The 243,762-nt window shown below is 37.8% G+C and overlaps 3 protein-coding genes across 14 annotated transcripts; all 3 read right to left on the reverse strand.

Annotated features, from left to right (window-relative positions):
- Window positions 1-19,654: 19,654 nt before the first annotated feature.
- On the reverse strand, window positions 19,655-101,679 carry cntn1a (contactin 1a). Of its 2 annotated transcripts, none has more exons than XM_053483461.1 (24): window positions 101,598-101,679; window positions 59,811-59,933; window positions 58,838-58,861; window positions 50,308-50,434; window positions 49,441-49,622; window positions 48,924-49,019; window positions 48,605-48,811; window positions 46,076-46,178; window positions 45,701-45,882; window positions 44,596-44,720; window positions 43,923-44,040; window positions 43,022-43,172; window positions 40,531-40,658; window positions 39,962-40,134; window positions 39,003-39,135; window positions 34,328-34,489; window positions 33,147-33,296; window positions 32,739-32,809; window positions 32,362-32,596; window positions 30,203-30,306; window positions 29,830-30,013; window positions 28,479-28,597; window positions 28,139-28,295; window positions 19,655-22,007 (listed from the first exon to the last, which is right to left on the reverse strand). In XM_053483461.1, exons 2-24 carry the CDS (start codon window positions 59,863-59,865, stop codon window positions 21,931-21,933), a joined length of 3,063 nt encoding a protein of 1,020 aa, XP_053339436.1. In that variant the 5' UTR covers window positions 59,866-59,933; window positions 101,598-101,679; the 3' UTR covers window positions 19,655-21,930. The 2 variants fall into 2 exon arrangements, with proteins under 2 accessions (XP_053339436.1, XP_053339431.1); XM_053483456.1 differs by having other exon boundaries at window positions 58,838-58,867.
- A 7,163-nt stretch (window positions 101,680-108,842) lies between these two features.
- Window positions 108,843-196,813, reverse strand: nrcama (neuronal cell adhesion molecule a). Of its 11 annotated transcripts, XM_053476897.1 has the most exons (33): window positions 196,641-196,813; window positions 168,225-168,278; window positions 156,331-156,381; window positions 140,113-140,251; window positions 138,963-138,980; window positions 138,374-138,479; window positions 136,424-136,620; window positions 135,965-136,087; window positions 135,286-135,456; window positions 134,745-134,801; window positions 133,705-133,816; window positions 133,387-133,571; window positions 132,830-132,961; window positions 132,015-132,158; window positions 128,889-129,000; window positions 126,835-126,998; window positions 125,941-126,088; window positions 125,156-125,280; window positions 124,945-124,974; window positions 123,470-123,571; window positions 122,656-122,853; window positions 122,497-122,567; window positions 121,637-121,862; window positions 120,857-120,972; window positions 118,364-118,580; window positions 117,607-117,729; window positions 117,160-117,330; window positions 115,828-115,893; window positions 115,327-115,449; window positions 113,294-113,449; window positions 112,550-112,681; window positions 112,389-112,467; window positions 108,843-109,743 (listed from the first exon to the last, which is right to left on the reverse strand). In XM_053476897.1, the coding sequence occupies exons 4-33, from the start codon at window positions 140,204-140,206 to the stop codon at window positions 109,509-109,511; spliced, it is 3,933 nt and encodes a 1,310-aa protein (XP_053332872.1). In that variant the 5' UTR covers window positions 140,207-140,251; window positions 156,331-156,381; window positions 168,225-168,278; window positions 196,641-196,813; the 3' UTR covers window positions 108,843-109,508. The 11 variants fall into 11 exon arrangements, with proteins under 11 accessions (XP_053332872.1, XP_053332880.1, XP_053332899.1 ...); XM_053476905.1 differs by lacking the exon at window positions 168,225-168,278; XM_053476924.1 differs by lacking the exon at window positions 138,963-138,980.
- A 10,676-nt stretch (window positions 196,814-207,489) lies between these two features.
- On the reverse strand, window positions 207,490-239,308 carry pnpla8 (patatin-like phospholipase domain containing 8). The gene is made up of 11 exons (XM_053477499.1): window positions 239,196-239,308; window positions 236,994-237,057; window positions 235,536-236,753; window positions 233,776-233,925; window positions 230,112-230,263; window positions 229,885-229,979; window positions 228,538-228,709; window positions 228,182-228,239; window positions 227,883-228,077; window positions 210,644-210,839; window positions 207,490-208,009 (listed from the first exon to the last, which is right to left on the reverse strand). The coding sequence occupies exons 3-11, from the start codon at window positions 236,694-236,696 to the stop codon at window positions 207,735-207,737; spliced, it is 2,454 nt and encodes an 817-aa protein (XP_053333474.1). The 5' UTR covers window positions 236,697-236,753; window positions 236,994-237,057; window positions 239,196-239,308; the 3' UTR covers window positions 207,490-207,734.
- Between the last annotated feature and the right edge of the window lie 4,454 nt (window positions 239,309-243,762).

The following is a 243,762-nucleotide window of genomic DNA, read 5'->3' on the forward strand; positions in this document are numbered from 1 at the left end:
TGTCTGAGACAGCACCCATCCATCAAAAAAAGCAACAGACTGGCCAGCTCACTCCTAATCCCTTTAGTATAAGAATCTGAACAGGTGGAGGACACTAACATAGCAGCAAATCATTTACCTCAGATCACAGTCTTCTCACCAGACAAAACCACAGCGCTTAATAATGAAGCCTAAAAAACTAATTAATTCTGCATGATGGAACAGTGGCAGATTCATGTGTCCTGGTGTTCAAATAGTTCTATATATTAAAAGAGACACACATTTAGTGATGGTTTAACTTAGATTGACAAAAACAGACACCTTATACTCAAAGCAGCATTAACATTAAGAAACACTTTTTTTAACATTGTAACTTTAAATGTTTATTGATATCAAGAGACGATTAATGTGTTGGTTCTGTGAAAGAATCGACTCATCATTCCTGGATATCGTCCTGGTGATAAAGGGGTTTAATAGGCTGGCTTGTAATCGTTTAAGCACTGCAATGGAATAATGACCATTAAGGAGCTTTCACCATCCTGTAAAAGATGGCAACCACTGTCACTGGATAAAGTGAAAGCATTGCTTCAACATTTGGCATAAATTGGGCATAAAGAATACACCTTCTATTTTGCTCCAGCTAAGACTCTGACACTTTGGCATGAGCTGTTTTATCTCTGATACACAATGCAACATGCTGGCTATTAGTGGGAAGACATCCCTTCATAGCTGCAATCTTTCTGTAGGGTTAAACAATTCATCAGGGCTCTTGTTACCAGACAGAAAAGAAGAGGGATCATTTGTGTGTGCATGAATTTAAATGAATTTTTTTGTATTAGGAAACTTTTGGTATATTGTATGTGCTCATGGCAAACTCACCACCTTTCAAGTGTTAATACCTTTTAAATATACAGTACAGTATTTACAGTCAAAGGTAAATTATTGCTTAGATGTCTCAACTTGAAGCCGTTATAATCAATATCTAGAGCAGGATAGTTAAACTCAAACTTCAACCAGGCTAGATCATTATTTTTAGGCAATAATTTATTATGCATTTTATTGATTAACCATATAAAATATTCCTGAAATAAAATAGGAAATATATTTTCATGGCAAAGAAGAAACCTTACAGAAACTATTCTGCATAAATCTGCTATTATGTTCTGACATTTATTAAACCGATTATAAAAAAAAAATACTGTTTATGTAACTTTTTCCAAATTTTTAAACTATATAACATTGCAAAACATGTTTAAGAAGTAGGCTTATCATTGCTATGCTCTCGTATTTGCCCTCCAGTACCTGTTCTCTTTCATTACAATTTTGGTGATCTCAACACTGTGTTATACTGGGATGGGGAGTGAATTATTAAATCAGACTAAGGGCCAACATCGAGTGAGTTACTGAAAGTTTTTTGGGAACTAATTTTTCTTGAAATCAGAATCATCAGACAGGCATGGATTTTAACTAGCATTTCAGCTATGTGCAATGTGAGCCTCCTGCACTTAGTTTTTTCTGCAATTGGTTTTTTAAACCAAGTGCAAAAAAACGCTACACTATGGGTCTGGTGTGAATGATAGATAGTGTCAAAAATGTTGACAGTCTGTTTCAGTGTTATTTTTTGGCATGTCCAGACAGGGCAAATTAAACAAGGCAGTGGGGCAGGTTTGGTCAGCTCTCTTGACTTTGACACGTATGAGCTAGTGAAAATAACCCCCGACACCTCTTGAAGATTCTCTTTTCAAACTATTACAATGTCCGACATTATAACCTGACAGTTTAAAAAGTCAGTGTAAAAGTCACACTATGCATGTTGAAGAATACCAATATTAAATAAGAATATGAATATGGTGTTAGAGTTTCACCCATCATATTACACTTTTTATATGGAGTGCCGTTTAATTCTTTATTCTGACTGTTCAGAATGTGCTGATTTTATTTGTCACATATACATTACTACATAGTGAAATTGTCCTTGCATAACTGGGGTCAGACATGATACTGTACAATGCCCCTGGAGCAGATAGGGTTAAGGACCTTGCTCAAAGGGGACTGGCACTGCATGCAATAGCTAGGCAGTATGGGGTGTGACAACCCACCAACAGGGGGGCTTGAACCGGGATCCAGGATCCTAAGTTCCCCAAACCAACAACCTAAAGCCTTAGCCACCTGATCTACCAATTCCCTAAAATTATTTCCCTGACCGGAAGTTAAACCTGGGTAGTGACGGTGAGAGCACCGAATAGTAGCACCTAGCTACTAGACCACCAGCGTTTATTGCTATAACCGTAATTCTGACAGTAGTGCCAGCTGCAAGGCAAACGTCTATACAGTATTTATACAGAAGTTAGTTCCGACTGAGTAATCTGACTGGACACGAGTCATTCCTTGCGTGGTGATAAACAGTAAAAGCACTTGGACGTTAAGTATATGTATCACCCCGTGTCACAGGTATTCTAATAACTGTCAATTACACTAACTGTCAGTCGCAGCAGGGGTAAGAGTAGGGCAGTACAGTCCATAGTACTGAGAAGAGAGCGGCTGCATCCAAACCCCACATTTTAAATGTGAGTTACAGAAGCACTAAGAGCTGTCCAGCAACTCCATATTTTATTCTTTTCACCTTTTGGCTGCATACGGTAGTACCAGTAAGAATTTAAAACTACTTTCACGCCTGTTAATTACCCTAACTGTGAGTCACTAACTGTCGATCACCAGCTCTGTCATGCCACAGTTAGTTAGTCCCACCAGGCACAGAAGGATGTGTGTTGTTGGGGCAAATTTACTGGTTGAATGAACAAACAAATTAGAAATTGTTAATAATAAATGGTGTTTGTGGAACTGTTGAATAGAAGCAATATTACAATTGAGGTTGTGTTCTTGTATGGGATATCATTAGGCCTGTGATGCCTTTGGCACTTGGGCTTCGACCTTGTGGCCAGCCGTGCTGGTACAGTATTTATCACACCAACACGTCCTTGAGTGTATTAAATACGGATATTGCTTTAGTCTCTTAATAGTGAGGCACAATAGCAGGTGGTTGTTTTTTCTTCACACAACACCACAAAGTGCACATCCCTCCAAGCACATCTTCACAGGTATAGTGCCTCTTGTTTTTAATATATTATACAGTAGGTTCTATATAAAAAAAAAAAATAATAAAAAAAACACTTGGATTTGTATTTTTAATGCTCCACATAAAGTAAAAATTAATTGTTTTTTATTGTAATTTCTACCATATACAAGTGGTACAGTATTACGTGAAATAAAACCGAATTACATGAGACTACATGTATGTAATACATTAGACAACTGCATACTGTATAACAAAGTGCACATGTGCAGACCTGTGTAAACAGAGCAAGACAGTACACTCTCACACATTCTCTATACTGCTCGTTCTTTCCAGGGTCATGGGAGGTCTGGACCCGATTCCCGACAAGAGGTGGGGTAAACCCTGGATGAGGTGCCAATCCATCACAGAGCACAAGCACACACTCGTACACAACACAGTCAATTTAGACATGCCGCTTAGCCTAATTTACATGTCTTTGGACTGTTGGAGGAAACTGAAGCACAAAGCGGAAATCCATCAAGCACTGGGTGAACATCCAAACTCCATACACACAGACCAGAACTCAACTCGACCCCTCGACATTGCCTACAGTGCTATCCAATACACCACTGAGACATCCAAGATAGTACATTTACTACTACAACAGTGCAAGACAGCATAGTTGCTAAAAAAAAGGACAGTGCAGTGTCAACCAGTACAAAGTTTTATTCATTGAAACATTTATGGAAGCAGTATCTGTTGTCAACATCCTCCACCAAGATAGTTTCTTCAGAACAGAAGTTATGGAGCTTTCTGGCTTCTCAGTCTGCACAAGCTTAACCTGCATTTTATTTTATTTTTTTCTTACAGGCTTCTAGAGAGAGATCGTTCACAGCTGCCATAAGGTAAGTGATAACAGAAACTAAAACTGTTTCACAGGCATTCCACAACATTAACTATACCAATAAACAGATAAAAAGAATGCTATGTCGCACAACCCTATCACTGATCATGCTCTCCCTTGTTTTATTCCTAACATATACAGTACAATGAAGATGAGGCTGTCACAGAGAACCCGTAGAAGCATGCTCTGTCAAGTAGACTGTTGCACAGGGCAGAAATAAAGGCACTACACCTGTGAGGATGTGCTTGGAGGAATCTGCACTTTGTGTTGTGTGAAGAAAAAGAAAAAAAAAACACCTGCTAATATGCCTCAGGTTCTATCAACATCCAATTAACACTTTTCCCCCGTTTGTCCGGAATGCGAAGCTGTGCATGTTTTTATTGAATGCGGAATACATCTTTGGCTTTAAAATCACATAGAGAATTTTTTTTAAGGCAACTCCAGTGGGTTAACATCGAGAAAAAGTGTGGCTGTGTAGATCAGAGTTTATAAATGTAGCTAAATGACTCCATCTGGTGTTAGAGCTACAACAGCACACTTTTTTTTATTAAGGCACCAGGATCTGCACAGATATTAGCACGAAGGGATATAATCCATTTGTTTATAATACTGTACATACCCACACAATCAAAAAAAAGCAAAAATGCTTACAGAAAAAAGATATATTTTATTTTCCCGGGGGGATAGCAAGGATTGTAAACACTGCCACATTCAGACAGAGGTGTGCAAAATTACATTTGGAGTTTCAAGCACAAGCAGAAATATTTTGTGAAAAGGAGCTTTGTGTGGGGTTTTTATTTATGCATAGTGCATATTTATGTTATAAATGCCTCCAATTATTAGTAATGCTTATGAGTTACTGCTTTCCACACTGACTTATAATTCTTTACACTGCTGAAAAATAATATTGCTTAAACACATTTTCCCTTAAATAATCTTTGACATTTGCATTCCTATGTGGCAATGAGTCAAATCATATCATTATTGGACGTTCTTTTTTTGTGTGCATTTTCCCCGTATTAGTCATTTCCAGGCATGTTTTTTTACTGCCCATTGTAGACAACAGCAACCACTGGGTTGTTCACCATATCAATAAATCTTCACTGGAGTTAGGTATTAACTGTACTATGAGCGTGATATGATTAATGATGAAACTGAGACCAGCATTACCAATAGTGTGTGAATGCAGATGTAAGGCATGTGCAGCTGCAAGAATGTCTGAGCTTGATAACAAGCAGATTGTAATCAGCATACTGGTTGTTAATTAGCTGCAGTTAATTAGCAAAACTAGAAAATTGAAAAAATTATGCACACCTAAAAAAAAAAAAAAAAGGCCAAAATAAATTTTTATAAATAACACTATTATCCTGAGAGCTTATACATTTGTAAGTACTTCACATACATTACCAGACAAGTTTTTTTTTTTTTTTTTTCACAAAATTCCGGAACAAAAACCATCCCTGGAAAGAAAGACTGCTGCTGCAGAGGAGAAGTTCGTTTAGAGTCACCAGCCTCAAAAATCACCAATTAACAGTACCTCAGTTTAGAGCCATTATGAAGACATTACAGAGCCTAAGTAAAGGACACATCTTAATCTCAACTGTTCAGGTATTTTGGATTCCATCAGTATTGCTTTACAATTTAGAAAGAAAAATCAGTACATCAAAACTCAACAAAACATGGATTTAGAAGGTGTTCAAACTTTTGACAAGTCATAGCATGCAGGTTGTACTAACCAGACATTGCATACCAGACACACAATATGATTACATATTCTCTAAATCAATTGATCCTTCAATATCTGCAAATACTCACACACTTGGAACCTGTAAAACTGACTTTGCTTCTGAACATTGACATTGTGAATGTGTGAACCAGGCATGCATGCCATGAAGGATGTTAAGATGCCCTTTTAAGATGCCTGTTAAGATGTCTGACACATTTTTGCTCTGCTAAGTGCATTTTAATGACACTCCTTAGTATGCAATCAGCAGAATGGAAGATAATCCTCTGGTTTAGTTCTGTTTGATCTGCAGAACATGGCCAAGCTGCAGGAGAAGACCACAATTTCCCCTAATACCCTGAAGCACCTGCCATATCTAAACTGCTTATCCCAATCTTTAACATGCAAATTTTGACAAGGGAACACTGTGCATGCTTGGCCAAGCTATGAAAATAAGATACAATTTGCAATATCACCAACAACACCGGTCTGAAGCAGTGAACTGATATTTGGTATGTTTTGGCATGTAAAAGGACACACATCAATAATACTGTATTAAAAATCACTGCAACAACATTCAGGACATCTGACAAGAGCATAACTTAATGCTAGTATGGAAAACTGCAAACCAACCTTTAAAGCAGAACTACCAAGTAATCCTTCCATTACAGACGTCTCCATATACTGTACAGTTGAGCAGGATGGACACACACACAAGGCTGCCAAAATCTAAATAATCTTGTGTTTGTGACATTTTAAACCAGTCATTAACCCAGGCAGTCATATTTATGTGCATCCATATGTGCAGGATCAAAAAAGCAAACTAAATTATTTGTCGTCATGTTTCACTCTGCCCAATCAAAATTTTGAAATTCGAACATTTTGTTATCATAGTAAAGCTTGCATTCCACTGCCCCTGACCCGTTCTTCTGTTTATCAAATAAACCATGAAAGCCCGGCCCTTAATACTCATCTCCCCCTCATATTCTGCAGTAGCTGGAAATATCTGTCTAGCGCATCATCAGGGCTCCAGTCTATGTACAATGTGGTGTATTTATACAAAAAAAAATTGGCCAAAACAAGTTTTTTTCTTTCATGTAATAATACAAAGTGGCCCAAGTAACAGTTTTCCTTTTTTTAAATCCTAGAAATTGTTAAAGTTATTAAGAGAGCCTTACTTTTTTATGTTCACTTTACTCAAAAGGATAGCAAATGTGTACTTTTACTTAACTACATTCCTGCATGTGTTACTTAATGACACTGGTGTGTAGCAAGAGGTGTTTGAAATCAGAAGCAGAGCTAGAAAGTTCAACAAAATAGAAAGTTTTTACTGTAAAAAGGAAAATACTCTTAGCTAATACACACCTTGGACATTTACTTAAGTACTCAGGTAAATGGCTAACTTCTACCTGAGCAAGGGAACCTCTAGATTTACTCAAGTACATGATTAGCCCACTTTTTAAACACCATTAAAGAGATGTAAGCACCAAATCAGTCTTATTGTCAAATTATATATTTTTGCCAACTGCTTAAGAAATAAAGACTGCAAAGAAAAAAGTAAACAATAGGCTTCTGCAGATTTGTAACGACACCTGCTACAGTATTTAATTGCTTTCTGGTAAAAGACAAACAAGTACTCCTACAGTATGAACACATTAAACAGGAAAGGTGTTAACTGACGAACTCTACAGCAGGGTATATCTAGGGTAGCAAATTTTAAATCTGCCCTATAGATTTTTTTAAAACGTGGGGGGGGGGGGGGGGGGTGTTAAGGCAAGTGTGACAAACAAGATTTAACCATGCTGAATGAGTTAAATTTATACACGGTGTAAATGAGAATCAGGTGTGTAATCAGAAGGGAAGAGTCAAAGGTAACCGAAGTGGCCGTGGCTGTTGGCAAGAGATTGTAAAAAGTGGGGCAGGCTGTTCATAAACACACAACCACATCCAAATGTGGGAAACGAATTTCCAAAAGTTCAAATCTCATAGCGCTCTTTGTGTGCACTTGAAGAGCTGATTTACGCATTTTTTTGCTAAATCAAATACAAGATATCCATTACAATCATGTATGTTTGTCAGAGAAAATCAGTTTGTAAACTGATGGATTAATAAAATGTTAACTATCATTTAACATAAATAGAAATCTGCACCCTGGCTTATTAGCAGTCACCTTTTTATCTAAGCTTCAGAAATCAAATTACCCTGCCTTAGATCAAAGTTAATAAATCTTATTTAATTTCTATCATGGCTCACACGTCTTCTTTTATAGGAGCTGAAAACAAGGTGGCTGTGTGCTTTCTAAAGATTGTATTGTGTGATTTTGAAGCTTTTAGAAAACACAAAGGGAGATGATTCAGAAGGGCATCTGCACTGAGAAATAAGGTTTTTGAGTCAGGCTTTTTTATGTACACTATTACAGAAGAGAAATGTACTGGAAAATACTAGTCTGTGCAGAATATTGAGAAAAATATTGTATTGTAGCCTCTTTGTGTACTTTTAATTGAGTCACTTCTTAGATGTAAAGGAGCAGAAAGAAAATTCTGATTCCCATTTACTCAGGGTCAGGTAAGAGCAGTTCAATTGCAATTGAATAAAACTTTACTTCCAACAGTGAGGAAAACAAACAAAGGTATGCAGAGGAAAAATGTGGAACAGGCATGGGTCAAACAAGGTGCAAACAACATGTGGAATGTGAGACAAATCTCAAAAAAAGGTTAAACAAGAACAGGGTTAAATCCAGAATGGAATAGATTTAGAATTAACAGGCACAATTATGTTAATTCTAAATGTAATTAAATTACAAAATTTCCTACGAGTCTACAGTACATGAGCCTCTAATAACTACCTGGACTATAATAATAACATCAATTAACATCAACTGTTATGCTGAACTGCCTGCCACCTAACACACAGTATGAATGCAGATCAATTCCCGCTTTCTGATTCACTCAAATGAGGATGGGTTCCCTGTTGAGTCTGGTTCCTCTCAAGGTTTCTTCCGTCCCACGGTCACCCTCGGCTTGCTTATCAGGAACAATCTGACCATTTTGATTCATACACATTCACATTCCATACAAACTTAAATAATTCTATTGATAGTGTAAAGCTACTTTGCAACAATGACAAATGTTAAAAGCGCTATAAAATTAAATAAAATTAAATTGAATTGAATTTAACCTTCTAGTGGCAAAAACACAAAGCATAATACTTCACAACTGGTAACATGAACCTTGAGTCGTTATATACTTTTTGTGTTGATGTGAGTCAGATGTCATCTGATGTCAGAAGAGTCTGAACATATGTAGTACTCAAAATAAAATTTTAATCGCAGAAACAAGAAAAATGTAGAAATAGATATCCAATTTAAATAAAATTGGAATTTACATTTTTTATATTAAGTTTTTATATTCATAGACAAGTTTTCTGCTGAGTTTTGCATTCAGAAAAGAAACAGGTGCAACAGTTAACCCCCTCTGTAAGTGTAGGTATTTCATGCTCAGGTGCAGAATGCTCAGGAATACTCAGTAGCTAATTTCCTTATAAAACTGCATAAATTTTATCTTTTATCAAAATATGTTTCTGCCAACACATACTGTACACTTGGACAACTGGTGGAACTAGCTAACCACGACTTGCAGAGCTGCCGGCCAACAATTAGCAATCAACAGGTGGTGTAATTAACCAGAGTAAATGCAGGTTTAAATTCTGGTACTATGTAGCCAAAAGGTAAGGAGAATAAACTATGGGTGTGGTGAACAGTCCAATTTAAAAGTTAACTTCAATTTCAGCTAACTTTCTGACAATCCCTTGTTCCATACACAAAGTAGTGCCCTCGATAAGGGGTTAAAAGGGGTTTTGGGGTTCAGCCTTGTTAAATGCTAGCTAGCTTTGTAGATTGCATTAGCCGTAAACAAAACAGACAGTTCCCAGGCGATTCTAAATGATTAAACAGCAAATACTAAGTTGACAGTGTTATCTAAGATGACTTTAAGATTAACTTAATCATTTTTTAAGATTGGCCTATAGTTCCCAATCTTTCTTTACATATGTATTCCTCAGATAAGCAGCTTAGATAGGCCTCAGTGTTGTGAAGATGAAAACAGATATCTACTGTATGAGGAATTGTTATTGTGGAAGTTCAACATGACTTTTTAATAATGTTATCCATGAAAAATATAATTTCACCATCCACTGCAGGAAATTGCCATAAACACTTTTGAAAACAAAGCAAGAAAACATGGAGTTTTTAAACAAATTTGGAACAAAGAAATGTATGGCTGTATATCAGTTAATTAAAGTCAAGTAACTTCATCTACACTGGTGTAAAAGTGCTTGCCCCCTTACTGATTTCTTATTTTTTTGCATGTTTATTACACTTTAATGTTTCAGATCATCAAACAAATTTAAATATTAACACAAGTAAACACATCAAGCAATTTTTAAATGAAGGTTTTTGTTAATAAGGGAAAACTAAATTCAAAACTACATACTGTACCTGTGTTTTAAAAAAAAAGGTTTGCCACCCACTCCGTTAAAACATAACTTAACTCTGGTTTATCACACCTGAGTTTAATTTCTCTATCCACACCCAGGCCTGATTACTGCCACACCTGTTCGCAATCAAGAAATCACTTAAATAGGACCTGCGTGACAAAGTCAAGTAGACCAAAAGGTCCTCAAATGCTAGACATTATGCTGAGATCTGAAGAAATTTAAAAACAAATGAGAAAGAAAATAATTGAGATCTGCAAAAAGTTCTAAAGCTTTGGGACTGCAGTTAACCACAGTGAGAGCCATTGTCTACAAATGGCAAAAACATTGAACAGTGAAGGACCTTCCCAGGAGTGGTCGGCCATCCAAAATTACCCCAAGAGCACAGCCACAATTCATCCAAGAGGTCACAAAAGACCCCACAACAACATCCAAAGAACTGCCTCAGTTAAGGTGAGTGTTCATGAGTCCACTAAACAAAATAGACTGGTCAAAAATAGTTTGCATAGCAAGTTCCAAGATGAAAACCACTGCTGAGCAAAAAGAACATAAATACTCATCTCAGTTTTGCCAGGAAACATCTTGATTATCCCCAAGACTTTTGGGAAAATTCTCTGTGGACTGATGAGACAAAAGTTGACCTTTGTGTCCCATTATGTGTGGCGTTAAAGTAACACCACATTAAAAAAATATATATCATGCCAACAGTAAAATATGGTGGTGGTGATGGTCTGGGGGCTGTTTTGCTGCTTTAGGACCTGGAAGACTTGCTATAATAAATTAAACCATGAATTTTGCTGTGTACATGTTCAGAGGAGAGATTGTGAATATATCGGTAGAAGCATGCTGAGGTTGGAACTGCCAGGCAGGAGGTCTAGAGGAAGACCAAAGAGGAGATTTATGGATGCAGTGAGAGAGGACATGAAGTTAGTTGGTGTGAGAACAGAGGATGCAGAGGATAGGGTTAGTTGGGGCAAATGATTCCCTGTGGCGACCCCTGAAAGGGAACAGCCGAAAGACAAAGAAGAAGAATGTCTGGCCATGAGTTTGTGACCTCAAGCTGAGGCGAGCATGGGTTCTGCTGCAGGACAATGATCCAAAGCACACCAGCAAGTCCACTTTTGAATAGCTGAAGAAAAACAAATAAAAAGACTTTGGAGTGGCCTAGTCACAGTCCTGGGGGGTATTCCAGAAAGCTTGGTTAACTTACCATTTGGTTATTCAGAACCTCTGGGTTGATTAACCCCAAACCCGTCAGGAAGGAAAGCAGCATACTTCACAGAGGTTTTAATGCACGCACATAAGGAATTCAAGCCAATTTTCAAAGCAATACGGCTGCACCGACTAAAGAAAGATTAAAAATAGCAATGGCAAAAAAAAATGGACAGAGTAAATGTGTAAGTGTATTGAATTGCAAATTTGACATCGCCTTCCCTTTTATTATAATGCAAAATAAATGCCCCTTTCGCATCCTTTTGACCATTAGATGAAAGCATTTAAAAACATTCACTTTTCCTGCTATTAATTTCTTTAGGTTAAAATACCAATGTATATTGACTTGGAATATATGGTTTCTTATTTAATAAGGTGTAATCCTTTTGGAGCCAGAAGCCAAGTGAAAATGAAACACAAAAACGTTCTGCAAAAAGGTAATATTTGATCACACGATCACTGAACTATTTATTAAATATGATTTCGTATATTCTTTCTGTCATGTAGCTAATAGAAAGGAGGCTAAAGCCCTTCCAACTGATGGGGGCCCACCTCCCCTCACCCATCTGAGGAGCTGGCTCTGTCCCTTAATAAAGGGTGACCGGTGACACTAACATGGTGAAATGTAAGTTTACCACTATGATTTGTTTTCATTATATGACTAAATAAATTACTATCTCTGTCCCTTAAAGGCTTTTGAACTTGCTTAACGTTTTTATGCAGGCTTACTTTATTGTAACTGCATATACTGTATATACTTGAATATTTCCATTGAAGGATGAAGATAAAGAGACCACATCTGTGACAGAAGTGGACAATGCTGGTAGATCCACTGAGGTAGGATGCATAATATTATAATGCATGCCCCCTTTTTACATTAGAGTAATAAATTGTCATTGTTCTTTCACAGTACATACCTGGAGATTTCTCCACTTTTTCAACCTCTAAGCAATGTAAGAATTTGTGTGCAGTTGTCCATATTTAAATTTTATTGTCTGACAAAATCTTATTCATTTAATTATTTTTGAATAATAATTCCTAGTTTCCTCCCTAGTTGTCAGCAAAGGAGCTGTATAAAGTCCATCTTCAAAAACAAGTAAGAAAGTGACATGGGGATGGACTTTATACAGCTTCAAATGGAAGAGAAAAGGCTATCTATTCTAGCAACACTAGAAATTCAATTACTGGAGCATCGCCTTAAAGTGAGAACTTGTGCATACAGTATATTAATCTGTTGCATATTAAAAGTGTTGTGTATATAAAGCAATGTCATTTAAAAAAAAAAAAAAAACACACATTTTATTTCATTTTACTTTCATTGTTTTTCTGAAAATAAAGAAATTAACTGCACAGAAGACCAGTGCAAACAATTTAATAAAAGTAATTTTGACAAATCCTGTCTCTCAATAGTCTTCCTCTCTTTTGTATGCAAAAATCTGTAAAGGTTCCTCTGGGCCATCTTTAATACAAGGAGGGTGGCTCTCTCCTCTTATAGTGGCAATGTTGTGAAGCACAACACAAGCCACTATGATGTTGCATGCCCTCTCTGGACTGAGCCCACGCAGACACTGAATCCTAGACTTGAGTATCCCTATGGTCATATGGTCACACCTTGGCCCATGTGGAAATGACCATAGCCCCACCTTGGCCCCTTTGATCCAGGTTAAACCGTATCTGTGATCCAGGATCAGGTTCAGGTTATAGTGTCATTAAATAGGGCAGACAAGGGGATCCTCTGTCCCCCAGCAAATAATCTTTGTACTGTCCTAAAATGATTCAAGTGTACAATACAAATATAGTAAAAAGAAAAAAAACATTGTATAAAGCAAAACATACCCTGCTGAAATGTCTGGCATCATGCACAGATCCTGGCCATTTGGCCTCAACGTTAGTAATGAGTTTAATGATTTTAACAAGGCAAAAAATTAAGGACACAAAATCAAGTTGTTAACTGTACATTGATACTATAAATAGATTTCCTATTAACATAATCTCCCTCATTTATTAAAGCAGCTTTAATAGGAATGTGGGTGCCATCAATGCATAATTCATAAACCGCATATTGCAAATGTCGCAAACCGCGCCTGAATTATAACAATTCTGCAAAGATGAGTGGGCCAAAATTCCTCCACAGTGCTGTAACACTCATTGCAGTTGGTGCTGCTAACGGTGGCCCAACCAGTTATTAGGTTTAGGGACAAACACTTTTAGGTAGTTAGGGATTTTTTTTCCCCCTAATAAAACCTTTTAAAAAACTGCATGATGTGTTTACTTGTGTAATCTTTGACTGATATTTAAATTTGTTTGATATGAAACAATAAAGTGTGACAAACATGCAAATAAAAAAAAAAGAAATGTTATGGGTAAATGAGAGCTCTAAAAAAAAAAAAACAGTGCTGATGACTGGAATCCTGTGGTGCAGTCAACATTTTAGTTCATTCCAAAAATGTTTGTTATGGCTGATTTCCAGGCTCTGTGTGGGAGTCCCCATTCCAAACTTGGTAAAACATGTACTGTATTTATGGAGCTTGTGTTGTGTCCAATGACCGACATGCTGGAACATGTGTGGGCCATTCAGTTCTGGTGAGGGTAAAATCTTAGCAAAGCTTACCAGTTGATTACTTTTAAATAAACTTAACAGTGAGGTTGTAATTCAAAGTGTTTTCTCATTACTCTAAAATGCTTCTGTGTTTCCTCCTGTCTAAGTGTGATACTGCACACATTAGGTGCATTCCAAATGGTCTAAAGTTCACTGCAAAGTAGCAGTGAGAAAAATGTTCAGTTCAAAGGGAACTGCAAACATCGTAGGAAACGAGTGAATAACCAGTGTTCACTTCACCAATAAGGGAATGATCTCATCAGTCATTGTGTCTCGCAGAAGCATGAAAAAAATGAAGGATAAAAAGGATTTATATGTATATCATTATTATCAAGGACAACATCCTATTAAAAGAACATACAAATTTACATTTTAATTTAATCTGGAAATCCATAGAATTATATGGGCTAGTAATTGGTACAAAAAGTTTACAGTACATAGACATTAGCCAAATACATTTAGTTTTCCACAATTCCTGATGTTTAATCCTGTAAACATTCTTTTCTCCAGTAAGGATCATGACCTTATTTTAAGAATGTAAATTGTCAGAATAATAGTAAAGATCAAGATTTATGTCAGAATTTTACAAGGATTTATAGTATCTAGTAACATTGCCTTAAAATGAACTGGTCTATTTAAGTCAGGTTTGTAGGACTTCTTAGTTAAACACACTTTTTTTTTTTTTCAGTTCTGCTCACAACTTTTCTATTGGAGTAAGGTAATGCCCATTCCAATACCTCTTTTTGCTGTCTTTAAGCTATTTTGCAACAACATAGGTGAATGCTAGGGGGTGATTGTCCATTTGGAACAACTATTTGCAACTAAGCTTTACCTTCCTGGCTGATGTTTTGAGGTGTTGCTTCAATATATCCACATAATATTCTTTGAATTTCTTTAGATGGTATTGCTTTTTTTTTTTTTTTTTTTACTAAACGTCACTTTGTCAGGCAGGATCTATTTAAGTGATTTTCATGATTCAACAGGTCTGGCAGTAATTAGGCATAGATGTCACAAGTCAAATTTAAACTCAGCTTTCTAAAAATAAAAAAAATCACAGTTCATTCCTGATTTAGCAAGGGGGCAATTACCTTTTCACATACTGTAAGGCCAGGCAGGTTTGGTCAGCTTTTTTCCTTAAGAAATAAAACCATCATTTGAAAATTGCATTTTGTATTTATTCAAGTTACAATTGTGTAATATTAAAAATTGTTTGATCTAAATCATAATAATAATTCAGAAAGTAATTTTTGAAGGCACTGTATTTTGTGAATTGCTTCAGTCTCTTCTGGAGCAAATTCACACATGATGCTGTGACCCATGTGCAGACAATGATAGTCATTATGGTCAAACTACCTTTTTTCCCCATTAGACCAGAGGACATTTCTCTTAAAATTAAGATTGTCCCCAAGACTTTGTCGCCAGTGTACAGCTACAGTACAATATGTAGTCTAGTTTATTTTGGAGCAGTGGATTCTCAGGTATTCAGGGTATATTTAGGTTACAGTATCAGTATTGTTATATTGTGGATATAAATTATTTTGCACCTGTTTCCTCCTTGCTACAGTTCCAAGATTAATTTGTACTTTTTAAACCAAAGTGTGCATCTCCTTGCTAAATGCCACATGATCCCATGGTGTTCATTTTGTGGCGTGGGCGGGGCGACGGCTGACGACCATCATGCTTTGTGGGACGGGCTTTCACCATGTTGGGGAAGGGTGTTTGGGTTCGCCATGGATTTAAGATGTCTCGCGCGTTGGGGCTATCCGGAATTCGAGCACGACAAGCAGGAAGAGCATTTCTCCAGGGACTCCGACCGCTGCAGATCCGCAAGTACATCCAGTTAGCGGCACCAGCCTCCCTTTCAGAGGCGCTGCACGAGGCCTAGCGCCAAGCCCATAATGGCAGAACATCCCGGCGAAAGAGCTGAGCGACCTTCAGCTCGGGCCCGCTCGGTAGGTGAACCTAGACGGGGACAGGGCTACCCGTCACGGCTAGGCATCGAACAAGCCTCCGAGGTTTCGCGACGCCGCCGAGGCCAGGGACCGCGGGACTACCGCTGCAACGTTCTCAGGCCTAAAGACAGCGTACCCCAGCAGCCGTTTTTAGGGCGCACTAGCTAACCTATGTGAGGTGTTTCTGGCTATCTGGCGGGCGAACCTGCGGCTTAATCCCAAGAAGTGTCAGCTGTTGCGGCAAGAGACCATTTTTCTGGGTCACATAATTAGTGCCCAAGGGATTGCTACCGATCCAGCCAAAATTGCTGTGTTAAAGAATTTGCCCGAACTGCTAAATGTGTCGCGGCTACGCACCTTCCTCGGGTTAGCCTCTTATTACCGCGTGAAAGATTTCGCCACAATCGCAAGCCCACTGCACGGGCTAACGAAGAAGAACCAGCCATTTCGCTTGGACAGTGTGCATGCGCGTGCTTTTGCTCAGTCGCATGAAGCCTTGGTCACGGCGCCCATCCTTGATTATCCTGACGCGTCTCGCACGCTCATCCTCGACACGGACGCAAGCAATATAGGGCTGTGGGCTGTATTGTCTCAGGTTTCGGAGAATAAAGAGTGCGTTATCGCCTACTTCAGCCGTGCGTTGTCTGGACCTGAGAAGAATTACCGCGTCACACCGTCGTCGCGGCTCTTAAGCATTCCCGGGCGTGTTTATACGGGGGCAGTTACAGGACTACAATTTCACCGTTTAACACCGAGCGGGAAAATTACACGCTAACGCCGATGCTTTATCCCGCCGGGCGTGCAGCAAAGCGCGTTGTTGGTACTGCGAGCGGGTTGAAGAGCGCGTGGGTGACTGTGACGTAGAACACTCTCCGAAACCCTCGTCTCAGAACATTCCCCTCATGCAGTCTTTAGGACTCTCCAGTGGTGATTAGCCGTCCGAGCTGGCGTGCAGCAGAGTTACTGCGTCGTCTACGGCATCACCTGTAGTCGCTTCGCCTCTGCCACTACTGGACCGGGATCAGCTTGTTGCCGAGCAGGAAAAGGATCCGGTCCTGCATAAGGTACTGGGTTGGGTTAAAGTGGGCCTGAGACCGGATTACACCGCAATTGTGAGAAGTAAAAGCTCTCCACTCCCAGTTTACGCACCTGGTGTTGCATGAAGGTTTACTCTACCGGCGCTGGGAACGGCCGTGCGGCGCGGGCGAATGCTTTCAGCTGCTAGTGCGGCGGGCTTTACGGACGTGTGTACTGGGTTTGGTGCATGGGCATTCCGGTTCGGGCTTTTGCTGTGCCTGACCAGAGCGCTTTCCCCACGGCTCGAGTGCTGGTGGATGAGGTGTTCAGCCGATTTGGCGCCCCGAAGCAGTTACACAGCGATCAGGGGCGCAACTTCGAGGCGGAGGTGTTTGCAGCTGTGTGCGAACGCCTCAGGGTGAAAAAGACCCGCACCACGCCCCTTCATTCGCAAAGTGACGGCCTTGTGGAACGGTTTAATCGGACGCTCACCACACAACTCGCCATGCTTACAAGCGATCGGCAACAGGACTGGGACGAACATTTGCCTCTCATGCTCTGGGCATACCGCACAGCAGTGCAGGAGTCGTCACAGCTAACGCCAGCTGCTCTAATGTTTAGGCGCGAGCTGCGCACTCCCGTGGACCTTGTGTTTGGACCACCTCCACAACCGGATTTACCCTCAAAGTCTGGTTTGGATTATTTCTGTTTGTTGAGGGACAAATTGTTTCGGGTTTATAAGTTGGCGCGTAAACACTTGACGGATGCCGGTGTTAAGCAGTGTTATGACACTGACAGCCGGGGACGAGATTTTGCTATTGGAGAGCAGGTATGGGTGTATTCCACCAGAAGGAAAAGGGGGCTCTCGTCTAAGCTTATGTCTCACTGGGTGGGCCCCTGTACGGTAATTGCCCAGCTCTCCGATGTTGTCTATTGGGTGCGGTTGGCGGGGCGGGTGCGAGTGGTTGTGCTCCACCGAGACCATCTCGCTCCCTATCAGCTGCACGCCGGCGAAACATTGAGCTCTGCAGAGGCCGGACCGCCTCAGGATAATGTTTGCGCTCATCCCTCCCCCAGACTCCGGCGTTCCCAACGCCAGCGCTGACCGCCTTCATGCCTCAGAGCCTGAGTTCGTCATGGTGACCGGGGACGGTCACAGCTCAGGTGGGTGCAGTGTGGCGTGGGCGGGGCGGCGGCTGACGACCATCATGCTTTGCAAGAGGGGTTGCTATGCGTTTACCATGTTGGGAAAGGGTGTTTGGGTTAGTGGCTTCGGCCATGTTTGTTGTTGTGTGTGTGTGACCTGTTGAATATGCCCCGTTTTATGCTAAGGCTAAATTGGATGTGGTTCTCGTGTGAATGTGCTGCTTATGCTATACATGCTGTGTGTTAAATAAAGTACTTCCAGCCATTGCATTGGGCAGCAATTAAGCTCACTCGTCTCTCCAACATCCTTCCCGGCGGTAAAACGCTACAATACTTAGTGTAGTGTTGTTTGTACAGATGATTGTGGTACCTTCAGGCATTTAAAAATAGTTTCCAAGGATGAACCTGATTTGTGGAAACCCTGTTGTTTTCTCTTAACTTTCCCATGATGTCAAACAGAGAGGCACTGTGTATGAAGGTAGGCCTTCAAATACATACACATTTAAACTTTCATTTAGCTTAAATGATGTCAATTAGTCTATCAAAAGCGATATTTTCTGGAATTTTTCAAGCTGTTTAAAGGTATAGTAGAGTGTTTTTACAAGATATAAGTCAAACATTACTTGTATCGTGTATAACGTTGATGTCCTAGCCAAGCTGCAAAAACTATAGTTTGTTAACTTGAAATATGTGATGAAAAAATCTGTTCAATGACTTCTGACTCCAAATATAGTCAAGTTAGTTAATATAGAAAAGTTAGGCTTAGAGCAAAGGGTTGGTTATGATAAGATGCCCTTTAAGCAAGATTTTTAGAAGTGTATGTCTAGTTATGCCAGACATACAGTACTGTGCAAAAGACTTGATCCACTAAAGACTTTCTTGTATTTTTAATGATGTGGTTTTGAAGAATAGTTCTCCGGTCTCTCCCGAAGGATTTTTCTGGCTCTGATTTTCAATTGTTCCCTATACCTGACCAGTTTCAGAGGAATTTTTTTTTGCCACACAGTGACCTGTAAATCATTTAATCATATAAGGCATATACAGTACACATACCGTATACTGTAAGACATAAGGTGAGAAACAGGTGCAGTTGATAAAAAGTCAGGCTGCTGGTTAGTATACCGGTGATGCCAAAGTGGTTACAACAGACGAGAGAGGAAATGAGGTTGCTGCTTTGCACTTTGCAGCAGTAAAACATTTTTACCATTTCTTTAATTTAATATGAAAATAATATGTAATATCACTCCTGTATTTGTATTAAATAAGCAAGTGAATAAATAAAAAAAACAAGTAAAACTAGCGAAAACTAGTCAAATGTTCTTATAAGTCAGTTGCTGCAGATAAGTATGTGGGAATAGTAGGTTTTATTTTGGGCCACTTTTCCTTTCAGGCACATTGTAGTATACTTTTGAGTATACTACAGTATAAAGTGTATTAAAAGAAGAAGAATAAAAAATTAAGTTAGTTACAGTATCGCAACAATTTGTTTTTGAACACCTTTAAATATATTTAATAATTATTATGAAATCTTTAACAGACACTATGAACAGTTCAATGAGAGTCGGTGCTGGTTTTGTCTTTATAAACTTTATTTGAGAAGAATGGCTTCAATGAAGCAGATAATGACTCATGGAATACATTTCATCTACACAATCTGTCATTCAGCCTAAACACACTTTTTATTGACTGACAGAGGCATATCTGAAGAAGCTGAGTTACATGAGTCACCTTCATCGCAAATGAGAATGATGTTCTAATGCAACTGGAATGAACGATTCATTTCCAGATCATGCATCTGAGGGTGTTCCATAGCACTCCAAATAATTTCTGATCGCAATATTTAAGTTAAAGGCTTTCATGCATTTGGCTTTTTTTTCTACATTGATGATGCTGTTGCCTGAAGTAAACAGGGAAAGAGAAAGCACTTTGTGGTGGTTTCTGAATATTACAAAAATGATGAAGCTATGGCTAAGATGCACACAGAGAGGCCATCTGAGAGGTCAACATCCAATATATATTTATGTATATATACTTGACATACAGTACTGTAAAAGAAAAACAAGAAGTTACTTTAAATTAGCCTGGGACATAAAAACCTGATTATATCATGTTCTTATAGAAGAACAAAGAGTCTATTTGTGGTGATATGTTATGGACCTTGAATGTATAACCTTAGGAAGTATTGTCAAATTTCTTTTTTTTAAATAGATCAAAATAGAAATTTAGCTAAAAGACAAGTAACAAATCTTAACACATATTAATAACTAAAAAATTCTGGACACGTTGGAAAACCTCTAATAGGGAAAAAAAGTCAATGGGTTACAAAAGCATGTGAAAAGACAATGGGTTACTAAAGCTTTTAGCAATAAATTGTTTGCTTATCCAATACGATCACTGTCACAAAAAGTTGACGGGTGATTATGAATCATATGACACAATCAAAACAGTTATGCACGTTTGAAATGCTTCAGCAACTACACTCATCAGACGTAATCCATTTAACAATGCAATGCTTTCATTCTTTCTTTCTTTCTTTTACTTGTTTTAGGACCTTAATATTATTAGCATTTAGGTTTTCCACCAGGTCTGCTCCTTGTCCCAGGCCATACAACTGTTACTTGGAGCATGACACACAGCAGAAAAAAAAGAAAAAATAATTCTCTAAATCCCTCCTACATGACAGAATTTAAAGATACAGTCAAAACAAAAGTTATCCTTATGCTGCAGATCTTTTTGTTTAGAGCACTTTTTGGGTTACAGGGTCTCTTAAAATATTCTTAATCATTACTTTACCAAATCAAAACCTGTCTCTAAAGGAGCTGTGAGATTATGGCCCATGTTTTCATGCCACAGTTCACTTACAAGCATATATACACACACTCAAACACAATCATCAGGTTTGGGTTTAAAACCATGGGTTGGATATGAATCCTACACATACAGTACACATACAAACACAATTACTCCTCAGTACATAGTTTCAGAAATTAATATATATATATATATATATACATTTACATTTTAACCCCTGATCATCCTCATTTAGTCCACAGAGGCTATAAGCGCACATCACTCTTACTTCTCAGTGTTCTTTTATTCAAGGGCTTTAAAATTACATATCTAACGTAAAATAATCTTTCTATTAAAGATATGTTAACATGATAAAAGAATTATCGAAATATATTTAAAAACTGATAGCTTATAAATTATTGCATATACATATACTAGCTTGAAATAAACTGCTATATTTTCTATTCTGCGTAACTTTGTTTAGTTTGTATTGAGTGAGTAGCAGAGGAGTTTGCTTTGACTGTATCCGTTAAGGAAAGCATTAGCTTATAAATAAAAAAAAAAGGAAGTTTCGCTGAAGTTTCGCAAACCAAACTAGCTATCAGACGCTCTCATGCCGATCTCTCATCATATGTCACTTGCGGGTACAGAGCACACTGCAGAAACTAAATGATTTCAATCGAGAAAACCATTGGTGCTACAGAATGAGCAGCCAATTTAATTCAAATTAAAGCTGAAACAGCCTTTTAATGTTTGTATTGTAAATTGTGAAACACAGATGTCAACTCTACCCACAAGCATCCATGAGCAGGGTAAGAGATATTATAAGGCATACTGAACAAGAGAGAACTCCTTTGACGCTGTTTCATGGTTAAGTCGATACTGGATAAGTCAATCCTTTACATCATTGTCCTTTCCATATTCCTGTATAGTCTTTTCCTCGCACATAGCTTAGTTCGGGTTGGAAATATTCATTGTGGAGCAAAGGATCCTGTAAGGCGTCATCAGGTTAGAGTCCTCTTCACTGTACAGAGTGAAGACAGAAGAAAGACGGCGCTACATTCAGATAGTCAGGCTAAGCAATGCCACCAGCAGCAGGACACAAAGGCTCAGGGATGGGGCTGACAAAACTCCTCCGGCTGCAGACACACAGAGAGAAGTTACAAGACAGAAATGATAAAGAAATAAAACGTCTCGGGTTACTTTGCTGAAACCCTGTTCCCTGAAAAGGCGGGAACGAGATGCTGCGTGAAAACGCTATGGGAAACATCTTGTCATGTTGCCGGTTGTGAAGCATGTGTGTATCAAACACGCCAAATTTTGGCTTATATAACCTCGGTCGGGTGACGTCATCTGATGAGACGCACCTGCAGGTTATAAATAGGAGTGAACCGGAAACATTCCTCAGATTGATTTGTCTGAACGGACGTCCGGTCACGTAGGCAGTGCGGCATTGGGACGCAGCATCTCGTTCCCGCCTTTTCAGGGAACAGGGTTACAGCAAAGTAACCCGAGACGTTCCCTTTCAAAGGCTACACTCGATGCTGCGTGAAAACGCTATGGGAACGAGAATACCAACCCCGCCGCACTGCAAGTGTCTGGACCCCAAGGTTGTGTAGCGTGTGCGCACAAAGCCGAGAAGGTCTCAGAACTATATTTGGGAAGCTGACTCGAGGACTTGTGAGCCCGGAGTGGCATGAACATCCAGATTATAAAATCTAACAAATGTGTGCGAAAAGGACCACGCCGCCGCATCACACACTTGCTGCAGGGGAATACCTCCCAGTAGATGAGGCGATCCCCCTGGTTAAATGAGCCCTGGTTCCTAGAGGCGAAGTGAACCCACGCGCCTCATAGGAGAGGGCAATAGCATCTCTCACCCAGTGTAGTGGCGGCCGCCCCCCCGGTTGCGGCCCCAAAACATGTAAAGGCTGCTCTGACTTATGCCACTGGCTGATGCGGTGGATGTAAATCTGAAGAGCACGTACTGGACACAGTAAGTCTCTCCTGTTCCGAAGCTGTAAAAGGCGGAGAACAGAAGGCTTCAAAAACAATAGGGTGCATGTTGAGAATGGAACTTTCGGAAGATAGTTCAGTGAGGATGCCAAATGGCCCAGACTAGCCCAGGGGCGAAGTCTAGGCAGGATGGGGAGACTGACAGATCTCCAATCCTCTCAAAGAGGTAACGGCCATTAGAAAAACCATCTTAAAGGTCAGGAACCTGAGGCGCTGACTTTAGTGGTTCAAAAAGAAGGGTGTCAATTGGCTCTTCGAGCACGATAGATAAAACCCACAAAAGGGACCGTGTCACAGTAACCCCACCAATCAGGACGTGGCAGGCTGAAATAGCAGTTACGTACGTCCTGAGGGTACTAGGGCACAAGCCCGAGGACAATTTTTCTTGCAGAGACGCCAGCACTGAAACATTTCGGCAGTGGACTGGGTTTACCTGCTTCGTTATGCACCAAATTTTAAATACATTCCATTTGAGGGCATAAGCTCTTCTAGGGGAGGGAGCCCTAGCACTTAGAATAGTCTCAATTACGCTGGCTGAAAGACCAGCTTGACTTAGTTGGCCCGTTGTGGCAGGCTGAAATAGCAGTTATGTATGTCCTGAGGGTACTAGGGCACAAGCCTGAGGACAATTTTTCCTGCAGAGACTCCAGCACTGAAACATTTCGGCAATGAACTGGGTCTACCTGCTTTGTCATGAACCAACTTTCAAATACATTCCATTTGAGGGCATAAGCTCTTCTAGGGGAGGGAGCCCTAGCACTTAGAAAAGTCTTAATTACGCTGGCTGAAAAACCAGCTTGATTTAGTTGGTCCCGTTCAGGGACTGAACGTGAAGGTTCCAAAACTTGGGCCAGGGATGAAATATCGTCCCCTGCGCCTGAGACAGAAGATCCCACCTCATTGGAATCACCCATGGTGAGCCGTTGAAGAGAGATACTAGATCCGAGAACCACACTCTGGTCGGCCAACAGGGCGCTATCAATAAGAGGCGCAAACACTGTTGATGGACCCTCGCCAAGACTCCCGGGAGCAGAGCTATCAGGAAAGCGCATAAAGGCGTAACCAGGGCCATGTACGTGCCACGGCGTCCAGACCCGGGGTAGCTGGAAGAGTCAGAGAGTAGTAAAGGGGACATTTGCTGATCTTGCGAGGCAAAGAGGTCCACCTCTTCTACCTGAAATCTCTCCCAGATTGACTGACTATTTCGGGGTGGGGTTTCCATTCCCCGTGTGTCAGAGATTGACTGGACAGAACAACTGCTCCCACATTCATATGCCCTGGAATGTAATTCGCCCTGAGGGACAGGAACCTGGTGCGCTAGCTTTTTAGCGGCGCGAGCACAGTCCGCCCTGGCGATTAATATATGAGACTGCCATAGTGTTGTCCACCCGCACTAGGACATGGTAGCCTCCCAACTGCTGGAGGAAATGCTTTAGGGCCAGAAATAGAGCCATCATTTCGAGGCAATTGATGTGCCGCGCGAGAAGATGGCCTCTCCAGCTCCCTTGGGCTGGACGGTCATCTAAGACCGCACCCCAGCCCATAAGGGAAGCGTCTGTCGTTAGCATCTGCGACGACAAGACAAACTTAGAGTGGGACCCAAAGTCAGAAACCGGGGTCTGAACCACATAGGAAGGGTACGAAGCACCTGGCGCGTAACCTTTATTGGGGATTGGCCCTAGAGTGAAATCCCCTGGTTTTTAGCCACAACTAAAATGCTCTCATGTGCAGAAGACCCAAAGGTGTCACCGTGGATACAGCTGCCATAAGAGCTAAGATCTATGAAAGTGATGGTCACTTTCCGGTCTAGCTTGATTTCCTTGAGGGTGTTGAGAATGGATTCAACACGAGCGGGAGACAGCTGTGCCCGCTTACGATCGAATCCCATGTGACACCCAATATGTTGTCCTCTGAACAGGAAAGAGCACGCTTTTTATGGCGTTGGGTCTCAATCCTAAGAAACAAAGATGAGCTAGGATGACATGCTGATGTCAAAGCGCTAGCTACTGAGACTGGGCCAGCCAGTCGTCTATGTAATTCAAATACGGATGCCCTGGAGTCGTAAGCGCCAGAACTAGATCCATGCATTTCATATATGTGCGGGTAAGAGAGCTAGACCAAATGGAAGGACTCGATACTGGTAAGCTTTGCCCCCGAAAGCGACCTTAGGAACCTCCTGTGTTGTGGCAATATTTCTATATAAAGTAAGCGTCCTTCAATCGATTGTCCCAAGTCAATCGCTTGGTAGGACTTAAGAGCAATCACTTTGACAGTCAATATTTTGAAGCTGTATTTATTTATTTTAGATAGCGGAACAGCCCGCAAAAATCTAAAAATTGGACGTAGCCGCCCGTTCCTCTTGGGAACCAAAAAATACCGACTGTAGTAGCCTGACTCACTGTCTGGTAGGGGGAACATGTTCCATGGCCCCATTTCCCAGCAACTTCTGTCAGCAGATGCGCACTTTCCGGGTTTCACGAAAGTGGAGACCACGCTGTTGAAACACGGAGGGTGATGTGAGAACTGCATCCTGTAGTTTCTCTCTACAGTGCTTAGTACCCAAGGAGATATGCTTGGCAGTAGTTTCCACGCTGCCAGTTTCTCTGAAAGGGGCAAAAGTCTCGGCGGCTTGGTTAAACGGGGGGGCAATGTTAGATGTTCGGCATCCTGAAACATGGCAGGAAAAACCGAAGAGCTAACACTTTATTGGAGACTGGTGTTGCCCGAAACACCAGTGGTGGCGGAGCAAAAAACACCGACCTCCTGGGGTGCCAGGGAGAACACTTCATTCTCAAAAGGAATTCTGCGTGTCTCTCCCCATTGTCCTGGGCACATGAACCTCAGGGCTTCTTTGTGAAGAAGACAATATGCCAGTCTGAGCTCTTTTGAGGCGGATTGCGAAGTGCAGGCACGACGCACCCCAATCTTTACGAGGGGGTGCCCGGCTCAAAAACACTCTCCTTGTGTGTTTCACGCCTTGCAAGCGTCAGACCCGGTTGAGACTGGGTGGCCGACAGTCCCGACTCCTGAGCACGGCGGGGAAGGAATTTCCGAAGGCTTGTTCATATAACTTTGCCTCATGAACCTAGTGGCGAACAAGTTAACGACATCGCCAAACAGGCCGGAAGGCGAAATAGGGGCATCAAGGAGGAATGCACGATTCTATGCTTGATGCCGCTGAGATTCAAGCCATAAGTCTGTGGCCAGGCGTTATTTCAGAACGTCCTATCTTGAAGAGCCCCGCCAGTACTCAAGTCTCTCAGCAGGTCAGCCTGGTAGACCTGCAAAACCGTCATGGTGTGCAATGGAGCACCAACCAGACCTGCTGCCTGAAAAGCTTTTCCCTCCAGGGAAGATAAAAGTCTACACAGCTTGAAAGGAAGTATTAGCTTTTCAGGGAGGATGATGTCCCAGGAGAGAGATAGCCTGGAAGCGTCTCTTCTATCTGGGCGTCATCATATAACCCCGTGCTTCCACCTCAACTATATTTAAACAAATAAATAAAGTAGATGGCAGGAAAACACAGAATAGATACAGCTTACTTCATGAAAGGGTTAACTCGTATGGAGATTGCTAAGAAAAAGGGAGAGAGCATTGTTGAGGCTCCGCCCCCGGGCCACCCGACAGAACCTGCCGTCTAATGATTTTTTATTTATTTTTTATTTTTTTTAAGTGCTTGGGTGCTATTTTCATCTCCGCGGAGCGAGAGAGGATGTTTATCCTTGCCCATTCACAAGAAGCGCAGCGCGCGCTTGCGAGCGGACAGAGGGATTTTCCAATCCAACGAGGAAGTGAGAGATAGGAGTTTTAAATCCGTCTCTCACAGCTCTGCTGGATACACGCGTTTTAAGCCCCAGAAATGCGCCGGGGCCCGGTGCTTCTCAAGGAATGCGGGGCGCGCGCGAGCACTTTATTCGAAGCAGTAAAGTGTAGAGATCGCCCTCCGATATGTGTTTATTAGACACGGAGGGATATCTCAATTAAAACTCTGCCATATCGGTGAGTTAAACACTTTCTTATTTTGCTGGTTTAAACACACACGCATACACAACAAGGTCAGTGAAGACAAAAGATCTGAGGAATGTTTCCGGTTCACTCCTATTTAAAACCTGCAGGTGCGTCTCATCAGATGACGTCACCCGACCGAGGTTATGTAAGCCAAAATTTGGCGTGTTTGATACACACATGCTTCACAACCGGCAACATGACAAGATGTTTCCCATAGCGTTTTCACGCAGCATCGAGTGTAGCCTTTGAAAGGGAACTCAGATATACATTATATGACCAAAAGAATGCTACCGTGGACACATTACTGTCACCACTAACTTGAAAGCACATAATTCTCTAGGATGTCTTGCATGACAGGGTTTGTATAGGTTTGAGAGTAAGATCACAAAAACAGCCCTGACAACACCTTTTGTGCTGAACTAAAACATTAACTGGACCCCAGACCTTCTCGTCAGACATCAGTGAATTGTCTTACTATTCTTGTGATCTTGTGGCTGAATGAACACAAATCTTCACAGACAAAATGCTCTAAAATCGAATGTAAAGGCTTCCGGGAAAAAGGCGAAACCAAATGTCCGACAAAAATCAGTATGAGATGTTCAACACACATCCAGAGATGTGATTCTCAGATGTCTATAAATATTTAGCCATATATTCTAGTGCACACTGCATTCAGAACTAAGTGCAGAGAGTTTCCAAAAAAACAACCCAAGGACGCCAGGTAGTCAATCGAACGCTATGTTCTTTAAAGAACGCAGACTTATATAACGAGAAGCACTTAACACAGTATAGTTAAACATAGCGCTGTAAGACTACATCTTATAGAAAAGTGTCTTTCAGCATGTTAACTGTCTGAGTGAAGTACTGTCAGGAAAAAACTGCACTCAATGTGAGGTTTATCCATCATTACAGTGCTCTCTACCCCACTCTCTCTTTTATCTACCTTCAGCAGTAGCTGTTCATCATACCCAAAGGTGCATGACACTGATAAATCACTGCACTCAAACTGCAGTATGGATATGATTCACGTTAGGGAACACATGGGGTCGGTAAATACTGACGTACCGAGTATCTGGTATAGATCATTTTCTTACTCAAATTCTTTTTCCATTTATAATTCAATGGAATTGAATTTGACTTTTTTTCTGCACTGCAGAAGAAAATGATTAAACTTAATAAATTAATAAAATTAAGATGCCCACTGAGCGCATATGATAGATTAGTGCATGTCTGACAGAAAGCTTACCTGAGATCCGCACTTGAGCCACAGCTCCATCTCCTCCCTTGCTCTGTGCCCTCACCTCCACAACATAATCTCCATCTTTGTGAAAGGGCAGGTCTATGAACTGCTTATTTGTGGTGTACAGTGTCCCAGTGCTGTGACCCTCCTGTCTATATAGCACCTTCAAGCAACAATAGACAAATACTTTCATATTCATTAGAAAAAGTGACATTCAAAATCATTTTGGTTTCAAGACAAAGACACTTACAAAACACAGTCTGGGACAGAAACTAAAGTTCATACAGTATGTACAATTATTTATATCTAAAAAAAAATGAACCCAACCAAATAGTCTATACTGTACCTTATAGCTTTCCACACTAGACTCATTGGCAAAAGCCTCCACATGCTGCCAGGCAACGTTGACTAAGGTTCCACTGGAATACACCCTTGTGCCGATTATTTTTGGTGGTCGACTTGGAGCTGAAATGGAGAGACAAAGTCAAATGTACCATTGATTTGTTGTTTCATAAAAATAGCAAAAACGAAATCTGCAAAGAGATCTGTTGACAAAGATTTGAACTTCATGTCTATTACAAGGATACTTAAGGCTTTACTTAAAAACAGTTTTTCAATTTAGTGTTTATAAAATGCATTCTTGAACCAGATACAAAATCTGAAGGAGAAAAAGAACAGGCTGTTGTTCAGTCGTATCAAATGAACATAAATTTTGCCCCCATACTGTAGACTGGAGATAAAAGTGGAAAGCTACAAAATCCACACTGCTTTTAAGTCCAATGTGAAGTTTCCACAGTAATTGATGATTTGCCGTTCCATGTCATCTGCAGGAGGTATTAGAAGATTTTAGAGCATTTCATGCTTCTATCTGCTGACAAGTTTTATGGAGATGCTGATTGTCTTTTCCAGCAGGACTTAGCACCTGCCCACGCTGCCAAAACTACTTCTAACTGACCATGATATCACTGCGCTTGATTGGCCAGCCAACACACCTGACCTGAACTATGGATCTATGAGGTAATGTCAAGAGAAGGAATAAAAAACGCCTGACCCAACAAAACAGCTGAGCAGCCTGTCAACAGATGAGATCCCTATCAAAGCAGCCTGTTCCTCATTAACGCTTCACCTGTGACACAGGCTGATCACTCCCTTGCCATGCAGCATTGATGCAGTAATTCATGTAAGGTTGCCCTCATGTAAAGAAGCCCAGACGTATTATTGCATGCATAAATAAACAAACTTTTCAGAAGTTTGTAAAGACATTTCTATATTTTTAATCCTTTTTTTTATCTTAGGAAATGTTCTAATATTTGAGATAGAAGTGTTTTGATTTACATGAGCTATAAGCTGTCTAATAAAAATTTAAACAAAAAAGTCTCAAAATATTTCACTTTATGTATAAGGAATTTTAAATACAAGAGTTTCACTAGTTAAATTAAATTATGAAAAGAAATAGCTTTCTACAATATTTTTAATGTATAGACATGCACTGTAGAGTTGTACCATTAGATATTAGTAGTTATGTGTTATCATGCTAGCGTAAAGGGGAAGATTAAACATTATTGCTTATGATAATTGCCCATTTCATGCAAGTGTGGCAGCCAGGGACGAGGCTACAGTATAAAACATGTGTGTGTTTCTATAATGTACCAGTCTCTGCTCTGTAACAAAAAGATTGTTTACAGCTTGGTTCTTACGTGCTTTCTTTGTATAGATCTCATATCTCTGGCTTGTTGGTCCATAACCTGCACCATTGAATGCACGCACTTCAATAACATAAAGGGAGTTAGGCTTTAAGTTGTCCAGGCGTGTCTGGTTGTCTCTACTGGAGATGCGCTGCGCTGACGATTCATTCTCCACAGACTTCCTCCAGTACCTCACCTGTCATAGCGCACAGATTACACCTGTTACTGTCATGTACTAAAAAATATTTTCCTGCTATACCACATCATTCCAGTCCTCTTTAAACAAATGGTTATCATAACAAGTGGACAACTGAAGCTGCATATAGGGCAAATTAGCATTCACTGTACAAAGCATTTACTGTGTGTCCAGCATTGTCACACTAACCTGATAGCCCTCGACTGTCTGCTGCGTGATGGGTCGCCAATACACAATGGCGTCCGTCGCTGACAGGGTTCTGGCCTCCGTGATGATTGGAGCCTCTGTGGGTGCTGAGAATATATAGCATGTTAGGCAGACACAGCAATCAAAATAAGAACTTCCACACACTGGCACAGATAAATGAATTATTTCCAATTATTACAAATCCTGCAATCCTTGTGTTTCTGCATTCCATGTAAAATGTACAGTGTGACCCAAATGTCTAGTGGGAATGCTTCAATTTTGCATTGTTTTCTAATGTAACTGTTCATCTCAACTGTTATTATGGTAAAGTTTGTGTATGAGGAAGCCATAGTTCCTCCATGACTGCAGTCATTACTGTATTTCTGAGCTAACATGACAGTACAGTATCCGAGCAAGTCGGCCAGGTAATGAAACCTTATGTACTGTAGCTAGGCTTGGGTATTGTGTGTGCCAAAAAATCGCCTGAACCAATACGTAGGGGGAAAAAAACATAAAACATAGTGAATAACATTTAAAGCTTTTGATTGAAAAAAATATTTTATATGACAATGTGCATACTACCTAATCCAAATACAATAATTTAACACCAGTAACAGCAAAGTAGTTGTCATTCTTTGTATGCTACAGACCGGCTCAAAATTTCATTAATTCTTTTGCAGAAATATGACCATATTTGCCTTATCCGGCAAAATAGGACACCTTTTCTGACGTTGCTAATTTTGGTATGACTGGGAATGCACACTTTGCTAGCTAATTTGAATTTAAGAGGGGGGTGGATTAGCAAGCTAACACGGATGGTCTCATTTCTTGATCTAAATGTAAAAATAATATGGACACTCGCATTACTATAAAAATTGGATTTATATTATTAGAGGTCATTTTTATGTGTGGAGAAGGTGGTGATGCCTCTTATGTCTGTTTCAGAGAACCATTTCTATAAGGACAATTATTTAATACTCAGGGATTTACTGTAAGTGGTACCAACGTGAGACAACAAAATCTGCATTCTGATTTAGTTCTAGTACATAACAGTTATATAGGTGGCAGTGCCTTATTGGCACTGGGGTTTTGGTACCAAACACTTCCTGTAAGCCTATCGTACTAAAAAGAAAGTTACTCTTCCACCATTTTGCTTGTGGGCTTGATTATGTTTTTTTTTTTTTTTTTTTTTTTTGCATGCACGTAATTCAATTAAATTCAATTAAATTTTATATTTATAGCACTTTTAACAATTGACATTGTCGCAAGGCAGCTTTACACAATCAAAAGAATTATTAAAGTAATGTAACGTAATGTAATTGTATACATATGAAGTTTGTTGAATGTGGTGAATCTGTATCCAGATAGATTAAATCAAGAGCCTTTTCTGCACAATCCAAAATGGTGTACTTGTCACATCCTTTTTTCATACACTCACTGGTCACTTCATTATGTACAGTACACCTGTTTAACTGCATGTTAATACCAACCGCTAATCAGCCAATCACATATCAGCAACTACAAACTCAAAGACCACACCGGGTGCTACTCCTGTCAGCTAAAAACAGAAAAAGTAGTTTACGACTCGATTTTGGGCTGCCCAAAATCGAACAATAGAAGATAAACGCTGCCTGGAAAAACACTCCCTGGTTTAAGGAGTCTTGATTTCTGCTGTGGCATTTAGATAATACGGTCAGACATACTGTAGTCATTAACAACATGACAGCATCCTACCTGTATAAATGGTGTAATGAGTGACATATTTTCCTGGAACATTTTGTTCCCCTTTATACCAATTGAGCATTAAATGACACAGCCCATCTGAGTCATGTACAATAATTCATGGCCACAGGATCATGAATAATCTAAAATTATATGCAACTGGTTTATTTAACATGACACTGTACTCATGTGGCCTTAGCAGTCACCAGATCTCAATTCAGTAGAGCACCTTTGGGATGTGGTGGAATGCGAGACAGGCATTCCACCACATCCCACATTACCACATTACTAGCAAAGTGTACCTAATGAAGTGACCAATGAATGTATGTAGCCCTCTTCGAAATAATCTTTTTTGTCCTCGCTTGGAATAGATGGTGTCTAACTTAATTTCACAAAGCAGTACAAACAGTGCGAGATAAATAAAAACCTCTGGTACTAACCATCCTGAGCAGAGTATATAGTAGCAGTGAGGCTGTAGGGTCCCTCGCCTGCATGGTTAAAGGCCTGTACTTTCACATCAAATTTTGTGGCTGCAGGAATAGAAGGATCTTTGTGGATGTAGCGACTGGTGTGAGGGTCAGCTATTGTCACTCTGTGCCACTCAGAGCTACCCTGAGGCTTAAATGCAATAATGTAGCCGAAGTTACTTCCGTAGTAGTACTGTGGCGGAACAGGCTGTAAACAAAACCGAAATCACACATGTAGAAGTTACACAGGCTGATTAAGGAAGTAGTTAAAGACACTTAGTAAAATGTGATATTGGACATTCACAAAAAAAGAGCAAACGAGCCAAAAGGAAACCAAAAACAAACACTACCGTCCATGTAATGATGAGCTCTCTACTCGTTCCCCCACCTCCTCCTACATCTGATGGTGCCACCACAGGAGCTAAAATAAGAAAGGAGTGTGAGATCTTGTACTTGACAAACAAACACACATATCAACAGTGACAAAATAAATCTTGTCGAATTTGTCTTCCAGCCAACATTGTATTAAAATACATTAATATCTTAAGTTTTCTGCAACAATTATACAGCTCCTTACATTTCATTTAAGGTGTATATAAAAAGAAAAAAGGATTCAACAAAATCTCCAGAATTCCTCTCAACTCTGGGTCACTAGCTGAGGTAAATTCAAAGTTGACATATTTAAATGTGTTTCACCAATAATTTAGCATATTTAAATAACTGATGTAGGTAAACAATGATGAAATCAAGAGACATACCTGCTTCCAGTGTGGTGATTTTGCTTGAGGGCTCACTCGGTTCTCCTGTACCCAGAGTGTTTGTAGCAATGACTCGAAACTCATATTCAGTCCAAGGAGACAAATCAACTACTGTGGCCATCTCTGCGTTTCCTTCTACATTATGAGGAGCTGAGAAAAAACAAATATGAATCAAATTAAAGCCATGAAGTTAATTGAAATACTTTTAAATAAACATTTGTTCCACCCAGAAGGTCTTAAGAGATCCTTTTCTACAGACTTAAGAGTCTAAACACTGCAGTCTACTTGCGCTTAAGTTAACCCTAAAATGGAAAGGTCTGAAAAACTAACACAATAAATGTCTGGGGGGGGGGGGGAATAAGGGACCACTGCAAAATAATCATTTTTGTTAAAGTAAAATAAAAGTTTTGTCACAAAACAGTTTTGTTTCATTTTTTGTAAACTGCTGACAATATTTTTATTAATTTAAAATATAACTATTGTTATTTAGAGCATATATTTAAAGGAAATGACATCCCGACACATCATAAAAACCCAAGATCATGCAGTATTTGCAGAGCTTTAATAACTTAAATAAAACAAAATGCAAATAATTAATAAACTAATTGTGTAAATTCTTTAACTAAATAACATTAAGAAATCAGTATTTGATGAAATAACCCTGATTTGTAATTACAGCTTTCGTGCGTTTTGGCATGCTCTCCACTAGTTTTTCACTTTATTGTAGGGTAACTTTATACCACTCTTTTTGCAAAAAAGCAAACAGCTCAGCTTTGCTTGATGGTTTGGGACCAGATATCTTTCTCTTGATGACATTCTGGAGTAAATTGCAGTGGTCTCTTATTTGTACTGTAAATCTCCTATAGCCAGTTTGTAACAGGATCCTTTCAATGTTTGATAGTAGTTGCAGCAAAATTATGAAGAGACACTATTCCCTTTTTTTACTTCTTTCTGTGACCACTAGAATGTATTAATGTCCATATAACACCTAAAATGCTGTTACAATATAATCTACAGTATGTCTGTATATTATTATACATTAGATAGATAGATAGATAGATAGATAGATTACTTATGATTGTATACAATATTATAACTGAAGCATTATTCTTTTATTCTATTACAGTTATAACGATTTTAAACGGACAACTTTTGTTAAACCTCTGTTTTGGAGTACTCACATGTTACAGCATCTTTCCAATCCTCCTGGGTTCTGGTCTCCCTGTACTGGATGGTGTATTTGGATATGGGGCTGAGATTATCTGTGCCATGACTCCAGAGAAGCTTCACAGACTTTACCCCGGGCTCCTCCACACGCACTCCTCCTGGAGCTCCCGGAGGGCCTGACAATGAAGTAACATGAACTGCTCAGGACAGTGAACTTACGTCTATCAAACACTGATACATGTAGTGCCACTAACCTGTAAGTGCAAACTGTTAAATCATAAGGAGCTGGAAAGTTAAATACATCCTTATTATTGATGTACCAAAATACAGTACAAAAGCCATTCAGCTTTTAACATTAGGCGTGCTCTAATCAGGCTTTTGGGGGCACAGAAATCAGAAGTGGCCAATACCGATAGCAATCCCAATAACCCCCACAAACCTGTAGACAAAACTATTCTAAACAGCAGGACACAAATACAATTAAGATCTAACAAGGTATCACAAATGAAAAACTATTATTTATTGGAATGTAACGTATGCAACATATTCCATTCCCTTATTATTAATCTATATTATACTAGAAAAGCTTACACTTGACTAAAGAGTACATTTTTTCCCTTCCTTAACTAGCATCAAGCTTTTTGAGGGCCTCTGCTATAGTGAGAGTCGACTTACAAGATTTGACTGTTGCTTTTGCAGATAACATTTCATACTCAGTTTACTTACAATGTATTGTGGGTTAAATGACGTTCCCCTATGTGGTTTTGCTTTAAAAAAAAAAAATTCTTTATTGCAAATATTTCCAGACTGGAGAAGGAGTGGTGGTGGCTGTTGACTCTTTTTTCTGTTGAATAAATCATACAACAGAAAGTTCGATAATGCTAGCTCTGGAACTAAAACTTAGAGCAGAATGTTATACAGTTACTTATGAAAAAAGAGTTTTTAGCATACAATGAAACAAGATTTCAGCATAAAAAAAACAATTTAAGTACCAATTGCTGAGATTATTAACCTTTTATATTAAAGTTTAGACTGCAACCAACACCTATAAACTGGCAACCCTGTTTACCAGCAAGGTCACAGACTGGCTGTCTCATGTAAATAAATTATATCATGTGGGTATTCCAATATTTGACTGGTTACAATAGAACAAATAGATTTTTTTTAGTTAGAAAAGGGACATCACAGGTTTATGTCCAGTAGACAGATCAGTTTTCAGTTGTGTTTCTTTCACTTTAACTGTACTGTATATAAGATAACAATGTTGGGTGATATTTTTAAAATATTAGGATGAAATTAAATAAATAAAATATTTAAATAAAATATTGGGTGATTCTGACTCAAATTATGCTTTAGATTATGCTTTAGTTAGAGTGATTTTGAGTTTGGCACAAGCAACAGCAGTAAATGAAATACTAAATGAAAAAAATATAAAGTTAGAAATATAACAGCTGCAATTTTTATATATGCATGCTGCTTTAGGATTTATAGGTGTATATATGTAACTACTTCAAAGATTTCCATACTGCTAAAAAATCTGACAAAGAAATCAGCAGCACGAGTCACACCTTTCAAACGTAAATGAAAAGCTGAAAGGCATTCATTAATCCCCAGTAAACCTGTTTCCTTAGTAAAAACAAATAATGCAGTTTTATCCTTCTTCCTAATCACTAAAGGATTTTGATAGATCATTTCATTATGTTTGTCAAACCCACACACCAAATAAGCACACACTGTTCACACTATTCACCTGAGTGTAATATTAAAAGAGAGAGTTCACATGTTGGGAGAAAAATCGGAGGCCTACACTAAATTAAATAAAATGTAATAAATTCAGACTCAGCTTCTCCCCAGACATAAGCTTTTCAAAACCTCCTCCAAAAACACTGCATTTAGTGGAGCTGATCTAGCCAACAGCTCCAACCTCAGAACATTATCGCCATAAGTACACTATTTGATCTTATGAGCAATCATTTGTGTCTGAGGAAAGTTACTACCTGACAAGATCAATCGTCTACATAACTGCTTTGTAACCACAAGAGAACAAAGACAGAAACTGGTTCATGCAAGTAGAAGGCCCTGTCTTTATCTGGGATAAATGTGCGTGTGAGCCACAGATGCTTCTGTCCCACCTCTTTGTTCACCATCCGCCAGCAGGGGGAGATAGCGGCACAACAGGACATACTCAGGATGTATTCTCTCATGGTCCTGACCTTGTTAGGCAATGCACATAACGTACTCATAGCTGAGCTTTTCAAAACACATCACCTGATAAGTCTGAAGTATAGTAAGGCAGTGCCAGCTTGAGTGTATAAATTTTTTTTTGAGCTGGGCAACTAAAAACCTGCAGGTTTCCCTTGGGCTGGAGGACAGTGGGCCCCAATACTCCATGGAGGGAGAAAAAATCCTAAGAACCCTCGATGGCTTCTGGGCCAGCTGTGGAAAGGGCCACCCCACCTCCAGTTTCTTACCGGTACAGAGAGAAAAAGGAAGCGTTGTCTCAAGCAGCAGATGCAATAGCATTTAAGCTCTTGGCAGACGGCAAAGCCTCCTGCCTAATCGTCCTGGAACGCATGCTGCTCAAAGCTATGCTATTGGCCAGCGCGGCTGGGGGGCTCCCAGTCCTCTAACCTCTCCACATCTGCCCAGCTAAGAGGTAAACTTTCTTTAGAACATTCTTGACAGCCGACACAGGTAAAGCCATTGCTGCTGATTCGGAAAGGAAAGAAAAGGGCCCTGTTGAGTGACCGTGGTGGACCGCACTCTCTGGGAAAATGACTCAACATGTGTCTATTAATGCCTATGTACAGTTACTCAACTTTTACGAGTGTGGAGACAAGGAGGACAGATCAAAGAAATGCCTCTTGTGAGTTTTTCTACTGTACTACTAAGACAACAGGTTTTTTAAAGTACACATACAGATGGTACTCAACCAGAACAGTTTTACCGCAGTGTGTCCCATTAACAGCAATAAGAGTTTGGTGTGCGTTTGCTTTACCACTAAGTGGCGCTATAATTATAGACTATGAACTTCATTCTCTCAAGAATTAATGAGCCGCAGCTCATTGAGGACTGCACATGGTATCAGATAAATTGAAGTGAAACATTGTAATTAAACAAATTCATAATCACAGTAGTAAAATTACAGTACAAATTTAGCATTTAAATTAAATGTAGGCAGAGTCCTGATGTCACCTGAGCCAGGTGTCAATAGTTCTTACATATTTATAAAAAGTCACAGATTATTTAGTGAAATAGAGATGTGCTTAACTTTTTTTCAGCAGAGCCTGTCACTTTACCCCAAATAAAAGTTTCTTAGTGTTATAATTTCGTTTTTTTGCTATGGGCACACACCCAAGACTTCCATTAATTCAGTTCTGTGTTTAAAACAATTTGTGAGGTTTGTTTCTCAATTTTCACTGTTTTTATGCTATAGTTTAAATATTGTATTTTTCTTTATTTGTACTTTGACATAAATGTAAAAGTTGCACATGAATAACATATTTACATCAGCCACACGGTAAAAGCCCATTTTGTGCTCTACAGTATGTAAATAAGTGAAATTTGGTAAAGATTTTAAATTTACATAAATTTAAGAAGCTCTGAAGCACTGCAGGAGAAAGGCCTCACACCCCAGAGGGTAAAAAGTAATCCTCGTCCCAGGAGCTGACTTGAGTCAGCGTAAAGTGGGGAAGGGTGAATTATTTGTAATTCACTGTTGTCTGACATGGAAAGCAGACACAGCAACACCAAAACAACAACAATGATTGCACTGACTATACTGCATAAATAGTATAAAACCCCTGAAAAAACTCCTATAAAACATTTACACAAATGTAAGACATTATTTTATAGATTTATTCTAATTTTCTATTCTGAAAGTCTGTTATTTCTTTATTTAAAGTTTGATGTCTTTTAAATGTAACGTTTTAAAATAATAACAGTAAACAGATACAAACACAGATAGGCTATATAACAGTTCATTAACTAATAAAATTGTCAGCTAGTGAACTTCATCGTCTGTCTAAACAACACTTGTACAGTAAATGTTAACAGCTCTGGTTCTTATTTCTCATGTTTGTTGTACTTGAATGTGGAAATAACAATTAGTGTAGTATTTCTCCAATACAACATATTGTTATGACTTTTTTTATGACTTAATCTCTACTTAATTGCAGCTGTTGCAAAATGTCCCTTTGCGCCACCTGTTGGTCATTTCACGAATAACTTTGAAATGGGACTGATTTATTTTGCCCATTGTCGTTTGGCCGCAGCAGTGAGCATGGCGGTAATGGGCATTCTGATTGACTACGTACTGTAACCTTTTAAACAAGCACAAAGATGTGGTTTTGTTAGCGACTACCAAGCACGGTAAGCCAATCTTCATAAGGGTGTCCGCCAAATACTGTTAATGTAAATGTGCACTGTTGCTGCATTTGTCAAATTCAACAACAGACCTAGTTGACGACAAAATTACTGTAAGCAGGTCAGGGCTTTAGTCTGATTCTACTCCTCAAGTTTCCTGTTACAGTCAAAATGGCACAGAATAACAAACCTTTCTCTTGTAACTTTCCCACTCAAGGAACAGAGTGTATGCAAGTAAGTGTGTGTGTGTGTGTGTGTGTGTGTGTGTGTGTGTGTGTGTGTGTGTGTGTGTAAGAAAGAGAGAGAGAGAGATGTTGGTAGTACCTCTCACTACCAGGTCAGCAGAGACGGTGACATTGTCCACTGGCGTCTGGGCTGTGCAGGTGTAGAGGCCTGCGTGTTTCAGCTGAGTCTTCTTAATCAGCAGCTCACAGCTAGACAAACCTGCCTGACTATCCTGCACACACACACACACAAACACACACGCACATTTGTCTTACAATGCTTGTGAGTACTGTCCACTGGGATAATTATCAATGCAGATTATTAACCGAATGCCTACACATCAGTTTAACTCGAACATTTACCTTAGAAAATAAAGCAGCCAAAAAAGCTAACATCCCCAACTATATTCACCCATACACATTGATATTGCTTGAATTATTTAAAATTATATAATATTTAAATTATATAATATTTCAGATTGTACATTTTTTCCTGAAATGCACCAACATTAACAGTGTTACTAGCGTTAGTTTTTGGAAATAGTTAAAAGGTTAAAGCTAAAATTGAGCTGATCAGCTTTAATGTACTCAGTTATCTTATTATTTCAGGTTGAAGCATACGTACATGCCTGTCTGTCTTTCTGAATGTTTTTTGTTCACATTGACATTGGCAAGTAGCTTATTTTAACCATCATTAGCAAATGGTAGTCTGTGTTCTCACTAACCGAAAAAGGCAGATTGGATTATTTTAGAGTCCATTCCAAGCTTAGAAACCACTGAGTAAACCCATTAATGCCCCACACCACAGGGTACATGCTTATAAACTAAATCACCACTTTAATTAATAATACTTTAAGCCAATTTTGAGACTTTGAAAACAACACAAGCACAACTACACCATCCATTCGAAAAATAAAAAGCAGTGTGCCCCTGCTGGACGACTTACACATAAATGAGACTAAGAAAAAGAAACAACACCCAGAAGACTCGAGCCCATTTGTCTAAAACACTTGAAACACTGTTGTGGTTGGCATTAATCTCTTAAGTTTGTGCTCTTACAATGGTGTGCTGGTAGTATTCTTCCTCCTTGTCAAAGTCAATGACATGGCCGTTAAGAGACCAGATAAAGGTGATGTCGAGGCTCGAATCATGTGAAGCACCACACTGCATCCTAGCTTTTTCACCCACGCTGACATCAGCGTTAGAGGGAGCCAGCGTGATCTTAGTGGCATCTAAAAAATCCAAAAAGGAATTAATTTACATTTCCAGGAGCCTAGTACATAATAAGCAATTATAGATAAAAGGAATTAAAGATCATAATCTTCATTTTTTTTTTTTTTAGCAAAATTTTAGACATCAAAGTCGCAACATGGCAAATCAACAGCTGGCATTTCTGCATTCTGTTTTCAAACCAGCAGAGGGCAGAGCAGAATTACAGATTATTCACCATCTAGGGTGTTGACCAAGCATAATGCTCTATACTTCAAATTTCCAACACCCTCAGACTACTGTGTTTTCCAATGCATTAATGATTGTTGATATCTCTAATGTACCGGTGTCAATAAGCCATGCATTATGCAACACTAGCTTTTTGTAACTGATATGGGTTTAGAATTTCCACCTCTTACCTGTGACAGAGAGAGATCCAGTGCTGTTGGCTTTGCCTCTGTCATTCTCAGCAAAGCATGTGTACTTCCCCTCATCTGACTTTGAAACGTTGTGGATCTCCAGACTCCCGTCCTCCCAAATGAAAATCCTGCCACCATTACATTAGCTTTTAGTGTTTTTTCAAAAACTTTAACATGTGTAAAAAACACTCACAAATACATGACTCCAAGGTAAAGGTAAGGTCTAAAGCTATTCAAATGTTTAAGTTTTATTTCGGCATAATAGTTTTTTACAATATTCTGCACCTAAGCAAAATTCATGGTACTAGTTATAAGACTATATTTAAGTAAAACTGGGACATTTGACTACATAGAATAACATGACACAGTTATGAGAGTAAAAACCCCCATGTATTTTTTTATATGATCCCGTTACACTTATGCATGTATCCCAGAGTTTCAATGATGCTTAAATACTATAAAGGTAAAAGTTTTCTCAATACTCTGAGCCATGATCGGAAATTCCAGCCTCCAAGGAACTCCTTTAACCATGTGGACCTTCCCAAACATGTGGACATGGCTTGGAGTGAGGTCAGGACTGTACTGGGGATGAGGCAATAACTTCCAGCTGAGTTCCTTTCCTTTGCGAGTGCCATTTATAAATGATTGTGTGTGCAGTTCCCACAGTTGGTGATAGGTTGTCCCTTGATTTTCAAGGATCAGAAATCCTACTCGCTGAACGTTCACTGGAATGACTGCAGTTGGCCCTGAGTCACCTCAGCCAGAATCATCAATCATGGATGTACAGCCTTCTTTAAAACATCTGCACTATTTAAATCTATTGAACTATTTGAAGTCTTCTGTAAATGCCAATAGATTTTACATCTTCATTTGAGATTACACAATCATATGAGAAACCCGGTTTGTCTTAAACACCCCTCAAGGCAGTTTGCATCCAATATTTAGGGATGTCCATAGCTAGACTTTTGAAAGAATACCCTAAAACTGATATTTATGTCCTATGGAATTCAAATTCTATTTAATTGCACTGTTTAATACACAGCAGGGGTCCCAGTCTGTGCATCGCATACAGTTAAAACTTATCCGAGTACTTATGCTAGTTAATAAACAACATGCATTATCAAATATATTTTAAACAATATCTACTGCAATGCTACGGTAAGCTACAGTGCCCAAAACATTTCTTATTAAATTTTTGTTTAAAATATTCAGAGAATTTAATCATAAAGCCAGCAATGTTTATAGAATCAAAACGTAACTGCAGGGTATCATTACACCCCTGCTACACTGTTGTTTCCTCGATTATTTGCTCATTTTGACAGGGTTGCTATGCCTGCTTCGAATAGAGGCTCAAAATGAGACAATACTTATTCACCTTCTAAACATCTTATTTTGTATTAAATATATATACTCAGCAAAAAAAGAAACGTCCTCTTTACTTTCAACTGTTTTTACTTTCAGTACACTTAATGTGTAAAAATTTGTATGAACACTAAAAGAGTCAACACCATAAGACATAAACTAAAAATGTTTCCCAATGTGTCCCTGAATGAAGGGAGGCTCAAAATCAAAAGTACCAGTCAGTATCTGGTGTGGCCACCAGCTGCTTGAAGTACTGCAGTGCATCTCCTCCTCATGGACTGCCTATTGCGGACAGTCTGAGCACTGATGGAGGGATTGTGTGTTCCTGGTGTGACTCGGGCAGTTGTTGTGGCCATCCTGTACCTGTCACGCAGGTGTGATATTCGGATGTACCGATCCTGTGCAGGTGTTGTTACACGTGGTCTTCCACTGCGAGGATGATCAGCTGTCCTTCCTGTCTCCCTGTAGCGCTGTCTTAGGTGTCTCACAGTGCGGACATGGCAATTTATTGCCCTAGCCACATCAGCAGTCCTCATGCCTCCCTGCAGCATGCCTAATGCACGTTCACGCAGATGAGCAGGGACCCTGGGCATCTTTCTTTGGGTGTTTTTCACAGTCGGTAGACAAGTCTCTTTAGTGTCCTGCGTTTTTAGAACTGTGACCTTAAATGCCTACTTTCTGTAAGCTGTTAAGGTCTTAACGACCATTTCACAGGTGCATGTTAATTAATTGATTATGGTTAATTGAACATGCATGGAAAACATTGTTTAAACCCTTTACAATAAAGATCTGTAAAGTTATTTGGATTTTTACAACATTGTTGAAATACACAGTCCTGAAAAAGGGACGTTTCTTTTTTTGATGAGTATATATATATATATATATATATATATTTAAAACACTTTGCTTTCGATTTGTGCAGTGGGTTGGGACGATGTGCACCATATTCTTTTTAGCATATTTGCCAGAGGATTACTGTTTGTTTGTTTTTTTCCTTTCAGTTTTTTATTGTTTGACATACACCACCAGTATTATTTTTACTTTTTATATTGTGATGTTCAAAAGAACTTCTTGTAGGTAGGTTTAGAGCTTGTTTTAATAATCCTATATATAAGGGCTCATCTCCTACCTGCTGGAATTAGAGAGCAGCTCTGTGCTTTTGCTCCAGGATAACGTGGGTCTGGGTGCCGCTTTAGGTTTGCACTCAATTACTACACGGCTGTTCTTCGCTCCAAGCAGCCTCTGCTTAACTGGGTTGAGCTCAAATGAAGGAGCGCCCACTGACAACATAAAACATCAACAATGTGTCACAGCACATAGGTTCATTACAATAGGACAGACACAGAAAGGTCTATAGGAATGAACATATTACAGTATGTCTAACTGATTATCTACTAGATGCTAATCCTCTTGTATTGGACATGGGAAAGCTATAAGCAAAGATAAACAACTTACTGTATGTTACATTAATAAATGAGGAAAAACTGTGACTTGTATATGTATTCAACTGCCTCTATATTTTCTACATTTTGTAGCGTTACCACAATGGAGTGTCATATTGAGGTCATGTGACACAAGCATTGATGCCTTTTAATTCCTAAAGGCAGCTGGTCGTACAAGAACTAATTTAGATCAGGTTTCACACGATTTCAGGGTGGCAGCAGTGTTGCTGATAGGAAGATCAGGGGTTCAAGCCCTGAAAACAAGCCACTCTGGGACCCATAACCCTATGCCCAAACAAAATACCCAGATGCAGGTCATCCTCAGTGCCAGACCCAAGCCTGGATATACAGTATGGGTGGTTTTGTGGTAGGAAGGGGAATCATTGCTGATTGAATGAACCAAAGAAAGGTAAAAAGCCCAAGGAAAAAAAGCAACTTCACATTTTATTATTTGTAAATAACTTTATGCGGCAGTTTGGGAAATTACTGGGGAGATGCAAAGTCATGTACTGAATATTTTTTTGGCTTTCAAAGGCATCATTATAGGGTCCTAATCCTAACAGCCTGACCTAACTTAAAGCAACTTACCAAAGACTCGCAGTTCAGCATTGGCATGAATCACTCCATGGCGGTTCTCAGCAATGCACTGATACATCCCAGAGTCATCAGGTGTCAGGTCTGTGAAGTGCAACTCATGCTTTCCATACTGTTAAAGTAAATAAACAATAATTTCTTAATCATTCTGACAAGTTTTAAGATCAGTGAACTCCATGAACCCTTTTAAAAGAGGGCATTATTTGTAAGCCTTTACTGAAAGTTTCATTGATACTGAGGCTGATCTGCATGCAGAGTGTGTTCGGAGGGTAGCTCCTGCTGTGTTACACCCTCTGAATACACTCTCAGACTTCTGGAGCAGAGTGTTGCCATGGGTGTTTGTGCAATAGTGTCGGCACCCGTTTAGCATTGAGATAGAGTCTAGAGTTTGCCTCATTGATTCTGTGCTCTCGTTTGGAGAGCGGAGTATGCTTAAAGTCTGAACTGAAATGCAATTACAAACATTTCTCTGGCAGACACCAATCCACAGAGAGATTAAGATGTGTTTCTGTGCATATTTGTCATTCAACACTTTCCAAAACACTTAGACTACTGTGGAAAGTTGAAGTGCATTAGGTGGAGCATGGGCTCGATGGACATCCAAGAAAAAGCCACTCAAGCTGTTCTACTAATGATCTGAAAATAAAGAGAGGTTTAAGGGCCATACCATATGGCCATCCTTTAAGAAGTGTACATGAGGTTTGGGCTTTCCGCTGGTTACGCAGGACATGGTGTAGTCACTTCCAATGTCCCTCTCGCTACTGCTGATGTGCTCCACCCATTCTGGAGCAGCTGCAGGAGAAAAATTCTACATCAGCAAATATGTCCAGGCTGACTTGAACAAATACCAAATGTGGCACTTACACCATAACATTATGCTGTGTGGGAGCGGTTCTGCAGCTTAGACTATTACTGTATATTGAAATAAAACAACACACAAGTATAGCCAAATTTATCATCATCACACTGACAAAATTTACATGTGCAATCTTTATTTCTTTTACGTTTATCATATAAGTAAATATGTATACTACCAGAAATTATAGTTATTTTTAGAATCTCATGCCCCCTGACATTCAATTTCTACATTTGGATTTCTAACTGTGGAATTGGTAATTTTTTTAATCTTGAGCACAAATATATTATCTTGTGTGAACAAGTTATTCATTTTTCAACACTGCACATCATTTACGCACAAAGTAAATAGAACTAGAAATAGAAGTTAAAATCAAAAAAAAAAAAAAAGGCCTTCATGTTCCAAGTATTCATTGTAAAGTAATGTCCTGTAATGTCATGTAATTGCAAATAACCCAACTATTTTCATGCAAAAGCCTAGCATTCCTATAAACTTTTGCAGATAAATAACCTGGGAGCACAAGATTTAAAATGATAATAATAATAATAATAATAATAATAATAATTGGGACTATTATTATGTATATTAAAATGTACGTACATACATACATACATACATACATTTGTGACTGAATACCGTAGTTATGTCCATGCCACAGTAAAGTTCACGTTTTAGCTTAAATTAGTTTATTTTGCTTATATAATTATTTAAGGTTTATTTTACACTTTTTTGGACCAGCATCCTATTTACTTGATACACATGTATAACTGATTCTCATTTTAGATGTGTAGAATTACCATGAACCCACAATCTTTATAATCTTTACTATACATTTATTTAAGTGAGTAATTTTCACAAATAATTACATGCTTAAAGGCTCCAAGTCCAGAGAACCTTCTCCTCACATCTGCCCTACCTTCCACAAAGAGGTTTGCTTTGTGCCAGTCTTTGCCTTTAGAGTTGAGAGCCTCACACTCATAAACCCCCTCGTCCTCATATTGCACATTAAAGAGGTGCAGAAGTCCACCTGCCATGCTGATCTCATGGTGGACAGGCAGTGCCCCGTCCACCTTCCTCCATCGGATCTGCGGAATGGGACTGAGCCAAACAGTTACATGTATTGCAAAAGATAGAAAAAAATATTGGAATTAATTTGTCTTTTAAAGGAAAAAAACAGGCAAATCTGTGTTGTATTATTAATTACGTTACTTAAACCTGAGCATAAATGAACTTTCTAGTTTTTTCTTAACTATGTTATGTTTTTAAACTCTTATAAAGTAAATGAACTCACTTTCCTAATGCGAAACACTCCAGGGTGATGTTCTGTCCAACAAGCGCATACGTGTCCGGAAACTTCACTTTTATATCGGCTGCATACTTCCGAACAGAACCTCCTGGAGACAGTAAACAGTATACCCATGCTGAATCATCTGTTTTTTACAGGCCATTTCCTGCATAAGCCTCTGGCTCCAAACGCACATTACTCCTGTTATATTGAAATGCATGACACACACTGTTGTTCTATATCAGTCTAGATGGCAGGCTTGGTTCAGAGCATTTCAACTCAAAATATTTGGATATGGAATAGCAGATAAGGCATGCTGCGCGAACACATAAATACATACATTGAAGAACGGCTTTAAATGTGGGGCAAGGTGAAGCTTAAGGCTTGTGTCCTTCTACTGTAATGAGTCATGGGTGAGGTGATGCAAGAAGGAATAGAAGATGTTATGTGTAGGGAAATTAAATATGATAGGCTCTGCACTGCGTGCTCTTCCAAAATATACTTCCTGATTATAATTAACTCTCCGGCCACTATCATACTATAAAACGACCAGTGTCCAGGTAGTTAGAATAAAATAGCATTTCAACTAGCGCACTAACATTATATATGAAGTCTAACAAGATGTAAGGTTCTCTGAGTGCATGGTGCTAATTTAAAATTAAATCAGGTTAGACAAACTGGAGACTGTCAGACTGTTTTTAGGCAAAATGTTTCCGCTTACTCATGCAAGCCCTGTGTCAGAACACAAATAAGGAATAATTGATGGACCCACATAAAGACCTCCAGGGAACAGAAAAAACGCTTCCAAATGTCTTGCCTTGATTCTGCTCCTTCCAGCTTTATACAAACAGACACACAAAAGACTCTTGACTGGTTAAGCTGTTGTTTCTGCCTCAGTGGCAAAAGCATAATCAATCACCATTTCCATGCAGTACTGGCTGCCTTAGCAAAGTGGCACTGCAATGACAGCTTAGTGATTTAAATAGGCCATAGCCACACTGTCACATTCCTTTAAATAATGCAATTAAATCAAACAGCAGGACTTTGTTTTAAATGGTTTTATGTTTGTTCTTCTGAATGAAAGATTTAGACAAACAGAACACATCAGTGTGATGATGAATATGAATTTGTGTTTTTTATATTTGTTAGGGTTTGTTTTTGCTTTTGACAGAAAAAGAAACTGTTGGCTATTTATCTCAATGAGTTAGAATATTGTCTGTATAAGCCCAGGATTAACACACAGTGATAAACATTTTCTGACTGATATTGTCACTGATAATATCACTGCCTTGCATAAGTATTCCTTTCCTTAAACATTTATCCTTTTTCTACTAATCTATTCACACAATGTCTACTGTAACATTTAACATATTTTATATTTTAATAAGACACAATAATTATTCAAATGTTGCTGTTGGTATTTTGGCTGCAGTCGTCAAGGGGTCGCCCCAGCGGACCATCCGATCTGCACACAACTTGGCACAGGATTTACCCCGGATGCCCTTCCGGATACAATCCTTTCATTTTTATCCAGACTTGGGCACTTGGGCAACCCAGGCCTTCTGCATGGCAGGCAAAATATCTACAGTACCACTGAGTCACTAATTCCTAATGGAACGATTGTTTAAATAAAAAGCAGACAGATACCTACTGAAACAATCAGGCAACTGCCTAATTACAGCTGCATGTCTTTTATCAGTTTTCTTGAGATTTTTGGCCACTCATCTTAGCAAAATTACTTAAACACAGAATTGATTGGGGCTAAAGATGAGCATTAATTTGAAACTGTTTATACAGATTTTCAATCAGAATGAAGTCTGAGATTTAAATAAAAAAATCAAATCACAGATAAATTCAAGGTTGGCTTTTAAACTTCTATCTCCTTAAGTAACTGCTTTTAAGTCGATCTGAGTTGCCTCTAAACTGTCCACGTTGTGTTTCGATCTTTCATTACTCCTGGTTTACATAAGCACTTAAACAGAGCTTCTGTCATTGCACTGACTCACCTCCCCATTTTGTTAATGGCTAATGCAAGCTGCAAAGCTAACTAGCATCTAAAACAAGGCTGAATCCCAAAACCATCTCTAACCCCTGAACAAGGGCACTATTTGGTTGTTGGAACAAGTGATTCTACATGGTGAACTAACTTTCCATTTTACACTATATGAACAATTCATTAGCTTAGCGAGGCTATTCTAAAGGGGAGTAAGTGGAGACATACTGTAAAGAGAAACCTACATGATTTAAAGAACCATCCACCACCTTCATGATTTATTCTCCTCACCTTTTGGCTACATAGTACTGGTAAGAATTTAAAATTAACTTCACCCCTCATTAGAACTTGTTAAAAGGTTTCACAGCAGGATGAATAATGGTGAATATTTATGCAATAAATTATTATTTAGTCTATTTCAGTTTAAGTTCTTAACAACTGCTTAATATTAAAATGTTAAAGAAGTATGAATACTTATGTAAGGCAATGTAAGGCACTGTAACCATCTAAAATGTACAGTAAAATAAAAAGGAAAGGCATACGTTCAGTCTGTGGGACTAAAGGGATAAACTTGCTGAAGACACTCTTAGCGATAGATAAGCTGGAGACGAAGCAGGAGTAGTTGCCACTGTCGGAAGCCTCTACTTTAGCAATGTAGAGATTTCCTGTGGTCTGGGAGACAAAGCGTCTCTTATCCAGCGGGACAAAAATGGGAAATTCATTCAGCATCCAGCGGAAGGTAAGGTCATCTACACAAATAAGAAAACACAGTTAATCATGCCAAGACTCATCAACATTATAATTTATGTGTATCTGTGAGTGAAATATTATAAAGGTATTATATACTGTATAAGAATGGACCTGGGAAATGTGGAGGAGGAGCACATAACAGCACCACTCCCTGACCCTCTCTCACACGAACAGCTTCTCTTTCTTCTGTGGAAAACATGTCGAGATCTAGGGGTAAACAGAATTAAATAGCTTTTAGTCCACTTCACAAATATCGTCATTACAGCCTTCTGCAAAGCTACAGTACTAAGGTGACCTTCCTGAAAAATAGCACACTTACTACAAACAAAAGGTCTAAAAAAGCAATTTTGCATAATATGCATCGTCATCATTTCATTTCCATTATCATTAGAACCCATGGTTCAGCATAACCTACACAAGCATTTAAAACTGTTGACACCAGAAATTAATTCCCAACTCTCGTCATCGGAGGTTGCCCAGAGCTAATAGGCATAAGCTTGGTTTTTTTCTAAATGCTACCTACGTGTTTATGTAAAGCTGAATAAAGGACAAAAAGCCCAAGGTGGATTTAGCAGAACAAATGCAGCATTACATAAGGGCATTTCTTGGCCCTGGCACCATCACTCACATCCAAACTGAATAGACGCCTCTCGACTGATGATGGTGCCGAACTTGTTTGTTGCCAGGCAGGAGTAATTCCCAGCATGGGTGCTCTTATCAGGATTGCTGATGACCAGATTTCCTCCCATCAGGCTGTAGTGGTTGTTACCCTGCTCCGGGATCTCAATGTCCCAGCTATTCAGCTTCCACCTGCAAACAGGGAGGAGATAAAAATAAAATAAAAAAACACATGCATGCTGTCATTCCACATGGAACTGACAAATAAAAAATGTACACTGGTAATTTATATTAGATAAAGTGTAGATCTTTCCAAATATAGGCTAGCCATGGCTTTTTGCACAAATATTATATTCCTCCATCTGTTTTGGCTGCCGACCCTGTAGCCTGTGGGTGCTCTTGAAGTAAAGCCAGGTCAACAGGAAATGAGCTAGAGATGCTAAATCTCCTTCCTTCTCCAAATGGAATCTGACTTTTAGGGCAGCCTAAGATGGAATAATTGTAGCCGGAGAGGAGATGGAGGGGAAAATTTAATTAGGAAGGATGGGTGCTGAGAGGGTCAGGGTTAAAGCGGGTTAACGAAAGGGTCAAACCCCTGTTAGAAATAAAGTGTAAGGATATACAAGGGTCAAGGGCTAGAGCTTTAGAATAGGGCAAAGAAGCATGAGACCAGCTCAGTAAAATAGATGAGGAGGCCCACAAAGACATGATTAATGATCCTACACCTACAGTAGGTAATGATGTTCCATGTAAAAACTGTAGCAGTGCTATGTGAATCCTACTGCAACAGAGCAGAAATGCAAAGGAGCATTAAGAGCACATGCTTTGCTTCCAATAAAAGTGAAGCCCAGCACAGACAGTTAGAAGCGTATGTTACTTGTATGTGGCAGGTGGGCTGGCTCGTGCTCTGCAACTCATGATTATCTTGTCCTCCTGAGACTCCTCGGGGTAGATGGTGTCAATTGGCTGCTCCTCAAAGACAGGTCCATAGCCCGAGGAATCGTCTGTAAGATATATGCAAATAAAGAAATTTGTGCAAAAATTTGAGATAACATAAATATTTTCTCAAGGTTACTTTTGGCTACATAGTACTGGTAATAATGTAAAGCTACTTTCACAAATCTTAATTATACTAACTATATTGCTAACTGTTGGTTGGTCGCTCTGCCAGTTAGTTAGTTTGTTAGTTTTAAATTGTGAAAGGATATGTGTTGGTAAAGCAATATAACTGGCCTAAAAGAAGAAACAAATCATAATCTTTAAACAAATCGTTAAAAGACTCATCATCATACCATGTTTGAAGTTTTCTGTAAATTAATTTGGTATAATTTATGCATTAATTCACAAGAAATTTCATCAAAGGGCTCAGTTTGACTTGAATACCCCTTGTAAAAATAATTACATTTTTATTATCTGACATGAATAACTTCCTTTCCAACAGTAGCACAACATTTTACAGTAGTATTAAGTGAATGTTTATATTATTTATGAATCAGGACTATCACAATCACATATTTAGTTTATGCAAACGATAATGATAAAAAAAAATATATAATTATATATATATATATATATATATATATATATATAATATTGCTGTGTTCATAGTATATCCATGCATTTTTATGTTATTTCTTTAGATTTTTTTTTTTTTAGTTATTAGTCAAATTAAGAGAAATTTAGGATTTTCCTTTATTTTAAATATTTTTTTTGACAGTGTTTTTTTAAGTGTAACTGCAAATGCCAGTCACTAGCCAGTGACACTCTAACATGCGTTTTTTAATGCTGTATACAACTAAATACCTGCCTTGTCTCAGGTACTAACTGCTAATTTAAACTGAGGTACATTTACCTGCTTTGGGTAATTCCATGCAGAGCACTTAAATAAATAACAGTAAATCTCTCTAACAATTGTTTACTGCTAGAATAGTACACATGACGCAGCATATTTATATATATAAAACCTATCCAAAAGACACTAAAATAAACAGGATGTCTTGTGCCATCACTCATATTCACTACTGTTCTAACTACTGTTCAATGTTCATTAGTAATGTTGATAGCTAGCACCGTTTCAAAAACTACTGTCTGAAACACTGACTTCAATCAACCTGCTGACTGGATTACCGACATGCCAGGCTAATTATGCTCTGCCAGGCATTAGTGAGGCAAACATCAAACGCCGGTCTACAGCGAGGCAGACATAAATAAGACGAATAACTAATGAGCCAAATGGAGCTCCTGCGAATCCTTATATCCAGACTGTGTATGTGTGTGGATGAGGCTTAAGCTCTGTGTATGCATATTCAGAATGCTTTCACTGTCATGACTATGCTTACAATCCCTCAACATTTTTAAGTTTAATATTACAACTAAACATGTGTTTAATGTATATATTGTATAGATTTAATAAATTTTAAGATGAAGGAAACATCCTTAAATGTGCATTAGACATTGACAGGGGCTACAAAAGAGCAGAAACTTGGTCTAATCCTCCTACTAAGAGCAAATGATGCTGAAATGCAGTATTTTGATGAGGTCTTTTTTTCAAAGAGAGAAATAGGAGGGGTATGTGTGAGTCAAATTTGGACTTGTATAAAACACATTATCCCTTATCCCAATGCTCAGATCCCATCAAGGTAGAAATGTACTGCCTGCTGATCGAACTGCCTGCTTTACGTTTGAAACCCTGGCCTCTCAGGAACTCCTTTAATGGCACAAACATGTTGAAATGGCTTTGGAGCAAGGTCAAGATTGTACAGGGAATTTGACACCAACTCCCAGCTGAGTTTCTGTTTCTTTATGTACAGTTCCCACAGACAGATGTTTCTTGGCAACAAGTATCCATAGATTTTAAAGAATCACTCCCTGAATGCAGTGGGCTCTGTGCCATCTCAACTCGGATTCTCATTTACAAATGTACGGACAAAGTTTGCATCATTCAAATGTTTTACTGTGGCTAAGAGTCTCATAACCATACTGTGCTTGAAGTCTCCTGTAAATGTCAATCTGTTTTACAGCTTTATTCAGCAGAAATTTCATCACAAGTCCCGGTTTGCCTTGTAATAATGATGTGAGAGGTGGAAAAAAAGAGACAGATGGCAGGGAGTTGTGTTCGACAGGGCACAGAGAGCAGAGCACGAGAATAGCAAGCAACTTCAGCTCTCTTCCTCTGACATTTGTGGGCTTTGGATTGATATATACAATGTTCTTGGCTGTGATTTAAAATGTTAAATAAAAAAAGAAAACCAAGCAACCAATTTTAGTAACAATTAAATAGAGCCGCAGCCATCACTGATGCTCTGATTTACTGAACGATTTCATCATGGAGCCAAGCAAAGGTCCTACTTTGTCGTCTGAGAAAACTGTGTCATCTGTGTCAAATGAAACCAATTCAACAATAAAACAGAACAACAACACAACAATCACAAGTCTTTTAAATATAAATCACTGCAATAAAAGCTAACCAAATAAAAATAGATGAAGATGATTATTTTAATAACTGATATGCAATTCTAAAATATTTTATTTAAAATTTTCAGATGAAGAATTTTTTTAATGCAATAATTAGAAAAGTTTTATATGATTTATAAAATCATTAGTCACTTAATTTCTTTTGTTTTAAAAATAAAAAACACTTCAGTTTATTCACGCTAACAGTAAAGGCCCCTTCACACTGCGAACAAGACCATGAAGTTCCCACTGTGTCCTAAAAATAATAAAGAAAGCAACGAGTTAAAATGGAAAAATGAGCATTGAGTCTACTTTCTAGCCACGTCCCTGTCGGGTTCTCAATGCGTCTGTCACGCTGTCACTAATTTCTTATCATGAACATGATCATGCGCTCACCAGTGAGATCTAACCAATTTATTACTTTGTCTGATCAGATCACAAGACGCGCTTAGCAGGCGTTTATTACATATTTACTACGCTGTTATTGTCTCCGACAGGTTGGGATAAACACTGACACATGCAGTGATTTTCATTACAAAGTGATAGTGTGAGGAATTGGATCTAGTATTTAGACTAAATTTTCTAAACATGACATAAGCATGTGGTAAGCACTACAAAAATGTAATATGAATGTAACGTGATCTTCTGCAATGTGGCATGGAGAACTCCATTGACAAAGTAACAACAAAGTGACATCCTTATGACAACGCCATCTCTCCCATCTGGGCCATGCATGCTTGCCATAAAAATGCCTAAAAGGTGTTCCTTACATGATAACTTGGTCAATGCCGTCATTAATACCTGTATATCCTTCTTAGGTTCATCCAGCATCTTGCATTGACCACTTCCTCACCAGTATTTTTTGAACATGTCCAAAAAATTTGTGCAGCTCTATATAAGTTCTTACTTCCTTCACCAAAATTTGTGGATGTAGTGGGAACATAAGTCATAATAAAGTTTATCATACTGTAGGCTTTCCTAATTTTAATAATTACTCTGTGACTGCTCCTTTTTGCCCACATATTGTCTACACACATTACTGTATTCTGTAGGTGTGCTGTGTATTGGTTAACACATTCAGATGACTTTATATTTTTAGAGTAACTCATTTCAGAGCTTGTGCCAAACGTAAATAATTTTTTTTTACTCAGAACATTTACTCAGAGTGGCATATAAAATATTTCCTTGCAATCAGAGGTCACAATCACCTAACCTCTAACCGCCATTTAATTGATTTGTTCTAGTTTTACAGGATATACAGTAGCAGCAGACGAAGTCAGGCTTCACAGGGATTCAGTGAGTAGCTTTGGTACCTCACAGCTCCCGGAACCAATGTTTAAGTGTTAGATTGGATTACTATCTGTAAGGAGTTCTGATTGTGTCTGGGAGGGTTTTCTCTAGATTCCATCCCAACCTAAAAAAATCCCAACTTTTCCTTCCATCCCAATTTGCTACAATTTTCTTTCTTTCTTTTTACAACTAACAAAATTCACAGACATTTATTAAATACTTTTCTATAATGAAAAATTCTATCACCTAAACCCATCAGAAAAGTCTATAGAAACGACGGCCGTCTCTCCAGAGATAAGAAGCATTAGTTGCCCGATGTGTCTGATGGATGATGGCCCTTACTATACTATCATATAAATAAAATCCAACTGAAAATAAGGTGACAGTTTTTACAAAAGTAAGAATGCAAGTATTACACCTGCCCATTGAGCATCGCCAATCTGCTCTGAAGATTCCCAAATACAAATGCTATAACGGAATAATCTGAATTAGTTATATGTGAGTCTGACAGTCGGGAATTACCTTAGGCAATACATATTTACTGTATACACTGCAAAATAATCCTCTGTATCTAATATTACAATTTCAGAAACCTATTTGCTCATAATACAAAAAACACATTAGATTATGCAAACCAGACAAAAATTTGGCTCTAAAATATAATGCTTGTTTTACAGTTAAACAGTTAGTTTTAACTCACATTGATTGAAGCAATAAAACATGGTTCTACATATGAATAGTTCTTTCTGAATAAAGAATTTTACTTAGCAACCCAGTTCTCTGTTAAATAACAGGCAAATAATGGGGTTGTGCGAATATGAACACAGTACAGGCTTAATCAATCATCCAGTGACTGCCAATCCTCGGTTGTCAGCAGTGCAAAAGGATTCACTAATCAAGTTATAACTAGCAGGAAGACCAGTTATAGCTGAGGAATAGGTAATGGGAATAATTCTGTAAAGATATATATAATACATTTATTTACATTTAAATGTTTTTATATATATAAAACATATATTTCTGGAATTATTACCATAAACAAACCTATTGTTTTTGTAGAGCTAGCAATAGAAAACAAGATCTAATAAAATTTCCACCATCTCCTTTAAATCCCATGAGCCAGTCCTATGCAAACTGCTTTTTTGGACCCATTATTGCACTCATATTTATGGCAGGACCTTTCAATGCCAAGCTTTAGTCCACACATGACAATGACAAAAGCCATGATTATAACAAGAAAAACACAATTTATCACAACATTTATAAAACATATAAAGGTAATATAAAAAATAACTTAGCCTAATTATGCGAAAGCTGTTCAAGTCAAACCAGGACATTTAATTGTGCAGAATAACGGAACACAGGTATGAGAAGTAAAAACTCACTTTAGTTCTCCATATAATCCCCTGCTACACCAATGTACTTTTAATTTCTCAGTATGCAGGAGTCATGATCAGACTGCTGGCTTAACGTCTGAAACGCTGGAACTCCTTTAATGGCCTAAACATGTGGAAAAGGCTTAGAGCAAGGTCAAGACTCTACAAGGATGTGGCAATAACCCGCAGCCGAGTTCCTGTAATATGCAAGGGGTGTTGGTGAGTGATTGTGTGTACAGTTCCTATTGATAGATGCGCCTCTATCGCAAGATGGCAACAAGTTATCCGTTGATATTCAAGGATCAGGCGTTCCCATTCGCTGAATGCAGTTTTACACCTTCATCCACAAGAAATTTCATCACAAGTCCCAGTTTAATTTGAACTATAATTCTATTATAATAGGACTCAAAAATATCAACATAACTAATTTTATCCATTACAGAGTTTGCAAGATAAACTTAATTTCCCTGTTCATTTACAGTTCCTCTGAGACCACTGATCACAGCATCATCCATGCTGATCAACATGTAGTGTGTAAAATGAGAAGTTTTCCTCTCCTATTTAACTGGTCGTTAATCAAATTATCCACTTTAATTAGATAGAAAGTATTCAGACTATCTGTTTAATTCTGTTCCCAATAGTTGTGTAGACAGTATGCATTTTTTTCCTTCCTTTAATCAGATCTAACTGAGATTTTCAAAAACAGATTTAAACCGATCAAATCTTATGGATGCATGTATTGTAAATTAAGAAAAAACTAAAATTTACAAAACATCTTTTCATTAAGCATTAAAAATTAAACTCCGCTGCACGAACACAACTATAATTTACTTGCTATAAATTTGTAAAAAAACATAATATGAACCTAACCCAGACAAACTCTCTTAAAATCCATCATGTCTAAGCAGGATACCCTGGCCATTATGGCACTTCCCACATGATCTGACAGAAAAGCAACATTTCTGTTACTTTAAATTAAGTAAAAATAAGAAATGCAAGCAATAAGAAGACATGTCAGAAGGCAGCTATCACAGTAGCTCTTCAGGCTTTGAAGGGTACATATAGAGAAAGAGTCAAATGCACAAAAGGGATCAAAAGAAAAATGTCTGGCTGCCAAAGAACACGCAACCCTGTCAGGGCTTTGATGGAAAAATAGATGACTGCGCGTTTGGATGTGTGTTAGATCAGTGGACAAGCCAAATCCAAGAAAAATGGTACTGTAAGTAGGACTCACTCACTTACTCTCTCAACTTCTGTACAGCTTTATTCTGCATTTAGGGTTGCGGGGACCTGGAGCTTATCCTAGGAGGCTTAGAGCACGAAGCACGGTACACCCTGGACAGGGTGTCAACCCAACACACATACACACACACACTACAGGCAACTTTGGTAACGCCAATTAGCCTAACCTGCATATCTTTGGACTGTGGGAGGAAACCGGAGTATCCAGGGGAAACCCAGCAAGCACAAGGAGAACATGCAAACTCCATGCACACAGAAACAGGAATCGAGACTGGCCGGGTATCAAACCCGGACCCTGGAGGTGCAAGGCCACAGTGCTAACCACTACACCACCGTGCCGCCATAGGTAGGGCTACAGACAATGATAATAATAATAATAATACACATAATTTTCCGCAGTTTGGATTTCTAATTGAATGTGACTAATAATTTATGCCAGAGTGAAATTAATATAAACATCCTGTGCTGTTCCAGTCTGTTTACTTTTATTGCAGAGAGCCTGAAATTAAATGCCAGTAACTCAGAGTGCTCAGTCTCTGGAGCTGTAAGAAACCCAGCCTACAGCGTTGTTTACTCAGATGGCTGACTTTTTAGTACAAATATGAGCCTTCTTTTTCATTTATCCCCATCTTCTGGTGATGATTCATACCACAGAGTTACCAATAGCAAAAAAAGTGGTCATCTTTATAAGAGGGTAACCAACAAATCCTCTTTGAAAAGAATATCAGCGTCTCTAGACAGTCTTTGACAATCATCTAATCATATAAGTGTGTGGGTTTATGTATTAGGCAATTACAAGCTCAGATGAACAACATACTGTATAAGCCGAAAAATTAAGCCAAAAATAAACAAGTACCCGCTTACTTCTTTTACATGATTTAAGTAGGTAATTATCAGCCATTGATTAATAGATCATCAGCAGGTGTGTAGACGTCTATAAAAGAAAATGTTGCTGGTCTAAAACAGTCACGTGTGTGTTAACACAATGTCAAGTAGGAAAGACATAAGCAATGATGTTAGAAAGGCAACTGATGTGTTCATATTATAATGTAAAGTATAATGCCACCATGTTTGGTGAAACCATACAGCATTTCATGTCAAGCACAGCAGTGGAGAAGTAATGCTCTGGGCTTGTTTTGCAGCCACAGGACCTGGGCACCTTACAGTCACTAAGTCGATCAAACACTCTCTGTGTGCCAGTGCATTCTACAAATGTGAGGCCATCTGTCCAAAAGATAAAGCTTCGTTAAAATTGGGTCATGCAACAGGACAATGATCAGAAGCACACCAGAATAAATGCATTGGAATGGCCTTGTCAAAGTCCAGACCTCAATCCAACTGACATGTTGTGGTGGGACCCTAACAGAGCTGTGCATAAGCGAATGCCCAAAAACCTCGATGTACTAATGAATTACCAAAACAATGTGAGAGACTGGCAAAGGTTTAATTTTTGATAATTAAATAATGGTATAGTGAACAAAGTTATTTTTAATAGTTTGTCTGAGGTTGTCTTTATGTTTATATGCTAATACTAAGACCCGCTAAGATCTAAAGAGTTTTGCTGTTATTAAAAGAGGGGGCTTTTACACATGACTGTATTTGGGTCTTTAATCTACTGAATGTTCAATTATTGCAGCACTATCTACAGGCATCTTAAATCACTTGCCTTAGCAAGTTCTTATTTGAACTGAGATCGCTGTGATTGAGTAGTTGATAAACAACAATCATTTTTCTTACCTTTGGCTCATGCTGGATTGGCCAAAAGTCAATTCAAAAAGTCATTTAAACATTGAATTCCTTTTATATCCAAACCCTGAAATCAACAAATTAATTTAAACTTGTTTGGTCTGATCTGTCAAGAGATGCAATAGTACTGCGTCTTAGGTACTCAAGTCTCATCTTCATTATGTATGCTGCATTGAAACTGCATTAACTGGTACCCAGCCCATGTAAACTCATGATGGTCGATGGTAGTCTATGACAAACAATTGTGTTGATATCAGACACAGTAAATAGCCACTAAGACCAAATATTGATTATACTTACCAAAGATGCCAGGAACTTCACCATCTGCAGCTAGAAGAAAAATACATTTAAACAAAGGCTGATTTTATATTGATGAAAGATTGTCACAATCACATCCTCATTACTAGACTAAAAGCTAGTGCATATGTCTCTATATACTATATAAATATAATAGAAAAATTGTAAATTATCAGCTCGCAAGGGTTTTCCCATTCCCAGCTTTATGCTAGTATTGGCATAGATGTGTCATAATATATCTTTCCTTTTAATACGACACTAGCTAACTGTGTGCAGAAAAGGGCAGACAGTGTGTTCCTCTGAGAGCTGCACTTTGATGCCCAGCATTTTTTAAAGATCCCAATGGATGATTTCACATGTTTCTGAAGAAGCCTCTGTTATCCTTAATCTTAGCCCTAGCTATCATATGACAGCAGGAGAGTTCGTTGGTGAGAGTAAATTTGTCCACGACCAAATTATGGCGAAAAATGCAGGGAATTCCCCTGAAAAGAAAAAATAAAGCAATTTCCTTTGCTCGGTTTAATGCTAGAAAATTTCCCTAATAAAAGCAAAACCCGTGATATGAAACTCCTACAAAGGCAAAGATGCTATCCTTGCTATATTACACCCTGAAAGCAAGAAAGCAGCCAGTTTCATCTAAAATACAGACAGTAGGTAATATGATGCAGCTGTTTCTCATGGGCCCACCCGATGCCCTCTGTTTGGCATTCTCTCTGATGCTCTCGCTTAGGCCCAGTGAGCAGAGCTTTCTTCTTGCCGGATATGAAAGTGCTGTTCCTAATCAGTTGGATCGTCTCTTGATGGACTAATGTGAGACGACAGCCACATTCTAATCTCAATGCAATTAACCAGAGGCAGCAGACTGGGAGCACACCGCTGTGATGAATATAGAGGGAGAATTAGAAAACGAGCAAGAAATGAAAGCTGGAGAGGAGGAGGAGGGAAAAAAAAGAACATCATTGTGAGTAATACTCACGACTGGAGCAGAGTGCGAGTGACAGAGCGAGCAGGAGAGGCGTGGGATGATACATGGTTCTTGGGTGAAGGTGCTCCAAGATAAGGGCTTACTGCGGAAGCTGCTGTGACATTAGCAGGGTTCCTGAAAGCAAAGAGACAAGCATATTAATGTGAGTTTGAAAAAAATCTGAGATATACTGGAGGCTAATGTTACATTCTGAACTAATGAACCATGCAGTAGCTTACTGCTCAGTGCATAAAGAGTACTGTTCTAGGTGATGAACTGAAATAAACTAATCCCTTTCGGTTCTTATCAATAATATCCTGCAACGAAATGAAACTTGTTCTTCTAAAAAACAAAATGTTTCTAGATCATATATTGTTCTTGGATAAACAAATTTGTATTACAAAAGCAAGAACATGACTTTCCTAAACATTTGCAATATAAACAGACTACCTCAAGCAAAAGAATTTCTCTAAAATCATAACTGACATTTTGACAGGTAGGTTAGTGGCATGCTGAGGCAATACTGACAGATTTATTTAGCAACAGATGCTGTGGGGAATGTATGGGAAAATAAATCACAAACTGAGACTGATGCATTCAGCTGCTCAGTTGGCATCGAGAAATCTGTATCACCATAAAAAACAGTGAAGTGAGTCAAGAACACACTGGTGCACACTGTGAGATTTAGTTTGACCGATATAGATTGTGGTGACTGGTTCATGTGTGAAAATAAATTCTTATGCTCCAAGAAAGACTCTTTCACAATTTGAGTCCTGGTCATTTAGTTGATTCAGGTTATCAGCTGACTTTTATTTATTTATTTATTTATTTATTTAGCCACATGACTTGGCTGAGTGTAGACTTGACCAACGGAAGCAACCAAAGACCATGACACTGCCTCCAGAGACTTGTACAGTGGACTCTCTGCATAATGGGGGCATCACATCCTGCACTTCTCTTCTTACCCTGGCACACCTATTGCTCTGGAATTGGTGGACCACATGACCTTTTTCCATTGCTATTCAACTGATATATAGTCCCAATCCTGAGTTATTTAAACATGTAGAAAAGCTCTTACTTTCACTATTAAACATACAGTAGCTATAATTTCTACTGCTGATTTTTTTTTATGATGCAACCAAATGTTTAAGTGAGCTCCATCCATGATTTTTAAGAAGTTGACAGTTCAGCACCATCCTTCCATGTTTTAATATTTTTTGGAGGGATGGTTAACCAATTTCAGTCATTTTAAATATTCTTAGTCATTTTCATTGCAAGCCAATGATTAGACCCATCTGAAATGGCACCTTGTTTTGCCAGGCTGTGTACATCACTATGAATTTTATAATGCTAATGATGATGCATTTTTGGTACCACACACTATGTTTAAACACAAGTCATACATTCAGTGCAGTTGGTACTAAGAAGATTCAAGGCCAAGAATGATTCATGATCAGTTAAAAGGGACAGGAAAAATGATCAGTAACCAAGTCACCTGCAGCAGAAAAAGCTCAAAAATGGCGGGAGATTGTGAAAGACATGTAAAAAAAATATAATAATAATTCAAGATGGCCCTAAGATCTTTTGTCAAACTGTTCAACACCTCAGGAAAGGGAAGCAAGACCCTGAACAAACTCTGCTGAGCTTTGAAGTGCTGACTGTCGACAAGTGATATTTCTGAGCAACTGAGGGAGCATTTTAAGATCACTCTTTAGCCAGTGAACATGCCTTCCATCGGGGAGCCAACGTCTGTGGCCCTAGTGGATAGAAAGCTTCATGGTGACTGCAAAGAGAAAGTAGTTTCAGCCAGAGATGTTAGATGCACTAGAAAAGGTGGTGTAGTTAATATGACACTTGTGTCATGAGTGTGGCTGGAGATCATAGGTAGCACTATTGGACAGACATTCTGAAAATGGTGGCCCCTATTTTTGACAAAGAGAACCCGAGGTTGTACAGTATTCCTAAAATAAAGAAATCACCTGAGAATTGCAAAAAAAAACGAGAGAGGTACTGCAGGAGTACACAGTATCTGGGTCACTACTTTGTGGTCTCTGTTTGAGTGCACTAAGCCTTGTATCCACATTATTGGAGTTAAGTTGCAACCCGAAATGTGACTCCGTCAAGGGTCTGTCTTGTCTACATGACTCCTTTATAAAGAAAGACCTTACCCTCTAGTGGAAAAGTATTTGGGGAATCTTAGTCATGTGTGACAGAAATAAAAAAAAAAGCGCACGAGCTTGCCAGTCGGATCTGGTCAGTGGCAGCAGTGTTACCGTTGCTGTGCCGGTATGTGCTAGTGAAAGCTTTCTGTTTAGCAATTAGTCTACATCCCTCGCCTCATTTATGCTCACTGCAGGTAAATAAGGTTCATAGTATCAAACAAATCAACATTAAAGAAATATATTCTCTATATATTAAATATATATTCATGCTATACTATTGTGTGCTAAGAATCATATTTAAATGAGCATTTCTTTTGGATGCTGCATGTTCACAAGGTCCATTTAACAGCATTAGAAGCATTTGTTTATAACAATCGTTGGACTTAGAAATTCCATGTGTCAGTCATGGCTTTATGCACACACACACACACACACACACACACACACACACACACACACACACACACACACACACACACAAGCAATGCTTAGCTTTGCAGCTGGACTAAGACACACTGGGGATTTTATCTGCACACTGATGGTTTCCTAGCAACACCCCTCAAAAGGAGCAGTTGTATTTGCTAGGCCTCTTTTATTGACAATGAATTACTTTATACAAATTTGCATCAGACAGCCTACTGTTATAGGACACTACGATCCACAGGGAGCTACGGTCATGTAGACAACGGTTTTACTAAAGCAAACAATACTCCAGAATGGAATAATGAAACCGTTAAACACACATACATGTCTACCTTAAATACTTTTATATGAACTTGTAAAAAAAAAAAAAAAAGGTTCATTATAAATCAAGTGTCTCTGTTATTATATGTCTCTGTTATCTGGGGCATCATATGTGGTCATGTGTTTTCTTCACTGAAGAATGACAGATGTAATTTGCTTGAACAGCTGTATTTCTAGAAATAAATCAGCTATCTGTGTAAGCATGTTACAGTGGGTAGTTATGGACAATTGGCCCTATCTCCGAGTCATAGAAGCAAAGAAAATAGGATTTTTTTTTCACATTTTTATGAACAGACTCAGTAACTCTTATCAATTGCAGGATTATTTTATATTACATCAGAGAAAAAGGACTGCTTCACTATCTTTTTATCCAATATGATATCCAGATACACGTAAAAAAGGAAAAAAAGGAAGTTAGTAATGATGGTCTCTCAGTCTGATATCTCCAGATAAAATTTTAATAAATCGCACACACATACGCACACTCATCCACAAACTACGGGCAATTACATGTCTTTGGACTGTGGAAATACCCGGAGGAAACCCGCCAGGCACATGCAAACTTTACGCGCACATACAGTATCCAAGATGGAAATTGAACCCGGATCCTGGAGAGTGCCAGGCAACAGTGCTAACTGCTAAGCCACGGTGCCACCTAGTAAAGCCTGTTTTCATTCCTGGAAATGTACATAAGTAGGAGTAAAGTATTACATTTCAACAATAGTCAGCACCTCAAAATGTTGTTAGTAATGCCATACAGTTGCATGAGTATTTTCAAGCCCTGCGTTTTCTTAATCAAGCACTGATCAGTAGGACAACACACAGTAATGGTCAGTACAGACACAAACATTATTTCCCAGATTATCTATTTAGAGGAGCCTCCATTCGGTTGAGGAGGATGTGCTGGATGTTCTGCTGCACTGTATATTTATCTAAATGAATGGATTTTCATGGTGTTGGGGAAGGCTAGCATCCCAACAGAGCTACTAAATGATTCCATTACAGAGGAGTGCCTGGACCTCTTATATCCGAATCTATTAGAGCGAAGACAGCCCAAAGGGAACACAGCACCTGCCATACAAAAATGCTAGCTCAATACTACAGCACTTAAGAATGCTTCAGAAACAGAAACCGAAGGCAAAACCAAACAAGCATTGGCAATCACTATGAAACCTTGAGTTTTTTGCAGAATTGCGGGATTAAGATAGAAGCACTGTTTATAATTTGAGAGCTTGTTGACACTTTAACACACTTTACAGAAAAGCCGAAAAAAACCATGGTCCTTTTTTATTAGTAAAAGCACCCTCTGACTAGTCTTGATTCATTAGAATGGATAATTTATCCATTCTAATTTTATACATTTTATTAATTTTATTAAAATTGTCTTAAAAACCACAAACCGTACTGTAAGTACCCCTGCGTACACAATAATATAAGGTAAATATAATGCATAAGTAACTCCCTATGCCAAGCATTTAAGTGTAGCATTTCATTTTATTTTCACTACAGTAAATACACTTTTATGTCAGGTTTATTTTCACGATGTCAGTACATCTTACTATTTCAGCACTGAATCAGTTCTTATTGTGCTACGGCTAAAAAATAAACCAATTTCTGTTTAACCAACAATGCTGTTTTAACTGCAAGATATGCAGGTTGTAATAACTGCAGCATTCCTAGAAATTGCTGGTCAAAAATCTGAGGTGCTCAGAAGCTCGATATTCAATTCCACAGCTCGCAGCCAAGGTCTTGGAGAAACCCATAAATCCGCCAACACAATGACTGCCAGCACTGTCCATAAACAAGACACACTTTACGTGACAGCATTGGCCATCAGACCACATCACTATCAGTACAGCCACCAATAAAGGCGTGCATTCATCAGGAAGTGTCCATCCAGACAGGAGAGCTAAACATGACTTTCAATGAGAATTGACAGTGCTGCATGTCATGCTGACATTCAGTATTCATACAGCATGGCTGTGTCATAGTAATTTAGATGCATTTAAGTATATAGTAGCTGGATGAGAAACTGTGATGATGTTGATGTTGAGGATGATCGGAGCCTTCTCTTTTACCTGAAGTATTCTTTTTGTACAGTGGACAGAGACCTATATTCCATAATTGTGTATCTGTACACCATCACAATGGATTTGAAATAGGGCAATCAAGACTTCATTGAATTGTAGGCCTTCAACTTTAGTCTGGGGGCTTATTGGCCTTTTTTTTTTTTCAAAGTATCTCCAGTAATTTGCCAACTGACTGATAAGCAATTTCATAGACGGGTGTGGCCTTTCCCCTCATTATTTCATGACGAATTAAGAAGATAAAAGGTCTGGAGTTAATTACAAGTGTTAAATATGCATTTGGTAGATAATGTGAATGCTCAATGTGCAGTCCAAAGGGATGCTGATGCAAGTAATCAGCCATCATTAGACTGAAAAAAACAAAAACAAATTAAACCCACTGGAGAGATAGCAGAACCAACAATTTAGTACATTCCTAAAAAAGAAGACATGCAATAAAGTGCACAAAAAAACACAACTAAAGTGAATGATCATAAAAAATGACTTCCTTCGTAGCCAAGTCAAGAACACTGTGAAGGAGGTAGGTGGATCATTTTCTTATTCTACAATCAAGAGACTCTCTTGTGAATGTTGATTATAAAAATCAAAACTGCAATATGGACCTGTGCAATTATTTAATTCCAAAAGGCTGTAATTTATTACAGGTAATATACACATGAAAAAACTTTCAGTATTTGTGTCTTTTAATAACTTTGAGGTAATAAATAAATATTAGTAAACCTCCTCTCAATTAGACAATTTGTGCAATTATTAATGTTATTAAATGGTACAATAAATAGTTACATACAGTTGCAGTTTAAATCACAATCAGACAAGGGTCAAAATAATTATAATGTGATTTTAAAAAATAAATAAATAAATTACCACTGGTAACTTTCAAGAACACTAGGTTCAGATTGGACTCTGCTAAAAAAATAAATAAATAAAGCATACCCAGTTCTGGAGTAAGATTCTTTGGACAAGCCAACTAAGCAACCTTTAGCATCCTTATGTTTAAAATGACTGTATATTAGCTGATCTAAATACTTTTGAGTCAGTAAAAATCGAGAAACTCTACAAACAAACAATCCCTGTGACTCTTCACTTAAATGCGACCATAAAAAGAGGTGTTACTATGTATCAGTATAATACTACATAAAACCGTTAATCCAAAATTATTGATTTGAACAGCCCACCTAGTTAGAAATAAGTCCTTCTTTCATGGATCTGTTCCATTGAATACACTTTCATCAGGTACTCTTAGCACTGATGCATGAAAGATGGCAATACTTTGAGCCATGATTAAGTTATCATCTTCCTGGTTTCTAATAAGAGTGTGTGCAATAAGTACAAGTTCATTGGGTTTAATGGTAATTTAATGTTCAAGTAAATATTTCTTTCTGAATTATCCCGTCCGATATGGTTTCAGTTCCGTAATTTCTCCAGCATAAATTAGTTTTACTACTACAACATTTAAATATAGTGAAAGGAGTATTAAAATCTTATTTCTTATTTACAGTTGAATTCTTTCCAAAGTGGAATATTGGTTATTTAAAACCCATCTTCACACACATTTTCCCATGTCCATCCTTAATTTTACTGTGACATCAAGAGCAAACCCTGATAGATAAGGAATGTATACACTGATATACTTGTGTAAGTACCTCCATTTCTCTTCCATAACCTTTATAAAAAAACTGTGGAAAGTGAGTCGTTTCTTAAGCTTATTCTATTTCTAATGCGACATTAAATAACTTCTTAGTTGTGAATATCTGTAGAAATCTTTATATGTAAGAACAACATTTTCTTGTGATTTTCTTTAAAGTTTCCACCTCATACAATTTGTTACGGTGGAGAGCCGCACCACGAGGTGTTTTAATAATAAAAGCCCTGGCGCTGGCTTTAAAGGGGGTCAATAAAATAGGAGGTGGTGAAAGTGCTTATGATAGGTACGGGAAGACCTTACCGTTTGGAGATGGCGTGGGATTATTAATTGAAGAACTTAAAAGGAAACAAATGGAAACTGAAAACACAACAATAAACAAAGCTCCGCTGTCTACGTGAGAATGGACGGGGTTCTGGAAAATAAAACAAAACTAATATCCTCCCGGGGCGTTCACCCTTACCGAGGATTTATGGGGAAGAGAGGGGTTGTGTTTTTATGTAAACTTTTTACTTAACCTGAAAGTGCACGCTACACTCTCTCTGTGCACTGAGACTCTCTCTCTCTCTTTCTCTCGCCGGCGTGTTAGGCTTTGCCTCGGTCTCTTTACTTTCTCTCTGCGTCGTTACATTATTAAGTCCTTTTTCTGCCCAACCCCATTAGCACATTCACGTCTTCACATCTTGATTGCTTTATTTCAAGATTGCTACACTGGCAAAATTACAAAAATTGTGTCACTGTACAAATACTTATGGACCTAGCTGCTAGATTAGTTTATAATTTTTATAAACATCAATATTGAGTAACAGCTGAAATAAATCTCAGAGCCACAACTTTTATCTTGTAAGCAGAAATTGAGAAGTGACATAAAAAAAGCTGCGACATCGTGCAGATCTAATCGCCTTAGCTATATTTCCTAGCGAATGTAAAATAGTTTTGTACAAAAGCTGTTCTCTGAGCTGTAAAGATAAGTGTATGTAGAGGGTGGGGGGAAGGGAGTAAATGGTAAATTTTAAAGGGCAAAAGCCCTTCCCCCTTATATTTATAACTAAGTCATGAACCCCTCTGGCTATCAGCATAGAAGTATCTATTTTAATACCTTTTCTATCCATTTAATACCATTTCAACCAAATCTACAGAGAACTCCAGCTGTCTGACCAACCAGTAGGTGACAAAGTGATTATTTGTTACTGTATGTTGTACATTATATAGGCAAGGCAAGGAAAGGCAAGTTTATTTGTATAGCACATTTCATACACAGTGGTAATTCAAAGTGCTTTACATAGAAGAAAAGAAAATAAACATGAAATGAAATAAAAGATAATAGCAATAAGACATTTTAACAAAACCTTTTAAATTTCATTTAAAATAAAAATAAATGCAGTTTGCAACAAAACTTTAAACTAATTACAATTTAATAAAAAATAAAAATAAAAGACTAATTAAAACTAATAAAAACATAATTTAAAATAAAAATAAAACAGTTTAAGAAATTAGATAAACATAAAATAATGCAGTCAGTTCGGACGTAGCACAGTGCTCTTTGAATAAATGCACAGATAAACAGATAAGTTTAAGGTCTAGATTTAAATGTGACTAATGTTTTAACACATCTGATCTCTTCTGGAAGCTGGTTCCAACTGTGGGCAGCATAATGGCTAAAAGCGGACTCCCCTTGTTTTGTGTGAACCCTTGGTATTTCTAACTGACTCGATCCTAACGATCTGAGTGGTCTGTTAGGTTTATATTCAGTGAGCATATCTGTAATGTATTTAGGTCCCAGGCCATTAAGTGATTTATAAACAAGTAAAAGTACTTTAAAATCTATCCTAAATGTTACAGGAAGCCAATGTAAGGACCCGAGGACTGGTGTGATGTGCTCAGATTTTCTGGTTCTAGTCAGAATCCTGGCAGCAGCGTTCTGGATGAGCTGCAGCTGTCTAATGGTCTTCTTGGGAAGGCCGGTGAGGAGACCATTACAATAATCCATCCTGCTGGTGATAAAGGCATGGACTAGTTTTTTCATATAATTGTGCATTCATATATATATATATATATATATATGTGTGTGTGTGTATATATATATATATATATATATATATATATATCTAAAAACGTGGTTGGGGTCACAGTATTTTAAGAGCAAATTGTAATTTGGCAGCACGGTGGCTTAGTGGTTAGCACTGTCGCCTTGCACCTCCAGGTCCTTGATTTGATTCCCCTGTCGGGTCTGTGTGCATGGATGGAGTTTCAATGTTCTCCCCGTGCTTGGTGGGTTTCCTCTGGGTTCTCCAAAAGCTAATTGCCATTTCTAAATTTCTCATAGTGTCTAAATGAGCGTGTGAGTGTTGACTTCAAATCCTACCACAATCGTACAGATCAATACAATGGTCATCACTGGCTTCTACTGTCCAAAGTTGGACTACAGAGGTTCCTGGATGGATGGATGGATAGATGAATGGATGGGTGGGTGGGTGGGTGGATCGTTGTAGTTTAAAAACAGAATAAAAACTGATGGCCAATCCATCAACAGCACACTAACTATCCCCACAGAATTTGACAATGTGATTAATACTTTATCATTTAGACATTTTCAATATAATTCACAATTCCTTCATATACTGTAATGCACGTCTACTTACAGTGATTATATCCAGTGTAGCGGGTCACTCATGTATAACATTGTGTGGAATTATATGTGAATCGATACATGATTTAATCATTAAGCTCAATCCACATTCTTGTACGTGTCCTTAACTTCTCCACAGATGATGCTTCTGTCCTCGTTAAGTTTCATAGTTTTTTTCTTATTTAAGACTTTGGTGTAATTCTTGTGGTGTCCATCTTTTTCATTATGGCCTAGCACCTGGTCTCCTGATAATTGGGTCATTTCACATGTTTTATCATCCAGAAAAAAAGCAAACAATATCTACTGTACATTTCTGGATTAGAGAATGAATCCAGCATCATGCCAACAACAAACATGTTCTTATATGACCAAAAATGTATTATGATTTTTTTTTTTACAAAGAGCCTAATTTTTTATTATAGCCTAGCCTTTTCCTTCCCAGCACATATACAGGTACAGAGGACAAGTGAAGCTGAGCATGCTGCCAACTGTCCTAAATCCTTCAGCTCCATTGTGTCTCACACAAATGCACAGTGCAGGATGGAAATAAAACCCCGGCTAAGAAGAGAAGAGATTCGGTCCTTGGAGAGAAAGACCAGATTCACTAATACTGTACTTGTACCAGTCTTCTATATAAGCAGCAGCTTTCTTAGAAAAAAAGGGAGTTTCTACTCTCCTATGGGAAATTTTTTTTTTAACGTGATATTAGATATATGATAAAAACATTTAAGTTATATTCGCTTTAAAGCGATCTCAGTAAGTGTCTTTGTTTACTCGTGATGCACACAAGTCTATTCCTTGGGTTACAAAGTTTTGTCCATGCCTGCACATATTAGTGTAAAAGCCTACTGTTTTGAGTTTCGAGATTTTTTTTTGTCATTCCACTTCTGATAAAACTTACAACACTCTCGAACTACAGTTCATGTCTAGTCTTTTCTCTTTCACAATATGTTTCAGTAGCAATCACCGTGCAGCGAACCAGGCCTTGGGAGACTGTATCTAAAGTGTTGGTGCAGCTTCAGCAATCAGTCTAATAAGGTGCGCAACTCTCTGTCACTCATGTAATGCTCTATTTACCAGAATGTGAGAAAATCACCATGCCTAAGAAGTATTGTGTGTTTATTAACAATAGTCCAAACCACTTTGTCCCGGCATTAGCCTACACAAGAAATACTGAAAAAAAGCATAAACACAACCACACACGCATAAAAAGGTTCAACAGCAAAATAAAAATTAGTTTTTTGCATTTTGAAGAAAAACATGTTTTGTTTTGTTTTTTAATGAAGCAAGAGCTGCAAACTGATAAAAGAATATTTCGGGCATTCATTCTTTGAATCAGTCGGCACAGTGGCTTAGTGGTTAGCACTGTCGCCTTGCACATCCAGAATCTGGTCTCTGTGTGCATGGAGTTTACATGTTTTCTTCCCAAGCTTGGTGGTTGGTTTCCTACAGATACTCTGGTTTCCTCCCACAGTCCAAAGACATGCAGATTAGGCTAACTGGCTTTTCCAAATTCAACATAGTGTGTGTGTGTGTGTGTGTGTGTGCCCTGCAATGAAATGGCACACCATCCAGGGTGTACCACATCTCGTGCCCTAAGTCTCCTGGGATAGGCTCCAGGCCCCCTGCGACCCTGAATACAGTATAAAGCAGTATAGAAGATGAGCGAGAAAGCAAGTGAGTGAGTGAGTGAGATTCTTTGAGTCACAAGGATGTTACAAAGATTAAAGGTCGAAATATTTTGTCCAAATTGTATGGAATATACAAGTGTGAATTTTGTGTGATCAAGCTACATACCTCCATCTCCCACAGCTTTGGCACAATGAATAAATCAGTCTGCACTTTTTCTGTTTGTGGTCATTTAGGTATAGAATGTACTATTAATAATATGTTGATTAAGTGTTAATAAAAATATAGCAAAATCATGCTTTGATTGTGATCTTATATTGATTCTCAGCAAATTGGATCCAGGAAAAAGCGTTGAGTTTTTTGTTGTAGACAAATCCTTTTTATACATACAAAAACTTAAATTTACAGAAACGCAAAACAAAAAGTGTAAAAACATCCTTTTCTTAGCTAAAACATTCTCCAAAAACCCTTTGAGCAGTGAACCACTCACTGTGTAGCCCAAAAAGTATCTTCGCTTCATTAGTCACATAACAGAAAGATGCTCAAAAATTAGGTGGTAGCTTGTCATGCCTTGCTCAAAACATGGAACTTTAAGGTTTCTAAAATGAAGCATTGTTCAACGTAAACATTTTGTTATAGACACTTTTGTGTGTCTGAGAATAATAATTTGCATATATAATTTGAATATAATAAGTCATGTTTGTAAAATGTATCACATGTTGCTGTACTGTACAGTAAGTCTACATTCCGAAATTCAACCCCAGACCCTGGAGCTGTGGATGTAACGCAATGCCTTCCGTTCACATAAACTTTCTGTAAGGATGAGAACAGGTAAAAGCTTGTCACATGAAAAAATCTTTGAAACAATGTCATCATCCTAATCAATCCTAACCTTAATCTAAAATTGCACATTTATCCTTCCTTAAAGGAAACTGTTTACGAGCTTTTACACGTCCAGTGTTCCGTGCATTGGATTTAAATTCAGGTGCTTGTTTCCTCTCCGTGTGATTATCCAAGCAGAGATAACACAACCATCCCACTCATTTCTGAGGCTAGTTTAAGGAGACCTCTAGCAGAACTCAAATCATTAAGTCTATTAAGATTACAACAACTGTGTTCTTCATTTTTACCCTTTATTAAAATTTTCTATTAATTTAGACTTATAAAGATGACAGTATCTCTGTGAAACCCATACGCATGCTGACGCCAAGAAGAAAAGTGTCAAACAAATGTAAACAAATTATCTAAAACTTGTAAAACAAAAAATGGTATTCCTGACAAAGTTTTTGCAAACATCTTTGAATAGGAGGATGAGGGTAATAGTGAGGATGAGGGTAATAGTGAGGATAAGGGGGTAATGTGGTAAAAATGGACACCCACTTGTGACTCGAATGAAGGAACGAATTCGTTTTTTGTGGTCTGAAGGTGTACCTGGTGCCAAAAAAAACTTGCAGATGAGCATAAACAGAAATGGTTAAATATTTGCAAACAAAATTCAGACCGATAAAGGAAGGTTTGAAAATAATTACTGGTGACATGGATTTATCACTACAAGCCTGAGACAAGGTGAAGAATGAGATGGAAACCCCCTCAATCGCCGACCAAGAAAAAGTTCAGAGGTCAACTATCAGCTGGAAAATTGGTGTTTACAGTTTTCTGGGAATCTCATGAGCCAGTCTTGAAATATTATAAGGAAAAAGGCAGAACAATTAACAAGGTGCGTTACAGTGAGATGCTTATTGAAGATCTGCAGATCATTTTTGACTGATATAAAATATCATTAGATTTGTTTTAGCCCTTATTCGTAATGTGACACCTGTAAATGTAATGAGATTACATTTACAGGTGTCTGGTTCTCTCTGAACTTTACTATCATTGCAACTCACCATTTTACTTTTATAGTTGCTTCGATTTGCCCTAAATGTCATGGCAGGATACTTTTGCTTCAGCCCAAATGCAGCTGCTGTGTTTTCCTTTCATTTTCAGAGTTAGAAATGAGAGAGAGAGAGAAAGAGAGAGAGAGAGAAAGAGAGAGAGAGAGACGGGGGAGAGAGGAAGAGCCCAATACCCTGAGATAAATGTTACCAGAAATTGATTAGGAGTAATGTGCTATCATGGTCTGTTCATTGACACAACACTGATTTGTCTTAGTGTTCATTACAATATCCAGTATCTTAATGAAGGAATTCCAGTGCTCTGAAGAATAAAATATATTTGAATAATATTTCTAGGTTTCTAGTTGACAATGTGTGTCTTTTAAAATGGGTATTAAATAAAAAAAAAATTAAAAACATGAATAGAGATAACAAACACTTTTTGAAGTTGCATCAACAGTAAAACCCATAACTATGTTTAATAGTGAAAGCAAAAGCATTTCCATACACACACACAATGTGATGAGAACTCACGGAATTGGGAGTAAAAAACTGTGTGGTCATAAGAAAACTATTTGTTCCTGGAACTAATCAGAAAAAAGACTTTAGTTTGCTGAGCATAAATACTACACTTTGGAGTAATGGGAAAAGGTCCAGACTGACTCTTCCAGAGCGATGTGTACATCAGGGTAAGAAGAGAAGTGCATAAAATGATGCACACATCATGCATAGTGGCTATGTAATAAGCTGTCTACTGTACAGTCGTGGCCAAATTTTTGAGAATTACATAAATATTGGAAATTGGAAAAGTTGCTGCTTAAGTTTTTATAATAGCAATTTGCATATACTCCAGAATGTTATGAAGAGTGATCAGATGAATTGCATAGTCCTTCTTTGCCATGAAAATTAACTTGATCCCAAAAAAACCTTTCCACGGCATTTCATTGCTGTCATTAAAGGACCTGCTGAGATCATTTCAGTCTTGTTAACTCAGGTGAGAATGTTGTTGAGCGCGAGGCTGGAGATCATTATGTCAGGCTGATTGAATTAGAATGGCAGACTGACATGTTAAAAGGAGGGTGATGCTTGGATATTGTGACTACTAAGATTGCACCTAAATCAACAATTTAAAGGATCATCAAGAACTTCAAGGAAAGAGGTTCAATTCTTGTTAAGAAGGCTTCAGGGCGTCCAAGAAAGTCCAGCAAGCGCCAAGATCGTCTCCTAAAGAGGATTCAGCTGCGGGATCGGAGTGCCACCAGTGCAGAGCTTGCTCAGAAGTGGCAGCAGGCAGGTGTGAGCGCATCTGCACGCACAGTGAGGCGAAGACTTTTGGAGGATGGCCTGATGTCAAGGTGGGCAGCAAAGAAGCCTCTTTCCGATTGTTTGGGGCATCTGGAAAAAGGCTTGTCCGGAGAAAAAAAGGTGAGCGCTACCATCAGTCCTGCATCATGCCAACAGTAAAGCATCCTGAGACCATTCATGTGTGGGGTGCTTCTCAACCAAGGGAGTGGGCTCACTCACAATTTTGCCCAAAAACACAGAATGAATAAAGAATGGTACCAAAACACCCTCCAACAGCAACTTCTTCCAACAATCCAACAACAGTTTGGTGAAGAACAATGCATTTTCCAGCACGATGGAGCACCGTGCCATAAGGCCAAAGTGATAACTAAGTGGCTCGGGGACCAAAACGTTGAAATTTTGCGTCCATGGCCTGGAAACTCCCCAGATCTTAATCCCATTGAGAACTTGTGGTCAACCCTCAAGAGGCGAGTGGACAAAGAAAAACCCACTAATTCTGACCTACTCCAAGAAGTGATTATGAAAGAATGGGTTGCTATCAGTCAGGATTTGGCCCAGAAGTTGATTGAGCGCATTCCCAGTCAAATTGCAGAGGTCCTGAAGAGCCAACACTGCAAATACTGACTCTTTGCATAAATGACATGTAATGGTCTATAAAAGCCTTTGAAACGTATGAAGTGCTTGTAATTACATTTCAATACATCACAGAAACAACTGAAACAAAGATCTAAAAGCAGTTTAGCAGCAAACTTTGTGAAAACTAATATTTGTGTCATTCTCAAAACTTTTGGCCACGACTGTAGGTCTAGTCTCAGCAATGTGAGGTGGCCATAAAATGAAGTCAGCTGGTGGCCTAAATGTACTGAATGTTAGTTATCACATCTATGATTCTTCCTTGTTGGCACAGGCATATTCCTGTACTTAAACTGTGAAAGAGTTCTTCTGGAAGCGTGAGGAATCATTTTGATTGGTGACCTGGTCACCACATTATGTGCTGTAAAACTAAAATTGACTGAATGAAATGTTTCAATCTTTTTCGGCCAGATTTCATGCAGTGGATCGCGGGCACCAACTCTCGCCAGAAAAGGCCCATTAAATCTCGAAAATGCTGGGAGAGAAACATGATAGTGTACAGTCCTGTGACTAAGCAAAATTCTTCAGCTTCTTAGTTAAGCTGCAAATAAGGGATACAGAGAAGCACTCTCTGCCACACGCTGTTATTAGGACTAGTTCGATCGAACATTTCCTGTAAAAGGAACTGTGAGAGGATGTTCACTTAGAATGACACACAATGTGAACAGGAACATCAACCTGTTTTTATGTACTATTGACTTACTTAAGCATTAAAGCTCCATCATTCAACATTGGTCAATACTGTTTACTTTAAAATGGTAAAAGCTTTCTCTTTAAATGAAATAAATTGAACATAATTGCACTAATTCTCTCTGCTCATTAGGTTTTTGGCTTTTAAGAAACATTCATTATTCCGCTGACCGGACAGCCAAAGAACAAAGGACAAAATAAGACAACTGCATTTGCATAAACGCTGCTTTCCATTAAGACTGATGAGGGTTTTTTTTGTGTGTGTGTGGGAGAACAAAGCTAAAAGAATCTGCAAGACAAGAAAAGCGGGAGATTTTAACTTGGGTCTGCCTCACAAGGCTCTTCTGTTTATTTAGAGCAAAAAACAACCCTGAAACAAACACAAGTCTGAGGCAAGACAAGACTGCACTGTATAAACGGATTAGAAGCCCTGACGGAAATCTGTGTTCCACAGTCGAGAAGTTATTACAACTTTAAAAATGAAAACAAGAGTTTGAAAAATCTCATGACTTTGCGTAAACATATTCCAGAAATAACTACAGATCATCACACTCAAAAGGAAATTCATAATGGCTGTAACGTGCCCTTATCTCAAGCAGGCATTTGATGTTTGAGGGAAAATATGTGTTGTTCAGTTCAGTGAAACAGAAGGCTAATTCGGTAATGCTATAAACAGCAGGATAAAAAAAAATGTTTCCACATCACACTCGCTAACATGGCTGATGTCTAATGCAAACTTCCAGTTGAGGCTACAGTATGTCTGCTTTAAACATGCATGAATAACCATTTGAAGGAGGTCACAGTAAGGTGCTGAACAGTAATGCTCTGCGTTATGACATCTATTCTTCAAATTCATTGTTCTGACGCACTACATAACGCACATTGTGACCTACTGCAAAGCCATTCTGATTTATGATTGTTCTTGTTTACTCAGTGTGTCGTATGTGTCCATGTTTGCACTCCAGAATGCTCTAATTTGGTATATGGATAAATAATGCATTTGTCCTCCTTTTCGTTCTTCCTCACATTCTTTCATCACTTCCTTAGAAGTAGGATTTAAATATGAAAACCAGAAGCAAGAATAAAGTAGGTGCAAATGTAGAAGCACAAAGTATTCAGATGTGTCACATTATGGAATGGAGCGCCATAGAAATTATAGGTCATCCTTGTGTGGTTCACTTATGGTTGAAAAATATTAGTTCGATAAACCTTATCCAGGTAGTAGTCTTGAGGATTTATGTGACATGAAACAGCAGAAATAAGCAAATATCCAGAAAGACATGACTGCATCAGGGTGCTTTTTTTTTGTTTTGTACAAGATGGGTGTTGAGCTAAACTAACACTTTGTAGAGCAAAAGGATGTGTGGATGCAAAATAAACCAAAAGAAGACATTGAACTGAACATGCTTTTTTTTGCCTTGTAGTTGCATCCATGACTGGTGTGACTGCTAATTGCAAATGGAAATAATGTTAAAGCGATTGAGTACGGGGACTTTTGTTAGCTTAGCTCACCCAGTCAGCATCTCTAGCTGCTCACACTTAACCTGTGTGAGGTGCTAAGTCACACCTCAGCATGCAGTCAGTGCAGCCATACAGAGAGAGAGAGAGAGAGAGAGAGAGAGAGAGAAAACGAGGGAGAGCTCAATGCCCTGAGATAAAATTCGAGAATGTCATAAAGACATGAAATTTGAGAATTTGAGACATGAAACAGGTTTTTGTTTCCAAGAGCACTTGACCCCAAAGTCTTGTTCATTTTAATAAATAAGAACACAATCGTTCCAAGATTGGTAACCTAAAAGGATCAAATTAGATATGAAAAAAAACATTGTACCTGAAAACGCAAGTGGCCATGACATCATGAATCCCATCTATCTCCTTCAAAATCTCTCTTTATGTGTAGCATGTGCCAATCTCATCCTTTGACCTACACAGCCATAGCTGATAAAGTAGGAAGGCATGCCGGAGCGTTGCTATTGACATTTTTTCCAAAATTATCAATAATATTAGGAATATCACAAAGACTGACTCCCTGGTTCTCTATTGTTCGTATGTACCTGCTGTATGGGAAGGTGAAAATACACAAGCGTACCCGAGTAGAAAAAAAAATAATGTGTACACGGGGTAGTAAGGAGAGCGGATTTAATCATTCCTGGGCACGGTACAAATCAGTCATGCCCAGTCGTGTGAAAGTGCCATTAGTTCGCTAAAAGCCGACAACATGCCATTGCTTCAAAATGAAAACATTAAAATCTTAAAATAAACTATAAACATTCAGGAAAATGAATCCAACATCTAGTCCAAATGAAATAACAAAGACTAAAATTGAGCATATGTATTTTGAAGTACAGATTTTTTTTATTTTATACATTAAGAATAAAAATCACATAAAAATTGACAGGAAAAATCTGAAAAAAGGAAATAGGGAACAAAGCATTTCAGGTTCCCTGGCCTACCCATAGAAAGCTACCAAGCTTAAACCCAACTCCTCCTCCGACTGCATCACAGCCTTATGAGCTACTGATGGCTGTTTCCTCTCAGACACCAAACCTAACATACAGTACATGATTAATACAGTGCAGAAAAACCACACAGTCCTGCTGATCACAGCCACAGAGTATTGATCCTGGTGTTACAGGAGTAAGGATATCTCGCTTATATCGGTGAATTCATCTCACACTCAGGGCCAACTTGAATCACTGCAGCAAGGTCTGAATTTAGCCTACTTTCACTGCAACGGCCTACACAGAGGTCCACATGGTTGTAGTTAGCTCATATTGAAGTAAAAAAAAAAAAAAAGCCTGAATGTCAACATCTGCTCATCAGTTTTGGGCCATGAATTCTATGTTAATGTATAAAATATTAAAAGGAGCTTAAAATTAAGATTTGTATTTGAAATCATCTCCTTTGACCCTGATGGATCATAAGTAAAAGATGAAATTGGGGCTGACAGGCTTACAACATTTCTGACAGATCACTGTGTGGACAATGAATAAGAGACTGGTCATCACAATGGGCTTTGTTCCACCAATTTGCAAATAACATCTACCAACCTTTAGTTATGGTTTTGTGTTTGCTCAGGTTTGGTTGATTTGTCATATTCGGCATTTGCTACAATTCATAGAAACACAGCCAGAAATAACTGTTATACTGACAGTGATAATATATGATTAGCTATGATCTGTCACATGAAAAATATCAAGATCCACTGAGATGTGGGTGCGTGGGTGTTTTGGTTGTGTGCCTCTCAATATAGCTCTTCTTCAATAATTCATTTGGTAAATGGCAATCTTTTGCCCCCGTTTCCACCCCCATCTACTGTGGGAGGCCTAATGTCCTTATTGCTGCCACTCATACCTCATACCGCCCATGACCATGTGTGAAAGGGAAGAAGAAGAAGTGGTCTGGGTCAAGGATAAAGAAATAAGACACTGACCTCAATATGTTTATTCAATACGTAGAAAGTTTCCTCTTGTTACATCAGAACTAAACCTGACCTGCATAACCATCACATTTCATAGAAATCTCCCTGCTCTTGTCCTATTTCCCATATTCTTTGAATGAGGCTTTAGGCTGCTTGTTAGCGTTGGCTGCTGCCTGCTCCAATGACTTTGAGTTATAACTGCCTCTAATAAAGAAACTTTAGATGTAGGTCACTACTTGAATCAGACTGACAAATGTGTGTCAAAGTCTGCAGAGTGCTTTAAGAAAGCAGGAAACCTCTGAGAGTGAAGTGATTTCTTTTATTGCTCTATAACTGGCGTATACAGGTACATTGAGCTACGGGCTATAAACACTTGCTGGACACTTTATTAGGAATACCTGCACATATTTCAATTTTCTGGATTCCTCCAGGTGCTCTGGTTTCCTCCCACTGTCAAATGCTTGCAGATTAGATTAATTGACATTCCCAAATTGCCCTGTAGTGTGTGTGCATGCCCTGCGATTGCCACCCTGTGCAGGGTGTACCCCGTCTTGTGCTCACACTCCTAGAAAAGGTATAACGTGATAAGCGGTATAGAAGATGAATAAATGAATTAATGAAAAAAAGCATCTTAGAATGCACAATATACTGTATCAAACAATTATGTGGCTAGACTACAACAGCAGAAGACCATGCCAGATCCTATTTCTCTCAGCCAAGAGCAGAAAGCTGTGGCTTTAGCGTTAGTGCACCAAAACTGGAATGAGGCATAAATCCAAGGAACCAAACTTGTGTCAACAGTGCAGGACAGTGGAGGTGGATATAATGAGGTGGAGAGTGTTTTCTTGGCACACTGTGGGCTCATTAATACTAATCAATAACTGCTTTAATGCCACAGACCATCTGAGTAGTGTTGCAGACCATGAACATTCCCTCACGGATACAATTTACCATCTTCTAATGGCTAATCCAGCATGATAGTGCATTGAATTGTATAAAAACAATCAAACTAAATAAAAGCAGGCTGGAGATAAATAGAAAAAACATAAGGCTAAAGCAAGTTCATGTTAATACCCAACTAGTCTATACAACAAAGAATGACATCATATACTGTATCTGTATATTCATCACGGGTATATTTACCCCTGGCAGAAAATTATCATGAAAAACATGTTTAAGGAAACCCTGACAGCCTACTGGCACTCACTGGGACAAGGTCTAGGTGCAGCCAGGACTCTCCAGGAGTATGTGAGTGTAAATCCATTATCAAAGTTAACTGTCAAGACCTGTGCAGCTGTTACCATGGCAACTTTGCAAAAGGGCTGTGGGTTTCTTCCACAGTCTATTGTGTGGTGGCAGTTTAGACTGAAATTTAAAAATGTCCCAAAGGAACTCTTTGTTTAATTAGTATGTAGTAGAGATGTGCATTCAGTAGTAGTTTAAGATGATCAGGACAGCTCAGGCTGCATGTTAAGTACGCTTTCCAATACAACCATTTCCAAACCCTCTTTCATTCTGCTCTTTTTTTAAGGACAACAACCTGTACATCAGATGCTTTTCTGGAGTTTTTTTTTTTTTGTTGTTGTTGTTGTTGTTTTGCACAAGGTAGGGTTTTTAATCAAGAACAGCTGCTTAATTTAATCTCATTACTGTGCAATCTGTATTTGCCTGTGCTTGCATGATAGTAATACTTGTATATAAACAGAAAAATGCCAAGTGCTGTTCCCTGCCCCACTTCTTATGTTATATTTTTATCAAGCAGTGTTGAAATTACTTTGTACTGTAGCAACTGTCTCCATCTGTTATACATCATGCAGGTGTACAGTACCGGCCAAAAGTTCTCATCTATCTGTCAATGTGTTTTCTTCATTTTCATGACCATTTACATTGGTAGATTCTCACTAAAGGCATCAAAACTATGAATGAACACATTTTGAGTTATGTACTTAACAAAAAAATGTCTCCACAGTCACCGGACCCCCACAGTCAATCGAGATGGTTTGGGGTGAGCTGGACCGCAGAGTGAAGGTAAAGGAGCCAACAAGTGCTAAACACCTCTGGGAACTCCTTCAAGACTGTTGGAAAACCATTTCAGGTGACTATGTCTTGAAGCTCATCGAGAGAATGCCAAGAGTGTGCAAAGCAGAAATCAGAGCAAAGGGTGGCTATTTTAAAGAAACTAGAATATAAAACATGTTTTCAGTTATTTCACCTTTTTTTGTTAAGTACATAACTCCACATGTTTTCATTCATAGTTTTAATGCCTTCAGTGAGAATCTACCAATGTAAATGGTCATGAAAATAAAGAAAACGCATTGAATGAGTGAAGGTGTGTCCAAACTTTTGGCCTGTACTGTACATCTGTACATCACTCAGTGTTTATACCACTTTATCCTGTATTCAGGGTCGCGAGGTCTAGAGCCTATCCAAGGAGACCCTAAACAGGGTGCCAATCCATCACAGGGTACACACAGAAACATACTACAGGCAATTTGGGAACACCAATTAGCCTATAATCTGCATGTCTTTAGACTGTGGGAGGAAACCGGAGGACACCCACCAAGCACAGGTAAAACATGTAAACTTCATGCACACAGCCCCAGGTATTGACCCTGGCTGGGAATCGAACCTGGACCCTGGAGGTGCAAGGCAACAGTGCTAACCGCTACACTAACATGCCGCCACATCTGTACATTTGTTTTATTAATAAAAATCAAGGAGTTGTATCATTATATCTGCTGACCAGTAGTCAATACACTGATTAAGGAAAAAGTCGAATGAACCCTACCTCAATACCCAACTGAGCCTCCGAGTGACGCAGTAGTATAGTCTATCATCTGGAACTATTATCCGGAGATTGTGAGTTTGATTCCTGGGCGATGCTGTAACCTCACGCAGCTGGAGATCTAGAGAGAGCTGATTGGCCGAGCAGTACTTAGTGCTCCCACATTAATCACAGCTCTACAGCCAATCAGGGGCATTTGTGAGCAAGCAGAAGGAGCGTGTAGTGTAGGTCACTTGTTTACATGGCTAATATTTACATACTGAATGGATTATCAGAGGTTTGGATTCTTATTTCATAATGCATTTTTATTCAGATTGGGTTTTTATTCCAATTATTTTTGGAATATTACTGTCCAGGTAAATACACCTAGTGTCTAGTATCACGTGTAACTTTGTAAACAGATAAATAGCAGCAATAATTACTACCGGGCTTAAGGCTTGGATCTTAGATTATAACATATGATGCTGGTTTTGAAAAATTAGTGCAATTAACTTTAATCAGTCCTTGTACAACGACATTGTACACTTGTAGTATGCAAAATTTATAACCTTGAACAGTCTATCAGGGGAAATAATCTCTCCACTGACCTGTACTGGTTTGCAATCGAAGACGGCCTTGTTCATTTAGGCATACACACGGACGAATCACAATGACTCACACAGAGGTTAATGCTCAATCTTCTGTTACCCTGTATCTAATTATCTATTTATTTCCAAACATTCAGTTGTGCCTGTTAGACCAAGCTGGAAGACACACCACATATTAATCATTGCTCAGTCTGGCTATAATTCCAGCCATCCAGCCATAGATGTGTAAAATAAAAAGTTTAAGAAATAAATAGCTTTTTATCTGGTAATGTGTGCTTACTTTCCTTTGTACATGCCTGCCAAACAGATAAAGCAGTGTTCACTCACAAAATGTAAATAGTGATTTAACTTGGTAAAATGTACTGTAACAATGTTTATTAGCCCTACTAAATAATACAAGGATTTAATAAGTGACTTCAGGGTTGATTAACACAGAGCACATGCACGCTGTGTATATATTTTTATTTCACTCGTGAATGACTAGTACTTGTATATAAAAATACTAGAAACTTGTAACCAGTTTCTTGGTTTTTTTTTTTTTTTTGCTTGCTTGTTGTAATGACGTACCATGTACACAGCACATAATACTTATGTCTGGCCCCTATCAGTGTCATTGCCTACATCCCTCCACAGCCTCAGGCAATACCATCATCAATCGCTTCTACTTAGGGGGTGCAAAAGCATGATGGCTTATTGCACACACTCTCACATACCTATATATACAATACAACATGTGTTGTATTGTATACATAGTGAAATATGTAATTTGCATAGTAACAGGAGAAGTTTTAGAATACCTATTATGGCAAAAATTTTGGCCAGCTCAACAAAATGTCCCTGAGTCACCATTAGATAACAGTTATTACCTAATTATGCAATTCTGTCCTAAAATAGACCATACATGTGAAAATCAGGCAACTGTTAACCAATTGTTGTCTTATTAGTTTTCACCTAGGCCAGATACTTTATCATCAAATGGCAGACCACGGACTGATTACAGACCGAGTGATAGTGATCTAGCATTTTTTTCTTTGAGATGGGCACAGCTTTAAAAAAAAGAAAGTAGTCAAAAAAAAAAAAAACTTTAAAGATGAATGGACAGATCGATATACGTTTATTCTTCCTGCGGGAAGCTTGAAACCGTAACGATAATAAAGAGCAAAAATGTGAAGCGCCAATATGAGACAAAACCAGAATTATATTACATTCATTTACAGTCCAGTAGCGTGCAAACTAATACACACTAAGGTCTGACTAAAGATTGTTGTTTGTGTTCCATACAAATTTAAGGAAATCAAAGTTCAAATTTTTCACATGTTTAATGTAGCTTCTGAAAATTTACAATAAATATTATTGAAATCTTACAAAAAATATGTATTGCTTATTTTTTTATAGACTTACAATGACTGCATATATAGAGATTCCCTTTAATTTAACAAACGTTAAATTCAATTTTCCAGATTAGGAACAGCACTGCATGCGGTGGGCGGGTAGTATGGGGTGTGGCAACCCACCGATGGCCCGCCTCAAACCAGGATCTATAGATCTAAAACTTAACAACCTAGAGCCTTAGCAGCCTGAGCCACCACTCCCACAGCTTATGTTCCATGTATTCATGTAAAAAATATTAATAATAGTTCTCCATATAAAAAAAGCCAATAAGAACAAACTTGGTAATATGATTAATTTGCATTAAAAAATAATGCATTAAAATTTCTAGATTAATCACATGCATTAAGACGTTAATATTGACAGCCCTAATCTTAATACATAAGTACTTAAGTATACATAAGTATACTTAATACATATATACAAGTTTATACTTCCAACTTTGGGGTAGCAGTTTGGGGAAGATTTAAATATGGATGTGAAGGTCAGGTCTCTATAAACATTTTTGAAAAATTATTATTATTATAATTATTATAATTATTATTATCATTTTTATTATTGCTTCTTTATTGCCTATAACTGCATATAAATAGAGTTTTTACCTTCTCATGTATTACCTTAGTATTTAATAGCACAACTTCATGATCTGGTTTTGATCTTTCATCATGTGATTAAATTAATCAGACACCTATTTGCATAACGTGAAAACAAAGTCTGGAAAGAAATTCTGTTATAATCACCCTCTAGTGATCCCAGACACAAACTGGGAAAAGAAACTTGACAAACAGCAAACAAGGTCACTGCACCTCAGTCTGGAGGGGACAGCTGATGCTCTGAAGCATCATGGATTATAAATCAACCAAATAACAGTATCCTTGCAGCACAGGAAATCCAAATATGTACCCACAGTACTAAATAATGTAGGTGTTTCCATGACAATCCTAGAAATGACACTGAAATCAATAGAAAGAATATAAACTTTTCTAAAACCTGTGCACCTGGAGAGTAGTTATATAACCGTCCACATATAAATGCATCCGGATAAAATTTTTATGAGACATTTTCTAATGCATTATTTAATACTGACTTTCAGATGTCTGTCTTGCAGTGTATTCCAGTATTGTTTCTGGGAACCCCAGAGGTTCCACTTATTACCTACAATCTTCCCATCATCCACTGAATGTCTCTTGTGTTTTGTTGCTGAGTGTTTGTCAACTGCAGACATCTCGTCAGTTCTAAATAAAGTACTGGCTTTTGAAAAGGCACTCAGAGGCATTCAGGGAAAATATACTGGCTAAAACCAGAATAATAGGGTGCTTCTCATTTGTCAGGCGTGGTCGTGACTGGTACTGGTTTTTGAGTAGTGGCACAGAGCTGGCTTTGTGGTAAGCTACTGTATCACTGGATGACATCCAGTGCAAAAAGTCAATCATTCTTCCCAGGGTCTGACCTTCTGTGACCTAGATACACCTCTGCTAATGATCCCTCTGCACCCCAGCATGTTAGAAGATAATAATCTATTTGTAATGGAGTTAGAAACAAAATGTGGACTTTTAAAAATATCTCTGGAAGTCACAGGATGTAGTTAGGACCACAATTCTGGCACACAATGGGCCTCCAATTACACAGCTATCATCTCCCAGTGGATTCCTGTTCTACAGCTTCAGCTTCCACGGGAATTGAGACATGACACATGGTCTACTGTCTGCTTTCAAAATCGGTGATCTGAGGGCAGGCTGTGAAACAGCAGCTCCCACGTCTCACCTGTGTCACTGATAACACGGCCACAAAGCCACAAAGCAAAACATTGAGAATGTGGTTGAGAATGTTAAGTATGTAGGTTTCAACACTGCATATATAATTGTTTAAATTCATTAGCATGGTGTAGTTTCACTGAGACACTGCACTCCATCTGGCAAATCGATGTTAAGAGTGGTTGTAAGATATACGCAAGGTGAAGTCACCAAAAACCCAGAAAAAGATAGTGTCATGAACAGAGTTGTGAATCACAGGTAGACTGCCGATCTGATTTGATTTGATTTTTGGTCATTGCGGTTTTAATTCCATTAAATAATAGTAGCTAATGTCTACTGGCTGATTTATCTCAGGCAGCTATATTTCTTAAAGATTTTAAATTACCAACATCTACTAGAGTAAATCTATCTAATAAGCTTTGACATGCTGTGCAACTTGTGTTGCAGAAGATAAGATAAGATGAAATAAAATAAACCTTTATTAGTCCCACAAGTGGGAAATTAGTTTTGCCACGGCAGCAAGTGGACAGTACAAAGTTAAAAAGAAAGAAACAACGGAATAAAGAATAAAGTAAAATAAAATTAAATAGAAAAAAAAAAAAAAGTAAAAAAAAAAGAAAAATAGTCTCATTAATACTTCTCACAAAAGACACGAAGCACACATGCGTATCCCAATTCACATGTGTGGAACCCGAAGCAAATTTGAAATTGTGCAGCTTTCATCCATTATGTTATACACATTTAAGCTGTTAATAAAATAAAAGCAAATCTGGTGGCATTTAGATATATCAGTGTACCCTGTGACCCATAGAAACATCTATTCTCCAAATTAAAAACTTTAATGGTGACCGTCTTGATTGACAAACATGTAATGAGGGTTTAGAGTTTATAAAGATGATAAAGTGGTTAGGTGTGCTATTTTCTGCGAAATTTATTAATAAAAGATTACGAAATAAAGTAATAACTTACACATTCATCCTGTTCTTGGTTTGAGTAAATAAAACTTAATTTCCATTGTAATGAACTCAGATTGCACAAAAGGTCTGTAAAGCTGAGCTACTTGAGTGCTGCACTCCTGGAGGGCTGTGACTGGTTAAATGGTGAGGTCGCATCTGATTGGCTAAAGAGTAAGAGTGACCCACGTTGCTGCCAGCAAAGTCTCAAAAATACACACACACAAATCCAGGGAGATTTACACACAAAAGACAATTTTCATATTCACAGTCCATGACACACTTGTGAATTTTAAACATTCAAAAATTTTGTACACAGTTGTACATCTGTGAATTGTGTTTTGCATTTGTGAAACGTATCTTATGAATATATATATATATATATATATATATATATATACATATATATTCTGTATATATGTACGTATATAACATTTTTTTGTGCACGTGAGTTGTTTTTTTGTGAATATATATTTATTTTGTGCACGTTAATTGGGTTCCACACATGTGAATTGGGATACGCAGGTGTCTTTTGTGTGAATTATTAATGAGACTATTTTTCATTCCATAGTTGTCCCATCAATCTTCTTTATTATGCTCCAGTCAAATAGGTGGCAGTATTACACCAATTTCCCACTTATTCTAAATAAAGTGATAGTCTTGCAAAATGTGAGTATTTGCAGGAGATGATTTAAAGTACAGCACATAAGTTAATCAAATTTATTCAACTGAATTACAAAAAAAAAACCATACCAACAATTCTCATCTGTAACAAAATAAAACAAATCTCTTCCTAGGCATGGGAGACTTAATTTTATCCTGTTATTGTGTACATCTGGGTCATATGCCATCCTGACAGCTCATCTTCCAAATGCAACCCATCCAATTGTGTGGGCTGTTTACTTACGTCTAATTAACCACACTCTCCTCCCCCAGGCCCCTCCATTAATTTTCAATCATTAATGAAACAATAATCAGTCTCAGAAAACATAAGGGTACAAAAATAAAAATAAAAAATAAAAAACTAAAGAGACATTTTTGCAGGCTGTTTTAATGTAAAATGTTAGGAAGGGTTTCTACAATATGTAAGTGAAAGAATTCAGCAGGCAATTTAACTCCTGAACAAAAGGCTTCATGTCGCTTGATTGCCATTTATTTGTACATGGAGACAAACAAGCTCCATAAACAGGCATTGTCTCCTTTAGCTTACTGTATACAAGCTGCTTTTTTTCCCAAGTATAATATACAGTATATATGTATACAGTGTGTGTGTGTGTGTGTGTTTGTATGCATACAGTATATATATATATATATATATATATATATATATATATATATACAGTGTATATACAGTATATATAAAGATCATTATTATTTTATGTTTAAAACATTAAAATCTACTTTATAATTCAGAACAGGGTGAAAGTACCAATAATAACAAAACACTGGATGCTGTATTGATCTGCTACTTTCCTTAAAATGTACTCAGTTGAATTCTTCCTTTACAACACTCTTCCCTATCAGGCACGTTTCCATCTCCAGAACACACCCATATTCGCAGGCCTGGCAGGCACAGTTATGAGCATGACTGTGCATCATGTGCCAATCCTGTACAGTATATAAAAACACAGGCCTAAAAGTTGTAATGTACAGTATAATTACCATGAAGGAGTGAGGACAAGGCCTCATGCACATTTACTAGAAAATAAACGCACTCAACAGCCCACTCAGTGCAGCATATGTAAAGGGGTTTATGCTACACAGAGTTTTAATTATCTATATAAATAAAATAAAGGGTTTTTATTTTTATGTATGTCCAGAATTTAATGAGACTTTGCCAGTCCTACGATATTTGCCTGAAGTTAAACCTGCACCAAATGAAATCAAAATATTGAGTCGAAGTGAACATACAAGCCAAACTATGTCATCTAGAGCTTTTTTGGACGCTTTTTCCCTCAAGGTGGGAGTAGCTATATGTTTCAATTAACAGAGCCAATCAACGCACGTAGTTTACCCTGTATACACAGAAATCATAATGAACACACAAGCCGCCACAATCTTCAGGAAACACACGCGAGATACGGCATACTTGATCTAAGAGCGCAACGGTATGTGTTAAAATCTAAGTGTTGAGTAAAAGCGATGTTATGATCAGTTAGTGCCAGATTTAATAATCTAGTTTAAAATAAGCTACTAATAAGCTTCTTGCTCAACGTAACCAGACACCTGTACCAATAGATATTCGTTAAAAAATGTAGAAATATTACATTATTAGAAATAAACATACATTATTAGAAATAAATAATTAAATAATATTTTTAATGCTGAAATAACAGCGCTGCAGTAATACAAGTGTAAAGTGTTAAACATGCTGGAGTCGTTTTAAGATAAAACTCAATCTTTAGCCAATCTACCTTTTCAAATTCTCGTCTGTGAGTATATTCAGCTGGCAATGAAAGAAGTAAAACTTAGCATAAACAAGGTGTAAAATACTCAACCTTACTACATTTTATTTCTTTGTATTAATTAAGTAAGACAAAGAGTTCTGCCGTACAGAAAGACAGGCGGACATGTATGGGGTCTTCAACCTGAAATAATAATATCAATGATTACATTAAAGCTGTTTTTTAGCTTTAACTCTTTTCCCATCAATGGGTACTTACACTAGTAATAAATTATAAACGAAAATGTTATGGTATAATTTTTTTTTTTAATCTTCAGTTTTACTAGAGACTCCTTTCATAAATACTAAATCAACAGCTGCCTACAGAAAACTTTAAAGCATATGTTCACTTCTGTTCGTGTAAAGCATCTACCATACAAGCCCCTTTGTAAGTTGTAACTTAAAATGCTAACTTATTAAGTGTGTGCATTAATTTAAACCTTTGTAGCCAAACTACTTTAAGAGACATAAACACTCTTATAGAAAACTAATCAAGACCTTCTGATCAGATTTCAGAATCCAATAGTTTATGTTATATTGGACAACATTTTTAGATTGTCTTGGGTTCTGCGGAGAAAGCGCAAATAATGACATATGTTGATGTAAATTAAAACAGGATCATTCATATTATTGATTGTGAAATGTTTTTATTATATTTGGCTTTTCTGTGCATTATCGATCTGAATCTACCTTTACTGGCAAAAAGCTTTAGTTTTGTCCAGTGCCTCTTTATCAGACCCAGCTTGCTGTTTAAGGGTCACAATCTAATCTTTTCTGGCCAATAGGTGGTGTGTGCTGAACACTCTTCTTCCCTGGCTCTAATGACTGCTGCATTGGCCAGTCTTTTCTGAAATAAAGAGAATCTCTGGCATAGCTATCCCATTCACAACAAAAGAAACAATACTTTGTGTTTCCAAGCTGCAGACCCAGCAACCACAATTAAATCACTACTGATCGGCCACTGACTGTGCTGTAGTTTTACACCACAAAAGTTTCATGCTGTCATAGGTTTCCTTTATATACGTCTGACCAACTGGGGGTTGAATGCAAAACACAGGCCATATGCACCAAAAACTGCATCAAGTCTGGTTTGTGATAAATCAATAAACAGTCTCTAATCATCTGGATCTGAGAGTTGCCGCCAGACAATGCTTGCTTTCGAAAGCAACAAGATCACCTTTCACGACGAAAACCTGGACAGGATCCTTATAGCAGTCACGAAACCCAGAAACCATAACATTTCATTGGTAGTGGATTTCAATTCATGGGCATGGTCATTTAGTTCACGAGGGATGAAGACAATCTAAATCATGTGAAAATGATGGCCTAGAAAGAGATGCTGCATCTTCTTTATCCTTTTCATTTTCATCTGAATCACATGAGAATTATTTTAGTGCCTCAGGAAGTGGGTATTTAAATCCACAGGAAAAAGCACATATAGATGATGTATATGTGCTCCTACAGACACTACATAAATATTCTAGTATGTGAAATCGTCCTCTTATCCAAGTCTCCTCCTACTGCAAGCAGAAATCAGTTTCGTTCTCTGACCTTCTGCAATGCAACAATCAGTAGTCAATCCATTATGGATGAACTGCTCGGAAGTGCAGGGGTTTAGTACAGTTGCTTTCTGGACACTAAATACATGCAAAAAATTGACTAAATAGGCAGAAAATAATGTGGCTAAAAATCCTAAAAATAAATGAATGAAATGAAAACTAAATGATCAAAATGATCTGCCTAAAGAATAAGGACAATTTTGATAATTGAGTGGAAACGTCTAAAAACGGATGAATAATCATATATTTTCACTTAGGCTAATCTCATAATTACAACATTTGTCAATATTCAAGATATTAATTGCACTGTAGACTTCTTTTTTAAACAAATAAATCAGTAAATCAAAAATTACTTATTTTTATTAGATACTTATTACTATTACTATTCCAACTGTCTAGCATTTATTACTAACTTTACTAACTAATATGATGGGTGCATCGCTTCATGCTCCTCGTTTCTTATTGGGACATACAGTACCCATCGCTCTGGAATAGGGTCAACCTGGATTCATCCTGTCCAGAGTATTCATAGTTACAAGTAGCACATGGAGTAAACCCTTCAATTACACAAACACTTTCAAATTTCAACTATGATCAGAAGTGTGTTTCTTCAAATAGTCGCCATAATTTTATCCCCAAGAGTGCTTTCCTTTTTAAGAAATATAGGGCGGCTTTCAGAAAGATTTCCTGCTCCAGGAACAATTTTTATTCATTCAGTTTATGACAACAGTGAAAAAATATAAAACCAGATTGAAGCTATTGTATGGAATGACTTGCAGATTTGGCATAGCTGAGTAAATTAGTCTAATGAATAAAACTGCAGCGAATGAGCAGAATGACAAAAGCATTTTCAAGCGCATGTTTAAATTACAGTTGATTATCTTCATTAAACTCTCTGCAAATCAAGGACTGAAAACAACAAAGCCTATATAACTAGAAATATAGTCTAATTTTGTTTGTGTGTGTGTGTGTGTGTGTGTGTGTGTGTGTGTGTGTGTGGGTGTGTGTGTGTGTAAGAAAGAGAGAGAGAGAGATTTATCCTCCCTGTTTCAGTATTCAGCAGTATGCACAGAAAGTGTGGAGCGTCGTGCCATGAAACAGCACAGAGACCTGTTTCTTGTGCATGCTCACCACGAATGCTAATGTTCCCACATCTATACAGCGCTCAAAGGCAAATTCTGTCATGACAGCAGCCAACAACACAGAAACAACGAACTGAGGACCAAATTTGAAAGTTCACACAAAAATAGACAAAAAATACACACACGCACAAATACAAAGCCCGAGCATGCAGGGCAAGCACATCCTGTGTCCGGAAGATTAGTTTTTTTTTTATTTGATTTTCCCTGTGGGTAAATAGTTTCAACAATCAGAAGAAAAAATGTTAATGTTCTTCACAGTGCTTGATGTTCTAACTACAGCATAAACTTCCTAATCCTGCCACCTGCTGCGTAACACACCAGCCAGGCTGCAATCTAATGGTACAGTGATTTTTACTAAGCAGATTAATTAGAGTGCATGGATGACAATTTTTGTTTGTTTGGTTTTTTTTTTCAGAATGAGGAAAACACAGGTAAGAGAAAACACCAAAAAGGTCAGGAAAAATAAAAAATTGCATCAAATGCACTCATTGTATCATTATGGACAAGGCTGCTGAATAAACCCAGGATGACGATGCTTGCCAAAGTTGAACGATCTATTTAGATGTCATGCGAGGATGGAACACATCATTTTAAATCCAAAATATTTAGCAATAATTTCATTCATTTATCCATTCAGCTTCATTACGGATCATCCAGTATTCAGGGTCTGAATTATCTGAATTCAGTAGCCTGGAACCTATTCTAGGAGACCTAAAGCACAAGGCAGGGTACACCATGGACAGGGTGCCAATCCATGTCAGGGCACACACTACGGGCAATTTGAGCATCTCAATTAGCCTAATCTGCATGACTTTGGACTGTGGGATGAAACCAGAGTACCTGGAGAAAACGCATTAAACACGAAGAGAACAAGCAAACTCCATGGACACGGACCTGGGAATCAAACCGCTGACCCTGGAGGTGCTAGGCGACAGTGCTAACCACTAATCTAACATGTCACCACCATTGATTTTCTAAAACTTTACATTCCCAGTGAGCTAGATAATAAATGTATTAAATATATTACTTCCCCATTCCAGTCATTGAGTCCTTCTGTCCATTTACACTCAAAACCACCTTCTAACCATACAAACTAAACCTCAGCACACAAACCAGCCCGGTCATTCTGAAAATGTGTGTTTGTCTCTAGTACAGTAAATGTCATTTTTCATAAATAAACAAATTACAAGAAGCTGCAGCAAATAAAAATATCATAGCAAGCACAACTCAGGAATAAAATCTGTTATTAAAAATGACATGAATAAACAGGGGAAGCTTTCCTGTCAGGGGAAGAGGAACATGCCTATCGAAAATCAAATAACACAACACTTGAGAAAATGCAGTGCAAAAATTACCCACTTACAGCACAGCCATGGATATTTAAAGCTCTGAGTGAATTACTGAAGTGAATGCACACACACTCACCAATTGTGAAAACAACACCGGAAAATGAGGATGAATCGAATAAGGCTAGGTTTATGTGGATGGGGTGGATCCGAGTGCTGTGCCCCTCCTTCTTTCTTTAATGGAATTTCTAGGCTTAAATGTGCCTCCATTCAGCACCGGAGCCACTGGTTGGAAAAAATATTGATCCACATTTTTAGGCATGCAGGGCCTGTAAGTGGAAAGCAGCATGCCCTTAATGTATAATGAGGTTTTTCTTAGAGAAATATGACAACAAGGGTTGAGACTCTTGAGAAAAAAATCAAAAGCTTTGGATTATTACCTATATTATTATCATGATTATATAATTACTCAACACTTCAAAATAAGCATTTCAAAGAAGCTCAAGTCAGGAAAATATTATTAATAATAATAATAATAATAACATCATGCTCATCATTATTATTATTATTATTATTATTTAGCAACTGTAATAATAGCAGTAGTATTCATTGTTGCCCAGATGACAAATTTAACAGCCAGTAAAAAAGTGGTTTTGCAAAAAAAAAAAAAGTAAAAACTTTAAAATCAGTGTAGTTTTGTTTAACCTTAATGAGGTTGACACAAGTACGCCATACCTTACAGCTGTAATTACAGTTCCAAATCCCAGCATCTGCTGCAGTACACACATGAGGAGAGATAATCTGGACGAGATTAATTAGCACATTGACTACAGGTGATCTTGTCTAAGCCAGGAGCATGCAGGTATGTGTCTAAGCCAGAGGCATGCAGGTACTGAATGAATCTGACGCAAATCCCTCCCATAACTACACTACACAGGTCACTTTGCTTTTATACACCAGGAGATAAAATGTGACGTGAATATGCTGCAACTATATGTTGCTGGAAGATGACTGATGAGAACGACTATCTCATTTGTTTCCATTAGTCTCTAATGGTGCATTTAGCTTGCTAACTAACTCAGGATATCTTACAACAATGCATTAGCTACCACTTTTACTTTTAGCCTAGTCAATTAGGTTTCTGGGCAACTAACACACAGTAATGAGCAGCATACTAGAGCTTCCTAATGAACATAATGAACATAAAAAAATTATAAATGGTCTGTACGGAACAAATTTTGTCCAGAGCCCAGAGCGATTTGCAACTTAATCTAAAGAAAGCTATTGAACTGCAATGAGAAAGAAGAGCATGAACACATATTCTGAATGTAGTTACATCATATATAAACCCGATGACACTAAAAGTGAAAGATCTTTGGGTTGAAATTACCTCTGTGAAGGGCAAATCCTTTGTAATGACATCTAAATCGGACACCTAAATCCCCTTAAGACTTCCACCATTAGATCATTAAACCCAAAATACTAAAATCACTTCTAGGATGAGCTTTTCAGCATCTTCAATACCAAAGCTCAGATTACTCTTTCAGGTGGCTGAAAAGAGCTGGGATTCTGACCACAGTCCAAATATAACCTTAACATTTGACTAGTCACTTCATACTGTATTACTCTTAAGAGCTGAAGTGTAAAGGCAAATCTAATAGAAGGCATAAGCAAAGTTTATTTCAGTAAACAAATTAGCTCAGAGTCCTATTCTTAAGTGCATTATCCTTAATTGGAGTACAGTAATCTGATTGTTGCTGTTCCCAGATAACCACAAAGGATGACCCGTGTGCCATGTGCTTTTATCAAAGAGGAACATCACATGGATAACAATCACCTAGACGGTGTCCAGATGCCTCGACATGAATGCATTTGACATTTAACTCACTTAACTCCTACTAGTATAATTATTTCGAACAGTCCTGATTATAATAATGATTCATATGCATTGCAAATCTTTCATTTTGAATAAAAGTAGGTTTCATTTTGTTTTTGTTTCTGTTTTTTTCTCAAAAGAAGTATGAGCTTTTCAGTAGAAGTGCTAAATGAGATATTTATGAGTTAAGTATCTGAGAAGCTTTCCTCCTCAGCAGGAAGACACAAATGGTGTTAAATTATTTCATACTGGAAAAAGCTCGATGACTGAGAGAGAATATGTCTATGGCTTGCAAAAAAAAAAAAACTAAGGCTAATTAAAAGGAAGGAAGGAAGGAACATAAACTTGAATTGAAACTATGTTGAACTGTAACATAACATGGTGGCAGTAAAAGAGACAGCTGTACTGTACAGGATTGCGAGGAAAAAAGAGAAAAGGATCAGGAGTACCTTTTTATAACATTTATCTCAGGTACTCAGGACCAAGGAGCAAAATCAGACTGAAAGGCGTGTGACAGTGTGTGTATAGTGTAAACTGACTGTATTGACTACTGGAACTTTTGCATTCCTACTATCAAGCCACTACTGATCCAAAAACAATGTCAGAAAATTCCTACCTGGACTAAGGAGCAAAGGAACCAGACTGTTGCTTACTGGTCAAGAGTCCGTTTTTTAAATGAAAGTAAATTTCGAAATCAAGGTCCCAGTGTCTAGAGAACTAAGAGGCACAGAATCCAATTAGCTTGAAGTCCAGTGTGAAGGTTCCACAGTCAATGTAGCTGTCTACTAGAAGATTTTCAAGCATGTCATGCTTCTCTCTGCCAACAAGCTTTATGGAGATGGCAATTTCCGTTTTCAGCAGGATCTGTACTACCACTACCACTAACTGGTTTGCTGACCATGCTTGAATGGCCAGCCATTAAACGCCATAGAGGATTTATAGTGTATTGTTAAGAAGTCGATGAAAAACACCTGATCCAACAATACAGACAAACTGAAGGCTACTATCAAAGCAAGCTGGTCAGGCCAATCGCCTCAATATCGTGCCGCATTTATGCAGGAGTTTATGCTAAATAAGCTCTGAACAAGTATTGTGTGCATAAATTACCATTAATTTTATTGATCTTAGGAGATATTTAAATATTTTAAGCTGCTTTATTTTCATGACCTGTAAGTTGTAATCATTGAAATTACCACAATTTTTTTTTAAATATATTTCTCTTTACATGTAATAAATTTTGAGTACATAAGAATTTCACTTTACAAATTAAACTGCAAAAAACTGTTTCACTGTTGCACTCTTAGTTCACATACACACTTTTTAATCAGCAATTCACTGGGGATGTAAATTATTTAATCTTCTCCTAGCTTCAAGACAAAAAATAGAAAGCATTTCTTTCAGACCATTTCATTAGAGTATTGATCACTGATACTAAATCTGGCTGATCAATGGATGGGATCAAACCATCAGGTTCACACGTTAAGTATTAAGGTTCTTACAAGGAACAGACAGTCAAAGCTGTCAACATTCAGCAGACAGACATACAAGCATTTCTGAGAGGCTGAGGTAGCGCTGCAATCGCAGAAGTTTCCATGTTCTGACCTTTGACAACGAATTTAGCATTTGCTATTAAACTGAATTTGTTTCCCTGGTCTACACATGTGGTGTGTTAATACTATTATCATAATCATGTTTGCAGCCTGCAGCTTACACCAGCATGGTTACCAGCCATATTAACTATGATTGGAAAAACAAGCGCACACCATGCATCAGTGGATTGAATGGAAAAAGAATTCATATCCAATCCAACATCAAAAGTCAAAGTTAAAAAGTACATTTTGCATTTAGCTGATTTGTCTGATGCTTTTATCTAAAGTGATTTACAAATGAGAAAGGACACAGCTGATCAGCGGAGGAAAAACTTACAGTAAATAAACTCATGCAACAGACCTCCGTCCATTTTTGATGTATAAACACAACATGGAGTTTTAAATTCAGCAACAGCTGATAGCAACAAGTGACATTTAAAATAATTTTTTTCAATATTATTTACATTTGGTATTACGACTTAACCTGCCATACACAACATCTAATAAAATGTGTATAGAAACAAATGCTTGGTAGGAAGTAAGCTTGTTGGCATGTGTACACTATGTAGCTAACATTTAGCTTACTTGCAACATAGCTTTAATCGTAACAAATCCTAGTACATCACATGCACCTCAAACAAGCAAATTTCAACTATGTTCATTTTGTTAGCTTTAGAAGTTGTATTTAGTTCACAGATTTTCTCAGTGAAATGCTAAATGCTTCACAACCACAAGCAACAACAGAAGTGGTCGCTACACAAGAGACTTTCCACTCTTCGCAGTGTGAATTAGCTACTTGGTAGCTATGTTTGTGATCAGTTATGAATTTTTTTAACCTCTTTATGTATGATGTCGCAAGTTATGGTTATCGGTTAACCATACGCAATCGGTTAAAGGCTCTGTTTTATAGTAAAAACCTCCAAATCACTTAAAGGTGTTACTTTAAATTTAAATAAACTTCTGTAGCTCTCCAGACTATTCCCAAATATAAAAAAGATTTATTTTTATTATTAGTGTTGTTTTGGGTAAAATGATCTTTCTCCATTCTTCCATCATGAAGTAGTCCAGGATTATGTAAATGTCTTATGCCCAAAAGTAAAAAGAAAATTACTGATGGAAATCCCACTCTAATACTGTTCTGCACCTCACCATGATGAGGTGAGGGTGAACATTGTGCACTCTGCAGCTATGCCAGAAGGAGTGATGGTCTCTGGCCAAGGCAACACCCTGGAGTGTAGAGACTCAGAGAGATCACAGAAATAACAGGGAGCAAAGCCTGTCAGAGAGAACACAGCACTATGTTGACAATGGTGTGCTCAGCAAAGCAGCATGGCCTCTACAAGAAGCTGTGGTCACTCTGGCTTAGAAGGGCGTTCTGCTTGTCATCGACCGCAACTCCAGTCAGCTTGCTGCGCCTGCACTCATCAATCTGCATGTCACAGCTCTCAGTGGCTAGGGGCAATAGTGAGTTTGGGAAGACAGAGTGGAATACGAACTCAGTCGTTAAAGTGAACCTCTACTAGATGCAGTATAGCGCATGCAACAATGTGGGATAAAATGGTGAGAATATGGTGAGAAGAGGATATGATGGTCAATCCCCATGGTGAGAATAAAGTTCCATTTTAAGTATAAATATTTTAAAAAAAAATCCCCCTAAATGATTTATGCATGAAATAGATCAATCAAGTTTTTTTACAATTTAAAGAAACGAAAAAGCAAGAAGAAAAAAAGAGAGAAATATTTCATTTTTAAAGTCACATGTTAGTAAGTCAAGCAGAGCTTGGGAGGTGTGAAAACCAGATAATAATGCTAATGGACTAGAAAGAAATTATATATTGCAGCTTTGACCATTAACAACCTGAGCTAGAACAGCTTCACGACATTTTTTTTTTAAACAACTGGTGTAATTCAATTTTCTGTGATATGATGAGAACACAGATAATGTCATTGCTTTTGAGACTATGCTGATAACACTAGCACTAAAGCATGCAGCATTAATTACGCAAACTTCTTTCTGCTAGGGTAAAAAAAATTAATGGAAAGTACTTGTATGCCTGTGATATATTTATTTTAAACTTCACTGAAATTTTGTATTGCAAGTTCATATCTGTCATGAATAGACTGATCATTTAAAATGAAACAGCCACGGACACATTTAACTCAGCAAGGAACTGAAAAACATGATACATCATGGAATGATCATCACAGTCAAAGTGATGGAGTACAGACCTTTAGAACTAAGGATCATGTTGACTATTACAATATGGATGACAGCAGTGAGCACTGAATCGCTCCTGGTTACATTTACTTATTAAAGAAGCACAACAGGTTGCAACTGATGTGACAATTCAGCGCACATGTGTGTGATGCCCAGGCTTAACAACATGCATAAGTGGAAATGCTAACCTCAAACGGATTATATCTACAGTACAGAAAGGAGTCTTTACCCTGCATTTTTCTCCTCTATGAGTTGATCTCAATTATATAATAAAAGCAGAGCTTTAAACCTCTTTCCCAAAAACAGTCCTAAGAAGTGCTTTCTTTAGTATTCCATGTCTTTGGACAGGGCATAGATCATGATGCAACCCAAAGAGGACAGAGGCTAGCAGTTTGTGGGCTGAAGGGCTTTCACATACTATTTTACACAGCAGTTTTAGACACACGAAATGTAGCATGTAGGCGAACTGACAACACATACACATGTTAGTGAGCTCTGCTCTTTCAGTAATCTAATACTTTGCACTATTTTCTAGACATGCAAAGCCGGACAGTATGGTTGCTAATTAATTAATGAATGACTAACAAACACATTCTGCTATTTTATCTTATCATTGGTCAGGTCCATGTGTATTTAAAATATGACTAAAGTAAAGACTTCCACCTTTAATTCAAGGGGTTTGACAAAGAAACTGCATTAACTGTTCAGGAATTAGTCATTTTACTAATTTTAGTAAATAGACAGAGTAACCTAATTATAAGGACTATTTTTAATACTTGGATACAAACCCTTTGTGTCCAAAGACTGCCTGAAGTCTAGAAAAAATGGACACCAGCTAATGCTGAGTTTCCTCCATAACTATGCTTTGCTTTGCCTTCAGTTGCTGCTTGTTTGAGGGCTTTCAGTTTTATCTTCAGTAAGTGAAACGCATGCTCAAATGGGTTGAGGTCAGGTGGCCCACTCAGCTCTTTATGAACATTGCATTTGTTTGCCTGAAGAAGCTCTTGGGGTACTTTTATGGTATGTTATGGGCTTTTATCCATCTGTACTTGAAAACCTGTGTGATCAGCACAGGTTTTGTAGCATTTGACTGAATCTGAGCAGAAAGTAGAGCTCTATACACTTCAGAATTCATCCTGCTGCTTCTATCAGTAGTCATATTAATAATAAACACCAGTGACCCAGTTCCACTGGCAGCTACACATACATACATATGGTCATGCCATAACTGCCTTAATCATGTTTGACCAAATATATGGTATGCTTTGGAGTAAATCCAATCTGGTCTTTCTGTTCTTGAGTATTATTAGGGATTAACGGGTAATCTGTCTGGTAAAACTTGCTATGTAACTGCCTATTATTAAATTGTTCAATTACTTTTGAGTCTGTGAAACATAAATAGACTGTGTTATAAATGCTTTCAATCCCATTTTGTTTGCTTCATTTCAAATTCATTGTCGTGGTATAAAGAGGCAAAACTATGATAACTGTGTTACTGTGTAAATACGTATGGACCTGACTGTAATATAATGTAGATGCATGCTTAAATGGACTGGAGTCTGACATCGATTTGATTAACTTTCTGATTAAATGTCAAGCTAGCAGTCTTTAATGATGGCAAACAATGTCTACATTGGCTTAATATGCACAATATAAAGCACAAAGTATTATAAATGAGGAGCAGCTATAGTTCTTGAACGAAACGGCAATTATGTTATTCACAGCACTATTTAAAAGAAATGTCCATTTTGGGACACATTAAATATGTTTATATTAAAAGATATGTGCAGTGCTTAATGATTCTGATGCTAATTCTGCTTTCCAGTAAAAATCAATATCATAAAACAAACAAGAGATCCAATGTTGATAGAGTGGAGACAACAAATGCTGCAATTAAAATTTCAGAATGCAAGTTTTGCTGAGTCATGGCGGAGACTTGGCTTGACTATTCAGTGAGTTAAACGATATCGAGTGTGATGGACTTGAGCAGTGTTGGCACAAAAGTTGAACCCTTGGAAGCCTTTGAGTGGCTAGCTCAGGTAGCTAGACCTAAAGACTAAGGCACTGCTGCATCTGTCTCTGTAGGTGCCGATGAACTCCCACTGGCAGTACTATCAACAGGTCGTGAGAGGGCACTGTGGGTAATTGAAAATATCGGAAACTGTTAACCGAAGTGAAAATAAACCAACATGTCGATAAAGGAAATTTTGGCTTAAATAGTGAACATAGAAATAACTTATTAAATAAATCAAAGTCAACAGGACAAAGATGTCACTGAACATGACAACTGTGTTATGTAATAAATCATATGGTAGTTTATTTTCTCTCCAACAAGGAAACCCGAGGTAATGTATGAGAAGCCACAGGTTAAACACAGTAATTTGAAGGTTTATAGCACCAAAAGACCACTGAACAACTTTAGTCCACCAGAGCCATGTGTGTTGTTATTGTTAATGTTCATGTCATAGAACTGCTTACTGTACAGACCAGAACTTTAGGATTAGGCATTTTAGCAAGGATGATATTTTGTCCAAATTAAAAGCATCAGGTCACTATTAATAATAATAATAATCATCATCATAACAACAATAACAACAATAATAATAATAATAATAATAATAATAATTAATGTGGGTAGATTAATTTACAAAAAAAAATAAGTCAGCAGGCTAAATCATCAGTGGTCCATAATGTTAAATTGCATGTCTGTACAGATGCAAAAGTGTTTTAAACGCGAAATTTAAGTATGTTAGTCAAGTGCATAAAGAAACCCAGAGCCATGTGTTGTTACTTTTAATTTTATTGTAATAGAACTGTTTGCTTACATGGACTAGGATTATTTTTAGTAAAAAAAAAAAAAAAAAAGTATAAATTAAGTATATTATTATTATTATTATTATTATTATTATTATTTATAAAGCAATTAGATTGTGTTTAATCATTTGCAAAAATATAAATAAATAAATAAATAAATCATCAGTCTAAATGCTCAGCGGTCCGTCATGTTTGCATTATAACTGCATGTCTGCACAGGTGCAAAAGCAAAAGTGTTTCGAAAGCAAACACGAGATCGCTCACATCAGCGCACGAGCGCGTTAACAGCGATGCCGACGAGCAGCCTACATATCTGCGTTATAACCTGTTATAACCTAAACCCTCAAACCTCCAAGCGTGAAGCATTAACTGGGTCCAGAACCACGACTGAACCCTGACACGGCCCACAGAAGTAAAACCCGGCTCTAGATATTAAAAAAAAAAAAAACAGCCTGTATTTGGTCTGCATTGCGGTACATCACCAGCTACATTCCCGCTCGCACACACACACACACACACACACGCAGCGTAGCGCTTCTCTGTGATGATCTCCGTGTCACTAAACATCCCCGTGCAGAGCGTCCTTACCTGAGCCGAGAGCCGACAGACGGCGCGTCCCTGTAACCTTCACCAGCCGGACCTGATGCCGCGCAGCTCCGCAGCGCCGAACCGACGCACGCGCGCGCACACACGCACACGCACGGCCCATCGCATCACGCAGCGCGCGCGTGTCTCTCAGGCGCGCTCTGATTGGAGGAGACTTCATGACGGAGTCTTTAGGGGGCGCTAAAGCTCTCGGCTCTGTACACTGGGAGCAGCTGGAACGCAGCGGCTCAGTCAGCTGCTACATCATTAACACTCAGCTCTGTTAAATAGCAGAAGGCGCATGAGCTCTTCTATGCATGAGCATGTCGCTTAAAGCATTAAGCCGTAAAAAAACGAGCACCATATGCTTATTTTTTTTTTTCTGTATAACAGACTCTGTTGCTATATACTTTTATACTTTTATTCAGCCCATCTACCCTCTTTATCAGTGGAGCAGGGCTACACTGTACACGTGCATAATTACTATCATTTGCACTGATAAATAAAATGCTCATCAAGGTTGCACTGCACTGCAACTTCATTTCATTTATAGGGTTTTTTCCCCCACTGTTACTGCACATGGTTTGGTTATATGCTTCTTATATATCTTGTCGTTTTTTGTTGTTGTTGTTGTTCTTAGCATTGCACTAGTAGTCAGTTCTCACAACATGTGTCTACTGAATATGTATAAGACATACAGTGTGCAATCACATCTACGACCTGTCCTTGTGTTACTGCCTCTATTGCTGTTGTAAATCTGTAATTTCATACCAAAAAAGGTTAATTCATTTATCTTCTATTCTGCTAATATTATTAATTATTCTGTATATAGGGGGCCAAACCATGACAGGGCACATACATACCCTAGGGGACATTTGGGAATGCCAATTAGCCTAATCTGCATGTCTTTGGACTGTTGGAGGAAACCAGGAGTACACGGAGGAAACCCACCAAGTACCGGGAGAACATTAAAACTATATGCACACAAACTCGAGGCAGGAATCAAACCCTAGACCCCACAGATGCGAGGCAACAGTGCCCAACAAAAGTGTTTTTTTTTTTTTTAAGGTTACTAAACGACATGTGCTTTCTTGTCACTTGACCACAAAGAGTGAATCTTTTGTACCTTTATGTGCAAAGTGGGCATTATTTACCTCTAAAGTATTGCTGTAAGCGCTAAATAAAGGCACAAGAGTGAAGCTTATGGTCCAATATTGTAGCTTAACTCTTTTCATATTACCATGTAAAAGATAAAGTAAAGGTAGAGAAAATGTCTTAAACTTTTGACCATATAGTGTGTGTCAACAGCCTATTATATAGTGGTATCAGTTTGGGTTACTAAATAGTTAAAATATATTGGGTTGAAAATAAGCAGGAAGCTTTGGTTAAACAATTACAAACCAAAACATATTAGGGGTTTTATAGTTGCTTTTGACTATATTTTAAAATCAAATCGTTTACTTCACCTATTTGGTTACGTGCTGAATTTGATGTTACTGCCTTTATGCAAGTTCTCTTAAAAGATCCTGAAAGAAAATACCCAAAGTGCGATCCTGAGCTCGAGTGAATTATATACAGTACATATTGATATTGTATATATTTTTTTCTTCCATGTATGTTACTTCTTCCTTTCCCTCTTTTCAAAAACAGGTGAACTGGCTCCAAAAGAATTGCCCTTAAATATAATACACTCATCCAGGATGCATTGTGCCCATTGATAAGCTACAGGTCCACCCTGACCAGAATAAAATGATGTGAATCAAGATTAATTACTGTAATTCTGTAACTAGAAGACAAATGCAGTGTTTTATTTTGATGTGATAAGGCATTCACATTTGTCTGGGGATTTTAAAGCAAATAATGGATTTGTTTTCAAGGTTAGACATGGGGGAAGGGAGATAGAAAAAGATTAAAAGACCATGATCCTTTGGTCCTCCTATATAATGGGGGCCTCCATCAAGGGAGAACCCCTCCCTACATTTACACATATACCACCTCTTTCTCCCCCCTCCCCCCTTTGTCCCCGAATCCCATAGGGGACCTGATTTGGGAGCATTAATCCCATCCCTGTCATCGCAGGCTGAGGAGGCAGTGGAGGAGTGGGGGATGGAAAAAAATGGAGAGATGGAAAGAGGAAAGAAGCACGGCAGACATTAGCGTCAGATCAATAGAACAAAGTGCTCATGCTGTGGATCATCCACCTACAGGTGCAGATTTTCAGAGGAAGGGTTGAGGAATTAGAAGAGAGGATGAATACATCACCCCTCTTCTGTCCTTGCATGTGTGTGTGGCAGAAACACGTTTTCCAGCTCCAACATAACAGCAATAAATAGTGAGACTGCCTGTCTATCAGCCACAGTGATTAGTGTCACCGGGTCAGCTAGTATCTCAGCTCGATGTGGGGAACAGATCGGCTTCTCCTTCACTGTATCCAAATCCTAAATCAACAGAAGACAGAGAATTTCTAACAGACCAAAATGGTGGGCTACATTTTAGCAGATGTGGCCACTGCCATTTGTCTTCCGTATGGAAACATCAGTGAGCAATCATAAACAATAATAAGATTCATCTTTCACAACCACCCAAGTAAAAGGCCAGATTTGCATAAGGATACAAAAGGAAAAATTCCCACTTCTGACACCGAAGCTGCATAAGCACACTTTTGAATATACACAGAAAAAAATTATGTTAGCAAGTGAAAAGTATCTAAAATATAGTTAAATTAATTCAAACTTTCAAATTCAAATTCAAATTTATTGGTTATGTACACAACCATACACTGTATGATATGCAGTGAAATGCTTAAACGACTAATTGTGACCTAAAAGGGAAGGATAAGATAAAACAAAACAAAAATTCTGCACTAAGAAAAAAAAATCTACAAATTTACAGATTTATGGTTGCACTAAAATCAAATGAAAAAAGAAATATTAATAATGTATAAATTATATAGAATGTGCAATATAAATGGATGTAAGATGGCAAGGATATGGTGTGGTCTGACAAAGTTGCAATGGAAATTATTTGCTCTGTTGGCAGATAATATTGCAAAATTTAGGAATTTATTTATTAAAAAAGCAATAGAAAAATAAATTGTCACTTGTAATTTTAGTAATAATTGACCAGAACTAAGCTGAATAATCTTGGTTGTTTATATTTAAGAAAATATTTTGTTGTTTACATTTTAAGGAATTATAAGTAGATTTGGATAGACTGAAGAATATTTCACTTGCTGTCATAACTTGCAGTGTATTGTATATCCTGATAATGGGTATATATCACAATTATAGATTTAAAAAAATATATATATATATCCAATTCATTTAAATTGTCTTGCATGACTATAAGAGAGTGCAATACATTCTATGCCTGTATCAGTTTTTCCATATTAAATAACCACCTGTATATAGGTGCATGTTGCATACACATATTTTTAGAGTGTACACAACCCCAGGGGAGAAGAAATGGGAATTTAATTTTCTGCATAGGGTTTGGGTTTGAAGAGGGTTGGAGATATGGGGTGATGTTGGCATAGCAACAATAACCACCAATCAACGCTGATATATTGTGATATCACAAATCTGTCTGTTCATTGAATAAAACTCACTGTTTGTGGGGAAAATACATTCCTGCTAGAAATAAGAATATACTTGGGCTTTGCAGTTAGGATGAAAAAAGTGATTGGTTGGTATAAAAGCTGACCTCTGATTTGATGTTGCTAAGAGACGGCGATGTGAGCAGAAGCCCCGTGGAGTTAATACAGCCGAGAGAGACGTGTTGCTCTATTGCAATAGCATTTCAAATAAGATTAGCATGTGCATTTGGCTATGCTGATGAATGAAAATTGGACTTCTATAAGCATAATTAAACACAATGGGACAATTATTTTAATGAAGCAGCAACAATAGAGATTCCCGAGAAGTTCCATATTTAACATGTGTCAAATGTGTATTAACAGTATATTGAGTATGGTGAAGTGTATTAAACACTATAGACGAAATGTAAATGTGATCATGGTAGAAAGAGAGTAACAGCTTTTACATTTTGGAGGCCAATCATTTGGAGTAATTATTTAGTTAATATTTTTAGTTAAAAAAAAAAAACCTAGAGGAATCAATTCAATCAAAATGAATTCATGTTTAAATCCACACATTAAATCTCTCTGCTTGTGTTCTCACCCTTACACTAGATGGCATTAGAGGGAATGGCTCCAGAGACTGTTTGTCAGATGCTTCATCATATCTACAGAAGTTCATTATTCCTAAAGGGATGCGATTTATCACTACAATCATAGTAATAATTAATTGATTTTAGATTGTCTATAGATGCAAAAAAAGTGCCACATGACATATGCACCTAGAATAAAGATCAGCAAATGCAAAATTTCAGTCAGAATAGCTACTGACAGCTGAGTTTGTTCAAGTCATAATTTCCAGATATACTATATTGCCTAAAGTATTTGCTCACCTGGCTTTATATGCATATGAACTTACAGTAAGTAACATCCAATTCTTATTCTATAAGGTTTAATATAATGTATGATTGCAGCTATAACAGCTTCAATTCTTCTGGGAAAGCTTTCCACAAGCTTTAGGAGTGTGTTCATGGGAATTTTTGACCACTCTTCCAGAAGTGCATTTGTCAGGTCAGTCGCAGTCTCTGCTCTAATACATCCCAAAGGTGTTCTATCGTGAACTGACTCTGCAGAAAGTTGGCGACGTCTGTGCAGTATGTGGCTGAGATGCTGTCATTCCCAATCGCTTCCATTTTGTTATAAGTTCTGGACTTATTGCACAGGTGACATCCTATCACGGTACAGTACCATGCTGGAATTCACTGAACTCCTGAGAGCGACCCATACTTTTACAAATATTTGTGGAAGCGGTCTGCATACCTAGGTGCTTGATTTAATACACCTGTAACCATAAAAGTGATTGGAACACCACCTCAATTCAATGATTTGGATAAGTGAGTGAATACTTTTGGAAATATAGTGTATAACAAAAACCAAGTAGTCGAAAAATTGCTTTGTATTCCAAAATGTCTCCACTGGAGTGTTGTTTATCCCCCTGCATTTTGTAGCTATTGAATCTGAAACTGCAACAAGCGAGTTTAATTCCTCACTTCCATAGCTTATCCGCTTAAAAAATTTAGGCTAGCCGTGATCCGAGTTCAAGGAAATGCATTTTGAATGTCCAGATCCATATATTAATTCATGATTCATTTATTCATGTTTAGGAACAGAAGGCCTAGAACTCATGCCAAGCAGTTAAAGAGATTCCAAGAGCCACCCACCAGACGTCTGTGCTTCCTGACACAGTCACTCTGTAAACACATGACAGATGGCCCAAGGCTTGCTCTCCCATCTTCAATTACAAAAAAAAAAAAGACTTTAACAATAACAGAAATAAACATATCTTCTAGGTTCACCAGCCACACTGGCCAATGTCTCTCCTTTGTTGTTGACCTCATTATTATGATCTCATTGCTGTGATAAATGTGTACACTTGCCATACTGTAGTTGTGTTATGTGACCGCAGTGAAGTTGTGCTAAAAATAGCTCAAATTTTTACAGCAGGGGAAAGTAGAAATATTACACAAACATACAAAGGAGGTCAGTTTCACCTCTGACACGATAATTACATAAAACACACAGTTAATCTCCATAGCCCTGTTGTGTTTCTCACTGGAACAATACATAATCACAGATATCTCAGATGACTGTAAATTTCTCGGAACATAGTTTTCATTAAACTATTTCAGCTAAGGACAAAATAAGTTTAAAGCAACATTCAGGCAGAAATCATATTTCCTACATGTACAAAATGAAATGAAGACACAGTGACGGAAAAAAGTAATATAGTAATATTTATTCATTCATTACATTTAGAGTTGGTGAAATTTCATTCATGAACTCTTAAGTGGGGGGACTTAAATAAAAGCAATGTCAAATTTTTAGTAAAGATCTGAAACTAACACATTTGTGATTTTTAGAATAAAAAAAAGTACACTTCTAGTATGCAGAGAAATAATAGGTGCAGGTGATCGTAATGAATAATGACTATTACATAATGAAAAATACCCATTTCTGTAATATAACAAATCACCACTTGCATAAATTACAGTTGTGCTTGGAATGTGCAGTATGATTCACGTTGCTGGATTGAAAGCTTTTACTTTCGGAATAAGTACAAAGACACACCCCACTTTATGTTAAAATGTACAGTGATCACAGCAAAAAGAGGCAGATACCATAATGCTGAATATACAACACACTCGACAAGCCTTCATGCCCCAGATTTCAGTAATGCTTCACTGACTTGATTTGTACTCGATTTCCATGAAGCCAAACGTCTTATTATTTACAAATTCTACATAATAAAATATCTTCATAAAAACATACACTTGAAACTAAAACTTGATGCAAGTTATCTGAAACCGAAATTCGTGAAAATCCATCCAACCGGCGAGGGTCTTGGTGCTGAACAATGGACAAGTGACATTTTTACAAAAGTAATATGTATGCATTGTTTTAACACACAATACAGGCACACGCCCACCCAACCGTTCACCTTCCTCTCTACAAACACACATACTGTACACAAGCACAAACACTGAGTGCTACACAAAAAAACAGTGTAATGAAACAGAATGAGACAGAGATCAAATCCTACATTGTTGCTCAGATTATACTGGAGAGAACCATGTCCTCTTTTATTACCTTACAAACATCATTTCCAACTTCATGTGAACATCATCTTGCTTCTTCTCTACGCCCATTAACATGCATTAGTCCTGTAAATTGGCCTAGAGGCCCATTTCTGAATGAAGGCACTATGCTGTAAAGGCCACCCAGCACCCATTATTACATCCATATAGTTTGTGTTATGAAAAGACACATGCATGGAACTGCTCCGATTTTACAAACAGAGGAAACTCAATATTAAAAGCAGTTTGGGGGTCGCTATGGTTTTAGTCGCCATGGGAACCACAAGGGTTCACATGCAGGTCAAGATAATGACAGCAGGATCTCGTATGGTTGAGATGCAACATGAATGTCTCAGGCGTGACAAAATTAAAATAAAAATAGAACTAAAAAAGAAAGAAAAATTAAAGGTGGCATAGTGTCGTGGACAATGGCACCTGTGAAATATTATATATATATATATATATATATATATATATATATATACAGTATATCGGAGTGTTTCAACTTAAATATCTGGTCTACTCTAGAATCTTCCAGATAAGGTTTCTGCACACATTCCATCTATTATACAGGATAAAGGCTTTTTCTTTCTACAGCTATTTACACACACTTTCATTCTTGCGAAAAAAAGACATGGAATTATAATAAGTATACATGTGATCAAATATCTTATAGCAGTGCCTTAAATCCAGTGTCTCCACCGGTTCGTTTTCTCTGTACAATTCTCATATAATACTCAAAACACAGTCAAGGCATACCCATTATTTCAAAAAAGCACCACAGAATCCTCATAAATTAGCTACGTCTTTCACATACTCTAGGTCTCTTTAGTTGCAACCATATGTTATGAGTAACAGTAGCATATTATGCATGCAGCACTGACATACTGAGTTTTTAGGAGTAACCAAAAGGTCACTTAATGTTAGCTGAAATGTAAATGTGTAACTGAAATCAGTCTTAATAGTGAATGCAACAGTGATGAAGTTGTAGAATTGCCACATCTGTATTCCAATCATCATGCCAGGCTTAATAAAGTGGATCCTGTTTGAGTCACCCTGCTCGACATGAATCTCTCCAGACAAATTGATTTATTCCTCATAAAACTTAATACACTCCCTATTTTTTTTCCTTCATTTCATGTAAACAGGGAACTATTTAGATCTGTAATCATGCTGAAAATCCAAAGTCCTACGTTCACCCTGTGCTTAAACAAAAGAGTTCATGGCGTTTACAGGTGAGGGGGCCTCTGAGCTCTCGTGACCCTGCACGGTGTCCCTTTCTGTCTTTCCACTATACTGGCCAATAAAAGAGCCGTCCTCGTTGAACTGTACATCTCCACCTTCCCCGTAGTCAACTAAACTGTCGTCACTTTCGTCTCTCTTTACGGTGCCACTGGACGGCGTGCGGCTTCCTTTTAATGGTTTATGGTCCTCATTGTCACTAGGAGAAAATAACATGCAGGTGTTACAGGTGGAATAATGAGAGATGTCACACAGACATTAGCTTGGCTTCGCTTCATGACAAAAGATGGAACACTGATGTAAACAACATGCTGGGTATAATAATTACAAGACATCCACACATAGCATCATTGTAGGACAAACTGGGAGCTTCATTAGCATTACACAAATATTCATCGACTGACTGTTCTGGTACACACATTCAAATTTGTATGTATTTCACTCGTAAGTGCTAAGCATAAGATTTCAATTCACAGCATTTGATTCAAAGCAAAACTCAATGTTACAAAACAACTGACATTAATAATTTAGTAAGTACAAGAATAACTTTCATTTGCCAGGACATGATAAGTATAGGAATACTGTAAAATCCTAAAACTAAAACAATCCAAACTAGTTGATTATTAAGCATTTAAAACTACACTGCCTGACCATAAAAAAGTTGCATTAAGCAAAGAAAAAAAAACTAAGGAGCTTTCTGAGATTACTAGAAGATAATTAACATTTATAGCATTTACTGTAGTTAAAGCCCTTATCCAAAGCAACCTACATTTATTTACCTGATTATACATCTGAGCAGTTGATGCTTAAGGGCCTTGCTCAAGGGCCAAACAGTGGTAGTGTCTTGGCAGTGTTGGGGTTTGAACCTGAGACCTTCTGAGCCATAGGACAATACCTCAACCACTGAGCAACTCCTACTCACTTAAGAAATTTACTTTAAATTTACCGAAAAAAATTAAAAAATAAATACAATTTCTGTGTGTGTGTGTGTGTGTGTGGGGGGGGGGGGGGGGGTTATGCAGTGTTATGATCTGGGGTCAGGTTTCTAGGTTCAGCCATGTTATTCCATTCATCCATGATCTATACTGCTTATAGACGTAGGTTAGAAGCTGTTGCTGTAATCAAAAGTTGAAAGTGATCTCACAAAATATTAGTGTGCAACTTTTTTTTGACTAGGCAGTGTACATTACCATTAACATTGTTTTTTAAATATTACTAAACGTAGTAGTAAAATTTATAGAGCATGCTAAGAAGAATGCCTCTGATGTATATATTTTAACACTAATGTCTAATAAAACATCTAATAGATACTAATGGATTATACTATCCTTAGCTATTGTAATCACTGGCAATCATACATCATATAAGAATAATGTGACCAGGGATATAAATATTCAACATCACATAAATAATTAAGGAAAAAAAACACATTAGGAAAAAATGTCAAAGAAATTAAATTGAGTTAAAAATAAACATGTGATGATAATTTATGTAATGTATTAGACATACAGTTAATTTCAACCCTGCCATGAGAAAGCAGAAACACGCTATCATTAACATTAAATAATAATAAAAATAATAATAATAATAATAATAATAATAATTATTATTATTATAGCACCATTCTAGGGAGCAGGTATGGCAGAAGTGAAAGTTTGATATTTGCTATTAGTTAATCTGAACTACTGTAGTGTATGCTTGCATTTAGCTTCTTGGCTAGGAAGCATCAGGTAAATGCAATCCCAAAATGGCAGAGAATATATCTTTTTTATCTCAACCTGTTATGTAAATGGAAGTATCTTTCTTACCTTCCCCCACACTTACTGCCAACTAACAAACACAGATGAAAGAGAATAGGGAGCAGAACTAAAAACTATAAATTTACTATAGATTTAGAATACTATATGCTAAAATTAACTCTGTAATGTCTCCATACCACTGATAATTTATTGCAATGTTAGAGCAGGAATTCTCATTAGCAAAAATCTATGGCTTTCTATGGATATTTTGTACATGCTATATACTGTCACATACTGATGACTTGGCACATCACGGAATTTAAATACATATTAAATTATCGCAAATGCAATTTTAAGTATAGCCATGCATAGACTAAAATATTGATAATTATTTGATATAAGATTTATATGTTTATACTGTATATTTAAGCGATTTAGGTATAAAATAAGTACCATGTAAAAAAAAAATACAAAAGAAGTTACTATATAAAGTGCTTGAATTTTATAGCTTATATGTATTTGATCTGATGTACAGTACACAGCAGAAAGAGTGAATACGATAGCTAGCGTCACATGAACATTGATTCCAGTATTAATAATAGACTCTATATGTCTATCAAATATCATGAGATATTGACATTTTATATTAAGTGTTTGCATAATTACTCAGCCAACGGATTTGAATAAATTCAAACCTAAGAGGCAAAAAAGCTCTGACTAAAACTAGAAAAACAGCAAGAGGAATATTTCTACATAGATAAAGTGAAGGTTAAAAAAACCTTTTAAATGAGAATACCTGATCTAATGTCCTGAATACTGTGTGGTACAACGCCATATACAGTTAGTGGAAACCATTACCACAAACTAAAACATAAGATAATTAGAGCCATTATCTGCCCAAAAAACAAAAAAGGAAAAAAAAAAGTGACAGCTGTGCTTTAACTCCACAGACGAAGCCTTCCTGCTAGTTGTAGTCCCATGTCCTGCGTAGATCAAGAAGCAGGCATAAAAGTTCATGTTGTGTGTAAAAGACTTTCTTCAGAGGGCTGTGAAGATATAGGAAAAAGAAAAAGACTCCCCAGAGGCCTGCTTATTGTTCTCTCACCTGTACTCTCCAAAAATAATATCATCATCCTTCATTGGCTGGACCTCGGGGTCAGTGTGTGCGTCCTCCTTCTCTTTCACTAGCAAGACAAGCACAATTTTAGCACACTCCCACAGGTAGGAATATACAAAATCTAAAGTGATTTCTGGTACCTCTCTTACCTGGATATTTTCCGCCTTTGTTTCTTCTAATGAAGCAGGCAATAAGGAGAACCAGAATAAGCAGGGCAATGGCACACATGAGGCCAATAAACCAGCCCTGAGTAGCGATGTCTACCTGCCTACTGGCCATAGCTGGGAATGGGAGAAATAGGGGGAACAGTTAGACTCAAATGATGACATGTAGCCATCATGACATGAACACATGGAATTTGCAGATCCTCTAATGTCATCAAATGGTCGTGGGAAAAAGACAAGGTGGAACACTGGGAAAATGAAAAGTGAATGCATTCCATACAAAAGCAACTGCAATCAAAATAATTATTACTAAACTCACTGATTAGAAAACCATGCATGTATGCATGTTTTATGATATGCACAGCCCTGGCACAGAAGTATTTCAGAAGTAAAATCAGACATTTTACACAAAAGAAATTTCAATGGGAAAAAAAAAGCAAAAATGAGACCAGACACGAAGGTCAGGAATACACAAAGTGTTCAGCACATTATAATGATGTAGACAGCAAATCATGCAGAGTAAATAAAAATAGACAGCTCATTTTTATGGATGAATAAACCTTGAATAGTTCTACTGAATGACCTGGAAAAAACTGATCATGCTACACGACATAAACACACCACATGAATCATGAACAAGAGGCAGGATAGGAAAACCCATGCAGGTCTGCAACCAATCAACTACATTTTCAGTGAAATCATGGGGTTAAGGCCAAACAGGGGCCTCACCTGGTACCGTAACAACCAGCTCCTCAGAACGATGGATTGTTTGGTCGGTGTGGCTTTGAGCCACCACACGCACTTTGTATGCCAGCCCTTCTTTTAAACCCTTAAGCACATGGGACTTTGATCCATTTACCATCTCTTTTTGCCAGTCTTCATCGCCTGAGGGGGTTCCAGCGAGAGGGACAGATCAAACCCACATTCTGGTGTTGCAAATAACTACATACTTCGTATGTCATGCAGGAGTTAAGTTTACTACCATCTCTAAAACTGTCTATCTCTCTATATTAGGTGTACATGGTATATTTTATTAAACTAAATGAAATATCAATGATAATGGTTGTATATTAGTATGGCGTGGATTTGGTTTATAAGACGTTAAGCAATTAAGTACTTGTGATTTTGAATATAATGCAAAGTGAAAATGAATTTATAGTATTGGATTAATTTGTTTCTGCATATCACAAATACCAGGCTTTTTACTTTTAATTTTACATAAATTATGTTTGTGATTAAAAATTCAGACTACTGACTAAAAGTCAGAGTTGCTAAATATATTGCAAGTATGTATTCAAATGTTAAATCTTTTTCTTTTCACAGGATTTTTTCCAATTTTTCCAGTGTCCAATTCCTCCCCGTCACTAAGGGGCTCCCACATTAAGGCTACTACTACCATTTAGCCGGGAGTGCCGAAGGCTATCACGTGTTTCCTCCGAACCGCGTGACGCCAGCCGACCGCATCTTTTCAAGACGCCCTGATTGGCTGTAGAGCCGTGATTAGTGTGGGAGCACAAAGTACCTCTCGTCCCTCCCCTCTGAGAGAGCTCGGCCAATCAGCTTTCTCTAGACCTGAGAGGTAAATGCATCACCCGGGGATCGAACCAGCAGTCTCCGGATGATAGAACGAGCACTTTATTAATCTTTTTCTTTGATTGAAATCTATGTTTAGCTAATCTGTTGGTATAGAATTCAACAGAACATAATAAAATACTGCAGAGTAGAACAGACTAAAAGGAAGCTTGAGAGAATAGGTAAGAAACTAAATAGGTAAGAAGACAACAGAACAAAAGAACAAAATAGAATATGCCATTGGAGAAAAGATAAAAAATTGGAAGAACAGCACAGAGAAGAGATAAACTAAATAGAATAGAGCAGAATTAAATAGGGATAGAATAAAATGCAGCATAGGACAACTGAACAAGACATGAAAATAGATCAAAATAGAATAAATTGGCATAGAATTTTATTGGGCTAAATAGAATAAAGAAAACAAAAATAATAGAGGATACAAGAATAGAAAATAATAGAATAAAGCAAGATAGAACATAATATAGAAGAAAAATAAAGAATAGAATAAAGAAAAGAAAATATGAAGGGCATCCAAGTGAAACTGGGACTTTCTCATAATTGAAAGTATAAAACTGATTGACATTTACAGAAGACTTCAAGCACAATACGGTGATCAGACTCTTAGCTGCAGTAAAACATTTGAATAATGCAAATGTTTTAAAGAAGGTTGTATGTCTGTGAATGCCAATTCCAGCCGAGGTGGCTAGGACCCCACTACAGTTGTTCCTGTGAACATTCAGTGAGTGGAATGCCTGATCCTCGAAAATTGACGGATAACTTGTCACCAACTTGCGGAAGAGACACATCTGTCTGTGGGATTTGTCACACAAACATTAACGAACACACCTTGCACACTGCTGGAACCCCACTGAGAGTTAATACTGTACCACATCCCCTGTATAGTCCTGGCCTCGTTCTAAGCCATTTCTCCACATGTTTGGCCCATTAAACGAGTTTCTAGTGCAACGCTGGGATTCTGCAAAATCAAATGTCCCGGTTTGACATGAAGACCTCTCATAAAATAGAACAGAATAGAGAAGAAAAGAATAGAATAAAGAGTACAACAGAAGAAAACTAAATAAAATAGAATAGAGCAGAATAGAATAGAAATTAACTTCTATTATTCTGCCCAAAGGTCCCTGCCACCTACTTTCTCATTCTACAGCATTGAAATCAGAAACATGTCTTACTGTTCACTACAATATATTCAACATAAATGTGTTTTTCTGGTCCCCAGTACTCCCAACTGATTAGCGCTCCATCCTCGCCCACAGACGAGCTAACGTTCCCAAACAATGGAGGGACAGGATGAGCTAGGCACACAGGAAAGAAAAAAAGAGTGAGGAACCTAGGCAGGGATTGTAAACAGGAACCTCTATATTATTGGATTATAATTCAGTCACTGAAAGCCTGCACACATTACTCGTTTTACACTCACTTGAATCAAAAGTGATAAGCAATGACTCGGAGTGCTACGCTCTAAAGAGGTTTTATGTGAATAAACAAAACTGGAAATAATTTCCAATATTGCTGTACCTAAAAATTTACAAAATGGATTGCATAAGAATTTAGTAAGAAAAGTAATGTTAAGTGTCAGATGCCCAGGGCGTTAGCATTAAGGTTGAGCTTGGACAATCAAAAGTTAATGCTAGATATGTTAGCAGCTAGAGGTGCCTCTAAGTCAGATGTACCCTTGTGAAGAGGGGGGTGTAGAGACTGGGAGGTTGGGGAGACTGGGTGGGGAGAAGCTGGAATCCCTAGAAGAAAGGTGAAAATGTATAAAACACACACAAGACACAGAGCAAACAGTACATAGTCAGAGCAGAAGTAGGATAAGATTGGGTACACCATGCATGCCCAATTAGGTGGTGAGGCTAAGCATGTAGCAGGGTAGGAGGTAAAGGAACATTTCATTTGCAAGAAAGTTAAAAGTAAATATGCTTGTTCATTTCATAACTACACAAAAAATATAAAACAGCAATATACGGCACAATAAGTACATGCACCAACTCACAAAATAAAATAAAAAACATCAGCTGCCTGAAGAGTTCAATATGTAGTAGAACATCTGTAACTAAGGCAAGTTTTACCTTTACAACTTTACTGTGTTGTCTAATTAAGGGTTTTGTTGGCTGATAACATAAAACCAGTTAATATTTCCTTCCTAATTTGCACATCAAGTTAATGTGCAAGCTGTCTAAACAGTCAGGTAGTCAAGGTGAACAAGACTGCATAGATATTTCTTAATTCTTTAATGAAGTTTTCTCTTGATTAACATGGTTGTACGGACTAAAAGGGAAACAATATTTTCAGCCAGTGAACAGAAACGCATTGAGCTAAACAAATGACTGCCAGATTGACCTGAGCAGCAAAAGAGGACACATACAGTACTGAGCAAATGTCCTAAGCCTGTCCAACCCATTTCCTTCATATTTAGCCGTCGAAGAAACAGACTGTTTTTTTTAATGTAGTCTTAAGTAATTATGTAATTAATGTAGTCTCTTCTCCAGGCTCCCTAAAGGACATTTTTCGCTTATATTTTTAGTCCAGTCTCTGTACTTGACCAGTTTCAGAGGAATGTGTTTTGCTTCTTAAGTCACACAGTGACCTATAAATCATTTAAGCATAAAAACATCTAACTTAAACCAGAACAGGTGAGAAACAGGTGCAGCTGTTGAATTATGATCAGGCCGGTGCTCAGTATACTGGCGATGCTGAATGCTAAGTGGTTGAAACAGATGAAAGGGGAAATAAGGTTGCTGCAGACGTTGTTACATAAACAACCAATTTTTCAATTTGTATCTTTAGGCACTTTGCAGGCTGTCTCATTAAAACATTTATTCCCACTGCAAACATACTAAAAAAACTTCAATTACCAAATTTTATGAATGAATTACAAAAGTCAAAAAGTCATGACACAACCTTTGCTTGTTAAAAAAATTACAGAATATCTTACCAAATCACATGTAACAGACCAGTGAAAAGATCTATTTCATGCAACAGTAGAAGAAATGTACCTGTACCTGTTATTGTTGCAAACTCCGCAATAATGCTTGGGCCTGATCCTGTTTGCGTTTTGGCACTGAAATCAAACTTGTAGTGTGTGCTGTACTTGAGGTTGGGCAGTGTGATAGTGGTCTCGTTGGCATTCACAGTTAATTCTTCCAACTGGCCAAGTTCATTGGAGTTATTAACTAGAGAGACGTGGAATGGGATTGTTGGGAAAAGGAAAGGAATACGAGGTGACGTTATGTTAACACACATATCCATTGTATATGTAAGACATTTGAATAAACCAATTCAAATAATGATGATAATGTTGAAGGAAGTGTCTTAAAACCAAACCAATTTCCTAAAGAGTCAGTATATTAAGAAACACCATACAGTAAAATAAGTCTTACATGCACTGTTGTCCAGACCCACTGTGACAACGTAAACTGAGAACTAAGATGGATTACTTGGATACGCACCTGGCTGATATTTAAGGGTGTATCCTGTGAGACGTCCATTTCGCTCATGGGGTGGCTCCCACTGAAGAGTCAGGGAATCTACATTACTGCCAATGACCTTAAGGGATGCTGGTATACCCGGAACTGGGATAGAAAATGCATGCAGGCTCAGTGAATACATCTAAATAAATGGTAATAAACGTGTAAAATTTTACTGTAATTGAGCCCATGCAGTTTAATTTACAGCTTGCTCGTGACCCAACACTCACGAGCAAGCTGTCCAAAAACTGTGCTCTTCATTAGTGCATTTTCCCAATGTTTCAGTACTATTTGGGGAGCAAGTTGAAAAAAAACCCCACAAAGGACAAGTTGCTGGTGCTGGTCTTGTTTTTCAACAAATATAGAGAGCCTGATTCACAATGGTTTACTGCCAATATTATAACACTGAAACATAACTAAAAATAGCAATGTGTATTTTTGGATATTTAAAAGGGGTAAGCGATAAGATGTCCAATTTTACAGACTGGAGCAGATACAGTTAAGATCCTTGCTTAAGGGCTCTACATTGTAAGCCTGGCGGTGCTGGGGCTTAAACCCCCAATCTCCAATCAGTAACCCATTAACCCACAGCCTTAACTGATTAAAAAAATGCTTAAATAATAACTGATTAATCCTCATTAACGATCACTTTTTTGTTTGGGAGGTTTTAATTAGACTTCTGCACTTATGTTTACACACTATCAACAATTCATATAAAACTTAAAGTTGCAAGTCTTACCTCCCTCAGGAGTTTCAAACTGTTGGTTGGCACTAGCAGGCCCTTCTCCCCGCCCATTAAAAACCCTGATGTTAAGTGTATAGACGCTGTGTGGCTGCAGGCCAGGAAGCTTGCCATGGCTCCTGTTCCCGGTAAGGGTCAGTGTTTGCTGCTCCGTGTGGTGGGAGTGAACATGGGTATTGTGATTGTGCAGGCTTCTTACTTTCCAATAATACACCTGGGGTAAACAGTGAATCATTGGTTAACACACAGCTATACTTTGTGTTAAATAATTCTCTACACAGCTGTGACCACATTGGCTCAAACTGAACATCATGACTTGCATCACAGTGAGAACAAATATGTGAATTTTCAGACTGTTTTGTTAGAGTTAACAATTGAAGGAGTGCAGCAGCTCTCAGAACATTTTCATCCCCATGTAGGCAGGCATTTTTTCCTGGGGTTTTCTCTCTGTGTTAGTTCTGTCAGTGTGTAGCTCATAGAAGAGTCTAGACTACACGTGAGGTCATGAATACCAGATGGTCTCACAGGATCCGCTTTACGTTTAATAATTCCACATAATGAGGCAATCCTATTTATGTCACATTGCAAAGAAAAAAGAAAAAACGGCACTGGTGCATACAGTACACAGGCTTCAAGCTAAAATGCTGATGTATTTCATTCATGATTTCTTTATAAGAAAGATGAACATAAAAGGAACACTGGGGTTTAACCATCAGAATTTCTATTTCTACACAGAGCTTCATAAATATGTTCTACAAAATTTTAATACAGTAGATAAATCAATTATGACATTAAGACATATTCCTCATAAGTTTTTTTATACAACTGCTAAATAAAATAAACACAGCCTTCTAAAAAACATAGTACAGTGGTACCTTGGTATACGAATGCTTCAATCAGAATTTTCGCCTTAAGAACTAATATTTAGCAAAAAAAAATTGCCCTGCAATACAAAGTATTATTGACATACATAGAAGCGAACAAACCAAGTCGAACCAACCGCTGGCTAAGTTTTGGGTATAAAGAAAATGGATCAACTTTCACTCATTTTAAAAGCAGCCAGTGCCAAGGAAATCATAAATTTAAATAAATTTAAACATAAAAGGGTAAATAAGGTTTAATGTCTAGTTATTCTAAATGTTTTTTGTTTATTGTTAAAGTGTTGGAAACTGGTAATATTTTTGCGTGGCTGGAACTGATTACTTGCATTTATATGATTTCCTACAGGAAAATAGTTTTTGCAATTCAAAATCGATTAAATTTCATATGCTGAGATACCACTGCATTCCTACTTAAAACACAAGAAGAAAAAAGTTAAACTATTTAAATCTACATTTAAATCCATAAGCGTATGAAAAATTTGTGAATGGACATTCACACTTTTCACAAAATTTTATTCTGCCTCCGTACATCAATATAATGGATTTAAAATGTAGCAATTTAGATGTGATTTAAGTGTAGACTCTTAGCTTAAATTCTGACTGAAAGTTTTAGTTTGCATTACCTGTCTATGAATTCGAGCCATTTTTTTATAAAGTCCCTCTATTTTCACAGGCTTAAAAGTAATTGGAAAATTGAGTGATAAGCAATTTTTTAACCGTGTGTGACATTCTTTTTAAACTTTTTCATGACTAATGAAGACTACAGAAGATCATAAAAATGGATGATCAAAGAATTATTTGCTTCTAGCCAAGTCAAGAAATTCTGGAGAGGGTAAGTGAATCATTGTCAAAGTTTACAATCAAGAGACTCCTTCATGAATGTTAATACAGAGTGTATAACTCAAGATTTAAGGCAAGATGCAAACCACTGTTTTTTGGATGGCTAAAACCTTGTATAAGAATGACATGAAGAAAAGAACATGCAGAAGTAAAAGAAGAATTAATGATCTGACAATTCATATTTATGGCAGGGGCATGTGTCGCTGCCAGTGGAACTGAGTCACTGGTGTTTATTGATATGAGAGCTGAATTAATTCTGAAGTGTACAGAGCTACATTCCTTTCTCAGAATCAGTCAAATGCTGCAAAACTTAAGGGAACACACAGTGCTTCCAAGTACAGATGGATATAGGCCAAAACAATAAGCCCAATCTTTTAAAGGCAAATAAATAAAATGTTTTTAAAGAGCTTAATTAACTTCTCAATTACCAAAGACAAAACTGAAGGCAAAAACAAACACCACATGTATCTGGTTGCAGTAAAGACCTGTCAAAGCATTTCATGGAAGGAAACCAGAATTTAGTGACATCCATGGGTTTCAACCATCAGGCAGTCACTGATAGCAACAAATGTTTATCCAAGTACTTAATACTAATATAATAATGTTATTTTGTCTGGTTACTTTTAGACATTTGAAAATGAAAAAAATTGTCTGTAAAATTACAAAAACTGTGACACTGTCCAAATTCTTATGGACCTGCCTGTACATAGATCGATTTAATTGATTTAAGAAATCACAAAATACATTATTAATCAAAAGAAGGGCATACCCTGTAGCCTTGCAGTCTTCCACGCACTGATTTTGCCGGTACTGGCTTCCAGTGGACATCTGCCAGAGTGCTGTTCTTCACCTCAACACGCACATTTTCCGGAGCTGCATCTGGTACTGCGAAATAAAGTGAACAAATATTGAAATGTATGTATTTATGTATGTATGTATGTGTTAAAAAGGCCAAAATGTCATATACTTCTACCTTACTATCATATTATCATGAGCAACAACTCATCACATATTTGATAGCAATTGTAACATACACTGTCTGATGGTTTTTCTTTCCTTAGCTTAGAAAAGCTAGGAAAAGAAAAACACAGAACAGTGCATGTTTCAGTAGCAGAAATTGGCAGTGCATCTGGTAATGTGACATAAGTAACTTTATTATCCACGTCACATTTCCAGCCACCCTGCCAATTTATGCCTTTCTAACTTTATTCTGCTTCATAATGTCAGTACATAAAAACTAATTTGAGATGGGGAATTTATTTTGAGGAGGAAACTATAAAAATATGTTTAAGGATTGCCTGCTCTATAAAACTGGTCCAAAGAACCAACCCATCTGAGTCAGTCTTTTAGGAAATCTCAGGTAAAATGTCACTTCATTATTCTTGCGGTCACTGAAAATGTGACTCTGTATCACACATGTAAAACAAATGATTGCATGTGTCTTCAATAGTGTGAATGTAGGGTTACTCTTTCATTTAAAATGAATGCAAGTATTTATCTGTGTTATACAACAGTGTGTCTGGTGTAAGAGAAAAAAAAAAATACTAACAGTCCTCTCCTGAGAAACCAGTGACGGCTCTTGGTTCTGGTCCATTGCCATACTTATTTAATGCTTGAACTTTCACCTCATATGGCATGAACGTGGGTGTCCCAGATACCACAAACCTAGAAACATTATTTACGACATCACTGGACCAGTCGTTTTCTAAATCCTTCTGTCTCCACATAACTTTGTACTGCAAGTCAGGACCATTTGACTGAAGACCTGTCAATGGCTTAAAAAGAATGTTTAGCATTAATCAATATGTTTGCATACCAAAAAATCACATTTTGGCAATTTGCATACAGTGGTGCTCTTTGGTATTAAAATAACATACGCTATGTGTTGTAGTTTTTCCTTGGCTCAAAACAGGTGATCTCACGTGTTAGTACTAGCCTATCCGGGCAAGGAGTTGTGCTAATGACTGTAACTAAAAAAAATTAAAAATAGTGAAAAACTGGCTATGTGACAATCGCATTCGGCTTCTAAGGCCATGGCCTGGATCATCTCCAGCCTTAAACCCAATTGAAAACTGTTGGTAAAGAATGCGCTAGCAGTCAGGAAAGCATCTTCTGTTCATGATCTTAAGGAAACTTTTTGAGCCTACACACAGCCAGATTCAGGATACTGTAAACTGATTGTTGTATGCCAATTTCAGTGCATAAAATAACAGATTATTCTTATTATCTTGATTGTTATTAAGTTAAAACTGTGAAATTGTTTTAAAACCTTGAATTTCACTTTTGTCTTAATACAGCCACCACTGGTATGCTACATTAACTGTTTTACCTCAATACATATTCACAATGATTAACACATTTTTATACATAATCCACATGTCTATAGCTATATACGTGATTTACTATTACCTTCCATGATATGACTAAATTATTACGCTCTGTCCCCATGGCATTGACTTCACTGGGATTCTCATCAGGAGCTAAGGGATACAGACCGAGGAATTATACTTAATGATTGTTACAGATTAATCAGTCCAGACTGTTTAAACTACCATATAAATAAAGTACCTGCAGGGTTTGTTTTGTACAAGTGGGAAGGCTGGCTTGGCTGGCTATAGCCAACATCATTGAGAGCCAGGACTCGGAATCTGTAGTGCACATAGGGGGATAGCTTGAGGTGTGCTGTGGTCTTAGTGCCAGGCACTTCTGTCATGTTATACCAAGTGCCACTGTCATGAAGAGAATCTTCATACTGTATAAGAAACTCTGAAAAAAAATTAAGATGACATACTTACAACAGAACTGACCTGTTATTCATTAAGAATGTCAGTGTCAAAACGGTTATGTACTCCTGTGACAGAATCTGAAAATTTATGCCTTTTTATTATTGGGGTGTGACCAGAGCCTGAAACTCCTACACATTTTATCGATGATATACTGTACCTGTTAATACTTATTTTACTGTGCACTGGAACATGTAGTGTGTAGAATTATATATAGTAGAATATGTCAAATTCCACAGAATTAATAATCTGTAGGCACATTATTTAAGCTTTATTTAATAAGCTGTTTTACTACAAGTTACAAATATATGCTGTACCTGTATATTTGTACAGATTCTAAGGCAGACTTATCAAATAAGGTGTTGCTAATTATTTCATACCACATTATAAGCCATACCTGTATATTAACTTTGTCAACTCAATACAGTAAGTGTACAACCTAATATGATACCATCAAGACTACAAAAGTGTCCTGCAAAGACTCCAAGTTTCAAAAAACAGATGAAAATAATAAGTAAACTAATTAGTGAAGTTAGTATTTTAAATGCAAGACTAGTTATAATTAAAAAAAAATGTAAAAGAAAAAGAAGAACGCATACTCTTGATAGGACTGTTGTGCTCGGCACCAGGGATCCAGGTGAGCTGGACGCTCCGTGCACCTGGATCTGTTAACTCCAGGTCTGCAGGAGGATCTGGTTGTTCTGCAGATGGGTAAAGAACAGGGCTTAAATATAGCAACTGATAAAGACAGCAATTCTGACCAAGTCGGAAATGCTTACGTACAAACTTTAAAAAATTATTTATGTACTGTACTTGACAGATTCAGAGACATGTAAAACATGCAATATAAATCATGCATAAAGAAAAATATCTAAAAATGTACAACTTATATATTTGGCAAGCAATGGTTTGTCTGACTTCATTAATTGTCTCTAATAACAGCATAGGCAACTAGACACAGGCAACTAGAATAAAAAACTGATGATGTATTCACTGTTACCAATGAATTAAATTAGTGTATTCTAAATACACACATGTACACTAAATTTCCTTAATTACATTTTGTTTTCTCTGAGTACATAAATAAAAGACATTTGACATTTTTCAAGTCAAACTTTTATATAATTCCTACATTATATTTGAGTTGGATAACCTACGAATCAACGGATAACCTCTCACCAACTTGTGAAAGAGACCCATTACACATAGGAACACGCCTTGGAGTTACTGCCATGTCCCCCGTACAGTCCTAAAAGCTCCATCTTATTTTCACTTTTGGGCCACTAAGGGAGGTCCTGAAAGGCCAGCATTAGAGCCATGAAGCGGGTAGTCCGATCATGGCTCCGGTGTACTGAGAGAACTTTCTGCTTTGATGGTATCCAATCACTAGTGAAATAAGTGCATTAGTGTAGCTAAGGCTATTAGCGAGGTATTATGTAGAAAAACAAAGGTAGTTTTTGCCCTTAGAATGGTGTTCTGTTATTCTGCGCAATCAAAAGTCCCAGTTTGACTTGAACACCCTAATACAAAAAGTGTGTTAATCTAATCTAAGTGAAACACTGAGTACATCTTTACTAGTCAGATTAAACGTGCCTGTATAGTATCGTTATAGCTACACAGTTATTAGGAAGACAATATAATGTGAAAACATTCACAAAAAAAAAAGAAAAAAACATTGATTTAATGGCACTGTCATTTTCTGGGTAAAACCAATAGGCCTACTAACAAAAATTTAAAAACTGACAATTATATCAAATGGCATATGTATACCACAGAAGGGATTACTGCCTTCACAATGCCCTGTTCAATCAGAACTACATTTGTGTGGGTAAATACTATTCCTATTCAGTAGCTAACAGACAAACCAAAATGTATAAAACCATGGCTAAATAAATTGCACAAAAAAATGAAAGAAGCTACAAATGTATAATTAAGCATGACTACAATAAAGCTACAAACACAAACATCAATGCAAACAATATGAAATAATTCTTGACTACGTCCTCCACACATACACATACACCAACCAAGGGCAGTATGGGATGTGACAAGAAGGGTGTGTGACTGTTTTTACCGTAAACAACCCCTGGTTTCAGGGTAGCCTCTGAGATTGGCAGAGTAGAAATGAGTTAGGAGTTAGGGATTAGTATAAACAAAAGAGTTTTAGGTATTCTTTTAGAAGAATAAAGCATCTATGATCACAGATAATACTACAGTGATGCTTAGCTTTTGTATTAACTTATAATAAAACTATTCTACGCAAGGAGAAGATACTGTATATTTACCGACAACAGTGAGGTCAGCACTGGCCGAGTCTTGGTCTAAAGTGGTGTTCATAATACAGGTGTACGTCCCTTCATCATTCTCTGTCACTTCCTGGATTGTAAGGCTGTCTGAGCCCATGATAAATCTAAAAGCAATTAAAATTAAAATAACCATGATGTATTTTGATCTAGCAGTTAACCTAGTCCCAAAAGGCACATTGTAATGATCCATTACACATTATTGTAAAAAAAAAACTAACAAAAAGTGCAGCAATAATTGTGGTGTCATTAATGTTAATTAAAGTCTCAGAGAAATTTCTGTAAAAACTCTGAACAAGTAAAACCAAGCATCAAGACTAGAGTGATATTACAACTTTGCTAGATGCTAAAAAAGAGACCAATGGGCATCTTCACTAAATATTCTGTAAATTTGCATTCAAAAAGAAGAATTTGTTAAAATACAAAAAGACAAAAACAAATATTTGAATACAAATTTACTGTGGGTTTGTTTTATGTTCCTCATGTGTGGAATATCAACAGGGTGCAAAATACTATTGCAACTTTCAAATTTCTGGCATTAGACTACTTCGAAGAAAACTGCACTATATGAATATTTCCACACTGTCAAAGTGGTTCATTCACAGAAAACCAATCATCACCTCTGACTAATCAGTTTAAAGAATTCACAGTGCTGTGGTGAATATATATATATATATATATATATATATATATATTCTTATATTTATAAGTTAATAAATCAGAGCATGCAGGATTAAACCAATGTTTATCACAGAACAAATGAACACCTGCTATCATCAGGGAGCTCTCCATTGTCTTTGAGCCAGATTATGGTGGGAATGAGAGATGGGTCATGCTTTACTGTACACTCAAAGACCACGTCTTGGTTCCTCTGGACGACTTTGTAATTAGGCTGCTTCACGATCCGCGTGGGCTCTGAGCACAGAAACAGAGAACCAAACAAGATTTACAGTAATTGGGGAGAAAGTTTAATCCTTACCAGCTAATTATTCAGTTATTCATCTTAAATCCAATTATTCAGTAAGTACTATGAGTTTTTTCCAGTACATTTTGTAACACTAATAGGACAGAAATGTACATGTAGTTATAAGGTTGAGGAATGATATATATGATCATATAAGGTTTGATCAAAGAGAACCCAAGAGTTTAAAAGCTTTTGTATCCAGCATTCATTTATTTTCTGTATCTGGATGCTTTGTACATGCACCCACAAAATTAAAATGGCTACAAAGGAGCTGATCAACATTTAACAGAGACATATTGAAGCATATGTGTTAATCAATACACATATTTTCAATAAACATAAGTCTCTTATCCATGATGTCTCATCTCAGCTACAGAACAGGTGCCAAACTGTCTGCAGTCAAAATAACAGTGAAGAAAGTTCTTAAGGCTTAATGGACATGTAGCATACCAATTTCCTGTTATGCTCTTTGGAAAAGCACTTAACATCGTTTACGTTCATTACAAAAATGGACAACATGCAAGCTAAGGGGTAAAACCTTTTGGCCTAATACCTATTAAGAGGTTACAGGGCATTAAACCTTTACATGGATAGTTGCTTCAAACAAAACTGCAAGCACCAAAAAAAAAAAAAACATGAAGCACCAAAGGTCGCATATACACAATTACTGATCTCTGCCAAGTTCTACAATGCTCACCTTTGACCTCCAGATATACGTGATTCTCTGCGGTGCCAAGGGAGTTTGTGGCAACGCAGGAGTATTTGCCACCGTTTGGTTTCTGTGCCACAGGGATCTCCAGAGTTCCATTTTCATGAATCAGATATGGGTCCCCCATCAAAGCACTGGAAGTGTCCTTAAACCTGTAGACAGTGAAAGAAACATGATGCTATCAGGTAGCATCAAGGCTAGTGGCTTGGCCTAAGAGAATAAGTTTCCTTTGTTAGAGAAATAATAATGCTCTATTAATGCTTGAAAAATGAATTATCCATTCTCAGGTCTAGAATAAAAGCAAAAATTATCTCAAACAATAATTACACACAACAAGATTTACCCTGGAGAGAAAATTAATAGAATGTTTGGTCAAAATCACACCAGCAGAAGTACATGGTCTGGCAAAAAAATTCATTTAAGCGCCTTCTGTTTTGATTATGGTGCACAATGTGGTGGCCAGTTCATGTGTGAAAATGATTCCTCATGCTTTCATGACCCATTTCACAAATCCTGGAATATGCCTGTTCCATCAGGGAAGAAATTCTGGGGACATCAATATATCAGTACATTTAGGTCATCAGCTGCATTTTATTGCCACATACTGTAAGGTTACTGAGCTTAGACTTGACCAACTGAAGCAACCTCAGATCATACCAATGTCTCTAGAGGCATGTACTGAATAGTTGGCATGTGGGGTGCATCGCTTTAGGTGGTTCTCTTCTTACCCTGACAATTTGGGTCAATCTTTTTCCAATGCTCCACAGTGTATTTTTTATGTGCCGTAGCAAATTGGAGCTTTTTTTACCTTTAGATTAGCCTCACTTAGAAGTGGTTTTCTTAAGGCTACACAGCAGTTTAGTCCTAATCCCTTGAGTTATCTTTGCATTGGGTCTGTGGGTGCTCTTACTTTCACTATTAAACATAGCTGTGAGTTCTACTGATGTTTTTTATTATTTGAATTCACTAAGCATTTAAGAGATCTCCTATAACACTAATTCAGCATGTTTTTAGATGATGGTGATTAGATGATGGTGCATCACTATCCTCGTGGGTTTTATTAATGTGTTTTACAGTGTTTAACCCTATTTTAGTAGTTTCAACACTCTCCTTAGTTGTTTTCTTATCTTGATGCAGGGCAATAAATTGACTCTCCTGAAACAGAGTAACATACTGTAGGATGGATGCAACATACTGTACCAATCACACCTTGACCAATCAACATCCAAGTTCCATTAAAACTTTGACAAAAACGAAACAACATGCAGCCTCACTATGGTGAACTGAAGAGGAAACATATTTTGTATGTGCTAACACTTTTTAATATTTAAAGCAATGCTAAATATTGCAAAAAGTGAATGATGTAGGCATGGCTACATTAGAAATGGTGGTGAGATAGACCTGTGTTCTTTGCATTAAAGGGAAATCTTAGGTCATAACAGCATTTTATAATATATCAAAAGTGATACTTATGCCATGCACAAAACAGGACTTCTCAATGGTAAAGAAATGTCTGGAATCAGTGCGTACCTAAACAATCACAATTGGAGGTCACGCTTTCTTAAGCACCTTTGCAGAATCTTTTTAAATTTATATATTAATTTATTTTAAATACTTTCAAAATGTATCTGCGCTATTAATAGCAAAAAAAGCTTTCAATATATTATCACAGTTGCTCCATTAAAACAGGAAACAAACAACCATGTGTTCCTTTTAATAAGCCAACTGTTCCAGCTCTAATTATGTAGCTGTGACAGAGTTGCCAAATTTGCTGTTAATGTTAAGTGTTTGACACGCTGTGGCTGAGTTTTCACAGCACATCTAAGTTTGATACTGAACTTTTAAATGCGGTGAAACAGAAACACACGAACTCGGTGACAAAAGAAAACAGTTTGTCTTCACACTCTGGGTAGCACCATGTCCATGAGGGTTGCAAATGCACAGCCATAGCGGAGCTGTTAATGAGCAGACACACATATACTTGTAAACACACATGCACAAGCAGATGCGCAAACATACTGTATAAACACACAAACACATACCATCCTACTCTGGGAATAGGAGAGCCAAAGGATGCACAGTCCAGAAGAGCAGGTTTGTTCATGATGACCTGGTAGACTTTATTATTCGGAGTGAGTACTCTGGGAGGCTCAGCTGTAACAACAAGAACAAATTATATATTAAATATTGCTGAATATGTTTGCATACATTTGAATTGTAATTTTCAGAATTTCGAATTTTTTTCAAATGTTATTAGGTTTAGCAATGGTACAGTAAGCTCGGTAATGTTCCTATTGTAAAAAACAAGTTACGAAGCAGGAATTTCAGATGATATTAATTTGCCAATTTCACAACAGTTGGAAGAACAGGGGAATTAATCTGAGGAAATGACGTCGGAACAGCACTGACTACATGATGGCAGGATAACATTGAATGAATGCAATGATGCTTGAACACAATGCAATGATCCTTGAACACAATGATGCACAAACTATTTTAAAACAATGTTAATATATTTAAACAAAGGCCTGACCCACTGGAGTTTAATCCAGTCACTGTAAGGAGGGAACTGTGTGCTTATTGCTAAGCCATTAGGAAACATGCTGTTGATGCTAGTAAATTGTGCACAACCATGAGCAAACAAACAAACAAACAAACAAACAAACAAACAAACAAATAAATAAATAAATAAATAGAAAAATATTAGGCAACAGTAATTCACAGAAATTTTGAACTGGAAATCTGGGGAAAACATTTAAGTGTGAGATCTGTCCTGTAAAATCATACGTGATAAACTTTGGCAATTATATTACAGTGGGACAATTTGGAAGCTAAGATACACTTCATGACAATATTTCTGAAAGTTAATTAGAGAGGTAACAAGCTTACATGAGATTCATGCACTGTGCACCGGAAGCTGTTGTGTCTGATAGGAACTCTAAACTCTGTTAGAAACTTAACTGTGGGCATGGTCAAATGTGCAAACGGCTGCTATTCAGAATAAATGTTCCAAATTAGGGTTTAAATTTACCTTTTTTGATATTTATTTGCAGTTGACCAATTTTTGGCTCAATGTCATCTAAACACTATTTTATCACTATCTAAAAATTATTTTATCATATTTTATATAAATATATAATATAGGCATATAGATATCTAGTACTACATGTGCCTGCAACTGCGTCTGCGTGAAATTATCTGAACACTCTTATTTAAAAAAATTTTACAGCTCCGTCTGTCGATTTTTTTCTTCTATTAACATATTTATCTTTAAAAACATCTATCTTCCTTTCCTGTGGGTTGATTGCAATGAAATAAAGCCTATATGTTACCTCAAGCTCGGCCAAATACACCTGTGAAAACCCCATTAAGATTTGTTCAGTCGTTTTTTACATCTTGCGTGCAAAAAGAAACAGGCAAACGGACAGACAAAAATTCCAAAATCCATCTTGATGTGTTCTATTACTCATTAAATATCTTTCCAATTTTATTACATGTATAGATATGCACAAGAAATTCTAGGAAGTTGATTATTAGTGTACAACCTGTGCAGGGAAAAGTAAGAAAAAAGTAATTGTGTACCGTGGAGAATTTTGAGACTGTGCTTGAGAAAATGTATTGAATGTACCACACAGCCATAATTAGCCTTGGAATGTTTTTCATATCTTGACAGCGCAAACTCGTTTCATTTTCCCCCCAGAGGCAACTGCCAGAACGGTTTTCACTGAACAGCTTCTATGTCACCATTAACCTCAGCACAGGTGAGACCCTAGTCAATCAATTTCCTGGATCGTAATACACACGAAATGCCATATTGAAGGATTAACAGCCTTAAAACCCAACATTTGTCCAATTAAGAAGTTTAAGCCTGCATTGGAATAGTTTTTGGCACAGTATTCATTACACTCTAGAGTTCTTTACTGTCATTTGGATTTAGTGCAGTGACAGAAGACAACTGACAAATGAAGACTGTTGTCAAACATGGAAGCTTCACCTGCCAAGATGTAGAATATTAAAAGCAGTGTGCATTTAGTAAATAATATACACAGGAGTTAAGCCACCTATTTTGTACCTCAAACTAGTCACTGGCAAATGAGCAACCACCATCATGCTTATCTTTCAAGGATGCCTATAACCTACAACATATAAAATATTAAAAAAAAAATTTTTTACATATTAACCTTAAAAATTATTAAACTTAACCTTAAAACTTAACCTTAAATTTTCTAATAATATATGTACAAATCAGATATTGAAATTGGTTCCTGCACTGAACGAAACAAAATACCAAACTGGAAGCACTAGCATATTATTGGTCAATACAGCATGACATGATTCTTTTCAGGATGTATTTATTTTTCCAACACGCATGATTCTTTTAGAGAGTGATGAGGCCTGAGATGACCGTTGGGATGCTGACTGTAATTAGTAAAGACATGCCTCAGTGCTCTCCAATCCTGCTCTACCTTGATCCGGTCTCACTGCGATCAGCATCATGGGAAGCTTTATAATAAAAAAATCTTTAAAGTATCAAACAGGTACAGTAATTTGTCAAATTCTACCCCAAGCCCATAAAAACTTTATTAATAAAGTCCTGTTTTTCTTGAGACTGAAAATTCTCCTATCTTCACTAGAATTATGTAAATGTTCATATTTAGAATTTTGCCACTGTTGAGTATCTATTTTTTTATTTATTTTTTTATTTATTTTTGCGAAGCGCTACCCGTTCGGCACTGCATTCACATAATAAAACCAATGTCCACATGACATAATGCAGCTATGCCCAAGCTTTGAAATCTTTAAAACATACCAAAACTGTATAAGGGTATGGAACATTATTGTAGAGTGTGTTAAAAATGTATGCACTTGTACAACATTATTCACAGCAATGTTTAATTTGTAATTAATTTTACTAAGTATATTTACCCAGATGTCTGATGAGAGGGAGATTTAATTTATTTTACTTAGTTTTACTTATTTTACTTACTTTTTAGATTTCAAAGCAGTTTGCATTTACAAAATTCACAAACGTCAAGTAAGTATTCTGTTTTATAGTGAAGAAGTAATGAAAATACGGAAGCAACACAGCAAGAGCAATTACACAATTATATAATATTAAAATACTCTGAAACCAGATTAAATGTTAATCTCTAAAACAGATATATTACCCAGTACGTTGACGAAGGCATTGGCAAGCAGATACCCATATTCATTAGAGACGTTACACTGGTATACAGCGCTGGAGCCAGTCTGAACACCAGTGAAAATAATAGTATCGTTCTCCACCTTCCTGCTTGGGTCTACAGGAGCATCTATTAGGAAATAAAACAAATACACAAAGCATAAAATCATGGGATTTGTTGTAAAGAAATACTGTAGATCTATAAGATAAGATCTAGATAAGATCCTGCACTTAATTACTTTCTATTGCCTTTGACACACACAAGGCCACATTTAAGTCGAATGCAACATAATGAAGACGTACTCAGAAGTTACTTGCAAAATGCAAATAATGGAATGTTTTTTGTTTGTTAAGCCACACAGTGACCTATAAATTATTCAAGCATTAAAAACCATCTATCTCAATGCATGAACCAGTGGGATAGTTTAGAAAGGTGCAGATGATGACATGATCAGGCTGGTAATTAGTATTCTGGTAAATGGTATCTTTAGGTGCAGTAAAACATTTGTCCCAATTTCTTTCATTTAATATGGAGAAATGAGCGCTGGCTTAAGATCTTCGTACAGTACTGTATACGTGTAGAAGGTGGGTGTTCAGTTAGCTTATTTTTTAATCCATTAGTGTGTTATCTTTATATTACGATACAGCGATTATTTTAATTATATTATTCATGAAATTTGTGAACTTTGGCAGCAGAAAGTACACCCAAATAATCTGCCATGCGAAGCTGCATAAGCGGTCTCTAAATATTGCCCGTAACAAATATCAGAGTAAGCATATATACTAAGGAAAGACACTAACTCTCAATGGGTACTCCATTCATGGACCAGGTGATGGTGGGTTTGGGTTCCCCTCTTGCTCGGCAGGTTAAGGCTCCATTCTCATTCGGAGCCAAAATCAGATTACGTGGCGAACTGATCCAGTACGGAGCAGCTGGAGACCACAATTGGAAAACAAACAAGAACACAGAAAGTGGATTAAAAAAAGTTTCTAGTCATTTACTGAACAAACATAAGATTTAAAATGCTGCACACACCACAGAGACAAACAAAACAACTGACTCACATTGCTCGTAAGATAGAGTCGTACATTATGCAAAGGTTTTCCGTCTGACAGCATTTGTTTACAGTATACAATACATACAAGCTCTTAATCCTGTCAGTGCTCGGAACCCTTTTTCCTATACCGCATTTTCACAAGACAAATCAAATAAGCTTTCTCAATATTCGATGTTGTTTACTGACGGAACATCAGCTCCCCAGATAATAAAGTCATGCATTGCATTTAAAAATCAATAGGAGGAAATGTAGAGAAGAGCAAATGAGGAGTGAAGTGATTGAGCCTGCCATCCATCTTACTTTTCACAGTTACTTGGATAGTGTGCTGGACAGAGCCCAGGTGGTTCTTTGCAGTGCAACGGTAATCCCCAGCATCTATCTCAGTGACCTCTGTGATCCTGAGCATTTTCTGAAAGTTTAGAAAGCTGGTTCTTGCAGTGGAAAGCTCACCATTTACCTTGCTCCAAGAAATTTCTGGAGTTGGGCTGGAGAAAAATGCAAGAAAAAAAAATAAGAAAAAGATGAAAGAAGGAGATCTAAATGAACAACATTTAAAGTTGTTAAAGTAAACAACAAGTAAAACAAATTAAAAATTAAAAATAGTAAAAGTTAGCATACAGTCCTGCAGCAATACACTCCAGCTCTAAATCCTCTCCTCTGAGAACCATCTTTGAGCTTGTAGAACCACTCGGGACCAGAAATGAAGGTTGTATCTCTTCTAGTGCATCACCTGAAGTGAGAATACTTAGTAGTAAAAAGTCTGATTGAGCAGGTAAACATCTTCACAGTCACAACTTGCTGTTGATCTGTGCAGCACAATTCAACTGCATTTCTACTCACGTACAGTATAATATGGCTTCATTTTACAGTAATTCTGATCGATGTTATAACCATATAGCTTTCAAAACTAAAAAGCCTTTATTCAGGGCAGTAACCACTTGGCATGTTAAACCGGACATCAATCAGGGACATAAGAATCGCAGAGCTGCTAGAACCTTCCTCTTAAACCTTTGGTCAATGAGTCCAGGAGTGAATACGAGGCAGCAGCATCAATGAGAAATGAGCAAACTGCGGGAGAGTTTAGAATCGTTTGAATGAGATGAATAAAGGAAATCGAATAATGGAAGTTATTGGATGTTTTTTCCAATATTCATCTAAAAATCTACAAGAATGTTATAAAAGCGGATTTTATCTCTATGTCAGAATCCTGAACTAGATACTGTACTAATGAATCAACATGAGCATGGTTGTAAAATCCTTAGGGGACCATGATGATAGGAAATCTTGAGAATGCAAACTAAAATCTAAATTTTTCACTAATAATGGCGGTAAACTTTTTTTTTTTAAGAGAATACAATCATTTAAAAAAATGTATGTGTGTGTATAAAGAAGCCCAGAAAGCCACAGGACATGTCACCATGCAAATTTGTCATTCTGAACGGATCAGGTAACAAATCATACAGAAAATATGGAAATATTAATATTAAGAAACAAGAAAAGAACAAGCGAACCCATGTTTGTTTTGAAGAGGCGAGGAAAGGTTTACTGGAGTTTTGAGTTAGTGAGTGATTTGTGGTTGGTGAAACTATGAGAAAGGTTATTCTCTAGGGGTTGGTTAAAGTACAGAGGGGCAATCACTAGGGGGCGGCAACACTCACCACCAAACAAATCAGTCTCATTCAAATAAGCTGCCATTGTCTCATTGATTGCATCCACTGTAACACAACAGAAATTTAAAAGCATTGTAAATGGTTTTTAACCCACTAAATTAAAAGTTAATTTAAAACAAAAAAATAAATAAACAAAAATAACAATAGGATGATATAATTAACATTTCAAAAGAGGCTGAATAACAAACAAAAACTGTGGCTGTAAAAAGTAAGCTGTGGAAAAATAAAGTCATGAAAAACATGATTAATGAAAGGGTTAAACGTTCTGCTGTCTGTGACATTTCACAAAAACATGCCTAAAGTGTACCCTTTGTCCCTCGGAAAGATGGGTCAGTACATTACTGTGATGAATGGTGGTTTGGAGGCTTTAATGCAACCTTCTCAAACAAAAACCTATGTGACTCCAGACAAGGCGGTGCATTCAGAGCGGGTGGCATCGCAGTTGTGATTATCGTAATCATAAACTACTGCAGGAAACTACCCCCGGCTTCTCTCCTACAGATGTACGCAGCACTCATAAGAGACTCACTGTTGAGGACACGGACGCTGATGGGCTGCTTTTGCTGAATGGTCTGTGTGTGGGGGAAGCGTGCGTAACAAATGTAGTCATTTCTGGAATCTTCCGTGATCACGTTGGAGAAGTAGAGGTCACCGTTCAGGCCCTGAGAGACACGATCGCTCTGTGGAAGCCTCTGGAAATCTGGGGGATGCAAAAAGATGGAGACAGAGATACAAAGAGAGAGAGAGCAAAGACAGGAGAGGCTATTATAGGCTGCACATAGAGCCAGGGTGACAGTTACATGCTTGAGCAGACAAAAAGAGTAATATGGAGTGAAGAAGGAGAAAAGATAAAGATGAACAGAAAAACAGAAACAGTCCATTGCTTCAACCCTACTGCCAAAGTGTATAACAATAAAACATGACAGCTTCATAAAAATACGAAAATAAATTTTCACATTACGAAAGGACTCACATAGTGAAGTAGGGTATAGTAAATGTAGCTCTTTTCTCTTCAAAGGAACTCCGCAAAATACATACACTCTTGCTCTATTTTACCACATCACATTAGAATGATCCTCTTATTTTAAAATTCGAAACGAAACCCCTTCCTAAAAGTATCGCGTGGATTAACTGCAGAGGATGTGGTCCTGAGTTCTGTGTTCCTAAAGGGAGGATTAGTGTCATTGAGGTTAAAGAAAAATGCTTACTGTTATCCATCCAGAAGACGATTGGAGGAGGAAGTCCAGCAGGAGGTCTGCACTCCAGAATTAGAGATCTGCCTTCCTGGATGATGATTGGTTTGATTCTTTCCTTTGACCACAGAGGCGATTCTACACATCACAACACACAATTGTTTAAATATCTCCTATGCATTTTTACACAATGGTCCACCATGCATTTTGGACACAGAGTTACCTTTGGAATAATGGAAAGAGCAAAAAGTGAAAGGAAGTTGACTTAACATAAGGAAAATATGATTGGAACATTGGGGAAATGTTGCATGCTGTGCATTTAAATCTATATACCTTCCAAAATAAGTGCTTTGATGATGGTGGAAATGACTATTATCCCCATGGATAACAAAAAGAGAGTTAAATTGCAGCATATAAACTAAAAAAAACAAGCCAAAAATATAGCATGATTACAACCACATTATTCAAACCTACTGGACTGGCGGATGACAATGTTGTTTGAGACGGCTGTCCCATGCTCGTTGCGTGCAGTGCACTGGTAGATCCCCTCATAATCCTCGGCCCGCTCTCCTTCACTGATGTCAATCACCAGTGTCCCTGAATGAGGCTTCATTGTCACTGTAGGGTCCTTTTCAATATCAAAATGTATGCCGTTCTTGGTCCAGGAGAAGCTGAGAAAATACATTGAAAATTTTAGCCAGACCAAAATAATAATGCACACCCTTCATGTGTGTAGTTCAATTAATACAGTACCAGTCAAATGTTTGGACACGTCTTCTATTTCAATGGTTTTTGCTTAGTGATTTACTTTCTACATTCTAGAACAATACTGGAGATTTCAAAACCATGAAATAAGATACTGCATTAGGTAATTAAGTAACAAGAACAACAGTCACAGAACATGAGACATAAGACAAAAGGTCTCGCAAAAACATTATTGTCAAGTGCATTTGCAAAACCCATCAAGCACTGTGATGAAACTGTCTCTCATAAAGATCTTTCCAGGAAGTTTATTTATACCCCTATCTCACCTATGCGGTTTCACACGGTACTGTATATAAACATAGTGAAATAAGTATTATTATACCAAACAACTATGCAGATGACATACCACATATTTATTCAATATACACTGTATATGGCCAACAGTATGAGGATAACTGATCCTCCCGGTGTTGCAACATAAGAAGCACATAGCTTGTCTAGAATGTGTTTGTATGCTGTCCAAACCTGATCTAGCAAGACAATGCTACTGCGAACAAAGTGATGTCCATGAAGACACACTGTGCAGAACTCTAAAGTCCTGCACAGAGCCCAGATCTCAACCCCTAAAGACATTTGCTATAAACTGGAACACTGACCACATCAGATCTCTATAGAGGAAATTTGGATTGCTAAACACACAAAATATTTTGTAAACATAGCAGTTTAAATCTTAGAAAGAAACCAAACATCAGTAATGCTGTTATGGCTGAAAAAACACAAATCCACTCAGCCAACCTCCAAAATCTCCTAAAAAGGCTTTAAGAGTGGAGGTTAGTCTAAAACAAAGTTTGAGATGAAATGTTCAACATTCACATACGAGTGTGATGGCCAGTTGCCCAAATACTGAAAATATTTCTGCAACAGTAACCAGCCACAACCAGACCAACCAGCCAACTGTTTATCTCATTAGCATAAAACCAAACTGATTAAATATAGCTAATATATTCTGGCTGACAAAACTTTTGATGACTTTCTTTCAGCTATGAGAGCTGAGCATAAAAAGATCCTCAGAAGTGATAAATCCAAGCGCTTTGTGAAATTTAAAGATAGCAAATCAAGGGCTATTCATAACATAATTAAACCCGATCCCTTAGCTCACTGCCACTTGCTTATCTTCATTCCACACATCCTTTTTGTTATACTGTCATATATCCTTTGGTAAAAGCTCTAAAAAAATTTCATTTTATGACTAAGATGCCTCTCCTTTATGATTTCAATGTTCACATTTCATATAAGAAATTATTAGGCATGTTCAAGCCAAACCGGGACTTTTGATTGTACAGTATAACAGAACACAGTAATGAAAAATTCATGTAAAAATTACCTTGATTTCTCTATATATAATTCTCTGCTACACTAATGCACTCATCCCAGCATTTCAGTAGTGCTTGAATATCATCAAGGTAAAAAGTTCTCCGAGTATGTTAGAGCTACAGTATGATTAGGCATAATCCTAATTCATTTCTGGAATACTAGCCTCCCAGGAACTACTTTAACGGCCCAGGTTTTAAATCAGTGGAAGCGAGGTCAGGACTATACAAAAAATGTGGCAATAATTGTCAGCCGAGTTCCTGTAAAGTGCAAGTCTTGGTTTTACTTGGACGCCTCGTATAATATAAATTATGCACAGTATAATTGCCCACAACCTAAATCTCTTACCTTGGGTGGGGTTTTCCTTTAGCATCACAGTGGATGACAATGTTTTCCCGAGGATCGACAATGTAATCTTTAGGAGACTGGTGGGTTATGGTTGGTGGCTGCGGCACTAAGGTCACACATAAAAATGAATTAATCAGGATGGTTAATTCTTTCTTTGACCATTTACCAATACACCGCAACGGCAAAAGCACTTGCCTTTAAAAGCTACAAACCTACTCACAAACTGGAACACAGCATATCATGCATTCATAGTGTCTATTTAAGCAACAACACCAAAAAAATACCCAAAAGCAAGCAAAAGACAATAGATGCTAGGGCTTAGCATGCAACACAGGAATGTCCTATAAACAGTACAAGCGTGTATTCTTTTATGTAATTGGAGGGTAACTTCATGCTGAAGAAAAAAAAAAGATGAGGAGCAAATCTTGTTGTTTCTTTTATTATTCCCAAAACATCTTCAAATTAAATATGAATGTAAATTATGTCATAAATCTCTGCACAGTGGATGCAGGTCCACAAAATGCCACAAAGTCATATGCAACACACAAGCAAACAGGAATTCCAACAGCAAAACAGGTTAATGACTTACATCCTTCCAGAACTTTAGCTTTCATCCCAACAGGAGAGAGGATAATAATAAGTATAAAAGAAGATCAGATATTAGTTTAGTTTTTAAAAAGCTGGCAATGTTACCTAGCTATGTACTGTATTTTTATCTCATATGCACTCCTAAGAGATATATGCTTATCGAATGTTTTGCAATAACTGATCATTTACACTAACATTTTTTTCTGATAGCTAACATTCTATTCACTTTAGTATAGTTATCATTAGCAAACATGTTTGTAGGTGCTGTAAATGTTTTCTAGACTTTATTACTGTAACTGCTTCTCAACCAGGAAAATAGCTTTAAATGATCTAATCTAAATTAACAGAAGTATTTTAGGGAAAAAAAGCTAAGCTAAAAGCATCTACTGTATGAAGCATTTTTAACAATAAAAAGCCACAAAACCTGCTTCAAATAAGGGGTGTGAATATATACACATTAAATTTACACTGGGTTCATGATTTCGATTCCTGATTTCACTTATTTTGTGTGAATGCGAGCAAATAAGTAGCCTAGAAATGAGCAAAAAGAAAAAAGCTAAAAAAAAATTTAAGCATTTGAAAATTTTAAGCGGCCTGTAGTAAGCAGTAGAATTACTGTCTGGTCTTTGAAATGCATGTGGCAGGATAATTGCAAGTTTATGGTGGTGTATCGGTAATGTGCAAATTTTAAAAACCTCAATCAATCTCTCTCTTGCTCCCTCACTCACTTGTGAGTGGTCGTATGTGCGTGCGTTGCACCTAAACATTAAAAAGGTGGCATGCAGGCAGACGTTTCTTGTGCGTACTATGAAATAAAATACTGTCAATGCCACTGCTTTGATTAAATTGATTCTCCAGCTATTCTAAATAAAATTTAAAGAAAGAAAAATTGTGACTTGTTTTTATTTTAAAACTATAGACAATGCAAAACATTAAGCATTTTTTATCTGTATACAACTGAATAAATCAAAAACTGCAATGAACAGAAGTATTAATGCTGTGAAATATATTTACCACCTCTTAAAAAATTAATTAATAAATGTATACATTTATTTACATGTATACATTTATTGGAGATATAATGTGCACTTAAAGTGTAAGAAGGAACTGTTGGGACACTGCAGTAAATTTGTGTATGCAAGTGTACTCACGGTCAAGCGGGACCTCCAACGCTGTAAGCACATGACCCAGGAAGAGCACCAGCAGCACTGTACCACAGTCTCTTAACCTGTCCATCATGAGCATGGAAGACCGCTTTTAGGGCCGCAGTTTCCACAAAAACATCCACCACTGTGACGAGAAACATAGTGATGAAAAGGTTAGCTTCACTAAAGTAAAAAGGAGTCTGAATTGAAGCGTAAAATCCAGAAAAATGTGCCACAGTAAAAGAAGCAAAAAGTAAGACATGTACAATGAATCCATTATTACATCCACAGCCTACCTGCACGAGCTCAATTACCTTATCTAGAATTTCATCTGACAATTAGTCTATTACATAATATTGTACTGTATTGTACTAATATTATAATTTTATAATTTTGGAAATTTGGAAATATAGAAATCATCTATATCAAAAAGGTCGGTGCACTGTGGCTGCAGCTGGCCAGAAATGGAACTTGCCTAATATTTACCTAGCTGGTGCCACTTGTGTATCCTAGTAGCCAGTGTAAAGTTTAGGTTTTAAATAAATCTGCAATTTGACAGTACGTACACAGCAACAGCAAAGAAGCCGTCCAGTTTGTAGGCATTTTCAAATGACCTTCCAAACCTTCCTTTGGGTAATCACTGTCCAACAAATACTGCACTGTTAAACTTTACTGAAACAGATACGTAGTTAGTATGTATGGACTCTTGCATTACATATGTTGTTGATATTTCTGCAAATTACCAAGTAACAACACTGCACAGCAATTACAGGAATACCTTTCTTGGTTTCTGTGTAAATACTAAAAAGTATTCAGGTACTGTACATTTTATTGGAATCCAGCAGTTCCCACAAATTTAACATTTATGCTCAACCAGGTACACAAGTGGATTTTGCAATGTCAAGTCAATTGTAGGATTAAATCATAAGCAAAAGAGCGCCGGGAGGGAAAATAAAGATTTTATAATTTTCACTATTATCATTATTTGTTAAGTGTTAATAAGTGATAGATATGATACCTCATTGTAGGCATGTTTATAATTTTTTTGGGGAAAAAATCTTCCTTTTTTATAGTGCCATGTGTGACTGTAAAGATGTTCAGCATCCCTGATAAAAATACTGTTAAACAAAATTAAATACAAACTTTTCTAACATTAAGTCAAGCATACATTTAGCCATTTTATTTCACATAAATGAACACGCTTTTTCATTTACATTGACAGAAATTGAGGGAGCCTGCACAAAGGAGAATCTAGGAATACTCAAGGCGGTCGAAACACCTACGCGGATCATTCCGAAAATAGATCATGTATATACGTTTTCTGTTTTACTGGGGTGGAAAAACGCGTCTTTTTGGCGTATCTTGAAGTCTGGCGTATTTTAAAGTGATCCAACACATGGTAGCTTGCTATGAGCTACTATACAAAATCTACAAAATATGTTGGATCTGGTGATCTAATAAAGTCAGCAGAAACGGCACTTTATATTGTGGACATGTGATGTGATATATTATGTAGGGATGATAAATTCATTGTTTCATAAACCCAGAACATTTTCAGCAACTTTTTCGTTTGTTTGTTCTTTTTGCATTACTATGTTTTAATGAATATATACAGGCTTTAGGATTGTGCGATACAAAGTATTGTATCCTTTTTCAGCTCAAGGCAATATAATGAAATTAATTTTATTTCATTTTAACCCACTACATAAACATAGCTATTCAAAAAATAGGTCACATGGGCAAAGAAATACCAAAAGTTTTTTTATGGCTGCTCCTGAGTGTTTCTAGATAAATCAATTTTCTAAAAATAAAAGTAATGAGCATTTTGTGAGGTCCACATTTTTGCAACATCATTGGTATATTCTGGTAGCTGTAAAATTGACGTGCTTTAAAAGTGCTTTAAACGACGACTCAAGACGCATCTGTTTCTCCAGTACTTGAATTAACCCCCCCCCCCCCCAAAAAAAAAACCCTCTTCCCAGTTGTGTTGGACTAATGACACTTAGTTATTAACCTAGTTAACCCAGTGTAAGTATGTATCCAATGATGTAAACTTTAAACCACTTTTTGTAAGTCACTCTGCCAAATGCCTAAATGTAAATGTAAATGTAAAAGAAATGCTAACTTTGGTTCTCCATGACATACGGTGTCTAAAAACACAAACACAGTTTAACATCTTAAGCCTTACCCATTGACACAGTGGCAGGAAAAGGAGTTCTTTTTTTTGCTTGTTTTTTTGTTGTTTTTTTAAAGTTGCTGAGCTGAAGCTTTTGCTTCTTTAGGAGATATGCATGTTTAAAAAAAGCTATGAAGCCCATACATTGTAACATATCAACAACCAACCAAAATGTCATGCACTAAGTCTTCTTTTTTTTTCTTCTTTTTTTTTGTGAGAATTGAACTGAAACACTTTAAGACCCTTTTTGGGGAGTGGAATAGAAAGAGCCATCACTACTGTAACATAAAATCCTGCAATCACATGTGCCTGGTTGCCATGGATTCCAAACCCCATTCTGCTGCTAGAAAAACTCTGCTCTTCAAAGTCAAACAGAGGGTAGAATGCAGCTGCCAATCATGTATCTGCCTCTAAAGGGCCTTCATTGTTGCCAGGCAGTGTGAATGTCCCATTACGCCACTAATCAAGAGAAGGCAGGCGACTTTAGTCCAACTCACCTGACACTGCCTATTCAAAATGTCTGGAGGATTCGATGTGTGAAAATGTCAAAACAAGATGAGAGAAAGAATAATGGGGAGGTGAGGAGAAGAGTGTGCATCAAATGTACCTAGTAATGGAGGGAATAAGTTTACAGCACTCACAGATGCATTAGTTCCACTCCAGTTCAAGTCTCCTGTTATTTATTATCCTTACTTTAGGCTGACGGTGAGTGCACCTTGCATTAGGAATCTAATGTAAAAGTCTGAACTATTTTTTTTTTTTAAGTCACAAAATTCCAAAAGCAGTATAATAAAATCATTATTAAACCAGGCAATAAAGAGTCCTGAATTGTCATTACACCAGACTGGCCTTATAAATGTCATGATTACAGCCATACGGTCACCTGTTAGGTATCAGAGGTCACATCTGCCTCACCACCTGAATTTACACAGCACTAACATTCTCACTGAGCTCCTTGAGGTGAACTTCAATCTCCCAATTCATCATCATACAAATTTTTAGTGACACATACATTATGCACCAAAGCACAAAGGCACAGAATGAAATCGTCACACATTTCAGGAAACAATTACGCTGCAGCAGAATAGGCCCTTCTGCTAAAACAGCATTGACACATCATAACAAGTGATCAAGCCTAAACAGTAGAGAAGCTAATTTGATTTGTATTATGCTAATATGAAGCCATCTGCATAAAACAACGTAATGGCTTCTAGCAGATGTGCTGGCTGCTCCCTTCACACCGTTGAAATATAACAGTCATCCTCAGGACACGCAGTAAAAGAGCGACACGCCATTGCCACAAACTGCAATTGCACAGATGAGCATGTTCAAGCTCTGTGAATCGATTGTGGCATGTGCTATAATAGGAAGCCTTAATACGTGATGTCTGGTAAGACAAGAGGCGGTACACCCGGCCTGCTTGACTTCTGCTCGCTTATCGCTGCACGGAATTGTACATTTGCAAGAGCAGGTCTCGGTTCACCATGTCCTCTGGGACCTGAATTTGTTAGCTAATTTAGCATTAACACTGAAACCAAACCGGCGTGTAGCTGCTGGCATGGAGGTGCTGTGTGGAAATTTCATTTGCTTCAGGCACTAAATAAAAGACAAGCATTCGCAAGCTGATAGTGTTTTTTCAAGCATATGACACTGGTATAAAAAAAAAATTACGAGCACACCTCAATGTTGAGATTTGTTATTGCATTGAGTATCATTAAAAAATTCTATACAGAAAATTTTCACTAGGCAGAATATTCGAAAGTGGGTCAAAAATTATCCGCATTCCAGTTATATTAAAGCTTTTGTTGGCTGCACTGTCTTACCAGCGCTTTCCTTTCAAGGCTACTGTCTCCCCAGTGTGCAGGTGTGAACATGTTACATCAGTTTATATGTACCTGTGGTTCAAGCAAAAATAAATGCCCCACTTGTGATTTGCACAAAAGAATATCAGCATGCAATGATTCGTTTCTTTGTGGTCCGAGGGGGCACCTGGTGCAGATACAACTCACGGAAGCGCATCAACAGGAACGTTGTGAATATCTGCAAACAAAATTTGGACCGATACTCTAAGGAAGGGGAAAGTTTCTTGAAGAGAATCATTACTGGTGACGGGACATGGATAAATCACTACGTGCTTGAGAGTAAACGTCAGAGTGTGGAATGGAAACATCCTCAATCACTTACCAAAATAAATATAAAAATTCAACCATTAGTGAAAAAACTGCTGCTTACAGGATTCTTTAGGGCCAGTATTAGGACTTTACCAGGGAAAGGGTTCAACAATCAACAATGCGCATCACAGTGAGATGCAAGATCACAGCGCCCTTGGATAGCAGTCTTCTGTGTTTTAGCTTAAGTTTAGGCTTCAGCTCTTTAATAAGCATGACAGAACATGTCCGCACACTTCCCACAAAACTTAATTTTGAGGTGTTAAAGCATCCTCCCTATAGTCCTGATCTTGCTCCATCAGACATACGAAGACATACGAAGATACACTTGTGATGAAGGAGTGAAAACAGGGGGCATTCGTAACTTGTAGCTCAGACTAAAAGATTTTTTAATGAGGGTTTAAAAAAAGCTTGTTGACAGATGGACAAATGTATTGAAAAACAAGGAGATTATGTCGAAAAATAATACATATGTATTTTCTAAAAAAAAAATAATAATAATTTTTTTCTTACCCTCATAGTATAAGTCTGAGATGTAAAACAATGTAAAGCAATGTCACAACAATATGTGCGCAGACTTGCAAATTTGTGTCTTTTACTTACTGTACCATGCATGTTTAAGTAATGCATAATATTAAATACCACATCAGCACAGAATTTCTACCATACAATCAGTTGTCCTTGAAAATGAATCTCTGAATTATTGACCAGCAGAACAACAGGAACTCTTTTAGATTAAACATAAAATCCAATATTCCATTATAGAAATGAGTATGTGCACTGAGCGTTACACAGGCTGTGGTTAGTCCATGTGGCACTTTTTCCATTTAATTCCTAAACATGTGATTCAGATCGATGGTCTGTGGGCAGGGTGATGGTAAATCAGATTGATCAAATTAGTCATATATATGTATAAAAATAAAATAAAAAAATAAAAAAAATAAAAAAAACACATACCTTAGATGACCAAGGCTCACTGATTCACATGGGAAGTGAAACCAGCCTATGTAGTCCGATCCAAAAGAAGATCTACTATAGCTCGAATTATGGTAAAGGTTAATGCTGGTTGCCATAAAAAGATGTCAGAACACACAGCGCATCAATGTTTTGGTGTCAAAAAAGAAGGACGTACTGAAGATAAGATGGGTGGTCATAATGTTATGGCTGATTGGTGCAGAAACACAGGCGAGTTTAGCATTCTATAAAATGTCCGCTGTATTTACCTTAATGTAAAATGCTGTTCTGCTAATGAAATAACTAACCCGTTGTCATTTCCCCATATCGGTGTTATGATGGGCTTCTGTGCATCCGTTGACTATTTAAATGAATGTGCATGTCAGGAACACATGGCCCTCTACATTCACTGAAGCAGAGAGTCATTAGGGTACAATCCTCCAGTTCTGAAATCGGCAGGGAGTCGTGTTTAATCAGAACTGCAATTAAAAACGCTGTCTCACATGCACGCACACACTCACGCATGCACAGACACACAGAATCAACCTGACCCTCATTACCACCATCATGCTGAAATCCTACTGCTTTGAGCATAAGGTAAGACCTTTATATTTACACTGGAAGAAATAAGGCTCATATGACACTTTTTCTTAAATATGGCCTCCCACATAAAAAAAAAAAAAAAAAAACATACTTTAGTTAGTACTTCTGTAATGCCTGGTGCAGAGTACTGACTATGTATTAACCCTGTGTGCAGTTTTATCAAAATGCCAAAGCCATTGTTAGCAGTAATCACAAAAGTACAGAATTGTGGCCATGCTCAACTCTTGGAGTGACGATATTACTCCATGCATACAGTATTTTACTAGCTGGCGAGACATGTGTTAACATTTCTTACTGCACCAGTCCCAGGAAAACCAGACATGAGAGGGAGATACACCTTGAATGTGACACCAGGTAATTGAGCAGCGCGTCTTAATAGTGCGAACATACTGGGTACCCATTCGTTTAAGTGATGTCAAAGTGAATTTGGGAAGGAATGTGGTGTTCCTGATGAACCCTTAAAGCGTGTTTTTCAGATGATGGTACAGAAACTGGAAACCCCCCCTGATATTCTTCTCAATGCGTGTAGGAACATGGAGTGTCACGTCGAAATGTGTCTGGCAGAAAACAGAGATCACTTCGGGCATCACATATAATGCAAGCGATTACGCATACATCAAAGTATGTAAGCGTATTTTTTGGGTTTAGATTGCTTCATCATAGCAAGAGTTATTACAGAATATTCGAGGTCTCTTTTAAGTGAATAATCCTGTATTTTATTAAAAAAAAACTTTTTCCTCAAACCTGCTCAAATGGAGTTATCTCATTTTGCAGTCTAATTGTTCATATAGTGTGAGTACCATGCACGACATGCACTGTTCGGCTAGAAGTATACGGACACGTCAGCCTCAGACTCGTTTGTTTTCTCCCCAAACTGTTGTCACCACTTTGGAAGCACACAATTACTTAGTTTCTATGCTGTAACATTGCCTGAAACTTCCCGGCCCAAACCTTTTCCAGCATGACAACGCCTCCGGTGCACACCCTGGAGTGAAAAAACGTTTCTGTCCTGCACAGAGCCATGATCTCACCCCCACTGAACATGTTAGGAATAAACCGAAACATCGACTGCACCCCAGGCCTCCTTACACATTAGAGTCTAACGCTCTTGTAGATGAATGCATTTAATGCACAGTAGGTCTTTTTCAAGAATCTCACAGATTCTGTGTCCAATTCTAAATATCCAATGCACTAGACATAGAATTTAATGCAGTTCCTGAATGGAAAATATTAATTTCTTTTTATCAAAATTTTTATTTCTTGTTTGTTAGAGGTCAAATGTATGTCTTTTGTTCTTAAAATCCGACTACATTTTCAGTACTGAGGAGCTTTAAAAAAGTACACTGTCTTTTGAAACCAAATACAGACCTGCATATGTTTCTTGAATTATTTATAATCTTTCAAGCGTAGGAGTATTAAATTATTTAAAATATTCACTGTGAATCAAGCATATCAGAATTTTTTTTTTTAAGTTTATAGCAGGTCTGTTTGAAGATTCTATTAGAGTAATCTCCTCTGCTACTTCTCTTATCTACAAAGACTGCTGTACAAAAGCATTCCATCAAGCGCAGGCCGAACGCACTTCTCATAAGCCTCTCATTAGATTTTATAATTGCAGAGAAGTTATGCAAATTATCGAGGTGGTTAACATATGAATTGGGGTCCTGTAGTTCGGGGAATGCACTTGGGTTAAAAAGAAGCTGGTCTCCTTTTCATAAGCACAACAACACTAAAATCTATACTATACAAATTACCAATGAGCCGTGTTTGGTGTTGTTTATGGTGTTGTTTTCCCAGCAGCTTTTTAACTCAGGAAAGGTCACATGGGTTTCGTGAAAACATGATTCACCATCGGAGCTTGTGTCATTTCCGTGAAACACAGTTTATGATTCAGCATTCTGTGTGATATGTTGCTTATTTCTGTTACTTCCTACGTCACAGTACCGGTTAAACCCTTTTTTATGCACACTGTCTCATCAGTGAATTTGTGTATTCATTAAGATACTCCGACTCAATGATATTCTCCGACCTTTCTCCTGCTATGTTCACAACACCTCTTAGATTGCTGTGTGTTAAAATCCTAATTGCTGAAAATGGAACTGCATTAACTAAAAGCAGTGGTGGGCATGCGAAAACAAAGCGTGTGACTATGCTGCCTAATCAGATAAATCACACTGATACAAAAATACACTGTGTATCATCCTCCTATCAGTACTTAAAATTGAAATTACTTTTCCACATAGCATAATCAATCCCACTGATACATCGACAATCTACAACTGTACACAGCCATAAAGCAACACTAAAGACTCCACAGAGATAATCAAAATGCCAACTGATACTAGAAAACCCGTCATTGTTTAAACACAACTGGTTCTAGTTTGCCACACTGCAGTGGGCAGGTAGAAACACTGCCATTGGTTTATCCCTTGATCTTTAAAGCAGAACATCAAATGCAGAATTGTGGTTCCTAAATCACTTTAGAAGTCATTAAAATGAGATCAAGGGCAGGCAGGGAGCTGAGAGAGAGCTACATTGCTGAAAATGACCTCAGAGAGCCCAATGCATTATTTATAAATTTATTTTATCAACAGGGTCACCGTGTGTGCTAAAATAGTCAGTGAGACAGTGATGCACACACACACAAAGAAAACAGGAGGCAGTAAATGCAAGCATATGCACTCAGAGGTGATCAGGTCTGCATTTACAGTACGTATGTAAATAACTGGATCGGAAACAGATCATTACTTGGTTCTGGTAGAATTACATGGACTAGAATTTTCGACTAATAATCGGAATAATACCCTAATCAGAACAAAAAAGCATGATGTAAACATCTCAATGAAAAAACATCCTTGATCAGAATGAGAGGGGTAGTGTGTAATAATATCGATAATCCGTCCAATAGTTAAATATTATCCATGTAAACACTCGATCTGATCATCTCTATCATGTGGAAATAAAAACATACTTTCCGCATGTGTTTGCCCTTAATGGGGCAATATTAGTTCACATGACGAGTTTCACATAACAAGGGAAAATTTGGTTTTATACTTAATCAGTAAATCTGTCAGAACAATTCTGTCTTCTCATTCATCTCCTGGGACTCTGAGGAAGGAGTCCTGACTGGCTCATATTTCACATGGAATAAAGCATCTAAGCAATCATAGATGAGACTGAATCCTTGTAACCACTTATAACACAGATGGGTTCATCAGGAAAGATGGGAAGCCTCATGGAAGCCTAACCTAACCTTAAAATCAGAGAATGATACTTCTTCTTCTGTTATTTCAAACATGTCAAAGCAGGCAGAAGCACTTTCCTCAGGGAACAAAACGCTTTATTATCATACGATTAAATGCTTTAAAATAGACTTATACATTGCAGCAACACAATTATAATAGATTAAAAATATAATGCTATGCACCATCCAGCTACCGTGTCTTTACAAGAACAAATAAAAAATGTTAGATGTTCTTCTGCGGCACTTGAAATGACAACGGAACAACACAGACAGGGTCACAAATCTGAGTAGGAACAGAGAATGTTGTGTTAAGCACACACTGACACATGCTACAAATAGGGGAGTTAGAAATTCAGAAGGAACAATAAAATCCTTTGCAATGCATGTAAATGTAGACAGATTGGATTTTTCTAATGAAAAGTGTAGCTAACTGCATTTCCCAACAATGGAGCATCGGCAGGAAGAAAGCTCTGTTAGTCAGCAGATCCTGAGGCTTATGAGAAAAAAAGGCCCATTGATGCAACGGATTACAATAAAGATACAGGGGGATCTCTGAAACAAACACACACACACACACACACACACACACAATGTATTTTGAGATTCCCTCTCTTCATTGCAATCTGTTACACTTACAGTACATTCAGCTTTCTTTACTCATTTACCTTTTGCTTTTAAGATTGTCTAAATTAATATAAAAGCGACTACTGTCATTCATTTCGGTACATATAGGATAATGATTGTGATGTTAATGTGTGTTTTGTTTTGCAGGGGTGGGGGAGACATACAGTGAATCTCTGCTAAAATCAGTGACCTCGGGTCACAGCCTATTCACTGCACTGCCTGTGCCATTCCAGCACAATCCGTAATCAATGGGCTTTTTTCTGTTGAGCTTTAGGATCTGCTGACTAACAGCAATGCCAGTGCTTTCAGCCTGCTGATGCTGCACTGCATGGAAATGCATTTAACCATCTATTCTCACTCTTCAACATATCACACAGGTAAAGTGGTAAGATGAGAGATAAACAGCAGAGCTGTTTTTATTTTTGAGACAGGACCTTGGTGTGTGTAAATTATTATTATTATTAGCGTGCTCTAAACTAAGTTTGTTCACAATTCTTTAAAAAAAATTATAATTTGAATCGGAATATTTATACAATCATGATACTTACAAAATTGCAGTACAAATTGAATCGGGTACAAAAGTATTGTGAAAATATGTATGGGCTGGTTTCGGGTAATGCCTTCCCATGGTTCCCGTGACTAACGTTTAAATACTCATATTGTAGGATTACTTTAGTTGAGGTTCTCTTTGGGAGTGACAAGTATGGATAGGATCAAGAGTCCATCAGAGGGACAACCCATGTTAGATGTATTTGAGAAAGTCAGAGAGGCCAGATTGAGGTGGTTTGGACATGTTCAGAGGAAAGATTGTAAATATACAGTATATCGGTAAAAGGATGACGAGGTTGGAACTGCCAGGCAGAAGGTCTAGAGGAAGGCCAAAGATTTTTATAGATGTAGCGAGAGAGGACATGAAGTTAGTTGGTGTGAGGATGCAGAGGATATAGTCAGATAGAGGCAGTTGATTCGCTGTGGCGACCCTTGAAAGGGAACAGCCAAAAGACAAAGAGGTGTAATCATAATGCTTGTAAAAATCATAATGCATCCTAGCAACAAGAAAATAATTCAATTGATTTATCAATTGGTCTATGAGTTGGTAAAATGCAATTACCCATCTCTTCCACACTTTTCAACATATCACATAGCAAAGCGTTGAATAAATGTTAGCTCAGTAGTAGGAAAAAAATTGTGGATCTAAAGCATTAATTTACATAATTGTTTCAACAAATAGGTAAAAATGCAATGTAATCTACTACCTGTTGATTGTTCCATGCAAGTATGTCATTTAGCTGGTGCATATGCAAATCAGTCATACAGGAGCTGCAGCACCTGCTCACAGATCCTCTAAGCAATCTGCATCTGATAAGCACAGGTGACCATGGCAACAACAAAACTGAGAAATTGCGAATGAAAAAATGCCCATCTGGTGCTGTCTAAGTCACTGTGATGAAATTGCCTTTACATTCAGCAGAATGAAGATGTACTAAATTGATTTTTTTTTTTTAAACCATGCAGTCATTCTTCTGTATCTCAAAAGGCTTCATTTTTTTTTAGGATCTATTCCCACCTGTTCTCCTGAAAGGTCACGCCAGAGGTGGTCTACAGCCCTTGCTCCCATTTAACAGTCAAACAGTATATTCCCGGTGCCAGGAAATACAATCAAATGGAGTGCAGACCTCTGAAACGCCTCTATTGTGAGCAAGAGCTCTCTGCTACACAGGGTAGAGCTATATGTAACAGTGGAAGGCGGTGTTCACTCATTAGCTTCTCCCCATTTCATTCCTGCCTCTATTGTGCCTCACATGCACAAACCAGACTCCCTGATGAAGAGACTGTGAAGAAGAAGAAGAAAGGACTGTGAGAACTGCATGAGCGAGAGAGACATTCATTCTAGAAATTGTGATTATAAAAAGATGCTGTACTCTCGAGGTTGATTTATATCAAATAAAGCAAGACGGTGTACTGATGCATACGTCATATCATGTATGCACTAAAAAAAGAAAGACAAAACTGCAAGCACATGTTGTACACGTCATCAATCACACTGTGAGCACTAGGTGTTACTGTGTTTGATGAAATAATCCAATATCCAGCATGGGAATCAGTAAAGGTCATGGCACAGGGCAAGTCCAGCCACTCCTTAGTCTCATTCAATTCCTGCAGGTGAATACTAATCCATTTCCCTTCACTGCTTTCAAAAAAAAAAACTCTGGCCATTCAGAGTTAGACCGCAAGCCTACAATACCTCTTTCAAACTGTGAGAAAATTAAATCAGTGCTCTGTGCAGCCCACAAGTGTGAGGGAGAATCCGCTGACCTCCCAGTGGCAACAACTAATCAAACATGTAGGATTGCAAAAGCAATTAATGGTAAATCTTTTCCCAATCACATCGCTTTTATTATTGCGTGAAAAAGTTTTGCAATTGCGAGTATGAGCTTTTAAATTCGGGAAGGTTAAGCCAAATAAGAGCCTTAACTAATTAGAATCCATAATTACTCTCTTAAAAATCGCTACTGGCGACTTTAGAGAACGCTTTTAGTTCAGGGATATTTTCTTCCTTTTTTTTCGCATCATCAAGCCTAATAATGCTCCAGATTTCATACTCATTACTGACTGCAGGAAAGCACAAACACACACTCATTCATATGCAAAACACTTCCGCACAGCCTAAAAACAGTAGCAATCCTTGTTCACTGTAAACAGGTCTTAATTGCAAAAACAGCTTCCCAAACTATCCACACAGTTAGTCCAATTTGGGCTTTGAATCTGGGGGCCATACAAGTTTCCCCAGTTTAAAGCTAAAGTCAACTGACTGCTTTCTAGCACCGCTTTGTTGATGTGCACTGGTCAGATGGGTGACCTTCTCTAACGTGCATCAATCAGCCAGTGAACTGTTCACCCAGCCGTGTCACTTAATGGACATTTCAATAGCAGTAAAATATTGATTGACACTCCAGAAGTCTATGTCCATCAGTGGCTTTTTGAGTCCATGCCTGCAGAACCTCTCACATAACCTTTATACATGAAACAGTCTAATAGACACAGTGTTAATGATGTTCACTGAATGGAATGTAACAGGCTATAGTAGCTAAAAAATAGCTAAAGACTAAAATTCTCAGATTTATAAGATTTATATAATTTATTATAATTTATATATTTAAAATATACGTGTTAAATAATTAAAGGGTTAAGGGTCTTGTTTAAGTGCCCAACAGTGACAACTTGGTGGTCACAGGGTTTAAACTTGGGATCTTGTAACTGTAATCCAATGCCTTAACCACTTTGCATGGCTGTGACGCTGGAGAACCCTTCTATAGATATCTTACAGAAAGCTGAACCATATCAATAAAGGTACAGTTGTCTTTGTTTAATAATGGCATCTTTTAAAATTATGGATGTTCAAGTCAAAGCAGGACTTGTAATAATTTTTTTTTTGTGAATAAAACCGATTTACAGAAGACACTTTAAGCAGTACAGTGATGAGGCTCTTAGCGCAATGAAACATATGATTGGTGTACATCTGTGAATGACAATCAAGGTTGATGTGGCTCAGAGCCTACTACAGTCATCCTCTTGAACATTCAACAAGTAAAGTCCTTAAAAATTGATGGATTATTTGTCCTCAACTTGTGGAATTTCTGGGAACTGTACTTACACTTATTCCTGAACACCACTTGCACATTACAGAAACTCAGTTGAAAGTTATTGCCACATTATCCATGCAGTCCTGACCATCCTCCAAGCCATTTCCACATGTTTGGGATATTAAGAGTTCCTGTGAAGCCAGCCTTTTTAAACATGAAGCAGGCAGTCCATATCCAAGCATTAGTGAGACACTGGAATAAGTGCATAAGTGCAATAGGAGCATGGAGAATATATACTGTATTTACTGTATACATACTGTATGTACGTATAGAGAAATAGTTAGTTTTTACTCTTATAACTGTGTTCTGTTATTCTGCACATTCAAAAGTCACAGCTTGACTTGAACGCCCCTCATAGTTTATAATTAGCCTTAAATCATGCAGATATTCTACGTAGGAGTCAGTGTGTATGAGCTGCTAATATAATGTATTAAAATAGGCACTGTAATATAATATAAGCCTGTGATTTGTCTCTCAAAGCCATAATGTTAGAAATCTGACCAATGTGAGATAAATGCAATCATTCCAGTACCACAAAACTCTTGTCTTTTTTTATTATTATACTGATAAAATCTATATTAATATTAAAAGCATCGCCAACATGTCTTTACATAAAAGGTCAGAGTTCATTCTAGTGAATGTTGTGATTCTGTAACAAACACATACCTTAAACACATTTGTAGGAATGGTGCTAAATGACCCGACTGAGCCCAAGTGTCTAAGTACTTTGGGAAAATTGCCTGTGCTGAGAGAGGGATGGATGGGATACTCTCTCCCCTATCAACATTAACCAATCATCGGCACCTGAGGGTTCAGGTAGCACTTTACTCTTTGAATGTTACAGCGCCCACTGACACTGAATGAGCAGAAGTAAAGATGTGGCTTGCTGATAGACTGTGCCCTTCATGGTTGGTAGAGAGTTAAAAAAAAAATTAAAAAAATACAATGCACTCTGACGCTCTACTCTTTATTAAGAAAATACTCATACATGCCTGTCGAGCATGAATTTAGACTGGGCATTTAATACAACAAATTTGCATATAAATCAAAGTACAGAGCACTAAAGAGTACATTCCTGGGAATCATTACAGTTATGGATTATTTGACAGCAAAGTGCAACAAAATGTTCCTATGGGTTTCTGAAGAAGCTGATGAATATGCATAAGGCATGAAGCATATGGCCCATTTGTAAATTTCATGATGAATACTAATTATTTTAAACATAAACAGTATGCTGTGACACTGCTGGTTAGCTATAAAGTTATATCAACTTGCAGTTTAAAGAATTGTAGAGAAAATAGTAGCTATGGTGAAGTTGGCTTGATTGCACTGTATCACTACAGTATTTCCAATCAGACAATTTTTTATAGGCTTAATTCAATATAATTCATTTGGCTTAAATATCAACCAGGATATATTTCTCATATACCAAATTATTTATATTGTAATTAACAACATGGAGTACTGGACAGTTTCTTAAGATAATGCCTAGGAATAGGGGTTTACACAGGCTAAAAAATATGTCTTTTAGGTTTCTGTTTTACTGCAACCTCTGGGAAAGCTTTTACAGTATAACTCTACTTAATGCTTTTCACCAGGATATGATAACTCTCCACAGCACCCTGCTCGCTCCTGAGCCCTCTGTCCTGCTCCTTAAGCTTTGTGCTTGTGACTGATCTTGATCCTGCTGGTTAAATCATATTGGCTTTACACCTACAGAGACCAATCTGACTCCTCACCTATGACTGTATTTAAAGGACAGGTTATCTGAGAAAGCGTGAAGACTGTTCCAATGAATTTTTAACGCATTTTTATACATACTGTAAATATGGAATATGGAAAAGCTTTATTGATTATCAGCACAGCTTGCCTTTTTTTCCTGGCAGCGCTATAAGACTTCTAAAAGCAACAAATATTCTCGTTGGAGTCTCTCTATTAACCCAATTTCTAAATAGAATGTTAAGCAGTAATACATATTCTACATTTCTATATTCTACACAAAGTAAATAGCATTATATTATCCGTTATTGGGATTGTTGTTAGCAATGCACACAAAACAAAAATTAAAATACCTCAGGTAAAAGTTAGCCACTAAACAAACACAAACTTCAAAAGCTCTTACTCAGAATGGTCGACTGAACAAAGCCAGTTAGAATAGGCATAGAAAACTACTGAATCAGATACAGCTATTCAGTGTCTCATCTGTTTCTGTTGTTGACTTTAGTCATCACAAAATGAGTATTGAGCAGAGATTAGCTTCAGCTTGATCGGCCATGACCGCTGATCGGCTGATTACCCTTGGATATAACCGATTCTATGCTGATCGCACATATGCTCTAGAGCAGTGCAAAAGAAATCTTATAGTATCGTGGGGAAAAGGAAAATTAGAGCCAAAGTTCTGGGTCAGAATTTGGAAATTAGTATCAGCTAAAAAAAAAAAATTGCAATTGGTGCATCACTAGTTAATGCTGCAATGCACTATTATTGACCATCATGCTTAAAAACAGTCAGAGCAAGGTCACAAAGCAGATAAAAGACAGAGGGCACAGAACAGCTAATCAATATGCTCAACTATATAAAGTACATGCTTAGCACAATATAACAGTAAACATTTATTATGTGGTCATAAAAATAATCTCAGAAACTCAATAAGAAGTCTGGATCTCACCACGTTCTTGCATCAAATACAGTGAATCAGGACTCGGAATTTGTGCCAAGTATGAGATGCCAAGACGTCTCAAACATGTTAAGTAGTCAGTACATAAGTGAACATCACAGAAAATGAATGTGACATAATCTCTGTGAACTCACCTCTCTCTCCTCTTCGCTTTTCTCCTTTTTATCAGAGCTTGAATGCAGCACCTGAAATCACAGGAAAATATATTTATAACCAATGTAAACTGTAATGAACCTGTTGCAACGTAACTGTAAATATAATGAGCTCGGTGACAAAGATACAAGTCTGGTGTCAGTGTTGAATTGAGGAAGAGCAAAAGACAGGATTCAGTTCCTATTACAGCTCACACATGACTTTCAAATATAAAAAAAATGTGTGAACTCTATGTTAGGATGAATCACCCAAAGGGGTGAAGATGATTGAGGAATGCTTTTCTGTCTAGAGAACGAAGATACAGCAGCCTTAAGGCCTGGGTAAAAACCTTTGCAAGGGATAAATGATCTCTCCAAACATACATCTCATCTCTCCACTAAGGTGTATGTTTACTGCTACTGTCTGAGGTGATGTAGGTGTCTGCTCCTGAAACACTCTTACCACTGTGACTCTTCTTGCCCTCCAGATCTGTTAATTGGCCCTTGTGACCCACTTAGTGCTATTGCTGAAGGACCCACACAGATACCCTAAAACGGAACTTCCCATAATCGCTTTTTTTGGCAAACAGCAAAAACCTAAGTACAACACCTTTGTGCGTAAAAACTCCTGCTTTAGTCAGAAAGACTATTCTGCACTCATTCAAGGAATATTTGACACAGTATGTAACTAAAGTAACATCCCTTCAACACACCAGGGGTATTGCTTGTTACGCTTCATAAGTTTTAGCTCATGAAGCGATGATGACAGAGTTTTTGTAGCTGTCTGGGGCAAAAAAAGCATAAACTGAATCCTCTAAAACACCATGAAGAAAATAAGTCTTATAAACTGGATTTACCAGATTCAAGATAAACGAAGGATTAATTCTGTTCACTCTTGTATCTAAAATAATATCATTGCTGTTGCCTTGGGGTGAGACTTACAGTGGCACTTCCAAATGTTGAGAAACAGCCCTGATCAGTACTGCAGCTACAATACACAATTTTGTAAAGAGCAATATTTTACTGATAATCCCACTATATCCCCTACACAATCACGTATCCCCTTACGAATTGAGTTTTTCCTCATTTTGTCTTATTGAGGTTTTTCCTTGCTAATGGAACGTTTGGCTTGCTCTATAGGAAACGAAAATGAAAACTACACAAAGATTTCTGTCAGGCCAGCTTGTGACAAATTCCATTACCAAAATCCAAGTTGAACTGAACTGAATAGAAGGGAGTTTCTCACAATACTGCTTTTTTGTCATCATGAAGATGTTGAGCATGAGATCAGCATGAGCAATCAGTAACAGATCAATACAGTACTACAGTACGGCATGTCCCATAGAGGAAATAAATATTCAAAGACAAAACATCCTCTACATGAAAATATGTCTTTAAAACATTTACCCAGTTGGCACCGATCTGTGCCGGCAACACAGCATAGGTCAGTGATGATTAAAACACACACATAAACATATATAAATATATGGAAGCCTTGCCAGTGTTTATTAACAAGGAGGTATGAACAAAAAAAAAAAACTGTGTATATGGATTTTCGGATATGTCAGGTAGAACTGCTACATAAATAATTTTTAAAGTAAATTTTACCAGTAACGGAATATGGGAATGAATTTGCAAATATGGAGACCCTTTTTTTTGTCATAGACACAAGCGAAAACAACCAAAAAAACACTCACTGACCCATTTTTGCTTTTTTTGCACAGTCATGTATGTATAATTGAAATAAAATTCAGATCATCATACTGCCTGAAAAAAGGATATGTCAGTCTCTAATGCACAATCTTGATATATATATATATGTTTATTTAAAAAAAGAAACTGCAAAACAAATAGATGAATAAACAAAGAAATGCTGTGGATTTTAAGGGCTACAACACACTTTTACTCATCATGAACTTGTGTTAAATGATGAACTGATGTACAATAACTTTCATATTATTTACTTAATTTTCCTTATGCATGGAAACTTTATACACTGATAAAAGCTGAATCTATCAAAGAGAGAAATCAGAGTTGGTTTATTTACACGCATTTAGCAGCATTTGCATCAGCACCGCACACGGACCAAACTTCAGAGCATTGTTAGCTAACTTACTGCAAAAACCCGCACTGTGACGCTCAGACCCGCTTGTACTCATAACGATAACGCAAAGTTACTGAAGCACTCGGAAGTTTAACGGACTCTCCAGAATTAACGCTGGAAATCATTACGACATAAAAAAAATAAAATATGAGCACGAAAATGCCAGTGGTTTAGTTTTTTTACCTGGAATTTTGGCGTCGGCGCGGCTAACTGCGCGTAATTAATCCGGCTGAAAGTGAGTTTAGCGCAGCGTCCTGCTCTGCCCTCTCCTCTGTGCGCGCGCCTGAGACAGTGAATCTCTCTCTCTCTCTCTCTCTTTCTCACTCACACACACACACACACACACACACAGGCATGCACGCACACAACCCCTTTCAGGCCGTGCGCCACCCAGACCCTCCCTTTGTTCACTAAAGCAGACCTTCAGACGTGTTAAATCAGCGCACTACGAAACGCGGGGTCATTTTTTTCTTCTGAAAACTATATTCATCTACATCTCTATTTTTAGACATTACATAAAATGTTGTCAACCACCTGCTGAATAATTAATAGATATTTGTAACAATAAGCACCCTGGTACACCGACACTGTACAGACTTCTGTAACTCGTGTGCAAAACTGTTACTTCACTGAGACGGAAGTGACACAGCATATTAAACGCACGTTTTTTTCATTCAGTTAAAGCTCTCAATCATTGTACACAATTAGCCTTAACATTATGACCACCCAATTAATCTTGAGTAGGTCCAACCTTTTGCCCTGTGATGCTCTGTGTTCGGACACCTTACTATGGAAACCAGCATTAAACTCTGGCCCTTGTCACAGTAGCTACAGTACAGTTACAATATCTCATGCCAATGGTACCTGGAAGTGGGTGGGTATAATAAGCAGCAAGTGAAGCTTTTGTCCCTGAAGTTGATGTGTTGGAAACAGGAAAAAATCTGCAAACGTAAGGATTTTAGTGACTTTGACAAGGGCCAAATTGTGATAGCTTGAGGACGGGTCAGAGCAACACCAAAACTGCAGCTCTTGTGGGATGTTCCTGGTCTGCATTGTTCAGAACTAGGGAATTAAAACTGGTGAACCGGCAACATGGGCAGCCAAGACCCATTGATGCATATGATAAGCGAAAGCTGGTCCGTGTACTCTGGTCTAAAAGAAGAGCTACTGTAGCTCTATTTGCTGAGAAGGTTAATGCTGGTTCCAATAGAAAGGTATCAGAACACATAGGTCATTACTGTTTTGGTGACAAGGGTGGGACTTACTGAAATATTAGGCAGGTGGTCATAATGTTATTGATAATCTGTGTATGTGTTGTTTCTGCTTTTAAATTCCTTTGCAGGTAGTTAAGTTTACCGTTTTCCTGTCCATCCTTGACTGTAATGAATAGCTGCACAGTTCAGAACTAACTAGTTACACACAGTTACAACTTCTCAGGCTTATCGACTGATCCTGCAGTACACCATGTCCTACACATTTCAGTGTTTTTTCTGGTCTAACACACCGGAGTCAACTAATTATCTGATAAACAGACCTTCCTGAGTTGAAGTGGGTGTGTTAGAGCAAGCAAAGGACTGTGCTGGACAGTGGGCAGTTGCAGGAGTGTAAATCTGTGGGTGGCATAAATTATTAGTTCCTGCTTACACCATTTTTTTCCTACAGATCACTACGAATTTATGAGTTATGGGTAGTCATAACTGTAAGATTGTGGCTGTTGTGGTGATCTCTAGTGATTCACAGCTTGATGAGTATTCAAGCACTAGTGAAAGTTTGGGAAACTGTGTTCTGTTACTTGAACACCCCAATTGTACAATTACAATTATTTAATTATCTGACGTTTTTAGGTTGTTTTCTCCATTTGTCAGAAGAAATAATTCAACACTGTAAAACCGCGATATACAGTACGGCTGGATTGTTGTATTGACGCAGCCTATTTTAAAAAGCACAACTTTTGTCAAAAGTATCGTCTTTATTAAAAGAAATTCAAATATGTAGTTGGAGGTCCAAAGTACAAGAATGACATTGACTAAAATGCAAATGAGCCCACTACATTTTATGACTGACCCATCCCATCATCATTATAACAAGCCAGTGAAAGTCACCCACAGGACACATGCTGTTAACGTGAGGGGAATTGCCTTGGGCTAGAATCCAGGCTTCCTTTCCCACTGGGCTTGCCCATTGCTACCACAAGCAGACCCAGCCTACAACTGAGCATGTAGCAGATGTTGTGGGGAATCCTGACCTGCTGATTAGGTAGTTGGGAAAGCTTTATGGGAAAGCTGATTCCTCTACGGTATTATTGCTGCCGTTAAGGGGACCGATTTGAAAAAGGCTTTTGACATGGTTGCATGGAGCAACAATGGTGGGCGATTTCCCTTTCAAAGTGTCTCTGTTCTTTCCGCCTGGCCCAGGATAATACTGCCCTTTACAAATTTGCACAAACCTGAAACATAATCCTGTTGAAAGCTCAGTGTACAAGGTCTAGCACAATAAGCTGTAAATAACCACATCCTCTAAAGATTTTTAGACTTTCTTGTTTAGACTTTCTGAGTCTTTTCTTTTTTAATGTACATCCCAAGCCTGAAATACACCAAAATGTTTAATGGTTTGGATTCAAATCTGTAAATTCTAAAAAGAAAGAAAAAAAAAGGTTTCGGACCAGTGCTGATAGACAACAAATACCAGTAAACTGGATACCTTCATACTTCCTTGCAGGTGTACAGACACTAGATTCCACCACAATGACAGGTAAGGTAAGCAGCTGTGTTTGTCTAATTACAGTGCATTGATTGCATTTATCAGATTGCACTAAAGTGATACAAAACTATTTCAGTAAACACTGTGCACCATTACCAAACACTTCCCAAACAAATAAAACCAGATTAAATCCTTATAATAATTGCGCTAGCCTTCAGCTCATGCTTCATTAAACCTCACTGCTGCCTTTTTATTTGTAAAACAACAATTTTGTAAAAGCTTTTCTGATGTTTCTGGCATTTCTGACATCTATGGTGGCGAAATGATTGATGTATGAGTGCAGTATAGAACAGTATGAGCATGGACAGAGTTGGGGTGATTAAGCATGCCTGATGTCATTATTCCGGCACAAAGATCTGCTGAGGTTCATTCCTCCTCCTGTGACTCACACACTGAGAAAGACACAAGGCTGGATGACGTGCAGTTACAGTGTACAGTATGTGTATGTGTCCGAGGATGTTGGGCTGAAAGTGTTGGTGGCATGTGTGCGCATATGTGTGTGTGTATATATATGTGTGTGTGTGTGTGTGTGTGTGTGTGTGTGTGTGTGTGTGTGTGTGTTTTTGACTACTTTTTTCTGGTTCAAAGGTGCTGCTCTGATAGTGGGTTCCTATTCAGCCTTATAAATAGACAGACTGCTGATTGGCTGAGAGACAGAACAAGAGTCTGAATGCTCTCAAGTGTGCTGGAGTGGCCTATGGAGGGGGCCATATCTCTCAAGTTTTACTCCCAGTCTTCACTGCCTACAAAAGCAGCTTTGGTCACAACACCACTGTTTTAGTTTTTGTCTTGCTGTCACGGCATACAAACAATTCATGGATTGTGCAAACATGGCTAATATTCATTAAAAGACCACTGCTCATCTTTAGATGTCTAATTAAACAAAGTGCATTAATTTAATATATATTTTTTTAGCATTCATTCAGGGCTTTTGGTAAACCTTTTAATGTATGCATCAAACATGTCTATTCACGCCAGTGTATTTAATGTTCATACATTTAACATGCACCATATCTTAATCATGCAATTTTTTTACGATAAAATTCTCTCATTACAAGCAGGTATTTCAAAGGAGTCACAACCTGGCTGCAAGTAGCATAATGTAGGTTAATTTAAAAGGGATTAAGGGAGATATTATTAAATGTTCTCCCCGTCATGATAATTCCAGTTCGAACATGTCATAATAAACTATAACAAAGAATTCCTCAGAGCACTTGGCTCAGAGGAAATACTGACACATTTTATATTACAGCGCACACACACATGGTCCATCTTCGTCTCCGCGAAGTACACAAAACCAGGTGACTTTAATAAGAATTCTTAAAGAAATTACTACCAAAATCTTAAAGAACGGACAGGGAGGTCATCTGAGCTCAGTTTGCCTTTTAAATGTAAACACTAGAATTTACCCACTCTCTTCTCCTCTTTGCTTCACTAACACACACGGATGTTAAGACACACACATACACACAAAGAGGAAAAAGAAGAATGGGTCGTACTGGTTTCCATGGATATGAGTGGGTCATTTAACAAATCTGAAGAATTAAGTGACAGACAGAAAAAGAAGAGGTGTAGTTTTACCATAGATCGTATTTGCTTGCAGTCTACAACCTCGCTTTACCAATCATAGTATAGTCTTTCATAGGGACACATCAGGACAACTTATATTATTTTTATAACTTATACTTATTATTATCACAAAAAAGCCCAAAGGAATCATGTAAAAAAACACCTAACAAATGTAACTCTTGTCTTGTCCTTTAACAGCTATAACATTAAATATTAACACAAAAACACAGGCTTACCTATAAGTTAACTTGATTAGCACAGGAGAATATGTACAAACTGTAACTAGATCTGTAACATCCTATACATACAGTATGACCACAATAGTAAGTAGGTCCCAAGGCCTTTTATGTGGTTTACAAACAGCCCAATGCCACAGAAACTTGGTGCTATTCCAGAAAATGTCAGATGTGTATTCAGATGGTAATGCAATGGGAGATTTCAATAGCACGAGGAGCCTCTTCAGGGCCTAAGTCATGCTCTTTGATCCGTCTCTGCTGTATAGGAAGAATCTGATTCTCCACTAATTTATGTGCTAAAAGCAGAATTGGACAACTGTTCCAAAACATTGTCTGTAAAAGCATGGTGTGTGGGAGACTCCAATACAAAGCCACTATATTTTGTCTTCATCAAAATATACACAGCATGTACATTCAACTCCTCCTGTACAATTTCTTCTTTCATCTGCCTTTTTATTTTTTTTGCTGTAATTTGTACGCTTTTCGGCTCATTAGCATTTTGATAGCAAGGCTTCTGACGCCTTTTGAATTACTGTACAGCTCTCTTCAATTCCATTCATTTTCTAACCTTAAAAGCTAGAAACCTTCTCTTTAAAAAGGAGTTCAAAGTCCTCAATGTATTCTCTTCAACGTGCTATTAGCCTGTGAATAAATAAATGTTGCTTAATAGCCAATTATTCTATGTGTGTAAATTAATCATTGTGCCTACATTTGCATGGTAATGTAGTTTAGCTTAGCCTGAGGAAATACTGTATGAATACGGTAGTACCAAAGTACCAAAACACCCGCGAGCTAGTTTCATTTATAAGTTACATTTAGAATTTAGTTACTTAAATGATGCACACAATTTTTTTTCACTTTGTTTTTAAGCATCAGCACCGTCAGTCTGCAACTGTTCAAAAAATTGTGTGTGATGGACTAGCACTCTGTCCAGGGTGTACCTGCCTTGTATTTTGTACCCTGCCTTGTACTACTTAAACAAAAGTCTTAAATTACCCCTCATTTCTTCTGATTTAATTAAATGTTGTACATTAAATAAAAAAATTGGGAACAAATGTTTTACCGTGATAGGCTTCAAAGTGTGTAAATATACAATTTAAAGAATTATCATATGGTGTAAGATGGAGTTAAGATGGCTTAAGTAAGATTTTTTATGTTTAAAAGATTCATAGATCACTGTCTGGCTTAACAATCAAAAACATTCCCCACACAGATACCTAGATAACTGTTTTGTTTTTATAATTTAATTATGAATTGAACTATGAGTTCAGGATTACAGACAAATTTTCATTGTTTACAAATATGTGACTTAAGATAAATGTTAAAGAAAATGTTAAATGTTAATGTAAAAGTAAAAAAAAATAACTTACAAGAAAAAAAATTAAAAGAAAAAGAAAATCTTGTATGTTTCCCCACCTCTATGGTTTATTCTCCTCATCTTTTGACTTCATAGTACTGGTAAGCATTTCAAAATACTTTTACCGCTGCTTTACCCTCCTGTCTACGGCCACATCATGGCTCCCTCTATTCACATCACTGTCTATTCCATTGTATTTTAAAAATGCATTGAAAAACGTCAAAGTGGTACAATTTAAAGTCCCTTATAAAAATATTCAGCAACAAATGCATGATTTGCTTCAGATCAAAATATCTTCCCCTCTGTAGTTCGAGCTTTTTAAATAAAAAGCTTCCTCTGTGCCACAAAGTAGGCACTCATTTATGCGTGCACATGAACTGAACGACAAAAAGATTAGTGCAAACAGAATGATCTTTATTGGATTTACGTGAAGGGGCAAACATACTGCACAATTCTCCCCAGCCTCTGACAGACCTGTCTGACAGGAGCCTGATTTAAAAAGCCTCACCACAGACGAGCTGTGTGCAGGCAAACAGAGATGACTGTGGGCACGCTGAGAAGAAGCAGGAGGCCTTAGGAGGAGGGGTGAATAGAAAAACTTATGAGAAGCAACATTAGTCAGATTAACGAGGCTGAGACGAACAGCGTGCATTTCCTCCAATTAATATATAAATAAATACTGATAAGAATAATTGCATGATAATAATAATAATAATAAGTGCATTAAATTATGTGTGACCGCTAAGGGTGTTAAACTGTACGTCACAGTAATGACCCGAATAAGACGATGTTTGATAGACACATTATTATGGTATAATGATCTCATGGCCAATATGTATTATTTTAGACTGTAATATAGCTCTATATCCCTTATGGAAATTGTAAAGATGGCAAAAATATAAATTCCAAAATATTGGTGCGTGACCTGGAAAAGACATTCACCCCTAGATATTTCTGATGATTCTAGCTGCTAACAGATCATCACCATGGCAACAGTACAAAATGTCATCAAGTGGGAGACACTGAATCATTACTGACACAGTTACGCTTACTCAATGTCAAATATAATACCCACACACACACACACACACATTACTGTTAGTATGTGCTCCAGGGAATGACTACAATACCTTCAGCTGTGAGAAAGCTGTGACAGGGTCAGCTTTTGTTTGTGTAGCAAAAATATCTGTGCAAGGGTTCTATTCACAGCAGAGAATATGACTTGCACAAAGGCATCGACATAACACACGCACACAAACACAAACCCATACATGCTCACAGAGACAGAAAGCACACCTGCAGATGCACAGTAAACTCAAACACACCCCGAGCCTTCGTATAAACATTCCCTTCACCTTTTTTTCTCCCCTCTTTCTTTCGAGAGCAATGCCAGCTGGATTTCACCCACGCTGGTCATTATTCCGCTGAGCCTGAAAGTTCCTGTACAGTCACCACAAATGGATGAGCTGATTCTTTACAAGAGAGAGAGCAGAGGCCTTCAAGCTTATCAACAAAGAGACCGGTGTGACTGCAGGTTTTCACACAACCACAACTTTTTTTTCGCTTGTTTAAATAATTTTGATCTTTAAACAAGTATTAGGTGTGTCTCCTTGTCTGGTTAAAATCAAAAGCAAACATGTGACACACAGGCTTTTTGTAGGAATAACTAAAGACCCCAGCATTAGTCACAAAAGCCTTGCAGAAGCTTCCGAATTCTAGGGATGGGTAAGTAGGCTCGGCATTTAATTATGCACCTTAAAAAGACGAAATGAAGCCTTTTATAGACTGCTAGACAAGAACAGAACAATAGATATCGTGATGCATACATGCTCCCTGTGCCCAGACCTCACACACACACACACACACACACACACACACACACACCCCTATCGCCAACAAGTCTGACGCACATTGGCGGAGCTTCTAATGCTCTATCTTTTCAGTTTATCAAACGCCTCGGCTTGGTCGACTTCGGGGCGGCCCACTAACATACTCTGTTTGGCCAGACTGAATTATGATTCTGCGTCAAGTCTAAGCAGAGTCTACAACATTACGAGCAAATATACTGGTCTGTTGACCTGTCTGTGTAGCACTGCAATTGCACAGCCAAACCCCTAGTTGGCGGTAGGATTTCTTTGCCACTGTACAGTCTCTTTGCCACACTCTGGTGAGTTTAATGTGAAATGCCGACAGGCTGAACTTTACTGTATTCTCTCTCAAAAAATAAATGTGATATACAGTACTAGTATTTCTGTATTACTACCCCAACTGCAACCTACGCCAGGAAAGGCAGCAACTTCTTGTGACATCAGTGATTTTCAGGTAAGACAAAATTTCACCTTTCCCCCTTTTGTTACCACATCTATACTCAGGAACTCTGTTTTCACGCTTCTACATGCACCACTGTGCAACAGGATGGTTAGAACCGTCACGACATCAGCAAACACAGCACTGCGGTAAGACCCTGCGGTTCTCATGTAAATCTACCCTCTTAACTGCCAGCTCAACCACACACACACACACACACACACACACACACACACGTTTTTATCATAGCAAGCATATACTCCAGAATGTTATGAAGAGTGATCAGATGAATTGCATAGTCCTTCTTTGCCATGAAAATTAACTTGATCCCAAAAAAACCTTTCCACTGCATTTCATTGCTGTCATTAAAGGACCTGCTGAGATCATTTCAGTAATCGTCTTGTTAACTAAGGTGAGAATGGTGACGTGCACAAGGCTGGAGATCATTATGTCAGGCTGATTGGGTTAGAATAGCAGACTTGAGATGTTAAAAGCAGGGTGATGCTTAAAATCATTGTTCTTCTATTGTTTGTCATGGTGACCTGCAAAGAAACGCGTGCAGCCATCATTGCATTGCATAAAAATGGCTCCACAGGCAAGGATATTGTGGCTACTAAGATTGCACCTAAATCAACAATTTATAGGATCATCAAGAACTTCTAGGAAAGAGGTTCAATTCTTGTTAAGAAGGCTTCAGGGCGTCTAACAAAGTCCAGCAAGCACCAGGATCGTCTCTTTTCACCACGACTGTAAATTCGAGGGTTTGTTTCTATGTCACTATGTTGCATCTGTGCAGTTCGCGAATCAGACAGAATATATCAATGAAAAAACATTTTAGATTGTTAATATGACCTCCGGTGCTGCAATTCACAGGTAAGTTAGGTGGAAATCTGATCTAGGTGGACCTAAAAGACCACCTGCCTGGCACATTTTTGTGTTTCCTCTGCTATATCACACTAATTTCAATTTAAAAACAGCTGTCAATTATATGGTTTGTTAAATCAGGTGTCTTGGGAACTCTGGAAACACTACAATGTGCAGGAGAGGTGGTTCTCCAGGAACCACCTCATTAAGAACCAGCATGATAAGGACATAAAAATCAGGCATTAATTGCACATATTACTGACTCCCACTCACTCATCTTCTGTACCGCTTTATCCTGTTTTCCGAGTCGCGGGGACCTGGAACCTAGCCCAGGAGGCTTAGGGCACGAGGCAGGGTACACCCTGGACAGGGTGCCAATCCATCGCAGGGCACACACACATACACACACACTACGGGCAATTTGGGAACGTTAGTCAAGCTTACCTACTGTACACGTCTTTGGACTGTGGGAGGAAACCGGAGTACCCGGAGGAAACCCACCAAGCACAGGGAGAACATGCAACCTCCATACACACAGAGACAGGAATCGAGCCTGGCCGGGAATCGAACCCGGACCATGGAGGGGCAAGGCGACAGTGCTTACCACTAAACCACCATAATTGCACATATTAGTTAAAAATAATTGTGTTTTCGAAAGGCTTGTCAAAAATCACAGATGTAATCTCAAAAATTCACTTACAGATGCTGGAATGTTCATGAAAGTCCAGCAACTTCTGAATGGAGGTTCATCAGTCTGTAAATAAATAAAAAAAATAGAGAACTATTTCTATGTGCAGTAAAAAACATTATGTGGGGTCATGTATATGTGATCACTTAATATATTTGTAAATCGTGTTACACGTACATTACATTACAGTACATTTATTTGTGAAGTCGACATTGACTCTATATATTATAACGTAGTGCTCACAAATCATACATGCTTGGCGTTTTTCTATAGCATAAAATACAGACAACCAAAGACAAAAGACCCTAATTTGGCTAAATAAAACAGTTCAAATGATAAAAGGAACAATAGAAGTGACCTATGATTTGTTTTACATTTTTTTTTAAGAAATGTGCTTAATGATTTTTTTCTTCTCCTCATGCAGAAAGAGAATATAGACAGTGTGGTGTCTCGACCAGACTGTGATGTTAACTATTCATCTGTTGACTCTTACTATTTCTGTGTTCTTTCTTGTGCTGTAGTCCTTTTTGAAAGCATTCAGTCTGACATTAAAGTTTCTTAACATGAATCATGTCTCTTCATCATACACACGACATTAGGAAGCTAGTTTTGGATGGATAAAGGTCGTAGATAACAAAAGAGCGTCCAGCTTTGATTCATTGTCCAAACATCGTCTCACGGGGGGATTTTTTCGATTAAATGCTGATGTCTTGGCAAAATATTCCCAATTTGCAAACGCTTCCCATGCTACGTCTTTTCAATGTAATATCAGGTAGACATCGTTCATTCTGTATACTGTATATACTGTATATACTGACATCCAAACATGGTCTGGGAGACACTTGTCGAAGTCCCTGTGACATATTCCCAAATAGCAAATGCTTTCCATGCTACATCCTGCAGAGTAACTTGATATATACTGTAGGGATGACATCGAACAGATGTATGTGCTTTTAACAGTATCTTTCCTTGTCTAAGTTGTTTATTTCTATGCTCTTGTTCGACTGTTATATTTAAATAAGGAATAACATATATAATAAATATCTGGGATTATTTGTTCTTAGTTCTCATTTCTGTGGTCTAGTTTCCAGATGTCTGGCCTAGTTCTTACTCCTAAGGTTTATATCTGCTTTTTCCTTTATGCTTTAAGCCTATCTGTTTCTATTTGAGTTCACAGACCAATTGTCCTTTTACTGCCTACTGACCCAGGTACAGTTTGTGCTGTCAGACAGGTCACGCCCTATTACAAAGACCACAGTACGGCGAGTTTGATTCCTGGGTGATGCTGTAACCTGTCCAGTGTGTTACGCTGCCCCCCAACAGTGTGTGAGCGAGCAGTTCGTAAAGATGCGGTCGGCTAGCGTCACGTGGTTCAGAGGACACATGTGAAAGTCTACGGCCCTCCAACTGAGTGGTAGTACTACCCTTAATGTGGGAGCCCCCTAGTGACGAGGGGGAATTGAATACCACTAAATTACCCCCCCCCCCCTCAAAAAAAAAAAAAAACCACTGACTAAACACATACTGCACTTGTAGTCTCTCCCGGGTGGTTCTCATTTTTCACTACCTTCGCCCGATTACCTCCCGTGGTCAAAACTTTATGACAAAATTTCTCACCTTTCTCCCTTTTGTTATCGCATCTTTACCCAGGAACTCTGCGTACATATGTGTGTGTGTGTGTATGAAAGTGTGTGTTCACGCCTCTACATGCACCACTGTGCAACAGGATGGTTAGAGCTGTCACGACATCAGCAAGCACAGCACTGCGGTAAGACCCTGCGTTTCTCATGTAAATCTACCCTCTTAACTGCCAGCTCAACCACACACACCACACACACACCACACACACACACAGACCTTGCCAAGAGATGTGTGTTGCAATATACAGTAATGTCCTATTAATAAAGCACTCTGCTGCACAAGCTCTATTTTGTTAGTTATTTGTTCTTTGTTGTTACTTATGGTTGATGATACAGTACTGTACCTTCACTGGTCTACTTGAGATGGAGTTGGGTTATATATGGTCCATGAAATAAAATAAGTTTAACAAATAAAAACTGATATATTGTCAGAGTTCTTGCTAAAATCTATTTTGTATTCTCTGTATTCATTAAGAATTAAAAGTTGAATTAAAAGTATTTTACATAAAAAGGTATTGCAGTGTACAGTGCGTGTTATTTTGTTTTTCCATTGTTTTAAAGTCGCCAGAATGTGGGAAACAATGTCTGTAAAGGTTAAATATTTCTAGGGAAGGACACATAGGCCCCGTGCTTGGGTTATAATATACTTATTATTTTCTAGGTCTCAGGGATGGCAAGTCTAAACCTGGGGTCTGTTCAGGCACCCAGAGTGTCTATTTTTAATTTTCTCTTTAAAGTTGGCCTCTCTGTCTCTGTTCCATGTTCTGTCTTTGTCTTGACCCTCCCAGTCCCTGAGTTAGCCTAGCTACCTTTTTCTGCGTTTGTACCAAGCCCTAATCCAGTCCTTGTCTCTGCCTCTGGTCTTGTCTCAGTCTGTGTCCTTGGTCCAAATCCACCCACACAATCTCCCTCTACACTGGATCCTGGCTTAAGCCCTGCCCTGAGCCATGCAGTATTATTGCAAATACTGGCTCCCAATTACCTTTCAGTTGTGCAATTCAAGACCCTCAAGCCAGGAGACTATGGGGATGCTTATCTTGTATACTGTATTCTCCTTTGGGAAACTCAGTTAGAGGACTCTAGCCATAAAATTAAGATAGATATTATTTATTAATAAATGTGCTTTGAGCAAGCGCATATGTCCTGAACCTGGAAATTACAATGAACACTGTAAATATGATTTTGCAGGTGGAATAAACAAACAAATAAAAAAACAAAATGACAAGAGATTGGCACTGGTTTGAGTCTGATAGGCATTACGAACTGTTGGTCTTTAAATTAATTGTAATTGTACCCTCACAAGTCACCACCTGATACGATATTATCACAATACCTAGGTGCTGATGTGATTAATCCTGTTATTGTACAGGAACCATAACTTTATTAACTACCTGAATCACTGTTGCATGTTTTTCCATTTTATAACAATTTTAAGACCTTGAACCTTTAAAAAAAAATAAGGTTAAGTCATAACTTGAAAGTTTTCTACCTTAGTTTTATTCAACAACTTTATAACTGAATTGAACGAGTAATTACTGTAAATATTACCTATTCCTGACAGCATTAGTTTTCTCAATTACAAACCAAGGGCAGCATTTAAACAATAGAAAATAAAATAGCTTCAAATATAATAGTTTAACTTTAAATGAAACAAAAAGGAAGATTTTTACTGAGCAGCACACGTCATCCACCATAATTATTATTTCTAAACACAGTGAGCACATAATTCACTCCTACTGGATCCCAGCGAGGGAATAGTTTAGAATGTACAGGGTTATTCGGGAATGGTTAGATTTTATGCCTCAAATGCCTTTAAAGTGTTGAGGAGTATTGAGCAATTGTGAGGACATGACCACATGCACCTTCTAACGTGAGTGTTTTGAGACTACAGTAATTAACGCAGACTGATGTAAGGTTGTGTAATGAGTGTGTTTTAAGACTATTACACTCCCAGAATTTGGAGAAAAAGGTTGATCAGAAGCATTTTAACATCACTTGCATCACTTAGGAGCTTCTGCACTTTCGGCAGAATCAGTTATGTCCAATGTGATGGGTCGTGGCTGATCAAGCTAAAAAAAAAAAAGCCAATTCCGGTCACTGGCTGATCGGCTGGTGCATCTCTATTATAAATGTAATAAACCATTAAAAAAATTATTTTGGAGGCAATGCTTATAACTGAATCGATTTTTTCCTCCTCCTCTACTATATACATACATACTGAGTCATGTGCAAAAGTAAGTGTAACTCCTAAATTTCCTTGTGTTCTTGTATAAAACATAATAAAAATCCTCTGATCATAGCAGGTCTTACTATTAGGCAAATACATCAGACAAACAAGTACATATTACTTTTTCCACCTGTCACGGCGTCCACCTGTGAGGGGTGTGCGCCTAAACCTTTTGTCACTCCTTGCTTACTCCATAGGCTCACCAAGTAGGTGGCGTCCCCTTCTGTATGTGTGCGAAGGGGCGGAGCTGCTAGAAAGGGCACAGCTGGGGAACTGGTGAGAACATTATCAGTAATGGATCTCCGTCTTTCCCCCCGCTATAAAAAATGAGGCTGGGAGTTTAGCTTGAGCACTGGAGGTCTACAGAGTAGAATCACATGGTGAATGGTTAAAATGTGAAGAGTGGGGTGCGAGCAGGGTGATGGGATGAGCGACCGCAGACAAGAAGAGCTGGGCGGGGGAGGGGTCATTTCAAAACCTTAATTCTTTTATTTTTCAGCCAAATCTGATGTAGATTTACTGGTGTGCTTTGGATCCTTGTCCTGTTGCATGACTCACATTTGCTTCTAGAATACTCTGGTCTACAGAGGAGTTCATGGTAGACTCAATGACTGCAAGATGCCCAGGTCCTGTGGCTGCAAACAACTCCATTCTGGTTTCATCTATTCATAGGACATTTTTTCAAAAGTCTTCTTGTTTGTCCAGATTCCGTTTTGTATACCTCAGTCATGATTGTCATTATGTTCTTTTTAGACAGAGAATTTTCCTATTTGAGACTTTTTCCAAACCTGGGAAGATTAACAACTGTCTTGAATACTTTTCACTGTGGAACGCTGAACTTCATATTGTTTGGAAGTGGTTTTATAACCCTTTTCAAATTGATGTGGAGCACCAATTGTCTTACTTTATGTCTTTCTCTCTTGGCATTGACTAGTGGACTGCCAAAACCTTTGCTTTTATAGATGTCTGCACACCTGCTATTTATCAATTGATCAAGGGATGATGATTAGCAGCACCTGGCTGCAACTTCCCTTTTTAAATCCTGTCGCAGCAGTAAAGGGTTACTTGGGATTGCCATCATTTTTTTAAATATGTTTTTCTATGTTGTTGTTCATCTTGTGTACTTGAGTTCATGACTGTATATGGACAAATATATTAGCTGTTAATAGTTTACATAGATAAATGTAATGCATGTAATGTATGTTTTGTCAGTGGCAACACAATCCACATGTAGGCATACAAACGCACACATTCATCAGTAAGAGGATCCTTACTCCAGATTCTACAAGCAGGTCAAGAGTTTAGCTCTTATACTGTACCAACTATTTTCCTGGCAGCCTCCTTGGAAACAAAACTCTGAGTCATGGATGACACATAAATACATCACATATACTGTACCTGCTTCGGCTCATATGAAGCTAGATGTGTCTCCTTCGCAACACTTTACTACCATACAAAATAGAATCATAAATTAAATAATAATTTTAAAATGATTTTAGATAAAAAGAAAATAGCTCCTATGACTATGATTTAAAGAAGAATCTTCTCTTCCTTGATCTTATATTTATCTGGATGTACTTGAGTCGGTGAGAAGGAATGTTTAGATCCAGCGCTCGTGTATTATTTCAGACTGTTCTGGCTTTGTTTTTCACTGCTTCTTGTCTATAGTGGCAGAAAGAACAAAGGTACTCAGATGAAAAAAGTAAAAAATGTATGTGTGTAGTAGGCAATATATTTCGATGGGACATAGGAACAGGCAAAAAGGCAAAGCAAAAAGCTGTAGATACTAATTTGTTACCTGTGTTGAATAATGCAAGTTGGTGTCGTAAGAATGACAGCTAAGATAAGCAGTGCGGTCAGCTTTGCCTGAGCCTATACAGTGAATCAAAATTTAAGGAACTGAGTTCTAACCACCTCTGATAAAGTCCTGGGGCGGTCCCTGGACTCCCATCACTTTCACATATATGTACTGTATATGCATACCAAGTTATGTACTTATAACTTGTATTTTCATAAGTACAAGTTATAACTAAGTATTTTCATAATCAATCATACAGCTTGTTGTTGTTGGTCTTTCGGCTGCTCCCGGCAAGGGGTCGCCACAGCGGAATACCCGGTCCGCACTACAACTTGGCACAAGTTTTTATGCCGGATGCTCTTCCTGACGCAACCCTCCCATTTTATCCGGGCTTGGGACCGGCACTGCATCCAGTGGCTGGGGTTTGGGCACTGGCTGGGAATCAAACAGCTTGTCATACAGCTATTTTTTATCTAGCCTTTTGTGTACATAGAACTTTTGGAAATGGGATGAGCTTCAAGGAATCTGTTCCCTCCTTTCTTTGGCCACAGTGAGTGCATTTAGAACTCTGTGGCTTTTAACTTGAGTTTCCTCGACAGCGTGCTGCCATTGTTATCTATAACTCACTGCACTTAAATCCAGGATTGCTGCCCAAGGCCACATAACCCAATTACACAGCCAATCAACCAACCATGCAGTATTCCACAAAGTTCAATCTGCCGAGGGTTTCTTATAGCTTACAGTGTGCAACCTCTGGCACTATCATAACTGAATAGTGGTGATTTAATCCACAGACGAATTGTTCATACTTTAAGGAATAGATACATACTGGGAGGTCCGATGTCTTAATAAGAACTGGGCCACTACAAGAAGTGCACAGCCAGTATGGCCCATAGGTGTAATGAGTGCCCAGCCACTACTTTAACATGCCAATCTATAAGGACCATCATCTCTTCATGGAAAACTTCTAAATGTTTTCCACTCGAGGATACTTAGACTGCTGCTAACTTGGCATCACAATATACCTCCTCCAGGCCCTAGAGGCTTATTGCTCCCATTGAGTGATGCTGTCAACAACTTTCCAGTCAAGCTTATTTTTGAATCGAATACTTATTTAATTTTTTACACTAACCATATGTCCTTTTTCAGTTTGTAGCCTCATTTTTTATTTCCTTTCATCATTCAGGTTTTTCCCACAGCCTTTAAACCTGTAGATTATACATTCATTCTTCCTGTCACATGCATGCAGATTAAATGGGAAACTTGAAAGCATAATTCAACTACTGAACAAGAACCTGAGCATGTTTTTACAAACATGTCTGAGTTCAATAAAAAGCTGGCCCTTATTGGATTCTCCATGGCAAAATAAAATCCTATTAGGAGTTTGGCGCCTAGAGTCAGACTTATCGGGATTACGCATCCTCAAAAAAGCTAAATCAGAGCTGCAAGAGCAAGATAAATCTATTTGACTAATGGTTCCATTGACTTTACCTGTAACTTAGCAGCTTTACCTCACTGCCAAGTGAAGTGAAGTTTTTCCAACTACAGTAGTGGATATCAGTGTTGCAGTAGTGGTGCCAATAGCTAAATACAGAAGAAGCCATAGTTGCTTCTAATGCTGCTAATTGCTCCAATAACTAAAATATTCTTACTATTAGCCTCAAACTGCATAATAACGTTTTTGAAAAAAAGCAACTGGTGTTTAAGGTGGGTTACACAGTTGGCCATTTTTATTTTTGAATCTGTAAGGGTTCAATACTGTGAGTTGTGAATTACTACAAATTCCCCTGACTTTTTTCCCCTACCCACAGCAGTCATGCACTTTTCACTTTTTTTTTAATAAGAGGTGACTGAAATGACTGTCTTGCAGCATGAATAGGCTTTAGGTTTGAGATGTCTTTTCCTTTGATCACTGCACTTTCTCCCACAGACTAGACCTCTGATATTAACCTCAGCCCACAACTCTCTAGCTGCTTCCACTGCTATCTATAAACATTTCAAAGCTTCTACATCAAGAGGCTTCACACAAGCTACAGATTAATTCTCGAGTCTCTCTGATCTGAGTTTGAGAGGATTTTTTTTTTAAAGGTAGAGTAGAGTAGAGTTCACACAAATACATATATTTTTTACTCTTTTACACATAGTCACCTACATGTGAACAAAGTGATTTACTTGGAAAATTGGATCTTAGTAAATATTCACAAAAGCACTCTGGGAAGTGCCTGCTCCTGTAATGTGTTTGCAAAACTTGTGACAAAGGTTTATTATTTTAGAAAATTTGTCACATCCTGATTTTTTACATATTACTGATTTTTTTTTGCGTATTTGTGACACATAAATGCTTCATATCATTAAACGAATTTTCAATAATTACACAAAGATAACCAGAGTAAATACAAAATGCATTTTGTAAATGGTAATTTCATTTATTAAGATAAAAAATCTATCCAAACCTGCCTGGCCCTATGTGAAAAAGGAATTGCCCACCCCAACAAGTGCAATCAAGCATTTGCGATAACTGGCAATGTCTCTTTTACATTGCTGTGGGGGAATTTTTACCCCACTCCTTTTTGCCGAATTGTTTTAATTCAACCACACTGGTGGGTTTTTAAAGTGTTTTAGAGTTTAAGGAGATGGCCTGTTTAATGTCATGCCATTTAACAAATCACTAGACTTGCTTTAGGTAAAACTGTAATGTACTAGGTTTTGCAGTGTCTTAAAAAGTATACAAAAGAAGTGATTTAAATTGCTTTCTGATTGTGAGTACTCTTGTGAGACAAGAGGAAGAAACCTTGAGAGGAACCGAACACAAAAGGGAGCCCCTTCTTATTTGGGTTATATAGTACTAGACAGTGTGATTATATGTAAATAATCCCCTTCTGTCACTCTGTAAAGTAAAAAAATGCAAGAGTGGCACCAGGAACTAAATTACAGTTAAATTATCTATCTATATAAATCTTACTATATCATACTACATAAGTCTATTTTTTGAGATTATTAACAGTTTATTGATAAAGACTTAAGCGTGAAACAGTATGTGACAATTGTGGCCCTAAGCCATCATAGCAAATCGTATCGTTTGCAGGCCATCTTCATGGTTTAAGTGCATCGTTGGTTTGTCCATATGGGGCCATTCTTAGCAGCAAGTGGTTTCCAAGTGATGAAAACTCCAGCCAGAATTAAGGCATCAGGATGGATTAGGCAAGTCCAAGGGACAAAATGGGTCAAGATAAATGGCATCCCTGGAGTAGCATGTGTAATCAAAACTGATATTGACTGATATAATTTAAACTTTTAGTGACTGATTCAATTTTTTTTTTGACAAAAAAGAGAGTGCACATATTTTAAATGGAGAAATTGAATGTGAGATAGAGGATGGTAGCAGACGTCCAGGTGGGAAATCTTTCAATCATTGCAGATTCACATATTAATACGTTCATCTGCTGTTTTTACTGGGAACCCAGGAGAAGACAGCTCTTTTTGCTTTGACCCATCATATAAAGTCAAATATGATTTGCACAGGGAAGTTCTCCGCTATGGCTAATGGTGTAGGTGAAATGTATCTAATCTTTTATTTCTGAAAAAAAAAATAGTGATAGTTAAGCTATCGTCCTGATCCTTAAACAAAATTGAAAAGGTTTTAATCCTAAACAACCTTTTAAAGCACTTTGATGAACACTATACAAGCTGGTGACTCCAGCTGGTGACTCTAGTTGGTGAGACCGAAAAACCATGCTGCTGGTGAAATTAATTTGGGGGGTGGCGGATAAATCCTGGAGTTAAAGTGAGCCTGAGGTTCCCTCTTTCTTACTACGTCACAGAATCTCCATTTAAATATTCTAAAATCTCCCTGTCCATAACCCAGCAACTAGACATAATACATTAATAAAATTTGGTATAAAAATTAAGCTTTCTCTGATGATAAAATAATTAAAAAAAACAATTCTTCTTCTCTCTGTTTTTAACTATATTAAATAGTCATAAACAATAATAAAATTTAAAATGAATAACATTCATTTTGACCACTTTAAAATATGCCAAAGAAAATATATGTTTTATTAAGTAGCCTTTTGTAATGACTTTTGGCTTTATATGCTGCACACCCTGTGAGTGATTTCTAATCCTAGTAGCATTAAATTAAATTGAACACGCACACATTCATTTTCCTTTTCCTGCTTTCTTTAGGGAATATGGCTCCCTACAAAGTAGCCTTCAGCAAAGTTTAATGGTGCTGTTAATCTAATATGGAGACAAAGGTTCAGGTTGGAGTTGAAAAAAAGCTATGCCTTTAGTCTTAGAAAGACATGCTGTGCCACACTTGCTGCTGACAGTGAAATATAGCTCTCTCTTTAATGACGCAAGCAAGACACTACAGCAAGAACAAAAGGCCAAGAGCAAGTTGAGCTATACTATTGTAGTAAAATGTGTAAAAGCCCATAAACTGTGACAATAAACATGACCTATTTGATATTTCTTTCTGCTGACCCCTAACCTCAACTCTTAACTGTAAGCCAACGCTATACAAATAAAGTGCTCAGTCAATGTACCTATTGCAGAACTATCCTGGTTTAAAATGTAAACATTACAAAAGAAATTTTACAAAAGCAAATACTAAGAAGTACAATGTCATGTCAGTTTTACATAAAATATTAGGAATTTGATCTTTAAATCGGACACCCGGAGGTACAGACTCTCTGCCAAAGTGAGCACATTTTATTAAAAATAGCTTTTATGGGCATGCATTTAAGATAATTTGATTATTTTTTCTAAACTTTTTCAGGATGTTATTGCCAGCTTATTTGTTCCAGCCTAAGTAAAATGATTTTCCCATTGAAAATGGGAAATAAATCATTCCATTGCTACCTTCCTCTATCTCACATTCTATTTCTCCATTTAAAATATGTGCATGCTCTTTTTGTCAATTATTATTATTATTATTTTTTAAAACACTAAATGTTTAAATTATATCAGTCAATATCAGTTTTGATTACACATGCTAATCCAGGGATGCCATTTATCTTGACCCATTCTGTCCTTTGGACTTGCCTAATCCATCCTGATGCCCCAATTCTGGCTGGAGTTCTCCTCACTTGGAAACCGTTTGCTGCTGCTGAGAATGGCCCCTTTGATGTTGAATAGATGTTGGTATACAATATACAGATTGATTTTAGGTTTAACGCAGTTCATCTTCACCTATCAGGAACTTTTGGTTGTCAAATTGTTGTGGTGATGTTGAGTACAGACCCTGGGACAACACTAGTACTGGGTTGTTTTTGAAAGTTACAATTACTTTGCTGAAATGATGTTAAAGGAATACCTCTTGCACTATGTTGCAAAAATGACAAAACAATATTATTACCTAACCTATGGCCTGAGCGGGACCCGAGCACTTCGCGCTTATCATTGGGCTGCTAGGGAACATGCTGCTACAGTAATACTCATTAATCCCTGGATCCTATGCATCCAAATCTCTGGTCAAGATTTTAAACCCTATTAGAAATTTAGTGGACTGTGTATACATCTTGACCAAAAACTATTTATCATGAAAAAAAAATTCTTGTAATACCATTCTGTCATCCTGGCCTTTTCTTAACATACCTGATTCATGAAGTGTGTGTATCATCTTATTCATAGAGACTGTAGAAGGGCTGTAGTAAAGGGTAAATGCACATTTACCCACCTCTGACTAGCATTTACCCATTTCTGACTAGCATTAATGCAGCTTTAGGAAGTAATTTCTAGAGAGGCCTCGCAACAACTCAGGTTATTCACACTGTCAGATCACCGAAATTGGTCTGAAAAGCCTGAAATTTGTACCCACTCAGCACAGCCAGAGGTGATTTCATATATGAAGTGATTTACTATGAGGGAAAAAAAAACACTGTGCCCTAAAAATTATATGACAGAAATTCAATAAACTAGAATAAATTCCATCTGTGCTTTTCCAAGATGGAGAAATTTATTACAGGTGAAAAAGATGCTGAATTTATAAACATTGCTTTATATGAATCAAGAGTGGACAGTCAGGGCATTTTTAACCATCCGCTTTAATCCTTAAGAGTCATGTGTTTCGTTTGCTTATAGTGCCATAATAACACTATAACACACTTTTAGCTAGCAGTACTAAAATGCTAACATCACTGTTTATAGTGGTATAATTTAACTTTAGCTGTTACTGTCCTTTCTGATGCTAACCCTACTTGGCATGCTAACTCAAGCTTTGTGTACATGAGGGAATAAAGTGCGTGCCCAAGCAGTAAATTAAAAGTATTCTTACTCAATTCATCTATTTAACATTAACATAGCAAATATTCCCTTATTTTGACAAATCTTATATAATGGTTTTTGGTAGGTAAATGTTACCTGGTCCAACCAATCAACCATCACAACCTGGATGAAATTGGGTATTTTCATAATACTACAGTGGCTGAAAAAAACTGAAAACAAAATAAATAAATAAAAAACAAAATAACAAAAACAAAAACAAAACCCAAAACAAAATAACAAATTCAAAACTTAGAACTTCATCTACTTCACTTTAAACTACAGTGGCCGTGAAGTAAAGTGCAAAAAAACAAAAACAAAACTGACTTCAGGGCCACCGTAAGAACGCCATATTTGAAACCCCAATAAAGACAGTACATGTTTGCACATTCACACACACACGAATCTACCGCTACTACAGTACTTCCTGTATATCTTGAATGACAGATGTCTCGACCAATCAGCGGTTAAAATTACATTCGCAAACTATACCTACCTTTTCCGGTTTGTATCTGACTGGCCGAGAAGTGCAATACATATTAACAAAACGGAAAACAAAATAACAAATTCAAAACCAAATTAACAAATCCGAAAACAAAACAACAAAAAACAAAACAACAAAACCCAACACAAAATAACAAATTAGTTTTGTTTTTTAGTTTTGGGTTTTAATATTTTGTTTTTGAATTAGTTATTTTGTTTTTCATTTTGTTAAGTTGGTTTTAAATTTGTTATTTTGTTTTGGGTTTTGTTATTTTGTTTTCAGTTTAGTTTTTTTTGCCTTTAGTTTTGTTAATTTGTTTTGCACTTCAGGGCCACCGTATAATACCCACTGAAATACAGAAACTACAAATATATACAGAATACCACTGTCCTACAACTGTCTAGACTGGTATATATACATTCTTCAATTTGAAATTAATAAGACACACAGTGAAGCCTTTGTAATGTTACCGATACACCACGAAGCCCTCCTCCTGTAGTGAACTTGAATAAACAGTATTACCTCCTGTGTATAGTATTCTATAGTTCTATATGATAGTCTTCTATCATAAATGTTAAGCAAACATTATACTTACATAAAGCCTAATCAAAGCAACTAATATATTTTTGTCCAATAATATTATATTCATATTATTAATATTACATAATATATACATATAAACACTATGTATATATAGCGTATTAGGATATCTATATGTATAACATTGGACCAACAATATGTCAGTGTTTGCTATACAAGTACCACTGCATTATTTCCTACCACAGAAAAAAAAAACTCTGAGCATGGACAAAGAATGAGCATGATAATATGAACCTGTGATTTGCTATGAAATCGGCACTATTGTCAACACACCTGCTAAAGATAATCGACACCTTCTGACCAAACAGATTTGAAATCAACAATGCAATTGTATAATAACCAGACTTCTTAGAATAGACCTTAAGGGGTCAGTGTAAAATAGTTGGATTGTTTAGTCTGATTTTTATTGTGTTTGGTCTCTATGGAGGCCATCACACAAGACAGCATGAGGTGGAATGAGAATGTTAGCTTGTTAAGTGGAGGACTGAGGATACAGTTAAGTGGCTTAATGTTTGTTCCTGTTTATTCCTCTCATGCCCATTACTGCCAACCACTGCCAAAATAAAATACATCACTAAGCATAAGTACAGGGGATGAAAATAACCCTTAAACTGAGGCACAACTCTGACATGAGCTCAAGTCCTTTTATAGTTAGGTTATAGTATTTTATAACCTTAAATAAACTAGACAATTTTATACTACATATCATCAGTATTTATGTTACTATAATGCAGTGATCAGTTCATAGAGAGATTTATTTTACAAACTTATTTTATGCTAACTAACTTAGATGCGCATTGGCTCTCATGTCTTGGTGTTAAATAGATATCCTGCTGCGATCAGAAGACTGTGGGCCTATTGTATAAGTGAAAAGAAGTATACATGGCATGTAAGACCCAAATGTGGTTCAGGGTTGCATATCATGGCCAAAGTCTTGTCTTTAGAGCCCCCCTCTCTTTTATTTTCACTTCACCAAAGGACAATGCATTTTTACCATGCCATAAATCAGACTTCCTTATGGCACCTCAGTTTAGGGGCATGTCAATGAAAAATTTACCATAAGAAAAGGGCCTGGGCCTGTGCATGCTTGACGCTGTGTGGGCCTTCCCACAACTCTCGCACAAGTGTTTTGACCTCTCGATTGCAGGGGTTTGGAAATGCACTGTTTTCCTCCCCCTCAATGGGTGGCTCAATTTAAAACTTATTGTGCTCCCTTTTGATAACTCATCAACATAGACAGGTATTGTGCATTAAGAGGAAGTAGGATTCAGCGGGTGTAAAGTGCTGAAAGTTTTCTCTGAGAGTACGTTTGTGAGAGTACAGTAAAGCTGAGACAGGTGAACGTGGGCCTTCTTCCAACCTGGAATGCTATAGACAGATGTTAAGCATAAGATATTTTCTCATTCCTCTCCTCAGGCTGAAAAAGTGCAAGCGATAAATGGTTTGTTTGCTTTCGCTTAAGTTCAAATGGATTTCTGAAAAAGCACAGCTGCTCATAAATGTATCGTTCAGACTTGCCTGAAAGCTGAAAATCTGCTGGAACAGAAAGACCCAGGCATCAACAAGAGACCACCAGTGAAGGAGACAAGCAGTGAAGTAAAGTAAATTCAGTGCTTTTATGAATTCAATGAAAGCGGAAAAAAAGTTTCGAAGTTTAAGCCCTAATAATTCCAATTCAGATAGAAAGTTTAGAAAGTCTGATTCAATAAATAAAAGCAACAATTTAGCACCTTAAATTTATGTGGTTCAGGATATCAGGTTATGGTCCTTCCAGGAAAAACATTTAAATAATTAGCAAAAATAAAAAGCACAGAAATGATTGGCGCTTAAATTATAAGTGATTATTGAAAAATTAATTGTAATGATTGGCACTCAAAACATAATCCTGAGCTTTCAATAGTTTAAAAAATTAGGTACATAAGCACCCTTATAGTACTCATCACTACTCATGTTGGGCCATAGGTTGCACTTTTACGGTTTTAAAAATTAATTTTTAAAAATTTCAAATTAATTTACCCAAAGCCTCTGGCCCTTTGTTCCTTCACTACCTTCTAAAGACTGCCTAGAGGCTACAGAGCATTCTGACCGAGTGAGCTCCTTCTCCATGTTTGACTTTTAGTCTGATACAGGATGTGGGGTCAGTCTGGCCTAGATGAGTTCCTCTTTCTTCTTAGCAGCTGATCAATTCAAGCAAGAGGTCTTAGTTCCTTTGCTGCTCTTCACACTGCCAGATTTGTCTTTTCTAATGTGCTTGGGGTCAAAGGAGCTATGATAATCATTTGAGGAGTTTATTATAGCATCCTAGCTGGAGGGGGATTATTTAGTTTTTCAATGGCAGATGTTTTAGCCACCTGCTGAGATTGAATGGAATTTGCTTGGGTGTTTTTGTACATTTTTATATTGTTACATTATTTTTTATAAGTTGTAAAATACATTTTACCATGTAATAGAGTAAAGAAGTGAACAGAATCTCTTACCTAAGAACAAACAATGACTGTATTTGTTTTAATTCATTTTCCAATCATTTCACTCTAAACCTTTTAGTCACATCTGATCTTGGAAGTTTTAATAATGAATAAATTAAGGTCTTAGAGCAGACATGGAGGCTATATTTTGAGTTTCTTTTCTGGTGATGAAAAAAACAGAGAGGAAGAGAAAGCTAAAAGTTGTGGATCATTGAACATATAGTGCTGAGACCCTATTATTGTGTATTCAGGCCTGACAAGGGAGAAAGATTTCAAAATGCTCTTTTCTTTTAAACCATCCAGCTGGAAAGCATTTTTAAAGAGAGAGAAAAAGAAATTGTGTTTATTCTTGGCATAATGAGTCGCTTTCCATTTTATGGTTATCAGTGATAGTCATTCATAATAGCTCTTCAGTGAGCAATTTATTCTACGTGAGTCTAAATGAATATGCAGACATTGCACAACTAGGCAATGCTTAAAAGCAAATAAATGGAATGGTAACAAATAGGTCTGAAATGAAAAGTAATATGAAATAAACTCATACTGGTAGAGTTTATTCCTGTTTCTGTTTGAAACATTCCAATACCTTTTCATTGATTTAATTGAACCGTGAACCTTACAGATACAGTTGTTCACATCAGGTTTAATAAACAAACAAGAAACAGTGATTGTTTCATTTCAAGTAACAGCCTCATATGAACCCCAGTATTGTGAAAACCTTTCAGCAAAATCCCATAGAGCCATAGTCCATAAAGTGTCCAGACACTAGCTTAATGGGAATTTGATCAATAGTGTGAATCATTTCGAGTCTGAAAGGGAAAGTGCAAAATAACAATGCACTATAGTGCGCTGGGCGATGCTAGTATCCTAGAGGCAGAGACTATTTTTATTCAGGAGACAGGAGCTGAAATGTGGATAATCAGTATGCTGGAAGACAAATGTCCTTTCCATTGCATGGAGACACATAACATAGTAAAAGCCTCTTCGTTTCTTTACTGGCACTATCAAGCTTTAATTTGATTTTAGAAAGCAGCACTTTAATCATCTGTGATAAACTCACATGGTTGGAGAAATGTGCATTTAGAAACAGATAAACTGAATTATCTGTAGCTATTTGGAAGGAGGGTGATCATTAAAGCTGAACACAACCCAGAAAAATGCAAATAATACTGGTCTGAATTTATAATAGATCCAGGTCTCTTACAGTGCTATCACACCTAAGTTTATTTTGCTCTGATTCAATCCACTTGTTGAGTTTGTAAACCCACATTCAAAACCAGTCACAGAAGGACTTTTAGCAAGAAAAGACATACAGTATAATAATGTAACGTCCTTTAAACATCACTTTGGGTCCTTAGTAAATGCTTCTAAGTCGTTCTGAAATGCCTCTGAAACATAAATGTTGTTCTGTTCATGGCTAGCTACAAAGCTAACCAGCTTCTAATATAAAACTAAATTTCAAATCCCCCTTTAACCCCTAATCACATGAAACAAGGTCTTGTACATCAAAACATGCTAGATTTCCATTTAATGCTATTTGGGATTTCACCCCAGAACCCAAAAATGATCTGATATTTTAAAGAAAAATAAGTAGAAATATAAAGTACATCTTATAAGTTTCTCAGGACTGTCCACTACTTCTATTCTCATCACCTTTTGGCTACATAGAACCAGGACGATTTTAAAACTACTTTCACCCTCTCACTAGGAGGCCCGTACCAGAGTTCACAGAGATCCTTTGGATTGAGAACATTTTTTGGGGGGTTCTTGGTGCAGTTGTTTTGTTCCACACTTAAGTGCGATTAATGTGTTCACAATGGACAAAATGAACCACACCAAGAGGGAAAACAATTTTTTTTTTAATTGAAATGGATTAAGGCTAATTGGTGTAAAAACACCCTTAGACACCTTTTGATTTGCCGTGATGAGTTCTGTATTCAATGAAATTTTATTTGAACAACATGATTAATTATTATAAAACAAAGAAATACAAAAATAATTGTCCAAATACACTAAATAAGTCAAGGTACAACTTCAACGACTTCAAGTTCTTCAAATGAGTTTAAGTACTGAAGTACAAACATAATTAAATACGATACGATAGAAAGACGACACCTCACACCACATACATATTTTGTTTACTGAAAAAAAATACCAAGAAACATTTGCTAACATCTAAATGTAGTTGCTGTCACATGCTGATTGCGGATTGGTTTGGTCTGTATTAGAGAAAAATATGCTAATACCTGTTGGCCTAGATGAAATAAATCTTCCTTTATGAGCGATAAAGCACAAGAACTAACAGAAAGCTCCCTGAGACTTAGCAGAGGTCTCCATCTCATCTGGATTTAAATAGCTTTTGACCTTTGCCGTCCGCCAAAAAAGCAGAGAAAAGTCTGGCAGGTGTAAACAGACACATATCCATCTAGGATCTGATAAACATTTATTAATTCCATTAATTATGAAATGTAACAGAAATGTGCTGTAGTAGAATTTGCCTCTGACCGATCTGAATTAGTTTGAAACCCTCTGATATTATAATATTCCTGGTGTTGAATGAACACAAGCTTGTTTTTCTTCTTTTTGCTCTTAAAGCAATATATTAACTTGGTGATTGACAGCAAACAATGGCAGGTTAGGTAAATTATTTTACACATAAAAAACAACAAGCACCTATATAAATATTTTGCTATATACATATCTTGCTTTAAGCCTGAGTCTTAGTGCTACTCAGTTGTACATGTTATAAAAAATATTTCAGCTTATATCAATACTGAATGATAACTATTATCAAAATGTACAGAAACAATATTAAATAGAACCGGATGTCAGTGAAAGAAAGAAAGAAAGAAAGAAAGCCTAGGCGGTTATAGTGAGTGGCACAAATGAGTTGGCATGTGGTTGCCAAATGCTGTAAATGTGGAGATTCTCGAGCCAAATTCAGATGACCCTTTTGTTCTCCATTTCAATAAAAGCTGCAATCGTCTGATCTGTATATTTTAAAGAGAGGCAAAACATTGCCATAAAGAAATAAACTCCCCCAGTAGGGCTTTATATAATTATATAATTCTTAATGCTTGCAAAATGTCATTTGTTACCGGGTTTCTGCATTCAGCATATATTATTGGCATTCGGATAGCTGCAGCGTGGTGAAAATGGAAGCCCATTCCAATATCACAGGCACGGGTCTTGCCACATGCTGACAAAAAAGCTGCAATTGTCATAGCTGACAGCCTGAATTAGGATCCCAGCTTACATCCCGAGGCTTTATTGTCCTGACACGCTCACTGATTGGACTGTTTGAAAGTCTCTTCCCATGTGACTTACCCCCTCTTCCTCTAAGGGTGACTGATAAACAGAGTGTGTTTTTGCATCATTTTAATTTTATGATTGCAATAGGTTTTTGACCTCAATCTTATTTAATCATTTCTAAGCTGAGAGAAAGATTATGGGAATGTGGATTATGCTTTTAACAGGGGCAGTTCAGTGGCATCAGAAGGTCAGCAGGATCAGCATTTTCCTCCATTCCCCACAAAGAGACGTGTTTGTGCCATATTTTAAACACTGATACAGTGTCCACTGAGGAACAAAAAACGCTGTCTTATGCTATCAATTATTTTTACATCACTATTCCAAAGATTGGAAGTCAGGTGTGGGGGAAAATATGACTGATCACAGAGGCGCAAACATTCAGAATGTGCTTCTGCATTAAAATCGCATTGATAATTTAATTTTGCCTCCTAACACACTCGTACGCATAGAAACTTCATGTAAATGTACAACTGTCACTAACAGACAGGACTCCAGGACATTCCCTACATCACCCCATGCCACCTCGTACCATCTGTAATATGCAAAGCTCCCTACTGCTTCAATCTGTCCACTGGCCAAATCTGCACGAGTGCTCTAAACCCACATTATTATTTCATATCTAATTGCATAGTAACATGCTGATGCTTAAATCTGACCATAAGAGATACACAGAAAGATTAAAGATATCTCTGGTCTTTTACTGTAGAACAACCATAAGTAATAAGCAGCACACCACTAAGACCATGCTGCTCTTAGGAACCATGGCCTTAAATGTTGACCCAGAAACCGTCCTCTTACTTGTAGACATGATCCTGACCCAGATCTCTGTACAAGCTTGTTGAGTGGAAGAGTATAAAACATTACACTGTATAATATATAACATGCTTCTGTAAGAATAAACCATGTAGGAAGTGCTTAAAGCAAAGGGTCTTTGTGGTTAATTAGGCTGTTTTCTTTTCCGCCTGCTTAAATCTCCTTTTTAAAAGGCAGCGTAAAAAGTGAGCTGCTGTATTTGCTGAGCAATTAAACAACACAAGTGGGTCAGGCCTCTACATTGGCAGAGCGGGCGTGTGCGTGTGTGTGTGTGTGTGTGTGTGTGTGTTTTTGTGTGTGTGAAAAAAAGTGGCGGATGTACTTAAGATTTTGCAAATGTGCAAATGTGAGCACGTATGAGATTGTCTCCCAGGTTGATCTCTCTCTCTCTCTCTCTAACACAAGTTTTCAAAACAGCAAGATGCCATGCTGTGCATATAATAATGTGAACAACTAAATCATTGCCTGACATTAACCAAAACAATGTCCCTTTGTTTTTGTTTTTTTCTCTTCATCCATATCCATGCCCTCCACCTCCATTCGTTCTTGTAAAGAAAGTAAAGAACACCTTCGGTTTCCTGACCTAACACACACTGGTCAGCTTTTCTCAAACATCTGTCACCCAGAGGTTGTCTAGAGTGCAGCCAGGCAGCCTGGGAAGCTCAGGAGTGGTTTTGTGATGCGCCTCAGTCCGCTCTCCCCCCTCCCTTGTTAGCCCCTCTTCACAAGAAAGAGGCAAGAACAAGAGGCCTGCCAGAGGAGCCTGAGAAAACAGAACTCCTTTGTCCATGGCTTCCCTTTTGCCCTTTTCAATGTCCTATTGAGGTACATGATCCTTATACTACTTTCCTCCACTGCTGATCAACTCAAGTACTTAAATCAGCACTCAAAAACTACCAACTTACTGTAAAACCTTCTTTCTGCAAGTAGAAGACTGAATTGGATGGACCACACTATCATAACAAGCTTTTCCTTATGCACCAACATCTATGTCCAGTGTTTTTATAATTATACAATGGCTAGTAATAAACATGGAATGCAAGTTAGCTAGATGTGTGGTTTATGAAGCCTGAGGGCCCAAAGCATGGGAAACCCTGGATAGAGAGTCAACTCATTGCAGGGCGCAAGGGTGCACCCTCTTATACATTACTGGCATTTTTAAAGCACCAATCACCCTACGGCGCATGTCTTTGGAGGCTAAAAACTGGAGTTACTCACTGTAAAAGAAACCCACCAAGCACGGACAAAAAACACACACAAACAAACCAAACATTTATACGAGATTTGAACCCCTAACCCTGGAGGTATGAGGCAACAGTGATAACCCTAAGCCCAAGGCTTCCTTGCACAAAAACAAACCAGGATAATCCTTAATCCTGGGCAGGGAACAGAAAACTACAACATAAGGCATGATGATTGAAACAAAATTTGGGCAGAATTTTTTTTTAATAACTAAGAGGAACAGAAAAAAAAAAAAAGCAAAAATAACAAAACTTAGTGTAGGTAAGACATGGAACTGGTGAACACATTGAGGTAATCAATCAATCACAAGCCAGAGCAGAGACAGAACTATAACAGAAGCAAAAACAACTTAAGAAAGATCTTTTCAACCTTAGAACCGCACAATGCAAAAATGTGTTGCACTGATTAGCATAGCTAAAGTAATGATGAATAATAACTAAAAAAAATAAAATGACTATGCACTGCTGTCTTTAAATTAATATTTTTAAATAGAGAATTTGCAAGGCATAATCTGTGTTATGAATGATGGATGCCGTCAAGATGTTTTCTGCATTTTATTTTCTAAAATGTAAAGCTATGGACCAATGCCAGGGATGATTTTTGGTGGGTGCATGACTTTTTGGATGCTTTTTGGTGGGGGTTTATCAAGAGGTGTAACTGCAACAAGTTGTAAACTGTGAGAGCTCTGTGTATCTTGTACACTTAGTACCACATGTCTCACTTCAAGAGAAGAGCTTCCTCTCCAAGACAGACTCTTAGAGAAGAGAACAAGCCTCTATTTGTTCTCAGTGCACTTTTACAACTCTTGTGAAAAAGCAGCTATGTGGGAATTTATGTGGCAGGATTACAAAGAATTAGTTTCTTAAAAGATTCCACCTGAGAGCTTCATAACTGATCTGGGGGGAAAAAAAAGAGATTAACATATTTATAATCAACAAATTTCTTGTTTAGTTTCCTCTTTTAGTGTTTCTCTGATCAATTTGCATTTAGCTGTAGAGGGAGATGTTAAAGTCTCACAAGAAGGGAAAAAATCAATACCCATTAGACTTCCTCATTATATAGGGTGGGTGAAAATTTACTAGGCAATATTTAATAGCTATAGAACATGAAGTATTACTAGAGCACCACCCCATGGTGCATCACCCCAGTTTGCTTTTACTGTGTGTGCGCGGTTAGACCAGCATTTTCAAGGACACTAGCTGGAACGATGAAGAATTCATGAATGGCCTCCAAGAATCCAGATCTAACTCAATGTGAATTTTTTCCTCTTTTTCTTCCTTCCGCTGTGCAAAGAAGGAGGTGTACAGGACAAAGCTTCGCACACTGGAGGACTTGGAGCCACAAATTAACAGCAATATCCCAAACAGTTCCATCCCCGGCTGTTTGAAAAAACTGGTTTACGCCACTGGTGTCTTCGTTGAAAGCAAAAGATTTGACTTAATTTTCCCATGTAATAAAGAACATGTACAACTTGTTTTAATAAAGTTGTAAACTGTATTACCAACATTTTAATGCCTAGTTACTTTTCACCCACACTATACTTCCAGAATATGTGTGTGTGTTTCTCTCTCTCTGTCTGGATGGGTTTCCTAAAAACAATCCCCCAAAAATATGCCAGCGCATGTATTGGCTGTACTAAAATTCCCCTAGATGTAAGTGTATTTATGCATGGTGACTGGCAACCCAGCTTGGGTTCATGCTCCAATATCCACTGTGATCCTGATGCAAAACTCTTATCCTATTGTCCTTATTGTCTTTATTGTCATTATTATAACCCCAGGGTTTCGGAAAATTATATTCTCTCTCGCTATTGTCCATCGGTGCTACAGTTGGTCTAACTGATTAGTCTTGATTCATGTCCTTATGATAAAGAAAACAACTTTTTTTTAATCTATTAAACAATGCCATGAGTCTTTCTACAGCATTTTGACGAATTCTGGTTGGGAGAATCGATGTGAGAAAGACTGCTAAAAAGCAATATGACGCAATTTGTTAAATTCCTCAGAGGACTTCATTATGATATCACTCAAGCCAACAGTGTCTGTGCGATTGTATGAGGTACATTGTTCTCTTTTGAAGAGCAGACACTCTACAGCCGGTGACTGGCAGACGGCACAAGGCGCTGATGATTCGCTCTGCTTGGCGGCAGAATAGCCAGCATGCCTCGCCAACCCACGAAGTGGAATAAGTGACATTCATATCCAACTAGAACAGTGGCTCTTCCTCCTACGCCATGGTCCTTTCCCATGGGCTCTGAGCCATTTTCAGGGTGGATCTGCGATATCTCTCACCCTTTGCACAGTGCTGTCTTTGCCATCAGCATCTCTGAGAAATAAACCACACATGATTACTGCATTCCTTACCAAACTTCACACACACACCACTCAATTCAGTGACAATTTTCTTGATACTGTAATTCTACATCGAAGACATCTTTCCTTAATTTTTATCACAGCTGAAGTTAATAAAAGTCACAGTTGACTAAAACATTTAAGAAGCAGCTGATGATAAAGCCCTGTGTCTTTGCTGGAGGCCAGTAAACAATGGCCTGCCGCTCGTCATTTACACTGTATTAATTGGATGATTAGTGCTAGTCATGGAATGCAGTCTGGTGAGTGTGTGGAGTGTGTTTGGGTGGGCAGAGTGTGTGTCAGGCTCCCTTCGTGAATAAAAAAAACTGACTCAAGAAGACAAATAGGGGGAGGGTGGGAATGTTTTTTTCAGAGCAGTGATTGTTTGGCTGAAGAATTATTGTCTGAGAAAAATAGCAGGGCTTTGACATGACCCGATTAGCATAAAAAAGCCAATGAAGCACAAGATATTTATGACACTTGCAGTTATTGTTTAACATTTTGTCTATTAATCATTTATCTATAATATACCACATGTTGCCATCATATACTTTTTTTTTCAACATAAAAAGTATCCTGGAGCAGTGTCCTCTCCCCTTAATTTAAACATGTCGAAGCTTTTTTTCAGTGCATACTTCACAGCTAACTATTGTAACACTTTGTTTAACCTGTTGCTGCTGTAACACAATACTTTCCCTTACAGGATCAATAAAGTCTGCCTGTCTGCCTGTCTGTCTGTCTGTCTATCTACTTTGCCCACTTTGTAATGAGTCTGGTGTTGGCTAATTGGTGTTGTACTAATTTTATCTATAGACATCTTCAGCAACATGTGACAGAGAAGCAGAGGACACAACATTCAAATCATCATATTAATTGTCTTAATGCCAATGATGAATGTACCAGCTTTATTTGTTTTTCGATGTCTTAGCATCTTTGGTTAAGCTGTAACATTAGCTATGTTTTATGTATTCCTGAATTACCACTGAATTAATCGATGCTGTTGAATAAAGTTTTTAAGTGTTAGTGTTGCTAGCATGTAAATATGGTTAAATATTTATAATTCACCATAAAGCACAGGAAAAATGCAGTTTGACATAAACCACTTGCATAATGTATCACTAGTTTATTAGACACTGGATTTGGGATGAATCACTGGCACTATTGGGTCAAATACTATTCTGAAATGCTTGAGCAATATTTTGCTAAATTGGACACTTTTATTGTGATCCACTCAGTAGGGCTGCAGGACTTAACATGTACTTTCAAATGTATTTATCACGGCTGACAGCAAATAACTAGACAAATTACCTCATTGAGAAGATGTTTGCAAATATTTATTTAATTACCTCAAAATTATTACAAAAATAAAAAAAACTTAGATTATTGACATTTATTATTAATTACCTTGACATATATCAATGTCAAGGTAATTAATAATAAATTATAATATATATTTTATATAATTTTATAAAATTTTATAAATGCATATATAAACATTATATTTATATTAAAAATAATTGTAAAATACATATTGTGATTTAGATTTGCAAGTAATTAACTGTGAAGCACTACCACTGATGCATTTTGTGTATCGTTGATAGACACAATATCAGTAGATATAAGATGTACTGTAAACACATAAGCTGTCATTTTTATCTTTAATATTATACACAGAATAGAAATGGGGGGGGGTTAATTTAGTTGCATATTGCAATTCTTTTGTGCGACAATCCATGTACCGTCACATCGACTGAAAAAACACTTTCTTTTAATAATTTTTTTTTATTTATACGAGTTTGCATTTAGGATGATAAAACATTGCAGTTCCTCTATAATCCTACAGGTGTACTTTAAACTGTTCACAAATTCACTCACTCATCTTCTATACCGCACAAGGCAGGGTAAACCATGGACAGGGTGCACACACACTATGGGCAATTTGGGAATGTCAATTAGCCTAACCTGCATATCTTTGGACTGTGGGAGGAAACCGGAGTACCCGGAGAAAACCCACCAAGCACGGGGAGAAGATGCAAACTCCATACACACAGAGCCGGAATCGAACCCAGACCCTGGAGGTGCAAAGCAACAGTGTTAACTACTACACCACTGCACTGCCTGTTCACAATCTGGCATAGCAAATAATTTGCTATGTTTTATTTAGAATTGTAACAAAATGTAATAATATTAATATATATCTGACTCTCCTTTTTCTTTCTTTTAAAGTTAATAAGAAAAAAATGCAGCATATCATGTTACCAAGTCCTTTGTCCTGAAAACTCTCCCTTGTTGATAACCTTGCATATTAGTACAATGCACTGACACCTGAGATTCATTCCATCAATTTTAAATAAGAATTTCCTTACAGGAACCTTCATTATAACTTGTGCTTTTTTTTTTTTGTTAAACAGAAACTTGGATTCTAATCTGTTTATTCTGAGGCTATCAACATAGCCTGCACATCTGTGAATAAGTTGTCTCTACAGATAATAATTAAAAAAACAAAAAAAAACAAAGAAAAAGCACATTTATATAATGGTTGAAATATAACCTGCCATTTTGTCAGAGGTCAAGAGCTATATTAGAAAAAGAATCAACACCAAACCAATCAGATTTAAAAATTCATTAGCTATAGTATAAAATTATGTTAATGCATGTATTTTGTGTTTAGGGCTAGATTTATCCAGGTTACATTTATGTAGTCAGTATATGTTCTACCTTTTTGTGTGCACTACAATCTCTCTAAACTAAAAAAAAAAACGGCTGACATGTAATTAGGTAAGGATGAAAGTTCAGATATAACTCGGGTTTAATTATTCTGGAAGACAACCAACAGTCAAGCGATTTGCAAACAATGTGAAACAGGCAGACTAATCAAACTCTGTGGTACACACAGAAACAGAAAGCTTTTTAAAGACTGATACACAGACACAGAGCTTTTACCCATGTGCAACAGGTGTGTGTGCTCAGTGTCCTTACGGTATATACTGAGTGTGAGGGGAACCACTTGTGCACAATAGGTAGTCTGGTGATCTAAAAAGTGAGAGAATTTGTTATCCTGAAAAACTATGGTGCAGCTTTGTTTGTAGTCAGTGCTGTGGTTTGGGAGCTGTTGATCCCAGCTTTGGTGCAGCTAGTCAATTTGATCAAAAAAACATAACAAAACAGTTCACTTTGCATGTGCATATTGGTTATATGTTTTATTGTATGTTATGTTATCTTGATGTTTGTTCTTTGTGTCCATAGATTTTAGAGAGTAGCAGGTAAAACGATGCCAAACAGTGTTTCAAAATTCAAGGACACAAATGCAGTAGCGCTGAGATATTAAGCCCAATCAGTTTCAAATTAAAGTCAGATGAAATGTGAGATGTTGTGGAGTTTATTCATTAAACATGTATTTGTCATGTAATTGTTGACATTTGATTTATATCACTTGACAATTATTCCCATCTACTGTATTTTATGTTATGTGGTCATGCGCCACATAACATTTATCTGGACAAAGTCCCACCACATAGACGTCTTTGGAGCCATAAGGTTATAACAGAGACCAGAAGTCCTAACCTCAGGATGGGAACTATGAGATGTAAGTGGAGACAGCGAATGCAACAGCTGGATCTACACAACATGTGGATGTTACCACTCTTGTACTGTATATGAGGTGTATAATGGTACAGTACACATATAACCTTGATAGATGTAATAAACCCAAATTCTATTGGCTTAGGCAATACTTTTCAGTACAGTAAACTCTATTTTTATGAACTATTATGTTATGTCAGCTTTCCTTATTTACAAATAATAAGTTTATTGTATATAAGGTGTTGTATATGGTGGTGCAGTGGCTTAGTGGTTAGCCCTGTCACCTTGCACCTCCAGGGTCTGGGTTCAACTCCCGGCTTGGGGTCTGTGTGCATGTTGTTTGAATGTTCTCCCTTTATGTGGTATACTTTTCTCCCACAGTCCAAAGACATGACTAACTGGCGATCACAAATTGCCTGCAGTGTGCTAATGTAGAAATACAATAAATAAATAGGTAATCACCATTGGCTTCCATGGTCCCTAGTTGGACAGAGGTTCCTACATTGATGGATGATGGATGGTATATAATATAGAGTTTGAACAGCATCCAAATCACATAATATACAACTTCACAGAACGTATAGTGGACAATAAGACAGTACTCACTCACTTAACATCTATACCACTTTATCCTGTATACAGGGTCGCGGGGGGGACCGGAGTATATCGCAGGAGACTTACGGCACAGGACAGGTTGCCAATCCATCGCAGGGCACACACACATACATACACACTCACACGCTCATTTACATGCTACAAACCCGGACCCTAGAAGTGCAAGGCGACAGTGACAACCATTACACCACATGCTGCCATAAGACACAGTATAAGATCTAAAAAAATACTGACTTGAGGTGTCCAAAAACAAACAAACCTTCTGGACCGGAGGAAGGTTTTTCAAACAGGTTTTCTCACTAATTACCACATAATTCTTTTTTTTCTGAGGCCTCAGCTTCACCCATTGTTTTTTTAATTCTCCAGAGCATTTAATAAGTAAAACAATTTAGAGACAGCACCTTTAAACATGAATCCGTAAATACTGCAGTAAGGCTGTTACTAATGACATACTATAATAAAAATCATTATAATACAAATAATAATCATAATGCAAATAATAATAAAGAGTGAAGGCGCGCGCTACACATCCGCGTGCACCTGTATCATGTCATGTGTATTCATCGGCCGAGCGCGTGTCCGTGCAGCGCGAGCTCTGCCTTATAGCCGTTATTCCGTTATTCCAGCAGGCACATTAGTGTTAAAATGGACCTATAATCCTGATACATGTCCGTCATTATAGGCCAGGGCTGACATCGACAAAGAGGACGAGGACGTAAATGTAAAAAAAACAACAAAAAAAACATGTATAAACATAAATAACATATTGATTGACGGCCCAACATATTAACAGTTGTTTATTATTATTTTTTAATTAAAATGCCATACAGTATTTATTCTTATATGCCCGCTTGAATAAAGAAGATCTGCGTAGCGGCGGCACTGCTTCCTCCTGGCCTTTAACGCTGCGCATTTGTGTTGCCACCTGCTCTCTCTCTCATAACAACCAGCCGCAACATAACGGAGTTACCTGCGCGCTATTGATAACAATAGTATTAATAATAGCAGTAATAAGCGCAAACACACACTGCTTACCTCAAAACGGGCGTGTCGTCCTTCCGTCCTGCTCTTATCTGCTCCCGGTGTAACCGAGCTGGGATGTCTGATCTTGCTTCTCCTGGTTCTCCGTTAACGATTCCAACACCGAGCGGCGTTTCTCCGCGCATGCGCAGCTCACAGCGCGACTGCAGCGATGTTGATCAAATGAGTCTCAGACCACAGACCCATGGGAGAAGGCTGCCTCGCCAGAGGGGTTACACATATTAAAAGCATTCCGTAGGCTGACCAGACATTGTCCGTCCGCACCACATCTCCCTTTCTCTCTAACTCTAGCCCTGAAACAAAAGGAATTCTTTGTTACTGTCAGCATTCATTTTTATATTGGAAGCGACGATGCTGAAAACCCCAACATTAGGCGTCCTAAATGGACAGTCAGCCTACAGTGTATGTCTTAGAACTCTAGGGGAGCCCACAAAGCACTGGGAGAACACACACATGGACTGGAGGCAAGATTTGAACCCACATCCCTGAAAGTGCTAACCTTCAAACAATGTCATGTAGCCTATCAAATGTTAAAAGAATACAATCATTTAAAATGTGTGTGGGGTTTGCTTGTTGGTTTGTTTATTTATTCATTGGTAAATGTATTCAGTCATACAGTACATCTTTCCCAGTTACAGTGGATCCATTTCAAATTGGTAAGGGTGTTGGACACATCCTGAATGGGGGCCTTTATGCACAAGGCACAGTTAATCTATGGTAAAAATAGTGTGAAAAAAAACAGTGAACCTCAGAGAAAACCCACATGGACATTAGAATAACACTCACACGAGCATCATCATGAAGATACTAACCCAAGCTCAGGACTGAAAGCAGGACCCTGCATGACCATGAAAAAAAAACATACATTTTGAGCTGATTAAAAAAAAAACTATAAAAGTTAGTGTCTAGGAGCTCTTAAAACTTCCTGATCCAAAATTTCATTAGACCACATTTTGCTTTGATTATACATTATTACATCACATTAACATTTATTTCCATCCAGAGTCATATTCCTTTTTCTCCAAGAGTCTGTGTTGATAATGGGAGAGTCAGACTGCTGCGTAAAAGCTTCTCCAGCAAATCACAAAGATTCCTAAGGTCTGGACCGTGTGGTGGCCAATCCATGTGTCTCATACTACATAAACCACTCTTTTACAGTTCACCTGACCTAATTTTTTGGCATATAACATTTGATAAACCTAGACCTGGCCACCAGAAGCACCCCCAGATCATGAAACTCCCCCCACAGGCTTGCATGGTCGGCACTAGACATGATGGTGCATCACTTTATCCACCTCGCTTCTTACCCTGATACATCAATTACTCTAAAACCGGGCAAATCTGCACTCATCAGATCACATGATCGTTTCCAATGTTCCACAGTCCATTCTTTATGCTCAGTAGACAACTGACGCCTCACTGATAATTTTTTTTTCTTTCTAAATGCTACACAGTTGTTTAGACCCAATCCCGTGAGTTCTTTTCATTTTGTGCAATTAAATTTTCTTTCCATTTAATTAACCATTTAAGTCATCTCCAAACATGCTCCTTTAGGAATTCCACTGCAGTTGGACAGTTCTTAACACAAATTTTGAAAATGTTTACATTTTTAACAATCACCTTAGTTGGTTTCTTTGCTCGATGCAGGGCAATAATTTTACACTACTGAAACAGATTAACATCTTCACCATGACCACAGGATATATCTTCTGACACGGTTGTTAAATCCAGTAGATAAAGCCTGTAATTCATGGTCAGAGATATTGGGTTAGATACACTATTTCAGAGAATAAGGGATAGAATGCAACAAAATACTTAAAAAGAGAGAATTTTTTTTAGCTATTTTGTTCTGAGGTATTTATTTGCTTCTGCATATAATGGCTTATTTATATTGTATAATTTGTATCATTATTCAGTTATTTTTAGTTATAAAAAATATAAGTGTATTTTAATACTTAAAAAACTGCAGAGAGTGATTCAATCCACCCTTCTGCTTACTTGTAATGTACACTCACTGAGCACTTTATTAGGTACACCAATATGGCTATTCATTCATACAATGATCTAATCATCTTTACATATATAGCATTGTATCTGTCAGTGCAGTTGTGGTAAGAATGAAAGCATCTCAGAAAGCACAACAGAACTTAAGGTGACTGGGCAACAACAGCCAAAGAATAGAAAGTCGAGGCTGCAGTCACTAAATGTAGTTGTCCTACATCCTCAGTAAACAAGCTACAGTTAGTCCAAAATGCAGCCGCCAGAGTCTTCTGACACATTACAATCCGCAGCGTTCCTTAAGAAAACAAAACAGGGGAAAAAGGATTTCTGGTAGTTCCCAGAGAATTAAAGTCCACAAAATGGGGTAGAGCGTTTTCAGATTTAGCTCCTAAGCTCTGGAATAGGCTTCCTGATAATGTTCGGGGCTCAGACACGGTCTCCCAGTTTAAAGCAGACTCTAGACACATCTCTTTTAGCCTGGCATACACATAATTCTTCCCATACCCTCATACTCCAGTACATTTAAATGCACATTCTCATCGAGTGCTGCTAATATAATAAACGGCAGCAACGCTAATTCTTTTTCACCTGTTCCTTGTTTTTCTACCCATCCCGAGGCATCTGGAGATAGTGCCAGCTCCAGTAAACAGAGGCAAACCCCGCGAGGATCCTAAGGCATCCAGAGAAGGACCACCTCCAGCTGGATTCTGTTTCATGATGGTTTGGAGCTACACACGCTGCTCCCAGACTCCCAGTGATCCAGACCTGTCTGACACATCCTGGTGCAGAACTGAACTAGACTCCATGATATTTAGACATCTTCTGTTATGTTGAACTTCCAGCTTCCTGTCAGCAAAAAATTCCTGCTATTTGCTATGACCCAAATGAGGATGGGTTTCCCTGTTGAGTCTGGTTCCTCTCAAGGTTTCTTCCTATTGCCAGTTTTTTCTTGCCACCGTCGCCCTTGGCTTGCTCATCAGGGACAATCCAATCATTATGATCTATACATTTTTATTTGATCTACACATTTCCATAATCTTCTTTTAATTTTTTTTAAGCTGCTTCGAGACAGTGACCATTGTTAAAAGCACTATATGAATAAAATAAAATTGAATTGAATTGAATAGGTAAATACTGGAAAATGTAGTCTGCTTTGATCTTTATTTCTGCTGACACACATAGACAGTAGAATAAGAATTTGGCATCAATTTGGCATCAACATCATATGCACGGGCAGCATGCTGCCCTGTGACAACAATCCAGGTGTAATGGTGCCAGGAATGATTTTTTTGCATACTTTGGTCATTTAAAAAGCAAACAGTCATGACCTGATTGCCACGGACTATTTAAGTATTGCTGCTAAGCATGTGTCCTTTCGTATCCACAATTTACTTATCTTCTAATGGCTACTTCCAGCATGACAATGCACCATGTAGTGCACAAAGCAAAAGTCAACTAACACTGGTTTCATGAACATGACAGTGAGTTCAGTGCTCTTCAGCAGCCAGATTCACCAGATCTGAAGCCAATAAAGCACCTTTGGGATGTGTCAGAATGAGAAATTCACAGCATGAAAATGGAAAATCTGCAGAAATTGCATGATGAAATGAAGTCACCATGGACCATGGACGGGAGATTCAAGGGAGCCTCTGTCCAGAATTAGTATAGTGCTCAGTGTTGGTGTGTGTACAGTATATTATGTATTGACCCATGTTCTGCTGACACACCAAGATCAGGCATTTAATGCGTAATGAAATTTGTGGGTTTTTTCTCTCTGTAATTTTGCTTTATAATATTATATTTATTAGCTAATTTTATATCTAAATAAGTATTACAGAAAAAAAGTATTATTTTTGCATTGTGGATTTTCACATGTCTCATCTCAGGCCTTTACATTACAATCAACAATTATAACAATCAACCCTGAACCAAATGAAGTCTTTCTTCTCTTGAGCCTACAACCAGATGCATAGAATAGCATGAATAATTTCACTGTCCACATGGCCCACATCTGTACCTTTCCAGTTGTTTATATCAATCCTTATCCCCCTTTTTCGTCTCACTGCAAAAATGTAAAAATATCTTGAATGTGGTTAAATTTATCTGCACTTTCTTAAAATAATACAGTATTGCAGTAGACCAAATAGAAGATTATAAAGTTTATTTCCAATCAAAATGTACTAAAATGTTAAGCAAAATGTCTTATTTCATTAGCAGAAAATTTTGTTAGTTTTACGATTTATTTAAGAAGCAAAATTCTCACTTACAATTTATTTTAGTAACAGGTGACTAGAAATAAGTTTAATAATCCTATCTTTTATTTGTTGAAATTTTAGATAGGTTTAATATTTCACTTTCAAGAATATTTCACTTGCTGTCATTTTTTTTTTTTTTTTTGCTTTGCTGCGGCTCATTTTCACCACCAACCCCTCAGGCACCTCACATTATCAAGGACAAGAGCTCATGGGATATTCGCCTATACTACGGCCACTGCTGACAGAAGGAAGTATTTTAATTATTCCTGCTTTCATCTCACACTGCATACGCATTTATATGCCTTCATGCTATCTGTATCTTGCCTAAGCAAGTTTTAATCATGGTTCTGAGTGAATAAGTGTATTTGCTTATGGCACCGAGCATTTCAAAGCTAAAAGGGATGTGAGGATTCTTTTACTTCCTGTAAAGCTCACACATTGGGCATTTTGAATGAGCTTCTGTCTGTCTCTCCTGAAGCTTCAAATTTGATCAAACAGAAAGAGACTTCCTCCTCATCTCCCATTTCAACCAAACCAGCCGTTAAACAGCTCTCACAAATTCAAGCAGTGGAACACATTGCCTAATGAGGACCCCAGTGCTGTTGTACTGTTGAGGTTTTAATTAGTTTTTGATAACAGCACAGAGTTGACAGAAGTGTACAGTGACCATAGGTTTATATTAATGCAATTGATTTTAAATATATAATCACTCATATATATCTAACTCACACACTACATTATTTTACAGCGACTTGTATGGTGGAGGTGCAAGATAATATAACCTGAATAATATACAGATTCTTTAAAAAAAAAATAATAATAATAAAAAAAAAACGTTTAGATGCGACCATGTGGGCTAATGTAAAAAATATGAGGGGCGCTCAAGTCAACCCTGGACCTGTGACTTTTGCCCAGAACCCAATTATGGGAGTAAAAACTCCCTTTATTTCTCTATGTAATCCCCTGTTATACTAATGCACTTACAGTATCACGGCATTTTACTAGTTCTTGGATCCCATCAAGGTACAGTAGTAGCATCTCAGTACCATGGAGCCATGATTGGATTGCCCACTTAACATCTAAAAAGCTGGCCTCCCAGGAATTCCAATAATGGCTTACACATAGTCAGGGATGACGTACAGTAACAGTGAACGCAAGTGCAGGTAAGGAAGATAGGATTTATGAGACTAACAACAAAATCAAACACGGGTAAATTGTATGCTTGTTACACAAGTTACACAAAAACATGTTACACTAGGGCAATCAGAAAATCAGAAACCTAAACAATGAATCAAGGTCATACACAGTAAAAGGTAGCACGGACGAACACGGCTTGGGAATACCCGGAAAAACTCACGGGAGTGTATACTGCACTTTGCAACATCTCTCTATTGCTGAGTCTTATTTAACCACTTGGGTAATTAGGTGAACTCAGGTGAGATGGAATGTCACAGTTGGGGGTTGTAGTTTGTTTCCGCCATGTTTGTGTACAGATGCGAGGTTGTCTGTTCTGCTGTCTTGCTGGCCTGACACACATGTGGTAATGGCTTGAAGTGAGGTCAGGACTGCAGGGGATGTGACAACTTTTAGCCAAGTTCCTGTGATGTGAAAATTCTGCCGCAGGCAGTAAGAGGTCATGGATTATCCTGCAACACGGATCTGTTTTTGTCCTGTTAAACGTGATGAATGGGCCCAGGAAAAAAGCCACCATGCCACACAAAAGGAAAAAAAATTTAGAGATAGATGTGCAAGCCTGAGACACTCATTGTTTTTAGGAATATTTATCTTATTTATTGTGTACTTGTATACTCTGAATCAATCTTTAAGACTAAAATGTTTAGTTTGAAATCACACTCCAGGTCAGAATCAGCAAAAAGTGTTGGACAAAATCACAATAGCAATAAAGAGTAGGCACCGTGATGCCATAATTAAAATTGTAGATACTCTCAGAAAAGAGTAGGATCTTACAAACACAACCCTGGACAAAACAGCAGTGTTTTCCCACAAAGCCTTAAACATTTGTTGGGGTTATCTTGGCCAATCCATCCACCGCCATGTTATTGGCAGGTGGCCAGAATCCAATGTGGCCCCGAAAGATAGAATATATAAAACACAGAAAGTTGACCTCAGGACCAAATTGGAGACTCTGGAGCTGTGTCTGTGCCACCCAACAACATTCTCGCTGTAGTAAGTTTATACTGCAGTTCCATGCAAATTGGTTTACCATGAATGTGATTAAGCTCCCATTTAATTTAGGAAAGTCCATTAGTTTTAGTAGCTCTCGGATTTCAGATGTAGCAATTACAGTAAGTACCTGATAGAGTTTCAGGTTTTGTTGTGTATGTTACCTGATAGGCGCACAACCCCCGAAGGTCATATATTAATTGTTATGAGTTAAATTTTGTGAAGGTGCCAAATGGTCAAATTATTTGCCTAAATCAATCGAAGAAAACATCTAAAAGAGATTTAAAATGAGTACAATTATTAAATTATTAAAACCTGTCAGGGTGCTACAGTGGTCAGCACTGTCGCCTTGCACCTCCAGGGTCCAAGTTCGATGGAGTTTGCATGTTCTCCACGTGCTTGGTGGGTTTCCTCCGGGTACTCCGGTTTCCTCCCACAGTCCAAAGATATGCAGGTTAGGCTAATTGACGTTCCCAAATTGCCCATAGTGTGTAAATGAGAGTGTGAGTGTGTGTATGTGTGTGTGACCTGCAATAGATTTGCACCCTGTCCAGGGTATAACCTGCCTTGATAGGCTCCAGCTCCCTGCAACCATAAATACAGGATAGTATCGTGGTGTAGAAGATGAGTATGTGAGTGAGTGAGAGTACAGTAAAACCTGTGTTGAACTGTCAGTAAAATTGTGGTTAGACAACTACTTGAAGTTGCACCATAAAAAAATTATTAGATTAGGACTAAACAGCTGTAACTTTTTCTTAGTGAGACTAATCAGAAAAAAAGGCTTTACTTTCCTAGGGAGCAAAAAGATTTGAACATGGACTTTGGAGCAATGGATAAAGGGGTGTGGCCTAATGAGACCAGATTGACCCTATTCCTGAGTGATGGGTGTGTCATGGTAAGAAGGGAGTCACATGAAGTGATGCACCCATCATGCATAGTGGCCACTCTACAAGCCCCTGAAGACAGTGTTATATTATGGGGTTGCTTCAGTTGGTAAGGTCTAGTCTCAGCAATGTTATGTGGCAGTAAAATGAAGTCAGCTGATGACCTTAATGTTCTGAATGACCAGGTTATCACATGAAGTTTTTCTTCCCTGATGGCACGGCCATATTCAACGACTTAAATTATGAAAGAGGGGTTTTGGCCATATGAGGAATCATTTTCACACATGACCTGCACACCACATTGTGCACTATAATCAAAGCTAAGGGCAGTCAAAAGAAAATTAATGTATGACTTTATATATATATATATATATATATATATATATTTCAGTGACTGAGCTCAACAGAAGGATTGACTTGAACAAACTTTACATAGATGGTCCAGCACAAAATGTTGCAGAGTGAGGTAACCTGAGATTAATGAATTCTCTGTCACACTATTTAATTACAGGAAGCATCACGTATTGTCCTACAGGATATTAAAGCAAATTGCGATGAAGAAGGACAAATGGTAGAAGCCAAATAAAGTAGTTTGCAGGATAACAACACAGACAGCTGTGTTTGCACTGATGATGCAATCCGTCCTAGGAACATGGGAACCTCACATACTGTAGGCCATGGGCCTCTGTCTGTCTTTCTCATTTGGTCCGGTCTCTCTTACTCCATGTCTCTGTCCTTCTCACACACTATTGCTCTTTATATAAAATCTTCCAATAAAAGTGAATCTCCCTTTATATACATCCCTTTTTTTATTTGTTTTCTCTCTACATCTTTGTCTTTCTTTTAATATTTCTCTTTCTACATCGAACAACCACTCTGCTGTTCTACATGTCTCTGTCTGTCCTTATCTCTATATTTCTTTCTACTGTATATCTCTCTCAGTTATTCTTTGTCTTCACAGCAATTTCTCTCTTTCACTCACACACACATACACAATTGCAGAAGTCTATCAGATGATTAAAAATCCCTGTGGTCAATATTTCTTAGCATAATAAGAGAGACGGAGAGAGAGAGAAAGCAGATTCTGTGTGACTGAACTGTTTACTGGATAAAATATGAAAAATTTGTGTTCTAGTGTGTAGAAAGACAAACATTCAGACATGACAACATACTAAAATGCAGAACACAAAGTCTAGTCTTTTTTTTATTATGTTAATCATTCTGTGAGCAAGAGGTTGCAAAATAAACAATACAGGCAATCAAACTATGTTTTTCCCTTCTTCTTCTGTATTATCAATTTCCACTGTCATAACATCTACATAACATGGTGTATTATTGTATTCCTTTTTATTTTTCTGGCTTTTATGACTAAACCATATTTTAAAAAGGACAAAAAGGAATAACCTGCTCAGAAACGTACACTTCTGCATCTTGACCAGTCGAATCAGTCAGACTAAACGTCTGCACTCTCGTCCTTGTAGCAGTTTTTTTTTTCCCAGTCAGGCAGTTCGACTAACATGTACAACACAACCAGCATACACCAATGTATGTGGAGAGAGCCAGGGCACATAAAAGAATGGTAAAGTGCTTAGACATGTTCAAAAGAGCTACAAAAGAGCTTTAAGCGAGGATTTACAGAAACATGATTACTGTAAGTGTAATTTATTACTTTAAACAAAAGCCATATTCTACAATCCACAGTTAAAAGTTTTTTTTATCTTCTTATACACATGACATCCATTTAGTAGGTACTCATGTCTTTTATTTAAGCCTCCAACCAAAAAAATCAAGCTCAAGAAATAAATGACCAAGAATCTGACATTTGAACGATTTTAAAGATTTTTTAAGGGTTAAAATAATTCTTCAAAATTTTACATCCAACATTGCATACTTTCTACTTCCTTCCATTAACATAAGCACAGGTTGAGTAGCATCCATACCAGGCACGGTATTAATTTAGGCTGCTTTCAGACTCGGCACGATTTATTCGTTTCATGCCTGGGTAGGATTTGCCCCTCCCCCACATCCCTCGCTGGCCGGCGTTCACTTAACATAGTAATATTGTTCCTTCCTTAAGTAACACTTGCCTCTTTACGTTCTCTGATACAAGTGGCAATATGCACCAAGTTTGTGAGGCATCAATAAGCACAAATAAAAGACGAGCACGGAGAAGTCTACCTTCCACTATGCCTAATGCTATTCTTAGTAATATAAAAAATTATAATAATTAAAAAAATCAACAACCCTTGAACATGCCTTCCTTATTCATTAGATATAGTTGTGAAATTCAGATGATGAGATCAGCAAGATTCGACAGAGATTTCGATAGACAGCGATAACGACATCACGTTGTAAACAGTCAACAACGTTCATGTTCTGGCACGATTAAGTTTCAAATTTGTGTTGTGTACACTGCACACTCACATTTTCAAGTGGCACGGTACACTAGATGGTACATGGATCTGTATCCTGGTACCACACAGTGTGTGTACACATTACACAAACGTACTTAACTTTTGGATCAAGCATAGTGGAATCCGTGACTGAGACTCTGGTATGAAAGCAGCCTTACGATGGTGATCTGTATAAACAGATAACATACTATATGGCACAGGCCACCATTTAGCTCACAAACCTGAGAAAAACAAATAAAACCATCAATCTATAAATAGCGTAAATGAAGTCAGTCAGCACTGTAATAGAAATTAGTCCTGATGGAATTTTTTTTAACATTCAATTGCACAATTGTCTTTTAATCGAGTACAATAATAAAGAAAAAAAGAAAAAGCTTCACATCAGGTAAAAGTTCTTAGATACGACAAAATGTGAGGTGAAAGACTGAAATACTTCTAATGTCTGTATGCAAACTTTACGTCAAGTGCACAAGTGTATTGTTTACAATAGTATATTATTGGTTGAGGAACAATTGGATAGTGATAGCAATGGAAAGTGATCAATTTTTAAAATAAAAAGAGAAATCTAATGTAAAAATCAAAACAAAAACAATTATTAGTGTATGAAATTATGGTTGTAAAAATGTAAAAGGGGTCTCAGACAGCAAAGACTGAACTTTCACTGATCTGTTACGTGCAAGGGCATGCACTTTTCTTTTCTTTTTTGTTTTTTAGTCATTCTAAAGGCTACACATTGGAAGGTGTGCTTATCCGTCGACCTCCTCGTCCAAAGCTGGAGACTGAGAGGAGGCAGCAGTGTTAAAATATTTAAAATGTTATACATGTTTATAAAGAACCTAAAGCAAATATGTGCGAATCCTTTCATTACAATTAAACTTCAATTTGCAAATACAGCAAACAGGGGTAAAATTCCTACTTGTTGCTGACAAATACTTCAGTTTATATGGTTATATGTAAATGTATTTAAAGTATGCAAGCTTTTTTCGGAGATTCCGTGCTTGTTTTCTTAAAATGATAACAAACCAGATATATACAGTAGCAGTGCTGCGCTGTGTATTCAGAGTAGAATCTGTTGTTTTTTTTATTATAGTTATATAAATTTCCTAAAATTATTATTATCATCATCATCAGCAGCAGCAGCAGCAGCATGTCCTCCAGATCTCAATAATAAATGCTTTTATCATTATATGTAAGGCATGCATTTACAAACACTTAGAATATGTAATGGATCATTCTTGCATCCTTGCAGCAACTGTGTTTGGAAGTTCGGATGGAATTTCCACATTTGTGCCCAGGTTACCACTCAAATCATAAACCACAGGAAGGTTTATTCGAGTGACATAATTTTGTCTATAGTTTTGAAATAACCGGAAGGTCGCTGTACATGTGTGATTTCAGACGGAGCCATTCGAGCAGTCTCTGAGCCGAGCTCTTCTCCTGCGTGAGTATGCGAGCTGATAGTTTCAGCTTCTCCTCGTTGCGCTCGAGGTACCGCACTCCTTCCACCAGTAGTTGGTTGAGTTTCTCGCTTCGGCTCTCGTCCAGAGCTATGTCCTCAGTCATGTAGGGGTTAAAACGGAAATATGTGTTTGGAGGCAGCAGGGCATCCAGCATTGTGTGTACCTCTAAAAGCGAGAGAGAGAATAAGAGGATTAGTATAAAACCCAAGGTCAAGGCACTTAAACAGCATAATCAACAAATTAAAACAAACAGGACAATTGATCTTTTAAAATTAACCTTGTTTAAGCCTGTTTAGTCAGCTTTCAGTTGGGACACACCAGACTGCCAACGATTTCATCCATCATCTACACAACTTGTATTGTGTACCCATCACAGGCCAAACGCACACACACACACACACACATACTTACACTACAGACATTTGGAAATGCCAGTCTGCCTGCAATGCGCGTCTTTGGACTGTGGGAGGAAATTATAATACCCAGAGAAAACGCACTAAGCACAGGGGGAAAGAACATGCAAACTGCATGCACTAATGGAGGTGTGATGCAACAGTGGTAACCACTAAGCTGTCATGCTGCCTCATCAACTGGTGCAAAACATATTAAATAACAGTAGTCCTGTCTAACATAGTGCCTAGACAAACCACTGAACATTAACACATTATATATTCACTCCACTCATGGTACAGCATAATAAATGGGTTCAGATGTTACAGACTTCATGTTAAATACCCTTTTCAGCATTTCTCACTTTAGATTTCAGTTTACCAATGTAAAGTCAAGTGCTTTTATGGTTTACACACAAGTCAATTGGTCAAGTGCTCATTTATGTGAAACTCAAAAAGTGGTTCATGATTTAAAGATGCAATAAATGACTGACAGTCATCAAATCATCTCTGTGTATTCAGTAGAGATCATGCAGTGTTATTTGTTTGGTTGGTTGGTTCGACATTTTGATGGGTAAGCTTTCACAGCTGGTGAAAAGTTGTAAAGGAGATAGCAGCAATCGGTTTACAATTGGATGGTACAATCTAAGGAAGCAAGGGGATGAGACGAGGCTACAGACAACAGGAGGGATTTGTGGTTAGCAGCAATCAATCGAGCAAACATAGTGATATAGCATAAAGGTGGAATATAAATAAAACCCATAGACACATTTGATCACTTCTTATCAGGTAAAGGCATTAATGCAATTCTCAAATGTGTAAAGATTCTAACCTGTCTTATTAATGTGGGCTTGTCTGTGTTTGATCTCCCATCACCAGAGAGAAAGTGTGTGACTTACACTACTAAGCAAAAGTCTTGAGCCACCCTGACAGGTGTCTCAGGACATTTGCACAGTACTGTAACTGAAAGAGCATGTCACGAACACACACACACACACATACACACACACATACACATACACACACATACACACACACACACACACACACATACACACACACATACACACACACATACACACACACACACATACATACACACGCATACACACGCATACACACGCATACACACGCATACACACGCATACACACGCATACACACGCATACACACGCATACACACACATACACACACATACACACACACACACACAGCAGAGTGTGAACCTGAACGTGACAAAGCAAAAGCTGCGAGTCTGGGATGAATCTGTTTCAGGTTTGGTTTACTTTGTAGGGTGCACTGAAAAGCACTGCATGAATAAACACATGCTTGGAGCTCAGCTAAGCTGCTCCCGATTTAGGTTTTACATCCATATAAAGTATTTTTTTTCCCTACTAATCTAGTGATTTATCTTTTATTTCTTCTTTTACATAGAGATATGAGATCAGCATTATATCAACGTCTGCTTACTTTTGCAGGGATGACTGATGATGCCAAATTTTCACAAAAAAGCATTACCCAATACATTCAATTTGTATGCTTATAAACTCTTATTTGAACAAAATCATTCTCTAGTCAAAGTTGATTTGATTTTGGCACTGGTTTTATGTTGAATATCATCACCCGAGGCAAACCTTCAAATTTTTTTACTAAGGGTCCTCTGTAACCCCAGTGGCTGGGATGTGAACCCAGGCCTGAGGCATGGCAGGCAAGAAGCATAGCACTGGGCCTGTAGATTTTCCACCTCATTATCTAGTTGTAAATAGTGCAGTGGAAGCACTGCAGGGGTTCAGTATCCTGATAGAAAATAATTTCACCATGTCACTCATAACTTGGTTGTTTATAAAGTGAGATATGTAATTTGAAGGTGTAAATTTTATAAATAATTAAACATTAACATTGGCAGTAGCCATTTTAACTCATGCTGATCTTAACCGGATTCAGTCATGCGAACCTAGATCTGTTTAACTTAGGTGGAAAGTATTATTGTACTGTATTAAAATCATATTTATTGTCCACATATTTAAATATACATCTTTGCATGGTTAGTGCTGCTGAAAAACACCAGGAGTTAGGAATCTAGGCCAGAGCACAGGTAATCCACGATTTCTAAATAGTCGTCATACTTAAGCCCAATTTAATCCCTAATGGAAGGCATACAAGAGGCATGAGGTCTTATGAGCGCGCACACTTAATAGTGTGCTAAACAGCCAGCATGTACCCTATTCATTTCTGACCTGCAACCATTCTACGGTTTTAAACTATTTAATCACTTCCAGGATGTGCTTCTATCAAGGATCATATCAGAATATACTGTACATGATAAAGATTTTCACACTTTTTCCTAGTGTGTTAATTTACACACAAAATGTCTCTATTAAACCTCTGGCACATGTTTATTCACACCCACCCTCTGTGTCAGTTGCACTGCTGATGACGTGAGACAGTTTGGTCTTCAGGCTCGTGTAGGTGGCAGTGTTCTTGCTGGCTGACTCGAAGCGGCCTGTGCCCAAAGAAACGACACACTGCAATGGGGTGCCGGGCCACAGACACTGGCATTCATGGATCGCCAGAGCTGTTGGATTGTTTACCAGCAAACCACCATCCTATGAGAGAGAGAGAGAGAGAGAGAGAGAGAGAGAGAGAGGGTGCGAGTGAGTGTCTGGTGAGTGTCTGGTGAGTCTTGAGTTTAAATACAACATAGACATTTTTGAAATGTAAAACAACCTTGTATCACCACATATGACTGAAAACAAGTACAAAATGTAAAAAAGAAAGACAAGATATGCATTTGGGCTTCTTAATTAATATTCATTCAGCTATCTCAAGGCAGCACTCACACATTTGCACCTCCTTCGCACCTGGGGAGACTCCGAGTAGCTAATTGACCGGCAGGTTCTTTGCAAACCCAGAGGAATCGAACATGGCACCAGGGAGAACATACTGTAAAATGAGGAGTTTAGGAACAGCTTCACACTGCGGGGTAGGCTCTCTCATTAGTGCACTGAAGGTCAGAGTCACTGCCTCCTAGACATTGTGCTTTCTTGGGGCGTCAGTTTTAGAGGAGAAGTTTGGGCCTCTGGAGTCTCGGTTCTGTCTTTTCCTCATGACACTCCAGGCTGGGCATAATGAGACTGCTCACCAAGCTAAGATCAATGTTCCCCTGGAAGGGGGTCTGGCAGTCAATAGACAGACTGCATATAAGAGAACAGCATCTTTCATCCTTGGTACTGAGAAAATGTGTCAGTGCTGCAAGGGTTTTTTCGAAGAAAGAAAACTGGTGGGCAGAATTGAAAATGAATGTGTGATGGGGTTAGGGGGTAGGCAATAAAAGTGTAGAAAACCCAGTGGTGTCAGAAAGCAAAAGAACAGACACCATTGTTCTCATAGCCGGGGTGCAATTATGTGGCAACATGGACAATCAATCAGAAGTAGCAAGACAAAACAAAGACAATCAGCAAGATTAACAGACTTCATTTTTTTTTTTTATTTCCAATGATTGTTTACAAAACAAATGTAAATCCTGCAGTAAGTCGGACTTACATCCACAGACAAGGAGGTTAGTAGTCTAGTTACTCCGGCACGTATAACTCAATCAGACACAGAAATCAGGCTAGGCATGCTGCGTATGCTGCACAGTTCAGTCAAACAGCCCGTGGTTTTTGACTTGGTAAATGAACAAAATGTGCAACAGCAGAATAAGCCACTTACTATACAATACCAAATGTACAGAAGTTTTCACCACTTTACATGCTACCAGTTTTCCGCAAGCTAACTTCTTGTCTGATTGTTTAAAAAAAAAAAAAAAAAAGAGAAAGTTCATATTTGCACAAAGAGAACACAGACAGCGAGTAGTTGATGGTTAAACACCACAATGGTTCAACAATACTACAATCGTATATGTATCAATATGGCATATAATAATTTTTAAATATACTTTTTATACTGAATAGAAGTACAATATAATAAGGCGTGCATTATTTACTAACTGACACGCCTGAATCAAAATCAGTGTTTATTTGTGCATTGTAAGAGGTGCTACAGTACATAAATGCTTAGCAAACAAGCAATTGTGGTAAAATAAATAAAAATAATAAAAATATATAAATAATTCCCCCCACACTCTCAAGTCATTAATTAGAGAGAAAGCCATTGCTTTAAGCAACAGCAGACCATTAGCACAGTAAAAACCGTCAGAAACACTTACAAGTTAATTTCTCTAACGTTTTTACATTCAATACAATCAAAGCTAAATCTAGCTTTAAAATTTGGCCAATCTATCTGGAAAATGCAAGCGACTCCATTAAAAAGTAAGGTGGGTCACACTTCTGATAAATCAAACCTTAATTTACAATTCAAGATAACTGGACAACTAATTGATCTACAATATGTGTTAACAGAGACTTGAGAGAGATTTGAAAGAAGGAGAGAAAGACAAACAGACAGAAAGGAAGAGAGACAGTAAGAGATTAACAAGGTCGTCACACTTCCTGGCAGACTTGCACACCAACCAATGAGCAATAGAGCTCTTGGCGTCTTCGGAGCCTGAAGAGATCCATATCTGGGCCAGCGCCATGTTCTCACTCTAACGGAGGTTTATTTAAGTCCAAGTGTATTGAGGTTTGAAACAATGGTATGTTTAATGGCAATGTGCAAACTGAAAGCTGGACTAAATCATGGCACACAAAAAAGCCAAGGCTGCCGATCAAATACCCAGCATGCCGCAGGGGAAAGGTCAGTTCCTTCAGGAAATGGACTACTTTCACAAAAAAAAAAAAGTCACAGGTCAGGTTACTTTCCTTATCCTATTGTGAGATTTGGTACAAATGCACTGCACAACAAATATAAATCTCGGTGGTCAGCTTCATGTGGCGGTTGCTGATGGAATCAATGGTTTGAACAGAAATAAAATATAAACAGCTGAAGCAGAAATCCATCCAGCTTTAAGATGACTAAGTAAGTATGGTATCTACTTTTGTTTTAAAACTTTTCCTTCACGGCTTATACTGTACACAGGAAGCCTGAACCCTAGTTCAGGGGCCCTGGGGCACAAAGCAGGGTACACCCTGGTTGGGGTGCCAATCCATCGCACGGCACACATGCACACACTACAGGCAATTTAAACTGTCTTTGGACTGCATGCGGAAACCCACCACAGGGAGAACATACAAATTCAAACCCAAGGGGTGAACTCAAACCATCGACCCCGGAGGTGCGAGACCACAATGCTATTCACTATACCACCGACAGTGCCGACTGTTATACTGTGATACTACACACTACAAAACACACAAAACAAGACGTTGCTGGACAACGGTCAGGTGATAGGAGCTGTATGGCAAAAATTTAAAGACCTTATTACTATATTACTATCATGAAACAACATCACATAAACAAGAGTGAGGTTATGCCATCGCAAGTTCAAATCCCAGGTGATGCTGTAAGCTCTTACGGCTGGAAGCCTAGACAGGGCTGATTGGCTGAGCTCTGTCAGAGGGGAGGAACGGGAGGCACTTACCGGTTTCACATAAATCACGGCTCTAAAACAATCATCGTGTCTGCGAGCTCACACAAGTAAAAGGAGTGGATAGCGCTGTCCTCCGAGTGCATTACGCTCGGAGAAACACGTGACAGTCTTCGGCCCTCCCTGACTGGTAGTTGTAGCCCTGGGGGGAATTGTCCTAAAGATTGGTGGAAAATCGGGAAAAATCCCAAGAAAAAAAATTATTAAAAAAGTGTGTGTGTGAAGAGTGCTGTGATTCAGCCCAAGGCACAAGAGAGATCAAACCGAGCGAAGGCTGGAAGTAATCATGACTGACGACACTAATACTGCTGCAGTAATTACTCGTAAGCGACGAGCACATATGACCAGAGTGATACGAACAAGAAATAGAAATGTAAATGGGTTAAAGGCGGTCTAAACATCAGCACTGGAACACAGCTTGACCAATCAAATTAGTGAACTAAAAATAAAATGTTGTATAAGGGCTGTACTGAAAGTAATGCAAAACTTTGTTAACTTACATCGGTCATTCAAATTGCACATGCTGGTAGAGTAACTTCTCCTATCTACAAAAGGTACTACTCTTTATAGTCTTCATCACAAGTGATGCACTTGCACCATTGTTGAACCCAACTCTCAAATCCTCTTTGAAAATCCCCTTTGTTGCAGTTGAAGGTCTGAGTGGTTTGTCTTCAATGCTGGAAGACAAACTTCTTCATCCATCTGTGCACATTGTTCTTATAAATGGTGTCATCTTCATAAATATCCTATTTTTATGTCCATATTTGCTTACATTTTAATTATTATTTGTGCTTTTCACACAACTGGGAATTAAATAACAATTACTTACTTATTTTATGTTTAACTAAAAGAAGCAGCTACGTCACAAAATCTGTGCTGACAATAAATAAACCGTGTCCTAAAAGTATAAACCTCTTGTACATTAAGCAGGAATGCAAGCTGTAACATTTAACTGAAATAACAATAAATGAAGTGTGTAGCCCTAGGGGTGTAATGATGAGATGATTTGGGTTGTGCACTGATTTTATAGGCAACAGAAAGAATTACACTGTGTCAGTTTAATATTATTTATAATAACCAACATTTTATTCTTTATTATGCTATCTACTCTGTTTGCATTATTTCTAACGTAAGCTTTTGTTAAACGCACCATAATCTCTTAATATATTATCTCTTTTTGCGCCGCAATCCCTGATCAGTGCATGTTTGCAATTCTGCTTTCTTTTTTTCCTCGCTGAATTTTTGTTTTTCTCATTGGAAGGAAGAGCATTTGCAGAACATGTGCAGATGTCCTCTCTTCACCAGCACAGGGAGCATTCGTGCGGGCATCGACAGCAGCAATTAGCAAAAGCTATGCCAGTGACTTGGCAGAAACTGTAATAGCATGCCAGCTAGCCTCTAATGATCTAGAGCCACGTACTGTAGATTTGGGTGGAAGTACTTAAAGAAGAAGAGTTTAGTATAATTAAACCACCAAGCAAAAGTTGGATTTTAGGCTGATTTCTGCTTTCTTTAAAGTCTATAGACCAAAAGGAATTTCCTCACACTAAAGAACCATATACACCCCAGGCATATTTTAATAGAAATGCTCCACTGACCTCACATTCCTAAGATTCTTTACCATTACATTTAAACTATATTCATACTTTTACTTATAATTGATGGCTTAAAAAATTCCTCTTCATTCCCAAACTCCTAGTGATGTACCCAGTAAAAAGAAAGAACACAAAACATATACACATATTTAATGTGTTTGTTTGAAATTCAAGCACAGAAACAACATTGTCGCCTTCCAGTCACACTAGCAAATAAAACACTAATGCTTTAGTATGATGGACAGCCATGACTCTTATTTGATAGCTTGGGGCAAAAGGTCATTATACGGAACATTATGCAATTACTCTGACTAGTTCTCCACCGTAACCTTTGACATGAGGAAAAGGAGGTTTCAAATTGGGTTCAAGTTGTCGTCATAAAAAATGTGAGGCAAGAAGGTCCCATCTGCAAGGCAAGGCAGACATTATCCTGAGGCTAAAACCACGAAAGACAACACGCACATAAACATTCACACATGCCTAAGCTTGATATTAAACCGCTGCTCATTTGCAATCAATTGTAAATGAGCATCGGCAGTGTTTTTATGATGCCATAAAATGCGTTCAGATTAAAGAAAGGTTATTTCACACTATTGAATTGCAAAATGACAATGTAACTCTCTCTCTTCATATAAATGCACCCCATAAACCACAAACAAAAAATAAATTAAACTGTGAAGCAGATTTTTCTTTAAGATCCATGCATTATAAATGTTCATAATCACTCAAAGTAGGTGAATGAAAAATCAATCATCACCATACATGCAGCATAAATATAAAGTTGTCTTGGATAAGGAAATTTTTATCTTCATCTTATGTAAAAGAGGAACCATCTGGGTTGTACGTTTTCACCGCACCCTTAGGCAGTCAATAATCAACAAACATGTCTAATCTCTACGGGCGTTCTACCAGATCCCCGTGGGTGTGTTTTAGCCCCGTAAACATTTACCTGGCAGCCATGAGCCTTCCAGCATTCAGTTTTCAATGAGTTTCCAAATGAAAGAAAGTGGTGCCAGTATGGCAGTCTCAAAATATACACACTGAACAGCACAGCTTAGCCAAGAATAACTCGTAAAACGGTTGAACTTGGACAAAGCCTTCCATTCCATCATCCATCAGACATCCTATCAGTTAACATGTCTGTTTCAGGAATAATGCTGATAGCATAATGCTGTGGGCTTTCTTTGTTAAGTTAAGATTTAATTCAATTTTTATTTCTCCTAGGCTCAATTTTGCCTTGAGCATCTTGTAACTGTGTGAGGGTGCTCCCAAACAAGCTTACAGCCTTCATGCCTGGAAACCACCATGGCAGAATCCCTGGCAACCACTGAAAAGATGCCCTGCTTGGGCATTCAGACCCAACTTCCTGCCTCTGGGTCTGCCACAGCATAAAGAATAGTTAGGGAAGATGACAACTTGCCAATGTCAATCTGCTTGAAAGGTGAGGAGTCTTTGACTCTTCAATTTGTAGGACCGTTTACATGCAAGTGGGCTCAGTTTTACCAGTCTAACTCTATCAACATATAAACTGCCAGAACCTAATTATGTAAGAAATAACAGACTATGGACTGTGTGGTTATAAACACAATGATAACCTATACACGGTGGTGTGATCAGATTATAAAGATTCTTTTTATGTAATTGCAAGAACTGAATTGTGTTATTCCACTTATGCCTCAGCGCTTTGCCAAAACTATAGTCTTAAATTCATTCATAAATGACACACTGCTCATTTCAACAATTTAAAGTTACTAGAGTTATTAGAGTTGTACCACAAGTTGTGTCTTTATCTCCCTTCATCTTTAATACAGACAAACTGTCCAGCAAAAACTACAAAGTACAATCATTTTAACTCACTTGTTAACAATTGTTTAATTAATGTTATTGATACAACAGTTAGTTCCAATCTAGTAATCCGAACAGACAAAAGGCATTCCACTAGTGGTGATAATAGACTGTAACAGCGCTGGAACTACATGTATCACTCCTCGTCACAATAACTGTTCAATACACTAACTGTGGGTCTTTTTTAGCAAAAAAACAAATCTTTAAACTTTTTGTCATCTTAAACAACACTCTGTGTTCTTAATAATCGTAAGTAGCTTCTAACTTAAGTAATTGTACACCCTACTAGCTTTCCATTTAAAACTATTTGTAATTTAACCCTGGAACCCAGAAGTTAACACAGATGATGCTCTACAGTGGAAATAAGAAGGAAATTATGAGGAATAATTTGCGGAAACCCACGCAATTTTGCAGAAACGAGCAATATATAATTTGAAGTTTAAAGAGTAATAAAGAGCATGGCCTCCGAGTGGCGCAGTGGTAAAGTGCTCGCCCTATCATCTGGGGATCGTTGGTTCGAACCCCAGGTGATGCTGTTTTCCTCTCACAGCCGGAGGCACAGAGAGAGCTGATTGGCCGAGCTCTCTCAGGGGGAGAAATAAGAGGTACTTGCGCTACATTAATCACGGCTGTGAGCTTGTGCACGCGGAAGGAGCGGCTACCGCTTTCCTCCGAGTGTGTTACTCCGCCCCTATCCCCGGAAACACGGGATAGTCTTCGCCCCCTTCCGACTGAATGGTGGTAGTAGTAGCCTTAATGTGGGAGCCCCCTTAGACGGGGAGGAATTGGCTATGACTAATATTGGGGAGAAAAATTTTTTTAATATAAAAAAAAAGACTAATTAAGAGCAATAAAGAGTAATGAAATAAACAGGCAATATTTGGGGTAAAAACGTATTGCTTAAAATCAGGAGTTTTAAACACAGATTTGTGCAGTTTTCTAAGAACACAGCTGTTAGGTTTTACTGAGCATGCTGGAGAATATAAGTTCTTCTGATAACTTTGTGACACTCGCTCCTTTATATTTTTATGCAAATCCCATTTTTCATCTAAGAACTGGTCTATCTTGTACTATATTTGTTTTCCTTACAGCCGTGCATATATTCTCCTGTAATGTTATTTATTACTTTATTTTTTCCAGATTTTTTGGATTTTTCCATTGGGGTGCGGCATAACACACTCGGAGGACACCGCTATCCGTTGCGTGAGCTCACAGACGCGCCTGATTGGCTGTAGAGCTGTGATTAATGTGGGAGCACTAAGTACCTCTCATCCCTCCCCTGTGAGAGAGCTCGGCCAACCAGCTCTCTCTAGACCACCGGCTGCGAGAGGTTACAGCAGTGGTTCTCAAACATTTTCTATCATTCCCTACTTGAGAGGGTGGGCGAATTTTCAAGCCCCACTTGTCAACAAAATGATAACTAAAACGGCCAAGTGTACTATTTATTGAAATATCAATTTCTAAACCGATAAGATCAAATAACACCAAGTTCAAAACAGATAAAATACACGTGCAATTGTTATAACAGGCTTACTTTGTCACTTATCTAGAGCTTTCTTCCAAAAAAAGATGTTGTCGATAAGTGTCTTCCTACTTTGTCTCATGCTGTCTGCTGCCAGCGGTTTAAGACACAAAACACACAGAGGTCTCTCCTCTGCCCCCATCCCCACCATGAATCCAAGCGCAACATAGGCTTCATCATGTTTTCCTTTCGGCTGGATTTTTGGTTGATTAGGCTGATAGTGCTGAATCACCTGCTTATTTGTGGTCCATGTAACAAATGTATCCATTGATGTTATTATGCTTACTACATACAGTACGCTACTGTGTTATGGTCTAAAATGCCACGGATTGCCCACCTAAATTCATAGGTTTATGGTTTACAAATGACAAATGAATTTAATTATAAAGTAAGCAATAGACAAAAAAAGGTTGTATAGGGGGAAAAATATATAAATTTTATATATATATATATATATATAGATATATATATATATTTTTTTTTTTATATACCACATGTATATTTTATATACCACACATATATATATATATATATATATATATATATATTTTATATACCACGTGTATATTTTTATATTGCTTATTTCAGAATAAAAATCGTTTCTTTTCACCACCATAATTTTTCACCACAAACAATATTTATTTAGTGTAATTTGTGATAAATAATTTGTTATTTGTACATTGACAAACCCCTGCAAAATAAATGTGCCATAAAATAATCATTTTTGGGGATTTGTATTAATCGTCTCGACGAGTGTCACGTGCCTAGGGTTAATTATAATAGTAATAATATATTTGATAATAATAAACCTTTGAATGTATGTCCTAATATAATATTTGATAGAGATTATGTAGGGGGGCAATCCGTGGCAGGGGGGCATTTTAGCGCATAACACCTGTTTGTGTCCGCGGTAAAGTTAGTTTGATATTCGCATCTCCGAATTCAATAGCTGCGTAAATAAACCCGCGAATAAGATACCCACATATATTTCCTCTCTACATTGTCTTTAAGCTACATCCGCCTTAAATTATACATGTTTAAAAGCATAAACACCATTATTCTCTACGGCGCAACGAGTGATTTAGGGATCATCGCAAAATGCCGCACAGCAACAAAAAGCGTAGAACGATATTGATCTTCCCTTCTGTTCAGCGCCTGAAGGATTAAAAAGCAACTTTGTTGCCGCACTGGAAACTAGAAATGCCAAATTAATACTGCCTGATAAAATAGTAATGTTTAACAAAAACACAGAAACATCAGCATACACATTGAAATAAATGAAATTACATATATAATACCGAATGTTTCCTTATATATTGTTCCTCTGCAATTAACATGCCGACGTTAAACCGTTATTGTTGGACTATGGTTCCACTTTTTCTCTGATGTTATTTTAATTTACTTGTATTAATGATCCATTTCTTTGTGTGTCATTATTTAGTTTCGAGTGTTCGATAAAGAAAATAAAGATAAAAAAAATCAATAAAGAAAAGCATGAATTAGAATAGGTACTTTTCTATTATTTTCCACTAATTCCCTCCCGTTCATTGCGCCCCACCTGTCATATCTCTATTTCCCACTAGTGGGGCGCGCCCCACACTTTGAGAACCACTGGGTTACAGCATCACCAGGAATCAAACTTGCAATCTCCGGATGATAGGGCTAGAACTTTATGTATATGTATATATATATTGGAAGGAAATGCAACCACGGGGGGGCGCAATCCAGTGTCTTCTTGTGCCAGTCCCAAGTCTGGATAAATGCAGAGGGTTGTGTCAGGAAGGGCATCCGACGTAAAACATTTGCCAAATCAACGATGCGAATCAAGAATATAATTCCCATACCGGATCGGTCGTGGCCCGGGTTAACAACGACCGCCACTGGTGCCGTTGACCTACAGGGTGCTGGTGGAAATTGGGCTACTGTTGGTCGAAGAAGGAGAGGAGGAAGGCGTGTTCGTAAGCAGAGAGAGAAGAGGAAAGGCAGGAGTTTAGGAGTGATAGTAGGGACTTTGAATGTTGGGACCATGACAGGGAAGGGAAGAGAGTTAGTTGATATGATGCAGAGAAGGAAGGTGGATATACTGTGCATCCAGGAGACCAGGTGGAAAGGTAGCAAGGCTAGAAGCTTAGGATCAGGGTTCAAATTGTTTTACCATGGTGTGGATAGGAAAAGAAATGGAGTAGGAGTTATCCTAAAAGAGGAGTTTGTAAGGAATGTTCTAGAGGTGAAGAGAGTATCAGATAGGGTGATGAGTCTGAAGCTGGAAATTGAAGGGGTGATGTTCAATGTTGTTAGTGGTTATGCCCCACAGGTAGGATGTGAGTTAAAAGAGAAGGAGAAATTCTGGATTGAGTTAGATGAAGTAATGCAGAGCATCCCCAGAGGTGAGAGAGTGGTGATTGGTGCAGACTTCAATGGACATGTTGGGGAAGGGAACAGAGGTGATGAAAATGTGATGGGCAGGTTTGGTCTTCAGGACAGGAATGTAGAAGGACAGATGGTGGTGGACTTTGCAAAGAGGATGGAAATGGCAGTAGTAAATACTTTCTTCCAGAAGAGGCAGGAACATAGGGTGACATATAAGAGTGGAGGCAGAAGCACTCAGGTCGACTACATCTTGTGTCGACGTTGTAACCTGAAAGAGATCAGTGACTGCAAAGTGTTGGTAGGGGAGAGTGTAGCCAGACAACACAGAATGGTGGTGTGTAAAATAACCCTGGTGGTGAGGAAGGCGAAGAGGACAAAGGCAGAGCAGAGGACAAAGTGGTGGAAGCTGAGAAAGGAAGAATGTTGTGAAGTCTTTAGGGAGGAGTTGAGACAGGCTATGGGTGGTCAGGAGGTGCTTTCAGTTGACTGGACAACTACAGCCAATGTGATCAGGGAGACAGGTAGGAGGGTACTTGGTGTATCATCAGGAAAGGGGAAAGTGGACAAGGAGACTTGGTGGTGGAATGAGGAAGTCCAGGAGTGTATACAGGGAAAGAGGCTAGCTAAGAAGAAGTGGGACACTGAGAGGACTGAAGAGAGTAGACAGGAGTACAGGGAGATGCAGAGTAAGGTGAAGGTAGAGGTGGCAAAGGCCAAACAAAGAGCATATGAGGACTTGTATGCTAGGCTAGACAGTAAGGAGGGAGAGGTGGATCTGTACAGGTTGGCAAGGCAGAGAGATAGAGATGGGAAGGATGTGCAGCAGGTTAGAGTGATTAAAGATAAAGATGGAAATGTACTGACAGATGCCAGGAGGGTGATGGGAAGATGGAAGGAGTACTTTAAGGAGTTGATGAATGAGGAAAACGAAAGAGAACAAAGCGTAGAAGAGGTGACTGTTGTGGAACAGGAAGTAGCAAATATTGGTAGAAGTGAGGTGAGAAGGGCGTTGAAGAGGATGAAGAGTGGAAAGGCTGTTGGTCCTGATGACATACCTGTGGAGGTATGGAAGTGCTTAGGAGAGGTGGCAGTAGAGTTTTTGACAAGTTTGTTTAACAAGATCTTGGAGAGTGAGAGGATTCCAGAGGAATGGAGGAGAAGTGTATTGGTGCCAATTTTTAAGAACAAGGGAGATGTGCAAAGCTGTGGCAATTATAGAGGTATAAAGCTAATGAGCCAGACAATGAAGCTGTGGGAAAGAGTAGTGGAAGCTAGGTTAAGGGCAGAGGTGACCATTTGTGAGCAGCAATATGGTTTTATGCCTAGAAAGAGTACATCAGATGCAGTATTTGCTTTGAGGATGCTGGCGGAGAAGTACAGAGAAGGTAACAGGGAGTTGCATTGTGTCTTTTTAGATTTAGAGAAAGCGTATGACAGGGTGCCAAGAGAGGAGCTGTGGTATTGTATGAGGAAGTCTGGAGTGGCAGAGAAGTATGTTAGAGTGGTGCAGGACATGTATGAGAGCTGTAAGACAGTGGTAAGATGTGCTGTAGGTGTGACAGAAGAGTTTAAGGTGGAGGTGGGTCTGCATCAAGGATCGGCTCTAAGCCCCTTTTTGTTTGCTCTGGTGATGGACAGGATGACAGATGAGGTAAGAAAGGAGTCCCCATGGACTATGATGTTTGCAGATGACATTGTGCTCTGTAGCGAGAGCAGGGAACAGGTGGAGGAAAATTTGGAGAGGTGGAGGTATGCTCTGGAAAGCAGAGGAATGAAGGTTAGCCGCAGCAAGACGGAATACATGTGTGTAAATGAGAGGGACCCAGGAGGATCGGTGAGGCTACAGGGAGCAGAGGTAAAGAAGGTGCAGGATTTTAAGTACTTAGGGTCAACGGTCCAGAGCAACGGAGAGTGTGAAAAGGAGGTGAAGAGGTGGGTACAGGCAGGTTGGAATGGGTGGAGAAAAGTGGCAGGTGTGTTGTGCGATAAAAGAGTATCAGCGAGAATGAAAGGAAAGGTATACAGGACAGTGGTGAGACCAGCGATGCTCTACGGCTTAGAGACAGTGGCGCTGAAGAAAAGACAGGAGGCAGAGTTGGAGGTAGCAGAGCTGAAGATGTTGAGGTTCTCTTTGGGAGTGACAAGGATGGATAGGATTAAAAATTAGTTCATCAGAGGGACAACCCACGTTAGATGTGTTGGAGATAAAGTCAGAGAGGCCAGATTGAGGTGGTTTGGACATGTTCAGAGGAGAGATTGTGAATATATCGGTAGAAGGATGCTGAGGTTGGAACTGCCAGGCAGGAGGTCTAGAGGAAGACCAAAGAGGAGATTTATGGATGCAGTGAGAGAGGACATGAAGTTAGTTGGTGTGAGAGAAGAGGATGCAGAGGATAGGGTTAGATGGAGGCAGATGATTCGCTGTGGCGACCCCTGAAAGGGAACAGCCGAAAGACAAAGAAGATATATATATTGGAAGGAAGCAGGTGGCTCTGTGGGCGTCAGGGGAAAAAAAAGCACCCCATATGAAACACAGGCTGGTATTCACCTCAGAGCTGAATACCAGCCTTTTTAAAAGCAGTAAACAAATAACAGCAGACTCCACCAGTGTCTGGGCTTCGGAACTAAAGTTTGGGTTTAAGAAGAAGGCCTATTATCGTAATAATAATAAAACACCTAATAACGTCTGACACATCATCTAAAAGAGCTTAAAAGGGCCTTGGCATTAGCGACACCAGTAGGGAGCATTGGGTGCATTTTTGCAAAACATATAATATTTATTTATTTATTAGTCTGCTGGTGCTGCTTTTAGAGGTGATGACTTAAGTACCAATGTTATGTCAGAATATTTACCTGGGTAACGTACACATACCAACACTGGAGATACAACAATGCTCAAGTAAAATTTTATGAGCCATGTTCAGACTGTCTGTTTCACAATTGAAACGCTGGCCTTCGAGGAACTCCTTTAATGGCACAAAAATATGTAATGGGCTTGGAGCAAGGTCAGGACTGAACAGGGGATGTGGCAATAACCAACTAAATAGTGGTCAGTGGACAGTTGCAAGGAAAAAACTCCCAGAGATGGAAAATAAGTGACAGTACTCATGGAAGTTTTAAGGATCATGTGTTCCACTTACTGAATGTTCACGGAATCGGCCAGAGTGGGCTCTAAGCCACCTCAGCTGGGTTTGTCATTCACGGACATACAGTATTCTTTAAAAAGTTTGCACCACTCAAATGATGTACTAAGAGTCTCAGGTAAAAGTGTTATTACTATACTGTGCTTTATGTCTTCTGTAGATCTAAATCAATTTTACACCTTTATTTACAAGAATTTCTCTGGTCCCGTTCAAAGTCCCAGTTTGACTTAAACACCCCTCTTACATCCTCTAAGGAGGAAATCCCAGCTCTACAGGGACCCATAAGCAATTTTCTTTTATTTCTCCCCATTAGACCCACATGTTCCAATTAAATACACAAAGCTCAGTTACGATAACACCTGCTCTGTGGCAATTTACTCAAAGGAGTAAAAACAGTGCAACTCTTTCTATTTAATCAGATGTGGATAAATCTGAAAACGCCACCCTTGCGGTTTCGTGTGTACGGCCAATCCGTATATTTTGTGAAATGATGATGTCATCACATCACGTGTCGGCTGCGTCACATGTAACAGCAACAACAATAATGGCGGACTACATGATTGTGTTCGTGTTGCTACAAAGCCTAATAGCTTTATTACAGCAAAATCTATTGCTTCTATGCAACTGTTATGAGCAACAAGCGATAATGGACAACACCATCTTGGTTCGTATACAGTGCGCAAGATTATGCGCATGCTCAAAGTCTTCTTCTCCGTGTATAGTGTATCTTTATGGCAGAATTACAGCACCCCATACTGGTCTGTCATATATACTACACCGTTTTCAGTGGTTTCGTGTGTACGCAGATATTTCTTGAGACGACGCCATGATTATGCAAAAATTATTATCAATAATAATAATAGGCTTCGTGTGGACAGAGTCTTAGACAGAAAAACACATCTAAAGCCAACATAGGCATGCAAGCTTTCTATTCAGTTAGTTTTCTCCGTCAGTCTTTTAACTCCTAATGGACTAGATGTAGTGCTTAAGTGGTCTGCTGCAAGTCTCTTCCTCTCTATCTCTGCAGTCATTTCTTGACCATTCCCTGCAGATGCTGACATTGCAATAATGATCAGCACCAAACGATGCACATTAGTAAAAGGAAGCAGTAATCGGTAAACAACATAAGTCATGTTCATCATATATGATGATTAAGCACTGGTAGGGCTTTCAGGAGAGTCTCCTGGGGGTCACTGGAATTTTCATTACTGAAAACTGCGATTTTCAGATAGACAGTAGTCCAACGAAGTAAGAAGTACTACACAGCACTAATGGCATTTCATATTTAAAGCACGGCCAGGAAGTGTAATCTATTTTATTTAAATGTACAAAATACTACATTTCTAAAAACAGATAACACAACATAGTGTTTTTTTAGGGTAGCTAATGTTAAATCATATTTGTTTTGCATAATATTTCTCTAGTTTGTATACCTATTAACTTGTACACCACAAGAGGGTGCACTTAAAGTTAGGAAAGAAGGGGTAACCTGCAGTTCAAAACTGGAAGTGCCAAAACCACTAGTAGCTGGCTCCAAATCTCCAAATGTGTGTCGATCCCTATAAAGCCTCATTTTAAATGTTCAATAGATATAAATAAGTTTACATCCTAGTACAAAAAACGTTTGTTAGTTTTTTTCTCCAAAGCTATATTTTCAATTAATGATAAGTGTGTGTGTGTGTGGGGGGGGGATGCCTTTTTGTGTAAGGAATTAAATTTATTTGAATCCATATTATTATGCATAGAAGGGATGTGACTGATTTGAGTAACAGCTGCATTGCAGGTGTCAAACCACTAATTGTGTGCTCTGCAACACTTTACCAAACCGGCTAAGTGAAATTTTTGTAATTTAAATTACAAGAAAAAGGTTACAGTTGATAAGAGACAACATGTAAGGTATGGCTGATTGAGTTAAATCAAAGCACCCTAACATTTTAGGTAACATTTTGGCTAAAAAAATAGCCACCTTAGCATTTTAGGTTGGCTAAGTCTAAGTTACCTGGTATAGCTTTGTATGCATTTCTCATCTACTACATTATTTCTGAATAGGTCAAGGAGGCGAGCAGGATTTTTGACACATTTCTTTTCTATTTTATTTAGTTTAATAGTTTTATGTTTAAACTATTTGTGCATAGGTAATTTAACTTATATAACTAACCTGTCGGGATTGCCACTAAAACTTTGTAAATAAAAAAATATTTATCTCTTGTGTATTAATTTTTATTAAGCAGTAACTGATTTTAATACGTTTAAAACCCTGATTATTAAATTAGATATTAAACAATTACTCAAGTTTAATTTTTTTGTAAAGCTCTTCTAGTAATGCAGACAGAAAACTGGTGCTTCTTCAAGCATGCATTTACCACAAGATACCTATAAGATATGACAATTTTTTCCACTCATTCACCCAAATTTAACCCATCAACATGCATTTGGTTGCCAGGGAAACTGTAGCTAAACCAAAAATCACAGCATGTACTGTATAAATTCAGGTGTTTTGAAGAGTGAAAAATAAAAATATGATAGTCTTCAACCTTTTTTCTTATTATATCTGGTACTGACTCAGTTTATGTGATGAGGTTAACCCAGTTTAATTTCACTTCATATCTTATAAACTATAATTTTACCAAGCTGACACTAAAGCATTCAGACTGGGAATTGACATGATTCAAGAAGCGGGCGTAGGTCAGTCATTTTTAATGAGACTTGGCAGTGTACATCGGGTGACTGTCAGCACAGTCATGGATGGGCAGGGCAATGTGATAAAGTTTACTTACATAGCCTGGCCAAAAAATGAAAGTGAAAATGATTCCTGAAATGAAAATGATACTTCCAGAAACACTTTTTTACATTATGAGTCCTGGAATATGCCTGTGTCATCAGGGAAGGAAAAAAAAGGCATAAATGTGATCAACTGGTCATCCAGTACATTCCAGACACTTGTAAAGTGGGCACTATGCATGATGGGTGCCCCACTTCATCCTCTTCCCTTTTAACATAATAAGGTAGACCTAGACTCATCAGTCCACATGACCTTTTTCTATTGCTCCACAGTCCAATCTTTATCCCTTTATCCCTAGGGAAGTTTTTTTTTTATATCCAGAGCATTACTTTAGCATAAAGCTTGATTATTTTTTTTATTCATGATTTTTTCCATGAAGTTGACAAATTCGGGTTTTAATTATATGTTAGACAGTTTGCAACCCAATTCCAGTAATTTTTATTTATTTAGTTTTTTCCTTGATGCAGGCCAATAATTTAACCTGTCTTCTAAAGTGGCAACATATTTTTTTTGGACCAGGCGGTGTATGTGATCAAATCTAGGATGATCAAAATGGCGGTTGACTTATTAGTGGATCTAACACCAATGACACTGAAGATACCTCTTACTTAGTGAAGAGGAGTGACCAAATTAGGATTTGCGGCTTTAAATGCATTAAATGCACTGTTTTCCTTGGTGAGTTTGATCTATGCTAAAAGAGAACGGTCATTGCACTCAGTGGTGTCAATGAACCCAATGTAGCTGACAGTAAATACAAATCAGAAAAATAGCTAACTTAATGAGGCCAATAAAAATAAATTATATGTGAAAGTTCTAACAGTTAAAATATTAAACATGCAAGAGAAATGTATAAAATACTAAATCACACCTGATGTAAGTCAGTGCCCAGGGCAAACTCTTGGAAGTATCCAGGAGCAGCAGATGAAGCTCGGATGGCCTCCCAGAGCTTGTGCTGGCAGCCGCCTCTGTAGTGGGAGCGCACACCGACTGGCAAGTTGTAGTTCCTGAATACATATGCCTTTAATGGGGTTCCCTTGTTTACTACCGTACTCACTGCTGCCACCTATAAATTTATATGGTGCGAAAACAACAGCGATACCTTTAGTCTGGAGAAATTTAAGTAAATAAAATTATTTTAATCCATGTATTCTGTCTCAAGTTACCAACCTTAGGAGAATCTGGGTTTCTTGAGGTTTCAACCAAAAGGTCGGAGCCCATTCTTTCCCTGTATGACAATGCGTAATGCTCAATGAAAAGATATAGATAAATAAATAAATAAATAAATAAAAATATAGTAGTCCCCTTGTCAAGCATAACTATTAAAATGACATCCATTAGATCAAAATATGAACATAATTGCCTGGTTTGTTAAAAAAAGGTTAAAAATTTAAGTGACAGCATTTAAATTTTTTTAAAATGTTTTATTGTCACGATGACACAATGACCTCAAACATCCAAATCAACATCGCAAGATCAATGTCGACTGGCATAAAAATTGGTATTGTGCGAATTACAATACTCACTTGAGAACTTGCTCCCAGATCTCACTGTCATAAAAGGCATGATTCCATCCCATCTTCACGGTACCCACAATGACATTCTGCCTGAAGACATCAGAGCCCAGCTTTCTGTACAGCTCCTCACACTCACTCAGTGGAATATGATATACACCCAGCATGAAGCCTAATATTGCACCTAAAGAGAAACACAAGCAACAATGCACATACTGGATATAGAAAATACAATTGTCTTCAAAAGATTCCCTTGACGAGAACTGCCTGCTGTGCCCAGTGAATATATATGAAAGGAAAACAAAATGATTCTAAAGATCAACTGCAATATCAGGAGTCTATTTTAGCAATGGTTATTACCATTGCTGTCGATGTCCTTGTCTTTATCTTATAGTCAGAATACTCTATATGTTACTTTATTTGTCCAACAAGGCACAGTCCTAAAATAGTAAACATGTGTGCAGGCTAAAAAGGAAATAGAGCTCTTTGCTTGTATCCAGTAGGTTTTAAGTGATTTAAACACACCAAGTCTTCTTTTGATCCACAAGGACCCCTCATGTGACCAGCTGCCACTCTGAGGCTCGGTGCCCGAACCCCTTGAGGAGTAGCTTTCATAAGAAGCAGACTTCATGCAGCATTCAGGTTTTATACAGTATATTTATCTTATGCACACATACTCCACAAAAACACACACACACACACACACACACACACACACACACACACACACACACACACACACACACACATATACACACTCACTGTTGGTCTGACAGTGTGGTTGCACAGAAAAGCCTCAATATGTCTTTATCCTGTACTTTCACAGGATATTATACAGGATTTGGAAGCACCCATGATTTTGTTAAAGGATGAACAGCGTATTAAAATAGATGCTGAACATGCCGCAAAATACACATGGGATGTGGCTAGTGCGGATTTCCCTATTTTTCTTTGGAGGGGAGAAGAGATGGGATAATCTGAAAGAGCATTTTTTTGACCTGAACTGTGCTAAAAGCTCCCCCTGGTGTTCATAAGGTGAACTGCGACAGATCTCTTAACCATCAATTTAAAAATAATAAAAGTGACAAAAATGACTGCGTTTATGAAACGGTTATCACCAATAAAAAAGTGTATATTTTTATTTTTTCAGCGTTATTCTGGCACATCAGGATAACTGATCTATAGATTCTTTTGCTAAAGGAGGAGTCATGTTTCCTTGTGCTCATATATTAAACAAGGACAACGATGCAGTGTCTGTAATAAGTTAAAAGATGTCTTAATCTTGCTAAAGCTATGCATAATTACTCACAGGAGTGTTTTTTTACACTCATACAGAAATGTTGAAAAATGTTATCATACCTGTGCTTACACCACAAATGTAATCAAAAAGCTGGTAAATTGATTTCCCTGACAGCTCCTCCAGCTTTTGAAGAGTCTGAAGAGCTACCACTCCCCTGAAAATTAAACCATACACATGCACACAAACTGTAAACATGCGGAATATAGGACATCTTGATGCTGTAATTTGTCTTAGTACTAAGCTTATTTTAAAGTCTTGAATTGACTGCTAAGGTTAGACTGCATACCTTGTGCCGCCACCATCGATGGAAAGTATGCGAATCCCTCTGCTCTTTACTGGATCAACGTAGCCCACTAGGGTAAGGGCTTCTCTGACCGCCTCCTGTAAAGACGCATCACTGGCCTGCCTCAGGCGCAGCAAGCATGGAATCACCTTCTCCTGATGAAAGCAAAACTAATACTATTAAGGGAAAAAGGAGCCCTCATTTTTATTGGCATGAACAGAAGAAGGTGGAAAACTTTAGCTGGAGGACTCATGAAAAAACAGATGGAGAGTTAAATGAAGAGAGCCCCAGTCCCTGCTGAAAAGAAGCAGCCCCATACCATGATAATGCCACCAAATGTGTTACCAATCTGGTATCACATGGGTTGGTTTTAGTCTTTTAAAAACTACTGATCTTCTGGAAATTTCGAACACAAAACAATCTAGAGTTGGCACAGAATGACACCTTGTATGTGAACCGCCTGCAGGCTGAAACACCTTATTTGCGAGAAAGATCAAACCAGACTGGTTCAAGTTAACATGAAGTGTGTAAAGTAACTCAAACGATCGCTCTTTACAATCATGATGAGCTACAACAGAAGATCACATCAGTGTTCACTTCTCTCAGCCAAGAACAAGTATCTAAAGCTCTTAGAAACACAGACCTAAAAAAATCTTTAACCTCAGACATCGGAAACTAAAGTGTATTTACATTTACATTTAGGCATTTGGCAGACGCTCTTATCCAGAGCGACTTACATTTTTATCTCATTACACATCTGAGCAGTTGAGGGTTAAGGGCCTTGCTCAAGAGCCCAACAGTGGCAACTTGGTGGTTGTGGGGTTTGAACCTGGGATCTTCCGAACCGTAATCCAATGCCTTAACCACTAAGCTACCTCCGGCTCCGGTATTTCTTCTGTTGCAGCCCACTGACCTCAGGGTTCAATTCGTGTTGTGCATGCTGAGATGCTTTTGTGCTCACCATGATGGTAAAGTGTGATTCTTTTAATTAATATATCCTTGCAGGCAGCTCAATTTGGCAATTTTCCTCTGACCTCCCTGATCAACTGGGTGCTTCCACGCAAAGAACTGTCTCTCACTCAAAACACTTTTCTGTGAGACTGAGATGTACAAAATTCCCAGAAGATCAGCAATTTATTAAACACTTAAAGGCTTATAATGTGCCTTGTTTATCATTCTGTATTCAAATCAATGTATTTATAACAAAACAAAAAAAGTTAACAAAAATCCTCATATTAAGACAAATAAGATCATTCAATTAAGACAAAGAGAGAGAGAGAGAGAGGAACAGCTCAGCTGGTGTATAAGTCAGATTTATTTCATTTACCATCTTCTAATGCTGTGTAACACGTTTGAGCTTTTAAGGTCCATTTCCATTGTTATTCACTGTTTAGTCAACAATTTGTGCTTCTAGCTGTACCTTTTATGGAGTTTAGTGTGTGTAAATAAATGCAAATTCATTGAGCACTTTGGGTAATTGTCATTCACCAGGAGGAGGAGGAATACCTGATGGATTTTTTTTGGCAGATTTGCCTGAGCACAATGTTATTAAGGTCCTTTTCAACACACTAAATATGTAACATTGCTGGCTTCATCAATCAGGTGACACAGGCCTCAGAGCTCCCAAAGTGTGTGTGCACATGTGTGTGCGTGCCTGAATGCTCCAGCTACAGTAACCCTCAGATAATGAGTTTTTCTATGCTTCAAACTCCTCTAAACAATGCTGTTTCAGTGTCTATGTAAATGAACTACAGCTGAGCCATGGTGTTTTAGAGAACAGCAGAACTGAGCAACAATCTATGGCAGGGGTATATTCTTATATCACATAAGGAGAAAAATCTACTTGGCTTGAAAATCTATTAAAAATGACTAGTGAATGTGTCATAAAAGGTGCCCTCAAGTGTGATGGAGAGAAGCTGCGACAAATCCCTGTCTTTGTTAAAATTACAGAAATGCGATCTCAATTTTTGTTGATCTCAATGATTGGTTAGATCTTGACTATTTTCAAATGAAGCAAAATCCTTTTGCTGGAAGGAGGGACATAAATTATAGTGTTATAGTGTTTCACAGTTTAACACAGTTTGAACGCTATGTCTTGAATATTTATTCCTCATTAGCGTAAGTACCCGTCGTTAATGGGAAAAGAGTTTGAAAGAGTTTTAAATGGTTAAAAGGTAAACCTCTCTGTCTCTGCACTCCTTGGATCCGCACTCCCCATCCCCTCAATAAAATTATTTAATAACTCAGTTGTTAGGCATACCTTGAGAGTATGGGCTCAGTTCAGAAAGCACTGCGGTCTTCTGGGCTTTTCTCTTTCCAGTCCTATCGTCTCTAACTATCTCTTCCAACCTTCTTTACATGATTCAGTGTTTCAGGAATGGTACAATAAGGGCATCAAGCTTTGTAAAGATCTGTTTGTTGACCATAAGTTTGCATCGTTTGAGCAGCTTTCTGAAAGGTTTAACCTACCCAATTCAAACTTTTTCAGATATCTGCAAGTAAGACACTTCATTCGCTCTTTAATACCGAATTTCCCTGAGGCTCCTGCTGCAAATATTATAGATAATCTCCTATGTTTGTCCCTGTTGCGTAAAGGCCTAATATCCACTATTTATGGTGGATTGATGGGTTTGAGTCACACCCCTTTAAGTAAAATTAAAACTGCTTGGGAGAAAGATTTAAATTTCTCACTGTCAGATGATAACTTGGATTTCAATTCTTGAAATTCTTCAATTCTTTTGAACTTCCTTATGTGCCCGACACTCTTTATTACAGTTTAAGGTTGTACACAGGGCTCATTTCTCCAAAATTAAACTTTCCCGTTTTTACCCAGACATTGATCCTTGTTGTGAGAAATGTAAAAGTGGAGTGGCGTCTCTTATTCATATGTACTGGACATGCCAGAATTTGGAAAAATTCTGGAGGGATGTTTTTAAAAACTTGTCGTATATATTGAAATGCAATCTTGAACCAGATCCTCTGAATGCTCTTTTTGGTATCACTGGAGAGAAGGACAAGCATCTAACTCCAGCTAAACAGCGTTTGTTATCTTTTGCGACACTCCTGGCCAGGCGTTCTCTTTTATTCAAATAGAAGGATGCCACGTCACCCACTCACGCCCAGATATGTCTGTCCCTGAAGAAGATCCACTACTCAATCCGTTATTCAGACTTAAAATTTCAACAGGTGTGGGGGCCCGTCCTTCGCTTTTTTCATATACATATAGTTTGATTCCCTTTTTATTTAATCGTTTGTTTGTTTGTTTTCTTTTCCCTTTTTGTTGTTGTTGTTTGCAAAAATAAAAAACTTTCAGCTCCAGGTTCTTTTTTCTTTTTTAGTTTCTCTCCTTTTTTGTTATGCCTGGCGTTTAGCCTTTCCTTACACTTGTAAAGCTGGCTTGGAGCTAGGGAGGAGTGGGGTGGGTGCTATGGGGATTTATAAGGAGGTTTTAAAATTCTGTATTGAAACATTACATGTCTACCCTGTAATATCCCTGTTTTAAAATAAAATAAAAATATTGTTGAAAAAAAAATAGTTAAAAGGTGAAAGCTAAAAATAAGCTCATCAGCTTTAATAGAATAAGTAATATTATTATTTCAGGTTAAAGCCCACATACATATTTGCCTGTCTTTCTGCTTGACAGAAATCTAAATGACTCATGCCTTACCTTAACAGCCACTAGCCTAGTCTCTGGGAACTCCAGCAGATGGTAGCTCAGCTCCTCCACTCTGCTGATATAAAGCCTCACGTCGGATGCCCTGCGCAGGGCTTGGACCAGCGCTCGTGTCCGATTATCCACACTCACCCGGGCAATGATCTAAGAAAGGAAAGAATCATATTTAGTCCAAAACCCTAATATTAAATCTTTTATCCTTTGCTAAATTAAGGAATAATTTACATTTGGCTTCTACTTTAACAGTTATAAAAACTCTTCTTTTTCTAAATAGTACATCATCAATTGAAGACCTGTCTATAGGATAATGTTTTAGCTGCTCCAATATCAGAAGGCTTTTTCCACTGGCGTGTGACATAACATTTGACATGAGGCACCACTCTGGTAAAGCCACATTCCTAAATCTATATTGAGGGCTGGAATGAAAAGGCTCATCATGTGTTGTTCAGTCGTGGTGTTTCTTTTATTCTATAAGAACACAAATGCTAAAATTACAGCACAACCACAATAAATGTTAATCAAATAATTGCGATTTCAGGAGGGTCAAATTATTGGACTCCCTCAAGGAATTAAAACAACTAAGGAACTTTTAAACGGCTAGAATTAGGAGACCTGAAACCCAATATGGTCAATTCCATTTTGGAAACCTGGAAGGATCATGCTGAGCTATTAACTTTGTGAACAAAATGTGGTTGCCAAAAATTATAAATGGAAATCTCTTAAATGCTTGGTGATGTTGCATCATTAAAAAAAAAAATTATTATTGGGACTAAACAGCAGTGTGGCCACAAGAAAACCACGTTGTGGGTGAGACCAATAAGAAAAATACTTTAATTTGATCAGGACCATAAAGATTGGACATAATAGAAAAAGGGCATAATCTGATAAGTTATTAAGAATCTATTCCAAAATGAAGTCAGCTGACAAACTGAATGACCAGGTTATCACATACTGTATATAAAAAGTGTAGTTTCGCTGTACCATATGAAATACAAATCTTTTACAATCTTTGACATCACATGATCAAAATAGATTGTTTTGAGGCCATGGCCACTGTTTTGTGTTTTAATAGGGGCATGTCTGTTTATAGATAAATACTCCTCCCAGGCAGCTATATAAGCAAAATTAAAATACAGTATGAACTAATGAAATGCTTAAAAAAAAAAAATAATAACAAATATGGGACAAAGTTTTTTTTAACTCCAACTGCAAAACACAAAAAATATTTGTTTTTCAGAAGATACTAGGAGTGACTACTTTATCAAAACCTGGCTTATAATCAAATATAAAAAATTCTGTCTACACTATGATTGAAAGCTAATACGTAAAACGGTATTTTTTATATAATGATGTAATGGTATAGACTACGTTACAAAGCACTACTGTTGGATGTAGTGTAATTTTCCAGAACATTGTCTCTGAGAGGTTTATATTATTGAATGCATAGGTCTAATATGCTATTGTTTATGGTAAGTTGTTGGTTAAAACAAGTTTTATTGAAATATTTGGAAATAGTACCTATTCCAAATATAGAGACTATAGATCACTTGGTAACAATCAGAGGTAAAAATGTAATTGCTTGCATTGTGTCACTTGGGTTACTTATGATGCATGTGTAAATTTCACAGTTGTTGCTAGATTGATAAAAAACGTTTACTTTTGCAAAATAATCATTTTAAATATTTGGGGTGATTAATTCCTGCCTTGTTGTGATTCATTTCATAATAATCCACTATTAGGATGTCATTCAGTACCTTCTCTCTTTGAAGCAGTAATCTCCTGGCCTTTTCCTCCGCTGCTTTCTGGTCTTTACTCTCCCCCATTTCTTTGGGTTTTGAGGCAGTGTCTTCAGAAAGAAGAGGCTTATCCGTTTCTGATAGCTCACGCTTTGGTTCTGTCCTAAACCTGGGAACTAAGGGGACGATGTAGTTGCCTACAAACGCCTGGACTGTAGGCGTGCATGTCAGGTAATGTCCTAAGCCTTTTTTGGTTGACAAGGCAGAACCTGGGTCTGAGACAGGAGCAGGTATTTCTGTTGGCGTCTGGTCCTTTACATGCACATCACCGAGTGTGCTATTAGTGCACGGGTCAGAGGTGGACCTGGAAGACTGGTCAGAACCATTTTTCTTTTTATCTTGATCCATAGCGAAGCTGCTGAAATAAGAGTTTATATGATGCGCCAGGGAATTATAGGTCTCATCTAGGTTGACACTGAAGGAACCTGGGTGGAAGAGATGAGTAGTCTGTCTGGAGGAGGTGAAACTTGTGGGTGTAGTAGGTGTTGATGTGGATGTGGTGGTTGAAGCTAGTCCATTCGCTTTAGAGGTCTGAGACTTCTTGGATTTTACCTCCGCTTGGACATATGAGGTTGGGCTTGTGTTTGGTGGTGAGGCTGCAGGCAATGATGAAGGATGAGCTTCAAGCTTTGGTGTAGATGTAGTCAAAGCTGACCCATTCCTCTGAAGTGGTGTTGTCTCTGCACCTATGGCACTGTCTCTGGCACTGGGTTTGAGCCTTGCGATCTTAGAGAAAATCTCTGCTTGTGTCCCACTCACAGCTTTTGATACAGATTCCCACGTGTTTTTCAGTCGAGACATGCGATAGCTCTGGTTGGTGAAAGAACAGCTGGCTGAGGTACTGAAATTTGAAAAGTTGGCGTACAGCAAAAACTTGTGTTTGAGGGAATTAACTCGGCAGGGACATAGTCTCCGAACACTGCTCTTCTGACTGTTCTTCGAGTTATATTGAATATCTCTGACTCTGTAGCTCAGAGATCTTTTGAATTGAACCTGACTAGATGGCTTATTAAGCAATGAGAGTGAGAGACTCACAAACCGTTGCCCTTGTGTGTACCACAAATGTATTGCTTTATTCAGTGCCAGTAAGTATGAATCTAAAACCCATATAATAGTCATGCTTTCATTTCGGTGAAGTCATTGATCGGGAAACATATCCTTATATTGTAGAGATGTCTGTAAAGAAAATAAATAGTTTTTCAATTATTAACCCTTAGCACACTGACATGCATGATTTGCACAATCAATAAGTCTGTACACTGACCTGAAATGAGAGTTTAAAAAAACTGTTTAGTCAACATATAACTTTAGTACTACACCTTCACTTATCTATTAGTCCTTTAGATGCAATCCTCAATAGGTGTGTTTAAATCACCCCTCATATTCAATTAATAATCAAAATAAAAATGAACCCACCTCACTTAATCGAGACAGCCTGGGGTGTGTGAACCTCTGTTAATCCATCCACCAGGGAAATAACCTGCACGACCAAAAATATAAAAAATAAAAAAGTCATCAGTCAAAAGTCATTTTAAATAGGTTAAATTATTGGGCTGCATCAAGCAAAGACAACTACTAAAGAGATTTGAAATTACTGGAACTGGGTTAAGAACTCTAAAAGCCACATTATCAAAACCTGGACGGACAATGCCGAACTGACGAAAACACTTATTATTGAGACTAATCAGATAACGTCTTCAGTTTGCTAGGGATCATAAAGATTGAACTTTGGAGCAATGGAAAAAGGTTATGTGGTCAGATTGACCCTATTCCAGAGCGATGGGTGTGTCACAGTAAAAAGGCAAGCGCAATTATCATGCACATGGCCTACCGTGGCAATCAAATGAAGTCAGCCAATGACCTGAATGTATTAAATCACCAAGGTATCACATCAATGGAGTTTTTCTTCCCTGATGGCACAGGTATAACGTTATGTTATAACATAACATAACATAAGTTTCCAGGAGAGAAATTTTACTTCCATTCCCAATTGTTAGACACCATGGGAACAACTGTCTTCTACCAGTCTTTATTTTTAATTCACTGGGTCTCTGGCTTATTTCTTTTCTTCAAGATTTTTGGTCATTTTTAAACATTGCTGTGACTGCACTTAAGACTCTCACATCTGTCCCACTTTCGATCGTCACCCCGAGTTACTGTCAGTGTCAAGATAGTCTCTGAAATATGGTGCGATTGTGTGTGTACAATATGCTCTGTGATAGACATCCTACAGGGTGTATAACCCACTAACACCTAGTATTTAGCTCTGAATCCACAAGTGTTGACCACCTAACTTTAATAACTTTCTGGCACTGACTGAATTGCGTAGATAATTTTGAGTATCTAAAAAAAAGTCTCAGACATTATCACACATGGCTTTACACACTCATTCACATACTATGGGGATTTAGGAAAACTGATTAGCCAATTCTGCAAGTCTTTGGACTGTGGAAGGACCCGGAGCACCTGGAGGAAACCCACCAAACACAGGGAGAACAAATGCAATGCAAACTCAACACAGACTCAAGGTGAGAATCAAACCCTCGACCCACGAGATGTGAGGCCATGGTGCTCATTATATATATATATATATATACATATAAAAATTCTTTGTTATTTTTTATACCACTTATCCTGTACATGGGGACTTTGAGACATGAGGTGCGAGGCCACCCTGCTAATTACTATACCACTGTGCTGCCTTAAATTATTTAAATATATCAATTTATCAATGTCCGCAAAAGTTCTGTCAAGTCAGTTACTAACAGAAATCTGTGCTGTAACTCAAAAATTATTTGTCTCGAGGCCAAGTGATCTGCATCACATGATGTCACTTTTCTCGGTGGCATACATTTTGAAACATTTTATCTGAAAAAGCTTGTTGTCATAGAGTATATTAATTGACTATCAACTATGTCACGTACACTGTTATGTTTACCGATTATTTCTGGTTTTAAGAAAATTATTCTTAAATTGTTTATGACAATGAGACGTGGTCAAAATAAGGAAACTGTCGACTATATTACCAGTAGCGTAAATATAATCATATAATCATAATGTTTACACTTTGCAGCTAGCAGATATATAACACAAAAAAATTTACAAACTTGCATCACAATTAGTTTTATTGGGTCACTTAATTGTAACTTATGTGACATGTATCCCAAATTATAGGATGACTGTTAAACATGTCTCAGAGTGGACTTTTGCTTTAACCCTGACCAGGCGGTCCTACCTAGGGTGTCATATAACAACAATTAATTATTGAGTAAGATAGATAGACACATTCTGGGGACTAAGTTGGGTAAATAACACACTACTGACTCACCTCCACTTATCCAAACCTCACAGAATCTGCACAAGCCAGACGGTTTAGTTAATTCGATTTAAGTTAGATTAGTCACCCGGTGTATGTTACGTACTTTACTACATCGTTTTCCGTGGATACGAAGCCATCTGCATCTATTTAACCGTATAGTAAACAAACAAGATAATCTGGCTAACTATTCCAGTGTTGCTAAGCTAAACGAAACAGGACACTAGCTCCTCAAAAAGTATTTATATTTTTCTCACTAATTTCTGACCGAAATGAAACCAGAACACTCTGCGGACACATACCTGTCCCTGTTGTGGCGTCCTGGAGGCATTAAGAGGCGAAAGTCGGCATATTGAGGTCAGTCGAGCTGACAGTTTGTGACACTTCTGGAAAGAAAAATAACATCGAGGGTGGGACAACAGTACGTGATTAGACTTCGCGCACGCTATTGGTTCATGGCAGCGCCTGACTGCAGGGCCGAAAGCTGATTGGTTAAAATGACTATCGCTTTATAAATTGTATAATGTACATACAGACTGGGCCAGTTGCGTCATAAATGCGTACATGATTTGTATAAACACCAAAAAGCTTTAATTATATTGGATTTATTTTTCTACATTTTAGAACAATACCTGAGTACCTGAGACTGCCAAACTATGAAATAACACAAATGGCATTAGGTAATTAAGTAACAACAACAATAACAGTCAATTGTTATTTTTAGACACGAAGGTCACCTGTGGAAGAGTTCTTGTCAACAGTATTGTCAGGTGCATTTGCAAACTCATAAAGCACCTCTAATAAATACCTCCCAGGAAAGGAAGACCAAAACTTACCTGCTGCAGAGGAGAAGTTTATTTAGAGTAGTCAGCCTTAAAAATCACCTATTAACAGCACCTCAGATTAGAGATGTTATAAAGGCTTTACAGAGAATAAGTAGCAAATGTGACAATATCAACTGTTCAAAAGAAATTAATGCATATTTTGGTTGAATTCAAGGATTGTAAAATTTCGAATTGGTAATGTATGTTTAACTTTTAGGGCCCAAGCACTATGACAGCAGCCCTATGACATCATGGTGTGTGACGGGCCATCTTGTTCTTCTAAGGATTTCTATAAGCATTCAGGGCTTTTAGAGGGTCTTAACATACTCAAAAAGTCATACAAATTAAAAGAACGAAATCATAAAATTTATGACTCCGTAATGCAGAAACATTTAAACTCTAATTAAAGGGACCACTAACTCACAATACTTAAAAAATATTTGTTCTAAAAATCCAATAATTCTGGGTCTACTTTAATTTAAATATATTGTGTATAATGTAATGTTACTAGTGATGGGAACTTTGACACATTTCATGACTCAGTTCTTTGAATCTCGTTCGAACGAATCTTTTTTTTTTTTGTTGAGTCATTTCATTCTTTTTGATCAGAAATAAAATAAAATGTTATATTTTCAATAAACAGACCCCCAACATGTCTCCATACACAAATTTTGGCTATAGTTCCAGTAATGAAATTATTACAATGCAGCTAATGATATATTATGATAAACAGAATGAGTAGCTCACCCCTCATATTTTTTAGTTGAGTGGTTCATTCTTTTGAATCTATTGCACTGCATAACGTCTATGGGAGTCATGTGACAAAAGAACGAACAGTTGGGACCAAAAGACTCAAAGATAACTGCTCATTTCTCTTTCCTGTACTTAACCTATGATTACTGTTTACAATGCTTTGCGCATGTGCACCCAGTAGAAAATGAACAAATCACTATTCATTCTTCCGAGTCATGTTAAAGACTTGTTCAAAAAGAGTGAATCATTCATCGGCTCATCACTAAATGTTACTGATAACTTCATTTTTATGGTAAATTAGTTTAGTTTCTTTAAAAAGCCTTTAGTCTTACCTTTTAGCATCAAAATGAACATTGTGACAAAATGAACTCAGTCTCCTGGAAAGAAACTAAAAAAGTTCAATAAGTTAGGTTATTGATAATATAAATGTCTGACTTACTAACTGCAGAGCAACATTATGTGTCAAGGAAAACCACACATTATAGCAACTACTACCGTTTTCTGATCCACTGATTCTCTGTGTGAGGCCCTGTGCGAGTGAGAAGTACCTCTTTCCTCACAAAGTATTAATTTAACATACATTTAAATTGAATTAAAACCATTGTTTTTTATCAGCACTTACTTTCAGTACTCAAGACTAAATGCTTAATGGTATTTCACACAATAAAATTTAAACAGAGCCAGTGAAAGGCGTGGATTAATTGATTTTATGTCAGCATTGCACTCAGATGTTAGCACTGCTGCAGGGTACCACAGGTAACACTGCTGCTTTTAGCGTCTCGATTTAGTCTATTATACTGTATATACATTATATTGTAACATAGGATCTCACTAAACAAACTATGTTTTGTATGTTGATTGAAATTTTGAGAATGTTATTATGTACATTTTCCTATTTCTATACTGTATGGAGACACTTCACACTGTCTTAACTTCATACTTTATACTAATGTCTCTGTAGGATCCAGAAATGGCCAAACTGGGGTTGAATTGATTTTATAGAAAATATAGTAGCAGGACTATTATATAACATTTCTTTTTCAATTTTCTATAAGACAGAGGATTTTGGCATATGGGATATTTATATAAACTGGATGCAATAATGAAAAGTTTCATTTACAATTGTTGCATGAGTTAAAAACTTTAAACCAAAATGCACTGACATCAAAGTGAAATTATAATCACACACTAACTTGTATCACAAGGCCTATTTTTAAACCCACTGTAGCCTATTTAAAAGCAGGTCCAATTTTCTCCCAGCAGAGGATTTAGCAGCCTACACTAAAATCTCTCACCAATGCATTTATTTACAACATTTATTTTACCATAATTGTCAACCATAAAAAGCATATATTATTTACCCCACCTGTTTAGAGATACATATAGTATATACTACATACAGTATATAAGATTCGACGCATATCTGGTTCCTATGTTTACATTATTCTGCCAAAAGCTTTCTCATATCATTTAGCACTGGAGCCAGAAGAAACTGCATACAAGCTCTGCTATGATTTAAAAAAAAAAAAGCATCTGTAGCAACACCTTTAAATTGTTCTATCTTCCCACAGTTGTTGGAGCTTATTAGACTACAGTATCATTATATAGCATAAATAACTTCATAATTAAAAAGGTAAAATGGATGCATGTTTTTAAAATTTAATCAAATGCTCAGATTAGAATGAGGTACATAAGATGATCAAACTGTAAAGTTCCAGATAATTAAATTGTGTTGTCTTTTGCTACAACATTTCCTAATGAAAAAAGTTTAGTTTTAGCAATGCAAATACGTATTTTGTGATGACAATCACATACAACGCCTATATTTAAGTTCTAAATTTGTACTGTAATTTTAGTACTGTGATGATAAATTCGTTTAATGTTTGACTTGTATTTTATACGGTTATTTGCCGGCGTGGTACAGCGCAACAGGGTGCTGGGTTGTAAAAGTTAAGTTTGTTAAAATGTTTTCATTATTTATTAAAGAACATTATTATGATCATAACAGCCTGCTGCATTTAATTCTTATAATAATGCAAAAACACATTGACATCTGCTGACGCAGTAGCACGTCCTGACAATGTTTTAATTTTTATGGTAATTTATTTTCGTTTATTTGAGTTAATAAACCTACTACAAATTTAAAGAACACAAAGTATAAGATGACAAAAAAAATACATGTCTAGTTTTTCTAATTACACATGATAACATCTAAAGGCTCACTGTGTTAATGTTTACTTTGCCTAAACAACTAATAGGATTTAATTTAATTTAAATTCTACATTTGTACTGTAATTTTAATACTGTGATTATGAATTCGTTTAACTACAATGTTTCACTTGATTTTATGATTGTGTGAACCAGTATTAGTCACATTCTAGTTACAAGGGTGGCTTGAGGTGTTGGACTATTGATTGAAAGGTCCAGGTTCAAACCCCAGCACCACCAAGTTCCCATTGTGGAGCCCTTGAGCAAGGCAGTTAAATTCTTAACTGCTCAGACATAAAAAGAGATTAAAAAAAGGTCATCTGGATAAGGGTGTCTGCCAACTGCGGTAAATGTAAAGTAAACAAATAGCTGTCTGTTGGTAAGAGTTATGTAACTGCAGTGGCAATAATTTATATTATTAATAATTATTAATTGTAATTATATAATTAATGAGAATTTGCATGCCGAGGTTCCACTGTGTATTATATATACATGTAAATACACACCCATGTACGCAAGAAGGTATCAAAAAGTTTCACAGGGATCACCGACATAACTCGGACATAAGTCAATGTGCGTTACCATGTCTGCTATTTCATCGTGGACAGCAAGTTAAAATGAAGAGTGAACATTAAATTCTGCATGAAACTGGGCAAATCTGGCAAGGAGATGTTTGACATGATTCGGCAAGTTTACAGGGATGCTGAAATAAGTCATTTGAGGTGTTTTGAGTGACACGCACGCTTCAAGAGCGGAAGAACATCACTGAAATCAACAAGAGGTCAGGAAGACCTTCAACAAGCTGAACCTCTGAAAATGTCAAAATCATTTCGCAACTTTTGCATGATGATCGTCGTTGGAACAATCCACATCGGTGTGTCTTATGAAACAGTCCAGGCTATCTTCACATTTTGATTTAAACATATGCCGTGTTGCTGCCAAGTTCGTCTCCAGGCTGCTGACCGAGGAACAGGAGGAACATCGCGTTGATGTCTGGTAGGAACTCCAGCAGCATGTCGTGGATGGCCCATCCTTTCATTACTGGTGATGAAATAAGGGGGTATGGGTACGACCCTGCGATGAA

The sequence above is a fragment of the Clarias gariepinus genome, chromosome 2, assembly GCF_024256425.1.
Source record: "Clarias gariepinus isolate MV-2021 ecotype Netherlands chromosome 2, CGAR_prim_01v2, whole genome shotgun sequence".
In the NCBI taxonomy this organism is placed as follows: Eukaryota; Metazoa; Chordata; class Actinopteri; order Siluriformes; family Clariidae; genus Clarias; species Clarias gariepinus.

Coding starts and splice junctions, on each gene's coding strand:
- cntn1a (XM_053483456.1), bottom strand. CDS start 59,865: ATGTATCATCCCACGCCTCTCCTGCTCGCTCTGTCACTCGCACTCTGC. Junction 34,490..39,002: donor TGCTGACCTGGTAGTGAGAG/GTACTACCAACA, acceptor CTTCATTGTCAG/GCCCTCCGGGAGCTCCAGGA. Junction 22,008..28,138: donor GGCTCAAGTGCGGATCTCAG/GTAAGCTTTCTG, acceptor GTGTGTCTGCAG/CCGGAGGAGTTTTGTCAGCC.
- nrcama (XM_053476905.1), bottom strand. CDS start 140,206: ATGCTCATGATGGACAGGTTAAGAGACTGTGGTACAGTGCTGCTGGTG. Junction 126,089..126,834: donor CGTATATCTGGAGGTCAAAG/GTGAGCATTGTA, acceptor TTCTGTGCTCAG/AGCCCACGCGGATCGTGAAG. Junction 118,581..120,856: donor GAAGACTGCAAGGCTACAGG/GTATGCCCTTCT, acceptor TGTTTACCCCAG/GTGTATTATTGGAAAGTAAG.
- pnpla8 (XM_053477499.1), bottom strand. CDS start 236,696: ATGACTATTATATGGGTTTTAGATTCATACTTACTGGCACTGAATAAA. Junction 228,078..228,181: donor GAAACCCAGATTCTCCTAAG/GTTGGTAACTTG, acceptor ATAAATTTATAG/GTGGCAGCAGTGAGTACGGT. Junction 208,010..210,643: donor CAGTGCAACTGACACAGAGG/GTGGGTGTGAAT, acceptor TCTCGCTTTTAG/AGGTACACACAATGCTGGAT.